The sequence below is a fragment of the Mustela lutreola genome, chromosome 10, assembly GCF_030435805.1.
Source record: "Mustela lutreola isolate mMusLut2 chromosome 10, mMusLut2.pri, whole genome shotgun sequence".
In the NCBI taxonomy this organism is placed as follows: domain Eukaryota; kingdom Metazoa; phylum Chordata; class Mammalia; order Carnivora; family Mustelidae; genus Mustela; species Mustela lutreola.
In genome coordinates, this window is record NC_081299.1 from 110,147,993 (window position 1) to 110,433,007 (window position 285,015).

At 44.1% G+C, this 285,015-nt stretch overlaps 8 protein-coding genes, 2 long non-coding RNA genes, 10 other non-coding genes and 3 pseudogenes across 30 annotated transcripts; 11 read left to right on the forward strand and 12 right to left on the reverse strand.

Annotated features, from left to right (window-relative positions):
• Positions 1-14,718: 14,718 nt before the first annotated feature.
• Positions 14,719-16,968, reverse strand: LOC131809834 (histone H3). The gene has a single exon (XM_059137255.1). It carries the CDS (start codon positions 16,818-16,820, stop codon positions 16,410-16,412), a length of 411 nt encoding a protein of 136 aa, XP_058993238.1. The 5' UTR covers positions 16,821-16,968; the 3' UTR covers positions 14,719-16,409.
• A 791-nt stretch (positions 16,969-17,759) lies between these two features.
• On the reverse strand, positions 17,760-18,324 carry LOC131809836 (histone H2A type 2-A). The gene has a single exon (XM_059137257.1). The coding sequence runs from the start codon at positions 18,253-18,255 to the stop codon at positions 17,863-17,865; it is 393 nt and encodes a 130-aa protein (XP_058993240.1). The 5' UTR covers positions 18,256-18,324; the 3' UTR covers positions 17,760-17,862.
• On the forward strand, positions 18,254-19,173 carry LOC131810573 (histone H2B type 2-E-like; annotated as a pseudogene).
• A 1,939-nt stretch (positions 19,174-21,112) lies between these two features.
• On the forward strand, positions 21,113-24,304 carry LOC131809832 (cell division control protein 42 homolog; annotated as a pseudogene).
• A 4,692-nt stretch (positions 24,305-28,996) lies between these two features.
• LOC131810574 (histone H2B type 2-E-like) lies at positions 28,997-30,166 on the reverse strand (annotated as a pseudogene).
• On the forward strand, positions 30,093-30,660 carry LOC131809835 (histone H2A type 2-A). The gene has a single exon (XM_059137256.1). The coding sequence runs from the start codon at positions 30,165-30,167 to the stop codon at positions 30,555-30,557; it is 393 nt and encodes a 130-aa protein (XP_058993239.1). The 5' UTR covers positions 30,093-30,164; the 3' UTR covers positions 30,558-30,660.
• A 540-nt stretch (positions 30,661-31,200) lies between these two features.
• Positions 31,201-54,842, forward strand: LOC131810575 (uncharacterized). The gene is made up of 2 exons (XM_059138551.1): positions 31,201-32,001; positions 54,368-54,842. The coding sequence occupies exons 1-2, from the start codon at positions 31,597-31,599 to the stop codon at positions 54,782-54,784; spliced, it is 822 nt and encodes a 273-aa protein (XP_058994534.1). The 5' UTR covers positions 31,201-31,596; the 3' UTR covers positions 54,785-54,842.
• Positions 54,843-54,890: 48 nt separating this feature from the next.
• LOC131809833 (histone H2B type 2-F-like) lies at positions 54,891-75,860 on the forward strand. 4 transcript variants are annotated; one of them, XR_009345312.1, is made up of 3 exons: positions 56,145-56,456; positions 65,397-72,506; positions 75,503-75,860. XR_009345312.1 is itself a non-coding variant. In XM_059137253.1 (2 exons), the coding sequence occupies exons 1-2, from the start codon at positions 55,757-55,759 to the stop codon at positions 65,483-65,485; spliced, it is 480 nt and encodes a 159-aa protein (XP_058993236.1). In that variant the 5' UTR covers positions 54,891-55,756; the 3' UTR covers positions 65,486-65,554. The 4 variants fall into 4 exon arrangements, 2 of the variants coding, with proteins under 2 accessions (XP_058993236.1, XP_058993237.1); XM_059137253.1 differs by lacking the exons at positions 56,145-56,456; positions 75,503-75,860 and adding an exon at positions 54,891-56,133 and having other exon boundaries at positions 65,383-65,554; XR_009345311.1 differs by lacking the exon at positions 75,503-75,860 and having other exon boundaries at positions 54,986-56,456; positions 65,397-65,554.
• FCGR1A (Fc gamma receptor Ia) lies at positions 71,966-95,863 on the reverse strand. 2 transcript variants are annotated; one of them, XM_059137252.1, is made up of 7 exons: positions 95,733-95,863; positions 81,969-82,070; positions 81,539-81,565; positions 80,628-80,882; positions 74,770-75,021; positions 73,149-73,433; positions 71,966-72,389 (listed from the first exon to the last, which is right to left on the reverse strand). In XM_059137252.1, the coding sequence occupies exons 2-7, from the start codon at positions 81,997-81,999 to the stop codon at positions 72,181-72,183; spliced, it is 1,059 nt and encodes a 352-aa protein (XP_058993235.1). In that variant the 5' UTR covers positions 82,000-82,070; positions 95,733-95,863; the 3' UTR covers positions 71,966-72,180. The 2 variants fall into 2 exon arrangements, 1 of the variants encoding a protein (XP_058993235.1); XR_009345310.1 differs by having other exon boundaries at positions 72,255-72,389; positions 73,079-73,433.
• Positions 95,161-95,232, reverse strand: TRNAE-UUC (transfer RNA glutamic acid (anticodon UUC)). The gene has a single exon. It is a non-coding gene; the product is annotated as a tRNA-Glu (tRNA).
• A 340-nt stretch (positions 95,864-96,203) lies between the features above and the next one.
• Positions 96,204-141,977, forward strand: LOC131809830 (myomegalin-like). Of its 4 annotated transcripts, XM_059137248.1 has the most exons (10): positions 96,204-96,415; positions 119,980-120,105; positions 120,221-120,437; positions 131,237-131,472; positions 132,602-132,653; positions 133,501-133,688; positions 138,770-139,003; positions 140,312-140,443; positions 141,564-141,640; positions 141,745-141,977. In XM_059137248.1, the coding sequence occupies exons 3-10, from the start codon at positions 120,319-120,321 to the stop codon at positions 141,937-141,939; spliced, it is 1,233 nt and encodes a 410-aa protein (XP_058993231.1). In that variant the 5' UTR covers positions 96,204-96,415; positions 119,980-120,105; positions 120,221-120,318; the 3' UTR covers positions 141,940-141,977. The 4 variants fall into 4 exon arrangements, with proteins under 4 accessions (XP_058993231.1, XP_058993230.1, XP_058993233.1 ...); XM_059137247.1 differs by lacking the exon at positions 119,980-120,105; XM_059137250.1 differs by lacking the exon at positions 119,980-120,105 and having other exon boundaries at positions 120,291-120,437.
• On the forward strand, positions 105,195-105,268 carry TRNAN-GUU (transfer RNA asparagine (anticodon GUU)). Its single transcript has one exon. It is a non-coding gene; the product is annotated as a tRNA-Asn (tRNA).
• Positions 141,978-164,073: 22,096 nt separating the features above from the next.
• TRNAV-CAC (transfer RNA valine (anticodon CAC)) lies at positions 164,074-164,146 on the forward strand. The gene has a single exon. It is a non-coding gene; the product is annotated as a tRNA-Val (tRNA).
• Positions 164,147-167,609: 3,463 nt separating this feature from the next.
• On the reverse strand, positions 167,610-175,398 carry LOC131810273 (uncharacterized). Its single transcript, XR_009345513.1, has 3 exons — positions 171,931-175,398; positions 168,379-170,769; positions 167,610-168,200 (listed from the first exon to the last, which is right to left on the reverse strand). It is a non-coding gene; the product is annotated as an uncharacterized LOC131810273 (long non-coding RNA).
• TRNAN-GUU (transfer RNA asparagine (anticodon GUU)) lies at positions 168,235-168,308 on the reverse strand. Its single transcript has one exon. It is a non-coding gene; the product is annotated as a tRNA-Asn (tRNA).
• On the forward strand, positions 168,904-168,975 carry TRNAH-GUG (transfer RNA histidin (anticodon GUG)). The gene has a single exon. It is a non-coding gene; the product is annotated as a tRNA-His (tRNA).
• TRNAN-GUU (transfer RNA asparagine (anticodon GUU)) lies at positions 174,412-174,485 on the forward strand. Its single transcript has one exon. It is a non-coding gene; the product is annotated as a tRNA-Asn (tRNA).
• A 2,827-nt stretch (positions 175,399-178,225) lies between the features above and the next one.
• On the reverse strand, positions 178,226-178,298 carry TRNAV-CAC (transfer RNA valine (anticodon CAC)). The gene has a single exon. It is a non-coding gene; the product is annotated as a tRNA-Val (tRNA).
• A 20,345-nt stretch (positions 178,299-198,643) lies between these two features.
• On the reverse strand, positions 198,644-227,560 carry LOC131810271 (neuroblastoma breakpoint family member 6-like protein). 4 transcript variants are annotated; one of them, XM_059138000.1, is made up of 9 exons: positions 227,422-227,560; positions 221,808-222,023; positions 219,368-219,467; positions 216,891-217,126; positions 212,940-212,991; positions 211,813-211,973; positions 209,337-209,441; positions 208,433-208,552; positions 198,644-199,118 (listed from the first exon to the last, which is right to left on the reverse strand). In XM_059138000.1, exons 2-9 carry the CDS (start codon positions 221,983-221,985, stop codon positions 199,108-199,110), a joined length of 963 nt encoding a protein of 320 aa, XP_058993983.1. In that variant the 5' UTR covers positions 221,986-222,023; positions 227,422-227,560; the 3' UTR covers positions 198,644-199,107. The 4 variants fall into 4 exon arrangements, with proteins under 4 accessions (XP_058993983.1, XP_058993981.1, XP_058993982.1 ...); XM_059137998.1 differs by having other exon boundaries at positions 209,337-209,444; XM_059137999.1 differs by lacking the exon at positions 227,422-227,560 and adding an exon at positions 222,440-222,592 and having other exon boundaries at positions 209,337-209,444.
• A 17,947-nt stretch (positions 227,561-245,507) lies between these two features.
• On the reverse strand, positions 245,508-249,410 carry LOC131810274 (uncharacterized). Its single transcript, XR_009345514.1, has 3 exons — positions 249,249-249,410; positions 246,209-246,306; positions 245,508-245,652 (listed from the first exon to the last, which is right to left on the reverse strand). It is a non-coding gene; the product is annotated as an uncharacterized LOC131810274 (long non-coding RNA).
• Positions 249,008-249,174, reverse strand: LOC131810726 (U1 spliceosomal RNA). Its single transcript, XR_009345705.1, has one exon. It is a non-coding gene; the product is annotated as a U1 spliceosomal RNA (small nuclear RNA).
• A 14,966-nt stretch (positions 249,411-264,376) lies between the features above and the next one.
• On the forward strand, positions 264,377-264,448 carry TRNAQ-CUG (transfer RNA glutamine (anticodon CUG)). Its single transcript has one exon. It is a non-coding gene; the product is annotated as a tRNA-Gln (tRNA).
• Positions 264,449-265,707: 1,259 nt separating this feature from the next.
• LOC131810722 (U1 spliceosomal RNA) lies at positions 265,708-265,871 on the reverse strand. The gene has a single exon (XR_009345700.1). It is a non-coding gene; the product is annotated as a U1 spliceosomal RNA (small nuclear RNA).
• Between the last annotated feature and the right edge of the window lie 19,144 nt (positions 265,872-285,015).

Genomic DNA, 285,015 nt, shown 5'->3' on the forward strand with positions numbered 1-285,015 from the left:
TTTCACAAGAAAATAAATGAAACAAAAAAAGTAAAACTTTATCAGTAATTCTTATGCCATATTTGGCTTTGCAGTGTGGTCTGGGGACCGCATAGCTCACAATATGGCCAATCAGAATTTACCGCAAAGAGGGTAAGCCTGAGGGCCAGCTCTGTTTAGTTCTCAGTAAGTGACCCTAAACTGGGAGACTGTCCCTGTGCCTGGGGAGACTACATTTCATCATTCACATGGGTGATGGGAAATCTGTATTTACAAATTGTGTAAAAGTTTTTAAGTATCTATTGATAGTGATAGTATTAAGTTCTGTAAGACAGTCTCTCTAGGACCATTCCTCTTTCCTGACTCCTAAGCATTGCTAGATATGATCTCATTATGTCATTTTTTCACTCAGTAATTTGTTGAGTATTTGTTAGATACCAGGTGGTCTGCTGGGAGACAGAAAGGAGCCGAATGGCATTGAAAACAGGAAAGCCCATCTCAGGGACCACAGGCTGTATGCCTATTCAAGTACCGTGTGGGGCCGATGGCACCTTGATCCTCAAATGAGTATCCAGTCACTGCAACAGGGCTTCCCTGAATGTAGAAATGGCCCCATCAGGCTTTCCAGGCTGATAACAGCCACACAGTGCTCAGAGAGGACCGTGAGATTCCGAGGGGACTGTGAGATTTATAACTGGTCAAATGTAGAGGTTTGCTAATGCCCTGTGCTGGTTAGGGCTAGAAAAATGGGGTAGTCTTATACACTGTTAGTGGCAGAAGAATGTGGTGCAAATGTTCTACTGGGTAATATGACAACAACTATCGTAATTCCCTTTTCATATACAAATACAAAACAAAAGACTTCAAACAAAAGACTTCAAGATATTCATACAGGGATGGTAAATAGCAACTTTTTATTGAAAATGTATTTTTAATTCTTTTAAAAAAATATTTTATTTCTTTATTGAGAGAGAGCGCGCACAGAGGAAGAAGTACACTCCCCACTGAGCAGAGGGTCTGATGTGGGGCTTGATCCCAGGACCCTAGGACTGTGATGGGAACCAAAGACAGATGCTCAACAGATTGAGCCACCCAGGTATCCCTGTATTTTTAATTCTCGATAATTGAGAAATTAAAACATATACAGAGAGGGCAAGGTACTCATTATCCAACTTGATCAATTACCAAACTTAAGACTGTCTGTCCTGTATCATTTTGAGGCAGATCCCAGATACCGTATTATTTCATCCATAAATATTTCTTTGTGTATCTCTAAAAGATAAGGACCACAATAGCAAGTCACATTGAAAATAATTAACAATAGTTCCTCAATTCATCAAATATCCGGTTGGTGTTAAAATTAATCTGCATGTCACAGCTTGAAGAAATGCTTTGCTTGAATCTGAACCCCAAAAGTTCTATATACAATGGTTGGTTGACATGTCTTTCAAGTCTAATATCTGTTTGCCACTCATCTCTTTTTTCCTTCTAGTTTCTTTGTTGGAGAGACTGGGTTGTTTTTCCTGTTGAGTTTTCCAATTGGGATTTTGCCAATGGCTTCCCTGTGGGGTAGGTTATCAGGATCTCCTGTCCCTCTACATTTCCTGTAGAAACAGATGGAGTACAGGGAGCAGAGCCTTGACTAGTCTTAGGTTCACTTTTACACTCTCTGGAAAGACTGATATGTAAGTGGTGCTATTTTTTTTTCCCTTCTATTAGGAAACCCACAATGTCTGATTGCTTCCCTTTCTGAGATAACATCTGTTGCTGTTTAATGGTTTGATCTTTTAATTCGTTAGAGGCTGCAAAATGATACTCTGGAATTTCTCAATTTATTAATTAGAATGATTGAAAAAAATTATTTTTTACTATTATTTTTAATAGTAGACACTTAGAGTTTACTTAAATATGTTTTAGTAGGTGAAAAGAAAGTGATAGGATACCTTTTGGTGTAAATAAAAATGGTGCATGTGTACTGGTGTGTAGGCATGTGTACGTGCATGAAACATTTTTCTGGAATTTCACGTGATAAAACTAACAATGCTGGCTACCGATAAGGAGAAGAGTTTGGTTAGGCCAGAAGGAGGCTTTTACTCTTTATGTCTTTCAATATCATTTGAATTTTTGATCAATGCTTGAAATCATTATGAGTAGAGGTTATTTGGGTAGTGGGGTTATTGGCTTTAAAGGGAAAAAAAAAAGCCCCAGTGAGTGCTGTGAGAATATTTTTGGTGAAAATAACATGTTTCAAATACTTATCCTACCACTTGGCCACTACTAGACCCTCAGTTCATTTTAGTTAATTCTGAAAAACAGTTTAAAAAATCTTCAACAGGATAACCAGCCCTCAACCTAGACAGCAGCAATGAACCCCAGACACTCTTGGGGTTTATGTGTGGACCTCCAGTGCAGGGACTGGGACTCTCCTACTCCCAGTCTCAAGAAAAATACAATCACTTAAAAAATGGTGAACATTGTCCCCGCATCTGGCTCTCTGCTTGGCAGGGAGCCTGCTTCCCCCTCGATCTCTGCCTGCCTCTCTGCCTACTTGTGATCTCTGTCAAATAAATAAATAAAATCTTAAAAAAAAAAAAAAAAAAAGGTGAACACTGGGGCACGTGGGTGGCTAAGTCGGTTAAGTGTCTGCCTCCAGCTCAGGTCACGATCCCAGGGTCCTGGGATCGAGTCCCGCATCAGGCTCCGTGCTCAGTGCTTCTCTCTCTCCCTCTCCCTCTGCCCGCCGCTCCCCCTTGCTTCTGTTCTCTCTCTCTGTCAAATAAATAAATAAAATCATAATAAAAAAAGAAAGCAATACGCCTTTAAAAAAATTGTGAACATAACTTTTAAAGAGATGTTTCAAAGTGATTTTCCTGACTAGTCAACCTTGCTGATGAGGCCTCAGTTGGAGATTTGGTGCTCAGCTGGACCAGGAGGGCTTGAAGAGGACTAGGTCACTGAGGAGTGTGAACTTAGAAGAGAGTATGTAAAGCTGGCCCTGGACAGTTTTATAGGTTACTGGGCAAGTCAAGAGTAATACTTAGGGAAGGTTATTTTGACCTTCTTATTTTTATTCTGACCGAGACATGCAGAATAAATTGATGCTCTTAAATTTTATTCATATTTAAAAAAAAATTTTCAGGGCGCCTGGGTAGCTCATGGGTTGATCCTCTGCCTTTGGCTCGGGTCATGATCTCGGAGTCCTGGAATCAAGTCCTGCATCGGGCTCTCTGCTCGGTGGGGAGCCTGCTTCCTCCTCTCTCTCTCTGCCTGCCTCTCTGCCTACTTGTGATCTCTGTCTGTCAAATAAATAAATAAAATCTTTTAAAAAATTTTTCAGATCACACATAATCTAAGGCTCTATTCCTACATTTGCTGAATACATTTAGTGGAACCATTGGCCCCTTTTCTTATTTATTTTTCCTTTGTATGTTCATTCTTTACTCCCTTGCCGACAATCTTAATTTACCCTCTCCATGTTCTTACAAAAAGTGTATTGCTTTCTAGGCATTAAAATAATTATCATTGCATACTATTTATTTCATCTATATGGCATTCTTGAAATAACACAACTACAGAGATTAATAGATTAATGGTTTCCAGGTGATGGGGGGGAGATGGGAGGTGGTTGGGAAGACGCTCGCAAGTTCTTTTGAGATAATTGATTTACACAAGTTCATACAGGGACAAAAATTGCATAGAATTACATGCGCACACCCATATAAATGAAGGTTAAAAAACTTGTAAGCAGTAATTAAGGCCTGCATATTAGTTAACATAATCTACCAATGTCAATTGCCTGGTTTTGATATTGTATTACAGATACATAACATGTCACCATTGGGAGACACTAAGTGAAGAGCACATGGAACTCTTTGTACTATTTTGGCAACTTCCTGTGAGTCTATTACTATTATTTAAAAACATAAACTAAAAAGCTGCAGAACGTGCAGCTTTATATATTTTTTCTATGGCTTATGTATTCTTCCTTGGTGCCAGATGATGTTTTAAATGCTTTGCATGGATTAACTCAGTTTATCCTCATTATTTCCAGAAGTGAAGTAACATGGTTCAGTCATAGGGTCGGGAAGTGGCCGAGCCAGGATTAAAAGCCAGAGTCTCCTTTCAGACATTACACTGTATGACTAAGTCAAAGAAGCAAAACATTGATGCAGCACGTATAAGCACTAATATTTCTAAAAATATTAGAAATAACCAAAAATGTAGGAGTGCTGAAAAAAATTAAAAATTGAAAAAAATCCTATGTTAATCAAGCTACAAGCACCACTTAGTCTAACAAGCCAGGTTTATGGACTAGTTTTCAAAGAGGGAGAACACACACCAAAAAACTGTGATGTGTCTCACCAAACAAAGGAAAAAACAGAGTTAATGTAGGTTGCGAGGAAGCCTGGAGTGGAGGGTTTTGATGGGCTGTGTGAAAGGATGGACATCAGAATGAGGCTTTGAAGTACTTCCAGGATCCTGTTTCCTTGGAAACCACGAAGTTAAGATAAAGGTGGAATGTTGTGTTTAGAAACCTCTTATTGTAGTTTTTGTACCTGGTCTAAGATCAAGGCTGATGCTCTGTGTCAAAGTGATTTGGGTCCTCTCAGCAGGAATGGGGATGTTTCATTCTTGCTGATGTGCTTTCAAACAGCGAAGGTTCTGGTTGTCTATGATTTTTAGAACAGGTTTCTCAGGGAATAAGAGAAGCAGTGATCCCTCAAAGAAGGGATCATGACTCTAGCTGCAGCATGTCCTTGGGAGAGATGTCTCCTGCTAATTCTTCGGCTCGCTAGATCTCTGTTTTCCCAGCCTGATGAACAGCAGAATGTGTTTTTATTTTCTTGGTTCTAGTTAATTTCTACTTTCTGAGAATGTACCTAAGTGCTGTCGTGATTTGACATTTATTTTGTTAAATAAATAAATAAAACCTTAAAACAAACAAACAAACAAACAAAATAAGAATTGGCCTTTCCTGCTCAACCCCCACAAAGCTGAACCCGCATCTCTGCCCCCACGTTGTGTTGTGAATGTTCAATGTGTGGATTGAACTTGCTGCATTACACTACAATGAGCCGACATCACCTTATCTCCACGCTCTCAGTGACAAACACCAGGGTTTGCTCCACTTCCCCATCACAAAAAGTGCTGCAAGGAACATCACTGTACATTTCCCTTATGGACCTATGTAACTATCTTTTGGATAAAAATCAAGGAGCACAACTCTGGTTATTAGGATCTGTTTATTCTTTTTTTTTTTTTTAAGATTTTATTTATTTATTTTGGTGATAGAGGGTGAGTGAGTGAGAAGGGGAAGAGCAGACGGGGAGGGAGAGAATCCCAAACAGACTCTTCCCACTGAGCTTGGAGCCCATCACAGGCTCAAACTCACCACCCTGAGATCATGACCTGAGCCGAAATCAAGAGTAGGATGCTCAACTGACTGAGCAACCCATCTATCTATTTTTTTTTTTAAAGATTGTATTTATTTATTTGACAGACAGAGATCACAAGTAAGCAGAGAGGCAGGCAGAGAGGGAGGAGGAAGCAGGCTCCCCACTGAGCAGAGAGCCCGATTCGGGGCTCAATCCTAGGACCCTGGGATCATGACCTGAGCCGAAGGCAGAGGCTTTAACCCACTGAGCCACCCAGGCGCCCCACCCCAGATCTATTTACTAATTGAATGAAGAGTACCAGGCTAACCTCCAGAATAGTCATCCCAGACTTCCAGCACCATGACATCAGCCCTCCTCTGAGCCCACTTCCAGGCCAACCCTTGCATCATCCAACTCTCTGAGTTTTTCCCCCTCTCTGGTGTTAAGTGATATCTCATTATTTTCATTTTTGTTCCTTTAATTGTTAATGAATTCAAGCATCTTTACATGAGTTTGATAGCTTTTGTGTTTGTTCTCCTGTATATTGCCTATCCCTATCCTTTGCTCCAACATTGTTTCTAGAATAAAACTAGCCCCTCCCTAGTTTGGCATTGAGTCCCCAGTACTAAAATCTCATTTTTTTTTTCCCCAAGATTTTTTTTTTTTTTAAAGTAAATCTGTACCCAACATGGGCTCAAACTCACAACCCCGAAATCAAGAGTCACATGCTCAGGGGGGTGCCTAGGTGGCTCAGTCAGTGAAGCAGCCAACTCTTGATTTCAGCTCAGGTCGTGATCTCAGGATTCTGGTATCAAGCCCCACCTGGGGCTCTGCTTCAGGATTCCCTCTCTCCCTCTGCCCCTCCCCCTGCTTTCTTTTTCTGTCTCTCTCTCTCTAATAAATACTAAATCTTAAAAAAAAAAAAAAAAAAGTAAGAAAGAGAAAGTTTTGTCTCATGTTCCACTGACTGAGCCAGGCAGCTGCCCCTAAAAGCTCCCTTCTCATCACTGTCCTTTGCCCAAGCTACATGTGGCCCCATAGCAGTTCTTCCGTCTTTGTTTTTCCTGTCTCTTCTGCCTGGAGTACACCACCTTCCCCTTGCCCCCAGTCTGAGCATGTCTCAAATCTTAATTATTCTTTAGAGCCCAGCTCAAACTATCGCCATCCTTATTTGCTCAGCTGGAATGACCCTTTCCCTCTCAGCTCCCACAGAGCTCAACCTGCATCTCCCGTTGTCACCTGCCGCAATATGGCTTCCATTGTAGCTGCTAAGGTGGGTATCACCTTCCTACAGAGTCAGGCACGGGTTGTGTACAAGCACAGAGAGGTCCAGGGGCCCTGTTCAGAGAAATATTAAGACTTTAACAATAAGTAAGATGATTTTGACTTTATTCTTCATAGTTTCCTCTGGACAGTGTTTTCCTAAGTATACCCGTTAGTGGGTTATGAAATCGATTTACTTGATAGAGATCACCTTTTTCCTTTTCCCTTTTTTAAAAAGCATAAAACAGAGTATATTGCAAACAGGAAGTATCATTTTGTGAAACACATTGCAATTTATATTAAGAATATAGGCAATGGCGCCTGGGTGGCTCAGTGAATTAAGCCTCTGCCTTTGGCTCAGGTCATGATCTCAGGGTCCTGGGATCGAGCCCCGCATCGGGCTCTCTGCTCTGCAGGGGGTCTGCTTGCCCCTCCCCCTCTGCCTGCCTCTCTGCCTGCTTGTGATCTCTGCCTGTCAAATAAATAAATAAAATCTTAAAAAAATATATAGGCAATGGAAAATGTATTTCGTACTGTGAGTTGAGGTCAAGAGAGGTCTGTTGTACTGTACTGAAGCATCACAGAACATATTCCCCCAATAGGTGCTACTTTGGCATACTGACTATTTTGAGCTGCAGGCACTTGTAAAACAGCAAATGCAAGGACAGACTTTCTCTAACCACACCTGCCGAAAGGCAGAAAAGGAACTCAGTTGTCACAAATCCCTTTCTTGGGAATTTCATCAAATAGAAAAGACTGCCCCTTATCCCAGGAGAACTGGACCCCACAGCCAGGCAAACATCCTCAGAAACTAGCATACCTCCCGTGAATTCTTCTAAGGGCCTGTTCATCTTTCCTAAAAGGCATTTACTCTCCACTAAGAGGCCTCCAGGCCTCCTCCCCTTTCACTACTAAGGTGGTATTTATGTCTGAATTCCAAACCACCTCGGGGAATTAGTTATTTTTTCTCAGGCATCTCCCATGTATCCATGAGGTATCCATATTAATAAACTTGTTTGATTTTCTCTTGTTAATCTGTCTTTTATTATAGGAGTCCCAGCTAAGAAGGCAAAAGGATAGAGGGAAAATTGTTTTCTCTTCCCTACAGTACAAATATTGATGATATTTGTATCCATGTGTGTATCACCTTCCTCTGAAATCCTGACCCAAATACAAAAGAAAAGCAAAACACGAAACCTAGGCTCAAATTCCAGCCTGGCCCCTTCTTAGCTGGGTGACCCGTAACCCCAGGGGTCTTACATTCACCAGAAATTTCCCCATCTGTAAAACAGGACTGAAAAGCCCTACCTCCTTACCAGGGTTCTTGTAGAATCAAATGAGAGGATATAAAGGAAAGGCTTTTGTAAGTCATGAGACATCCAGGAACACAAGTATTCTTGTTTTCTGGGTCACAGTCTACAAGAATGTCTAGATGCTACTGATCTACCAATTGTTTCCTGGGTGTTAGTCTTTCTACATTGTGATTGTGAGTTTCCCAAGGTAAAGATCTAGGACTTGTATTGGTTAGTATTTATCATAATGAAATGAGTAATAATTTATTGAGGTATTGCCATGTTGAGATTCTGCCTTAAGTACTTTGGATGAACTGTATTTATCTCATTTTATCCCTGTGGTAACTCTATGAGGTATGTACATTTGCTGTCACTATTTTATAGATATTCCAGCTGCAACACTGAGACCTTTTTCTAGCTCCATGTCTTTTCTTTTCCTGAGGAACGTTGCCTAGTTGCCCAGACAGTTTGGGCTTTCTCCTGGTTACTGCAGGTAACTAGCCAAGGACCAAAGGACTTTCCATGTACTGCTCTGAAGCCTGGAGTTCCCTAAGTGGAGACATAGACTCCCTTGTGACCCCCACACTGTCTGGACACAGGGAGTGTTAGCAAAAATGTGATCTGCTGCTCTTGGTTTATACTCAGGTATCACTGACTGACAGAAGGACCTTTTGGAGATGGAGAGCACAGGGACACTTAGAGAGGGAAGATCATGGGAAGTCTCTGGAAGGCCTGCTTCCAGAAGGACCTCCTAAGAGGCCCTGACTCAACACGTGCAGGGGGTTGACTAGTGTCCTCCCAGAAGTCATATCCTCCTGGAAGCTCAGAATATGACCTTATTTAGAAAGAGGGCCTTTGCAGATGTAATTAAGGATCTTTAGGTGAAATCCCGCTGGATTTAGGGTGGGACAAGGGAAAGGAGTGGGAAAGTTGGGCACAAGACCCGGGGAAGGCGGCCATCTGAAGACGCAGGCAGAGACTGGAGTTTTGTTGCTGTAAGCCAAGGAAAGCCAGGAGCCACTAGAAGCTGAAAGAGCCAAGGGAGGATTCTTCCCTAGAAGTTTGGAGAAAGCCTGGCCCAGCTGATACTTTGATTTCAGAACAGTGAGAGAAGAAATTTTGGTTATTTTCAGCTACCAAGTTTGTGGTGGTCTGTTTGGGAGCGCTCAGACACCCTCACTGGCTTCTAGCAGCAGGTGGGGTGTGAGCTGTCCCCAGAATGCGAAGAGCTTGCTGCTGTTGCCAGCCCCCAGTGAAGCCTGTCGGGGTTCTTCCTGCCCGGACATGGCGTCAAGGAGCCCACAGAGGTCCAGGACTGGGGGAGGTCAACCACCATCTAGGGGTGCTCAGTGCCACTAGTGGAGATGGAGACGCCCTGAGGAATTTAGGACTGAGCAGGTCGGGGAGGCTGGGTAGGCCTATGAAGGAGCCAGTCTGCTCACTGCGGGGCACCGTCTCCCATTCCCGACCCCTTTTTTCTCCTCTGCCATCTTCTTTCCTCCAAGTACACTTCCTGCTCTGCTCCTCATCACTCTTAACACTCCCTCCCCACCAAATTACAAGAATCTTTCATGAATGAAATGATGGGATGTTTCCTAATCCTGCTTTAACAGATTACCCTAAATTTAGAGGCTTAAAACAGCACAAATTTATTCTCTTACAGTTCTCAAGGTCAGGAGCCCCAAATGAGTCTTAAGGTACTACATTCCGTGTCAGAAGGACTTATTCCTTCTAAAGGCTCCAGAAGGAGAATCCATTCCTGTCTCTTCCAGCTTCTAGAGGCCACTGGCATTTCTTGGCACCTGGCCTCAGCATCCAATCTCTGCTTCTGTCATTGCATTTTCTTCCCCCCATGAGGCCTCTTGCCTCTTTCTAATATGGCCTGTTATGATGATATTTAGGGTCCACCCATCCATGTTAGTCTCCCCACCTCCAGGTCCTGAATTTAATCACACTTGCGAAGTCCCTTTTGCCAGTTAAGGTCACAGATTCTCAGGTCGCTGGGATCAGGATGTGGACGTCTTGGTGGGGGACTATTCAGTCTACCTCCAAATTTGTACCCCTCCCTAAAGCATCTCCCCTGAAGCACTGATCACCCACTGAGGGCACTGGCAGTGGTGAACTCTGCCTTCAGCTAAGGTCACCAGAAGCTGGCTAATGGTGGACTTCAGCCATTTGTGGACAATTGTCACAGCCCAGGACAGCTATATTCTACCCTCTTCTGGGACTGACCCGCAGGAAGTTCCTTCCAGGGTGCAGGCTAGACCTGATTCTGACCAGCAAATTCCCGAGAATTTCCTGAAAGGTGGTGTGGAGGTGGGTAGATACTGGGTGCTGTGTCCTTCTGAGTAAGGATTCAGAGTCTGAGGTCTTCAGGTCCCTCATCAGGCATTTCCTGACCACTGAGGCAGTCAGGATGCTGCCTTACAGAGATGAATAGGACAACACGCCCATCCTGACAGAACTCAGAGTCTGATGGGGAACTAGGAGCATAAATGAATCCTGGTGCTAAAACCAGAGGAGAGTATACACTTGTTAGAAACTGGGGAAAGTGCTGTTGGTCTGAGAAGGAGGAGTAGGGGTTGCGGTGGGGTGCACATGAGGAAAGCTTCACAGGACTGAATTGTACAGACTAAACAGTAGGTCCACCAAGGAGGGGAACGTATCTGGACAGAAGAAAGGGTTATGCCAAGTCATGAGAGGAATTGCAAATTGCAGACATTAAGTTGGATGAGAACAAATGAGTGGGGTTAGGGGAATGGCTGATGAACATCCAATGAAAAGCCAGAGAAGGTTTGCAATTTAGGAGCTGTAACGGTATTTACCTTTATAATTTTGTTTAGACTTTTCTGAATAGCTAATAATCTTATTAATTTTTTTTCTGTTGTTTATTTTGGATCAGACTTGTGGTGGTCACTTTATGGGAACTGTTTCCTTAAATGTCTCCAGATACCACCAGCAGGCAGGTACCAGTGTCCCCATTTTACCGATGAGGAACTGAGGCCTGGTGAGATGAAGCATCTTGCCACAGTGTCCTAGGTAGAAAGAGGCAGAGCCAGGACTCAAACTCAAGTCTGTGGCCTTGTCCTTGGCCTCTGCTTCTCTGTACTGATCATGACACAAGGGCATGCATTTCATGTTGAGGATAATAGGGTGGAGGAGATGGAAAGAGTATGAAGCTCAACTCTGGCACTGGGTGGAAATTTTTTCTTCCTTGATAGTGGTAGAGACAGGTGGCCTATGGGTAATGAGTCCATTGAATCAACGAGTCCCTCAATCCTATACATCATGAACTTCCTGTTCCTGACCGCCCCCTCCAGCTTCCGGTATGTGTTCTTCACTTAGTCTTTTCTGCTTTGGAATGTGAACTTTGGAGTCCCAGAATCTTGGTGAGAATCCCTGGCCATGGCACTCACTAGCTGGGGGAGCCTAGGCCAAACACTTTAAGCTTCCTACTCTATAAAATGATAAAACACCTACCTGCCTTGCAGGGTTGTCATGGTGATTAAAAGAAAGATAAAATAACAGGCTTAGTCGGAAGTGACCAAACTTGATGAACACAGTGGTTGTCATCATTTCTGAATGGCATGTACAAGATGGCCCTGTTGCTCTCACCTTTGCCTCCCTGGGACAAATGTTGTCCAGGTAGCCCTCATCGGTCTCCAGCTATCCTTCTGTCTCTTGGCATTCCCTTCCTTTCCTAGCCCCATCAGTCTCTGGCTGCCTCAGTCCTCTTCTCTTTTCCCAGACCCATGGCTAGATCTCATCAAATCCCCTGCCTTCTGTTAGCCCTTATTCCCTTATCCTTCTGCTAGGAGCTTCCCCCAGAGTATCTCCAGCTGACCCCCTCCTACTGAATAGATTAATATTCTTAACTCCCAGTGAATATATTCCTCTGGACAGTTAATGGAATTCTCAACACCAGTTCAGAAAGCCTTTAAGCAACTTCTTGGTTCCAAAAGAACCAAAGTTTGTTTTCCCTGAATTCTTCACCTAAGTGAATTTTCCCATTATCTCCTAGTTCCTCAGGTCAGGGAAAAGCTCCTTTTTCTCTCCTATTCTCCAAATGCCTACATCACCAACTTTTTTTTTTTTTTTTTTTACATCACCAAATCTTACAAGATTTATCCTTCTACAAGTCCCTCCAATCCATCAATTCATCTATGTCTTCTCCTAGTCACTGCCATAGCCGAAGCCACCCTTAGCTTTGATTAAAGGACCCAAAGTCCAATTAACAATACCAGTTCTGGGGCACCTGGGTGATGTAGTTGGTTAAGCACCAGACTCTTGGTTTCAGCTCAGGTCGTGATCTCAGGATTGTGAGACTGAGCCCTCTGTTGGGACTCTGCGCTCAGCATGGAGTTTGCTAGAGTTTCTCCTTCTGCCTTTCTGTCCCACGTGAGCACACGCCTTCTTTCTCTCTAAGAAATAAATGAATTTTAAAAACAAAAACAAAAAACCCAATACTAGTTCCATGGCAGATCTTTTCCATGGCAGATCTTTCCAAGAACCAGGTTGAACATGATGAGACTTTTTCGTTTTCCTTCAAATTTTGTGATGAGACTTTTGAAGAGAACATGAATTGCCTTTTGACTTTTTCTCCCATCCAAGTACTAACCAGGCCCAACCCTGCTTAGCTTCTGAGATCAGATGAGATCAGGCGCGTTCAGGGTGGTATGGCCGTAGACACCTTTTGCCTTTTTCTTTATGACTAGTTTGAAATTATGTACCTAAAACAATAAGATTTTAATAATAACATAAAAATATTTTGGTACTACTTCACCCCTAGTTTCTCAAACCAACAAAGACATTCCAAACATTTCCTAGGAAGTTTGGATTTCACAGAATAGTGGCAGGAATGTCAGCTCTGTCCTACTACCAAACAGGTGTCAAAGTTGTCACTAAAATGCCTGTGGCAGTTTGGGAAGCCCTTGAAGACAGTGGAGGGTTCCTTGTAGTCCTCCCCAAAGATGCTTACAGTGAGAATCAGATTCTGTGGCCCTAGCCCTGTGGGGGCAGATCTCCAAGATGGCAGCTGATAGGTAAGACAGCAGTGTCCTGACAAGACCTGACCCTCTGCTGGGTGAGAAATATTGAGTTAATAGGTCCCACTTCCTCAGAAAATGAGTTTGTATACTGCTTTTAGTTTGCTAGCCCTATGTGAGGGTAGGGGGCTCAGTCAGGCTGAGGAGAGAACCCTTCCATTGTCAAGACCCAGACCTGCCGTTGTGTCTCACCTTTGACAGGAAACCAGTTAACACCAACCAGGGAGGGCCTCTACTGTCCAATACCAGTGAGGGACCAGGTCCTAATTCCCCAGTGCTCTTCGTCTTCTGCTTTCATTCACTGTTTTCCTTCCACATCCTGCAATCTTTGAGTTTGATGAGTGAGCACTCCACTGTTGTGGTGAGAGGAAGAGAACTGGGTAGAAACATGAGAGGGGTGAAGGCACATCCTGACCATTCTCATTAAGCTAGGAGCCCCTATCTTAGCCATGACAGACACACATGGACTGTCCTTCAATCTCAGGGCCATGGGCAGGTCTTGGGTATCTTTGGTATTTTAGATTATTGGTATCTTGCTTTCAAATCTGACTTAGTATCAGTTCAAGGTGGGTAATCCTGGGAAGGAATGGTTCCGACGTGGAAAGTCACACACTCAGGCATCTACTCAGACACTAATGGCTCTGACACTTTGGAAGTAATTCTTCCCCTGAGAACTTCAGACTGCACCTTTGAAAACAAATTCCAGTGGCTGAGATGCTGGGTGCAAAGCTGTCATCTCTGCACAGCTCTAAGTCACTGTTGCTTCTGCTTATAACTAAGTCACAGAGGATGCCATCACGTACAGGGACTGAGACCCTGGAGCCTGTATTGATCCCCTAGGGCTGCCCTAACAAAATACCACAGACTGGGTGGCTCAAGCAACAGAAATTTATTTAATCACAATTCTAGAGGCTGGAAGTCCAAGATCTCTTTGTCATAGGGTTTGATTTCTTCTGAGGCTTCTCCTGAGCTTGCAGATGGCTGCCAGATTCTCCCTCTGTCCCCTTATGGTTGTCTCTCTGTGTTGGCTGTGTCCCGATCTCCTCTTCTTTTGTTGTTTTCTTAAAGATTTACTTTATTTTAGAGAGATGACCCACGCAAGTTCATGCGAGAGCAGGGGAAGGAAAGAGCGAGAGGAAAAGCATCTCAAGCAGACTCTCCAGCTGAGCGCAGGGCTGCCTTATAGCCCTCAGGCATAGCCTCATAGCCCTCAGGCATAGCCCTGAGGCATCATGACCTCAGTCAAAACCAGGAGTCTGTCGGCTAACGGAGACACCCAGTTACCCCCAGTCTCCTTTTCTTATAAAAAAGACACTACTCATATTGGATTAGGGCACATCCTAATGACATACATTCCTTTCCTTCCCTTCTTCCGCCCTCCCCCTCTTCCCTCTCTCCCTACTTCCTCCCTTTCCTTTTTTCTTTCTTTTGTTTCACTTGAAAGAGAAGCACAAGCAAAGGAAGCAGGAGAGGGAGAAGCAGGCTCTCCACTCAGCAGGGAGCCCAGTGTGGGACTGATCCCACCTGGGATCACGATCTGAGCTGAAGCAGATACTGAATCAAATGAGCCACCCAGGTGCCCCCTCAATGACATTTTAACTTAAATGCCTCTTTAGAAGTCCTATATGGCCTTAAGTATAGTCATATTCTGAGGTACTAGGAGTTAGAGCTTCAAGATAAGAATATGGGGTTGGGCCGCCTGGGTGGCTCAGTTGGTTAAGCAGCTGCCTTCGGCTCAGATCATGATCCCGGCGTCATTGAAAACCGGAGCTAAAATCCATACTGCTCTCTCTTTCCCCCCCACCCCACACTCCTTGCAAAAAGGCAAAAAAATTTTCAAGTCTTTCTTCCTCAGTTTCTGTTCTCAGTGAATTTCCACCAGTCTCTAATGGTTTTACCTGTGAACAAAAACACAAACTCTTGGCCTTTTCCAGGTGCAAATAAGTGCTGTTCAAAGAGGGGTCACCCACACACTTGCTGCTGAGTCTTGCGCAGTGCCGGCTTTCCAAGGCCCCAACCGACTCGTTTCTAAGATACCAAAAGGTATCTTCCACTTTCATCTGGTGTACGAATCGCCCGTCGGAGATAAACTGGTCTCTGCCCTCACAGATTCTAGGGCCGCCAAATATAATCACGGAAAGGGAGGAGCAGAGCGGGTTGTGCGCCTCCCATTGGTTCCAGCTGCCCAAGAGCTTGAACTACGAGCGCCCCGCGCTGGACAACTCCTCTACTACATGCACAAAGTTTTCTGTCTGCATCTGGGGTTGTTCTGGAGGAACAGGAGTCTCCTGCTGCGGACGTGAGCAGGTAACGGTACCAATCAGCAAAGATCGCGGGGAGGGGCCTTGGTTAAGGCGGTCTTTGAACCTTCCGGCGGCTGCCGCTCTTTTTATTGAAACCCACAGGACTGTCAGAACTGAATGCCGGGCTGCAGAAGCCGGCCCCTCTTTGTCCTCTGGTCCATTTCTGCTTGGAGCTGCCCATACTACCTGCCTTGAAGTCCACTGGCATTAAAAAGGGGGACTGGGTGGGGACAGGATTGGGGAAAATGAGAACGTCAAGGACTTAAGACCTCTGGCAAAGTCGCTCAGACCCACAAGGGACTTTGGACCAGCAAAATCCGGTTGATCTGAGAAGCCTGGGCATTACTGACACCCAACCCGCTAGTAAAGCTCAGGAATCCAGATCTCGACGCGGCGGAGGTAGGGCCATACGAAGGTGGCGATTTCCCTCCCCAGCCAGAGCGCCGCGCCTTTCGGGGCCACTTCCGACTGGGATGTGGAGGTCGTCCGCGCACAGCGACGCCGCGCGACTCCCCGTGGCTTAAAAAAGCCAGCCAGGGGTTGGGTGGCTCAGTGGGTTAAAGACTCTGCCTTCGGCTCAGGTCATGATCTCAGGATCCTGGGATCAAGCCCCACATTGGGCTCTCTGCTCGGCGGGGAGCCAGCTTCCCCGTCTCTCTGCCTACTTGTGATCTGTCAATAAATAATCTTTAAAAAAAAAAAAAAAAAAAAAAAAAGCCAGCCGGGGTGCCCACTGGATGTCAAGTCTCTAGCGTCGCACAGAAACTCCGTTGTCTCGGGCCTCTCTCGACCATGAAATCCCATTTTCTCTTCCCAGACAGCTTACAACCTGGGTCACGGTGGAGCGGCTAAAAGACCACCCCACACCCATCAGTAAAGCGAGCGTGCACCGCCATTTCGCAGAAGCGAAACGGAGGAACCTGGCCGCCGAGAGAGGGAAGCTAGCCAACAGGGAACCTGGATCCGGCTCGTGGCCTTTACGTCACAGGTCATGAACACTCGTCTGTCCCACCCTCCCGCGATAGGGAAGCGTCCGCCGGCAAGAAGCGGACAGACGACTTAAGTGGCACAGCTTCTTTTAAGTGCTGTCGTGGGTGGCTCTGAAAAGAGCCTTTGGATGGGATGGAACCTCGAACCGAGCCGAGCGCTCACTCAAGCCCGCTCCCCGCGGATGCGGCGCGCCAGCTGGATGTCCTTGGGCATGATGGTGACGCGCTTGGCGTGGATGGCGCACAGGTTCGTGTCCTCGAACAGCCCCACCAGGTAGGCCTCGCTCGCCTCCTGCAGCGCCATGACCGCCGAGCTCTGGAAGCGCAGGTCGGTCTTGAAGTCCTGCGCGATCTCGCGCACCAGCCGCTGGAACGGCAGCTTGCGGATCAGCAGTTCGGTGGACTTCTGGTAGCGCCGGATCTCCCGCAGGGCCACGGTGCCCGGCCGGTAGCGGTGCGGCTTCTTCACGCCGCCCGTGGCCGGCGCGCTCTTGCGGGCCGCCTTGGTGGCCAGCTGCTTGCGCGGGGCCTTGCCACCCGTCGACTTGCGGGCCGTCTGCTTCGTGCGAGCCATACCAACCAAATCACCACCTCAACCGCGCCGCCGCAGCCACACTAACGCCCCCTCCGCCCGCCGCCCCACTTTTTATAGGCACCGACTGTCTCCGATTGGGCGAGACAAGACTTGAAAGTCCCGCGCTGCCTGCCCATTGGCCGTGACGTCACCCGCCCTGGCGTCACCCATTGGCTTGGACAGAATCCTCCCTTCCTCGCCCGCCCTCCTCACTCTCCAGTTTGCCAACAGCCTTCCGCACCTTGTTTTTCCTTTCTTTTCGGCGGGCGGGGGAAGGGCGTGTTAGCTCGCAACCGGGTCAGAATGTTGTTCCTCCCCAGCCCTTCAACCCCCTAGAACACGCGGCTCCCCGTTCCTTCCCACGCTGTCTCCCCAACTCGACCTCAAGCTTGCGTTGGCTCCGTCCCCCAAAACGCCTTCTTACCTTTGCAGAGCCCCCTCGTTCCGTCAGGCGGAACGCCTGTCGGGGCTTTTCAGGTCGGAAAGTGGTCTCACCTCATCCCCTCAACCCCTCCGCCTTCCGGGCGCGAGATCCCGCCTCCAGGAAGCTAAGTGGAGGCCCGCACCGCCGCTGCCAAGGCCGTCCCACACTTTTACTTGACCAACAGCCGGCTCAGGAAAGCCCAGGACCAGGTCTGCCGCACTCCCGCAAACTGCCCGCTCCCTTGCCGGCCGGCAGGAGTGCACGTGTACGTTGGGCCAAGGCCTCGGGAAGCGGGCCAGCTGCGCCCTCGGTCCCCCACTTAAGACTTGAGTCAGGAGCCGCCGGACAGTACCCCTCTCCCTGCGTCCAGTCCTAAGGTCTACGAGCCACCCAACAAAATCAAGATGGTCGAGAGCTCAGGGTTGGGAGACGAGCAACCCCTTCCCCTCGCCTCGCCTCGGGGTCTCCGAGGGGATCGGCCCACTACCCGCAAAGGCAGAACGGAGCAAGCTGGCTACTGTAACAACTCTTTTACTTGAGAGAGTGGGTGGCTCTTAAAAGAGCCTTTGATTTCACAGGTGTCCTCTTCCACACCAGGGCTGGCTGGGCTGGCCGGCCTCACTTGCCCTTTGCCTTGTGGTGGCTCTCCGTCTTCTTGGGGAGCAACACGGCCTGGATGTTGGGCAGGACGCCGCCCTGGGCGATGGTGACTTTGCCCAACAGCTTGTTGAGCTCCTCGTCGTTGCGGATGGCCAGCTGGAGGTGGCGCGGGATGATGCGCGTCTTCTTGTTGTCTCGGGCCGCGTTCCCCGCCAGCTCCAGGATCTCCGCCGTCAGGTACTCCAGCACCGCCGCCATGTACACCGGCGCGCCGGCCCCCACCCGCTCGGCGTAGTTGCCCTTGCGCAGCAGCCGGTGCACTCGGCCCACCGGGAACTGCAGGCCGGCGCGAGACGACCGCGACTTGGCCTTGGCGCGGGCCTTGCCTCCTTGCTTGCCACGACCAGACATGACGACCACGCTCCCGCAAAACACCTCCCGCTAGGCCACCGACAAAGTCGCCGCGCGCCACCCCGCTTCACCCTTTTATAGGCAGAACCCGGATTGTCCACCCAGCCCTTCCATTGGCTGAAGCGCATCTTTGTCCTCACGGCCAATAGTGTGGCTCGGCCAGAATCCGCTCATTTCCATAATCTCGTCCCCCCGCGCAGGAGCGCCGCCGAAAACTCGCGAATCACCACGCAGCCCAAGCACAGCCTTAATTTGCCTACGGCCTCTTTAAGTAGCGAGGCGCTTCCGGCCGCCTGGGCCTTAACTGCGCTGCGTGCGCCTCCGGACGTCTCTCGGTTGTTGCTCGCGCTTCCCGCTCTGCCCGAGCCGGCCAAATCCGCTCCCGCGCCCAATAAGGGCTCCAAGAAAGCGGTCACCAAAGCCTAGAAGAAGGACGGCAAGAAGCGCAAGCGCAGCCGCAAGGAGAGTTACTCTATCTACGTGTACAAGGTGCTCAAGCAGGTGCACCCGGACACCGGCATCTCGTCCAAGGCCATGGGCGTCATGAACTCCTTCGTCAACGACATCTTCGAGCGCATCGCCGGCGAGGCCTCCCGCCTGGCGCAGTACAACAAGCGCTCCACCATCACGTCGCGGGAGATCCAGACGGCCGTGCGCCTGCTGCTGCCCGGCGAGCTGGCCAAGCACGCCGTGTCCGAGGGCACCAAGGCGGTCACCAAGTACACCAGCTCCAAGTGAGTCCCCGCCGGGAGGCGGCGCTCGCCCGGGGCGCCGGCCGCTTCGCTCCAAAGGCTCTTTTCAGAGCCACCCATCTTAATGAAAGAAGCTGTTCACGTGCTGTATTGTGTATGTATGACTCCTATGTTGGGGCGTTTCTTTTCTAGTACATTAAATTCATGCGTGTTGCGTTCAAATGTCCGTCTTTGTCCTTTTCAGTCAAGCGCTAGGATAGTTTATGCCTAGTTGGTGAAAAACGAAGCGGGGTGTAGGTATGATGTGGCTTGTTGGAGAGGACTGTTCTTGAAACTGGCTTTGGTTTTGCTACGTGCAGTTGAACATATACACTACTACGTGAATTGCTTTTCATAAGCTTATTTATGCACGATGAGATAGTCGTTAGGATAAAACCAGCAATTCTATTGTACCAGTTGGCAAAAGGGTGGTGGTACTTAAATATTTCATTATGTATGGAAAAAGTGATGGCTTTTATATTTGGTTCCAACAAATCCCTCGAGTCGAGATCTTCGATTCACAAACACCTCATATTCATGGAAAATTCTCCCATTAGGAGAATTGAAGCTGATTTTGATAGAGAAATTAACCCTTCCTGATGGTGCCTTCTCTCCCCCTAATCAAATCCCACAAAACCTGCCTAAAATATGGAAATGGTGATTTCCTCCAAGAACTGTTTCTTAGATTAAAGGCTATTTTCACGTATTAGGAACGAAAAATGGGTAATTTCTGAAGTAGGAAAGAGACTCAAATGCTAGAGGAGCAGAAAGCCCTATATGGTTGGCAAAGTGAAAAGGAAGTTGATTAGCTTGAGAGTTTGTTCTCAGTGTTTAGGGAACTCTTGGATTGTTTTTAAGGCAGGGATCTGTTATAACCTTAAAAAAGATTACGCTGATTGCTTAGGGGTCATAGACCCTAGGTTGCCCACAGTAGGAGCAAAAAAAAAAAAAAACAAACAAAAACAAAAACCAATTAGGAGGCTATTGTAGTGTTGCGGACTAGAGCAGTGATTCCTGAAATCTGGTCTCCAGATCAGGAGCATCAGCATTACCTGAAAAATCTATTGAAAGTGAGAAGTTCAGGCCCTGATAATCTGTGTTAATAGATCCTTTGGGTGATTCCAATGGGTGCCTAAGTGTGAGAACCCCTAGAAAGTTTAGACACTTTGGATAGGAATACAGTGATGGTAATGGTCATGGTTAGCTATGTTGGAATTAGGATTATATTTTGGAGGTAAAATTGACTGGTCTTGGTGAGGAATAAGATTATATAAGAGCAAAACTACTAAGTTTTTGGTTTGAACAATTAGTGCTGTGTGGGTTTTTTTGTTCTTTTAAAGATTTGTTTATTTGAGAGAGAGTGTGTGGGTGGTGTGGACAGCCAGGGAGGGAGAGGGAAAGAATCTCAAGGAGACTCCCTGCTGATCAGGGAGCATGAGGCAGAATTGATCCCCCAGACTCGGAGATCATGACCTAAACTGAAATTAAGAGTCAGATACTTAACCGACTGAGCCCCCCAGAACGCCTCTGAACAACTGGGACTGTAAATCAAAATAGAATACTGGGAGGCATCTGGGTGGCTCAGTCGTTAAGTGTCTGCCTTAGGCTGGGGTCGTGATCCCACTAGAGGAAAAAGTACATCCACAGGGGAGAATCGGAGAACTGAACCAACCACTCATGGAATTCAGCCAAACTGGAAGCCCTGTTCTACCTTCGGACATCCAGTTAAGCCTGTTTATCTGACATACTTTCATTTAAACTAGTTTGAATCTTGAAATGTTTGATAAATAATAACATAATTTCCCAGCATAAACAGTGATAGACCGTTTGTCCCAAAAGGTCTCAAAGAGGTTAAATGAGGTAGATAAGAAAAAAATAGAGGTGCTCCAACTGCACATTTGGACCAAGTCTCCAAGTTAAATTAAAATCAAGGGGCGCCTGGGTGGCTCAGTGGTTAAGCCGCTGCCTTCAGCTCAGGTCATGATCTCAGGGTCCTGGGATCGAGTCCCGCATCGGGCTCTCTGCTCAGCAGGGAGCCTGCTTCCTCCTCTCTCTCTCTCTGTCTGCCTCTCTGCCTACTTGTGATTTCTCTCTGTCAAATAAATAAATAAAATCTTAAAAAAAAAAAATCAATATTTCACCAGGGCCAGAGATTAATATTACCATCCAGGAGGATTGTCTGGGATTTAAAGAAATCTGAGATTTTATTTAAAAACTTAATGTAATTCTGTTACTAAAAATCTTAGTCTTTGTATGAGTTTTTCAGGGCTTCTATAACAGAGGGCTAAAAACTGAGTGGCTTAAAACAACAGGAATTTGGGGCGCCTGGGTGGATCAGTAGGTTAAGCCTTTGCCTTCGGCCCAGGTCATGATCTCAGGGTCCTGGGATCAAGCCCTGCATTGGGAGCTCTGCTTGGTGGGGAGCCTGCTTCACCATCTCTCTCTGCCCGCCTCCCTGCCTACTTGTGATCTCTTTCACTCTCTCTCAAATAAATAAATAAAATCGCTTAAAACAACAACAGGGATTTATTCTGCCGTAGTTCTGGAGGCTAGGAATCTGAAGTCAAGGTGTTGCCAGGGCCCGGTCCCTCTGAAGGCTCTTAAGGAGAATCCTGGTTTTTTTTTCCCAGCTTCTGGTAGCTCCAGCGATTTTTTTGACATGTGACTGCATAACTCCGACCTCTAGCTCAGTTTTCTTCCTGTGTGTTTGTACATTTTCATGTTCATAGTCACATGGGATTTGGGCCCACCCTAATGACCTCATTTTAAATTGATTACAGGCAAATCTCATTTTATTGTGCTTTGCAGATAATGCATTGTTTACAAATTGAAGGCTTGCACCAACCCTATATGGAGGGAGCCTATTGGCATCATTTTTCCAACACCATTTGCTCACTCAATGTCTCTATCACATTTTGGTAATTCTTACAATAGTTCAAACTTTTCATTATTATTGTTATGGCATCCTGTGATCACTGATCACAGCTTGCTGAAAGCTCAGATGATTGTTAGCATTTTTATCAATAAAATATTTTGTAATTAAGGTATATATATCAGAGTTTTTTTTTTTTACATAATGCTATTGCACACTTAATAAAATACAACACAGTGTAAACATAAATTTTATATGTACTGAGTAACTCAAAATTTCATTTGATTTACTTTATTGCAATATTTGCTTTATTGTGGTGGTCTGGAACCTAACCCACAATATGTCAGAGGTATGACTGTACATCGCTGCAAAGACCCTACTTCCAAATAAGGCCACATTCTAAGGCCCTGGGGAGTTAGATTTCAACATATCTTTTCAGAGGACAAAATTCAATGCCTAACAGTAGTCAATAGCTGTGGTAAGCGGCACATGGCCCCCAATTACATGCACATCTAAGTCCGTAGAATCTGTGAATGTTACCTTATATGGCAAAGGGGACTTTACTGATACAATTTTGAAATAGGGAGATTATCCTCAATTATTTGGGTGAGCCCCAAATGTAATCACCGGGGTCCTTATCAGAGTAAAGCAGAAGGGTCAAGGGCGGAAAAAGGTGATGACAGCAGAGAGAGATTTGAAGATGATTCGACACCTTTGAAGAGGAAAGAAGGGACCATGAGCAGAGAAAGGTCCCCGCCTACAAGCTGGAAAATGCATGGAAATGGAGTCTCTCCCTAGAGCCTTTGGAGAGAGTACAGTCTTGGTTTCCACTTGGTAAAACTGATTTTTTATTTCTGATCTCTAAAACTGTAAGAGAATACATATGTGTTTAAGCCACAAAGTTTATAATACAGTTAGTTGACCCCTGAACAACACACTTGAACTGCACAGGTCCACTTGTACACATTTTTTGAATAAATATGGCCCAGAACTCCAAATGTATTTTCCTTATGATTTTAATCACATTTTCTTCTCTTTAGCCTACTTTATTGTAAGAAAATAGTATATGACACGAACTATGTGTTAATGACTGATGTTATCAGAAAGCCTTCCTTCCAGTCAACAGTAGACTAGTAGTCCTTTGGGGGGAATCAGAATTCACATGCAGATTTTTGACTGCTCAAGGGTCGGTGCCCCAAACCCGTTGTTGTTCAAGGACCAACTGTAGGCGGTGTTGCCAGTGCCCCGGCGGAGAAGCTGAGGTCATCATTGAATCTGAAATACTTCAGGAAGATACAGAGTGGTTTCTGCACTGTAGACAATGAAGTGTGTTGTTGTGGGCAATGGTGCTGTTGGTAAAATATGTCTCCTGATATCCTACACAACAATCGGATTTCCACCTGCCCATGTACCGGTTGTTTTTGACAAGGATGCAGCCAGTTACGATTGGTGGAGGGCATATGCTCTTGGACTTCTTGACACTGCAGGGCAAGAGGACTGTGAAAGATTACGGCCACTGAGTTATCCACAAACAGGTATATTTTCATCTGTTCGTCAGTGGTCTCACCATCCTCATCTGAAAATGTGAGGGAAAAGAGGGTGCCTGAGATAATGCTCCATTGTCCAAACACTCCTTTTTTGCTTGTTGGGACCCAAATTGATACCTGAGATGACCCCTCTGTGACTGAGAAACTTGCCAAGAACAGACAGAAGCCTATCACTCCAGGGACGGTTGAAAAGCTGGCCCGGGGATCTGAAGGCAGTCAAGTGTGTGGAGTGTTTTGCACTGGCACAGAAAGGCCTAAAGAATGTATTTGACGAAGCAACATGGGCTACCTTGGAGCTTGCCGGACCAGAGAGGAGCCACCGGTGTGTGTTGCTGTGAACGTCTCTTCAGAGCCCTTTCTCTATGGCTGGTGTCAGCATCACACTAAAAGCAATTTTAAATCAAACTCAAGATTAAAAATCATTTTTGCAATAATGACAAGTGTCTGCACCTACCCACATGCACTCATGTGAGACAAGGCCCGGACGTATGATTCCTTTACCCCTCTCTAATTTGAGTAATTGTGTATTGTCAGAAAAGTGATTAGTACTAGTTATTGTTTTGTCATTTGTTTAAAACAAGACATGCTCGTGATGACTCTAGCAGATTAATGTGGGATCTTGAAGTTCTTCCAGGCTCCATCCACTCTGGAGAATGATCTGGGACATTTAATTTTGTTTGTTTGTTTCTGGTTTTGGTAGGCAGTGGGGTGGGGTACAGGAGTGTGTGTGGGGGGTGTTTTTATTTAGTCATGTTTTTAAAATTCATTAACCATTGGACAGCCCTTAAGGGGAGGAGGACGAATTGATTCCACATTCCACTTCCTAGATCTAGTTTAGAAAACTTGTTCTTCACCTCGTGCTCTTAGGAAGGAGTAGAGTAAATGCCTCATTTTAAATGAGGCATCATTTATAATGAGGCATTTACTGAACCACCCAGGCGCCCTAAATGTCTCATTTAAAAATGTACTCCTTCAGGGGTGCCTAGGTGGCTCAGTGGGTTAAATAAAGCCTCTGCCTTCGGTTCAGGTCATGATCTCAGCCCCTGAAGTGGGCTCTTTGCTGGGGCGGGGGGCGGGGAGCCTGCTTCCCTTTCTCTCTCTCTCTCTGCGTGCGCCTACTTGTGATCTCTATTAAAAAACAAACAAACAAACAAACAAACAAAAAAACCACAACCCACTCCTTTTTGAAAGCTGTCTTTTCTCTCTACCCTTGAGTAGGTCCAGTATTTGATGAAACTCACGAAAGTTGGTGGAACATGTCTTGCCCCTCCTCTCTTCTAGGATGCACACTCTATATGTGACTGTGACTTTCAAGGAAATTTGTTTGCCATTTGCTGATTTTTTTTTGAAGTTAATTGATAAATGAAGAAAAGTATTGTGCCTTTGGAAGTACACCAAATGGATTGAGTACGTAATTAAAAAACATTTTTTCCCCTGTCAGTCATTGTCTTACATGCTTAGCAGAGATATCCAGCTTAATAGTGTACAATACAGTGTTCCTAGAATACAGCTGAAGACCTGGTAAATCGAGGAAATGTGAGGGGTGGCTCTGGGAGACAGATCTTTGGAATGATGCACATCCTCTTTCAAGCTGGGAGGATGAAGAAGCTGGGGGGTGTGGGTGGGGTGGGGAGAACATTTAACAACAGGAGACCAGTCAGGGGAATCCCCTTGTTTCTGTTTTGCATATGAGGAACCCTAGAGTAGCTATTTGAGGGCTCTAATTTAATTAAAAAAAAATCATGGAGTCTTAAGACTCTGTGAGTGTTAATAAGAATTTTATCCACTTACTTTGGTTGCAGTTTCCAGTTTTTTAAAAAATGTTTGGGTAATCTTCTCCATCTTCCCCTAATCCTAATTCTTGTAGATTGATTACTGTTGAACCAATGCTTCCTCCTGTCCCAATTCTTTGTATATGCGTTCTTTTCAGATGCAAATTAACATAACAAATAATAAATAACAAATTAACAAAAAACCCTTCACCAAAAAAAGAAAAAAAAAAGATCAACTGTAATTTGTTACAACTGCAAAGACTATTTCCAATAGGCCATGGAAACTAATACAACAGCTATATATAGGATATTTTTTTCACAATTGAAGAAATTTGAATATAGATTGTATATAACTTAATATTAAGTCGGGATTAAATTTGTTGTATGTAATAATGGTATGTAGTGATATAGGACAATGTCTTTATTTCTAAGGGAGAAATGCTAAAGTGTTTAGGGAGAAATGTCAATGTTTGCAACTTATTTTTAAATTATTCAAAAAATGTGTAAGTGTGCATGAAAAGTGATAAAGCAAATGCAGCAAATTGTGACAATTAGTGAATCTAAATGAAGATATGGTTGAAGATCTACTTTTTTTTTCAATTTTTCTATAGGTTTGAACTCCCCCTTCTTGAGAATTTTTTTTTAATTGTGATTAAAGACTTTAAGTATGACAGAAACAGCTTTCATAGACATTATCATCCATTTTATTTTTGCAATAAAACAAATCTATGTTAACTACATAGTAGTTAACAAAACTATGTTAACTACACTTTCGTCAAGAACATACGATTTTTCATCTCATTAAAGGGCTTATGTATGTTTGGGAGTGATCATCCATCTACTAACTAGAACTCTGAATGTTATCTCTCACTCATCATACTTGCTCTACTCATTAAAGATTACAATGACTTGGGGTGCCTGGGTAGCTCAGTGGGTTAAGCCTCTGCCTTCAGCTCAGGTCATGATCTCAGGGTCCTGGGATCCAGCCCTGCGGGCTCTCTGCTCAGTGAGAGCCTGCTTCCCCCTCTCTCACTGCTTGCTGCTCTGCCTACTTGTGATTTCTGTCAAATAAATAAAATAAGATCTTTAAAAAAAAAAAAAGATTATAGTGACTTATGTGATTGCACTAGTCCAAGGATGCTCCAATTACATTGGCTTAGACATTTGGTTATTCTGAAGTTGAAAATGAAGTTGCATAGGGGAGTTTAGTCAAATTTGGTCTCAGTAGACCAAAACTAAGTCATTTCCAGGAAGAGAACACATCTTGACATGTTCTAGTGATTCTAAGTGCTTTCAGAAAGAGACAGCAGATCATCTACAAAAGAGCAAGAACCAGACTTTCTACCTCTAACCCCTTTCTCTTCCCTGAACTCCAGATTATCATATTTCATATTCCCATTTGGGAATTTGGTCATTCCTATCTGATTCCTACTTGATATTTCCACTCAGATAGCTCCCAGGAGTCTCACAATTTTGTCCGAAATGGTACTTTAGATTTCTCCCTCCAAACCTACTCATCACTCATGTCAGTAAATAGCAGCTCTTTCTGAATGCTCTGTCCAAAAACCTGCAATTAATCCTTTATTCTTCTCCTGTCATAACCTACATTCAGCTCATCAGTTTCAATTAAAATATGTCTTCACTACTTCTCAGATCTCCAGTGATACCACCTATCTCTCTCCTGCTATTACTCTTGCTCTCCTATAGTCTATTTTTTAACATAGCATCCTCAATGAGCTTTAAAAAAAAAAAAAAAAGTCAAATAATGTCGTTACTCTGATCAAACTCTCCAAAGGCACTCCAACTCACTTGGAGGCACTCACAAAATCTTTGTGGTGGCCTATGAAGCCTCTCTATGGCCTACATGGTCTGACCTTCAGCTACCTCCCTGATCTCTTCTCCCTGCAGATATTCTCTTTGCTTGCTGTGTTTCAGCCTTACTAGCATTGCTTATTACTTGAACTCCCCAAACATGTGCCTGCCCCAAGGCCTTTGCACTTGTTTCCCAATTCTTAGAATCCATTTCCCCAAGGTAGGCTATGGCTCACTGTCCTATCTATTCAGGCCTTTGCTCAAATATTAAGTGATCAGACCTGTTGTCCACACTGGATTCCATATTCTGTAGTACTCCATAGACCTATCATTCCCTGATTATATTTCTTCCATTTACTTCTTTTCAGCATCCACCAATGAACACATAGCTTTATGTGGACAGGGACTTTTTCTTCTCTGTTTACTGCTGCATCCCCAGCATGTTTTATTTATCTGAGGGTGCAAAATATGATTCCCCCCCACACCTTTATTGCAGGAAGTGGTGTGCACCAATACTCATGGTGGAGCCTGAACAGATGTCTATTTTGTTTTCATACTTGTTAAGTGTAAAATTTGATGCCAAAGGGAATTACTGATGGATAATATAGTTACACTGAGTCATCTCCACCTTTAAGAATTAGCTATTTTTGCTTTCCTACCCAATATTCAGAGAATCCTCAGAACCAAACAGTGATGACTCCCTCCCCAACATGTAATTACAGCATCTGCCCAACATCCTGTGTGCCTTAAAATGTTTTCATTATATTCCTACCCTGTAAACTCAAACCTCCATTTTCTTTTCTCCTTCCCATTTCCATGCTTCAGCCTCCTGCCTAATCTCTTAGTAGATTCAAGCAAAGGCACATGCAAAAGCAGGAAGATGTTTCCTGGGGTCTAACCATTGGAAAGAAGGGATGGATTCAGTAGAATACTAGGAAATAACTTACTGTTTTTTAAATAGGCAGGGCAGACAGGAGGCAATAAAAATCATGCTGGAGGATCATATTTGTGATTTTATGTGGGTACATGAGAAAGAGTATGCACAAGGGGATGAGCTAGGACACCTGCAGTGCACTTAACATTTTTTTTTCCAGGAAGTTTTAGTTTTACACCTTTATTTTAGTATCTGATTTTCTGTTCTCACTTGACCTCTTTAAAATGTGTTTTCAAACACCAATGAAGGTAGAAAGGCAAAGTCCTATGCTGTATTTAGTGCCCTGAATTAATGAGGGGATATATGAAACTAATTTTCTAAATAGTATTATAAAGAGTTCTGGGAAAGGACAATTAAGGAAAAAGGAGTAATTGTCTGGGTGGTGACTGAAAATTCCAACAGGTTCTTACAGACTAATATGGCAACTATATAGACAGTATGTCAGTGGTTATCAAATATGTGAATCACCTGGAATGTTCCAGAGGTTGTCCATCCTTGCCTGTTTCCCTCAGTGCCCGTGATCTGGGTTCAGTGGAAATGTGTGGCTTTAGGGATAAACAGACTGACTGATTCAGGGTCAAATGGCCTCAAATATTAGGAAGCACTGCTTCTAAACATCCAGTCTCAAAAATGGAGAAAGCCCATTTTCTCTAATATTTAGTGCTTCTATTTTCAGAGAGGAAGAAAACACAACTGTTCCAAGAAAGTGACATTTTTCAGACTTAAAAGTTTTGACAATGTTGAGTTCCTGGACATTTTACGATTAGCAGGCCCAGGTTCTGGAAATCCCTGAGAATCTATAAACCCTCTACTTTCTTCTTTTTCCAGATTGTTAAATATCAAAATTACAACTATGGGGAATTGTGTAACTTTTTAACACCTGAGCACTTACAGATTAATCTAAGTGCCCTTTTTATTACCCGACAATCTAACGTCTCCAATTTGAGAAGTACGTACGGACTCCGTGTACCTGAAAGGAATACTAAACTGGGACAGGAGAGGTATGTAAACTAGAAATTACTTACGACAGAATCCAGATATCGAGATACACGAAAAGGAAAGAGGTTCTGAGGTGGTTTCAAAAGCACTGCTTCGCATTTATAACATGAATTTTTCACAGCAAGGAAAATGCAGTCACAAAGTACAATCCCAACTAATTGCTTTACAGTAAACACTCCTTAACACTAATTCCCACAATCTTTGAGACTTACGTTGACTGCCACGCATCGCTAACCGTTTGTTATAGGTGTTACTTTTCAGAATGAATACACCTAGCCTCTCCACCATGCAGAAAATCAGGACCCATCTTGGGTTTCTTTCTTGTTCTCCAAAAGAAAACACTGATATTGCCTAAGTAGATAAAACTAAGTGCTATAAAAAGAAGTATCTGAATATAAGTAGAGAAAAAACTGCTTCTTTCACGGAGAAAATGGGTGGCTCTGAAAAGAGCCTTTGGAGCGAAGCGGCCGGCGCCCCGGGCGAGCGCCGCCTCCCGGCGGGGACTCACTTGGAGCTGGTGTACTTGGTGACCGCCTTGGTGCCCTCGGACACGGCGTGCTTGGCCAGCTCGCCGGGCAGCAGCAGGCGCACGGCCGTCTGGATCTCCCGCGACGTGATGGTGGAGCGCTTGTTGTACTGCGCCAGGCGGGAGGCCTCGCCGGCGATGCGCTCGAAGATGTCGTTGACGAAGGAGTTCATGACGCCCATGGCCTTGGACGAGATGCCGGTGTCCGGGTGCACCTGCTTGAGCACCTTGTACACGTAGATGGAGTAACTCTCCTTGCGGCTGCGCTTGCGCTTCTTGCCGTCCTTCTTCTAGGCTTTGGTGACCGCTTTCTTGGAGCCCTTCTTGGGCGCGGGAGCGGATTTGGCCGGCTCGGGCAGAGCGGGAAGCGCGAGCAACAACCGAGAGACGTCCGGAGGCGCACGCAGCGCAGTTAAGGCCCAGGCGGCCGGAAGCGCCTCGCTACTTAAAGAGGCCGTAGGCAAATTAAGGCTGTGCTTGGGCTGCGTGGTGATTCGCGAGTTTTCGGCGGCGCTCCTGCGCGGGGGGACGAGATTATGGAAATGAGCGGATTCTGGCCGAGCCACACTATTGGCCGTGAGGACAAAGATGCGCTTCAGCCAATGGAAGGGCTGGGTGGACAATCCGGGTTCTGCCTATAAAAGGGTGAAGCGGGGTGGCGCGCGGCGACTTTGTCGGTGGCCTAGCGGGAGGTGTTTTGCGGGAGCGTGGTCGTCATGTCTGGTCGTGGCAAGCAAGGAGGCAAGGCCCGCGCCAAGGCCAAGTCGCGGTCGTCTCGCGCCGGCCTGCAGTTCCCGGTGGGCCGAGTGCACCGGCTGCTGCGCAAGGGCAACTACGCCGAGCGGGTGGGGGCCGGCGCGCCGGTGTACATGGCGGCGGTGCTGGAGTACCTGACGGCGGAGATCCTGGAGCTGGCGGGGAACGCGGCCCGAGACAACAAGAAGACGCGCATCATCCCGCGCCACCTCCAGCTGGCCATCCGCAACGACGAGGAGCTCAACAAGCTGTTGGGCAAAGTCACCATCGCCCAGGGCGGCGTCCTGCCCAACATCCAGGCCGTGTTGCTCCCCAAGAAGACGGAGAGCCACCACAAGGCAAAGGGCAAGTGAGGCCGGCCAGCCCAGCCAGCCCTGGTGTGGAAGAGGACACCTGTGAAATCAAAGGCTCTTTTAAGAGCCACCCACTCTCTCAAGTAAAAGAGTTGTTACAGTAGCCAGCTTGCTCCGTTCTGCCTTTGCGGGTAGTGGGCCGATCCCCTCGGAGACCCCGAGGCGAGGCGAGGGGAAGGGGTTGCTCGTCTCCCAACCCTGAGCTCTCGACCATCTTGATTTTGTTGGGTGGCTCGTAGACCTTAGGACTGGACGCAGGGAGAGGGGTACTGTCCGGCGGCTCCTGACTCAAGTCTTAAGTGGGGGACCGAGGGCGCAGCTGGCCCGCTTCCCGAGGCCTTGGCCCAACGTACACGTGCACTCCTGCCGGCCGGCAAGGGAGCGGGCAGTTTGCGGGAGTGCGGCAGACCTGGTCCTGGGCTTTCCTGAGCCGGCTGTTGGTCAAGTAAAAGTGTGGGACGGCCTTGGCAGCGGCGGTGCGGGCCTCCACTTAGCTTCCTGGAGGCGGGATCTCGCGCCCGGAAGGCGGAGGGGTTGAGGGGATGAGGTGAGACCACTTTCCGACCTGAAAAGCCCCGACAGGCGTTCCGCCTGACGGAACGAGGGGGCTCTGCAAAGGTAAGGCGTTTTGGGGGACGGAGCCAACGCAAGCTTGAGGTCGAGTTGGGGAGACAGCGTGGGAAGGAACGGGGAGCCGCGTGTTCTAGGGGGTTGAAGGGCTGGGGAGGAACAACATTCTGACCCGGTTGCGAGCTAACACGCCCTTCCCCCGCCCGCCGAAAAGAAAGGAAAAACAAGGTGCGGAAGGCTGTTGGCAAACTGGAGAGTGAGGAGGGCGGGCGAGGAAGGGAGGATTCTGTCCAAGCCAATGGGTGACGCCAGGGCGGGTGACGTCACGGCCAATGGGCAGGCAGCGCGGGACTTTCAAGTCTTGTCTCGCCCAATCGGAGACAGTCGGTGCCTATAAAAAGTGGGGCGGCGGGCGGAGGGGGCGTTAGTGTGGCTGCGGCGGCGCGGTTGAGGTGGTGATTTGGTTGGTATGGCTCGCACGAAGCAGACGGCCCGCAAGTCGACGGGTGGCAAGGCCCCGCGCAAGCAGCTGGCCACCAAGGCGGCCCGCAAGAGCGCGCCGGCCACGGGCGGCGTGAAGAAGCCGCACCGCTACCGGCCGGGCACCGTGGCCCTGCGGGAGATCCGGCGCTACCAGAAGTCCACCGAACTGCTGATCCGCAAGCTGCCGTTCCAGCGGCTGGTGCGCGAGATCGCGCAGGACTTCAAGACCGACCTGCGCTTCCAGAGCTCGGCGGTCATGGCGCTACAGGAGGCGAGCGAGGCCTACCTGGTGGGGCTGTTCGAGGACACGAACCTGTGCGCCATCCACGCCAAGCGCGTCACCATCATGCCCAAGGACATCCAGCTGGCGCGCCGCATCCGCGGGGAGCGGGCTTGAGTGAGCGCTCGGCTCGGTTCGAGGTTCCATCCCATCCAAAGGCTCTTTTCAGAGCCACCCACGACAGCACTCGGAGGAAGCTGTGCCACTTAGGTGTCCAGGTGTCTGTCCACTCCGGACATGTGACGTAAAAGCCACGCGCCTGATTCAGGTGCCGTGTTGGCTATTTTATCTCTTCAGGGCGGGTATTTCCCCCCCCCCCCCCCACACCAAACGCCCCTTTTGGGAGATGGCGGTGCGCGCTTGCTTTACTCTGGGACGCAGAGGGAGGGGCATGCCCTTTTAGCAGCTCCACCGTGACCTAGGTTGTAATCTGTCCGAGCAGAAGAGTGGCTTTCAGGCTTGAGAGGAGCCCGAGACGGCCAGGAACCCCTAGGGGAAGCTCGGGACTCGCCTTCCAGAGCGCGTCCCACGCCTTTCTAGACCACCGGGAGTGGCATTCGCGCCGGAAGTGGCCCCGAGAGGCACCGCGCTCCGGCTGGGGAGGGAAATCGCCACCTTGGTATGGCCCAACCTCTGCCGGGTCAAGTTCGGGATTTCTGAGTTTTGAGTGTGCCTAATCCTCCCATTTTTCGCCGGTAGGATAAGTCCTATCTTCTATCTCTAAGACGGAATTGGGGTCGCAGGGACAGGCTGGAACGTGACTGCGGTGAGCTGGGCCCTCGCTGATGCATTCTCCGCATAGACCCATAGAAGTGAGACTCGTGTGTTCTGTGAAGGTCTCTAAAAGCTTGGACTCGCGTCTGGATTTTCTGTTCAGACTCGGAATTGCTTTGTTAAGACACGTGCGAACGCTTCAGGTATCTGAGAGGTTACCCAGAGAAAAAAACAGATGGGTGGCTTCTGAGTGAAAGTTCTTGGGGAGAGTAAAGAGGCAGCCCTCCTTTGGGAGATGAATTTTAGCACAATCAGGAAATAATGAGGGTGTGGGCCTTAAGAATGGTTCTTGCACCATTTAGGAAGTGGAAGTGCAAGCTCTCGAGTGGGAGAGTCCTGCCGACCCCCCTCCACAGAGCTCTACAGGTCTGAGATGCTACGGGTACAGGTGCAAATGCTCTGCTGGTCTTAGATGACACCTCTTTTTAACCTTAGTTATTTCCTTGCCCCGGAATGGGCCAAGACTTGGGTTTTCGGTTTTGTTGCAGCGCAGTGACAGGTTAAAAATATTCCAGCAGGAATTCACAAGGGAAAGAAGAGGAAAGGAAGGAAACAGTTGTTTTGTAAGTTCCTGTTCCCTCCCTGAAAAGCTGGAGACCAGAGAATTTTCTCAGGGACTGGGTCACACCAATCTCCAGGGCATACCCCCAGGTTCCTATACAGACCATTATTCCCTATTTAGGCCCTCATTGCAGGATAAATCCATGGGTCTTGTGACTATTATCTGAGTTAATAAGTCACTTTTAGAGGTGGGGGTGGGAGAGGGCACCACCTTTGCACCCATCATCTTCTCCATCATCCCATCCATCCATCTTTCAGGCACATAATAGGGCTTTCTGAGGCTCTCAGGTGTGGCTTGTCCAACATCTCAGGCCCAGGAGTGGCTGAACTGACCCTGGAAGCTGTGATGTCGGTTACAGGTGTCAGTCCTCTACATCCTGCACTTGCCCCCAGTATCACACTGCTTCAAGCTACCAATCTGAGTGCCTGCAACCTCCAGAAGTCTCCCTGTCTGAACCTCAAAGGGAAATTTAGTGGCATTGTTGATAGTCAGAAATAGAAGAAAATCTTATGTTCCTGTTGCTGGAAAAGCCTCCCCTCCCAGCAATCTTTCAAATCTTTAAGAGACCAGCACAGACAGTACATCAATACAAGACAACAATTTAAAATGTAAGTATTCATATTTAATAATTTCTGTACTTAAATGTCTACTCTTAGGTGAGAGTTAAGAGATAGTTAAGGACAAAGTACATACATGTTATTCCTGTAGCAATTAGCTTCTACACAGCTAGCTGGGTTGCAGGAAAAGTCTACCCTGAACCTGCATTTTTTTTAAAGAATTTTATTAATTTATTTGACAACACAAGCCAGGGGAAAGGCAGAAGGAGGGAGAAACAGGCTCCCCACTGAGCGGAAAGCCTGTTGCAGGACCCTGGGGTCTTGATCTGAGCCAAAGGCAGGCATTTAACTGACTGAGTTACCCAGGTGCCCCAGAGCCTGGGATTTTCGAGAAGCGAAAACCAGTTTTTGTTCAGATGTAAATTGGCCTTAGGGTAGGGGGTGTATTTGCATGTGTAGATGTAAGCTCTGTGGTATGGCCCTGTGGGCACTACCTTTTCTTCCTTGGAAGAGGACTTGGTCTCCAGGTTCACACCCTTTCCTGGTCATCCTTCTCCTTCTCCATATCCCCATCTCAAACTTCTCGTATTCTCCTCCTCTTCTCTGCCAGGCCCACCGATATTCCTGGTTTCAGCCATGCTGGCCTTGGCTTTTTCTTACTTCCAGCTCAAAAGAGATCATGGATTCCCTGCTTGTCATATCTCTGCTTCCCTCAAGTGCTCCCAAGTTGGTATTTTCTGCCATGTCCCCTGTCTTGAGCTGTACACTAATATTTTTAACTGCCAGGTGGCCAGTTTCTTCTGGATAGGTTAATAAAGCCCTTCACACTCATCTTATTTGTAAAAGTACATCATCTTGCTTCCCAAAGCTATTTTCCCCCTTCCATATTCACCATCTTTTGAAAGATACCTTCATCCCCCAGGCTGCTCGGGGCAGAAGTTCCTTGCTCTTCCCCTTTGTCCAAATTTCAGGAGGCACCAAATGTTATCAAATCTACTTTCTGACTTTCAATTCCAACACACTTTCTCTATCTATCCAGGTTAACTGAGCCCACCCCTCACCCCCGACTCTGATCTGGAGGATTAAGCTTTCAGGCTAGACTCTGCCCTGCCAGTAAGCTTCCACTCTGTCACTCTCGTGTTTTAATTTTTTCTACCTTCTTCCCATTCCCTTCAGGTTAAAGCCTACCTTCTTTTGTATGGTAGTTCAGAGCAATGGAGGTTAAATGACTAGTTGGGGCTCAGCTATTAGACGAACCCAAACTTGTAGGCCTTGACTTCAGCAGGTAAATCTCGGTAGGCCTTACTTTTCCAGTTTGAAAAATGGGGACATTTGTAAAATGGGAACATCTTACGAATAGTGTTTTTGGAAATATTAAAAGTGACCATTCTTAAGGAACCTAGCACAATGTCTGGTCCAGAATAAACATTCAGTTAATTTGAGCTACTTTATTAACCCTTATCAAATTTAAAAGATCCCCGTAAGAATTGATGTACATCTAGTTCCTGCCATTTCTCAGAGCCTTCCCAGCTTTTGGACCCCCTGCCAGGCAAACAAGTAAGTTCTAGCCCCATGGAACATCTGCAATCCCCCAGGATACCATGTCTTCACACATTCCATTTCTTCTATCTAGAATTTCTTCTGTCCTCCCCTTTTTGGTAACCCCAAGAACCCCTGCTCATTCTTCAGGATCCAGCCCTTATGTAGCCCCCCCCCCTTCCCTTTCTCTTCCTCCTCCTCATCTCCTTGCCTCTCCCTCTACCTCTACTTACTCCCCTTCCTTTACCCTCAGCAGTAGGCCAGCAGCATTGCTCAGGGTGAAGATCATCTTGTTTTCTGTCTTGCTCAGGCCTGTGGCATCAGCACCCAGGGTGCATGGCATGCCCTAGGGAGTCAGGAAATGCTTGACGAGGGGCACGCCCTTTGGCTTTTACACAAAGAAGTTGGGAATAAGAGGCCCCAGCTCTTGGGTCCCTGCAGTTAGAGATGAAGAGGAGCTCTGAACTGGACCTTGGCAAAGAACTTCCAAGGTCCTTGGGATTCGTGTCTTGGAACGTGCGAACAAGAAAGTGCCCGAGAGCAGAGTGTCTGGAAAACCTGTTCCTGGTGATAGTAACTGAGAAAAGAGTTTCCTGAGCTCTACCCCCACCAGCACCCCCAATCTGTTCCTGAATGTAGACGATCTGGGGAGAAATGTCTCCCTTTATATCCCCAAAGACCTCAGATTTAGAACTGCTAATTGGATTTTTTGAGGATGTGATGGGGGACCGGGAGCACACAGTAAAGTGTACGCAAGGAGAGGCGGGAAGAGGAGAGAGAAGAGGATAGAAAAGGAGGCCCAGGGTCCTTGCTGCTACAAACTGGGCTTGACGTCTGAGGCCCATTGCAGGTAGGACCAGGGCTCCTGACCCCTAACCAGGGAAAGCCTCCCAAGAGAAAAGACTGGGATCTCCACTTCTTCCTGTGTAAAGCAGGATCATAAATGTACCCAATGCACGAATGTTGTGAGGATGAAGAGAGACCATATAGTCCATACAAAATGCTTGGAATAGAACCTTACAAGTCCTCATAAATCGGTATTAATAGTATCATTAACATCGAGGGTGTAAATATTAGTGACATTCATAGGAATTGATGTATGTTACAACACTGTCAAGTCACAATCATGATACACATAAAAACTGATGAATAATTGTAACCACACAACCAGCTTCTAGACTGTGTGGGTACGCAGTGATAATATCTAGGTCCAGATTCCTAGATGGCTTAGGGCTCATCTTTCACTCACCTGTCATTCAATTCACAATAAGCCTGGGGGTGAGGAAGGGCTTTTTTTTCTTTTTAAGATTTTATTTATTTGGCAGAGAGAGAGCACAAGCAGGGGGAGCAGCAGGCAGAGGGAGAAGCAGGCTTCCCGCTGAGCAGGGAGCCCCAATGCAGGACTTAATCCTAGGATCCAGGCAGATGCTTAACCAGCTGTGCCACCCAGGCATCCCTGGTTCCTGTTTTCTAAATCAATTCTACCACCTGCTAATGGGTTACAACCTGAAACTGAAAAACACTGCAATAAAGAAAATTATGAACAAAGTAAAATCATCACTGAAATGAAAAATTGTTATTATTTTGTTTGGCAGGAATCCTAGCATCTCTTCATGCCTGGAAGCATATGCATGAGTTTGCAACATTTATGGAAATGAGTTCTCCAGGCTGTGTGAGGAGCCCTGCGCTATAATGGAAGGCATTCTGTGCCAGGTGACAGAGAAGGTTCGGATGAGTTCTCCAGAAGCTCAGAGGGAAAGGTGACTTCTAACAGAGGGAATCAGGGAGCTCTTCCTGTAGGAGAACTTGGGCTGAGGCCAGGAGTCTTAATCCAGGCAGAGGAACGAGAAAAAGATGAGGAGAACTGTGAGTGGAGGCCAGACCACAGGGTGACTCAAGGGTGGGAATGGGAAATGACTTTTCAGTCATTTCTGACTCTGAGGCCAGCTTCTTGGGGGTTTTTTTGGGAGTCAGCATGCTGACCTGGGGAGGGGTAAATTTTATTCTGTAAACAGGATAGGGGAAAGGATTACAGAAGAGGAAGCAAAATATTTAATAAATACATAAAGAGAGATGCTCAGAAATATTAGCAATCAGATACACCCGGATGGCTCAGTGAGTTAAGCGTCTGGCTCTTGACTTTGGCTTAGGTCATGACTGCAGGATCATGAAACGGAGTCCTGTGTCAGGCTCACACTGGGCACAAGCCTGTTTAAGATTCTCCCTCTCCCTCTGCCCCTCCCTACCTCCCAAAACCTGTGCTCACGCATGCTTTTTATCTCTCAAAAAATATATAAATAAATAAGCAAATAAATAAATAAAAGTAATCAGAGAAAGGCAAATTAAAGCGATAGGAGATGGCACTTTACTCTGGACACTGGGAAATATTGGAAAGCTGAATAATGCCAAGGGTTAGCCGGGATGGAGGGCTTCAATGGTTGGTGTCCTACTGGTGGGGTGTGGACTAGGAAAGCCTTTCTGAAGAGCAGCCTGGTGCTTCTTAGGCCAATTAGGGATACACATGCGAGGAAGCAACAATTCTGTTTTAAGGGGTTTTTTTTTTAAGTTTTTTTTTTTTTTTTTTTGACAGAGAGAGAGATACAGTGAGAAAGAGAGAGCACAAGCAGGGGGAGTGGGAGAGGAAGAAGCAAACTCTCCAGTGAACAGGGAGCCCGATGCGGGGCTGGATCCCAAGACCCTGGGATCATGACCTGCGCTGAAGGCAGACGCTTAATGACTAAGCCACCCAGACACCCCAACAATTCTGTTTTTGAATATTTATTCAAAACTTCACCTACAGGCCTATCAGGGCACATGACATTAGAAACCATGTGGGTATTTGTCACTGGGAGAGCAGATGGAGAAAGTATGCTGGATTCACTCCCTGGGGGACTCTGCGGCAGGAAGAGACAGTGGAGTCAATGGACACATAACTAGGACAGATCTTAAAAACATAGTTCTGAGGGAAATAAGATAAGGAATGGAATTCGATGTAAAACAATACTATTTATGTAAATTAAAAGACAGTATATTTTGAAATCATGCATAGAAACAAAAAGATAGTTAAAACACAGCAGAATGGTTTTCTATGTGGAGTGAAGGAAAGTTTGGGAAATGAGGATAAAAGAGAACAAGGAAAGGGAGGGAAGCCAATTGAGGGTCGTGCCTCAAGTAGGTGGGTCACAGAATCCGAGCTGTGTGTAAAGAAGGCCAATCTGGGGTGAAGGCGCAAAAGGAGTGAGAGATGAGTAGTGCCCAAGGTGGGAGGCCAGGACAGAGGCCACACGGACATCACAGATCAGGGGTGTTGAGGATGAGAACAAGGAAATCAGCCACAGCGATGGAGGGGAGGGAAAGTTTTGGCATTTTTGCATGTGGAAGATTGCCATAGCCTGGAATGGGGAAGGGACAGAAGAGGTTGTTGTGGGCAAAAGTGACCAAAGATTTCTCTAGACCTTCCTGCCTGAGTGACTAGGAGGATGTCACCTTCATGGGAATAGGCAGCCTGGGAGGGGGCGCCACTGAGGTTTGCACATCAAGTCCCACAGGGTCAGAGCTCTCAATAGGCAGGAGCAAGTAGCTGTGACCTTCAGGCAGCTGGGAATGTGGATCTGGCCCTAGATCTAGTTACCCCGATGGGTTCTCTCATCTGCCTTTAGGAGCTGGAGAAACACTTGGGTGGTCCTGGGAAGAGCTTGTAAAGACATGGCCCAAAGGAGAGGCCTCTTAAAAACATCTACTCCACTTTAGGGATCTGGTGGGGAATGGAAGCTGGTGCCAAGTTTTGTCCTGGAACTACAGGGAATATTTATATTATTTATTTTATTTATTTGATATTTTTATAAATATATTCATATTTACATAAAATACACAATATATTTATATACTTATATTTATAACATGTTCATAATATATCTATTTTATGTAAATATAAATATATATTATATAAGTAATATAATATATAAGTAATATTTATAAAATATATAAATAATATAAGAAATCTATATATAAATATATAATAAAATATATGAATATACATTTGTATAAATATATAAATAATACATTATAAAATATATTTTATGCATTTATTATATTTATTTATTATAGTATTGTTATTATATTTTCTCATTATATTTAATGAGAAAATTGGACCAGATGGGGTCCTTTCCATCACCAATATTGTATGGTCTTTAATTAACAATTAAATCAAAGAGTGGTATCTAAATTCCACCCAGATGTCGCCACAAATTTGGGGAAACCAGGGATTTCCATGCCTCCTGCCAGCACCATCTCTTTTTCCAGTATCTTTTTCAATGCTGCTGCTACCATTCTTGTCCAGGGCCCTCTCTGGCTTATAACCGCCTCTTAACTGGTTTCAGTTTCTCATTCTCTGCCCCCTTCAGTCCAGCTTGCACCCAAAAAGGTCACTCTAAACTTGCCCAGAATCAACCCAGATCTCTAGGCTTTATTCTTTTGACTCTAATCGGCTTTGTCTTTTCTCAAGATTCTCCAAGATTCAGCTTTTTAGGGTATTGTTAGCTATGGTATTGTGATATACAATAAGAAATATATATTTGGTCTTTGTCCCAGTTAATCTCACTCTCTAAAGCTATATAAACTCTGTATAAACTTCTGTCTCGATCTGCCTCATTCTTATTAAAGGATGTAGCTTCTCACTTAAAAGATGCTTCTTGGGTGGCTCAGTGGGTAGCCTCTGCCTTCGGTTCAGGTCATGATCCTGGGATCAAGCTCCTCATCGGGCTCTCTGTTCAGCAAGGAGCCTGCTTCCCTCTCTCTCTCTGCCTGCTTCTCTGCCTTCTTGTGATCTCTCTCTGTGTCAAATAAATAAATAATATAATCTCCAAAAAAAAAAAAAAAAAAAAAGATGCTTCTTATTTACTCAGACTCATGTTAATGGATATTTAGGTACTATCCAGATTTTTGCTACTAAAAACACTGCTACAATTTATTATCCTTGTGCACAGAACTTGGAGTATATTTTTCAGTAATTTTGGTAATTATTGCTAAATGGTCTTCCGAAAATTTCAGGCTCTGGATGTCGGTTAACTTTTAAATCTGGCTGGTTTGTTATCTGGTTCTGAATCTCACAGTCCCTCTCAGGCACCCAGATGAGTAAAAAGTTAGGTGTTTCCTGGTCTTGCAAATTTTCTGAAGACAGCGGTTCCTCTCCAGCTCATCAGGGCCCCTGATCTGGGCTAAACTTTGAGCTTCTGAGTAAGTTTTTTCAGCCAGGTTTTGATTTTGGGTTTCTGTTTCTTTTTAAACAGTCTTTTTTTTTTTTTTTTTTTTTAAGATTTTATTTATTTATTTGACAGAGATCACAAGTAGGCAGAGGAGGCAGGCAGAGAGAGAGGAGGAAACAGGCTGCCTGCGGAGCAGAGAGCCCGATGTGGGGCTCGATCCTAGGACCCTGGGATCATGACCTGAGCTGAAGGCAGAGGCTTTAACCCACTGAGCCACCCAGGTGCCCCTTGGGTTTCTGTTTCTTTGATTGCTCTTTTTCCCTTCCTCTCTTCCTTTACTACTTGGTTTTTGTGTTTAACTCTCTTTGAGGGTTTATTGTTACATTGCCCTAGCATTGCAAAGCTGTAGAAAAGGAAATGAGGGGCTGGTGCCCCTCGGGTCATCGGGATGACCTCCTGGGTCCTTGCTCAGCCCATTCCAGCCTGGTCCATGGCTCTGTAGACTCACAAATTTCATTTTGCTGGTAGGCTGGGCGTAGGGGTCTCTGAGGACCTAGATCCCACTGACCAGACTCTGAAGGGACAAATGTATAAACCCTATTAATACCTGTTGTCATTAATAGGCAGTAGCATGTATTGAGTGCCAGACATAGGGCTAACTGCTTTGTAAACATTAATACATGTTATCCACGTAAAACCCTGACATGGTAAATATTCTTTCCCTCCCAATACTACTAATAAATAATATGCAGTTCAGAGATTAAGGAATTTCCCCAAGGTTTTACTGTTAGTAAATGGTGAAGTTAAGACCCTAACCCAAACAGTCTGGTTCTAGAAATTGAGCCCTTAATTTCCGACGCGAAGTGGAACTGAAGTGGAATCCGTTCCATTTGCTAGCTTCCTGCTGGCTAACCTGTACAGGAAGCCAAACTTCAGTCAGAAAGTTGGGGAGGAGCATGGAGGCAGGTGACCTCAGGCCCTGCCATTATAGAGTCGGAATGCTGTTTCACTCTAAAGGCGGCTCATTGCAGGAACTGGATATGCTCCCTAGAGCCAGGATCCCATCTGCCCTGGAGGGTATCTGGATGGTCACAATGCCATGGTTGTGTCTTTACCCACCCACCCCTTGTTTCCAGCCCTCTTCTATAATGTAGTTGTTGTAATAAGAAATTATTTCACTGTAATCATGGCTTCCCACTCTGTTACCAGACAAGGAATCCCAGAATTCACGGAACACGAAGGTTCACAGGCCATATGAAGACAGATATACCAAATCACACAGTTAATTACAACCAGTTAACACATACACCAAGGAGGAAGGGGAAGGTGATGGGGGAAATCAGCACACTTAGAAGAGATTATAGTGATGGCAGAAGCACCACACAATGTCCAACCTTGACTTACATGATCTGTCCCAGCTTGATCAGCCTTCCCAACTCATGCTGCAGTTAAGAGGATTACAGCTGAGCAGGGGCGTGGAGGCTCGGCAGATGGAAGGTGTCTGAAGCTAACTTATGCTCACTCCATCACAATAACCTGCTGAATAGCTATGGATTTCCCTGTGTGTGGCAGGCAGAGGACATACTGGGCCACAGCTGGTCTCACCAGTGGATGGCTGATTTAAGGCTTGAACACTGGGTACCTCATGTACCTCATGAATATTCAGCATGGTTCTTGTCCCTTCAAACCCCACCCCCATATCTGTTTACCACACATACTCTACTTATATTATTTCTGTTAACATGTCTCAGAAGCTATGCTTACTTATTATCTACAATTAGTTTCTTCCCTCTTATTTTTCTTTCTATAGTAGAATTCACTTTTCTTTTTTTTGAGAGGGAGAGGTTTGGCAAAAGGGGAGAGACAGAGTCTTAAGCAGACTGCATGCCCAGTGCAGAGCCCGAAGCGGGGCTTAATCTCACAACCCTGAGATCACGACCTGAGCCAAAACCTAGAGTCAGACACTCTACCACCTCAGCCACCCATGTGCCCCAGGAAGTGAATGTTCTTAAATAATGCATTTAACACATTATAACAGTCAACTCAGCTAGGGAATCTATTTGATTCTTTAAGATGACTTTACATTTTTCTGATTTAATCCTGAAAAATACGGCCCTGTCAACCTGTTTAGACCTCATTTTTACTGTCACCATCCTCTCAAAATTTCGGCTATACTGTCTCCCCACCACACTCATTATAGAGCATGTAAGAACTAGATTGGGTGAAATAGGCAATAAATACACCAACTTTAGTTTCTTTTTATATTACTTCAGGGCTTTAATCTTTCATATAGATCTCCTTTGATCCTTAAAACATTCCTGTGAAAAAGACAGGAATTCTCGATAACACTAAAGATGAGAAAACTGAACTTTGGCAAAGCTAAGATTTGTCATGGTTCATACAGCCCAGACTCCCTATCTATCTATCTATCTGTCTATTATCTATCTTGTGATTGTTTGGGGGGAAAATTATACATGCTTATTTTAAGAAATTCAAACAATTCAGAAATGTTCAGTAAATATAACAAAAACCAACACCAAGAAATCATTCTACAATTTTTTTTTAAGATTTATTTATTTATTTGACAGACAGAGATCACATGTAGGCAGAGAGGCAGGCAGAGAGAGAGGAAGGGAAGCAGGCTCTCTGCTGAACAGAGAGCCTGATGTGGGGCTCCATGGCTCCATCCCAGGACCCTGGGATCATGACCTGAGCGGAAGGCAGAGGCTCCAACCCACTGAGCCACACAGGTGCTCCCATTCTACAATTTTTATAAACCTTCCTGGTAATTCTCCATACAGCCATAATTATTTGTATTTTATATATATATATATATATATATATATATATATATATATATATGTATATGTTTGTATATATACTTTAAAACTTTCTGTGTAAATGATAGCTCAGGTCTTTTGGCTCAAGTAGAGAAGTAACATGTTAGAAGTAACATAGCTAGAATAGGAAGCACAGAGTGAAAGGTTTCCAAGGAAGAAAATAAGAATGTCATGAAGGGGGGTTCCTGGGTGGCTCAGTGGGTTAAAGCCTCTGCCTTTGGCTGAGGTCATAATCCCAGGGTCCTAAGGTCGAGCTCTCTGCTCAGCAGGAAGCCTGCTTCCTCCACTCTCTTTCTCTGCCTGCCTCTCTGCCTACTTGTGATCTCTGTCAAATAAATAAATAAATTCTTTAAAAAAAAAAAAAAAGAGAATGTAGTGAAGGATGACTCAGCAGCGGCTGGCCTGGGTTTCTGGGAGGATAATGCAGCTATTCTGACAAGTAGGGAGCCTGGAAAGGGAAGGTAAGACTTCAGACTGGTCCACTGTGAGGTTTGACTGGCCAGTGGGGCACTTAAGTGCCTCTACTTCCATGTGGAGGTAGACTAGCAGACAGAGATCACATGTATATATATATACATATATATCATGGATATATATATATTCTAGCGGAAGTCCTGAAATCACCCAGGGAGGAAATCACAGGTGGTTTGCAGAGAGCATCTGAGTGATTCAGGGGTGAAAATGAGAAATAAATTATCTTGTCGGAGATTAAAGAGATTAAGGAGCTATATTCCTGTTACAGGTGGTTAAGAGCAATAACAAAAAGCCACATATTAACGTAAAAAGATGCAGAACGTGTATTCTGTAATTTGGCAATACTCAGAGGCTGGGTAGAGCTAACAGAAGATTCAGTTATGCCATATAATAGTATTTAGTGAAGGAGAGAAGATAAGAACAAGGATCACTGTTAAAATCGCTGTAAAGAAGATGCCTAATTAATAGGTAAAGGACAATAGCTTGGAGAAACTTGAGAAGAAAAAACATATCCATTGATTACAAAATTCAATAGTATTAAAACACAAGCCATTATTATTTAGGAAAACAAGCTGGCTACACTTTTCATTCATACATCTTTTATGTTTGCCCCAAATACTTTAAGGAAACAAACTGTTTTACCAATATTTTGTGCTAGAGAAAATTTACTAGGATCATTTCCCCAGTGTTTTTGTGTGTGTGTGTTTATTCCCTTCAAAAAAAGCAAAATTTAACATTTTGGTAAACAAATTACGACAATATATATTCAGATGTAAATACTTTCGTTTCATTTAGAGAAAAACTGCTATGTAGACCAGAGGTTCTTAAACTGGGTATAATCACCTGGAAGGTTTGTTAATACACAGATTGCTAGGTCTTACTCCTTTGAATTTCAGTAAGTCTGGGTAGTTCCAAGATTTTGCATTTCTAACGAGTTCCCAAGTGATCTGAAGTTCCTAGATGAGAGACTACGTTTGAGAATGGCCAGTTTAGACAAAGGACATGATCCCCACCCCCTTACGTTATTCTCTGAGTTCTCTTCAAACTTCTGGTATCTCCTCCTCCAGAGTACCTCAGTGAGGATCAGATATAGTCAATCCTCATTGCCCTTAAAATTAAAAAAAAACAAAACAAACAAAAACACAATGAAACTTGCCACAAGCCCCACTTCCACAGCCAGTATTTCCCATTTCCCAGCAACCGGGACTTCTGCAGGGTTAGGACTCCTACGGTAATTATTGTCTACATTTCTCATCCTACTGGACCTGGGCAACGTGTGCCATTCTGCCAATTATGTAAATATATATGTATTTTATGTATTTTTCCTCCAACAGGGCAAATCTCTCATCCCTTGGCTTTCTGGCATCTCTATTGCTAAGTCAGGTTTTACACCTACTTCACCTTCAAGTGTTTGATCTAATGAGAGCAGGCAAGTGTGGAGACCAATCAAAGTAAGAGCGAGCCTATCCGTGGGGAACTGACCTAGTATTTTTTGTCTCAACTACATACATATTCATCTGTAAAATTATAAGCCAGAAATGCTGAAAAAAAATTTCTGCTTGCAAATGTAGTAACACAAAACTATGATTAGGTTTAAGGATAAGCAATGTGGACCCACCACTCAATCCAAATCAGAACAATTAGAAGTGGTAGTGCTGGGACACCTGGGCAGCTCAGCTGGCTAAGCGGCTGCCTTCGGCTTAGGTCCTAGGATCGAGTTTGTCACTGGGCTCCTTGCTCAGTGAGGAGCCTGCTTTTCTCTCTCCCTCTCTGCCACTCTGCCTGCCTGTGCTCTCTCTGTCAAAAAAATAAATACAATCTTTAAAAAACAAAAAAAGTGGTAGTGCAGAGAATGCCTTACTGTGATCTAGTCTAGATCAATTGGTCTAGAACAATTTGCTTTACTTTTGTCAAAAATTGTGCTTTCTGTATTGATGGGTATATATTCCTAGTTCTCTACAACAGGCCCTAACAGAAAAAGTCAAATACCTGAATTAACTGTTTCCTCCAGACTTGCTACCTTAAGACTATATGGTTTGCTTGGCGTGCTCTCTCTCTCTCTCTCTCTATTTTTTAACTTATTTGTCAGAGCACAAGCAGGAGAATCAGCAGACAGAGGGAATAGCAGGCTTCCTGCTGAGCAAGGAGCTGGATTCGGGACTCAATCCCACAACCCTGGGATCATGACCTGAGCTGAAGGTAGACACCTAACCGACTTAGGGAGCCACCCAGGTGTCCAAGTTGGCTCAGCTTTTTGAGCAGGTTTGAAGCTGCATCTGTATCTTTGCAATGTCTTCACTGAAATCGTCTTCTAGGCCTTTGACTTAAGTTCTTCCTTAGATATAGCATCAAAAAAGAAAAAGAAAAAAAGGTACTCAGCAGACAATATGCCAAACTTGTTCTAAAACTGCACTAATGAGCTCATCTGTTCTAATAACCTAGATTTATCCTGAATGTTGGCTGATGACTGGACTTCAGTGCTCTTGCACCTTTTGGGTAAGAATACAGATCACAAAGCAAGGCCCGCTATGAAGAGGGCCCTTAAGTCATCTAGTCCCCACCCTCTTGCTGTAGAGCTGGGAAGTGAAACCAAAAATAAATTGGGGCTTAAATCCACCGAACAGCCTAGCCGGCATCTGGGTTGCAAGCCTCCTCAGTTTGCCCAAGCAGATGCAGCGTGCTAGAGAACTCGACCATCACGGAACTCTTATTTTTCACAGACCAGCAATCACAAATGACAGCGTACCGAGAAACAAACGGAAAGGCTGCTTAAATCTGGAACCTAATGCTTAACAGGAGGCGAGCAAATGAAAAGCATTTTTAGTGAATGACTTGGATTCAGGGTGGTTAGCGCTGCGGGAACCATTACTTCCCACGAAGCTTGCCGACTCTAGCCCAACTCCCAAAGCAAAGTTCCCCAAGATCTACCCTAAGCGTCCAGCTCTTCTGAAAACTAGATGGTTGGCCCTAAAAAGGGCCGTTGGCATGGATCCACGCAGAAGGGGAAGTTCAAGCCGCTTAGCCCCCCAAAGCCATACAGGGTGCGCCCCTGTCGCTTGAGAGCATACACCACGTCCATGGCAGTGACCGTCTTGCGCTTGGCGTGCTCGGTATAGGTGACTGCGTCCCGGATGACGTTCTCCAAGAACACCTTCAGCACACCCCGAGTCTCCTTGTAGAGGAGGCCAGAGATCCGCTTGACGCCTCCACGCCGGGCAAGGCGCCGAATCGCCGGTTTGGTAATACCCTGGATGTTGTCCCTCAACACCTTGCGGTGGCGCTTGGCACCGCCTTTGCCCAGGCCCTTACCGCCCTTTCCTCGTCCTGACAGAGCGACTGCAGCTCGCAAACACAACTTTTGGAAAGGTGAGGGTACCGGTCCCCTTAATATACAAGACTGCCGGACCAGATTGAGAACAGAAGGCGCGTGGAGGGGAAGCCCGCCCCAAATTGTCCCCGCCCGCTCGGCTTCGCGCCCTTTCTTCTCTGCGATGTTCCCAGTCCCGCTTCCTCGCTCTCCACGGCTCCCTCTGGCGGGCTCTTGAAACAAGCACCTACCGGCCCTCGTCCCGGGAGAACACAGATCCCAACGCCAGGCTTCCGGCTACCGCAACTGTCTTTCACCTTCGTCTCTCTCCATTTGCGGACTCCCCCGGGCACAAAATGTAGGCTAAGAAAGGTCTTTCTGGTGGGAGAAGACGAAAGGAAGGGCAAACGGAGTGGAGAGACGGGGAGGAGTACACAGCGCCGGCGCCGGGTCTCATCCCGAGTAAAGGGCCGCGGGGTTCCGAAGCACGGTTGCAGAGAAAAGCCGCAAAAGCAGGTCCGACGCTTTGGCAGACCTAGAAGGTCATGGCCAGTGGCGCCGCACCTGTGTGTGTGCGGAGCGTGGGCAGAAAGCGCCGTAATTTCGTAGTCTAGTGTGTTTTGTTGATGGTGGGGGCATGGAATTTCACGTCCCCCGGGAGAAATCAGATCCTAGGCAAGTTGGTTTTACTATATTTGCAAGCCTTCTCGTGGAGGTCAGTGAATCCAACCCACTGTCATCCAAAGCTCAGCCGAAAGAAGCAATATATACAGAAAGAAGACAAGGATGTTCTGTGTCCCGTTTCTACAGATCCTCTAAAGTCGACCCTTGCTTGCAGCCAGAAATCGGTGGCAGAATTGTGTCCCCATGGATACCCCACGTGGAGCTAGCAAAGTTTGCTGAATTGGGTGTCTCAAGGGGAAATCTCCTTTTTGAAGATCATTGCCAGAAACTGCCCTATGAAGTTGGTTGAGGTCCTTTAGTGATAGCATGTTTGTTACTTTACCAGGGCCTTCTGTAAGGAGAATCCACCAGAAGATGGTTTCTGAATCAGAAAGAATTACCCCTTTTTTTTCTGAGGGATGTGTATTTATCTTAAATCTTACATGCCTTTTTTCCTCTCCTGGCTCTATCTTTTATATGCCAGTGAGTCCCCGTAATATATCTTTATCCAGACTTCTAGGCTCCAGGCATAGAGATCCTCCTGGTTGTTCTTCAGTCGCTTTAAACTAAAAAATCTCAAAATGCTTAAACTTCAAAGCTCCAAGGTGTGTCTCTAATGGGGGCTGAGGGAATCCATTCTCTTCCTTCTTCCCCAGCCATAAACCTTGTTCTCTGCTCATTGAATGGTGCCACCATCATCACTTGCCTAAATCAATGCCCTGGGATTCACAATAGGTGTTGATTACAAAAATTAAATGAAAGGAATGTTGATAAAGAACGTACCTTTCAAAAATAGCCTTTTTCTTCCTTCCTTCTCTCCTACCTCTCTGTCCCCTTCCTTCCTCCTTCCCCCCTTTCCCTCCCTTCTTCCCTCCTCACTTCCTTCCCTTCCCTCTCTCCTTCCTTCCTTCCCTTCTTTTTCTTTTTCTTCTTTCTTTTTTCCAGACAGGCTGTATATTCATTGAATTGTGAACATTCTGTCCTAATTTTCCCCATAAACCAGAGATAGTGTTCTACTAACATCTGTGGCCTGAACTTAAGAACAACAACAAAAGACCCCAAGTAATTTACCTTTCTCATGGAAAATTTTCTGAGCGGCTTTTAGGTGGAAAGGGGTAGGTCAGAGAGCCCCTCCTTTATCTGTTGTTTCTCTAGTAACTTCAGCTCAAAATAATTAACCCACCAGAGTGGCATATTTGGGGATGGTACCTTCTGAACCCTGCCAACTAAAATCTGCTGTAGAGACAGGAAAATCTTACCTTTACCTGCTTAGGTTTTTTTCTATTGGGCCTGATCATTAAATTGTCACAAGACGGATTAACGGGAGAAAAGCATAGAAATCTATTTACTGAGTTTTCTTTGACACTGGAGCCCTCGTAAGTAAATGAAGACCCAGAGAAGCAGTTAGAGTTGACTGCTTATAGACTGAATCGGACAGAAGAGTGAATCATGAAAATGTCACAAGATAGAAGGGTTTTGGCTAGGGCAGTTCATGGTGGAAAAATCGCTAGGAAGATAAGGGTCAGTTTAACAAAGGTTTCTTTGTGCAGACTTCTCTTGGCACCAACTCCCCATCGTCGGTGAAAAGAATGCGGTCTTCCTACTTGTATAGGGAAGACATCTTCCATGTGGGTGTTTCGTCTCCTGTTTTTAGGAAAGAAACAGAGGTCAGAGCATACTTATTGCACCTGCTGTTTTTCATGTACCTTTAGCTCAAAATAATTCATGTGCCAAATGGCATAATTTAGGGGTGGTATATTCTGTCACTGATGGGGTTTGTGACATGCATATTAAATATTTAAAGGGGAAGAAATCTTGAGAAAGGGATATAAGCAGGAAGGTCATTGTCAACTTCCCTCCAAAGCCTTCTCCCTTGAAACAGGTCATAAAACCTTCTTGTGGCTTCTCTGTAGGAGTAGAGGGACAGATGAGGAAAGGAGCATCTTTGGTTCTAAAGACAAAGGGACCCACAGAAGAAATCTAACAAACAGGATTCGTTACCTTCTCTGGCTTATTAGATTTACTTCAGACTCTGTACCCTACCGCATTTCTTTGGAGTGCCTACACTTCACCACAGAGAGCACAAAAGTACTCCGGTCAAACTGTTTCTTTGGATCTTCATTTCTTTAGGAAGGTTCCCACATCACATAAAACTTGTATTAAATACCTGTGTGTTCTCTTCCGCTGTTGGTTCTGTCTTTGTTGGTTTAATTTTAAGTCCCCAGCTGGGTACCCGAAGAGACTGAGGAAAACTTTCCTTCCCTACGCCACCCCTCACTGCACAGGACAAGGACTGATGTTACGGTAAAAGGGGGAAGTTTTCATCCAATGAGCAAGGTGTTGAGGGTATGACTTTATCTCAGAGTGGAGTTAAGGAAAGAAGGTCAAAAGCCCCTGGCTTCTGAGTTTGGTCCAGGGTTAAGGGCTACCTAAGATTAAAGGAAGTCTTGTCATTCATGTGTGTAATTTAAGAAACAAAACAAATGAACAAAGGAAAAAGAGAGAGCGAGACAAACCAAAAATAGATCCTTAAGAGAAGAAACTGATGTATACCAGAAAGTGGGGGTGGGGGCAGTTAAATAAGTGATTTAAAAATTAAAATTAAAAATAAAAAGATGAAAACCAATCAGGCACATGGCTGGCCCAAACCACAAACCAAAGATTCAGTCTCATCTTGAGGGTGCTTGAAGCCCTGGGGTGTCTGCAATCAAAGACTGAACACAAATTCAATCAAAGACTGAACACAAATAATTTAGTCCATTATTTTTATATTAAGAACAAACACATGCACATACAACACATTATCCTTTTCTTTTACCTGTTAATTTCCTGGGGCAAATGTTAAATTTCATTCATATGCTCTTCCCCCATTCAGCACTAAATAATGAAACTTCAGGGCTCAATCTGGAAACTGCAGATTCTTATTATTCCTGGCAAAAGAAATTTTAGAGATATTAGTAGGAGAAAAATACTCCCTTTTCCCCACAGCAGCAGCAAATCAGAGGTTCTTCTGCATTGTCAAATTTACTTTTTTTTTTTTTTTTCAAGATTTTATTTATTAGAGAGAGAGAGAGAGCGTGCACAAGCAGGCAGAGGCGCAGAGAGAAGCAGGCTCCAGGCTGAGCAAGGAGCCCGATGGGGACTCACCCCAGGACTCTGGAATCCTGACCCTAGCCAAAGGCAGCGGCCCAATTGACTGAGCCACCCAGGCATCCCAAATTTACTTCTGATAGAGTACTGTATTGAGAACACTCACAGGAATCATTCCCTTGTCCAATGTGGAGACCAGGGGAAATCAAACAATTATGGATCTGAATTCTGTTGTTAAAGGTGACTTCTAAGTGTTGGGGAGCAAGAATTTCCTGTCTCTTTCAAGGTCCTTCTACCTAGACTAAGAATCAAACTGACATGAGACAGATTAATAGAAAATCACATTTAATTCTGTGTGTACAAGGAATCTACACAGACATGGAAATTCCAAAGGCAGGTAAGATGAACTAAGGAGAAGGAGTAGGGGCCTGGGACTTCAAAAGGAAGGAATGTGATTCACAGGAAGATGAAAAAGAGTCCATGTTTGCTAAACACATGTGTGCTGGGCCACTCAGAAACAATGGGACACAAAGGACTTTGATCAAACAGGCCTTGCTAGGTTCCTCCCTGTTGACCAGACCTAGTTCATGGTGTAAGGTAGTTATCCACGGTGACAGATGTCTTTCTGGAGCAGGTCCTCTATCTCAATTCTTTTTAGGTAGGTGTAGGAGAGGTAAAAAGCTTTTCTTCAATCTACTGGGTTTTGATTGCTTTTTTATTTTATATATATATATATATAAAATATATATATATATTTTTAATGGATTTTATTTACCTATTTGTCAGAGAGAGAGCAAGAGAGCCAGCACAAGCAGGGAGAACAGCAGGCAGAGGCAGAAGCAGGCTCTCTGCTGAGCAAGGAGCCCGATGTGGGACTAGATTCCAGGACCCTGGGATCACGACCTGAGCCAAAGGCAGATGTATAAGCGACTGAGCCACCCGGGTGCCCCTTTTGATTGCTTTTTAAACTTGAAATAATCCTCATGCTTGACCTTTACATCTGTAAATAACAACTTGTTCTATTCTGAAGATAGAAGAAGACTCTTAGAATTTTCTTATTCTCTATTTTATAGAGGTAAAATACATCCCATGACTGCGGGATTTTGTATAAATGTACATTGTAGGGGAGCAAAACTTTGCTCCCCCAGAAAGTGTTTCTTTGGCACATAGATTATTTTAGGCTGATTATTTTTAGGAAGCAGAAGACTAAAAAGATTTTTCTTTTTGCCTTCCTCTTAACAGCTTAAAAGAACTCAGAGGAGCTGCTCTAGGAAGGGAACTATGTATGACCCTAGAAAATTACTGTACAGTATGCCCTAGGTGTGGTAGACAGGGAGGAACCCAGCAAAGTCTGTTTACTGAAATTCTTTTCTATACCTCATTGTTTCCCAATGGCCCAGCAAACATTTGTTCACCAAACATTAACTCATGTTATCGTCTTCTAATGGTCTTTCTTCCCTTTGCAGTCCCAGACCTTGACTGATCCCTTTCTTAGCCATGGATAGCATATAAACCTCAATTGCCTGACTGCCTTGGGTCTCATATTCTTTTATGATTTTATTATATTCCTATATGATTTTCTCCTGTTAATTGGTCTCATGTCAATTTAATTCTTAGGCCAGCCCAGAAAAAAAAAAAAAAATTGAGGGGTAGAGCAAAGTTTTCACTCCCCAACAATAGCTAAACAATCTTCTTCATATCTAAATGAATCCCATGGCCAAGAATGCCTATATTAAAAAAGAACACCTCAAAGAAATGTGAGGCCATTGTGGGCTGCTTTAGGCTGCCATCCAGATCCCCAGATGGCAATAGTTCAGTGGGGAAAAAACACTGAGAAGTTTGATTGCATGACGTGAATATTCTTCAGTGCTTTAAAATGTGTGTCAAGCCTGATGAAACTGGAAATCCATTATAAGTTCATTCTTTTGTTTTATGGTATCATGCAGGCCTTGTTACTTGCCTGGGACAAGCCATAACTTCTCTGAGACTCTGTCTTTTTATCTGTGGAATGGGGAAAATAGCATCTATTTCACAGAGTTGGGATTAAACAAGACAGTGTATGTAGAAGAACTTTTAAATACTGAGTCATGCTCTCTATATGTTCGTCATTATTACAAAACAACCACAGGAAGGGGTGAGAGCTGTTCACATTAGTTACACTTTTGCAGGACATCTAAGGTCTCCCTAGAGCAGGAGACTGTGCTGCTCATGGGGACACTTGAAGATATGAAAAGAAGTTTCTAGGTTGTTTAGTGTTCAGGAAATCCCCTCAAAATAACTTTTATTCTGCCTTCAGCAGGAAGATGATCATTGATATTGATACCATAAAGTAAGTTTTAAGCTTGTTGGGCCTGACTGTGTTCACAGGTTTGAGGTTTGTTTGTTTGTTTTTTTATATAAGGTTTGGATGCAATGCTCTTTCAATAGAATGAGCATATGATTAAAAGTTATATATTAACTCTTCACACTTTTTAAGCATTGGTAACCTTACATGACTTGTTTTATGACATGTAATTTTCTGAGCAATACTTCAAAGCATATGAAATAACTAAAAAGCAGAGAATCTTCAATTTTCTTATAGAGAATAGAAAAAAATGAAACTTAGATGGAACTACTTTATTGAAGAAAATATGTTAGCAACTGAGTGATCAACGAATAATTTATTTGCTTTGAAATTTTATTATAGCTTTTAATCTGATAAGCAAGTTGACTCTTTACAAACTATTCACTATTCACAATTTCTCCTTGTAAATGAGAAATTAACATTTCCAGTCCTATATTCCTTGACTTAGAAGCATCTCGTCTACAGGACCTGGATGGCCATTGATGGATTGAGGGGAGGGAACCGTACTCCAACGTGAAAAACCCAAGGAAAGGCGGAATGCTCTACCCTGCAGGTTACGGCTGATTAGCACAAGATTTCGTAGTTCCGAAGTTGGGTAAACATAAATTCAATTTTTTGTTCCTTCAATTACATACTGTTTTGTTGAATCACCGTCGTACTGTAATGCAACTAACGCGCTTAGCACAGAGTCAGGCGGTAAATAAATGTTAGCTATGGGATTGGAGTTACAATAACTCTTAACTGGAAGGAAATGGAAGCTGAAACCTAGTTCATGGAAAGGCGTGTTTTTTATTTCGAAGGCACCTGTTAAAAAATAAATCCCAGGCTAGCAAAAACACTTTAAAAATTGCTCTTTCAAAATGACACCAATTTAAAGGAAGGATCTACATTTTTTTACGTTTTACGTCTTACGTTTTTTACGTTCGTGATCGGCGAGATTACAGAAAAGTACGGAAAGGTGAATAAAGAGGGACAGATTAGCATAACAATCTACCCGAGCAAAGAGGATTGAATTTTAGCCAATGACATCACACTCTGGAGGTTCCTAACCATTCTGGCCCAATCAAGACAAGGATACGTCTATAAATAAGACTGCTTGGGACTTGTCGGGGCAAAACAGTAAAACGTCATGGCTCGCACGAAGCAGACGGCGCGCAAGTCGACCGGTGGCAAGGCCCCGCGCAAGCAGCTGGCCACCAAGGCGGCCCGCAAGAGCGCGCCGGCCACGGGCGGCGTGAAGAAGCCGCACCGCTACCGGCCGGGCACCGTGGCCCTGCGGGAGATCCGGCGCTACCAGAAGTCCACCGAACTGCTGATCCGCAAGCTGCCGTTCCAGCGGCTGGTGCGCGAGATCGCGCAGGACTTCAAGACCGACCTGCGCTTCCAGAGCTCGGCGGTCATGGCGCTGCAGGAGGCGAGCGAGGCCTACCTGGTGGGGCTGTTCGAGGACACGAACCTGTGCGCCATCCACGCCAAGCGCGTCACCATCATGCCCAAGGACATCCAGCTGGCGCGCCGCATCCGCGGGGAGCGGGCTTGAATGAGCGCTCGGCTTGAGGTTCCATCCTATTCAAAGGCTCTTTTCAGAGCCACCCAAGTTTTCATGAAGAGCAGCTGTGCAGTTTTTCGCCTGTGGCGGCCTTGGTATAGCGCACTGGTGCACTGGATAGAGACATCAGGGGCAACTCGCACGTGTCGGGTAGTGAGATCATAGAATCAGCCTTAGTCGGCTGGCGCGCTAGAACAGCTGAAATGGTTTATAGATCATTTTTGCCAATCCTGCTTTTTAGGTGCGGAGTTACTTAAAAGGCGAGCGTCAGATACAGAAATTAAGTGGGAAGACCGTCATGTGGGTTTGTGATAACGGCTGGAATGGGAATCTGAGTTTATCAGCCAGATTTTACAGTTGGGAGAACTAAACCAGATGTAAGTGCCTGTTTAAATACTGAAGTCTTTCCCTGGTATATGTTTTAAGAATTGTAAAGGCGGTGACCTAATATGTTCCTCATTGCATAATCTAAGCGGCGCAAACAGGAATTTGAGGGAAACACCGGATTTTTTTTTTTTTTTTTTTTTTGAGATGTGGGCTTAGGTATTCTAAAACCCAAAAAGCAAAACAAACTTCCACAAAGCATAGAGAAGTAAAACGGTGCAAAAATAGGAGAAAGTTGTCTTCAGCTGTTCTTCAGATCTCTTTCGTACGCAGGCATAGGACTGAAAAGTGAAAACCATCCTCTAAAGCCCCCAAACAGGTGAAACTATTGGGTAGCCTGAAATGGAACATTTTGATTGGCTAAGAACACATTTACTCTGCTAGCCACTAAGGAAGTATGAGCCGATGCTTTATCTATGTGGACTCCACCCCCTATGACGACATTGTTGGAAATTAACCAATAAAAATGCAGGCGTGTACGAGCCTTCATTTGCATACAGGCTCTATAAGTAGCGCGTAACCAAGCCCTTCGAAAATAGTCCGGATCGTTCCTGGCGTGTGGTGTTTCTTCTTGCAAAAATGCCTGATCCAGCAAAGTCGGCTCCTGCTCCCAAGAAAGGCTCTAAGAAAGCTGTTACCAAAGTGCAGAAGAAGGACGGCAAGAAGCGCAAGCGCAGCCGTAAGGAGAGCTATTCCGTTTACGTGTATAAAGTGTTGAAGCAGGTGCACCCGGACACCGGCATCTCGTCCAAGGCCATGGGCATCATGAACTCCTTCGTCAACGACATCTTTGAGCGCATCGCCGGCGAGGCCTCCCGCTTGGCGCATTACAACAAGCGCTCCACCATCACGTCGCGGGAGATCCAGACGGCCGTGCGCCTGCTGCTGCCCGGCGAGCTGGCCAAGCACGCCGTGTCCGAGGGCACCAAGGCGGTCACCAAGTACACCAGCTCGAAGTAAGGGCACGTAAAGGACGCAATAGAACAGCTACTTGACCCAAACGGCTCTTTTCAGAGCCACTTAATTTGTCACAGAAAGTGGCTGTAAACACCTGCTTGAAGATTGGCTTTTGGTTAGGCAGGGTGGGCCTGTAAACTCGAGAACATTTGGGTTTGGGGCTAGGTTGGGACCGTGGTAAAGATTACCGGGGCTCTTAAAATCTGGAGCCTGCGTGTGGTGGTGTCCCCTAGTGGCACGACTCTTACTGGTAAGGAAAAACTAGTTGCCAAAATGGTCTCTACCTTGTTCTACGGAGTTCGCGATGGAAGCTTAGATACAGGTGAGTGAGCAAGCAGGTTTGCTATAGTTTAAAGTTGTTTTGTTTTTGGTGGGGGGTGCTGTTTTACTTTTCTGTCTAAATGTCAACCCAAAGGTTTCTAAGTGAGCTGGAATTTGTTTTTCTTAGCGTACCCGTGGAAGTCCCTCCATTCCCCACTGCCTTAATGTTCTATTCGTAAACGTTTCTCGGTGTCTGTCAAGAACGATGAGCAATAAAGCAATATGCTTTAGTCTACTGACCTATGTGTAAGTTCCGACTTCGCACTCCTTACCTAACTTCCTCCTTAACCCAATCCTTCAGCCAGGTAAAAAATCTTGCCTTCCCACCCTTTGGATTTAGTCCCAGCCTGGAGACAAAGTCATCTCCTGGGGAGGGATGCTAACTGGCATTTAGTGGGTAAAGGTCAGGGATACCGATAATTCCAAAATGCATAGGGCAGCCCCCACAGCCAAGAGTTCATCACCTCTGCAACCCCAGTCCTTATGTGGCAGTTGGTAGACCCAGCGCCCAGACTTCCGTTACATCAGGATTTCTCATTTGGCTTAAATCTTCCTTCCACCCCACCATGTAGGTCAATGTTACTGCTTTTGGTGAAAGCTGAGCAGAACACAGGTTTACTCTGATTACTTAACACTGCACAGGAAAATTACCTTATCCAGGGCAAGGAACTTGTTTTTCTGTAACAGCTTTCCTGGTTATAAGAACCACCTTGGTGCTTGTTAGATGGATTTCCAGGTGCCTGTCCTGGAACTTCCTGATAAAGCCAGGTTAAAGTGGGGACTGGGGAGTTAGGTGGTTTTTAGTGTTCTCTGGTGTATTTTTTTTTTTTAAGTTTGGGGTGCATGGTATGCAAAGGACACAACTAACCTATGGGATGAATTTCTAAAGACCCCTTAGATCAAAACTTGCATAATTCAAGACATCCCGACAGGCTGGTGAATGCCTTACCAAACCACAGGTACCCTTAAGGTGAAAGGAAAAATCATTTCCAGTTCATTTGGCAAGCTTTGAAATTAAGCCATTCTTGATCAATATTAAGGAATTTGCTTGACAAGTTTGTTTAAAATAAATTTATTTTAAACATTTTATTTTGTCAGAGAGCATAAGCAGGCAGAGAAGCAGGCTCCCCACTAAGCAAGGAGCCCGATTGGGGATTCGATAGCAGGACCCCAGGACCATGACCTGAGCCGAAGGCAGCTGCCCAACTGATAGCCACCCAGGCGTCCCATGAATTTTATTTATAATGTAAGAGTTCAAATTTACATCCACTTAAAATTACATAAAATGAGCTGTATATGATTTCTTTCCCTGGAAAATCAAGATTTTTCTGAGTCCTTTTCCCTGGCAAGAGGGATGACTCACTGAGAATTTTAATTTCCCAGTAAAAGAAAAGAAATTGTTATGCGGCACATTTTATAATTGGAAAAGTTAATAAGTGAAAAGGGCAGGGTGTCTGTGTTCTACTCTGTCAAGTTACCAGCCTCTCAGAGACCCCATCTGGTGTCCTCCCCTTGGATCTTGCAGGCTCTCCTCGCTGAGTGACCCATGTTTCTCATGGTCTTTAGAAGTTGTTAGAGCATTGTCAGCTGGCTCACCTAATCAAAAGTTATATCTTTAATTACTCATGACCAAAAGAGTAAGCCTCAGCCCCTTATCCTGAAACTAAAGGTCTTCTGCCATCTGGCCAAAACTTTCCCCTTCAGTTGCTTGTTTTCCTCCGATCTCTGGCAGAGCCAAAATGCAGTACCCACTGTCCTGTACTGCCTCTTCTCTTTCTTTGTGCCTTTGTTAGATGGTCCTTCTAAACTGTACTACTTTCTGTTGCTCTCACACTACTCATTGTCTGTCTGTCCGCTGGTACCGTTGCTCACATCTTGGTCCTCGAAGCCTTCCCATCCCATTCTAGGTCATAGGAAGTCTTTCTCCTTTTAACTCTTAAGGCTTTCTTTGTTCCTTGCACAATGAATTTTCAATTAACTATAGCCTTGTGAACTAGGTAGCCCCTTTTCCTTAGATTTTTTCCCTTGCTTCTACATGTTCTTGTTTGTCTTCTAATAGAAGACACGGTTTAATTTTTTAAGATTTTATTTATTCATTTGTTAGAGAGCACGCATAAGCAGAGGGAGAAGCAGACTCCCCGCTGAGCAAGGATCCTAATGCAGAACTCAAACCTAGGACCCTGGGATCACAACCTGAGCCGAAGGCAGCTGCTTAAAGGACTGAGCCACCCAGACGTCCCCAGGGTTTACTTTCTTAAAAAATTACTCCTTGGGGGGTGCCTGGGTGGCTCAGTGGGTTAAAGCCTCTGCCTTCAGCTCAGGTCATGATCCCAGGGTCCTGGGATCAAGTCCTGCATTGGGCTCTCTGCTCAGCAGGGAGCCTGCTTCCTCCTCCTCTCTCTCTCTCTCTCTCTCTCTCTCTCTGCCTGCCTCTATGCCTACTTGTGATCTCTGCCTGTCAAATAAATAAATAAAATCTTAAAAAAAAAATTACTCCTTGGGAATTTTCACAAAGGCTGTTCTAGTGTCCACTATAAAATAGCATCGTGGAGCACCTGGGTGCCTCAGTTGGTGCAGCAACTGACTTTTGGCTTCAGCTCAGGTCATTATCTCAGGGTCATGAGATCAAGCCCTGAGTTGGGCTCCCCACTCAGCTGCTGAGTCTGCTTGGGATTTTCTCACTCTCCTCCCTCTTCCTCTGCCCCTGTCGTGCTCTCTCTCAAATAAAATCTTAAAAAAATTTAAAACAAAAAACATCACAGGGAAAGTTTGTTGACTGATTGCCCAGACCAGAGGATCTAGAAAATTGGTCTGAAGGTGGTACATTCATGTACTCCAATAGGCTTTTTTTTTCTCCTCTTTTTCCTAATTTTCTTGCTCCTTTAACCTGAAACACTCATAATAATTACTGACCCAGTTAAAACAACTGTCGGAGATTAAAAACGCCTAAGAGGGGCAGAAAGAGTACTGCACTTGATTGCTTCCCTTTATTCACTGTATCTATATGACCAAAACAGTGGGATTCTACTGGAGCTTTTCCAGCCTAGTTTAGATGCTGCTTTTCCAGTGCTGCAAACAACCATGAGGAGGGGGATGCATTCCAAAAGATGAAAAAAGTATGTGGTATGAAGATAAGGAGCTTTAAATATCAGATCCAATGAGCATTGCAAATGGGCTTGGTCTGGGTTAGGTCAAGTGTCATTAAAGACTGGTTAGTCATTATTTCAACTACTGGGGAATGGATTGTGGAATCTGTATAAACTTACAAACATGACCGTTTACTTTGTCATAATTTGTAGACAAATGCCTCATTTTAAAACTGGGTGCATTTTCTCAAAGTGATCTAAGAGTCAAAATACTTAAATTCGATGACTATAATTCAAACACAGGACAACAGATGGGAAATAAGTTATATGATCTCCTTGAGGGGCATAAAGTAGGAGTTATGAAAGAATGTCAATCTTAGGGAACAAGACTGTTTTGGAGAATTACTAGATAGCGATTTTTTTCTACATTTCCTAACTATAGCTGAGCCATCATGATTTGGCAAAAATAGAAAACTTGATAAAAAAAAAAAAATTCTAGATCCCATATTGCAAACATAAACAGACTTTTGAAATATAAAATCAGGGTGTGTTTTCTTTTCATGCGTAATCAAAGAACTATATCAAACATATATTAGCAAAGCAATGAGATGGATAAAAAGATGTAACTACATCTCATAAAGGGATTATGCCAGAATAAAAATAATTACAACTCAAGGCAAAATGTGTTATTCCCAGAGGACGGGTAAGAAGGAAATATTATGAGTTAAGGAGAATGATAGGTTGCCTCTGGCTGAAGGGTTCAGGAACATTCCATGAGGAGAACTTACATGTGCCAGGTCCTATATGGGTGATGGGATATAGAGGTATCCTCCTTCCCAAGTCCATGAGGTTTCTCTGGAATACTGTTTGTAACCAATATATCAAGTGTCCTTTGGGAATTTTTTTAAGTTTTAGTTTTATCCAATTTTCTGTAACCTCTTTCAATTTTTTAATCATCTGATTTTGGTAGATGAAATTCTCCACCATTCTATACTCTGTGACTAGAGGTCATAATTCTGCACTCCTCTTCCCGCTTGTAACATTTCCCCAAACCCTGCTGAGGTTGCAACAGCTATGGTCCATAACCCAGTTGAGAAGCTTCACAGTGTAAGTTGTTGGATATTTATACCAACCTACACTGATTGAGAAGCAGTAAGAGGGTAAAAGAAAACTTTTGTTGCCTCTGCTACTCTCAATACTTCCAGCTACCAAATGTGCGGGTTCTCCACACCAAGCAATTCTGACCTTACCTCCCTGGATTTGGCACAGATACCACAGATTAAGGGCTCAGCCCCATAAGACCACCCCCTACTTCAGACACTACTCACAGTAGGGGGTCTCCAGGTTACCCAGGCTTCTGTCAGTCTTGGCTACAAATAAACGGTTCCCATTTTCCCCTCTTCAGGTTTGATCATTTGTTACGATGGCTCATGGAACCCTGGGGGACATGTTTACCAGTTTATTACAAAGGATATAGGAAAGGATACAGATGATGATCCAGATGAAGATGTACACAGGACAAGGGCAGAAGGGTCCCAAGTGCGGGAGCTTCTGTCCCTGTGGAGCTGTGGTGTCCACCCTCCTGAGATGTATGTGTGCACCAACCTGGAAGCTTTCCGAGCCCCATAGTTTGGGGATTTTTATGGAGGCTTTATCAAGTAGACATGATGGATTATTGGCTCAATCTCTATCCCATCTTCTCCCTGGAGGATGGCAGGGTTGGGGCTAAAAGCTTCTAATTATAGCTTGGCCTTTCTGGTGTCCAGCTTCCATCCTGAAGCTTCCTAGGAGCCCATAAAATCCAACTCTTTAGAACAAAAGACCCTTCCCATTACCAAGGAAATTCCAAGAGATTGAGGAGCTCTGTGTCAGAAACCAGGGGCAGAGACTAGATATAGATTTCTTATTATGTCACAGTCCACCCCTGGTCTCTAGTCAGGGACCCGTTACAGCAAACTGATTATAATAAAGTCAAAAAATACTGGCTGAGGGGCCCCTGGGTGGCTCAGGTGGTTGAGCGACCAACTTGGTCCGAACTCAGATTTTCATCTTGGGGTCACGTGTTCAGGCCCCACTGCATTGGGCTCCATGCTGGGCATGGAAGGTGAGTCTCAATCTTCCCACCTAAGAGCCATATGACCTTGGGAAAGTGTCTTTACTCCTCTGACTCTCAATTTCTTCCTCTGTAAAATGAGCAAAATAATGGAACCTACCTTACAGGTTTGTTATGATATTAAGTGAGATAATGTGTTGTGTGTGCTTCGTAGAGTACTTGGAACACGGTAAGTATTTGATCAGTGTTTCCTTATGATTGTAGTTAGGCGCTTCCTGCAGGTACCATTGTATCTCCGGAGCATTCTTCCTGTCCCAACAAGTATGGCTTTAAGAGATTTCTAGTGATTTGAGAGAGTCACCTTCATTTGCTTTTCTTTTTTTTTTTTTTTTATTTAAAGATTTTTATTTATTCTTCAGAGAGAGAGCGAGCACAGGCAGACAGAATGGCAGGCAGAGGCTGAGGGAGAAGCAGGCTCCCTGCTGAGCAAGGAGCCCGATGTGGGACTCCATCCCAGGATGCTGGGATCATGACCTGAGCTGAAGGCAGCTGCTTAACCAACTGAGCCACCCAGACATCCCTCACCTTCATTTTCTAAAACATCATCCAAGAAGGCAATTTCACAATTTACTGGTCAGGTCTTTGATTCTGTAGAAACTTCAAGTATCTGTCATGTGTCCTGAAGGAAAAAAATGAATTAGGATACAAAAGACCTTATTTATAGTGTCTGTTAGCAGTGCTCTATAAAGACCTATATTATCTGGCAAAAACCTTTTTTTTTTTTTTTTTTTTTAAAGTCAGATGAAGTTTGCAATACTTTGCATCGATTGTTCTCCAGAAAAATAAAATACTTTCCTTAAATACTTCTTTCCTATTTCTGATTTCTGAGTTGAAAGCTCTGGATTTTAAGGACTTAACACAGGAGCAAGGCAAGTGAATAAAAATGATTTAGGGCACATTATTAGGTACCACAGAGAAGGACACACCTTATAACCAAAAGGAGACCAAATAGGCAAATATTTGGAAAATGTTAAAATCAGGAATTTTAAAATGGGCTTGGTGGAGTCAGGTTGATGACTTATGACCTCAGCTTTGTTTTTGTAGGCAATGATGTTTGAGCCTTGTCTAACTTTTAGTTTCTACTTGGTAGATTCTAATTTTCAAATGCATTGAAGGAAAACTTGGACAAGAAGGAGTGTGAAATACAGCTCAGCTACACCACAGATACAACCCTGGGCAAAAGTTGTTCAGTGTTCTTAATATAACTCCCAGTCCTAGGGTTGGGCCTTGCACTACTTGAATTTCTTTCTGGAGATGTGTTTCATCTAGTTTGGCATGTCTAGACTCAAGGCCCACATTATAACACTAGAATAAGGAGAAAGAGAAAGACACACTTGTTAACCTAGATATAATAGGGTTACTTCCAACAAGTGAATATACTCTTGTTTCCTTAGGCTTCTGCACTCTACCTGCTACACTATCAAAAATGAGGAAAAGTTATTTCGCTTGTTGAAGTGTCTCTGTAGGGGACTTTTCCCCTGGTGTCTTTTTAAGTGTTTGAATTGTTCATAGTTTTTTGTTTGTTTTTTGTTTTTCACATTACTGTTAAGGGACTGGGCAACAGGATTATTCTTAAGTGAAAACTTTTTATCAGAAATAGCAACTATGTGTAGAGAACACCATTTTAGGATTAGCAGGAGAATTAAAGTTAGGTAAAACTTGAATTTCAATCCTTGGCCTACAGAAAAAAAACTAAGAAACTTTTCATAGTCTAAGGGAGGTGTATTTCATGGTATTAAGATTGTGGGATGTGTTTAGATGGGAAAGGGGCATAACAGATCAATCTTTCTGGATTAGTATATGCAAATCATTTCTAACGGGGAAAAGTGGGGTCTCAGGCATTGGCAGATCAAGTCGACTAAAACCTGTTGAGGATATAAAGGATCTCAAGAACATGGTTAACAAAATGAGTCATAACTATACTTACCCCCACACCATCTTGTATCCAAAGTAGAAAACATACATTTTGAATTCACATAAATACTGATAACAACTGACCATGTGAAAGATGACAAATGGAAGCTCAACAAGTGTTGAAAAACTTGAAAGTATATGAGACACATTAACTAATCCTAATGCAAGGACATAACTTAAAATATTCTTCTTGGGGCGCCTGGGTGGCTCAGTGGGTAAAAAGCCTCTGCCTGCAGCTCAGGTCATGATCCCAGGGTCCTGGGATCGAGTCCTGCATTGGGCTCTCTGCTCAGCTGGGAGACTGCTTCCTCCTCTCTCTCTGCCTGCCTCTCTGCCTACTTGTGATTTCTGTCCATCAAAATAAATAAACAAAATCTTTTAAAAAAAATTCTTCTTGATCTATACTGTTAGGAAAAAGCACAAGGACTAAAGAGGACGTAAAAATAAAAATTATATACTTTTTGGTATACAATAATAATAACAGATAGCACTTATATGTAGAGATCAGAGGAAAATTCATAGCTTTAAAATGCATTTATGAGATAATGAGAACTATTAAAAATAATGAAGTAAACTTTTAACATAACACCAAATAAAGGAACACCAAAACAGGAGGGAAGTAGAGTATAAATTAGGGCTGAAGCAGAAATGAATAGATCTTACTTCCTCACTCCCCCAAAAGAGAATCAATTAAGCCAAAATCTGGTTCATTGAGAGAAAGTTAAAGGGTTAATCCTTTGGTAATTTAATATTGAAAGGGAAAAAGTACACTACTATACCAGCAACATCAAATACAGAAGATATTTTAAATGATATGTGTATTTTAGTACATGGATTTGCAAATGCAGACAAAACATTTAGTTTTTAATATAAGTGATCCAAGCTGCCTTAAGAAAGGTAGAATGACTGAATAAAAATAGCTGAAGGAGAAAATGAAAAAATAGGCGAAGACCTATCCTTAGGTCCACCAGGTCCAGAGAGTTTCACCAGACATTGAGGGAAGAGACAATATTTATATAAACAGATCAAGATAATGGAAAAAAGATTAAAATCCACATGCAATTATTATGAGGCAAAGAAAGCAACAGATCCTATTAAGTTTAAGTAAACTAAGTGTGCCTGGGTGGTGTGGTTGGTTAAGCATTCTAACTCTTGGTTTTGGTTCAAGTCATTATCTCAGGGTTGTGAGATCCAGCCCAGCATCAGGCTCTATGCTCCACACGGAGTCTGCTTAAGACTCTCTCTCCCTCTGCTCCTGCCTCCCACTCTCTGTCTCTAAAATAAATAAGTCTTTAAAAAAAGAAAGAAAGAAAAGATTAAGTGAAATAAGCCTTGCAGAGCAATAAAAGAGTGTTTGGTAAGGAAAACGAATCCATAGAAGTTAGATATTATGGGCCACAATATAGATTTCAAAGTGGAATGAAGAGTAATTGGGGGACGCCTGGGTGGCTCAGTTGGTTAAGCAGCTGCCTTCGGCTCAGATCATGATCCCAGCGTCCTGGGATGGAGTCCCACATCGGGCTCCTTGCTCAGTGGGGAGCCTGCTTCTCCCTCTGCCTCTGCCTGCCATTCTGTCTGCCTGTGCTCGCTCTCTCCCCTTCTCTCTCTCTGATAAATAAATAAAATCTTTAAAAAAAAAAAAAAAGAGTAATTGGAATAAAAAGCCGGGAGCTGTTAGGTACACGGTTAGAATTTGAATTCTAGTGTGTTGGACCCAAAGCCTGTGAAATGTCAAGATGCGACTGAATTCAAGTTAGGAAATTACTATTTTCTAAAATACATATGGTACTTACAAACCTGTTGCAAATGTCTAGTTCTTCTCTTTCAGGCATTTTCCTGCCCTTTCGGAAGAAATGGTCTTCAAAGTCACAGCCAGACTCCAGAGCTGATTCCCCAGAGATCAAAATTATCTCCTGACCAAGAACCACATTTGGAGAATTTATTTTTTCAAAATGTGTAAACCAATTATTTTGAGTCTTTCTTAGACATATTCTGTCTCCATTAACTCGCTCATCGTGTTTGGGAAACTTCTCCTTTAACACATGGTCCCTCTTCACAATTTATTTTCTTTTTAAAGATTTTAATTATTTATTTGTGAGAGAGAGAGAGAGAGAGAGAGAGAACACACGTGCACACAAGCCCAGGCAGGCAGAGGTGGAGGAAGAAACAGGCTTCCAGCTGAGCAAGGAGCCCAATGTGGGACTCTATCCCAGGACTCTGGGATCATAACCTAAGCCGAAGTCAGGTGCTTAACTGACTGAGCCACTCAGGCATCCCTTCACAACTTATTCTTAAGTGGAGGAGGTAAGGAGTAACATGTACTTTATGTGGTATGGAGATGAAATGGGGAAGGCAGAAAGATGAGCTTCTCACCCTCTAGGGATTTGGACCCTACAATTAGAAACAAACCTAGAAATAAGGAATAAAGTAAGGACAGCAAACAATTTTATTGGCTCCTATTTGACTGCCAGTGTGCGTTCAAAGGAAGTCTATACCTAAAAGACCTTTGGAGGTCCAGATTTTCAACTGACTAGAATTTTTTTTTTTAACATCCTGTTTCCCATTGCCAAGCTTAATAGACAGTTCTCTTAGGGTCTTTCAGTTTTTAAATTATCCTAACAATGAGATTGGTAATAATCATTTCTTAAGATTTTAACAATACTGTTTATAATAACTTACAAAAAAACCACCTTGGAACAAATCTAATGGAAAGATGAACAAAACTTCTAGGGAGAAAATCATAACATTTTTGAGAGAGATTAGCAAGGATATAAATAAATGGAGAGTTATACCATGTTCATGAATTGGAAAGTCAGGTATGTATACATATGTATGTATATGTATGTATACAATGATGTCCGTATCCCTCCTTCACTCTCACTCCCCAAATCTACATAGTTAATGCAATCCCACTCCAAATCCAGTAGTCTTCTCAGGAGAATTTGACATAGTTTATTACTGGGTTTGTTTGAGGCCTTTCTTCTTTTCTGTTTTTCTATTTCACTAGCTATTCCTTGTCAACATCCTCTGTTGCCAATGCTTTTATACAACCTTTAAAATTTGGTGCATCCCAGGGTTCAGCCTTAGATCCTTTTCTGTTCTCTATCTGTGCTTTCCGCTTACATTGTCTCTTCTAATCCCATGGCTCTAAATGCCATATATATATATATATATATATATATATGATGATTCTCAAATTTTTTTTAATATTTTATTTATTTATTTGACAGAGAGAGATCACAAGCAGGCAGAGAGGCAGGCAGAGGGAGAGGAGGAAGCAGGCTCCCCGCTGAGCAGAGAGCCCAATGCGGGACTCTATCCCAGGACTCTGAGATCATGACCCGAGCCGAAGGCAGCAGCCCAACCCACTGAGCCACCCAGGCGCCCCTGATTCTCAAATTTTATCTCTACTTCAAAGTTGTTCTCTGAACTCCACTGCTTTTTCAACAGTTAAACAGGAATCTTGATATGTCCAATACAAAACTTTTGCTTCTTGCTACTCCTCTCTCCTGTTACACCAACTTGCTCTTTCGTAGTTCCTGGTCCCAGTCAGTGGAATGAGTTTATTGCTCAGGCCCAAATCTAGAAGTTGTTTCTGGTTCCCTTTTTCCCCACATTCACTACATCTAATCAAATCAGCACGTGTTCTGGGCACTTCTAAACACCTCCGCTGCTCCCTCTAAGTCCAAACTACCATTGTCTGTCACCTGGATTCCTAATTGGTTTCCATGCTTCCATTGTTGTCCAACCCTTGCTGCCCATGGGCTCTGTCTCCAACTGGCCTGGTGGCAGTGAGGACTGCTGGTCCCCTTCCAGCCAACTGCCAGCTATGCCTCCATTCCATCTGGTTTTCAGGTCTGGCTATCTTTGGCTTCTGGGGTGGAGGTGGGGTGATTCCTAAATCCAGAGGCTCTAGGGTTTCTCCCAACTGTGCGGTAGCCAGGAAAGACCTAGAATAGACCCAACTCTTCCCACTTTACCCCAAACCAGTCCATATGCCCTGAGGTTTCCTTCTCAGGCTAGTAACACAAATGGGCCTGAACTCCTTTAGAACCTGGAATGAGTTTAGGGCTTTCCCTTTGGAGCCTGGAAGATGAAAAACTGAACCACCCTTCTCATAGCCAATTGCCTGTTCTGCTGTGATTGTCTCCTCTGGGATGTTGTGCTTAGTTCTGCAAGCCCTAGAGATTACAGAATGTGCCCGAGCGCCGTGATAGGTCCAGCAGGTTTTTGGGTATTGTCCCTGAGGAGTCTCAAAGCTATGAAAGAACATCCTCCCTCCCTCCCTCCCTCAGCATCTACCACCCTCCTCCCTGCCACCTGCACTAATCCCTCCGGGGCCTTGTACTCAGTCCTGGAAGCTCTGATCACCCGGGATAGGACCGGCTTTGGGAGAAGCCACGTGATATCCGAAGGCATTTCAGAGCGGCCCCTGAAGAGCCTACGGGCTCCCTGCCCACTGCCCAGCTGGTTCTGCAGGCCCGGGGCCCCTTCCTGGCTCTGATGGTGGTGGAACCGGTAGGGAAGTCATCTGTGTTTGAATGAACTGCCGTCATTCACTCCTAACCTGCTCCTTCCCCGCGGCCGTCTCCTCCAGCCACCTTTCCACTGGGTCTCCCGGCAGGTCAGCGCCCGTCCCCTTCCGTGGTCTCCCAGTCATAGTCCTCCTCTCCGTGGGGTGGCGCCACCGCCGGGTCTGCGAGCAGGAGGGTCGGCCCCGGGCCGGCCTAGAGACGGATTTTTCAGCTCCGTACTTCCGGGAGGCTGCCCGCGAACCCGCACTTTTTGGTTTCCCGCCGTACTTCCTGCGGCTGGAGACCGGGCGCAGTGGGGAATCGGGCTGTCACATTTGCCACCCCCGAACTGGTAACTACTTCGGAGTTTGGGAGGCCGCCCACGAATTGGGTGCTTTTCTGGGTACTGGGACGAATGGGACACGCACGACTGCTTACTCTCCTCTCCCCATCGGCCGCCGCGGCCGCCGACACATCCCAAAGGCCGTTTCTCGCAGCTGCAGGCTCTGGGGAAGATGTCTCACCGGGTTTGGGGGAAGATTGCGAAGAGCGGGAGGCGAGCTAAGGTGGCAGTGTGCACGGGTGGCCACAGGGTGGAGCCAGCGGCCCGCTGCGAGACTTTTTCGGCGCACAAGTTCTCCGGGCAGTGCCACAAACCGCCTAGGTCTTTTGATCCAGGAACTGGTTGTAGCCATTAATTAAACATAGAGCTTAAAAGAGTGTATTCGTGACCGCGAAAAGCTGAATGCAGTAGAATCTACTAACCGTGCCAGTTAGGAACAGAGAAATGGTTGATGAGCATATTTGCAGCCAAGTAAAAATGTGACCACGGATTTACAGTACCAGTACTTTTTTTTTTTTTTTTTTGAAAAATTAACGAAAAATTCTTCTAAATTGCTCAAGAAAGTTAAGAACACCAATTTACTTCCTGTACATTCCTTTTACTTGGAGGTGTAATGTTGATCTGTTAGAGGTAAAAGAAGTTTCATCTCTCTTTTTGAAATCAGGCAGAATACGCAAGTGAGAAACACTGAATCATGGGTGAATGAGTTGTCAATTCCTTCCTTTCCTTTACTTGGAATACTAAAAATGCAGGGAGACTGCTCTTGGAAACCAGGTGATAATTCCTAGCATGCTTTTCATAGATCTTAAATACTCCATGTTAGCATTTATGCTTTTTTACAGTATTTCCAGCTTCTTGCCTTATGCTTTCTTTAGGATTTTACATCCTCTTTGTGGTTGAATGGAGTTAGATTAACTAGGTCTGACCAGTAAGGTGGAAGTGGTGTGTGTCACTTCTGGGCTGGAGAATTTAATTCCTGGTTTGGGATGCTCCATGCTCTCTCAGCTCTGACACAACTGCTGGCAGTGTTCCCCAAAGTGCCACCTTAACAGCCTTCTCATTTGCCTCTGGTGTAACATGAATGAATGATAAACCTCTGTTGGTTTAAGGTGCTGAGATTAAGGAGTTGCTTGTTACCTTAACAAACCCTGGCCTCCTCTTACACAGCCTAATTCATAGATGAATGGGTCAGGTGTAGAGCATGTTTGTTGCCTAGATAAGATGCGGTTATTAATATTTCTTAACACTCTTTACCTTGTTCTCAGGACTCTCCCTCAAGAGCCAGGCTGTTTTTGTTGTGGTGGTGGTTGTGTTTTTTTGTTTTAAATAATAATAAGACGCAAGGTCTTTAAACGAAAGTTGTCATAAATTCTGCTTTACCTGTCTTTACAATATACCAGGATTCAGAACATCTCAGCATGGGCCAGAATATTTATTTCTAATTCCTAGCGTTGCCCTTAATGCCCATAAATATGAGACACAAAAACTACTACCTGTTTTGTCTCTGGTACACAGAAATTTTTTTATCCTCAGGGCAATAAATCATGATTAGTATGAGTAAGAGGTATGCCTTTCTTTTGCAGCCTGGGTGAAGGGTGAGTAGGTAGAAAAGCAAAACTGGGGGTGCCTGGGTGGTTCAGTGGGTTAAGCCTCTGCCTTCGGCTCAGGTCGTGATCCTGGGGTCCTGGGATCGAGCCCCGCCATCAGGCTCTCTGTTTGGCAGGGAGCCTGCTTCCCTTCCTCCCTCTGCCTGCCTCTCGGCCTACTTGTGATCTCTCTCTGTTAAATAAATAAATAAAATTTAAAAAAAAAAAAGAAAGAAAAGCAAAACTGGCTTAAAAAACATTTACAGTGACTGTGTTCTTAGGCACATAGTATAGTGTTCTCTTTTAAAAATATGGACGTCTTTAGAAGTGTTATTGGGACAAATGGGTTTTATAAGACTCCAAAGACTTTATAAATTTTGCAGTGGCGTACAAAGCACTCAGACTGAATCCTGGGAGCAGATGTTGGATAGAGTTTGAGGCGCAAGATGTTTTTTAAGGATGAACCCCTATAAAAGGAAGAGTGAAGAGGTAAGAGTGGGCAGTGGAAAAATCAGAGTGCAACGAAAGCCTGCTAGAGCCTTGACCATCCCGCTGAGGAGCTCTGGAGCAAATACTGCTCACAAGCATGGCCTGCTTTGGGCTGAAATGTCCTGTTCCGTTCAGGCAAGACATGCTGGGTACTCTGGGAAGGATATGACTTTGGAAGAGCTGTGGGGGGTCTCAGCAGATAACAGTTTGCCTTCTGCTGGGTTTTGCAATTCTTTCCCTTCTCTCCCTTTGGGCCACTTGCTCCCCACTTGGATCCAGTCATTTCTCTGTGTGTTTCCAGTACTGGATGGAATGAAAACAGTGAGCTCTTACCTAGGTAGGGACAAGTGTCAGGGACAGGGAACCCAACCACTGTAGGGAAACTGGAGGGCTGGGCACCCACCTGGACAAAATATGAGGTGGTGTACCAGGCCTTGACCAGACCGAGCACCAAGGCTGGGAGAACCAGCAGGTAGGCATCAATTTGCGGGACTCCCAACAACCTATTCCTGTCACAGCTACATGCCAGAAGTAACGGTAGACTGAAGTGCAAATTGTTCAAATGTTAGAGTAGGCAGTTAGGTTCTAACAGGATACCTGGAGGCCAGCAAAGAGGAAGTCATGGCTAGGATTGTGAATGTCAGAGGCCTGTCCCCACAGAGCCCGATGAGGGGCTCGATTTGAGGACCCTGAGATCACGACCTGAGCTGAAATTAACCATCTGAGCCCTGAGACCAGTATTATCTTGAAGTTAGTTAGTAATCATCCAGAAAATCAGAAGGGCAGAGTAAATCTCTGGAGGTAAGAGCTGGTGCTTCATGACATCACTACCCCTCTCCAGCTGAAGCCCCTTGCCCCTCTCCCTGCTAGGAGGTCTGGGTATAATTTATTAAGAAAGCCTCGGTTACATGGTCTTCCTGTGGGGTGGGGGAGTGGGACAGGCAAGCAGGACTCCTGGTATCTCTGGACACAGAGATGTTATGAGAAAGTCTCATAGGAAAGGGCAGAAGTCATACCCCCATCTGCCCTAGTCAGCATCTGCTGTGTTCTCTGCAAGCTGTGTGGATCTTCCCCGGCTTGTGTGCTGGAGAGAGAAGACACCAGATAACCACGTGGACTCCAGGAATGGGTGAGTGCTCCACCCATAGTCTCTGAGGAGCCGAAGGAAAGGAGCAAGTTTCCTTTCCTTCTTTTGGGTCTGCGTGCTTTTCTCGTCTCCCTGATCCATTCTCTCTTTATCTGCCTCCTTGTAACTCTCAGTCTGTCTCTTTCTCTGTCTTAATCTCTTGTACATAGGCACACACTTACCTTTTCACCCTGTCCCTAAAAATAATAATATTGTTCAAGCTACCTAGTAGGATAATCAGGTTAGACTGGACTTCCAAGTTTTTAAAGATTTCTTTAAAGTAGGTCCCACTTCAAATCATCCCTGATGACCCATTTTCCAAGTTTATCTCCACTTAAGTCAGCTCATTGTTTATTTTATTTCAGAGTTAATCAGATGTCATGAGAGTCACAGTTTTGATGTCTTTAAACTTTGGAATGGTTGCACCCCAGTGCTTGCACAGAGAAGAAGGGGAGGGACTGTCTGGGTCCGTGGGCACCGGCTGGGCCACTGCTACGGCCCTCCTTCCAGGGGCTTCTGGTATGTCCTTTCTTGCAGTGCTCTTGTTCATGACATTATGGCTCTTCTAAATACCTCTCTTCTTGAAGGCAGGAATTTACTCTTTTCTTTTGACCGGAGTCCAAAGAGACTTCTAAATTGTACTTTTTCTTTCTTTCCAGTTCCTTACATATAATCACACAGAAAATGGTGTCCACCAAAAACAGTATTCCCACTGCCAGATAGAAAAGAACGTGAAACCAAACAGGAGGTTGTGTCTGGAGACCTGAAAAAGTGACAAGGGGAAGAAATGCTAGTTAGAATGCAAAGTGATCTGGCTGAGTTATGTCTGGGAAGGAAGCCTGGCTGACACCTGGTATGCCGGTCCCCAGCAGAGACACAGGTAATTTCAGGGGGCAGGAAGGTGCTGCACCTGGGCTACGTGGTGTACAGTCCAGGGGCAAGCTCCTCATAAGAGCCTAACTGCCAGGGCCCTCAGTGGACTTACTTCCTAGTTTTGGACATAAAATCTATTTCTCTGCCATTTAATACTTGAAATGAATTTGGGTTGAAGATCAATTTTTCCCAGAGTCTTTGTTTTAGAGCTCAGTCTCCCTACCTCAGCCAGACAGATACTTGGGCAAGTATTTATGTGCAATCCACAAACTTCCTACCTCACCAGTCTACCATGTGAGCTCCTGGAAATAAGAACTGTACCCCCAGTGTCTTCATATCCCCACACCAATGACAATACACAAGAAGAATTCAATATATTGATTAGATTTGGGGAGTGGGGGGTAAAGTGAGGGGGAAAGAAAGAGAAGAGAAAATAGAAAATGAAGAAGGAAGGAAATAAAGGGGGAAAGGAAAGGGAATTTAATGAAGTTCATGAGAATAGCGAAGGTACAAATCAAAAGTGGAAAGGCCTGTTCATGGGTTTTTCCTGGCTGGGCGATGAAATCCCCTTAAACAGACCTCAGCCCTGAAGGAAGAAAGGGAGCATCTTCTCCATGTGCCTCCTCCTGTCAGTTCCCCTCATTCTCACCAAGCACCTGAAGCTCCAACTCAGGGCTGTGCTTGACCACGCTGCCATCTTCCGTGGTAGCCTCACACCAGTATAAGCCCGAATCTTCTCTCGTAGCAGTTAGTATCTGGTATTCAGAGGCTGTGTTCCTGCTCAGCAGGGTCTTGCTGCCCATGTAGAAGGAGAAATAAAGCTGCAAACCAGGTCTCTGTAGGAGCAACTTTGTTTCACAGCTCAGGTTGACCAGATGCCCCTCCAGGATGGGTGATGACAAAGATGCTTTTAGCACTGGGGCTGGAAATAGCTCTAAAGAAAAAGTTGATGGGGACAGGGTTGCCTGCTTCAGTGTTAAGGTGTTGTTGTTGTTTTAATTTTTATTTATTTATTTTTTAAGATTTTATTTATTTATTTGACAGAGATCACAGATAGGCAGAAAGACAGGCAGAGAGGAGGAAGCAGGCTCCCCGCCGAGCAGAGAGCCCGATGTGGGGCTTGATCCCAGGACATTGAAATCATGACCTGAGCTGAAGGCAGAGGCTTTAACCCACTGAGCCACGCAGGCGCCCTGTTGTTGTTTTTTAATAGGAGATATACCCACTTCCTCCTTGGGAAACCTGCACCTAGAAAATGCATCCGTAAGACAACTTTTCCCACTTCTAGCAGAGAGGCATTCCACATAGAAACCCTTATAATGGCCAGCTTCCTCATTTCCTGCTGTGGCCCTCCACACTGTCCAGGCTTCCCTGAATAGCCATATTATTATGTGACCATGCCTTTTGGTAGTGGTCCACCAGGAGTGGACACTGATCTACCCACTAGCCAGGTCACTGACTCATTATTTGTGTTACTACTTCAAAAGATAATCTGGGACAATCCTCTCTTTCCCATTAGGAATGATGAATTCTTTTTCAGACAGAAAAAAATTGCTGTAGTTAGTGAGTACTTAGATGAAAGAACCACAGTCTGGTCCACATGCAAGCTGGAACAGAGGAAGCTGCTTTAGTTAGCAGACATTCAGAAGTAGAACTAGAGAAGCCACATTGCCTCTCAGAAAGTATAACCAAGTCCTAATGTCTTCATGGCTTCTGTTTCTATGGAGCCTTTTTTTTTTTTTTTAAAGATTTTATTTATTTATTTGACAGAGAGAAATTACAAGTACACTGAGAGGCAGGCAGAGAGAGAGAGAGAGAAGGAAGCAGGCTCCCTGCTGAGCAAAGAGCCCAATGCGGGACTCAATCCCAGGACCCTGAGCTCATGACCTGAGCTGAAGGCAGAGGCTTAACCCACTGAGCCATTCAGGCACCCCCCATTGAGTTCTTTTCTAATAGCTCTCCTACCTCCCATGAGTGAATCTCTATTCCTTGCAACTAAAATAAAATTGATGAAATAGATCCTCACTATGCCCTGGCCTTCATGTTAGCTCCTGGGATTACTGAGGAGGTATTGTGGTTTATTGGAAAGAGGAACAGACTGAGGCCCAGATGACCTCAGTTCCAGTCCCAGCCTAGCCACTGGTCATTGCATGGCCTTCCATGAAACAGTGACTTCCCCGGGAACTTAAGTCTCTTCTTCACTTGCAAACTTAAGTGATGATTTATGATGGTCCTTAAAACTACAGCTTTGTGACTATTCAGATACATACCTTTTACAGTGATATTTACTCCTGCTGATTCAAAGCGTTGCTTTCCCATGGCTGAGCAGCGATAGATGCCATTGTGACTCAGGTTGGTTTTCAGAATGGTGAATTCAGAATTCCCAGTAGAAAATTTAAAGACCTTGCCATTTTGGTAGAAAAGCACATTGTATATCGTCTTATTCTTCCATCCATGACACCTCAAGGTCAGAGGTTCCCCTTCCGTGACAACTCTGCTAGAGACCTGGAGTAGTAGCCAATCTGGAAATTGTAGACCCAAAATGCGTCTATATAGTAGCAGAGGTAGAAGGAGGCTAGAACTGGGCCCTGGGGGGGTTTCTTATCTTTTTTTTTCTTTATAACATTTGAACCTCAGAGCTCTGCTGAGTTTGAGGTCTGTTGCCCATCCCTCAATTATCTTTAGCTCTACTGGGAAGAAAAGTAGTCTTTACTACTTATATTTTTATTTTATTTTTAAATTTTTTTACTTTTACTACTTTACTGCACACAGCCCCTTTTTATCTTCGGTTTCTATTTCAGAAGTTGGTTGGGATAAGAATAATTTACTGTATGTGGTAGGCAGTACTCTAAGATGACACCCCCCCCCCCCACCTCGTGAATCACACCCTTGCATAATCCCCATGTGTGTGGAACCGGAGACTTGCTTCTAATCAACAGGATATGACAAAGGGTATGGGATGTCTCTGTCATGATGATGTTGCATTATATGACTCTGTCTTAGCTGACTGGCCTGAGAGCCTCCCACTGGCCTTGAAGAAGTGAGCTACTCTGCTGGGAGGGGCCAAATGGCAGGGGCCTGCCTCCAGGAGTCAAGACTGGCCTCCAGCTCACAGCCAGCAAAAAGTCTAGGACCTCAGGCCAACTACATAAGGAAGTGAATTCTCAAGTCTACCAATGACCACGTGCGCTTGGAAGAACTATAGGAAGGAAGCTGTCATACCCTGATTGCGCCCCCTTCGGAGCACCCGGTGAAGCTGTGCAGAGACTCCTGACTCATGGAAAGACAACAAATGTTGTTTTAAGCTGTTGTGTTTGTGATAATTTGTTACACAGCAATAGAAGAAATGAATACACTCCAACTCTTAAGTTGTTAATGGGATCCCACATACTAAAACAAACACAGAGAATAGCAAACATGTCCAGATGATACATACTTCTAATATACTTCTAAACTGACAGGATACACGTATGTGCAGATCAGTGATCTAGTTGGTAAAAACGAGCTCCAAGTCCAAGGGGCCCTCCCTTTAGGTGTACACCTCTACACATAACAAAAATGCTTCCTTTCTCTTTCCCTGGGGCAGTGGGTTTGGCTAAATGAGGACCAGTATCTTAAATGACAAAAGAAGAGAAGGGACAGTAGTGCTTTTTCCTCCCTCCAGAACTTACCTAAGAATGGAAGGCAGGTATTCCAGTACTAGATGGAGCATGATTTTTATAGTTTTGGATGCTGCCATAGTGTTTCTAAATATAATGAATACTCTTCTCTCCCTTATTCCCATTTGCAACCAAGAGGTGCTCTACCAATAGACTATACTACCCAAACACAGACACCTTTGCTTTATACATCTACAAACACAGTGGTCGATTTTAACACCCCTCCATCCGAAACGGTCAAAAATACTAGTGATGATATATGAAATATTTGAATGACACAATTAATAGAGTTGGTTTTGTGGATTTATATAGAATGCTTAGCTTAGAGAAGATTCATACCTTCCCAACATACGTGCAACAGTTACAAATAGTACATACTAGGCCACAAGGAAATACTAAATACTAAAGAACTGATAACATATTTAACAAATTCTTACCAAAATGCCATAAAATTAGAAATCAGTAACAAAAGGCCACCTTCCTAAAACACTTCTAAATAATTCACGAGGAAAGAAAAATACATACATACTAATGAAAATTAAAAATATTTAGCCTTAAGTGGCAATAGGAGTATTATACATCAAAATTCATAGGATGCAGCTTTTAGCAGACATTACTGGTTTCCTACTCAAAAGCCATTCTCCACCTTCATCACCTTGGAGCAGGAGGGGAATGCTCACTAAGCCATATGATTAAGACTTAGGTCCTCAAGCTGTATTTTTGTGGTCTCAGCACACACACACTTAATTGAAGTAACAGAGCTATTGTAACTGCAGTTGAATCCTCCACTACTGGTTAACAATGGTGAAACGTTTTTTTTTGTTGTTGTTGTTAGGATTTTACTTCTTTGACAGTGCAAGCACAAGCAGGGGGAGTGGCAAGCAGAGGGAGAGGGAGAAACAGGCTCCACCAGGGAGAGAGAGCCTGACTTGGGGCTCAATTCCAGGACCTGGAGAGCATGACCTGAGCTAAAGGCAGACATTTAAATAACTGAGTCACCCAGGCGCCCCTATGGCAAAACATTTTTAAATAAGGGCATAGAGAGCACCAACCCCAAAACCTGATGTATTATACTACTGTAAATGTAAGCACTTCTTTCACTGAAAAAAGAAAACAGCATAGATAGCAAAAAGACAAGCCACAGAGTGGAAGATATTTGCAACACTTGAAAAAGGACTAATTTCTGAAATATAGAGCCCCTACAAGTCCATAAGTAAAGACAATAAAGAAAAACTGGCAAAAAACCTAGACAGGTACTTTACAAAAGAGGATATCGAAATAGGTAAGAAGTCTGTAAAATGCTTAATGTAAGGAGTCTTCAGGAAAATGTAAATTAAAACTATGTGATAACTATTGCACATGCACCAGAATGGCTAAACTAAAAAATGCAGAAACTAGTGGTTTGTATGACAGTCTATAACTGTTTAAAAAAAACTGTATGACAGTCTATAACTGGTTAAATAAATAAATAAATAAACCCATGGAGTGTTGATGAGGATGAAGAGGAACCAGAACTCTCAAACTCCACTGGTGGGAGTGTAATATGGAATAACTGCACTTTTAAGAACTAAAGCTGAACAAATAAGCACATTTTGTGACCCAGCAATTCCACTCCTAGGCATATTCCAGCACATATCTATACATATGTACAGCAAAAAAATGTATAAAAATGTTCACAGTGAATACATTATATGTTTATAAAAAATTTAAAAAATAAATGTCAACAGGGACGCCTGGGTGGCTCAGTTGGCTAAGCAGCTGCCTTTGGCTTAGGTCATGATCCCAGCGTCCTGGGATCGAGTCCCACATCAGGCTCCTTGCTCAGCAGGGAGCCTGCTTCTCCCTCTGCCTCTGCCTGCCACTCTATCTGCCTGTGCTCGCTCTCTGACAAATAAATATTTTTTTAAAAAAATGTCCACAGTGGGGGCACCTGACCGGCTCAGCTGGTAGAGTGTGTGACTCGATCCTGGGGTTGTGAGTTTGAGCCCCATCTTGGGTATAGAGATTACTTAAAAAAATAAAATCTTTAAAAAAAAAAAAAAAGTTCACAGTGGTACTATTTAGAAGAGGCCCCAGACAGAGGGGCCCCTGGGTGGCTCAGTTGGTTAAGCATCTGACTCTTGATTTTGGCTCAGGTTGTGATCTCACTGTCCTGAGATGGAACCCCAGGACAGTGTGGAGTCTGCTTGAGATTCTCTGTCCCTCATGTTCTCCCCTTGCTCTCAAATAATCTATTTTAAAAATATAAAATATTGGGACGCCTGGGTGGCTCAGTGGGTTAAGCCACTGCCTTCGGCTCTGGTCATGATCCCAAAGTCCTGGGATCGAGTCCCACATGGGCTCCTTGCTCGGCAGGGAGCCTGCTTCTCTCTCTGCCTCTGCCAGCCTCTCTGCCTGCTTGTGTGCTCTCTCTCTCCCTCTCTCTGACAAATAAATAAATGAAATATTTTTTTTGAAAAGTAAAAATATAAAATATATTTTCAATACATCATCATGCTGGGGCTTCTGGAGTCTGTACAAAAGTAAAGAAAATGGCCTCTTCCCACCCCTGCTTCATTTTCTGTTACTTGAACCATGAAACACTTTGCTTCTGCTTGAACTACACAAAATTCTTTAAAAAAAAATTTTTTTTTATTTACTTGACAGAGGTCACAAGTAGGCAGAGGACGGCAGAGAGAGAGGAGGAAGCAGGCTCCCCACTAAGCAGAGAGCCCGATGCAGGGCTCGATCCCAGGACCCTGGGACTATGACCTGAGCCAAAGGCAGAGGCTTTAACCCACTGAGCCACCCAGGCGCCCCAAACTACACAAAATTCTCAAAACAGTTCTGTCTGGGGGGGCAGTCAAGCCTCTGCCTTCAGCTCAAGTCAAGATCCTGGGGTCCTGATATTACTCCGGGGTCTCAGTTCCCTGCTCAATGGGGAGGCTCCTTCTCGGTCTCCCTCTGTTCATGCCTGCATATTCTCCCTCTCTCAAATAAATTAAAAAAAAAAAAAAAAAAAAGTTCTGACAGCTCCCCTTACATCTGTAGCCTAGGATCTGATTCCCAGAAATCTAAGACTCATGAGGAGCGCCTAGCATTTCCTCTGATAGTCTCATATTTCCTTGGCTAAAACACATTACCTCCAAAAGCAATCTAGTCCTTACAAATTTAATTCTGCCTCCAGCATGGATTAACTTTTACATAATCAATTACAATGAAGCTTTAACTTACTACTTTTGAATAACTAAAGAGCACATTTGAGTGATATGTACTGAATAATGGAATATTTTACCCTAAAAAGTACTGCAGTTTCCATTTCTTGACAAATAGAAACCTTTTACAGATTTAAGTGGATAGTGGGGTTTCTTTCCCCTTGTATTCATCAGTTTAAAATGCTTCATCTCACAGTAATTTCATGTCCAGAATATTATCTTACAGTTATATTATGAAATGTGCCCCAGCCTATACATAGAGATGTCTATTTCTATTGCTTGCAAACACAAAAAACTGGAAATACACTTCAAGTTTACTAATAGGGAGAATGATTAAATCAGTTAAAGCACAGCAATAAGGCAGATATTTGAAAGTGCACGGTAGATGTCTATTTAAACAGACCTTCAAGGTATTTTAAGTGATAAAAGCAAGGTATAGAAGAGTATACAGAGTATGCTACCAACCACTTTTTTAAAAAGTTCATATACGTATTAGGAGTTTTACTTCTACGACAGGTGACCGTGGGACTAGGGCTTTGGGGTGGAAGAGAGACGTCATTGTTCATCACTGTATGCTTCTCTGAATTATTTACTATGTGCAGGCATAAAATTTTTCAACGAAATTAGGTCATTTTAATTTTTTAAAAAAGATCTTATATCAGGGCGCCTGGGTGGCTCAGTGGGTTAAAGCCTCTGCCTTCAGGTCAGGTCATTATCCCAGGGTCCTGGGATCAAGCCCCACGTTGGGCTGTCTGCTCCGCAGGGTGCCTGCTTCCTCCTCTCTGCCTCTCTGCCTACTTGTGATCTCTGTCAAATAAATAAATAAAATCTTTAAAAAATAAAAAAGATCTTATTTATTTGAGAGAGAGCATGAGCAGGCAGAGGGAGAGAGAGAAGCAGGCTCCCCACTGAGCAGGGAGCCTGATGCCTGGCTCGATTCTAGGACCCTGAAATCATGACCTGAGCTAAAGGCAGACACTTACCCAACTAAGCCACACAGGTGCCCCAAAATTAGATCATTCTAAATAATAAAATCTTGGGTCTGAGTTTTATACTGGATAACCCTGCTCACAGCTGTCACAGTTGGGGTACTGTTGGGGCAGTTAAAGGACCCTAATGTGATATCCTGAGTATCTTGACTTAATTTCATCTAGTAGGCACATAGAGCTGAGACTCATACTCCAATAAATGAAAACACATATCTGGCATGCAAAAAGGAGAAAACACAAGGAACATCTTGTGATTTCCAACTCTCCTACTCCATGCCATACTTACCCCTGTGGACTTCCAGCTGTACTGGGTCACTTGGCACTGAAAGACCTGTCTGGCACCTGTATTCACCATTGTCATTGACACTGGCAGCAGCAATTCTGTGTCTGGGGGTCAAGGTGTGAATGGCTGTGCCATTGAGAAACCACTGTGTAGAGATGTCCCCAGGTAAATGGGGTCCCTCACACCATAAGTTTACATTTTCCTCTTGGAACACACTGACCCATGGAGGTTGCAAGGTGATCACTGCCTTTGAGGGGTCTGGGGATTTAAAAAAAAAAAAAAAGACCAAATGGAATAAAAGGATGGTCTGAGCAACTGGTAAAGTTTTCTGGGCAGCACAAAGGTAAAAATATATATTTAGATGAGACAGAAAAATAAGCAAATGGGAACCTACAAAAACTAGATACTGAGAGTATCCAGACCCCGTGCAGAGAGCTCTGTTCATGTCAACTGGAGCCAGTTGTCTTGCCCCCTGTGCAATATTTTCCCTAAGGGTTAAACTCAGGCTTTAATTAGCATCTGCACTGGAAACCAATACTCAAACTCTCACTTTGAAACCTTCAGTACTGCTTGGTTCTGTCTGAGGAGAAAAAAAGTACTTGGCTTTCTTCTCAAGGAATGTTACAAAACCCCCCAGAGCTACATCTATGGTTTTGCAACCCTGGCCTTTTCCTGCTATTATATACACGTAGGCATTTAGTTCTGAAGTTGGGGCTTTTTCAGGAAATCTTAGAGAGAAACCTTAAAAACCAGGATTTTATCAAAATCATGCTCTGAATATAAGGGACTTTACATAATTTCTAAATCCTTCTTGTTCTATCCTTTCCCCATATTCTCTTGTTCAGGATAACAAAACTCACTCTTTAGAACCGGAACATGGCAGAGGAAGAGAAACTAAGTTAAAGATTACTCACCCGCTGAGATCTGAGCACCAGCTGGCACTGTAAGAGACCGAAGAACAGAGGCATAAGTTGGTCAGTGGGAGATGACAAGGAAAGGAATCGAGGAGACAAAACTAATGTGGACATAGAGGGACCAGCTTAGGTCTCTTGATTCTCTCTCTACCTAGCTCTCTCCAAATCAGGTACTAGTGGTATGTATAGTCTGTAGATGGTTATTGATACGGCTTTATTTTGATATGATGCTTCCAGGCTAAATGTTACTACCAAGTCTCTCTTCCCGTGCTTTTGGTATAATGAGCATGAATAAACCATGGAAGCACAGATCCAGTTGTCCCCATTTTCATGAGTTCTAGCCTAGGATACCAAAGGAAGACAAAAGGTCTTGAGTCCCCATTGCCAAAGCCAGTTCCCCTCTAGCTACCCCCTTCTAAGCCCAACTTACCCCAAAGGAGCAGAGCTGTCAAGAGCCACATGTTACCTCCAAGCTGATCGGAGTAGAGAAGTCTGAAACGTGCAAGATATTGAAGAGTTTCTGCTGGAGGCTCTGGAGTTGAAATTAGAAAAGAGGAAGGAAATTGCCTCTTCTAACCACTACCATCACGCTCCTTTTTTGGGAAATACATCCTTAATTCTTGCAGTATTCTCTCCCCATTCTCTAACTACTTAGCCTCTCTTCCCCAGTTTGAAACTCTGGGTTTGAGGCTTATGAAACTCTCAGAATTCAAAGGAAAGACAAGTTTTTATTGATATTCTAACTGTATTTTCCCTTTACTAATTCTGTTTCTTGGGGCTAAAATATGGCAAATCCTCGTTTCTAAAAGTGGTTCAAAGCCTGGCCAATGCCTCTAAAACTTTATCATTTGAATCCAGATTATTCTATATCAACCTCTACATGACAAGGGAGGAATAACTCATTTATAAGAGTTCCTCTACTACAATGAGATCTCTATTCCTCTGGGAGTGCATACAGGATCAATGTCCCATTTTGGTTTTTTGTTTTTTTTTTAAGCCACCTCCCTGGATGATATTATGAATTTGAAGTGTTTACCTTGGCTACATCTAAGGAAATTAACTGTTCAAAGTAAATGCTATAGAGAAGAAAAATTACTTACATATGAGTGGAAATATCCCTAAGATGGACTGTCTCTTCATGGACATGCCAGATATATCTAATGTTTTACTGTTACAACCAGCCCTGCAAGTCTTGTACTTAAAAGATTTAAGCACTCAACTTACTATCTCCATAGGACACATTCCTAGAACGAATGTTGCTCAGTCTAAGGAAAGGTATGTTTTTTTCCTTCAGGTAAATGTTGTCAGATTATCTGTTGTCATTATCATCATCATTGCATATATTTGTAGAGTGCTTATTTTATGCCAAGCAAATATGCTTGGTATGTCTCTTTTCATTTAACCCTCATAATAAACTATGAGTAGACAGACACTCTTGTTGTCTCCATTTTGTAAATGAGGAAACTAGACAAAGTATGAAAGGAATTTAGTAATTTGCCCAAGGTTGTAAAAAGTAGAAGCCAGGTTTAAACAGGCAGTATGATTTCCTTCACTTTCTCACCAAGAGAGTGTAACATTACCCAGCCCATCCCTCACAATTCCTTTGTAGGAAAATAGTTGCTTCTTTGAAAAATGAGCGAATGATCAGGAAACATGGGGAAATGAATATTGCTGTGGAAGAGGAGTGAAAGACATCCATAATCTGGAAGGATGAAATACTTTTTTTCCTAACAAGTATCTGTAGATCTGTAGTTTCTAAATGGAGCAAACACTGTTAACTAAGGCAAATAGACAAATCTCCAGTATTTAATGATCAATGAAAATCATGATGCCCAGAAGAGCCACAGGAGAATTTACATCTATATATGACAGTTATATTTCCATATACTGATTTTTTTATAAGATCATCATATTCATAAGCTTCATACTTTTAAAATCACTTCACAAATACACTTTTCTCAAAGGGAGATGCCAAGTATTATTTGCCTATTTTAACTAAAAATTTTCTCTTCTTTACTACAGAAAACAATTTGTGAACAATTATTTTGTATATTTTTTAAGGTAAAATAATTTAAATCTCATACAGAATTGACCAAAAATTTATTTTTACACTCTTTACAAGTAAAAAGCAGTCAATAATACTTTATTCTCTACTTAATTCCTTCTTTAACAACCATATTTTTAGGGATTATAGAAACCTATCAACAAAGTTTTAAGTACTTGCATATAATTGTCTATAGCACAATTTTGCTTAATATGTTTTGTATACTGTTGTATATCTCTTGAATAGCTATAATAATACTACCTTTATATATTCACTAATGCTGGAAGTGTTTTTCAAGAGATTCAGTAAACTTTATCTGATGTTTTTCTTCAACAGCCACTCATGAAAAGTTCCTGATTGGTTCAATTTCAAGTTTCCATTAGAAATTCAATGACTTTTTAATCCTTAGTTATTCTTACTACTTGATCTATCAATCCTTTCAACATTTCATTGCAAGAGAAAGGACCCCTTTTATGACAACATAAAAAAATTTCCAAGAACTTTACTACTGGTGACACAATTCTGACCCTCAATATTCTGATGAATAATGATGAAAATAATAGTGATTTTTTTTTCATAGTGACCTATGAGGGAGGAAGACTAGACTATAGGTAAGGAACTTCACTACAAGTGAAATTGGCAGTTTGAAGAGCATTTCATAATGCAATACTACTTCAGCTAGAAGCTTCTACTCTAATGATTCAGCTAATGCTTCTGCCTACAGTTCCTCCAGCGGAGTCCAAATAATAAGTAACCTTCACTTTGTGATCAAAGTTTGTGGGAGTCAAACCAGTTTTTCTGAACTTTGAAAAGTTCTCAGCTCACAGAACTACTAGGGGTGGGTTAGTGTGAATTGATGGACTCTAAGATTTTGCGATAGGAGAGTTATTTGAATGAAAATATTGTACTTTTTAGAAATCAGAAGCAGCACATACGGTAGTCTTAATCCTTAAAACTTTCCACACAATAACTTTGTTTCTTAGGGTTTTATCCTGTCTATTTGGATGAGGTTGACTCTTACCACAGTCTCCAACTTGTTTTTGCCACCACAATTAGTTTCTCTTCCTCCAATAGCTTCCAGGCTGAATCTCAACAAAAAGTAAAAACAAAACTTACTGGAAAGGCAGGGTAACAAAGCAGACGAATCCATCTAAACAAGGCTGGAACTCTCCAACATTTTACCTAAATGAGGATATCTTGCTATTACCTATCTCAATTTTGTGCATGAGACATAAAGCTAAAAGAGGTCAAGCACCTTGCTCATAGAAAGTTAATAAATAGTGCAGTGAGTGAGTGCACAGCTCCAAGTCTGGTTTTGTGCAGTAGTGATATAATAATGGTAAGATTTAGCAAAAACAGAATTATTGTTAATTGACCCCAAGTATGCTTACCTCTGTACTGTAACTCAGAAATATTTTCTGAGGGAATTGGCAGCTTTATCCTATGGAAAAGAAGTCAAAGCCAGATGCCCTCTGGGGAAAATGAATTCTTTGCTGTAGAATTGTGCTAGAGATAAAGCATTTGTATCTTCTGGCAGCTGGTTAGTGTAAATAATGGAATGGTCTCCAGTATTGGTAACTGCAGACTGTGGCTAAGAATTCTGTTTTTATCTATGGTCTGGCCATTGTCCCATTTGCATATTCAGTCCTTCATCTAGAATCCACTACAGTCACACTTTTATTCTCATCATTCTCCTGAAACTGCTCTTGTCAAGGCTGCCAAAACCTTTTTGCTGAACCTAATGGTCAGCTCTTATCCTCAATTAATCTAATCATCAACATTTTACAGTTGATCCTTTCCTCTTCCTGGAAACATTTTCTTCACTTGGTGGGGGAAAAAATAAATTTTGAAATGAAATAAAAATAGCTAAAATTAAGAATTCAATTTAAGAGTTCAACAGGAGAGAAGTCACAGCTGAAGAGAAAATAGTAAAACAGAACATGAGGAAGAAGAAAAAATTCAAAATGTAGGAAAAGGAAAAAAATGTAATATTAAACACACAAACAAAAAATAGCAAATGGAGTGAGAAAGTGTATCTTATATTTTGGTTAGAGTCTTGGAAGTAGAAGAGAGCGAGAAAACAAGGCAAAAGCAATATTTGAAGAAGTAATATTTGAGAGTTTTCCAGGCAATATCGGGAATCAACAGATTTCAGAAGGCCAACCAATCCCATACTAGATAAATAAAGCGACATCATTACTAGAGAAATCAGTAAAACTGCATAAGATAAAAAACAAAGACAAAAATTGTAAAAACAAAACAAAAACAAAAACCCCAGAGAAAAAGGAGAGATTACATTCAAATCAGCAGCAGTCAGACCACTGACTAACTTCTGAAAAACAAAAATCAAATGCAAATTTTTTCAATATTCTGAGAGTAACTGCCTCCTACACTTACGTACTTAAAAAAAGTCTTCAATAATTAAAGTAAAATAAAGGCACTTTCAGATTAAAAAACACTGAAACAGCTCTTCCCAAGCAGACTAACACAAAAGAAATTTCTAAATGATGTTTCTCAGGCAGAAGACAAATGATTCCATATGGAAAGACAGGCATGGAAAGATATAAAGAGAAAGGCAACCATAAATACATGGATAAATCTAACATTGATCATACAAAAGTATATAAATTCTGGCGCTTAATACTCAAAGCTACAGCAAATAACAACTGCATATATGTGGATGACACTAAATGGAATTAAAATATTCCAAGGTCTCTACAGTGTCCAGGATGAGGGTAAATGCAGTAAATATTACTATGCTTTATAAACCAAGGGATAAAATTAATGAAAAAAGAAAAACTTGGGGCGCCTGGGTGGCTCAGTGGGTTAAGCCGCTGCCTTCGGCTCAGGTCATGATCTCAGGGTCCTGGGATCGAGTCCCGCATCGGGCTCTCTGCTCCGCAGGGAGCCTGCTTCCCTCTCTCTCTGCCTGCCTCTCCATCTACTTGTGATTTCTCTCTGTCAAATAAATAAATAAAATCTTTAAAAAAAAAAAAAAAAAATAAAAAAAAAAAAAAAAAAAAAAAAAAAAAAAAAAAAAAAAAAAAGAAAAACTTAAGATTAAGACTAATTTTTAAATTAATCACTGAAAGAACAGAAGTGAAATACAATGAAAAACATAGAAGGACAAATGGAAGTAAAGTATATAAACAATAAAAAAAAGCTATAGTGGTTTAATATAACTAATTCAAAGAGAGAAAGAAATAAAAACATAGATCAAGGAGGAAAATAGAAAAAACATGGTAGATTTAAAATTAATTATTTCAACAATTATTATAAAGACAAGTAGACCTAATTATTCAGTAAAAAATAAATACTGCTAGACTGGATTTAAAAATTAACTATATGCTTTATTCAAGGGACATAACAAAACCATAAAGTGATAGAAAGGTTGAAAACAACAGAAGAGAAAAGGAGCACTATTGAAAACATTAACCAAAAGATAGCTACATTAATAGACTTAAAGGCAAAAAGCATGACTTCAGTGTATGTCTCTACTGGAATATAACCATCCATTTTTAATTGCCTTTTCTGCTACTTGGTTATCATGGGTAATGATGTATAAATTAATCTCCAAGAGCCATTTTGTTAGACAAAAAGCTTTGATACTTTCTTCTTTACCCTTCAACTATAATGAACAAATAAATCTTTAAAGATATCTTATTTTTTAAATTTGTGTGTGATTACTGTCATATTATAATTTAGGATGATTCCCTGGCCACAGCCTGCACTGAAGTCAGAGCTTCTACCGTAGATGAATCCTAGGTTATCAAATGCCTGGTGTCAAGGGAGACTGCCAGAAAGAACCACAAGAAAGCACCCAGGCATGGGGCTGGGTAGATGGTGGTGCCAGATTCCTTGCCTGCCTTGCCCAGCTTTCTGCTTACACTTTTGTCTCTGTCTCCCATAGTCTATCAAATGCTCATTGATGTGGCTCCTCTCATGCCAACTGCTTTCCTGATCACAGGGCCAACAGTGGGAAGTATTTGGTCCAGAACAATCTTCCACTACCCCCACTGAAGTTCCAACATTGTCCCCCAACCCTCACCCCTTAATTTTGTTTCCTCAGAACACCAAAACTGGTGATGGCCATTCCCCTGTCCTACTTCTTGGGGGTATCCCCTAAATTATTGTGTTTCCTAAGTGTGTAGCAAAGAAACAGAGGTTGTATACTCTCCTGCACTTTCAGCCTTCTGGAGCTGACATTCTGGACAGAGTAAAGATAAGGTGCACATGCTTCTGCTTTGGCAGTTATCACATTATCACTTGATGTAGTCACATTTATGAAGTGTGGCCATGTGATCAGTCAAATCAGTTAGAGAGTTCAGTCGTTAATTGAGTGGTTGACAATTAAAACTGACCGGTTAATTGAGTGGTTGACAATTTAAACTGACTGGCTTTTGATTGGCTTTAGAACTTCCTAGCACTTCTCCCACACTTCAGTTTCTCTCTTGTTCTGAACAGTTTTCATTCTACATTTGCTATGCCCACCTAAATCAGAAAGTCTGAATACTCCTCTCTTTGTAAAGTACCTGTAGCTGTCTGATACGCTTTTTCTGATAGAAAAGGCAAATACTTAGCATTCAAAAGAACAACTGACTTCTCAGACACTAGGTTCCTGAAGTTAACTTAATGTATGATTTTGACCATTCATGATAAAATGACCTGTACAATGACCTATAGAGAGAAATTTTCTATTGGCCAAATTTCTCAACTTTCTGGTCCAACTTAATACATAGGTGGTTCAAGAAAAGTTAATGGAATAGCAACCTAAAGGAGAGATTGCGACATTCTTTATGTTCCTCAAGTCTCCTTCCAGGGATATATATATACATGTATCATGACAACAGAAAATCAGAATCAGGATTGACAAGGAAGGGAAATCTTCTGGCCTTTATCCACAAGTAATTCCCAAAGAGAAAAACACACACTGAAGTTATTCTTCATATTCTAAGATACTTATCTGCTAGTAGGTGATGTCATGATATTAGAAGTTTTGCACATGAGTATGGCAAGAATATCAGTTCCAAATGTTACATACATGTCCCCAGCAACATACAAGAACTTACTTTACACCCTAGCCCTTGTCCTAGTCCCAAGGCTGCAAACCACTGTGCAGGGACACTCTTTAATCATTTTTATTTTCCAAACACTGCCCACTTTATTCTTTCTCTCCCTCTCCTCAACTGACTGCAGTGTTGCCCCTGCCTGTTGGATCTTTGCATAGACCAGACTTGCCCTTATAATAAAGTCTCAAGAAGAGGTAGTAAATGAAGTTACTGTGGTGAAGAAAAACAGTTAATTGTATGGGCCTGCAATCAAACCTGGGACAGTCAGGCAGGAGGTGAGATGCTTGCTACTGAAGCACCAGTATTCTTAGGTTAAGGTGTCCTTTGGCTTCTAACATATCCGATTACTTCATGAGGTTGCTTCTCTCACAACCCACAGCAGGCCCAAAGATTTCATCTACAGGGTTTCACAGAAATCGAGCAACCTATCTATACAGGGACTCAGTGACCGCACAGATCCCAGCTATATTAAGCAGCCCCCTCTGGAGCCTGATCTGGGATGGAAGAGAACCTCAGGTGGGATCTGCTCCTTCGAAAGGGTACAAATTCTCAGCTGAAGAATCCAAAACTGTCCCTGTGTGGAAACTTCTGTGCTCCTAGGACACCTCTGAAGCTTGACTCTGAAGAATTCCCATAAAACCAAATTTCAAAATATGTTCTCAACGGAGCTTCCTATTGGGCGTTTTGGTAGCCTTTATCCCAGCTGTCAGGAAACTGACTTGGTGAAACTGAAAAATTAGTACCTCAGGTTTACCAGCACAGTGACTCATTTTGTTCTTGCTTCCGTATTACCAATCCCTTTCAGAGGACTTGTACTTCTCCAATTTGTATATGTGTTTCAAGCCAACACAATCCCGAACCCACTAGCTCTACGAGTTATCCACCACAGTTCTTTCCCAACACCTTCTCTGGCTCCCATGACCATGAAAGGAAGGACTACTGTTGGTTAGCTACTGTGGTGGTGGAAGTGGATTTAGGCAATAGTTATGTCCAGCTTTCCACCATGGAATGATCAGTGAGAATGCAATGTGGCAAATGGATTGAAGTAGACTAGGCTGGCTGTAAGAGAACGAGTTTTTTATCTACTTATATTAATGGAAGTAAGAGGTGATAGATGGAACAAAAGACCTCTATGTTAATATTTCAACAATAAAGTATTTCTTTAAAATAGTCTACTTGTCATACAGCTAGTAAATCAAAGCCAATTAATTTGGGAAATTAGGTTCTCCAAAACATTGATTGCAAACTTAATCTTTTTATCTTATATCCATTCAAATGTTTTATACACATTAAAAAACCAGATGCATTCTAAGGTTACAAGATTGATCATTACTCTTTTACAAAAAAAAAAAAAATTAAAAGCTACAAAGGACTAACTACATAGACTAGAATTTATTTCTTCATTATATCTATCTTGATTCTGTTCTTTCCCCTCCTTTCCATCTGATACTAATTTTGGTTCCAATTCTTATTTCTTCCCTGGATAAGAATTTTACTCACCTAACCTACAAGTTAGGTTACATTCCCAGAACCACTAAGACAACAGTTTGAGGTTGACAATTGAAGATTTAGGAAGAAAAACATGGGACCTAGATGAATTTCTTATGTTTTTCTATAGGAGTCTGTTATGCAGCTGGAAAGAGCCCCTCTCAGAATTAAGAGTTTGATCAGACAAATCAGGTATTATTTTTATATGTATAGTTTTGTCTAGTATAAGTTTTCTATAAAAACCTCTGGTTTGGGTGCTTTTATTAGGTATTAGCACTCTAAAAAGCCAGTTTGGGAATACTGTCAACTTGTTCTGGATACCCCTAGATTTCACCTATAGCACACCACAGAAATAGGTGGTCCAGTGGCAGAACCCTTGCCTCCCATGTGGGAGATCCGGGTTTGATTTCTGGCCCGTGAGGTTTTCATATTTTTATCCCACAAAATTATACTGCGTAGGCAAATAGCGTCATTTAGGAGTTTGGGTTGCTATTGCTGCAGTGCTTGCATTGAGCAACCACCGTCTTTGAAAAGGGGAGTGTTTCCGGGTGGTTTGCAGTTTAGACTGGACTTAAGGCCACAGTTACTTTCAGTCTTTCCCCTACAGGACCCACGGAACGCAAAGGGCCACCAGGTCACTGAGGCCCGTGCTGGACCTGGGGTCGGCCGCTGGGCCACGTCTCACCCAGGAGCAAGAGCAGCAACGGGAAGGTCGCCGGAGGGGAGCCGCCGCGGGGCCCGGCAGACACCCCAGTGGCCGGGGCGGCGTTGGCGGCCCCGAGGAAGGCGCAGGCCGGTGGGCGTCAGGGGGACTGCGGCCAGAGGCCCCTCGCTCGCGCGGCTGGTCGCCGCGGTCCGCGCTCCTCCCGCCGGCCCATCGCGGTTCCGGGGAAGGACCGCCGCGTGCCCGGCGATGCGCCTCAACAGGTGTGGGCCGGAAGAAGAAGAGTATACTTGTGAAAGGAAGAGGAACTAAAGACTCCGGGAACCGTGGAGCCGGGTTTGTTCTCTAGCTCTTGGGCGCTCCTTGGAAAGGATTCCAATTAGAGGGTAGTAGGGGCGTGACTGCGTTAGACGCTACGGGTGATTAACTTTCATCTAAGAATAGCTTAAAATTTAAGTTTTTTAAGCTTATTTTCAAGTCACCAACATTTTTCCTTTTTAATAATTTATTCATGTCCAAGGACTTTCTTATTCTGGCATTATATCTTTCTACATTTTACTGTAAACTGACGGTGATTTTTTTTAAAAGTCCTTACCTGGGCAAGACTGTGTTGAAATCATCAGGGTTGTTACTATTTTAACTTGTTTGGGAATCCCTGTATTTGTTGGATAAACACTGTAATGTGATACATAATTTCTCATTTTTTAAGATTTTTCTCTAAACAGGAGTCAGGCTGTAGAGAGAACAATCTAGGGGCCTTGATCTTATTATAAAAAGGAAAATGATACAGTACTTAGGTGAGGAGGCACACTGAAAAGACTCATCAGGTACCAGGGATTGACCCTGGATGATCAACTTGAAAACAATACCATAGTCAAGCTATTAGACTTTAAAGGTAAAGAAAACATCTTCAGGTTCTCCAGGTGAAACTATGAAATAGGTTACAAACTCAACAGAATTAGATGACCACTAACACAGAAAGCAAGGCAACAGTGAAGCAGCATTTTCAAGAAACTTACATAAAGGGATGCCTGGGTGGCTCAGTTGGTTAAGCAGCTGCCTTCAGCTTGGGTCATTATCTCAGGGTTCTGTGATCAAGTCCCCCATTGGGCTCTCTGCTCAGCAGGGAGCCTGCTTCCCTTCCTCTCTCTCTGCCTGCCTCTCTGCCTACTTGTGATCTTTCTCTCTGTCAAATAAATAAATAAAATCTTAAAAAAAAAATTTAGCCTGAGTGAAAAAATAAATAAATAAATTTAGCCTGAGTGCCTAAACCCTCTGATGTCCAAAATCCGACTGTATAAATAATGTCCTATTGATTGGCAAGTTAAAAATTTTAATCTCAACAGCTCTGACTGGAGTGTTAACAGATATCTACCAGCAAGAGTGACTGATAAACCTCGTCAGTTTTCAGGAGCTTGCTTGCCAAATAAAGTTTCTTAGGACTATGTAGATAAATCTTTCTGGCAATGCTCAATCCTTCTAGCAGCCGAAAGGAAACAAATGAACAAAAAACCCGTTTTTTTCTCACAGAGAACTAGAGTTTCTGATACAGATGCTACCACTGCATGCTAAACTTGTAAGTCCTGCCAAAGTTTGACCTGTTTGTTTTACAGCAAAAATTGTTCTTCCACTGTCTTATGGCCTTCATACTTTTTGATGAGAAATCTACACTATGGTTCAAAGTTTGAAAAGTACAGAAATAACATTAAAGTAATAATCTCCATTGCCTCCAAACTGAACTGTCCAAAATAAACAGTGTTTAAAATACAGTGAGTATAATTTCAAAAATGGTGGAATTAGAGCACTAACTGGTGGTTTGGCCAGAGGACCAAAAAATTCCCAAATCTCATTCTGCCAATAACCTAGGTTCCCTGGTGGGTGCAAGGGTTCCTGAGGGAGATATACACACCAAGAAAAGTGGCAACATGTATATAATCACAATTTGTTAATGGTAGGGCTTGTGTCACAGTAGAGGGAAGCCTAGGAAACCAGTCAGTTAAAGGTCTTAGAGGGTTTTCCTTCTGTCTAAGCACAAAACCACCTTAACCAAACTTCCCCAAATGAATCCGATGGTACAAGTTCTTTGAACAGAGAGTGCCAGGAAAAAAAGGTGAATAGATGCAGGATTAGAAGTTCCACTTGTCACCAGCCAGGCTGACAGTTTTGATGGTCAGGTAGGAAAGGGGCAGCAGAACCCACACCCTTTCGTATGATGTTTTATTATAGTGTGTCCTCAACCATTAGAAAAGGAAGCTCAGTATCTATCCTGGTATGTGAAGGATGAGAAAAGTGTTTGCTCCTCCAATGGAAATTAAGGGTTGGGAAGGAGGAAAAAAAATTCTACACGAATATTTCCCTTTGCTTTTCTGATCTCATTCCAAATAACAATAAGAGAGACAAATTAGGTAAGTCCTTCAAAAAGCCATTTTCCCCCATGGTCATTCCTGTGTATCATACTGGGTCAGGAAATGGGCAACAACTGACCAAAGGAGGCCATTTTACTATTATAGAATAGCCCTCTAAAGTATGTGAGAACACGGCATAAATTCAGTTAATCTCAGGGCTACACTAAAAGGTTACAACACCTTCCTACTATACTTCATTTTTGGAATCATAAATAGCAGCAGTACGGTATGTATTACTGTGTCGCTGAACACAGCTCGTCAGGTAATGTTATACAGTGTGCAACACATGACAGCATAAGCCAACTATATCAGTGTGAATAATGTAAGATTTGAAATTTTATTATTAAATCTTATTATTTTTATTGTTTATTATTATATTATTAACTTCTTATTATCACTGAATTTCCTTTAGAAATAAATAAAAATATAGAAAAATTACTGATCCAATAAAGCAAATTCCCTCCACTAATGTTCTCCTCAAAACAGATAAAGTGGAGGCCCCTGGTTGGTTCAGCCAGAAGAGTAAGTGACTCTTGATCTCCGGGTCCTCAGTTTGAGCCCTACATTGGGTGTCAAAATTACTAAAAATAAATAAACAGAAAGGATGAATACTTACCATTTACATCGACATGGATGGAACTGGAGGGTGTTATATTGAGCAAAATAAGTCAATCAGAGAAAGAATTATTGATTTCACTCATATGTGGAACATAAGAAACAGCGAAGAGCATCATAGGGAAAGGGAGGGAAAACTGCGTGGGAAGTCATCAGAGAGGGAGACAAACCCTGAGAGACTCTTAACTATAGGAAACAAACTGAGAGTTGCTGGAGGGGATGGGAGGGGGAATGGAGTAATTGCCGGATGGGCAATAAAGAGGGCACCTAGTGTGATGAGCAACTGATGAATTATTGAACTCTACATCTGACACTAATGATGTACTATTCGTTGATTAATTGAATTTAAATTTTAAAAAAACTGAAATAATTAAAATAATAAAATAACTCTTATCTTCCTTCTTTTTTTTCTTTTTCTTTTCTTTTTTTTTTTTTTTATAGAGAGAGCTGAGCAGGGTGTTAGGGGTGGGCAAAAGGAAGGGCAAAGGGAAAGGGAGAGAGATTCTTAAGCAGGATCCAGGCCCAGCATGTAGCCCTAGGCAGGGCTGGATCCCACCACCCTGAGATCACGACTGAGCAGAAATTAAGAGTGAGAAAACTCCTATCTTCCTTTTAAAAAAATAAAGTGGCCATCAAAACGAACATTGAATTATTAAAACAACTTCTCTCTGGTTTTTAAAAATCTGCTCTGCTTCCAACCATTGTTAGGTCTTCAGAAGCTGTCATCTTCATTTCTGGTGCTCATGTATTTCTCCCAACACTTCCGAAGATGGATTTAGGGACCCTCCTGTGCACCACTTCCCCAAGTTCCTCAAGGTGAAACATGTCCATGAAACTATTCAAGTAACAGCTCCAAAGCCACAAAATTTAGAATCCGCAAGACCACTCAGGCAAAAAGTCCAGACTTAAACGTTTACTACAACTAATCTTACGTGGAAGAAAAGGTAAACACCCGAGCAGAACATGGAGACTTCAAGATCGCTGAGATAATAGGCAATTCTTCCAGTTTATTTGTCCCTTGTGGACTCAAAGGCTATGGGAAAATCAACTCTGAAGAGGTTGGTTGGTGGTAAATAAAGTTTGAGATTATATTTAAAACACAGAAAATTTATAGTGCTAGTTTTAAATGCGCGGTGGGGGAATGAACAAGTTGCGGCGCATAATTGGTGCTTACAGGTTGGTGGGTAGTAAAGAGGAGAGTCTGAAATTCTCCATTTCACTTAGCAGTTCTACTTTCTGGAATGTAGCCTCAAAAAATAGTGAGCTTTATTTTCCCGCCAGTCTTAGGACGAGAACCAAAACGCACAAAGCCCAACAAACTGTGGAGCAACGACCCATTCCCTGACCGGGAATCGAACCCGGGCCGCGGCGGTGAAGGCGCCGAATCCTAGCCACTAGACCACCAGGGAACCGCGAAGGTTCTGTTCTTAAAAATCCTCTGAGAGGAGTTAGCCCTTGCCTGATCTCTCTAGAAAAGCCTCCCGGATCTGCCTTTACCTTGCCTCCCGCTCTTGAAAAGAATTCTCCCTAAGTCCATTCCCTCCCTGCTTTCTCAAAAAAAGAGTCCCACAAGAAAGACCGATAGCTACGCGGGACAGCAGACGCGCCCCGGGCCCCCCCGCCAGGTCCACACGTCCCGGCACCAATACCCGCCTGGCGGCCGCTCAAAATCACCCTGAGAACGCGCCTTCATGAGGCGGCCGCGCGCCAACACCAAGTCTTGAAGAGGACTCGGCAGCGCAAGGCGTCCGGCTTAACACCCCGGAGTCCCCAACATCAGCCGGTGGACTGCGGGGGACGCAGTAACCCACGCGGCGCGGATCGAGACCGCTTTCAAGAAGCTTCGGCAGCCCGAACCGGACCCGGCTCCCGCCCCCCTACAACCCGCCGCCCTGCGCTTCCCCCCTACCTTAGCCGCCGAGCTGCACGCTAGGCCGGAACAGTCCTTTTCGACGCCGGCCTTTCTCCCACGCCACACAGCCGCTCTGTTCGAAGGCGTGTTTCTTCTCTTCTCCGCCGCGGTCTCGGAGCCACACGCTCTTCTCCCGGCGGCCCGCCTGTGGCGAACAACTCTCCCGACACCGGCGGCGAGGACTACGCTCGGACCCCGGGCTGGGCCGCCTTGAAGCCTCTTCCCCGCCCCGCCTCGAGGGGCAGGGGCAGGACCGGGCCCTTCCAGCGCGGCCCCTCTCGCGGGTCGGAGGCCCGCACTCCTGCGTGCCGCCCGCATGCCAGCTGCGGGCCGCGTCGATGAAATAGATCCGACCTGCGACGCGCAGGTCCGTGATGCGCGCGGCCGGCGGCGGCGAATTCACGGCCTCCGCTCCCGCTGCACTCGCGGCCCCGCAGTCCGCACCCGCGTGCCCTAACGTCCCGGCCGGACTGAGCACCCAAGACGCCCCAACGGGAGGGACCCGGAGGAGAAGGGCAGCCTCCCCTTTCGGTCCTGTCCGATATTAGCTTCCCAGAACGCTCCGGAGGAGACAGAACGCGAGAGGTGGAAACAGAGCCGAGGGAAAGGAAGAACTCCAGGCGATTTTCCTCATCTAAAAACCGCATGAAGATGAAATCGGGGTCCGGTCGCGGGTGACGGTGAGTCGAGTCCCCCTCCCCAGTGGGAGCCAAAGCCTTGGCCCGGCCACCCGAGAGTAAGCAGCCCCTGCTCCTTTGGGCATTTGAACGTGTCCCCCCTTGGGCTTTCTGTGGATTCCAAGGATGCAACTGGTAAATTTATTTTTAATGCCCTTCCTTGAAGTAAGAGTACTTTAAAATCTCTTAACAGAAGACACGGTTTCTGGTAGGTTTTGAATGAGGTCTTCCAGGTGTGGGGGAAACTAGAGAAAGCAGCTACAGCTGAGAATCACACACGCCCAGGAACTGCACTTCAGCCAGGTGGGTTTGTCTCTTAGGCTGGGCCTATGTTATTTTAAATGCATCTTTGATTGAATTTAAGATAAATTTAGGACGTTTATGAGGAATAGTTTAATTTTCATAGGCTTTAACTTAAATACACATTTTTAAAGTTATATAACAAGCACATGAAGCCTGCCAGTTTTACAAAAATGGGAAAGAAATTATGTATAAATGGGAAAGCATCATAAAATGGCCTGTATTTAATGGCCAGTATTTAGTGATTGTTTCCACTAAAGGTCTTTTCCCCCTTGGATAGGTAACGTCTAACTTCTTTCTCTAAAACCTGACAATCACTGCAAAAACCAAAATTCGACTTTCTAGTTCCAACCTACTCTTCCTTACACCTTTTCTCATCATCTCTCCCTAATCTTTCCTAATGCAATTTTTAAAAAGTCAATTTTTACATAGCCTCCAATTTCAACCTCATGGTCAACAACTATCAGTCCAGTTAATTAGAGGCCCTCCTGGGAATTTGATCTCCCCACAAAGAAAAGAGAATTCCAAACCAAACATTGTATTTATGGTCATAAATAATAGAAAAGTTTGCTCTAGCCAAACACCTGGAAAATGAACTTTTTTTCCCAATAAGAATCTAGATTCATGGTTGAATGTTGCAGACATTTTGTCTCTAAAGGAAACTGGGGATTTATTTTTTCTAGGAGCTGCAACAGAGGGTCTTTGGCAAAGGGATCAGATATAATATGTGAGGACCTATGTCTTACAATGAAATGAGAGAAGTTAAGTGACCAGATTTTTATTTGTGTGGTGGCTACTTTGTTATGTACACGTTTCAAAATTTATTGAGCTCTGAAAAAATCAAACCTGGAAGAATTTAAGACTTACTATTAAGCTGCTTATTACTATAAACAAGACCGTGTGGGAGTGGCAGACGGGTTCATGTGTAAATAAAAAGAACTGAATTGAGACATGTAAAATAGACCTCCCTTCTCTGGTCAAATTATTTTCCAAAAAGAGACACTAAAGCAATTCAATGGGGAAAGGACTATCATTTCAACAAACAGCACTGGAACAAGATATCTACATAGTGAAAAAAACCTTCAATCCCTACTTTACAGTATACATGAAAGCTAATTTGAGTTGGATCATAGACTAAATCATACACACTACAACTATAAAGTTTTAGAAGAAAATACATGAGACTATCCTTATGACCTGGTGGTAAGCAAAATAAATATCACACACCAAAAACATAAAAAAGAAAAATAATGTTAGACTTTAACAATATTAAATAAAAAATAATAAGTTAGACTTTTAAAATATTAAAATTTAGTCTAAATATTAAATTAAATAATTAATTTAAATATCAAGTAATTAATTAATAATTAATTAATTTAAACATTGAATTAGACTTTAACAACAGTCATACTTAAAATATTAAACATTAAAATTATAAAATAATTAAAATATTAAAAATGTCTTCTCATTAAAGATACCATTCAGTGAAAAGGCAGAGCCAAATCACAGACAGGGACAAAATATTCACAGAACTTATCTGACAAAGACCCTATCTCCAGAATATAAAATGACCTCCTATAATCAATATTAGAAACTGAAACACCCGTTTTTTAAAAATGGGAAAAAGCTTAAACACTTCAGACAGAAAGATATACCAATGGCCAGTAAGCACATAAACGAGTGCTCAGTATCACTAGTTAGGGATATAGATACTAAAACTGCTTTGAAATACCACTGCACCCAGTAGCACGGCTAAAAAAGTGAAAAACACCGAATCTTTGTGAAGATGTGGAACAACTAGAACTCTCCCACATTTTTAGTGGGAATGTGTTATAGCCATTTTGGCTTTATAGTTTCTTATACATTTAAACAAATTTACATAAACATCCCTTTATTCCCATAAAATCCTTCACCTAGATATTCTTCCAAGAGAACTGAAAACATATGTCCATACCAAAAAGATTGTAACAAGAACGTTCATAGTGTTTTTATTCTCAATAGCCCGAACTAGAAACTACTCAAGTGTCCACTATCAGGACACTGATAAACAGATTGTGGTATATCCATATAATAGGATATTACTCAGCAATAAAAAGTCATGAGCCTTTTTTTTTTTTTTTTGAAGATTTTATTTATAACAGAGAGAGACAGCGAGAGGGGGAACACAAGCACAGGGCAGCTGGAGAGGGAGAAGCAGGCTCCCCACTGAGCAGGGAGCCAGATATGGGGCTCTATCCCAGGACCCTAGGATCATGACCTGAGCCGAAGCCAGACACTTAACAACTGAGCCACTCAGCGCCCAAAAGCCACGAATTTTTATATACTCCACAATATAAATAAAACTCAGAGACATTATGCAGAATACAACAGCATACATACTCCATGATTCCATTCACAGGAATTTCTAGGAGAAGCAAAACTAAAGTGCAAAATATCAGCACAATTATTTTCAAAAATAATGCAGAGGATAATGACAATGGGGATGATGATCCTGATTTTGATATTGAGCAGCTACTAAATTCAGGCACAGCCAACAACAGAATGAAGTAGCTACTCTTACTAGCCCATTTTTTAAAAAGATTTTATTTATGTGACAGAGAGAAAGATCACAAGTAGGCAGAGAGGCAGGCACAGAGAGAGGGGAAGCATCTTAGGGTCCTGGGATCATGACCTGACCTGACCTGAAGGCAGAGGTTTAACCCACTGAGCCACCCAGGCGCCCCTTATCAGCCCCATTTTACAGAAGAAAGAAGTGAGGCACATAAAATTTGAGTTACTTCTCCAAGGCCATACAAGGACAGAATCAGATTTAAAAACTAGAGCCTGTGCTCCTGAGCACAGATAGATCAGATCTTTTTTCTTCTTGGTCCTAGGTATTTCTGATTTTCTCAGATGTAGGTAGGGAGGGGTAAGAAGATAAGAGAGAAGGAAAAAGAGGGCAAAAGAGGAGTGAGCGATAGAAACACAAAGATCTGTAGTCAACAAAGAGCAGAACAGGAAACTATTATGAATGTTTTTACATCAAAGGTTATAAAAATTTCTGGGAGATTTGTGATCTGCAAGCAAGCTAAAGATTCTTATGCTGAAGTGGTTAAGTATTGTGCTGAGGTCAGAAAATTAATCACAATTTTTAAAGTTGAAAACTAATACATTAAAGTTTCTAGAAGAAAATGTGGGAAAATGTACTTACAGTCTTGGGCAGGAGAGATGTTTTAGAGAGTAAGATACCTTAACAATAAAAGAAAAAATGAATCAGATTCCGTCAAAAGTAAAAACTTATGTTCATCAAAAATCACCGTAAGAGGGGCACCTGGGTGGCTCAGTGGGTTAAGCCTCTGCCTTCAGCTCAGGTCATGATCTCAGGGTCCTGGAATGAGATCGATCCCTGCATTGAGCCCCTCATCTGGCTCTCTGCTTGGACAGGAGACTGTTTTCCCTCTCTCTGCCTGCCTCTCTGCCTGCTTGTGATCTCTCTCTCTGTCAAATAAATTTAAAACAAACAAACACCATAAGAAAGTAAAAAGGCAATCCATAGAGTAGGAAAAGATATTTGCAGATTTCTTATCTGGACATGACTCAAATTGAATGGACAGAGAACTTTTAGAAATCAATAATAAAAACCAAAACATTAAAAATTAGCAAAATACCAGAATAGGCTTGCTTCACAAAAGATAATTTCTAAATGGCCAAAAGACAAAAGGAAAGATGCTTACTTATTATTTATTAGGGAAGCACAAATTAAAACCACAGTGAGATACTACCTTTATGCACTCACAGCAACTTTTAAAGAGGGAGAACACCAACTGCTGACAAGATTATAGAGTAACTATACCTCATTGCTGCTGACAAGGTAAAATCACACATTCTGGAAAATTGGCTGTTCCTAATAAAGTTAAATTTACACCAACCCCAGGACCCAGCAATTTCGCTACAAAGTATATACTCAAAAAATGAATGCACATGTGTAAGGACCTTGTTCACAATGGCCAAAACTATAAATTATCCAAGTATCCATCAACAGCAGTATGAGCACAGGAATAACATTCATCAAGAACACTGTAATAATAAACTCAACAGCATGGATGCATCTCAGAAAAAAAAAAATACATTCACTACTGTGAATTTTAGAAATAGTCAACATTAACCGCTGGAGATAGAAATCAGAACCTTTTAGTCTACTTAATTATATGTTTTTGTTGAACCATTTTAAAGGAAGTTACATTGAACTTAAATACTTCAGCATGCAAATGACTTCACCGACTCCAATATTACTTAATTAAGTCAATCCACTAGACTGGGATCAGCAAACTTTCTTTTGTAAAGTGCCCAGTAGTAAGTATTTTAGGCTTTGTTGAAACTACTCAACTCTGCCATTGGATTACAAAAGCAGCCATAGATAATACATACATGAATAAGTATGGTTGTGTTCCAGTAAAACTTTATTTACTAAACAAGTTGTGTGTGGATTTGGCCAGCAGGCCATAGTTTACTGACCCCTGCACAAAAATCACAGTTCTTTCTCATACTCAAAGTATCACAACTCATGCCAGTGGGAATTCCTTTAAGCCAGCTGTGGGTGTCTCTAAAAGACCCTAGTGGAGGGGCACCTGGGTGCCTCAGTAGGTTGGAGCCTCTGCCTTCAGGGTCCTGGAATCAAGCCCCGCATCGGGCTCTCTGCTCAGCAGGGAACCTGCTTCCCTTTCTCTCTCTCTGCCTGCCTTTCTGCCTTCTTGTGATCTCTGTCTTTCAAATAAATAAATAAAATCTTAAAAAAAAAAAAAAAGACCCTAGTGGATTATTAATGAATCACCGCCTTCTGGGAATGGTATTAAAGATAAAAACCTGGATACTCTGGATAATCATGGAACTTTTTGATGTCGCTTTTAGATTAGTTCAGTTCACAGTGCTATAGTACATTGTAACTTAATTTATTTTGTATATATAAAACGTTCATTGGAAAATGACAGTGGGGTGCCTGGGTGGCTTCATGGGTCGAGGCACTGTTTCTTGATTTTGGTTCAGGTCATGATCTAAGGGTCCTGGGATTGGATCCGAGCTGGGCTCCACACTCAGTGGGAAGTCTACTTCAGGATTCTCTCTCCCTCTCTCCTACTCCCATCTTACTCCATCTCTATCAAAAATAAATAAATACATCTTCTTTTTAAAAATAACGGTGATTTGGGACACCTGGCTCAGTCCGTAGAGCATCAGATTCTTCATCTCGGGGATCGTGAGTTCCAGCCCCATGTTGGGTGTAGAGATTACTTTAAAAAAATAAATAAAATTTTAAAAATAACAATGATTATGCCTGTTTGGGGTCTTGTGATTTTTTTCTTTTCTCTTGGGCTCAAAATCTTGATTGTCAGTTAACAAAGTTACTTCTCTAACTTGTTGCTAAAACATAAATAAGGCCCTTTCAAAACAACAAAAAAAATCAGAATGGTTTGCTTAAGCACAGCACAAGTAGGTGGGAATTGGCTAGAAAGGGCTGTACTGATGTTTCTGGGCTGATGGAAATTTTGTATAGCTTTAACTAGGTGTGGATGTTTTTACATCAAAAATGCTAAAGGAGGCACGGCCAGATGAAGTCAGGTATATGGTGTGCCGTGATCTAATAGTGGTTAGTACTTTGTGTTGTGGCCGCAACAACCTCGGTTCGAATCTGAGTCATGGCAGTATCTGGCATCTTTCTTGAACACATTTGGTACATGTTTTAGCCCTGGTGTTAATCCTCTTACCACTCTTTGGGGCCTAAGATCAAGGTTTGCGGTGTCTCCCTAATACTTTGCAGTTATAAGGGGAGGAAACCCTACTGTGCACTAAACTGGGGTCAAGTATTCTGTCTTCCAGAACCATGCTCTATATCTGAGCATGCACAGAACTATCCCAAAAGAGAAAGAGCCACCTGTAGCTTCCACTTATGTAACAGTGTAGACATGAACGTTTTTCTGGTTGAGATATTGCAGTTGTTGATGGGGTCTTTTTAGACACTATGACAATGAGCTTTTTATGAGTTCGTACAACAAAATCTAATAAAACCCAATTTCCATACCATTCTCTGCCCCTCCAACCCAACTTTCATTCTAATTGTACATATTGAAGTCTAATTCATGTAGAACACAATCAGGGTCTTAAGTGCACAACACAAAGAGCCTTCACAAAGGCCAAATACTGCTGTGGCTCAGATTCGAGCCAGGGTTGCTGCAACCACAATGCAGAGTGTTAACCACTATACGGTCACAGCACACAGCAAAGATGCTGCCAATTGGTGTGTGTCCTTTAATATTTTTGATGCAAAATATTCACAATATTTTCTTGCTTTGTTCTTGAACAACTACAGGTTCTTGCACTTTTCTCTCTGTCGGGTCCTCTCTCTTCATTTCTCTCTCCCCATTCTGATACAAAATAAAAAACCATTCTCATCTCTCAGGATCTGGCCAGTGCATCTCCACAAGCCTCTTGGGAGGTCTCCTTGTCTTCAATCATGCCTCTCCTACTTCTTTCCAGTCTCCTGAAGGTTCCCTTTTGGCCTCGACCCTTTTCCCGCTCCTTCACACTGACCCTATGGACCCCACTGAAGACAGAATGCGGAATGTGGTTGAACTGAGTCCTGGAGCTTAAGCTGCACAGATGGTGCGCTGTAAGTCCCTCTGCTGCCCAGCCCATGGGACATTGCAGGCTTCGAAATCAGTTGACAAAAATAAAGTCTTTAGGGGCCCCTGGGTGGCTCAGTAGGTTAAAGCCTCTGCTTTCAGCTCAGGTCATGATCCCAGGGTCCTGGGATCCAGCCCCGCATCGAGCCCCGCATCGAGCCCTGCATTGAGCCCCACATTGAGCCCCGCACCGGGCTCTCCGCTCGGCAGGAAGCCTGCTTCCTATCCCCCTCTCTCTACCTGCCTCTCTGCCTACTTGTGATCTCTGTCTGTCAAATAAATAAGTAAAATCTTTTAAAAAGAAAGAAAAAAATCTTTTTAGAAAAAAACTTCCCCCTTTTAAAAACATTTTTCTATTTTAGTTCTCAGAGTTCTTCAAAGGATTAAAAGCTTAACAGTGACAATGTATGGGGGAAAAAATGAAGACCAACCAAAGGAGAAAAGTAAAGACTGTTTATACAGAACTTACTAAAGCAAGGCCATCAGCCATGGTCGCTTGAGTTTTAAGAGTCTAAAGCTGCAGGGGGAGTGGGAAAGCTTTATAGTAGGAAAAAGGGAGGACTTAAGGTGTGCGCTCCTTGGAGGCCGTTGGCATGGGAAAGCTGTAATTAGGTAACTAGAAGCTGAGCGTCCTGTATGACTGGTTAGCAGGCATATTTGACTTTTTTTATTTAAGATTTTATTTATTTGTTTGACAGAGAGAGATTACAAGTAGGCAGAGAGGCAGGCAGAGAGAGAGAGAGGAGGAAGCAGGCTCCCTGCCAAGCAGAGAGCCCGATACGGGACTCGATCCCAGGACCCTGAGCCGGAGGCAGCGACTTAACCCACTGAGCCACCCAGGCCACTGAGCCACCCAGGCGCCCCATATTTGACTTTCTTAGGGTGGTCCTAGGTTGCAATGGGGATAAAAATTAGGGAAGTAATTAATTATTAAGTTATTATTTTTTTAAGATTTTATTTATTTATTTGACAGACAGAGATCACAAGTAGGCAGAGAGGCAGGCAGAGAGAGACAGAGAGGGAAGCAGGCTCCCTGCTGAGCAGAGTGCCCGATGTGGGACTCGACCCTGAGATCATGACCTGAGCCAAAGGCAGCGGCTTAACCCACTGAGCCACCCAGGCGCCCTAATTATTAACTTATTAATCAAATCCTGGCCATTTTGAGCCAGTTGTTTCACAACTTTATTTTTTAGCTTCCTGGATTGTTACTGGAGTAAAAAGCCTGTCTTTCTACAAATCTGCAGACTTCTAGCAGGCTACTTCCTGGGGGGCGGCTGCAGCTGGAGGACCAGAGTTCATCAGAGTCTATATATAGAGAAAGTCTATATATTCTATCTATATTTTTATATATAGTCTATATATTCTATATATATATATATATTTGTATATTTTAAATATTCTATATTTTTTATATATTTATGTATACATAACATACTCATAACATATATACATGTGGTGTAGCCATTGTCCCTTTGTATGCTCAGACTCTAAAATGAGTTAATTCAGCAAGTCCTAATTGAGTGTCTTGGGCATTCAGCTTCCCTTGGGCCCCCCTCGACCAGCCTAGGGTGTAGAGGGGTGGCGGGTCGCAGTCCGGGTGTCTCCAAAGGTTCTGGCTTCTGAGGGGCAAGGCGGGGCGAGGCCATTTGCTTTCCCCAGTTTCGGAATCACCCAATGCACTGGTTTCAAACCCGAAAGACGACTTGATTTGTCGCTCTAATCTCCGGTTTTCCAAGGCTTTGGAGCCTGCCCAATCACACAGCAGGGACTGGTGGCCATTTGCGATTCAGAAGGAATCGCTATTATAAGGAAGAAAGAGAACACATTGTGTCTCTGTGGCGCAATTGGTTAGCGCGTTCGGCTGTTAACCGAAAGGTTGGTGGTTCAAACCCACCCAGGGACGGTGCCGAGTTCTTTTACATCGGTTTGGTTTTCGCAGATTCGCCTAGGAAGAGTGCAAAATACCTCATTTCCCTCCTTTCAAGTGATATAAAGGGCACCTTCTGGAGCTCCCCTGACTTCCCCGAAGATCTGCCAGAAGAAACATAGGAGACATAGAAGTTCTGAGAAACAAGGAACAAGAGAGGCTTGGTGTAATCTGTCCTGAAGAGCATGTTTTGTGGGATGGGATCTTGTTTCTTTGGGCTAGTAACAAATTTTATGTACCTCAATTTTTCAACTGCATAATAGCATCTTGCAGGATGTGTCTGTATTTAGTAATTGTTCAGTCAATAATGCTATCAGTGGAATTGTGAGCATTGTTATCATTATCTTCTGCATTATTTTTGATGAAAGCATGTCTTTGTACTGTTACTTAAACTTTTATATTTTATTTTAAAAAACAAGTTGATCTGGCGCCTGAGTGGCTCAGGGTCCTGGGACCGAGCCCCACATTGAGCCCCACATTGGGCTCTCGGCTCAGCACGGAGCCTGCCTTCCCCTCTCTCTCTGCCTGCCTCTCTGCCTACTTGTGATCTCTGTCTGTTAAATAAGTTTAAAAAAAATTTTTTTTTAAATAAAAATAAGTTGATCTTACAATAATCAAATAATCCTGCGGTCATCATCTGTGTACCCATCTCTTTTGGGTACAAGTATCTGTATGGGATAGAGTCCTATAAGTGCAATTGCTCTGTCATAGTGGTTACAGTACGTTTTTTAATGTAAATAATAAATTCTGTAAATTGCCATCAATTGTAGTGGGATCAATTTATAGTTCAATTTATTTTTCTAACTAGGAGAATTCTTTTCCTCATACTCTTGCTAGCACAACACACTTTCTATACAATTATCTTTGGTCATCTAATGAGGGGAGTGTTGTCCTCCTGACTTAACTAACAGGGAGGTACAACAGATGACATGGTGGGCATTAAGCAGTAGGATATCTCTGCATCTACTCCTCTACTAAACTGCCAAGATATTTTTATATACCTGTAATTGATTTCTGTGGAGCCCTGTCAACCAGTGCAGAGAAGACTGGCTAGCGTGTCCTCTTTGTGCCAAGCAGTTTACTCAGAGGGAGAAGAAACTCACTAGTCCCAGAAGTTTGTTCCTCTTCCCCTCTCTCTATAAATAGCAAGGGTGAATTAGTATCTTGTCTCTATTTGTCAGGATTCTCCAGATAAACAATCAATTCAGAACTAATATATACAACATACTAATTCATCCTTAGCACTTCAGATAAGTAGGTAGGTAAGTAGGTAGATAGGTAGGTAGGCAGATAGACAGATAGACTAATCAATAAGATAGATGGATCATAGAGTAAGGAAGACAGAGACTTATTTTAAGGAATTGGATCACACAACTGTGGAGGCTTTGGCCTTGCAGGATAGGATGTCAGGCTAGAGACCCACAAAAGGCTAAGTTTGACTCCAAAGGCATTCTGCTGACAAAACTTTCTCTTTCAGGAAGGTTAGTCTTTCTCTACAAAGGCCTTTGACTGGGTGAAGCCCACTCACATTATGGAGGGCTAAATCAATAGACTAAAATCTGCTTTAATCAAAGTCTACCGGTTTAAATGTTAATCTCACTTAAAAATGCCTTTACAGGAACATCTAAATATTGTTTGGCCAAATATCTGGGTGCTGTGACCTAGGCAAATTAACACATAAAATCAACCATCACTCAACACTGTATTTTTCCTTTACAGTTTTTGGCAGCTATTTCCGCAAAAAACATACCTGAGACACATCATTCTAGCCAAGAGAATTCTGCATCTGACAGGGGCACCTTGTGAACCATCGGTTCACGTTCCCTTGATTTTTCTGTTGAACCTCAGGAGCAGAAATTGAGCTCTATGACTTTTACATACTATGTGTAATTCTTAGATAAGTCGTTGTCTTTCTCATTTATACACTGTCAATTATTTTTTCCCATCAGTGGTATCAGTGTGGAATTCTGGTTTTGCTTTGATGAAATGCACATTGAGAGATGATCTCTGCTGGGTGGTGGTTCACAAGGATTTATTCTCTGTTGGATGGTAGATGACAGATATAATCTAATCTGCGAATCTTCTGTGATTGGGCCTTTATCCTGAGGTTTTTGGTTATTTTCTCGTGTTTGAGTCTGCAGTGTTGAGAATTTGTTCACATCTGATCCAAATTCTGTGGACCCAAAAGTGGAATACTTTCTATACCAAGAATTATCTCAACACACGGTGATTCTCCCTTAAGTCTCTTGACTTTAATAAATTGCTCTACATAATGGGGAGTATGGAAAAGAAATGAAACTGAATTTCTGGTATCCATTAGCCTGTTTTTGTAGTCTATACTGAAGTTACCAAATGATAGAATAATTTCACAACTGTTTAAATCAGGCTAAAGAAAGGAGGAAAAGGCTATTTATGTCATTGAAATTAGGCAATTAAGTCAACAAATAGGGCTTCTGACAGTTATATAAACAAGATTTAATAATTTCCAGAACTGCGGACACCTGGGTGGCTCAGTTGGTTAAGCAGCTGCCTTCAGCTCAGGTCATGATCCCAGCGTCCTGGGATTGAGTCCCACATAGGGATCCTTGCTCCACAGGGAGCCTGCTTCTCCCTCTGACTCTGCCTTCCACTCTGTCTGCCTGTGCTCGCTCTCACTTGCTCTCTCTCTGACAAATAAATAAATAAAATCTTAAAAAAAAAAAAAAAATTCCAGAACTGTTAACTAGTTCATCCTTTTATTAAAAGAAGAAAAAATCCTCTTAAAATGGATTTTTAAAAACCAATAAAATTCAGTGACCATAAGGCAAAAGACTGAGAAGGCCCTACCGCACTGAAAAGGCTATCACAAAATTACTCAGATTTCCAGCAGAGTGTCTTCTCCAAACACTTAGTGGTACATAATTATTTCCTTTTATGTTCCTCATAATAAGCATTTTTAATAAATACCATTGCCTTTTTTCCTTTTATTGGTGTTATTACTTTCTATAATTAGTTCTTTTCAAATGCCCAGTAGTTTTAGGAGCTTTTTCCATTGTATAGTTGTAAATTGTTTTCTAAGGAAAGTAATTGCAATAATTTGTTTTCTTCTGGAGGGCATAGATAGGTCTCTAACAATTCAAAGGAGGTACTTCCCAGATTGGTTTATGGATACTAATAATCACTTATATAAATTGAAAATAGCAGAAATTAAGTACTTCAACCAAAGAAAAAAATGTTACTATTTATGTTTAGATTTTCAGAGAGTATTTGACTCCTTCCAATTTTCATAGGTAATTACTTTGTGCTTTTTCTATGTGATTCCCTGACATTATTCTTTTTGAGTAATCAAATTACCTTCCCTGTTTACATCAAAATGCTGCTTGGACCATAGTCATGTGACCATTCTAACTATTGCTCCTACTACTACCAAAAAAAAGAAAAGAAAAGAAAGGAAAAAGGCAATTGCTCATATCTTATTAAGAAACTAACACGAGGGGCACCTGTGTGTCCTGATCCCTTGGACATTAAAAGGTAATAAAGGAATATTATAAAAAACTATAGCCACAAATGTGATAACTCAGGTGAAATGGACCACTGCCTTGAAAGACATAATCTACCCAATTTATACAAGGAGAAATAATCTGAACAAACATGTATCTCTTAAAGAAATTAAGTCAACAAGGGCGCCTGGGTGGCTCAGTGGGTTAAAGCTGCTGCCTTTGGCTCAGGTCATGATCTCGGGGTTCTGGGATCGAGCCCCGCATTGGGCTCTCTGCTCCACAGGGAGCCTGCTTCCCTCTCTCTCTCTCTCTGCCTGCCTCTCTGCCTACGTGTGATCTCTGTCGGTCAAATAAATAATAATAAAAAAAAGAAATTGAGTCAACAATAGCCCATTTTGCTTTTGCTTTGCTGGGGATACTCTTGCTCTCAGGAGGAACTTGAGCAATGAAGAGGAAATAGCAAGTAGAGTCAAAGGCCCTGAGGTGCTAGAGCTTCCCTGGGCTCAGCCATTTGGCTCCTGTTGAAGTTTACTTCTCTGTCACCATTCAGGTCCTCCCACAAAGCTTCATGCTCCTCTGTCCTCTAAAAACATTATTTCTTTAACTTCCATTTTTATACTGCAATCTTATCTGTGCAATAGATTAGCTTTGCAAAACTCAGTAAACACTCTTCTGGGGAATCAAATCCAGTGTCCTGGGGGTGGGACAAAAAAAATCTACCACTGATCCACAATGGCTGACAAGACTATCTTACTCTTAAGTCCCCTAATTAGCATAGATTACCTAGTTTTATGTGGACTCCCACCAACCAGAGCCTGGATTTGCACTCTCTTTTCCCAGGGGCCTTCAAAAACAGGAAAACTGGGGCGCCTGGGTGGCTCAGTGGGTTAAAGCCTCTGCCTTCGGCTCGGGTCATGATCCCAGGGTCCTGGGATCGAGCCCCATGTTGGGCTCTCTGCTCAGCAGGGAACCTGCTTCCTCCTCTCTCTGCCTGCCTCTCTGCCTACTTGTGATCTCTGCCTGTCAAATAAATAAATAAAATCTTTAAAAAAAAAAAAAAAAAAAAAAAAAACAGGAAAACTGCAATGTCCACCACCTCACACTTGGGCCAACACAGTTGCTGGAGCAATGTAACTCAGTTAGTTGGCAGGAAGGTGTGAAGCCACCACCTGTGTAGCACCTGGGACCAGCAAGGGACTGAGACTCCATCTGTGAGAGGGCAGGACTGGCTGGGGCTCCCATTCCCTTGGGGTGGGTGTGTGGCTCTGATGAGGAAGCAGAGGCAGCAGAGCAGATGGCCCCTGGGGCTGAACCGACATTCAGATGCATCAAGGTAAGTGGAGAAAGCCATTCAGAATTGTTCTGGAGTGTGAGATCTTATTAAATCTGTTTCTTGCTACAGGGAAATAAAGCAAATGATTTTATGGTAAAATGATTATTCTGTAACCGGTGCTGTCCTATACTATAGCCACTAGCCACATGTGGCTATTTAAATTTAAATTAATTATTGTTAACTAAATAAAATTCAGTTTCTCGGCACTAGCCACATTTCAAATGTTCAATTCCTATGTTTCTAGTGGTCACCATATTGGAAAATGCAGACCCAGCTCATTAGTCAGTTGTACATAAGATTTTTTTATTTCTAAGTCCTGACTTCCTACTCCCTCTTAAACTCATTTTAGTTGATTTAGTTCATCCCTAGAATCAGCAGCGTTGAGAGAAACTTTCCTGCTTTCCCTGAGCTGGTAAAGAAGAACAATTCCATGCCTTGGCTACTGCAGGGCAGTGGTAAACCTGGCATGACCAGGGTCTTGGATTGATCATTCCAGCCCCAGTGTTGCTGCAGGGGTTCTAAAGATTCCCTGCTCCAAGGAATGCTTGTGGAGACTGGAGTTCTGCTTCAATGCTAGCCCCTCTGCCTCCCCAGCAAAGACCACTGAAGGGTCCCTACCAAAGAGTGATGGGAAATATTCTCTCATCTTCCTCTCCAACTGTGAAAGCTCATTTCAGTGTGGTCATGCACTGTAATCCAACATCTATTTTTTTTAATGTGTAGTATTTTTTTCTTTATTGTACATCTTTTAACAAATAGAATCTTAGATTTAATAGAATGAAAGTTGTTTTGCTTTACATTTTCTAAAAATTATTTTCCAACATCTATTTTAAATCTCACTGAACATGAGTTTGGGGGCTTTGACATCCAATAGACTTTGGTTTGATCTTGCCTCTTCCATTAGCTCTGGCCTGCCAGTCAAATCTGGGTTTTTTTTTTCATATTTCAGCTTCCTCCTCTATAACAATAGAGATAATATTTACTTTGAAATGCTGCGATGAGAATTAACTTTTATACTTTATGCCAGTTTACATTTACAATTTAACTTCTTTTTAAATTATTTTGTTACGTTAACAAACAGACTTACCCTGAATACTTTAAGATTAAAGTCCAAGTACATACCAGTAATCTATTTTTGTTGTTTTTAAGAAATGGAAGTAGGAACATTTAATTTACCTAGAATTTGTAGATTTCCTCAGTGATAAGGAGTATGTGTAGCAAACCAGCCCATACACTGCAAAAAGTAGATAAAATCTGGTTTAAAGGAATTGTTTGAAGTCTTTGGAAGACCACCAGTGCAGCTAGGACACATAGAGCCAACAAGAGAGGAAAAAAGGAGAGAGAGGTGCTCATTGGAGCAAAATTAATTTTCTGCTTTTTCCCGTCAGGACATTGACCTGGGCAGGAATCAGAGACTGAGAAGCTGGGGAGAAGGCAGCTACTAAGAATCAGAAAAAAAATAGCAGACTTTAAATAATCCATGATGGGGGCGCCTGGGTGGCTCAGTTGTTGGGCGGCTGCCTTCAGCTCAGGTCATGATCCCAGGCTCCTGGGATCGAGCCCCACATTGGGCTCTCTGCTTGGCGGGAAGACTGCTTCACCCTTTCCCACCCCCACCGCCCGCTTATATTCTCTCTGTCTCTGTCAAATAAATAAAATCTTTAAAAATATATATATATTGGGGCGCCTGGGTGGCTCAGTGGGTTAAAGCCTCTGCGTTCGGCTCGGGTCATGATCTCAGGGTCCTGGTATCAAGCCCCGCATCGGGCTCTCCGCTTGGCGGGGAACCTGCTTCCCTTCCCTCTCTCTCTCTGCCTGCTTGTGATCTCTGTCTGTCAAATAAATAAATAAAATCTTTAAAATATATATATATATAAATACAATAAAAAATAAAATAATAAATATAAATAAAATAAATAAAAAATAATTTTATATATATATATATATATATATATATATATATATATATATATAGTAATCCATGAGGGGAAGCATAGTGGAGGCGCTGGGAAGACCTGTGGGGGCTGTCCTGGCATTGTGACTTGAGGAGCCAAGACCCTGTAGCGCCCAGGGATGTGAGCTGGATGCTTGGTAAAGCTTTTGCCCTTGTTAACCTTAAAAATAAAACTGCCAGTTATTTTACCGACAAAAGATGTTTATTGGAAAATAGAAGAAAGTTGTAACCCACAAGCAAGCTATAGCAAAACCACTGGCAACTCCCACCAAAAAAGGAGCAGAAAGTTCTTTTATAAAGTAAAAGGGGAAGCTGGGTAGGTGTTCTAAACAAAAGGTCTACTACTGCAATAAACTGGGAGTTCAAAGAATAGTGGCTTTTCATTGCTGCGTTGTGACTGTTCCTCATTGGCTGGGCTATTGCTGGGGCAGGAGGAAAGCCTGTCTTCCTCCTGCAGGAAGAGTAAAGTAACATTCCCTTGCTTGCAAGGTCTCTTTTTCCTCCTCTTGGGTCTGCAATGTAGTAGGGCGTGACATCTCCCCCTGACAATCTCTCCGTTCCAGGAGGCTAAATCTTGAGGTTTTCCGTTTCTAACGTTCACACCCTCAAGGCATTTGCAAATTCAGCTACCTGCAGGGAAGAAGCTATGAAGGCAAACTGAGTAGGACTGAAAGAAAAGCAGTTTCAGTGGTACCATGATGCAGAGGATATGGATATAAGTAGACGTCCAGGACCCTCCATAGAGAAGGTACCACTCAGACAGCAGCCCTAAAGACCTACTGGCTAAGAATGCAGGCAAAACCAGATTAGACTGAGACTTCCAATCAGTACAAACTAAAAACAGCTCAACCATGAGATGGATTGAGGTGATCTGCCTCTCTGTCCCTCCCAAAAGATAACATTATCCAAAGCCTCCATAGTTTTTCACACATCAAGCCCATCATCAATGACCTTTTCCAATGATACAAACTAATAAGAGCAAGAGAGGGAAAAACAAACAATAGAAACTGACTCACTACATGACTGAGCTCCTGGACTTCTAAGATAGGAACACTAGCTTTTCAAGGACATAGATGACAAGATGGAAATTTACACTGGAGTTTAGGACTCTATTGGAAACTCATGGAAACCCTAGAACAGAAATATGTGATAACTAATTTTTAAAAAGCAACATATGGGGTTTTTTTGTTTGTTTTTCGTTTTGTTTTTTAAAAAGACTTTATTTATTTGAGAAAGAGAGTGAGAGAGAGAGCACAAGCAGGGGGAGGGGTAAAGGGAGAGGAAGAGACCAACTCCCCGCAGAGCAGAGAGCCATGGGACTTGATCCCAGGATCCCAGGATCATGACCTGAGCTGAAGGCAGATACTCAACTGACTGAGCACCCAGGCGCCCCACAACATATGGTTTTAACAGCAGTTTGGACCCAGTTGAAGAGGAATTAGTAATTGAAAAATAAGTATAAAATATCTAGTTGAAGTATGTGTAAAGAGCTAAAAGGAAGGGAACTTCAGAGAGGAGAGTTTTTAAAAAGTACACATGTTTTTAAAAAGCTAATGTACCTGTATTTCCATTAGGAGATGGAAATTGGATTAAAATCAGTTTTATAAATGTGATGGTTGATTAAAAAATAACTGATGAGCTATCAAACCAAATGTACAAGAAATTCTATCAATTTAAAACAAGATTGAAAAGCAGAATAACTGGGATGCCTGGGTGGCTCAGTGAGGCACCTGCCTTCAGCTCAGGTCATGGTCTTGGGATGGAGCTCCTGCTCTTTCCTCTCCCACTCCCCTGCTTGTGTTCCCTCTCTCTCTGTCAAGTAAATAAATAAAATGTAAAGGAAGGAAGGAAGGAAGGAAAAAATAAAAACAAGAGAACTTGTTTTGTTCTCTTTAATCAAAGGCAAACCGAAAAGTTATAGGAACATCTGGAAAAAAAACAACACATGTTATATTCATTATTAAAAGGCTAAAATACTATAGTTTTGATCCACATTTAATCCCTGACAAAATATCTTTCAAAGTGAAGGTGAAATAAAGGCCTTTCCAGATAAGCAGAATACCTTCAGAAAAGGAAATACAAAAGATAGTTCCTTAGGCAGAAGTGATCCCAAGGGAAAATGGAAATGAAAAAAGGAATGAAGAGCAATGGATATGTTAAATATGTGATGATATTATATGCTAATATATTTATTAATTATTAAGTAATTATTGATAATTGGGTAATAATTATGTTAATATATTTGTTGATAATATTTGTTATACTGGACATGTTAAATATGTGTTAATATTTATTTATTAAATAAATAAATATTACTGTCCCAAGCAATAATTATAATGTCTGTGTGGTTTAAATATATTTGAAATAAAATTAATGACAACAGGAGGGCAAATGGAATTATCAGTAAAGTCCTAGTGTTGCCAAGTTTACTGGGGAGACCCTGGGAGCCTTGGGTTGACCCAGTCTGTCCCAAAGATGTTGCTGAAGGTGCTTGGTCTTGTCCCAAGAAAGAATTCAAGGACAGACATGCAACATAGCGGAAGAGTAAGTAACACCAGCAAGAAAGTTTATTAAACTAAAAGATATGCTCTCAGGATAGGAGAGCTGGTGAGCTAGAGAGAAAGAGAGGGAGAGGGAAGGAGAGAGAGAGAGAGCGCTCTAGCTATGCACTCCAAGGTTGGGTTTCAATCTTTTATTGACAGTTGTTAAGTAAGGAATGGAATATTCATTACTTGGGGTGGGGATTTCTTCGAAGCAGGGTTTCTCATCTTTTCATCCTTATTTGGTCAGGGGTTTCCTGTCATGGCATCAACCATCTTCATTCTGGTCTGATCCAGTTTCTGTGGCCTGCTGCCAGGACAGGCCTCTGACTTTCCTGATAGCTGGCCATGACTTACTACTCTCTGCTGGGCTCTAGCTATCCTGTTAGAACCTAACTTAACTGCCTACTCTAACACTAACATAGTCTAGGAAATATGAAAGTTCTAATTTTTTTTAAGACTTTATTTATTTATTTGACAGAGAGAGATCACAAGTAGATGGAGAGGCAGGCAGAGAGAGAGATAGAGGGAAGCAGGCTCCCTGCTGAGCAGAGAGCCCGATGCGAGACTCGATCCCAGAACCCTGAGATCATGACCTGAGCCAAAGGCAGCAGCTTAACCCACTGAGCCACCCAGGCGCCCTGAAAGTTCTAATTTATATTAGAGTCTTTTGTTTAGATTTTACAGAAGACATGAAACTAAAAAAAAAAGTGTGTGTCACGAGGTAACTAAAAGCTAAACAATAATTTTTGTGTAATTTCAACAATTTAAAAAAGATAATCTTGTTCTTATGCTAACAATATGTTACTATTATATAATTTACAAACAATGCACCTATGTAAAGTATACAATTAGATGAATCTTGACAAATGTGTGCACCCTTGTAACCATTAGCCAGACCAAACTTTACAGAACATCAGCTCATTAAATTTTCCTCACGTAAATTACTACTCAAAATACCTCAAAGAAGCTACCACTCTTCTGATTTCTAGACTACAACTTAGTTTTGCCTGTTCTACAAGTTTTGGGACTTTAGGTAACTGGAATCATACATGAGTAACTCATAGGAACATTAAAACAGCTATGTTTTAGGGGCACCTGGGTGGCCCAGTCGGTTAAGCATCTGACTCTTGATTTCTGCTCAGGTCATGATCTCAGGGTTGTAAGACTGAGCCTCGCATCAGGCTCTGGAACCTGATTATGATTATCTCTTTCTCTCTCTCTCTCTCTCCCTATCCCTCTGCTCCTCCCCTGCTCACTCTCTCAAATAAATGAATAAACCTTTTCTTTAAAGCTGTTTTAGATACTCAAAATCGTCCTTTTGCAGAGGCATCCTTTGCTGAACATACGGTTTTGGAGGGATTTATTCATACTATTTATTCAATAGTAGTCCATAGAATAGAAAAATTTGTCGGTTCCCCTGCTGATAGACATTTGGGTTGTTCCTAGTTTCTGCCTAGTATGAATAACACTGCTATAATCATTTCGTAGAAATCTTTTTGGATATATACATTCATTTCTCTAGGGAAATAAATAGGAGTACTATTGCTGTGTCATAGGATAGGTGTATATATAACTTTATGAAGAACTCTTCAAAATCTTCCCAAAGAGGTTGTGCTGGCTTACAGTCCAACACCACACAGCAGTATCATTAGGAGTTCATTAGGAATTAGGGAAGGATAAGGCAGCAGTAACAACTTTCAAAATTAGTTTTTCAAACTACCTTTCTTCATCTTCTTCCAAATCCTTTGAAGGATGTGTGGAGATGGCCATGGTCACACCAACAGGTCCTACTACTGGCCTCTCCAAGCCTGAGAGCAGAGCCACAGAGACAGTTAACCAGGGCATCCCACCCAAGTCGTAGCCTCTTCAGCCCTAGACAGGACTCTGGCAGTAGTACAGGCAGGTAGCACCGGCTCTCAGAGCTGACTGTGGAACACACAGGAATTCACCATTATTAAAAATTAAAGTATATCAATTTAACAATTAAATAAATTACATCAGGGATGCCGGGGTGGCTCAGTGGGTTAAGCCTCTGCCTTCAGCTCAGGTCATGATCTGGGGCTCTCTGCTCAGCCAAGAGCCTGCTTCCCTCTTTCTCTCTGCCTGCCTCTCTGCCTGCTTGTGATCTCTGTCAAATAAATAAATAAAATCTTTTAATAAATAAACAAACAAATAAACAAAATAACAAATACCCATACACATCACTTCCTAATTAATTTACTTTTTACTATTATCTATGCTCTTGAGGTTATTCATGTGTATTGCATGTTTTTTAAATTGTGGTTAACTGTGCTACAATTGGTTAGTTACAGGAAACAGTGTTGCCAGGAACATGGGTGTACAATATCTCTGAGTCCCTCCTTTCGGTTCTTTTGTGTATATACCCAAAAGTAGAATTGCTGGATTGTGTGGTAATTCTATTTTTAATTTTTTGAGGAACTGCTATATAGTTTTCCATAGGGGCCACACCATTTTACATTCTCAACAGCACACAAGTGTTCCAATTTCTATACATCCTTGACAACACTTGTTTTTTGTTATTTGGATTTTTTAAATAGTAACCATCCTAATGGATGTAAGGTGGTACATCTGTTATACTTATATAGTGGAAATATATTTATATGTATGTATATATACACACACACACAAATATGGTATATAGCTATATGATATATACTATATCATATCCCAACTCTATATTCAGTGATATCTGATAGGTAGCTTAAAATTGACCATGAAGACAGTATTTGCCCCACAGAGATAGGCAAATGCTACAAATCAGAGTTTTATCCCCTAGAATACTTTTTTTTTTAAAGATTTTATTTATTTATTTGACAGACAGAGAGCACAAGTAGGCAGAGAGGCAGGCAGAGAGAGAGGAGGAAGCAGGCTCCCTGCAGAGCAGAGAGCCCGATGCGGGGCTCTTTCCCAGGACCCCGGGATCATGACCTGAATTGAAGGCAGAGGCTTTAACCCACTGAGCCACCCAGGCGCCTCCCTAGAATACTTTTTAAACACTTACCAGCACACCAGTGAAATGGAGCCCCAGGAGGTGGGAAGCAAGGCTTTTATGTTTGTGATTCTCTTCACAGTCTCAGCTGCTGTGACCAAACTATCCATCCCCTCCATTCTATCAACTGGATTTTACTGGCCTCTGTCACAGGCTTTTTGGCAGCCTAGGCAACTGGTGAGACCTGATTGAAAGGATAAATAAATCTAGTAGATGTATAAATCAGCACCACATTGAGTATTCATATTCAAAAAGATAAATTATTTTAAGGACTTTGACAAGATGAAAAGTAACTTGTAGAGGCAGAATGAAATGCAAAACAGACATTAGCAGAGTATAATGTTGATCGAGATTTTTTTTAAACAGTATAAGTTGAGTGAAGTAGGGAGTTTGGAAGGCTAAAATGACTTTTTGCTAAATGAAACTCCTACAGGTTTTCCTACTGCAAGGGAAGGAAATTCAGCATTGCATTGAGATATATTAATTATTATGGAGTGGAAAGTAAGACATCATTATGCTAAATTTATTAGTCATACTTAGAACATTAAAACTCTAGTTTTTGGTCACTATGCTCTTGAAAGGATCTAGCAAGTAAAATCTGGACAGTTCCCAAAGAGGAACAGTAAGAATCACTAAAGGCTTTGAGGTGCCTGGGTGGCTCAGTCGGTTAAGTGTGCAACTCTTGGGGGCGCCTGAGTGGCTCAGTGGGTTTAGCCTCTGCCTTCAGCTCAGGTCATGATTTCAGGGTCGTGAGACTGCATCCTGCATCAGGTTTCATGCTGCATGTGGAGCCTACTTAAGATTCTCTCTCTCCTTCTGCCCCTCCACCCCCAAGAAAAGAATCACTAGAGGCTTTAAAAAATTGATGAAGGAAAAGCCAGAAGAATAGTTTTTATTGCAACTATCTTCAAGAAAATAAAGTTCTTTTTTTTTTTTTAAGATTTTATTTATTTATTTGCCAGAGAGAGAGAAAGAGAGTGAGAGCACACAGGCAGGCAGAATGGCAGCAGAGGCAGAGGGAGAACCAGGCTCCCCACAGAGCAAGGAGCCTGATGTGGGACTCGATCCCAGGACGCTGGGATCATGACCTGAACCAAAGGCAGCCGCTTGACCAACTGAGCCACCCAGGCGTCCCAAGAAAATAAAGATCTTGAAAAAAGATTGTTTTGATGGTTTTTGTACAAAAGTAAGATTGAGGGGCGCCTGGGTGGCTCAGTGGGTTAAACCACTGCCTTCGGTCGGGTCATGATCTCAGGGTCTTGGGATGGAGCCCCACATCGGGCTCACTGCTCAGCGGGGACCCTGCTTCCCCCCTCTCTCTGCCTGCCTCTCTGCCTACTTGTGATCTCTCTGTCAAATAAAAAAATAAATTTAAATTTAAAAAAAAAGTAAGATTGAGACTCTTGATCTTCATTTGGGTGGTGAGTTTGAGCCCCACACTAGGAATAGAAAGTACTTTTAAAAAGCTGATTGAGGGCGCCTGGGTGGCTCAGTGGGTTAAGCCGCTGCCTTCGGCTCAGGTCATGATCTCAGGGTCCTGGGATCAAGTCCCATATCGGGCTCTCTGCTCAGCAGGGAGCCTGCTTCCTCCTCTCTCTCTCTGCCTGCCTCTCTGCCTACTTGTGATCTCTCTCTATCAAATAAATAAATAAAATCTTAAAAAAAAATACTCAACTCTTGGGGCATCTGAGTGGCTCAGTCAGTTAAGCAACTGACTTGATTTTGGCTCAGCTCATGACCTTAGGGTCATGAGATTGAGGCCCATGTTGGTCTCTGTGCTTTGCATGGAGTCTGCTTGAAATTCTCTCCCTGTCCCTTTGTCCCTCCCCCAACTCACACATGCTCTAAATAAATAAATAAAATCTTAAAAAAAGGGACGCCTGGGTGGCTCAGTTGGTTAAGCAGCTGCCTTCGACTCAGGTCATGATCCCAGTGTCCTGGGATCAAGTCCCACATCCGGCTCCTAGCTTGGCGGGAAGCCTGCTTCTCCCTCTGCCTCTGCCTGTGCTCGCTCATGCTGTCACTCTCTCTCTCTCTGACAAGTAAATAAATAAAATCCTAAAAAAAAAAAAAAAAAAAAAAAATCTTAAAAAAAATACTCAACTCTTACTTGGTTTAAAGCCCACTTGGTTTCATTTGTTTTTGTTGTTTTTTTTTTTTTTTAAGATTTTATTTATTTGAGGGAAGCGGAAGGGAGAACAGAGGGAGTGAGAGGAGAAGGAAACTCTCCACTGAGCAGAGAGCCTGACATGGAGCTTGATCCCAGGACCCTGAGATCATGACCTGAAGGCAGATACTTAACTGGCTGAGCCACCCAAGCGCCCTTCATTTGCTTATTTCATTGTTTCCTTATTTGCTTTAACCTAAGACACCTCTGGAGCCTCCTCCTCCTCCTCACAGCACCATCTCCCCCTACTTGCTATATATCCTTTCTCCAACCAAATGAGTAACCAGGTCCTCATGGCTGAGGAGGAACTCTTCAAGGGGGCACACTGTAGGTGTCACCTTTTACCTCGTGGTAGGTTCTCCCCTACCTTCCTTTATTCTCCTATGGGATCCTCTCTAGTAACCCAACTCTATAAACCATAATTTTGTTTTGATTCCTCTAGGTACCTTTAGAGGAAAGCCTGGCCATTGTGGAGACCCAGACACACATCTCTTCCATCTTTCCTTTTAAAGGAAACAGTAAGAGGTTCTTCATGAGAACATGCTCCAACTAAAAGCTGGAATGCAGCGACCCCTAGAAAAGGGACCTTCTGAGAGGAGAGTGGATGGGCAGCAGACTCAGCCCGAGGAGGCAGGATCCTCCTCTGTGTCCCACAGCGGGTAAGAGATTTCCACTGTCAGAATTAAATCATTGCTCTCTCAGCAGTTTTCAGGCTCTGCATCCAGGCTCTGTAGTTTAATTATAGGGCTTTCTCTAAGATCTTTCTGGAAATTCTTTAGAGAAAAGCCTAGAGTGTTTTTTATTATCAGTTACTTTTATTATCCTGAGAAAGTTGGTTTTATTCTAAGTAACAATGCATATATTCACCAAATATACCATCTTAATGGGTGATTAGGATTTCATGGAACTCTTCCAGTCACATCAGTAATGTCTCTTTTCTGCACTGATGAGAGCACCTAAGAATCTCCTGTTATCTCAGGAGATTCCAGGATAATCAGATTGTCCCTGGTTTCTGGAACGGCAATTATGATAAGTTCAGGTCTTGAAATAAGCACAGGAAATTGCCAAATAATGGACTACTGGCTACATTTGTCAGTGTTTTTAATGGCTGTTTGCTTGCAGCTTTTTGAAAAAGTCATTATGTATTTGTTTGACCAAGAAACAGAGGGAGAGAGAGAGAGAGCACAAGCAGGGGAAGCAGGAGAGGGAGAAGCAGACTCTTCATGGGGCAGGAAGCATGACCTGGGGCTCAGTCGCAGGACCCTGGGGTCATGACACTTAACCAACTGAGCCACCCAGGCGGCCCAGTTTGCTTACAATTTTTTGAAGGCATTAAAATAATATGGAGTTAATCCATTATACAGTTACCTGTGAACACCAGTTACTGACATACCACATCATAACTAACTTGCTCAGAGGTTGGGCACAGCTCTGAAGGTGATAAAATTCTGCTTCATGCTTCACTGGGTCACTGTCAGTATGAACCACTTAAATTTCACTGACTCAGAGAAGAACATTAGAGCTAAAATAATCTTAATATCAGTTCGTCTTGTTTCCTCATTTCAGACCAGAGAACATTCAGGCCCAAAATATGGTTGCTTGATTAAAGTTGCAGCCTTTGGCAGAAGTAATATGAGAAACTTGGAATCTTAATTTACAAAGTCTACATCCACTTTGTCAAATATTTTAAAAATTCACATAATTATTCTTTTTTTAAAAAGGCATTGTTTTTAGAGCAGTTTTAAATTCAAAGCAAAATTGAGTGGAAACTACAAAAGTTTCCGTATATCCCCCCAACCCTCCCCCATCCCCACACATGCATAGCCTTCCTCCGCCCCAACAACATGCTGTCCCAGAATGGTATATCTGTTACAATCAATGAACATATATTCACACATCATTATCACTCCAAGTCGATAGTTTACACTAGGATTCATTCTTGGTGTTATACATTCTTTTGTACTTTTGACAAAAGTACAATGATATGTATCCACCATTAGAGTAACATATAGAATGACTCTTCATTGCCTTAAAAAAATACTCTGTGCGGGGTGCCTGGGTGGCTCAGTGGGTTAAAACCTCTGCCTTCGGCTCAGGTCATGATCCCAGGGTCCTGGGAGCCCAGCATCGGGCTCTCTGCTCAGCGGGGAGCCTGCTTACCCCCTCTCTGCCTGCCTCTCTGTGCTCTGCCTACTCATTCCTCCTCCCCCCCCTTTTTTTTTTAAGATTTTATTTATTTATTTGACACAGAGAGAGAGATCACAAGTAGGCAGAGAGGCAGGCAGAGAGAGAAGGGAAAGCAGGCTCCCTGCTGATCAGAGAGCAGGATGTAGGACTCGATCCCAGGACCCTGAGCCGAAGGCAGAGGCTTAACCCAATGAGCCACCCAGACGCCCCACTCCCCTCCTTCCCTTCTAATCCCTGGCAACCACCGGTCTTTTTACTGTCTGCACAGCATTGCCTTTTCCAAAATATGATATAGTTACAATCATACCCTATATAGCTTTTTCAGATTGGGTCCTTTCATTTAGTAATATGCATTTAAGATTCCTTAATGTCTTCTCATGGTTTTATTGCTTCTTTCTCTTTAGTGTTAAATAAAATTACATTTTCTGGATGTGCCGTTTATTTATAAATTCACCTCCTGAAGGACATCTTGATTGCTGCCAAATTTTGGCAATTATGAGTAAAGCTGCTATAAGCATTGTGTAAGATTTTTATGTAGACAAAAGTTTTCAACTCATTTGAATAAATAGTGAGGAGCACAATTCTGCATCATATGTTAACCATACGCTTATATTTGTAAGAAACCACAAAACTGTCTTCCCAAGTGGCTGTAGCATTCTGCATTCCCACCAGCAATGATGAGAGGATCTTTTGCTCCCCATCCTCACTAGCATATGGTGCTATCAATGTTCCAGATTTTTACCATTCTAATATGTGGTGCTCATTGTTTTAATTTGCAATTCCATACTCACCTATGATGTTGAGCATCTTTTCATATGCTTATTTGCCATTTGTGTATCTTCTTCAATGTCTGCTCAGGTCTTTTCCCCATAATTTGATTGGCTTGTTCATTTCTTTTCTTTTTTCTTTTTTTGTAAGATTTTATTTGTTTATTTGAGAGAGAGAACATGAGTGGGGGGAGGGACAGAGAGAGGAGGAGAAGGAGGCTCCCTGCTGAGCAGCCTCAATTCCAGGACTCTGGATCATGACCTGAGCCAAAGGCATATGCTTAACTGACTGACTGAGTCACCCAGGCACCCCCATTCAGTTTCTTTTTGTTGAGTTTGGGGAGTTCCTTGTATATTTTTGAGAATTGTTCTTTATTAGATATGTATTTTGCAAATGTTTTCTCCATGTCTGTGAATTGTCTTCTTATTCTCTTGACCATGTCTTTTACAGAGCAAAAGCTTTTCATTATAATCAAGTCTAGATTATTATTTCTTTCATGGATTGTGCTTTTGGTATTTGTATCTAAAAAGTCCTTATTAAGGCTGCCTGGGTGGCTCAGTGGGTTAAGCCTCTGCCTTCAGCTCAGGTTATGATCTCAAGGTCCTGGGATTGAGTCCTGCATCGGGCTCTTTGCTAGGCAGGGAGCCTGCTTCCTCCATTCTCTCTCTCTCTCTCTCTACTTGTTAAAAAAAAAAAAAAAAAGGAGTCCTTATTAAACTGAAGATCATTTAGACTTTCTGCTTTGTTTATCTTTTAGGAGTTTTATATTATGTATTTAACATTTAGTTCTATGATTATTTTGAACTAATTTTTGTGAAGGATTTAAGTCTTCTCTAGGTTCCTTTTTTTTTTTTTTGCATATGGATGTCCAGTTGTCTGGCACCATTTGTTGAAAGACTATATTTAAAAAAAAAAAAAAAAAAAAAGAAAGACTATATTTTCTCCATTGTGTTGCCTTTGCTCCTTTGTCAAAGATGTTACCTATATTTTGGTGGGTCTGTTTCTGGGCTGTCCATTCTGTTCCATTGGTTTGTTCATTCTTTTTTTTTTTTTTTAAGATTTTATTTATTTATTTGACAGAGAGATAGAGATTACAAGTAAGCAGACGGACGGAGAAGGAGAAGCAGGCTCCCTGCTGAGCGAGGAGCCCAATGCGGGGCTCGATCCCAGGACCCTGAGACCATGACCTGAGCCAAAGGCAGAGGCTTAACCCACTGAGCCACCCAGGCACCCCGGTTTGTTCATTCTTTCACCAATATTACACTTTCTTGATTACTAATAACTTTACAGTAAGTCAGTAGTATCAGTCATGTGACTCTGTTCTTTTTTGGGTATTCTGGTTCCTTTGCCTCTCCATATTAACCTGAGAATCAGTTTATCAATATCCACAAAGTAACTTGGTGGGATTTTGACTGGGATTGCTTTGAATCTTTGGATGAAGTTGGAAAGAACTGACATCCCGGGGTGCCTAGCCCCGGAAGGTTATTAATTATCGATTCACTGTCTCTAATAGACATAGGTCTAGTCAGATGGTTTATTTCTTCTGTGAGCACTTTGGCAGATTGTATTTTTCAAGGAATTGGACCATTTCATTTAGGTCATCAAATTTGTGGCTCATAGTATTTCTTTATTATTCTTTTAGTGTCCATCAGCTCTATAGTGATCCTTTCTTTTATTTCTGGTATTAATAATTTGTGTCTTCTCTCTTTTTTTCTTAGCCTGGCTAGAGGCTTCTTGATTTTGTTGATCTTCTCAAATAACCAAATTTTTAAAATAAAATTACCTCAAAAATTTTTTTAGAGAGGATGAAAGCATGCATGAGCAGGGGTTTGGGGGGAAGGGCAGAAGGAGAAGGAGAGAGAGGATCTTAAGCAGATTCCATGCTCAGAGTAGAGCCCAATGCAGGGCTCAGTCTCATGACCCTGAGATCATAATCTGAACCAAAATCAAGAGTCAGGTGCTTAGGGACGCCTGGGTGGCTCAGTTGGTTGGACAACTGCCTTTGGCTCAGGTCATGATCCCGGAGTCCTGGGATGGAGTCCTGGGATCGAGTCCCGCATCAGGCTCCCAGCTCCATGGGGAGTCTGCTTCTCCCTCTGACCTTCTCCTCGCTCATGCTCTCTCTCACTGTCTCTCTCTCTCAAATAAATAAATAAAATCTTAAAAAAAAAAAAAGAGTCAGGTGCTTAAATGACTGACCCACCCAGGCATCCCTACCTAAATACATTTTAACTGTCCTTGTGATAAATATTATTTGTTATTGTGAAACTTGCTGAGAATAAATAATAGACCTATAGAATCCAGAAAAATAATTGTATTCCAATTTTAGTATATGTGCTGCCGGAGTGAGCACAGAAAAATAAATGTATTCCAGAAAAAGGACTTGTCTTAAAAGTAGAATAGCCTTGTTTATCTCAGAGACCCCTGAAACTCAGCAAGAGAATACTGATGGTGATAAAGAACACTGGAGTGAGAGTTTGGAGCCAACATTTTTAATAATGGTTTTTCCACCAACTAATGATGTGAGCTCGGTTGTGTTTCTTCCCACTCCAGCTTTATTGAGATATTAGTTACATATATCAGATACATTTCTTACTCTTTGTGGATCTCAATGTCTTCATCTGTAAAATAAAAAGAGGCCTTTTCCTGCACTAGTATTTTCTACATCTTAAAGGACTGGGAAGTTAAAAGATCTATTAATTTAGTAACTGCAGCCCGGACCAAGCCCGCGTGTGCACATGTGTGTATTTTGCAAGGAACACTGCCAACATTATATCCTGAGATCTCAGAGGTGAAAGAGCAGACAGGAGGAGCATCTTCTTGGTTGGAAAAAGAGAATGAGAAGAAAGGGAGAGGTGTTGGGGGGTGCCTACATAGCCACAGTTGGTGTGAATGATCAAGTTAGAGAGAATGGAGTGTCAAAAATCTAGACATAGCAAGATTGAAACCACTAGACCACTAAAATATTAGTCAGCATTTATTGTGCACAGAAAAATAGTTTACCCCTGGGAGCTCTCAAACTGACCGTGGAATGAGGCTCAGAGGTGTATTGTTATAACGGCTTATAGAGTGAGGATGCAGAGGTTGTTTGTTATTTTCAACGATTGATTATATCATTAGAGTTTTCCTAATGATTGAGGATTGGTTTAAAGTGACTGCCTCATTCCAATGTGGGAGAACGGCTGGAATGTCATCTATGAGTTTCAGAGGCATATGTAAGAAGTGGCCCAAGATGATGTTTGTTTGTTTGTTTGTTTTTGCAAAATAAGCTAAGTTTGGATTCAGTATTTTCCTTATAGCATAATCAAAAGTATCATTGTCATTATCTATTTTAAAATCTGTGTTGTCATATATAGAAGCCCAATTTTCATCATTTGAGTCAAACCAAAGTGTGTGATTATAGAGTGAGTTTAGAACATACCTCAATTAGGTCCAGTGCCATTCCTATGCATAGGAACAAATTTCTAGCAATGCAGTTTGCAGTGGTTATGGGCTATCCTATGGCTTCCAAGCTTCCTCCCAATACCAGATTAATTGGCCATGAGTATTAGTTAAATGGCCAAGGGATGGATATCAAACCTTTTTGTAAAGCCACTTTCCTGCCATCTGAGCATGGTTCTGGAGTTGGTTCTAATATTCACTGAGAGTGTTCCTGAGCATGTAAGCAGGTATACACCAACAATCATTTTGCTTAGTAAAGGAGGGTATGCATTGAATGGTAGGCCTTAGTGAGTAGAGAAAATCTCTAACAGAAAAGGGAACTTGACTGTAAATGCCCTGTGTTAGTTTGCAGAGCAGTAATATCATGATAATTGTTATAAAAATGGGTCCTGGAAAAAGATAAGTGATCTAGCAGAAACTTTTTCAGTGGTCTTGGGTGTAAGCTATCCACTTTTGCCTTGTTTCTGCTTTGAGGGAAGATTGTTTTTTTTTTTTTCCTGGAAATCTTTAATTTGAAGTTAGCCATAAGCTGATAAGCCCAAGAATTGAGGGGGGAGGGGGGTTCTCTTTAGTTGAGAGACATGGACCTGAAGTTCAATACCCTATAATTTAACTGCTGTGTGAAAAAATAGAACCTGGTAGAACCCTTTTCATCAAGGCACAAGTGCTATTTTTAACTGATATCTCCTTCAGAACCCCCAGTCTCCAGGTTTCAGTGTATGAACTATACTGTTATCATCAGGCAGAGGGTCTCTAAAAGCCTCCTTGACCTGCTGAATATAAGTTTTTGAATATTGCATTCATACTTTAAAGTATTGGGTCATATTAGAATTTACAAGGGCAGATTGTACATGGGGTTCTATCATCAAAGTCATGGGTTGCCTAGTGATAAAATCATAAGGTGTTAATTTATGTTTCCCAAAAGATGTTGACTTCATTGTCAAAGGGCTAAGGGTATCACTTTAAGCCAAGGTACTTCTGTGGTTTCAGCCAATTTGCCAAATTTAATCTTAGAATATCGACCTCCCCTAAAGGCTGAGGATGATAGAGACAATGATAGGGCCATAATGTTTGAATAACCTTGTTTAGTTGTTTTATAATCCATCCAGATAAAGTGAGCCCCTTGTCATTTGAAATTTCATTTGAGATTGCCCAGAATAGAAAACATTTTCTTATAATTTCTCTGCTACTGTGGTGTCATCAGCTTGCCCACATGGGAATGCTTCTACCCATCTAGAAAATAAATATACCACCACAAGTACATATTGATAGCACATAGAAGGAGACAGTTGAAAAAGTATAACTGAAAATGTTCAAATGGTCCAGATATTGGGGAGCAGTCCCTGGGATTAGTTTAATGGTTTTAACCAGTTTTTATGATTGAATAAATTTGTCATGCTAGTTTAAAGAACAATCACCCATGATATTTCTTCATAATATGAAAAGTCAATTCTGTGGTGAGTAATCACTTGAAGCACTTGCAAGAGTGGTAACTGAGAGATCCAGGAAGCATGAGCCAGTCATATGTACCCTCCAAAGTTCTCTTTTTATGATAAATGTGCATCCTTCTTGGTGCCACTTTTGTGATACAATTTTTTGTCTAGTATACAAACTGTCTTAAGTAATCTGACTTGAACGTACAGTGGACCATAGGTTGTGGAAATTCAGGAAAATTCTTTTACCAAAAGGTTTAGTATCTATCCTTTGGCCATTTTATGGAATTTATTTAATGTTTTGGTACATTAGGAGCCTTAGCACGAAAGTTAGCCATCGCATTTCCCTGGTATTCAGCATCTCATGGGAGGGTATGAGCCTCAATTTCTGTGATAGCAACTTGTGAGGACAACTAATAATGTAGAGAGGAGGTCAGCAGCCTGAGATCCTATTTTATAGCTATACCACTTTATGTTGAAAATTTCTCTTTCCAGGGCACCTGGCTGGCTCAGTGTTAGGGCACGTGACTCTTGATCTCAGGGTTGTGGGTTTGAACCCCACGTCGTGTATATAAACTACTTGGGGGGTGCCTGGGTGGCTCAGTGGGTTAAGCCTCTGCCTTCAGCTCAGGTCATGATCTCAGGGTCCTGGGATCGAGCCCCACATCGGGCTCTCTGCTCAGCAGGGAGCCTGCTTCCTCTTCTCTCTGCCTGCCTCTCTGCCTACTTGTGATTTTTCTCTCTGTCAAATAAATAAATAAAATCTTTAAAAGAAAGAAAGAAAGAAAGAAAGAAAGAAAGAAAGAAAGAAAGAAAGAAAGAAAGAAAGAAACTACTTGGAAGGAAAAGAAAAAAAAAAAACTTTGTTTCCAGAGCATACCAAAATCATGAACTACTCTGAAGGCATACCTGCTATTGGTATAAATATTTGCAGTTCTTTCTTTTGTCAATTTACAGGCCTGAATGAGAACCAACACCTCTGCAGGTTGGGCTGAATTAAGTAAAGAAAGGGCCCCTCTTCCTGAAAACTCATGTTATGTCATGACAGCAGGCTTGGCTCGATATTTTCATTCAGAATTTTTGGCATAGGAGATATCAACGCAGAGTACTAAGTCTGGATTAGCATTTAATAGGGTTTCTTGTAAATCTAATTTGGGAGTTTGATTTGAGATCAACTCAACGGTTATGAGTCTCTTCTCTGTTATGTAAGGATAGGAGAGTAGCAGGATTTAAAGAGTGCAGGAATCCAGCTCCCCGCTCAGCAGGGAGCCTGCTTCTCCCTCTCACCCCCACCTCTTGTGCTCTCTCTCTCAAATAAATAAATAAAATCTTTAAAAAAAAAAAAAAAGAGTTGCTGGAAAGAATACTGAGGAGACAAGAGTAGAATCTCACAAAATGTTGTCTACTAGCTGAGAAATGGTGTGTATGCTGTGTTTGGCAAACTTTTACAGCATGAAGAACCGTAAATTTAATTTGTTTTCCTGAACAAGTTTCAGGGAGAGTTCTGTAATTTTAGCGGCTGCAGCTACACCCTTTATAAACAATTTGGGTATATCCTGGTCTTTGGATGCAACTGTAAGCTATAATAGTCTGTAGGGCTATTTTCCCCTTCCTTTTCTTGAGTTAAGGGCTCCCTGAACCTGATTATTACATTCCTGAACAAAAAACGTGAAACGTTTAGGATAGTCAGGAAGTCCCAACGCAGGAGAAGTCTGTAAAGCCCATTTAATTTCAGTAAATGCTTCCTCCTACTTGTTTTCCAAAGAAGAGGTTCTTGAGTATTGTGCCCAGAGTGAAGAAGCTAACTAGGAAATGTCAGGGACCCAGGACTGACAATATCCTGCAAGTCTAGCTCCCCAGGTGAGTACAAGATCTTTCTTAAGGGTTTTCTGCGTTAATGGAAAATGCAGAGGATCCCTGAGAGGATATTTAGGACAGGAACACAGTGAGAGCTGAGTGGAGGTTTGTAAGGATTCTGTTTCCCATAACTGAAAGAAATGTTTACTAAGAGCCTCCTCTGGGTTTGGCTGTGTATATAAGATGACTAAAATACTCCCAGCTCTGAAAGCGCTCTTATTCTAGGAACCAGCCACTGCCTAATGATATTAGAAACACTGGTCAGAAATATGAGTAAGGGGCGCCTGGGTGGCTCAGTGGGTTAAAGCCTCTGCCTTCGGCTCAGGTCATGATCTCAGGTCCTGGGATGGAACCCTGCATGGAGCCCTGCATCAGGCTCTCTGCTCAGCGGGGAGCCTGCTTCCCCCGCCACCCCACCCCCCCCACCCACCTGCCTCCCTATCTACTTGTGATCTCTGTCTGTCAAATAGCTAAATTCTAGGGAAAAAAAAAAAGAAAGAAAGAAAGAAAGAAAAAAATATGAATAAAGTATAACATGGTTTAAAAGGTTCAAAAGGATCTGATGCTACCTGGGGGATGACCTGTCTGATCCCCATTCTGGCTCCTTCTAACACCTAGATTCCCTGTTCTAAACCAGTGACTGGGACCTCAGGCAAATTTCAGCTTCTCAGGAAACCACTAGCCCCTGTACTCCCTGCTGGCTCAGAGTCTCCAAGAAAAACAGGTGAAACTGGAAGTCATTGGTTCTGCTCTAGCACACCTACAGGAGCACAAGGGATGTCAAGCTGGTCTGATAAATTCACCATTACCAAAGTCATGAGTGACTAAACTGTCTTCTTTTTGATAAGACAAATGCTTTACTGGCATTGCTCTACTCTTCCCAACATTTAAAATAAAGTTCAATCTCACATTTCTAAAAAGGCAAGTGGTCATCTTACCCTCACTTTGCAGACGAAGAAACTGAGGCACAGAGTAGTAAAGTGACTTCCCAAGTTTGCAGCAGGAGGGTAAAGGGAGCACCCTGGGCCTACTATCTGGGCCTGTTGCCTCCTCTTCATCCATCCAGCCGTGCTGTCTCTCTCAGGAACAAGATGAACTAAAACCTCCTCTTTTACTCTCCTCTATACCAAATAGTCGCCATGTTGGCCAGGATATTATGGGATATGAAGTTAGTTCACGTCATTTTTTTTTTGGAAGTCATTTTTCAGATCATTCTTCTGAACACTGTGAGCAAAACACTGTGCTGGTTAGTTACGCTGGAGCATACAGAAGTGACAGAATACAGTGGTTAAATTAAAGGAGACTGAAGATGTCCTACCCATGAGCCTTGGCTGTCTATAGGAAAGACGCAGATAGGTCCATCCTGGTGATGGAAGAATCCTGTTGCCAGGGACAAGTGGTTTCTTTTCTCAGATGATGGTTTTTCCTTTCAACTTTCCAATTAATGCCTGGCTTTGTTTACTGTATTGAGATGGTTTATAAACCTAAGAGAGCGACTGGGAGCAGATCTGAAAGCAGAACTAGAGAAGAAAGTCTGGTTCCATTTTCAGAAGTGTGGGGCTGGGGAAAGACACGTTTGGAAGAGATCTTCCAAGGAGAAGAAAGCTTTGTATTCCTTCCTTCATTCCCTTTACCACATTCAGGTCATGAAACATGTGCTATATAATTCAGTGTAGGGGATTTGGGGGTGAAGTTCTCTAATTACCTTCTGCTGAAGTACCGTACCCTATCAGTCACCTCTTTCCCTATTTACTGTTTCTTTCCCACTTTAGGAAATACCGTTCCTTGATCCAGGATCAGGCTCGAGAGCTGACCCACCTAAGGCAAAAGATGAGGATGGGGAGAGCTTTCTCTTCCCTTCTCATCCAGCATGTCAAGAATACGGTGAAAACTTTTGAGGAGCTCCTTAGCAGCAATAAAGTTGACCCCTACATGGAACGGCACTTCCGTGAGCAGCTGACCAAGGGGAGCCTGCTGGCAGAGAGCCTTGCCAGCAAATTCAGCACAGGTAAGCTGGTCCCAGGGCTCAGGAGGATCTTCAGTCCCTCCCAAGGACCCCAGCCTCAGACAAGCCCAAACTCATCTACAGGTGACTTTTCAATCTGATGTCCTGCTTTGTAATGACCATCTTGGAACCATGGTGAAGTCAGGACTGGCTGGAGAGGAACAATGAAGAGAAGCACACAGGAATAATGGGGATGTCAGGATGATGACCAGCTCCTTTATCTCTCATGGAATGTGATCGCTAGGGCAAAAGACATCTCTGGGGGGTGATAGCATTTATCTGAAACTAACTGGCAGCAAGATAGGTAGAATGGGGGCAGCTGGTTGCTGTGAACAGAGCCCTGAATTAGGATCTGAAGACCGTGGCTCTAGTCTATATGTGTTCATTGCTAGCTCTAGACACATTCATCCTTCTCTTGATTTCTGTTTTCTCACCTAAAAAAAAATTAGGTCAAGTAATACCAGCATGATTATTCTAAGGATCAAATCAGCAATATTAATCAGGGCATTTCAAAAAATGATAAAAGAATCATGCTGATTTGGGCATGGTTTAGATACTGTATGTACTACAACCTCGTGGTGGGAAATTTATTTTCATGTGCCTTTTTCATAGAATATTCCCTAGAGCACCTGAGGGTACATAGTAAGAGCAGGCTTGAGGCCACTGTGTGGGTTTCTGATACCAGATCAGAGGTAGGACAGGGATGTCTGTCACCCCTACAGAGACAGAAGTAGATTCTGCATGAAAGCTGTGACAGAGTATACAGATGTGAGGCCAAAACCCAGCCTTTTGGCAGGACTTGGAAACTCTGGTTAGAGTGGTCCAGAGGCCTCTGGACAAGTGTTTCATGGCCTGTAGGAAAAGTGACATTTTTAGCTTTTGATTCTGACCTAAGACAAAGCAAAAAGAAATGATGATCTCTGTGGTGTGTAAGTTCTGGAAAGTTAGGAAAGCCTGCCAGGTAAGTTCTCCAAAGTCTCAACCCAATGTCTGCTGAGAAAAATTCAGAGTATCCTAGACTGGAAAATCAAGTAGTCACATCTGATCCCAGAGAAAAGTCAGTGTCTTCCTGTAATGTGAGGAATGAGAGCTGCTTAAATTATAACTAGTCCTTTTTGAATCTGGTTTTCAGATGACTGTACAAGTAAGAAGAATCAAGCAAGACAGATGCTGCGAACCCTCAGGTAACTCCCAATTTTCAGGGGCTGTAGACCATATAATCTGGTGAAGGATTTAGAAGCAAGGGCCAGAAACTCAAAGCCGGAGCTCTTACACCCCACAAAAAGCAAATGGCTGATTATAATATCAAATCATTACGTGTCCCTAGTGATGAAGTGGTCATGTTTCCTATTTTTTTTTAATTTATTATTATTTTGGTCCTATTCTCTATTAGTTCATCAATTTAGCGATACTGACCTACTCTAACCTAACTTGGTTAGGTTAGTCTTGTAAGTGTCTTGTGAGTCTCCTGAGTCCTCAGGGACCTCCTCTGATTTCCCCTAGATCTTTAAAGACCAGAGTGAAATTGTATCTGGTTTCTTCCATGGTGACCCCAGAGGTGCTGGCAGATGTTAAATAGCTACAGATTTTCCTCACAAAAGAAGAAAAAGCATTTCACTGTATGACAGTACTTCGGGAAGGTCTAGAAACTACAAGACACCTGGGAGGCCACATTGCCTCGGAAGCGGTTTTAAATGGGCCACGGCAAATATTACTGAAAGCATCATTGTTCACGGAGTGTGTTGAACCCTCAAAGAGCTCTGGTTGTCCTGTGAAGGAGCCAGGAGCATTATTGAAAGGGCTGAATGGGTCGGTCTTCTCTCTTTCTCGGGATGTTTGTGGCCAAGGCTCTGGGCCACTGTTGTTCTCCCCTGCTCCCCACTCTCCACCCCCAGACAGAAATGAACTGTTTGCTTCTCCTCCTAAGGAACAGTCTTCTTGACTTCTGGAGCTTGTCCTTTGAGCCACCAGATCGTTACAGCCATGTCATTCAGGTGACCTTTATTTTTCCTCTTTCTTTTACCCTACCAGTATCTTAAGGGACAAGCATATGAAGGGTAAAGTGACAGAAGTCCTAAGGACCATGCAGGAGGCCCAGCCCCAGACTCTGCCCCAGATACACTCCAGCAACCGTGGCCAGTCTGCTGCCCATCCGTCCTCCAGCAGCACCTCCCTGCTTCATGAAGAGCCAGAAGCATGCCCTTCAGTGGATGTGACCGGTGAGTACCCAGACCGTGTCCAGTTGCTAGGTGCTCGCTCCTTTGTCTACACCAAAAGCAGGTGTCTTTGCAGCCAGGCCCTGCAGATCCACCCTGAAGTCCCTGGAGAGCACAGGCCCAGGACTCAATTCCAAGCATAGGCTCCAGGGGTGTCAGGTGGTTCTTTTCCATTCCTACTCCCACACATCCTCAGCCACCAGACCCTCTCTGGCACATACATGGTGTTGGACTTGAGAGGAGGAATCATGAGTTGGAAAGAAGAAGGGGCAAACACTCCCTTACCATTGTAACCCAGTCATGTCACCCTTCACATCATGGGCATGAACTTCACTCACATTGGGCCTCTGATCTTGAAATCCTTGGGGTAAACAGTCACGGTTCCTATTTTCTGTTTGCCACTAAATATTCTTTATCATTTGTGGATTTGCTGAGCCCAGCCATCATTCTAATAATTCAGCCACAATTTCCTCTGAACCTTCATTAACTGGGACGTGTCTTGGGTTCAGGCTGTATCCATCACCAGCCTGCCCCTCCCCAGAATCCCCCAAGCAGGGGCTTTGGGTAGCTGTGGTGGGAGGTAGGAGGAGGAGAGTACATTTATAATCAAAACTTTATTTTTTTCCTGTTCAGTTTTTCTTTAATTTCCCTCCCAGGAAATGCATTTCTATTTTTAGGGAACTATAGCAAGCAAATCCCAGTGAGGACAACACCGAGAAACCATCCTTTGTCTCTGGCTATATCTGATTTTTTCCCCCTGAATTGACTGTTTTAGGCAATGAATAAACCATAGTAGGTTACACCTGGTACTATTCCTGCTTCTCATTTTACCCTGAGGATGAGAGCAATATAGCATTTCCCCCAGGATGATAGAAACCAAGGGAAGAGGAGTGCCTGGGTGGCTCAGTGGGTTAAAGCCTCTGCCTTTGGCTCAGGTCATGATCCCAGGGTCCTGGGATTGAGCCCCGAATCGGGTTCTCTCCTCAGTGGGGAGCCTGCTTCCTTCTCTCTCACTGCCTGCCTCTCTGCCTACTTGTGATCTCTGTCAAATAAGTAAATAAGATCTTTAAAAAAAAAGAAAGAAAGAAAGAAACCAAGGAAAGAGAGGAGTTCACATTTATTGGGCACACATTTAATGCTCACACTATTGACTACTTTACATCTCTTCCCTCATTTAATCGGCACAACCAACCAATGTCTCAGGTAGGTGGTGGTATCCCAATTTTACAACACAGCCGAGGCCACTGTGGCTCAACGAAGTCAGGGAACTTACGGAAGAGCACCCAGCTGGGGGTGCCATTCACCTGGAGCCTGCACAACACGAAAGCTCAGACGGTCCCCTGCACTGTGGCCTGAGCAGCCAGGGACGGAACAGGGAGGCAGTCACTCTTCCCACACCTCTTTTACTGGGTTTCTGGAGCTAGCGTTTGCCCCACTCCACTCTTTGTGACACTCTGCACATGAGAAAAGATCCTATACACATTGCACTTTCATCCAAGAATTTATAAATATATGGGCTGCCCTTGCTGTGTACATGACCTCCTCCAATGGGCCCATGGGGTTTTAACTACATCCCTGAACTCAGTTGCCCAAAGGCACTTGCTTTCTCCTCATTGCTACCCTGAGAGACAGAGGCAGAGGGGCAGACACACTTTCCCCTCACCTGGAGCTCCTGCCATGACTGGTAGGAATGGTCACACTGGAGATGTGGCCTCTGGGGTGGTGTTGGCCTTATTATCCGCCACCACTAGCTTTTCTGAGGGAGACGGAAGCCCTTCTTTTTTCCATCTGAAGTCATTATCCTCTCAGAGAGTCAATGGCTTATCACTTGCTCCTTCTTTGCTTTGCTTTTTTGAGCCAAAACTTCTAGAGTATTTAACAAAAAATGTGATTGATGTGGGAGCTTCCCTGTGATGCACAATTATCCTGGCAAGAGGCTGTTCCCCATTGCCTTCTGTTTACCGTGTAGGGCATATTTTCTGTGTTGTGTGGCCGCGGGAGACCGGGACATGAGAAGGCTGACCACTATGACTGATGGATTGGACCTCCTGTGGACTTGGTTGAGAGTAAGCGGATTTTCTGGAGAGGGGGTAAAGGAGGTGTGGAAGGGGCTGGGAATCACCGGTTGGTTGAGTCCCTACATTGTCGGGCATTGTGCTAAAGGCTTGTGTAGTTTACCTTCTTCTTTCTTTCACAGTGATGTTGATGAATCGGTTATTAGGTAATGCCATCCATGATGGAAGGAGAAGATCTACCAGACTTAAGTGCACAGTTCCTTAGAGAAACTTGACTTGGTTGAAGGGAACTAAGGACTTCACTCCTATCTTCTTGGAAGAGAAATTGCCTACTCTGTGGCCCTTGGTGATAATCCTTGAAAGGGAACTGACTCATATTTTTAGCTGAATGATGGCCCTGCTACCCAGGAGGGTTTTGGTTTGTTTGTTTGTTTGTTTGTTTGCAAAGGGAGACAGCAAAGGACATAGCCAGGTTCTCACAGCGTCATAGGTGCTGTATATTTTTGCTTCTGCAATCCCCCATGTATAAAAAAAACAGTCATTCTTTGGACAGGAGTCAGGCAATCTAATCTATATTTAAGAATTATTTTTACAGTCTCATGAGCCATTCTGGGTGGGATCCAAATCACCACCTGCCATCCTCCAAGTCTCCCTCACCTCAGTAGGCATCCAGAGTAGGAGATAAGAGGAGAGGGAGGCACCAGGAGCATCAACCTGTTTAAGTTCTCAGCACATTGGCTATTAATGGAAGCCATTTTCCCTTTCTCTTCCTCAACAATCCCCAGTATAGAATAGTCTCATGAAGGGTGAGTATATTACCTGTTCACAGACCAGCAAAGTGCTTCATCTCCTTAATCTCATGATTTCTAAGAGGGGCAGTGAGTTCTACTACTGGAGGAGACATTTCTGCAGTTCCTCTCTGGGATCATTCCAGCACTGGGAATCTTGGAGGGAGCCAGGAGAGAGACCTTTGTACTTCTCATGTGCATGCACTGAAACCCTCAAATACTACATCTAACCACTACTTCTTTGTTTTTCCTTTTTTAAAATTCAAGTATAGTCAGATACAGTTATATTAGTTTCAGGTGTACGACAGTGTGACTCAGCAATTCTCTGGTGCGCCTGGAATCTGGGTGGCTCAATCAGTTAAGCATCTGACTCTTGGTTTCAGCTCAGGTCATGATCTCACGGTCATGAGATTGAGCCCCACATTGGTCTTCATGCTTGGCACGGAGTTTGCTTAAGATTCTCTTTCCCCCATCCTCGCTTTCTCTCTCTCTCTCTCAAAAACCAAAAACAAAAAACAATTCTATACATTTCTCAGTGCTCATGATGATAGGTTCACTCTTAATCCCCTTCACCTATTTCCCCCATCATACCATCACCTCCCCTCTGGCAACCACCAGTTTGTTCTCTATATTTAAGAGTCTGGTTTTTATCTCTTTTTTCCTTGGTTCATTTGTTTCTTAAAATTCCACATATGAGTGAAATCATACAGTATTTGTCTTTCTCTGACCAACTTATTTCACTTAACATTATATCCTGTAGCTCCTTCCACGTTGTCACAAATGGCAAGATTTTATTCTTTTTATGGCTAAGTATTATTCCATTGTATATATACACCACATCTTCTTTATCCATTCCTCTATGGGTGGACACTTGCTTTCATAATTTGGCAACTGTGAATAATGCTGCAGTAAACATACGGTTGCATATATCTTTTCAAATTCATGCTTTTGGTTTTTTTGGGTAAATACCCAGAAGTAGAATTACTGGATCATATTGGTAGTTCTATTTTTAACTTTTTGAGGAACTTCCGTACTGTTTTCCACAGTGGCGGCACCAGCCTGCATTTCCACCAACAGTGCATGAGGGTTCCTTTTCCTCTACATTCCCACTCGCTGACACTTACATTTTTTATTTTAGCTATTCTGACAGGTGAGAGGTGATACCTCATTGGGGTTTTGATTTGCATTTCCCCAATGATGAGTGATTTTGACCATCTTTTCATTTGTCTGTTGGCCATCTATATGTCTTCTTTGAAAAAAAAAAGTTTATATTTTTGTTCCATGTCCATTTTTTAATTGGATTATTTGGGGGGCTTTGGTTTTGAGTTATGTAAGTTCTTTATATATGTGGATATTAACCCCTTATTGGATATATCATTTGCAAGATATTCTCATTCAGCATGTTGTCGTTTTGTTTTGTCAAAGGCTTCCTTTGCTGCACAAAAGCTTTTTATTTTGTTGTAGTCCCAATAGTTTAATTTTGCTCTTGTTTCCCTTGCTAAAGGAGACGTATCTTGAATAATGTTACTATGGCAGAGTCAGAGAAATCACTGCCTGTGCTTGAGTTCTGATATCTGCTCTAGTCTTCAGTCCAGGGATTACTGTTTTCATTTTTTTAAGGCTGCTGTAACAAAGTATCATGGACTGTGTTTTTTTTTTTTTTTAAGATTTTATTTATTTATTTGACAGAGAGATCATAAGTAGGCAGAGGCAGGCAGAGAGAGAGAGGAGGAAGCAGGTTTCCCGCTGAGCAGAAAGCCCCATGCGGGGCTCCATCCCAGGACCCTGGGATCATGACCTGAGCCGAAGGCAGAGGCTTTAACCCACTGAACCAGCAAGGCGCCCCGAACTGTGTGTTTCAAAACGAACAGACATTTGTTCTGTCCAAGTTCTGGAGGCTAGAAGTCTGAAATCAAGGTGTCAGCTGGGCCATGCTCTTCCTGGTTTCTGGTGGTCGCTGGGAGCCTCCCTTGGCTTGTAGATGGATAACTTCAGTGTCTGCCTCCTGACTCCCTCATCACGGGGTCCTCTCACCCTGTGTGTCTCCTCTCCTATTCTTTTAAGGACATCAGTCATGTTGGACGAAGGTCCACCCTAATCCAGTATTGTCTCATTCTAACTCATCACATCTGCAAAGACTCATTTTCAAATAAGGTCACGTTCTGAGGTTCTAGGTAGACATGACTTTTTGGAGGACACTATTCAACCCAGTATAATTATCTTTAAGATACTTTATTTCTGATTTCCCACTGGTTTCTCCCTCATGTTCCTTTCTGGACAGACGTCAGCCGGGCCACTCCTGCTGATTCAGCTTCGTTGCTCAGCAACCATCCAGATGCCAGATATGCCCAGCCCTCCTACCCTCCAAGCGGCGCCACACAACTGAGCAGGATGCCAGACCCAGGGCACCGGGGGAGTGGTGGCCCACAGGACGAGATGCGGCCTCAGAAAATGAATGCGTCTGGGCACCTATCCTCTTTCTCCTCTTTGTACCGGCCCAACTCTAAGCCCTCTGGTAAACACAAAGGAGCGCATGGTGAAGTAGAGCCCATTGTTGGGAATGAGCACATTCTTTCAGGGCCCAAGGATTTTTTTATTCCTGTGTTAGATCCTGGCTCACAGAACTGGGTGAGATGAAGGGGGGTGGTATCTGGTGGCTGAGCCAGAGAATAAGATGCCAGCCCAGTGCTGGTCCTTTCTAAGTGCCTCTCCCATTCCCCCTACATAGGGATTCAGGCTAAGCAGGAGAATACAGGAAGTCAGGGGCATTCTGAGGCACTCCACAGAGAGGATGACTTGTTTCACATTCGTGGGCTCCCTTTTCTCTGGGCTATAATCTTCCTAGGCCTGCACTGAGACTGTTCTTAGAATTCCCAGCTCTGGATTCCATGGGAAAGGTCTTCCTTAGGTCAAGAGCTATTTACTGCAACATGGGAGACTATTTCTCCAAGTACACTCACACATCCTTTGTATGCAACTATCAGTCAGTCTTGCCTCTCAAACTTTGCTATTGAGTTTAGAGCCAGATGTCCTGGCCACCAGTGACTAAACGTACAGCCATAAAGAGGAATGGCTTGAAGCATATCAGTTTCGGGGACCCAAACAGTGCAACAATAAGACATTTGAAACCCTCAGAGAAAAACCGGGCCCTAAGCAAGATTTCCTGGTACATGAAGCCCATTTTTGGCCTCTTTCCCCTTCCCTTAGTGTATCCTCTGCCTTCCTCAGAGGAATCCCCTTCTCTCCTTTTCCTCCTTCAGGTCCTAACACCTTACCAGTCCCCTCCTTGTCACTCTTTACTGAAAGTGGTTAAAGGGAAACAGTGTCTCTCATTACTCGCTGCCTGATTTAATTTAATATGCATTTACCTTTGTCTTTCTATTAGTGGGTGGATGTTAAAGACTTTTAGTCATGGATCATCAGGTAAGATAGGCATGAGGTAGAGAGCAAGTCCTTCTGGATTACTACCAGGAAATAGACCAACTTTCTCCTTGTTCGGCCAGTCCTACCTGGAGGCCTGTAGCAGATTCTCACCCTTGTTTTCCAGCCCAGTGTCCATCTCTCTCAGAAGCACTCGGCCTCTATCTGGGAGGAGGCCCTGTGGGGTTTCCTTACAGAGGGCCATCTTGTGTTTGAAAGCCCACGAGCTCTTTAAACAAATTTGCCTGCTGCTTCTTGAGTGCCCAAGTGAGAGAAAGAAGTTGACAATTACAGGGATGGGCAGGGATCTGGAAGAGAAGTTCTGGGCAGTCTCCATAGCTGCCCATGAGTGACTGGCTTTCCCCACCTCTTACCTCTCCCGTATCTTGGTGGGATGCAACAGGGGCTGACCTACTGGAAAAGAATCTTGTGGAGATCCAGAACCTGCGCCAGCGCCTGGAGGAGTCCATCTGCTTCAATGACCGCCTGCAGGAGAGACTGGAACGTGTGCTCAGCAGTGCTGACCAAGGAAAAAGTAGGAAAGGGGAAAAACTGGTTCTGTCCACATCCAGAGTCTCAAAGGGCACATAGGCTCCCAGTGAAAAGGCATGTTGGTGTGTGTGGTGCAGTACCCTAGCCTTCCTGACAATCTGCCCAGAGAGGGAAGCAGGGCAGGCACAGTTGTCCCCATTTTATACATTTTTAAGACACTGAGTGTTTTGCCCCAGGCAGAGCTGGGTCTCATGCTTAGGGCTGTCTGACACGATACCCATTCATGTAACTCCCAACACTACCTGGTCCTGCACCTGGCTTATGGCCTGACTGGCACATGATAGAACCGAGACTTCCACAATGGCCGCATCAACAGAGGGAGGACCACATCCCACTTTCTTACCACGGCCTCATGCCCCGGATACCACCTGCCACCGCCCATTACGTGAAGGGCCCATATTCCCATACTTGCCACAGGAGGCTGTCACTCAGAGACCAGTGCTTTCACATCCCTTCTCCCTTGTCAAGCTCAGGAGAATGGCGGCCAGAGCCCCTACAGCATCACAGTAGCAGCTAATTCATAGGAGAGACTGTCCCAGAGCTGCAGCCATTGCGCATGAGTGTGTGGCCTGCTCGCGTGTGACTCAGCCACATCACGCTCTCGAGCCACTGCATGAAGCCCCCAGGGTTTCTCTGTGGCTAAGGCTCTAAGGCTCTAACTTTGGTGGTTGCCAGAAAGTATATCTTTGAGAGCATCTGCTTCCCAGTGCTATGATTGTCTGAATTTTTTAACTCCCTCTGATAGTATCCACATCTGGCTTCCATGGGTAGAACCCAAAGTCTGTGCCTCAGCTCCACCACAAGAAAAGGGCTTTTGGGAAAGCAAACTGGAGTTTTCAGCTTACAGAGGGCAAAGCCCAAACCTGGTCACTTCCATGTTCCCCCTTTCCACAGCAGTACCCAGTTACAGAGACAAAGAGAAGAGGGTGGAAGGTACAAAAATTGCTTAGACCCACATGAGCCAAAACTGTAATAGTTATTCTCAATTTGAATACGATGGCTGCTTCTTATAAGGTCCTATCTACACATCCCTAGGAATGCAGGAGTAAATAGCTCTGGGAAGTTCACAATTAGTATATATGTCCCTTGCTCCATCTTTGCAGATAACCAGGGAGTTACTAGCTGCGAACTGGATCCCTGCTTAGCGCTCTCTCCCTCCCTTTCCCACTTCCAGCTGAATGTGAGTAAGGAAGGAAAGGAATGTCAGCTTTTTTCGAGTAGTCAGTGAAGAGTTCCCTCTGTCCCTGCAGACATCATGGCCGCTGTCTCTCCCTCCCTCCCTAGGCACAACACAGTCTGCTCCAGGTGTCCCCGTGGCAACCCCTCATTCTTACGATCAGAGTCACTCTTCCGGCTCTGCCTAGGATGTCTTGTGACATGATGTCTGGATGGCCTAGAAGAATGTTCTCCAGAACTTTTCCAGCCCTATTCAACAGCATTCTTGGCTGTGAACTTGGAGGCATCGACATCGACCTTTAAATGAATGGATCAAATTAATAAATTCTTATTTAAAAATTATTGTCTATAGGTATTGAATACAAAGAGTCAAATTTGTGAGGAAAGACTAACACCAGTAATGGCCTAAAAATTCATAGAAAGGTTAAAGGAAAAATGAGTTTCATCTCTTAGTTATTTCTTCTTTTTTTTTTCTTTTGCAAAACACTTCTTTATTACAGCAATATATAAAGCAAATATAACCTTATTTTTTTTAAGATTATATTTACTTATTTGTCAGAGAGAGAACACAAAGCAGGAGGAGCAGCAGGCAAAGGGAGAAACAGACTCCCCGCTGGGCAAGGAGCCCGATGCAGGACTCGACCCCAAGACCCTGGGATCATGAACTGAGCTGGAAGCAGACGCCCACCTGACTGAGCCACCCAGGGGTCCCTAAAGCAAATATAACTTTAAATGTTTATGACCATGACTGTACATTATTATGACTGCTGGTGTTTTTCAGCTTGCTCAGGTCATGATCCCAGGGTCCTGGGATCGAGTCTCACATCAGGCTTTCTGCTCAGCAGGGAGCCTGCTTCCTGCTCTCTCTCTCTCTCTGCCTGCCTCTCTGCCTACTTGTGATCTCTGTCAAATAAATAAATAAAATCTTTAAAAAAAAAAAAAAAGAGAAAAGAAAAGAAACCTGCTTCTCCCTCTCCCACTCACCATACTTGTGTTCCCTCTCTTGCTGTCTCACTTTCTGTCAAATAAGTAAATAAAATATTTTTTTTTAAATGTGGGATTGAAATGCATGTACACATTTTTAAGAGTATATAAATTTTCACTCTCCTGACTTTATTCCCAACCTTGGCATTTTCACACATCCTTAGTGAGTTAACCAAACTCGAGGCCTTTTGTTACTAAGACCACCAGCCAGGTTATGTTTGCCAGTGGCAATATCCTTAAAAGTTAATAATAACTGTGGTCACCAATAGATTTTTTACCTAGTTCCTTCTTCCTTGAGGGCAAACGTACTTTCACCTGGGCATTCCATCCAACCCTTAAAGATGGCCTTAAAAGCACTTTATTAAGCAGCCATTTCCATTTTAATAGTAAGGTGAAGATCATACCCCTCAATCTGAAAGCCTTCAGCCTTGAAGTCATCGATTGCCTCAACTTTTAGAAGCATTTTGAGGATTTTCAGCAGCCCCACATGATTCAGGTAAATATATGCATCTCCCAAAGTATGTATGAGTTAGCTGGCTTCAGGTCTGTGATGTGTGCGAGTATGTGGGTGAGGAGGGCCCAGGTAGCAGGTGATGAAGGCCACACGCAGGCCCATGTCTCGAGACCCGTGGCCCAACTGGTAGGACAGCTCCCCTTCACCACATAGCGCCAGCAGAGACCATGGCGGGGAGGCAGAGCCCCTGGATTCCAACCGCACAGGATGATTCTTCCATCACCAGGGTTGGTTTGGATTGCATCAGTCACCTTTTGCAGTTGGTCTACTCCTTGACCTGAAGAATCTGAATTCTTATCTCTGTATTCTGCCCCACAACACCCACTGAAAGCCTGACCTGGAGCTAGTTTCCTCCTTTGCCTCAGGTTTACCACATCCTCCGCACTCTCGCCCTTCAACCTCAGTGAGAATGAGAAGGTGGGTCACATAAGTCCCTCCCTTGCCACGCTTGAGCGTCCCTTGGTGATCTCAGCCATAACACCCCTCAACACCCCTGCACAAGCAGCTCATGGATTACCCACCAAGTACCTAAGGCCAGATTGTACCATGCTCTCTAGGTAAGTCCCATTCATGAGCCATATACAATGGATCTATGGCAACTTTCAGCAAATCAGTCAAGATACCTCCCAAGTGTGCTCATGTTCAGCATACTGGTAACCTGAATAAAAGTATAAAAAAAAAAATCACCAGCTGGGCAAATCAACATCAAAAACGTGTGTCCACTTCCATATTCAAGGGGATTTATTGGAAATTGATCTTATGTAGCCAGAGTGAAATGTAAAACCAACAAGTATAAGAATAAAATTCATACCAAAAAAAGGCAGAAACAAAAGCATCGGGGCGCCTGGGTGGCTTCGTGGGTTAAGCCTCTGTCTTCAGCTCAGGTCATGATCTCAGGGTCCTGGATGGAGTCCGCGCATCAGGCTCTCTGCTCAGCAGAGGGAGCCTGCTTCCCTCTCTCTCTCTCTCTCTCTGCCTACCTCTCTGCCAACTTGTGATCTCTGTCTGTCAAATAAATAAATAAAATATTTTTAATAAAACATTTTTAAATATTTAAAATGTTTTAAATAAAATATTTTTAAAAACAAAAACAAAAAAGCATCCCACAGGCAGGGGTGGTAGTGAGAGGTGAGACATGAGGAGGTCAAAATTGACCTCAATTTAAATGAAACAAGAAAATGATATTGGAGTATATTAAGAAGAATATCAAAAGTGAAGGGGGAGGGCGCCTGGGTGGCTCAGTGGTTGGGCCGCTGCCTTCGGCTCAGGTCATGATCTCAGGGTCCTGGGATCGAGTCCCGCATCGGGCTCTCTGCTCAGCAGGGAGCCTGCTTCCTCCTCTCTCTCTCTGCCTGCCTCTCTGCCTACTTGTGATTTCTCTCTGTCAAATAAATAAATAAAATCTTTAAAAAAAAAAAAAAAAAGTGAAGGGGGGGCGGGGCGCCTGGGTGGCTCAGTGGTTTGGGCTGCTGCCTTCGGCTCGGGTCATGATCTCAGGGTCCTGGGATCAAGCCCCACATCGGGCTCTCTGCTCCACAGGACGCCTGCTTCCCTCTTTCTCTCTCTCTCTCTCTGCCTGCCTCTCTGCCTACTTGTGATCTCTGTCTGTCAAATAAATAAACAAAATCTTAAAAAAAAAAAAAAGTGAAGGGGGAAAAACCTTCTACTGAATTAATGAGTCATATCTCAGTAGAATATTGCATTTATGTTTAAGTTAGTTTCATTTTTTGAAGAATGTGAACATCCGGAAACTGGAGAGAACTGTCTAAAATTCTTTGATTTTTTATTTGAGAAGGAGCCATACAATCTTTTTTTTTTTTTTAATTTATTTTTAACAGACAGAGATCACAAGTAGGCAGAGAAGCAGGCAGAGAGAGAGAGAGGAAGCAGGCTTCCTGCTGAGCAGAGAGCCCGATGTGGAGCTCGATCCCAGGACCCTGGGATCATGACCTGAGCCGAAGGCAGAGGCTTAACCCACTGAGCCACCCAGGCGCCCCTACAATCTATTTTAATTAAAGAGAATGAGGATTGATTTTTTGACAGTTCAGTAAGGGTGGGAAGGTGGGAATATGTATGCCTTGATATTGTACATACATAGAAAGGGATTGAACAAGCAACAGTATTTTGGGTTTTTAGAGGTAGTTGTTTGGCAATTTTGGCAGAAAGGTATAAAAAGACTGCAAATGGTTGCAAAAATAGACAAGGCCCACAAAGTAGACTTTTAGAGCAGGTTGCACTGGGTGTTGGTTTAGCTAGACAACCAAAAGGCAGAGGCTCTCTGGGTAAGAAACTCTCCTTACATTCTAAGTCTGCGCTTGTAACTCCAGACAGTTACTGGCAATTTGGGAGCTGCAAGTCCCCAGTCTTTAAGCTCTGGCATGCTGAGCCTCCCTCTCCCAGATCCAGCACTTTCCCAGAAAAGAAATCTCACGGAACTTGATCTCAATGGTAAATATCCTCCTCCCCACCCAAGTTAAACACCATTTGTTTCCATCCTCATTTAATCCTTTTTGTCTCTTCTCACACTCCTCGCGATGGTCCTCACCCTCCTCTCTCTCCATGGCAGCATCCTCTTCATAATATAGTTGCTATGTTTTCCCCATGTTAAAAGATCTGACATTGATCATGCCACTGCTCTACCCCCCAGGAGGGGCTGCCCTTATGATCTTGTCCTCTGGGATCCTCTTGTTTGACCTGACTTGTATCAGTTGTGATTTCTTTCAGCTCACTGAGGTGGCTTAGCAGAAATCCTAGAACTATGGAGATCCAGACTAATCTCCATCCTCTCTTTCACCAAGAGGAGAAGACAATAACAGGATACCTCATGATGAAATGCTCCGTAGAGAGCTGAGACCACCCAGCAGTTAAAGCAGAGAAAAAAAGGGTGGCAGGGAACAGAAGGAGCCAAAGACACGCGCTAGGGAAGCAGTGCTTTTGTTTCCCAAATCAGCTGGGACACTGTTTCCAGAAAAGGGGGCAGGTATCATTGAAAGACCACCCTGAACAAAGGACTCCCATGCTTCAGCTGAGTCACTCTTGTTGCAGTTAGGGCTTTGAGGGTTTTCATCTCAAGTTGTTAGCATAATGGTGGGGCTTTTCCTTTGCAAGAAAGACTCCTAGGGAATTTGTCCGAAATTTGGTTTCTTGGGCTATATCCCCAGCTATTTTTTAAAATTCAAGGATACTCAATACAGTGTTATATTAGTTTCAGGTGCACAATATAATGATTAAACAATTCTATACATTTCTCAGTGCTCATCATGGTAGTCTAACCTCTACCTACTTCACCCGTCCCTCCACCCACCTCCCCTCTGCAACCACCAGTTTGTTCTCTATATTTAAGAGTCTGGTTTTTGGGGCGCCTGGGTGGCTCAGTGGGTTAAAGCTTCTGCCTTCGGCTCAGGTCACGATCTCAGGGTCCTGGGATTGAGCCCCGCATTGGGCTCTCTGCTCAGCAGGGAGCCTGCTTCCTCCTCTCTCTCTCTCTGCCTACTTGTGATCTCTGTCTGTCAAATAAATAAATAAAATCTTTTAAAAAAAAAAAAAAGTCTGGTTTTTTGTTTATCTCTTTTCCTCTGTTCATTTGCTTTGTTTCGTAAATTCCACATATGAGTGAAATTATATGGTATTTGTCTTTCTCTGACTTATTTCACTTAGCATTGTATCTTGTAGTTCTTTCCATGTTGTTGCAAATGGCAAGTTTTTATTCTTTTCATGGCTGAGTAACATTCCATTGTACATAAATACCACTTCTTCTTTATCCATTTCTTTATGGGTGGACACTTACTTCCATAATTTAGCAATTTTAAGTAATTGCAGTAAATATAGGGCTGCATATATCTTTTCAAGTTCATTCTTTTATTTTCTTTGGGTAAATACCCAGAAGTAGAATTATTGGATCATATCGGTAGTTCAATTTTTAATTTTTTGAGGAACCTCCTTACTCCTTTCCACAGTGGCTGCACCAGCCTGCATTCCCACCAACAGTACACAAGGGATCCTTTTTCTCCACACCATCCTTACTTGCCAACACTTACTTCTTGCCCTTTTTATTTTAACCATTCTGACAAGTGTATTTCTCATTGTGGTTTTGCTTTGCATTTCCCTGATGATGTGATGTTGAGCATCTTTTCATGAGTCTGTTGGCCATCTGTATGTCTTCTTTGGAAAAATTACTATTCATGTCTTCTGTCCATTTTTTAATTGGATTATTTGGGTTTTTTTGGTGTTGAGTTGTAGAAGTTCCTTACATATATGGATATTAAGCCTTTTATTGGATACATCATTTGTAAAATCTTCTCCCATTCAGTGAACTCCCTTTTAGTTTTGTTGATTTCCTTCACTGTGAAAAAGCTTTTTATTTTTATATAATCCCAATAGTTTAATTTTGCTTTTGTTTCCTTTGCCAAAGGAGAAATCTAGAAAAAATGTTTCTACAACTGACGTCAAAGAGGTCACTGCCTATGTTTTCTTGGAGGAATTTTAGGTTTCTGGTCTCACATTTTGGTCTTTAAACCACTTTGAATTTACGTTTGTGTAGGGGATAAGAAAGCAGTCCAGTTTCATTCTTCCACACGTAGCTTCCAATTTTCTCAACACCATTTATTGAAGAGACTGATTTTTTTCCCGCTGTATATTCTTGCTTCCTTTTTTATAGATTACTTGACCATAAAATGCATGAGTTTAGGAGAGCCTGGATGGCTCAGTTGATTAAGCATCTGAATCTTCTCAGCTTAGGTCATGATTGCTGTGTCATGAATTCAAGCCCCACAGTGGGCTCCACAATGGGCATGCAGTCTACTTTGAAAGAAAAAAAAAAGGGGCACCTGGGTGGCTCAGTGGGTTAAGCCTCTGCCTTCGGCTCGGGTCATGGTCCCAGGGTCCTGGGATCGAGCACCGCATCTGCTTGGCAGGCAGCCTGCTTCCTCCTCTCTCTCTGCCTGCCCCTCTGCCTACTTGTGATCTCTGTCTGTCAAATAAATAAACATAATCTTTAAAAAAAAAAAAAAAAGGCACGCGTCTGTTTCTGAACTTCCTATTCTGTTATCTAAGTATCATTTTTGTTCCAATACCACACTGTGGTATTGGATTTAATAATTTAATAATCAGATTTCTGATTATTAGCTTTGTATCCTCCAACTTTACTGAGTTCCAATAGTCTTTTGGTGGAGTCTTCAGGGTTTTCTATATACAGTATCATGTCATCTGCAAATAGTGAAAATTTTACTTCTTCCTGACCAAATTGGATGCCTTTTATGTCTTTTTCTTGTCTGATTGTTATGGCTAGGACTTCTGGTGCTGGGTTGAATAAAACTGGACACTCTTATCTTATTCCTGATCTTTTTCTGAGGAAAAGTTCTCAGTTTTTCACCACTGAGTATAATGTTAGCTGTTCATTTTTCATATATTCCCCAGATGTTTTTAACAAGCACACTGATGACTACGATGCTGGGATTGGGAGCTTTCTCTGCTAATGTTAATTTTAACATCCAGGAACTCTCCTGGTTAGTGCTTCCTTCTCTATTTTAGATGTGAGCAGAACACGCTGAAAGAGGATAGTGAAATCATCTATTAAAGCATATGTGATATGTGATGAAGCTAGTATTGAAATTTTAGACTGCTTTATGGGGTGCCTGGCTGGCTGGCTAAGTCAGTAGAGCATGTGACTCTTGATCTCAGGGTTGTGAGTTCAAGCTTCATGTTGGGGGTAGAGCTTACCTTAAAAATAATAGTAAATAAATGAAAATACTAAATCCTGGACTGCTTTTATTTCTTCAGCATAGACCCAGGACAGAATTTGTTGGAAACATGATTAGAACTGGACATCAGTAAAAGTTGTTCCTGGTAACTGTTATTTATTCCACAAACATTTACTGAATGTTTTATGTGCCAGTTTCTTGTGGAGGAACTGGAGAGATGGGGTGAACAAGGCAGACTGAGTGCCCACTCTCAGGAGGAAGATCTTCTGGCACAGGATCCTGAAGTCTTTTAAGCACATAAATACATTTTAATTATGGCTGTGATAAATTTTACTTAATACTTGTGTTCTTGATCCCACTGTGTCAACCACCATTGAAAACTGAGTATAAATAATAGGACTACAGAATTGTGACAAAAGAATTGTCCCAGGAAAGGGTCTTTGTTTTAACAGTGGAAATGCTTGTGTTTGAACCAAATTTTGACCCAATTTGACCCAAATTTCCCCTGAAATTTGGATGTGGGTTCCTTAGGATGTGTTATGTACTTTGGACAGAGAAGCTTGAGGCCAAGATTTGTGTGGTAACTCTGCTGCCATCTAGTAGTGAGGGAGCTTGGGAAAAATCTCTTAGTCTCTGGATCTGTTTTCCTCATCAGTAAAATAAGGTTATTGTTTTTGCTCTTTGAGGGCTTTTCCCACTATGTTTTCTCTGAGCCTATGGGGCCCTAGAATGTGTATTAAACATGCCCTGGGAACTGCAGCTGGGACCTGACTGTGGCTCCTACTGTGTGTGTTTCCTCTAAGAACTTGAGCTGAGCCAATGCCCTAAGAGTCCAGAGCTAAGAGAACAAATGGAAGAAAGTCAGAACATTTGGAGAATGAAATTATCCAAAGAAAGTCAAGATAATGGCAGAGCATGGGGTAGCCAATGCCGGAGAAAATAAAGATGATCTTCAGGTTCAAAAATATCAGGGGACACTGAGGAATGCCTATAGCATCATCAGACATCTCAAAAAGCACCCTGAGTGAAGCAGTGAAAACTAGGAGAGTAACTTACCTCACAGTGAACTTGCTGTAAAAGAAAAACATCCCTAGTTTGTCTCCTCTGGTCTCAGTATTACAACACTACTTCACTGACACCAGCTATATGAATTTTCTGCACATCAAGTAATTCTGCAACACCAGTTGGGTGTCCTACAATTTAACTCAGTTCTGACACTGTCTACCTGGAGATAGTGTCAAATTCCACAGGTCAAGTGCTCAGTCCCACCAGATTGCCTTCTTCCCATTTCAGATGCCAGTCATCAGCCCAGGCTACTACCTGTGCTTCCCACCAGCTATAAGCCAGAGGTTCCCAGAACCCCTTCCTTAAGTTCAATTAGCTTGCTAGAGTGTCTGACAGAACTCAGGAAAACGATTTGCTTATTAGGTTACTGGTTTGTTGTCAAAATATATGTAAACCTCAGAAACAATCAGATGGAAGAGCTGCATAGGGCAAAGTATGTGGAAAAGGGTACAGAGCATCCATGCCCTCTCTGGGCTCACCACTCTCCCAGCACCTCCATGTGTTCACCACCCTGGAAGCTCACCAGACCCTGTACATCAGGGATTTTTGATGGAGGCTTCATTACATAGGCCAGATTGAGTAAATCATTGAATGTTGGTGATTGATTCCATCTCCAGTCCCTTTCCCCTCTGCAAGGGTAGGAGGTTGGGACAGAAACTCCAACCTTCTAATCACATTAGTTCCCCTGGCAACCAGCCCTCTACTTTCCAAGTGTCCCCCACATTAACATAAACTCAGGTGTGGTTGGAAGAGGCTTGTTATGAATAACAAAAAACACCTTCCAAAACTTAAAAGCAGTGGGCTAATTTCTCAGTAACTGCAAACTAGCAAAACCCAATCAAGATGAAATAGACATCCTGAAAATCCTGTAAAGATTGAAGAATTTAATTTGTACTTAAATAACTCCCAATAAACAAATCTCCAGGCCCAGATGGTTTCACTGAAAAGTCTATGAAACATTTAAAGAAGTAACATTTATTATACACAATCTAATCTGGAATATACAAGAGAAAGGAACACATTCCTACTCATTTTATGAGGCTAATAGTACCCTGTTACCTAAACCAGGCAAAGATGATACCAAAGAAAACTATAAGCCAATAGCCCTCATGAACTTAAATGCAGAAATAGTAGCAAATTGAATCAGCAGCAAAATATTAGCAGATTGAATCCAGAAATGTATAAAAAGAATTATACATCATGACAAAGTGGGATTTATTCCAAGTGTTTATTCCAAGGCTGGTTCAACAGTAAAAAATTAATTGATATAATTTGTGGTGTCTCCCTTTTGATCAGATGGGAGCCCCAAATGTGGGGCGACAATCAGGTGGAAGCCATGGCATGGGCGGTGGAAGGATTCGCCCAAGGCAGAACAAAGGAGATAGAAATTTATTGAATCTCACCGGGGAGCAGTGGGCAAGAATGCAAAGGAGAGGCTGTCTGCCACAAGACTGCTATTTTTAAAGAGGGAAGATGAGGAAGTATGGCGATGCATGGAATTTTCTCCTTTTTGGTTACTGTGCGTAGTTGTAAGTAGGCCACTGGTTAGTTAAAGCCTAGGGATGTTCTGAGGTATGCGGCCTTTTATAGGCCTGTCTCTATTCAGCCAGGGGTGGCTGAGGGCCCTTTTGCAGTGATCAGGTTTCCATTGCTCAAGTCTGTTGTCTAAAGTGGCCTCTACATAATTTACTGTATTAGCAGGTTAAAGAAGACACAACATACTATACACCAACCGATGCAGAAAAAGTATTCAACAAAATCCAATACTCATTCATGAATACAATTCTCAGACAAATAGGACTAGGAGGCGCTTCCTCAATTTAATAAAGAGCATTTACAAAAAAACCTACAGCTAACATTATACTTAGTGGTGAAATACTGAATGTTTTCTAATATAACTTCGTGTTTGGGTCCGAGAGTGAAATGTCAAGTAAGAATTCTTGAGATGTTTTTGTTGCATAAAGGTGGTTTTGTTAACGCACAGGGATAGGACCCAAAGGCAGAAAAAGCTGCACTTTAAGTGTGACAAGTAACTGATTATATAGGGTTTTTTTATTCTATGGAGGGAGAACGTGACTCCAGGAAATGGAATCTATAGGTTCCTGGAGGTCCGACTATTCTCAAGATGGTGCATTTCTGGTAAATTATTAAGACAGTTACAAACTGATAGAGTTTTATGTCCTGTACTACTGTGATCTTTATCATTTGACCATTTGCTTTTTCCTTCCTTTGTTCTTGGGTAGTCCTGAGTGCCTGAAAAATGACACATATATCACATACCCACCTTGAGAGGGGGAGGTGTTCTATGGAGTGTCAGTTTGCCCTTTTATCCTCCCCTTGCCTTTTGTTATCTCATCACTCCCCCCAAAGATTAGGGATAAGAAATTGATGTCTGCTCTCAGGATTTTTATTCAATATCATACCACAAGTTCTGACCACTGCACTAAGGCAAGAACAAAGAAATAAAAGGCATATAGATGAATAAGAAAGAAATAAAACTGGCCCTATTTGCAGATGAAATAACTGTCTATAAAGAAAATTCCAAGGAAAAAAAGAAAATTCCAAGGAAAAAACAAACCTAGAACTAATAAATGAGTTCAGCAAGATTGCAGGATATGAGAGCAACACACAAAAATCAACCGCATTTCTGTACACTAACAATGAATACATGGAAATTATTTAATTGAATTCTTTTAAGAATTTTTATTTATTTATTTGAAAGAGAGAGAGAACATGAGAGTGGAGGTCAGAGGGAGAAGCAGACTCCCCATGGAGCTGGGAGGCCAATGCAGGACTCCCAGGATCATGACCTGAGCCAAAGGCAGTCGATTAACCAACTGAGCCACCCAGGTACCCTATTTAAAATTTAAAAACAATACAATTTACAATTGCTCCAAAGAAAATAAAATACTTAGGTACAAATCTAACAAAGCAAATAAAGAACTTGTATGCTGAAAATTATAAGATACTGCTTCCCCCTCTCTCTGCCTGTCTCTCTGCCTACTTGTGAACTCTGTCTGTCAAATAAACAAAATCTTTTTTAAAAATTAAATTTAATTTAAAAAATAAAATAAAAACCTAAATAAATGGGGAGATATACTGTGTTTATGACTGAACTTCTCAAGACAGTAACGATGTCAACTCTCCCCAAACTGATCTATAGGATAAGTATAATTCCTATCAAAATCCCAGCAAAATATTTTACAGACATAGACACATATATTATAAAACTTATGTGTAAATAACAGACTCTTAAATAGCTAAAATAATCTTGAAAAAGAAGAAAGTGGAAGGAATCATTCTACCTGATTAGGTAGGTTATTATATAGGGTTATTATATAGTTCTAGTAAGCAATACAGTGTGGTATTACTGAAGGAATAGACACATAGAACAGGACAGAGCACCCACAAACAGACCCACACAAGTATGTCCAACTAATTTTGTATAACGTGCAAGAGCAATTCAATGAAGGAAGGACAGCCTTTTCTAACAAATGATGCTGGAGCAATTGGACATCTACAGGCCAAAAAAAAAAAAAAAAAAAAAAAGCACCTTGCCTTAAACCTCACACCTTAAACAAAAGTAATTCAAGATAGAGCACATACTTAAATGTACAATATAAAATTATAAAGCTTTTATAGAAAAGTAGGGAAAAAATGGTCAGGGTTTAGGAGTAGGCAAAGGGTTATTTTTTTTTAATATATTTTTTTATTTTTTTATAAACATATATTTTTATCCCCAGGGGTACAGGTCTGTGAATCACCAGGTTTATACACTTCACAGCACTCACCAAAACACATACCCTCCCCAATGTCCATAATACCACCCCCTTCTCCCAAACCCCCTCCCCCCAGCAACCCTCAGTTTGTTTTGTGAGATTAAGAGTCACTTATGGTTTGTCTCCCTCCCAATCCCATCTTCTTTCATTTATTCTTCTCGTACCCACTTAAGCCCCCATGTTGCATCACCACTTCCTCATATCAGGGAGATCATATGATAGTTGTCTTTCTCCGCTTGACTTATTTCGCTAAGCATGATACGCTCTAGTTCCATCCATGTTGTCGCAAATGGCAAGATTTCATTTGTTTTGATGGCTGCATAGTATTCCATTGTGTATATATACCACATCTTCTTGATCCATTCATCTGTTGATGGACATCTAGGTTCTTTCCATAGTTTGGCTATTGTGGACATTGCTGCTATAAACATTCGAGTACACGTGCCCCATTGGATCACTACGTTTGTATCTTTAGGGTAAATACCCAATAGTGCAATTGCTGGGTCATAGGGCAGTTCTATTTTCAACATTTTGAGGAACCTCCATGCTGTTTTCCAGAGAGGTTGCACCAGCTTGCATTCCCACCAACAGTGTAGGAGGGTTCCCCTTTCTCCGCATCCTCGCCAGCATCTGTCATTTCCTGACTTGTTGATTTTAGCCATTCTGACTGGTGTGAGGTGATATCGCATTGTGGTTTTGATTTGTATTTCCCTGATGCCGAGTGATATGGAGCACTTTTTCATGTGTCTGTTGGCCATCTGGATGTCTTCTTTGCAGAAATGTCTGTTCATGTCCTCTGCCCATTTCTTGATTGGATTATTTGTTCTTTGGGTGTTGAGTTTGCTAAGTTCTTTATAGATTCTGGACACTAGTCCTTTATCTGATATGTCGTTTGCAAATATCTTCTCCCATTCTGTCAGTTGTCTTTTGATTTTGTTAACTGTTTCCTTTGCTGTGCAAAAGCTTTTGATCTTGATGAAATCCCAATAGTTCATTTTTGCCCTTGCTTCCCTTGCCTTTTGCGTTGTTCCTAGGAAGATGTTGCTGCGGCTGAGGTCGAAGAGGTTGCTGCCTGTGTTCTCCTCAAGGCAAAGGGTTATTAATCTTGGCACCAAAAGCACAATCCGTAAAAGGAAAGATGGATAGATTGGACCATATCAAAATTAAAAACTGTTGCTCTACAAAAGATTTTGTTAAGAGAATGAAAAGACAAGGAGAAAATATTTGCAAACCATATATCCACAAAGGACTCATCTCTAGAATACAAAAAGAATTTCAAAACTCAATAATAAAATAACAGAAAACCCAATTAGAAAACGGACAAAGATAGGAACGTATATTTCACCTGAAATGATATAAAGACTTCAAATAAGCACATGAAAAGCCATTCAACATCACTAGCCATTAGCAAAGGCAAATTAAGACCACAGTATCACTCCACACCTATATCTGGGATGGCTGAAGTTAAAAATATCAAATGTTGCTATAAATTTCATTGTATGCTCCTGTAAAAGTCTTAAATGTTGCTTAAATATGTAATTAGCTACTCTATTCTGGCTTCCTACTAAAGGTAAATCTTATGACAGTCAAATACATGTTCAAATTCTAAACTTGCCTCATTCTGATTTGACTGGTAATCAACCATAAGGATAATCCTTATATAATATTTTTAGCAATTAAGCATAACAAAAAAAGCTAAGATAAAGTTACATTTATCATGGTAGAATTGTCAAATATTCTATTATAAAGTTATTTTTTACTAATAGAACATTCTACTCAGATGACTCTGGCACAAACATGCTATTCCGCTAAAGGTATGAGAGCATAAATAGCATCTTTCCTTGGGGGTACCTATTTTCCCTTCATTCAAAAGGCTCTACCAGTTGTGAATTTGTTGAGCATCTGTGGCTACTGTGATTCAAGTCTGACTTACATTCACTCAACTTAAAAGTTTCTGCTTATATAGATCAAGTAAAACTCTAAGCTACCTATCTATCTATTTCAGATCTAAGGACACTGATGAGTCAAATGACAAAAAGTGCTGAGCCATTCTGATTAGTGCTTCAAGTCTGCTATCCATCATATTAACTGTGATCAGCTTGTCTTTGATGACCCTCTCAACTCCATCTCCCTATTATCCCCATTGATTTCAGGGATCACAGTTCACTGGCAGTAGTTCCCACTGTCCTTTCCAAAACAGCCACCACAGAGTACTTTGAGGATGCAGACAAAGCCTTCTTCAAAGTAGTGTTCTTCTTTATCTTTCCAGAGGATGTAGATTGGAGTGAATGAGTTTGTCTTACATGATAAATCCACTCTAGCATCCTGATCTCCTTAAGCTTAGATATTACAATAGGCCACTTTTGGTGCAAGTTTTCAGTCAACCAAGCAAGTGAGCAGTGAGAGCCAATGTCTTGCTACCGCATGCCATGAACTTCTTAGAAGTTAGTTGGACAGTTAGGTAGTCAGGGTCAGGGTCCTGAACAAGAAAATATGGAGTCAGGACAGCAAAAATAAGGTAGCACTAACATCCTGTTTTGCAGCTTAGACAGGACTACGCTAGCATTCTGCTTTGCAACCTTTGCAGAAATGACTTCTGCAAAACGTCCTAAAATAAGACAATTAACCACAAAGCTTTTGTCAGTATCACAGGCAAGGGGCAGTTAAGACATAAGCCCCCAGATGTCAGCAAAAAATACCATCAGCACAGAGACATTAACCTGATCAGTAGACAGATACATGACCAAAGCCCTGATTGGCACAACTCAGCACACCCTGATTGCTCAGTAGTTCGGCAGAAGCGCTCATAAAAACCCCTAAACTTAGGAACTCCAAAGGCAACCCTCTCGGGCTCCCTCCCTCTTCAGGAGCTTTATACTATTGCTCAGTAAACTTCGCTTTGTTACCTACCATTCCTCATCCAGTCTACCTCTTCATTCTTGAAAGTGGTGTGACCATTAAAGGTGGGAACTGTGGGCACTAAAGGTGGAGAATTCCTGCAACAAACTGTCAATGTTCCCTGACATCAGGACCCTTAATACCTTCAAATCTAATCAGGTCTAAATCAGGTCTAAGACCCAATTCCAAACAATCCAGAAAAAATTCTGAGAATCCGGGACGCCTGGGTGGCTCAGTTGGTTGGACGACTGCCTTAGGCTCAGGTCATGATCCCAGAGTCCTGGGATTGAGCCCCACATCAGGGCCTCTGCTCAGCCGGGAGCCTGCTTCCCTTCCTCTCTCTCTCTGCCTACTTGTGATCTCTGTCTGTCAAGTAAATAAATAAATAATCTTAAAAAATAAAGAAAGAAAAAATATCCTTTTATTAAAAAGAAAAAAAGACAAAATGAATTATTAAACTATGGGTGCATGGGTGGTGCATTTGTTGGGCTGCTGACTCTTGATTTCCACTCAGGTCTTGGTCTCCTGGTCAAGCAATCCAGCCCTAACTCAGGCTCCACACTCTGGGTGGAGTCTGCTTAGGGTTTTCTCTCCCTCTTCTTCTGTCCCTCCCCCTCAAGCCTCCAGCCCCCAGCCGGCCTTGGGCTGGCACGCTCTCTCCCACTCAAATAAATAAATAAATAAAGCCCTAATGAGTAGAGTATTGGTAGATATAACTGAAATATTTTCATCTGGAGCTCTAGAAATAAAGGTAAAACTTGTCTATAAGGTAGTTTTCTTGTATTGCCAGAATTTGGCCATTTGTAACTCTGTATCCTTCCTCGGAAGGCAGGCTTGGTGTGCTCAAAACTTGTTTCCAACTCTTGCTTTCTTCAGCCAGTTTAGACCTATTTACAGGATTCCTTTGGAGTCCTCCCAGGACACAAATGATGTCTTTTATATTGCTTACATTTTCAAGCAAAACTCTTCAGAAAGAGTACATTAAAGTCTTTCAAAAAATATCTTTATCCAGTTTCTGAAAGGACATTTTTTTTTCTTTTTCTCTTTTTTCATTCAAATATAACTAATACAGGGTATTATATTAGTTTCATCTTCCACATGTGAGGCAACCTCTCTCCACTACAGTGTCTCCACCCCTTCCTGAATACAGAACTTTTTGCTGTGTCCAAATTTAGGGCATGTAACATGCAAAATTCAACCAGAAGCAATGACTTCAGAAAGAACTAAGGCAGTGCTTCAGCCAAACGAGAGCTCAGCCCTGTAGAGGCCCCTGCTTAGGGGCCATATTGCCTTTCCCTGGAAACAAGGGCACAGGATTTTCACATCCTGGATTCAGAAACCCACATTTCAGTCATAACTCCCAATTTAGGACAAAGCACAAGTTGAAAGCTTTTATCCCCTGGACCTTGGAGCTTCTGGAAGCCTCAGAAGCTGGGGGACTTGCACACTCAGGCTTGGGAGAGCTCCTTGCAAGCCAAGAGCAGTGAGACTCCTTCCCTCCCCACTTTCCCTTCCTTTCCATGACATTGCTCTGCCAGGTCATTCCTCTCAACCTGCAATGACTCTGCCCTGCCTTTCTTTTAGAAATAGAGAATTCCTTTGTCTTCTGTCACTTTGGGTTTTTTTTTTTTTAATTTGATCAAATTTTAAGTCAAACACTTTAATCCAGACTTCGTGTTTTGAACAGCTCCATAGCCAAGGCTGAAGGTCTCAAGGGCATTTGGCTGTTGTAAAATGGTGGACATTCCACCCAAGTCAGTCCTTGATTACATGCTTGAACTGGCCAGAACACAAGCCATGAGAGCAACTGTTAATTACTCATATCACAGGCCACCCCCAAGTGCAGGGCCAAGGTTCAGGAAACACAGACAGCCATGCTGGCTCTACTTTCTCTTCTTTTGGCTTTGTATTATTTGTTTTGATGTAGATAATGATGTTTTATAAGGGTGCAGTTGTTACTTCTAGCTTCTCAATAGCTGCACTATCTATTGTCTTGCCTCGTATGTATGTATATATGTGTGGATGTATGTGTGTATTGGTTTTTTAAAAGATTTTATTTACTTATTTGACAGACAGAGATCACAAGTAGGCAGAGAGAGGGGGGAAGTAGGCTCCCCGCTGAGCAGAGAGCCCCACACAGGGCTCAAACCCAGGACCCCAGGATCATGACCTGAGCCGAAGGCAGAGGCTTTAACCCACTGAGCCATGGGTTACATACACACATGTATGTGTGTATTTATGCTGACCCAGAGGTCACCAAATATATTTTACTCGGGATTAAAGAAACTGTAACAGACAGAAGCAGCCTTAAGTCAAATGAATTTTGTTCCCTTGGTTGGATCTTCTTACAGGAAAGTATCCTAGAGGGATGGCAGGCAGCAACTGCTTTTGTGAAAGACCTGCATGTATCCATTTTCTCAGGGATGTCTACAGAAATGTAAGGAAAAAATATCAAAGGCATCCTTCAACTCCTCTAAGATCCTGGAAACAGAAATTCAGTCACCACGCCACTTGGGGACAAAGCACAATTGAATACAAACCGCAAATTAAGTTGCCTATGTCTGCTTGGACTCAGACTGAAGCCAGGACCAGCTCAAGGCCAGGACAAGAGAAGACTAAGCACCATCATCACAGGGCCACCACCTACCTGACAGCACCAACACAGACAACTCTGAAAAGCTCTTGAAAACTCTCTCCTTCCGTTTGAAGAATTTCCCACCTGCTCCCCTCACCCTCCCCGCAGAGGAAAGGATTCTTCCCCATTTGTTCGGCCAGGACCCTTTCAGATCACTGAAGAGCACAGAGAGCCAGGAGGGCAGGACCTAAGGGGGAGCTGCACCTCCCTGAAGGGTCTGTCCTGGGGTGGGGGGTTCCAGAGCTCAGGCTGACCCTAGACCCCCTGCCCACCAAAGCCACCAGAAGGAGTCTAGAAGGGAAGTGGTTGCAGAGCACTACACCCTAACCGTGTTCCTACAGCCACAGGGCACACCTGGCCCGCACCTTCCAGGAGAGGCAATAACACTCGGTCTGCCTGAAGCTTCTCTATAGTCTGAGGGCAACAAGTGTTTGGTTCCTGAAGGGAGGAGAGAGGCCTCCTCCAGAGGACAAGCCCTCCCCTTAGCCTTGGAGGAGAGGTCCTGCAGAGGCTGGTTTTGAGGGACATTGTCCAGAAAAGGAGAAACAATGACCTAACCAATTATCTTGAGATGTCTGCAAGGTATTTTCTTTTCTTTCTTCTTTTTTTTTTTAAAGATTTTATTTATTTATTTGACAGAGAGAGATCACAAGTAGGCAGAGAGGCAGGTACAGAAAGAGGAGGAAGCAGGCTCTCCGCTGAGCAAAGAGCCCGATGCGGGACTCGATCCCAGGACCCCGAGATCGTGACCTGAGCGGAAGGCAGCGGCTTAACCCACTAAGCCACCCAGGCCCCCTGCAAGGTATTTTCAAAGGGTGTCTAGACTGAATATATGGAAAGAGAGAAAGTAAATGTAGAAAAATGCTAACTGGTGCACTGAGGTGAGGGATATAGGTTATTACTATTCTAGCAACATTTTTTTATATTTCACAGTTCGTGTGTGTCGCTGGGTTTTGTTTGGTTGGTTGGTTGGTTGGTTTTGTTTGAAGTAATGAATGGAAGTTCCAAGTTCTCTTTAGATGGAAATTCCCAAAGTGACACCTTAGGTTTCTGAAGTAAGTGGATTAAGAGGAGTTTCTGTCCAGGCTGATCCCAGCTCTCTTCTCCCACTGTGGGAGTTGGCACAGACCCCGGGTCCTGACCTCCTCGGCATTTAAAGGACTCAGCACGCAGGCAGAGGCAGTGAAAGCGCTGAACCCTAGCCACTAGACCACCAGAGAGCTGCCAGTACATTGTTTTTAAGAAATACAAGTACCTTCTGCATTAAATTGTGACTGATTCCTGTCTGCCTATTCTTCTGGGTGACGCACGCTCCTCTCAGGAATTGACTTCTAAGGCCATTTGCTCCCTGCTCTTTTAATAAAAAGAGCCCTATAAGAAAGACCTCACGCTGTATGAGACAACGGTCGCGCCCCGAGCCCCTTCTGGTCCTCAAGTCCGGGCACCAATCCCGGCCTGGCAGCCACTCATACCCACCCTAGGGACGTGCCTTCGCGAGGCGGCCGCGCGCCAACACCAAGTTGCGAAGAGGACGCGGGAGCACTAGGCGCCCGGCGCGACACCCCAGGATCCCCAAAACCATCCTCCGTGAACTACGGAGGACGCAGCAACCCAGGCTGCGCGGTCCGAGACCGCTTTCAGGAAGCTTCCGCGGCCGGGAACCGGACCCCGGGTCCCGCCCCACTACAACCCGCCGCCCTGCGCTTCCCCGCAGCTCTCCACGCTCGGCCCGAACAGTCTTCTTCGACGCCGGCCTTTCTCCCGCGCCACACAGCCGCTCCGTCCGAGGTCGAGTTTCTTGTCTCGTCCGCCGCGGTCCCGGAGCCACACATTCTCCCAGCGGCCCGCCTGTGGCGAACAACTCTCCCGATACCGGGGGCGAAGACTCCGAGCCGGGCCGCCTTGGAGCCTCTTCCAGGGCTCTGTGCGTCCAACGAGCCTCTCTTCGGGGCCGACACCGAGGAGCAGGGCAGGGGCAGCGCGGCCCCTCTCGCTGGGTCTGGAATCCCACGCGTCTTCCCTTTCTGCCTACAGAGAACCCAAGAAGCGCTCGGTTGGGTTTGCGGGAACCCAGCGTCAATGACGCTAGTGTGTTAGTTTGTGGTCCTCGAGGGCTGAGTGCCCTTCCTTTCTCCTGTCCACGCGGGACCGCAAAGGGTCCCCCGATGCGACAGTAAGACGGTGAATCCTCTCCACTGCCTGGGCGGGGGAGGAGAAAAATAGAACTTGGAGGGAAGGAAAGGGAGGAAAACCTAATGAAATTTCGGGATGGAATGATCTTTTGGAACTCCGGTCGCTGGTGAAGATGAGGCAGTCCAGTCACATCCTCAACAGCATTCTGAGCCAAAGAGAAGACAGCACTGAGGGCGGTGTCCAGCGAGTGTGCTGCCTGCACTTCCTCAGGGTGGGAGCGCTTGAACTCCGAGTGTGGAGAAAACTCGGTAAACACTGCACTAAGAAGAGCAACTGCTGAAGAAAGTGGCACATTTCTTTCCCCAAACGTTTTAAGCTTACTTCTAAAGGAAAACGAGAGAGAGAGAGAGAGAGAGAGAGAGAGGATTTCTCAGCATTTTCGCTGTTAGCACTTCACTCTGAGGTAAACGTGAAAAGCCCTCCAGACACGGCTTTCTGTGAAAACGCCTTCACCTCTTTGTCCCTCCTAAGTTAAAAATTGCACTCTGTGACCTGTTGAACAGGGAAACTACAAAAAGCAAATTAAAGGAAATTTCAGATATTGTTAAAGTTAAAATGAAATAGTTCTTCAACAAATGCTGTTGGGAAAACTGGACAGCAATATGCTGAAAAATGAAACTGGACCACTTTCTTACAACATACACAAAAATTAATTCAAAATAGATGAAAGACCTAAAGGACAGGAAACCATCAAAATCCTAGAGGAGAACACAGGCAGAAACCTTTTTGACCCCAGTAGTAGTAACTTGTTACTAGACACATCGCCAGAAGCAAACAAAAGCAAAAATGAACTATTGGGACTTCACCAAGATAAAAAGCTTCTGCACATGGAAGGAAACTGGCAACAAAACTAAAAGGCAGCCTACAGATTGGAAGAAGATATTTGCAAAGGACACGTCTGATAAAAGGTTAGTATCCAAAGTCTATAAAGAACTTCTCAAACTCAGCACCCCAAAAACAAGTAATTCAATTAAGAAATGGGCAGAAGACATGAATAGACACTTTTTCTCCAAGGAAAACATCCAGATGGCTAATAGACACATGAAAAGATGCTTGGCATCACTGATCATCAGGGAAGTACAAATCAAAACCATGATGAGATACCACCTCACACCTGTCAAAATGGCTAAAATTAACAACACAAGAAACAACAGGTGTTAGTGAGGATGTGGAGAAAGGGGAATCTTCTGCGCTGTTGGTGGGAATGCAAACCAGTGCAGCCACTATGGAGGTTCCCCAAAGGGTTACAAATAGAACTACCCTAGGATCCAGCAATTGCACTATTAGGTATTTACCCAAAGGATACAAAAATACAGATTCCAATGGGTACATGAACCCAAATGTTTATAGCAGCATTATCAACAATAGGCAAACCGTGGAAAAAGCCCAAATGTCTATGGATTGATGAGCGGATAAAGATGATGTGGAATGCAATGGAATATAACCCAGCCTTCAAATGAAATCTTCATATTTGCAACTATGTGTAATATACTAAATGAAGTAAATCAGTCAGAGAAAGACAAAAACCATATAATCTCACTCATATTTTGGAATTTAAGAAAGAAAGCAGATGAACATATCGGAAGTGGGGGAAAGAAGAGGAAACAAACTTTAAGAGACTCTAAGGATAGAGAACAATGGGGGGGGGCTAGATGGGTAATGGGTCTTAAAGAGGGCACTTGTGATGAGCACCACGTGTTGTATGTAAGTGATGAATCACTGAAATCTACTCCAGAAACCAATATTGCACTGTATGTTAACTAAGACTTAAATTTAAAAAACAAAAACAAAAACAAAAACAAAAAAACAAAAAAACTCTTCAAAATGAATCTCAAGACCGATTAGGGAGAAATCGAACAATCCTGAAATTTGAATGGACTCCCCCGGGTTCTGAATAGATTTATTCTCTTATCAGGTCTTCAAACGAGTTCAGTACTGGCCAGGAATGGTGAGTTGGCCTGTATGGTGTTGGATATTTTAGAACAGTGTCCTAACACGTAGCCTTTGCCAAGATACCGCCTAAAACAACGTACAAGCATGATTAAAACGTTGGGCTTAAGTTAGTCAACTAGAATAAGTGACAGCGGCAGGAATCGGAAGCACCGCCGCTGCCCAGAGGACCGCGGAGAAGCGCGGAGAGAAAGGGCGGGCGAGGGCAGAGCGCGCAGGGCAGGCGCGGCGGGGCAGGCGGGAGGCCGGGCAGAGGGCGTCCTCCGGTTCCTGGGAGGATTCCAGGCGCCGAGCAGCGGCCACGAGCCGAGAGCACCGACCGCCCCGCAGCGAAACGGACCACCGACAGACCCGGAGGGCGGGTGACCACCGGCCGGGCGGAGGGGGCGCCTGGGGCTGGGACGCACGTGACCCGCCGCCTCCGGGAGCTGGAGAGTCGGCGGGGCGCCTTCGGCACCGGGGCGCGTCGTTCTGGATGTGGAAGCCCTGCGTTTGATGCGGATCCCGAAGCCAGACTGACGGCGGCCCCCGGCTCTTCGCTTACTCGGGGGAGACGCGGGATCCCAAACCGGCGCCGCAGCGGGGCTGCGGTCCCTTTACCTGGAGGGTCGCGAGGGCTTTCAGGGGCTTTTTGCACTTAGGAAAGAAGGTGGTGGGCACAACAGTAGGGGTAGGACGGAAGCTGTTCAGGCTCCGGCATGAAATCCTACCGCGTGCTTCGTTTCCGTAGTGTAGTGGTTATCACGTTCGCCTCACACGCGAAAGGTCCCCGGTTCGAAACCGGGCGGAAACAACAGCCTTTTGCCCCCTAGTCCTCGTGTTGACAACCCACAAGGGAGGACGCTTGGAGCCAAGGGGAAGGCAGCGTGCGCAGCCTCATTTTCCTTTCAGAGAAACAAACACGAAGCCAGGCTGCAGCTCCCTTGCTTCCTGACAGCCTACTGCGCACTTGACAACCTGGCCTCGTTCGTCCGCTGCCGGCCTCGCTGGAGAGCGGGGGCCACAACCAGTCAGGCAGGCCGAGAAGGGCACCGGGGACAAAGCCCAACGCACGTTTCCTCTACCTCCAGAAACCCCCTAACCTGCTCCTCTGGCGCCTCAATCCGCTCTACAGGCGGACAGGCACCCGGGCTCGGAGAACCGACCACGTCCTCCCGGAGCCGTACACTTGGTTTTCCCGAGCCCAGCCCGCTGGCGCAACAGGTGGATTTGCCCCCACAGAACCAAAGAACACGAACTGCACCTGGGACTCGTCGAGTCGGCGTTTCAGGCTCCACCCGATGAGCCCACGGGGGCGCCGAGGAGCCCTTCGGGTGCCATCATCAGGACAGCCCTTGAGCTAGTTGGGAGGCCACTAATAGAGGGACTCTCTGCTCCTCACCCTCACCTTACTCATCGGGGAACCGAGGCTCACTAAGAGAGCATGGCCTTGGCTCTGCCACACACAGGGTAAAGCTAGACTAGAATGGAGCACCGACCAGTTAGCTTGGGGTCAGACCTCAGAGCCCAAAGTGCCGCTGAGGCTGGGAGAGGTGCTGAGCAGCGGGGCAAGCAGGGAGCCTTGGGCCGCTGGGAATTGACCCCATTTTTGGTCTATCCCTCTGGTAAATCCAACTTTTACTGCAAAGGCCAAAGCAGAGATCTTGCAAGGTCTACTGACAGTCTAGTGGCTAGCATTCCCCTCTTTGACAGCCACTACCCAAGTCAAGGAAACTCTTTTCCCAGCTTGCCAGCATGAAGAAGCCTATTCTTAATCCCCAGAGGTAGGTGTGTCCCAAGTTTCCGGTGCAGAGAGCCCCTGCTCTGAATCCCTAAAGTCTGGTGAGGCTTGGCCTGAGGGTCCAGAGCCATCTCCCAAGCAGGGAGAGGTGAGATGTTATGTCTTGTTATGTCTTTACCTGGTCCTAGCTGCAGTCTGAGTCCAACCAGACACATAATGATTGGTGTGTGTTCAACTCCCTCAAGTGGAGTAGTGACTGAGCTTTCATTTTCATGACCCCAGTGAAGCCCAAGGATGCTACCGATGAGGTTTTATACTTTGTACTTGCTTTCCTGCTGAATCTGTAACTCAGAAGGGGAAAAAACGGTTTAGCTGTGGATAAATTAGTGGTCTCAGTCCTAGGTACAAGGGAAAAAAATTCAAGATGTTAGTAAGGATAAATCTCAGATACTTTTAACAAATCAAATAATTTTAATAAATGAGGGGTAGTTCAGTCAGTTAAGCAACTGACTTTTAATTTCAGCTCAGGGTCATAATTTCAGGGTCATAAGAGAGACCCCATGTTGGGCTCCACTGCTCAGCAGGGAGTCTGCTTGAGATTCTCTCCCTCTACCCATTCCCCTGCTCCATGCGCTTGCTCTCTCAAATAAATAAATATATCTTTTTTTTTTATTTTAATAGTTGACATATTATGACATAGAAAATGTTTAATGTCATGTCATTTTTTTTTTTCATGTCATGTTTCTCAAGAGAACTCCTTGTATACATCAGACTGGTGTAATCATTTTGGTCTAAAAACTGCTCTATGCTGTCTTCCCGATTTTCTGACAACTTAGAAAATATTGATAGCATAGTATTCTAGTTTGTACAAGGCTTGGTTTAATTTTCTCCTCAGAATCCTAATGACACTGAACATCTTAAATTACCTATCCTGGTTTTATTGGTCATTGACGAACTGTAATTCCAATAACTAACTTTACACAATTTAAAATTATGTGTTCCGGGGTGCCTGGGTGGCTCATTGGGTTAAAGCCTCTGCCTTTGGCTCAGGTTGTGACCTCAGGGTCCTGGGATCGAGCCCCGCATCAGGCTCTCTGCCTGCTGGGGAGCCTGCTTCCCCCTCTCTCTCTGCCTGCCTCTCTACTTGTTTGTGATCTGTCTGTCAAGTAAATAAATAAAATCTCTAAAAAAATAAAAATAAAATTACATGTTCCATTAAATTAAATATACTGGATACCTAACATATACCATATAATATCTTTTAAGTGAAGATTAAGTTTTTAAAATTCTAGAAATCATCACTATTAATTATTCCACTCACAAATTTCAGTAAATGTTTTAGGTATAATCTAATACATAATTCCAACATATATTTCTCTACTATGTGTCAGCTCCTTTTGAGATTTTAAGATCTATTAAGCTCTTTAAATGATATTAAATTGAATTAATGTGTAAAATTGCCTGGACAATTTCTAATTAAAAGAGAAATAACAGGGGTGCCTGGGTGGTTCCATTGGTTAAGCATTTGACTCTTGATTTTGGCTCAGGTCATGATCTCAAGGTCCAGAGACTGAGACCTGCATCATGCTCACTGCTCAGTGGGGAGTCTGCTTGAGATTTCCTCTCCCTCTGTTCCTCCCTGCTGCTCTCTCTCCCTGTGTCTAAGATAAATAAACAAATCTTTAAAATATATATACAGAGAGAGAGAAATAACAAAATACTGTTTTTAATATAATGTTGCTGCATATTTTTATAAATTATAGAGTGGCTACAGGTTAACAGGTTGATAGGAAGTGTGAATACCTTTGGGCTGTTGGTACAGGTGGTCATCATTGTCATTTTAGGAAGTATAAAATACATGCAATGTCTGCTTCAGGAAGTAAGGAGTTGTTACTGGAGGCCTGGTTTTTCCTGGAGTGCTTGTTTATAGAAAATATCTTTAAATGACTGGAGGGGAGTCAACATGGAATTCTATGCTTCCTTCCCCCCAAAAAAGTCTTTCAAAAATGAAAGTGAATAATGACATTTACATACAAATGCTGGAAGACTTCATCACCAGCAGACCCACAGTGCAAAAAATGTTAAAGGAGTCATCCAGGAAGAAGGACACTGATACCAGATGGGACTCTGCACATAGCCAAAGGAATGAAGGACAACAGAAATGATACTGGCATGGGAAATATTTTCATTTTCCTTATTATTTAATTAATAACTATCATTTATTTATTACTTATTAATTACTTATTAATTAATATTTTGTTAATTTTTTATCCTTATTATTTAAATCTTGGGGGGTGCCTGGGTGGCTCAGTGGGTTAAAGCCTCTGCCTTCGGCTCAGGTCATGATCCCAGGGTCCTGGAATGGAGGTCTGCATCCTGCATGGGGCTCTCTGTTCAGCAGGGAGCCTGCTTCCCACCCCCCCCTGCCCCCACCCTTACAGGCCTCTCTGCCTACTTGTGATGTCTGTGTGTCAAATAAATAAATAAATAAAATCTTTAAATCTCTGAAAACAAGGAACAGATTAAACAAAGGTAATGACGATGGATTGTGAGGTTTATAACATGCAACATAAAATGCATGACAAAACTAGTATAAAGACAGGTAAAGGAAAAATGTTAAGAGATATGAGTTGACTTAAAGGCCAATTGCGGTAAATTACAGATGTATGCAGCTATAAAGCCTAAAGCAGTTGCTGAAATAACAAAAGAAAGATTTATAGCTAATAAACTAACAAAAGGAAAAACATGGAATCATGTAGAAACCATGTAATTGCTCTTCCAGCATTCTTCGGTAAGGATGTGTACAGTGTTAGCTGCATAGGACCAAGATATTATTTATGATACTAATAGCATAAAACCAACTTAATTTCAAAAATAAATGGAAAGGGTTAAATTAATACTAACACAAACAAAGAGGCTTCATTGTCAAAAGGAATTCAGGTTAACAACGATGACTCTACTCATGAGGATTCCTGGCGACCTGTTTTCCTCCTGAGCTCTTCTGGATCTGAGGATCCGTGACGATCTTGGCTTAGGTCCTTCTCTTGTACACAAAACACTTAAGGACCGGAGGGTGATAGAGGCATTTCTCTCCCTTTAGGTGAGAGGATGCACAGGGTAGAAACAACTGCAAACACCGTCACCTTCTAAAAATACCACCTCGTCCCTGGGTGGGCTCGAACCACCAACCTTTCGGTTAACAGCCGAACGCGCTAGCCGATTGCGCCACAGAGACCAGTGGAAGCGCGCCTCCCCATCCAACAGAGAGCAAGCACACGCACTCAACGCTAGAGGGAGCTACCCACCTTTGCAGGACAGCCGTTAAGTCTCCAGTCTCCGAAAACCCGAAAGGTGTGTGTTTGTCGCGTTTGAAACCCGTATGTTGGGCGTTTCGAAGGGCAGTCAGCATTCCACGCCGGTGACCCCCGGGCCTGAGGCAAGAGGGGCCCAAGAGAAGCGGAACGCCTGGTGGCCTCGCGTAATGGCTTTACCAGTTGCTTCGCCTTCACCCGCCTACTATCTGCCCTGCCGGCGCCCCACTCGGCTGCGGTCGGGGGGGTAGGAGCCGGAGGGAAGGGTGCGGGGATCAAGAGAGGCAATGTAACGAAGAGAGAAAGAAGTGGGAGAGGCATAAACGCTGCAAAGTTACTTTCCAGGAGATCCCTACAGATGCACGGGCTGGATGCAGTGGAGATGATAAATGCATCAGAATAGGGAGGGAAACAGCATGAATACCTGCAGTTGACCGAGAACAAAGCAGCGCGGTAATTGGAATGAATTTGTCAAAGTTAGTAGAGCAAGTTCTCAGCTTGCCACCCCGGCTGTGGCGCGCCGTGATCGTATAGTGGTTAGTACTCTGCGTTGTGGCCGCAGCAACCTCGGTTCGAATCCGAGTCACGGCAAAGCGTCCGTTTTTCTTTGTGTCTCAAGCCGCACGAGCCGCTCCCCGCCACGCTTTGGGGGGACAACAGTGCAACATGGTCAGTAGAAGAGAGGAGAACCCCGGGCGTGCTCCACGTCACCATTTAACAGAAAATGTCTAAAGATGTGATGTGCAAGCTCTCAATAAGTCCTGTGTATCGCTTCCCCTAAGGAAATGGTCTGGTCATATCGGGGCTTTTCTGGTGGAAATATTTCACACATGAGTGAAACTTTCTTACACAAAAAAGAGCAGATTTTGGAGAGTCTGCAATACACTCCAGAATTGTCCTCGTCTACGTTGGACTCTTTAACGTTGAATAGCTAATTTTTATCCTAGAAAAGGAAAATAGCAATGTGTGTTCACAGAACAAAATGCCCAAATAATTAAGGGACAGCTATTTAAATATTGAAATGTTCAATTATCACCACGATTAAGACAGAAATTTTCTATCAGCCAAGCACGTATGGCTCTCTGATACACTTTCCAGGTAATGGCTATCCATTCCTGCTATTTTAAACTATTCTGATGTCTACCCCCACAGATTAGCCTGGTCCTTTCTTCAAATTCACATGAATGAATATACACTTTTTCTATCTAGCCATTATCAAGCAACATTATGGTTTTTATACATGTTATTGCCTTTGTCACACTTTAATTCTGGTGTTAAAGATAATGATGCTAGTATCCTATTATCGTAAAACTAAAGACAAATGATAGATATTTGAGTGATTTCAATCTGCAGCATTTGAGGACTCGTACAAATGCCATTCTACAAGTCACTTGTGTATATGTGATAAATGTCCATTGAAGGAAAGGGAGCCATGGACCAGAACACACACACACACACGTCTCCAAGGAGAGCAAGACCACCGTTCTTCTATGCTAGAGGTGCTAGAACGGAAGAAAGGAGAGGAACAGTGAGGCAAGTCACAGAAAAGTGGAGTTTTTATTGCCACTGAAGAGTGCGTCCTCCTCCATCCTTCCTCCTGTCTCCAAGGCCCTCCCGGGGATGGACCAGCCGACGGAAACGACGTTGAGTAGCGGTCGGGTGTGCAAAGTCTGGGCTCCGGCAGCACCCGTTGTCACGTGTGTCTTCTGGGCCGTAAGAGCGACCCCCACAGGATATTCCTGCGCTTTCGAGAGGCGCGGTGGGAGAGACGCTAACTGGGCCAGCTCCGTGAGCCGCGCGTTTCTCTAGCGGATTCCAGGCCCGTCGAAGGGCTGAGCCAGGAGCACCAGCACGGAACCAGTTGCGGGCTGCCGGAGGTTCTCTCTCCTCCCTTTGTTTGGCAAACATGGATCCAATTCCCTCCGCAGGCCCGGGAGAGGCGGCTGGGTCCTTTCCGCGGGTTGGTCCTTTCCGGTGGGTGGGAGGGGTGGCGGCTTCCGGTTCCCAAGAGCACAGAGGGAACGGAAGACGAGGAGGGAGAGGAAGAATCCGGGAGAGGCGAGGCACAGCTGGCTAGCCAGGGCAGGGACCGAGAGGGCGCGCTGGGACCGGGAGCCTGAATGCGAAGGCGGGTCTCGGGCCCCAACGTTTCTGGAAGGGGAGCCTCCTTCGGACTTGGCCCCAGAGGGAATGTAGAGGACTTCGGGCGACGTCCCCCGTGCTTTCTCACCATTATACGCCGCGTGGAATTTCTTCGGCAGGCGGTCGCCCACGAACCTGCGAGAAATTTCGGGCCTGGTGCGGAGCTCGATGGGCAGGGTCCCGGCGCAGGAGCACCCACAGACACTTTGGCTGTAGGAAATGAGCCGAGTGTACCTCTGGCACCTTTTGGACAGGAGGCGTTGGGCAAGAAGAAGTTACATCATGTACTTCGGTTAGGAAATAGGAGAGCCAGGGGAATGAGGGAGGAGAGCCAGGGGATGAGGGTTGGGGACCCAATACGAGGAGGGAGAAACGCACTTGACCCAACCAGCCTCTGTTTCCACACAAACCACAGCGCTGAAGAGGCCTTTGGCTCCTGTGCTTTGGAGCTATGAACCCGTGCCCACAGGCACCTTGTAACGAAGGCGTGAGACAGCCATAAATGTTTGTCATCAAGGTGTGGAATAGGAGATACATGAAATTGTTGGAATGTCAATCCTGGGGGGCTGTTGGATCCATCCCAGGACCTTCTAGAATTGGTCCTGGATGGACTGTGGGTGAGGTACCTGCCCTGGATGGGCATGAGGAAGGGGGATGTGTAAGTGAGGTAAGTGTTCAAATATGACAAGTGTGAGTTTGTATGCGCGTGTTTGCATGATGCGTTCTCAGGGTTTTTTAAAGTGCCATCTAAAAAAAATGCCATGTACTATGGAGGAATCACTGGAGATAGCCTTGGGAAGAATGTAATTCAGAAAATACAAAAAAAAAAAAAAAAAAAAAAGAGGGAGTGGGACACGTAAGCGGAGACCAAGGAAGAAAATACCTGTGGAAGTAATATAGGCAGACTTTCCCTGGATCCAGTAAACATCTATTGCAACTAGGGGAAAACTGTGTTGTAAAGATTTCCAAAAGAATCATTTTCACTCAGCGCTTGACAGGTTTGAAAGATAATTTCTGAATCTTCCTGGGACCATAGAGTATGCTAATACCATCATTCCTACAAGTACAGGAGCCTAATGGATTCTCCTAAGAGCATTTTAGAAGTGTTTTCTATGCATTGTCATTGATAGCTCCCCAGAGTATTTTTATTTTGAGAATATGTCACAGATTTTTTAATTAAAACTTTTATAAAATTCTAGGGGCACCTGGGTGGCTTGGTGTGTTAAGCCTTTGGCTCAGGTCATGGTCTCAGGGTCCTGGGATGGAGTCCCACATTGGGCTCCCTGCTCTGCAGGAAACTTGCTTCTCCCTCTCCCGCTTCCCTTGCTGTATTCTCTCTCTCTCTCTCTTTTTCTGTCAAATAAATAAATAAAATCTTAAAAAAAAAACAAAAGTTAGGGACACCTGGGTGGCTCAGTTGGTTAAGCGGCTGCCTTCGGCTCAGGTCATAATCCTGGGATCAAGTTCTACATCGGGCTCCTTGCTCAGCAGGAAACCTGCTTCTCCCTCTGCCTCTGCCTGCCACTCTGTCTGCCTGTGCTCATTCTCTCGGACAAAAAAAAAAAAAAAAAAAGTTAAATCACAAGCTGAGAAAATATGTTAAGCCATATTACTTTAAAATGTCTTGATTATTCAAATATATGAAGATTTAATAAATCAGTTAATTTTTAAAAACTAAACCAAATAAAAGGCAAAATATCCAATAGATTTTCTTTACAAAGTGAGGTATCTTTTTTTTTTTTTAAGATTTTATTTATTTATTTACAGACAGAGATCACAAGTAGGCAGAGAGGCAGAGAGAGAGAGAGAGAGAGGAGGAAGCAGGTTCCCCACTGAGCAGAGAGCCCAAGGCGGGGCTCGATGTGGGGCTCCATCCCAGGACCCTGGGATCATGACCTGAGCCGGAGGCAGAGGCTTTAACCCACTGAGCCACCCAGGCGCCCCACAAAGTGAGATATTTTAATGACCAAATGTTATATGAAACATTCTTGAGGGGTGTCTCAGTCAAATTAAGTGTCTGACTCTTGAGCTCAGGTCAGATCTTGATCTCGGGGCTGTGAGTTGAAGGTGTGGAGCTTATTTTAAAAAATATATTCCTGGGGCACCTGGGTGGCTCAATGGGTTAAGGCTCTGCCTTCGGCTCAGGTCATGATCCTGGGGCCCTGGGATCGATCCTGGGGCTCTGGGATGGAGCCCTGCAACGGGCTCTCTGCTCAGCGGGGAGGCTGCCTTCTCCTCTGCCTCTGTGCCTACTGTGATCTCTCTCTCTGTTAAATAAATAAATAAAATCTTTAAAATATATATATATATATATATATATATATTCTTGATATTTTTATTTACTTGGGAAATACAAATTAAAATATAAGGAGATAATATTACCCACCTTCCAACATGGCTATATATAAAAAGAATTAGTACACCAAATGCTGATAAGACTGTGGAACAATTGCAACTGTAGTTACTGTTCAAAACTATTCTAGAGGACTGTTGGCAATTTCTAATAAAGTTAAACTCATACCTACTCCATGACCCAGCAATTGCAGTACATCTATCAATGCGCAAGTACATAGAAAGACTGGTACAGAATATTCAACAAACACTAAGAATATTGATCAATAATACTAACTAATACCAAATAACACCAAAGTTTCTCCAGTAATACCAAAATCAAGTTATGTACCTATCAATATGATATATTTAATATTAATTTAATATTTAACATTAAAAGGCAAATGCAAAAATAAGCATTCATTCATTTGAATTTTGAGAATAAGCAATAGTAACCTATAGCAGATAGACTTCAAAATAATAATTACCTAAGTGAGATAGGGTATGAATTACCCGGAAAGGAGCTCAACCTATACTTCAGGGATGATGGCAATTTTTCATAATTTGATTTGGGTGATGATTACATTTGCCCACATTCAACAAATTGTACAGTAAAGATTTGTGATTTTTTACTCAGTGTGAACTATAGTTCAATAATTTACTGTTTCCATAAAAATTAGCAGATGGCAGATGGAGACAAGCTGTCATGTAGTTGTCATGACAACTTGTTTGCATTTTATTGTAAACACAGAGACCTGTTCTCATTTAGTGTTAACCCTCCCCCCAACACACACACTAATACTTGAAATATCTTTACCAGAAAAAAAGGCTATGTGGACACTATTTCATTCATGAAAGCTATATGCCAGTCTCCTTGAAAGGTATTTCATCTTTGGGGATATCTTCTGCTCAGTAAGGAAACAAGGAAACTTCCAAGGTTCACTTTGGTCCGCCACCCAAAGGTTTGTACACTGTGGAATTTACCCCTCTTCTGATTGCACCTGCCGTGGGACTAGCAGGTGTACTCGACTCCTAAGTATCCTGTGTTCTGACTGCAGCTAACTAAGGCGCAGAGCCGGTGCTGGGATGAAAAGCAGCCCAAAAGATTGGTTTGGCACCTACTAAGGACATCTACACCTACCCTACTGTTACTTGGTTTGAACTGAGGCCGTAACCACAAGGGTACCAACCCGTATACAGTGACAGTGCCCCACAATCCTACTGGCAGCCACTGCACTTACTGTAATTTTTATTTACACTTCTTTGGCTGTTTTATTCTTGGACACCTGCAGATGTTTGCGCCGGTCTCTTTCCTACTGTTCTCTGTTTCTCCCTCCCTGTTCTACATAATAAAACAATTTTCCTCTTCACAGATTTCCTAGCAGTCCCTTCATCTCATCATCTCATCCATATTTGTTTCTTTTGCTCCTTTTCACATTCCTCTTTCCCGCGTCTCCCCCCATGCTCCCCTGTCCCTTTATCTTTCTGGTTCCCCCAACAGCAACCAGCAGTTTGGCTTGTTCCTTGTTGGAAGGAGTAAATGGGTCATCACAGGTCTCTGTGGTGCAACTGGTTAGCGCGTTTGGCTGTTAACCGAAAGGTTGGTGGTGCAAGCCCACCCAGGGACATGGTGTTTGCTCTTGGGAAGTCTTTGTTCTGTGGCATTCTCTCTCTCAAAATGAAGGAGGTCTATCTCACGACCATTCTGTTCTGTGCAGATCCTTTATGGGAAGATCATCCCAGATTTTCAGAAGAGCTATTTAAAGCATATGTGGGAAAGCAAGAAAAACCAGTGTTGTTCTCTGCCTCACTTTTCATACCCTGTGTACTAGTGCTTATTTAACCTTCTATGAATTAAGAGTTAGTTGCACAGGTAGTCAGGGCCAGAGTCCCCAACAAGAAAATATGGAGTCAGGACAGCTAAAATAAGACAGCACTAACATCCTGTTTTGCAGTTTAGACAGGACCACCCTAACATTCTGTTTTGCAGCCCTTGCAGAAATTAATTCTGCAAAGTGTTCTAAGATAAGACAATTAACCACAAAGCATCTGTCGATATCACAGGCAAGGGGAGGTTAAGACATCAGCAAAAAAAGACCATCAGCAGAGATATTAACATAATAGGTAGGCAGATGCCTGATCAGAGCCCTGACTGGCACGACTCAGCAGTCGTACTGACTGGCACGACCCTGCTTGCTTAAGATATTATGCTCATGAAAACCCCTAAGCTTAGAAACTCCAAAGGCAACCCACTTGGGCCCCCTCCTCCCTCTCCAGGAGCTTTATACTCTTACTAAAGAAATTGCGCTTTGCTGCCCACCGCTCTTTGTCTGCTCTACCTCTTCATTCTTAGAAGCAATGTGAGCAAGACCTGTGGGCACTAAAGAAAAAGAAATCCTGAAACAATATTTTCCCCCATTTTTAGTTCTTTCATGCGTAGCTTGGAACAGATTTGTGCTACTCTTAATATTTATCCCTTTTTTGTCTACAACACTGCTGTAACTGGAAGTGAAGGACCCCAGGTCAGAACTATAGTATAGCCTATAAGTTTTTTTTTTTTTTTTAAAGCTGGACTCATTTCTTTTTTTTTTTTTTTTTTTTAAGATTTTATTTATTTATTTGACAGACAGAGATCACAAGTAGGCAGAGAGGCAGGCAGAGGCAGAGAGAGAGAGAGAGGGAAGCAGGCTTCCTGCAGAGCAGAGAGCCCGATGCGGGGCTCGATCCCAGGATCCTGAGATCATGACCCGAGCCGAAGGCAGCAGCCCAAACCACTGAGCCACCCAGGCGCCCCTAGCCTATAAGTTTTAACATTCTTTTTATAACCAGCTTATGCTAACTGAGAAACTGTAGCTAGCTGATGATAGATAAGGGAGTTAGCAAGCAGCAGAACAGGATAACGAATAGCGAAAATCTGTGTTTAACCCGGCTGTTTCTGGCTTCTGTATAATAATGCTTCTAATACTCTGCTAAGAAATGGAAAAATTGCTTAAACCCTCAACTCTAAGGAGCAAGAGGCTGGCTGAGGACAAAGCAAAAGCTGGCGCCTTGCACCCCCCCCCCTTTTTTTTACCTGCACCCCTCCATAGGTGTAGCATTCCTCAGGCACTCCTGACTACCATAAAATGATAAATAGTTAACTTGCAGAAATCACAGTCCTGCAGGGTAGGAGTCTCCCTTGGTTTACAAATGTCCTTGAGATTTACAACAAAGAAGTTACCTTACGTTTGATAGCAGGAATGTAACATTTCACCAGGAGACTCCCAATTGTCTTTATGTTAGTGCCACATTAGAGGGAAAGTGGCCTTGGCTTGATAGTAACCAGGCCTTCAATATCCTGATAGTGGTTTTTTTTTTCCTCATGCGTGGGCTAACCGGCCAGTTCTGCTTCTGTAAGATTGCTTTGTCTGCTTTCGCGCGCGGGTCCCCTGATCCACTCCACTGACGCCAAGTATGTCTGTTCAAACTATCAATCAATCAGCTCAGCCCCACCCGAAACTTGTTTGTATCTGTCTATAAAAAAACCTGCACCACCCCAGCCTGGTGTGCTCAGCTAGCAGGAGCTGCTGACCACCCGCAGGCGCCTGTGCTACAATAAAGAACCTCTTGCTGTTTGCATCCTGTGGCAGTGTTGAATTCTTGGGTAAGGGGATCCGTGGGTCTTTCAGAAGTTACTTTTATACATGCCCTGAGACTTGAATCCATTATAATTAGCAGTATTTAGTCTTTGTGTTAAGGATCCCTGACATTGTTGGTCTTATTTCCACCATATCATATATTAAAAAAATATATTTTCCTTTTGTTTTTCACTAGACTGGTTTACATAGATAAAATTCTCTGTTTTCCTATAGCATTTAAAAAATTCCATTCCTGGAGTGCTTGGGTGGCTCAGTGGATTAAGCCTCTGCCTTCAGCTAAGGTCAGGATCTCAGGGTCCTGCGGTTGAGCCTGGCATTGGCCTCTCTGCTCAGCAGGGAGCCTGCTCCCCCCACCCCCGCATGCTTCTCTGCCTACTTGTGATCTCTCTCTCTCTCTCTGTCGATTAAATAAGTAAAATCTTAAAAAAAAAATTCATATCCCTGATTAGTTAATAAATATTTTTTTAGATCCTGGGTACATGATTAAGTATTATGTTCTGAAAGACCCTCACTCCGCACCCAAGAACCAGACACCACGTCTCCACTGGATGCAAGTCGCAAGAGGTGATTTATTGTTTACACAGGCGCCTGCGGACGCACAGGCCTCCTGTGGACTGAGCGTGCGGGGCTAAGTTGGGGAGCAGATTATATAGGGCAGGGTTGGGGTGGCGGGAAGCGAGCTTACAGAAGCAGATGCATGGTTACAGGGATCTGATTGGTTAATTTAAATCAAGCATAGTCAGACGTTGGGTTCAAGGCAAGGACACAGCCGTTTGTTCTGGCGGGCCTTGCCTCAGCACTCTGGAAAGTCTCAGGTACACTCTGTTTCTCATTTGTCTTCCCTTTTGACAGGCCGGTTGACCATAGACATCCTGGTATGTGTTGCCATCCGGCTATGGGGACAATAGGTTACTTAATCAAGCCTTCAGCAAGGGGAGAGGGGTCTTTCAGTTCCTTACTTCAGGAAACATTAACATAGATGCCCTAACAAGGTTCTTTCATACTTATCTTTCAGTTATTTTCTGTTTATCCACACCCATTCCCTTTTCCACCCCCAGAATTTTACACACTCTGGGGTTTACCATGTCTTTTTATTCCAGTATCTCTTTGTATATGTAAATAAGGTAATGTCTTTGAAAAATATATATAGCGGTTCTTGGCTGTTATTATTTTAATTGTGGTAAAATACAAAAATATATACCTTTAATTGGTATGCATACGGAATATTGATTCCATAAATTCTTGGCTTGAGATCCAGATACTTTGGCTTTGTCATGGAAATTAACCTGTTTTGCAATTTTACTCCAGAGTGACAGAAGCTCAACAGTATCCTTTAGGAAATACTTGAGATGCATAATCGTTTTCCGATGTCAGCCAATGGAGAAGATTCTCGGGTAGAAGGTAACAAAGGGAATTTTAAGGGATTCCCTAATATAAAATCTAACCTGAAATGGGCACTGTTGCTTGCTTCCGGAGGGAACCCTGTCACTTTCTGGACTCTTCAACCTGCTTCGGAGAAGAGAATGGGTACTGGCTCATAGATAGTGGGCTAGCTGGGTAGTAATTGCACTTTCTCTCAAGGTTCCTGAGAATCACAGAGCTGGGCAGTAATGGCACTTTCTTTCAAAGTTCCTGAGAATCATGGGTGCAGTTATTGCTTCCCAATGTTCCTGTCTTTTTTCCTAACGTTACCTAACAGAGAATGAACTCTGAGGAGGGGAAAAAAAGGTTGTTTCCGCCCAGTTTCAAACCGGGGACCTTTAGCGTGTGAGGCAAACGTGATAACCACTACACTACGGAAACGGGACAGACAGTGGGGCTTCACGCCTGAACACTGAACAGCTTCCGTCCTGCCCCTACTGTTGTTGAAATGCCAATTGAATATTACCCCCACCTTAAAAGACCACCAGAGACGTGAGTCAAAGCCAATCAGCAAGGGTCGTTTATTGCAGGTTCCAACCTGGACCTCTGCGCCGCTCCTTGCGGATAACGCCGAGAGGTCCAGAGCTGGGTCGGTGCAGGATTTTTATAGACAGGTACAAACAAGTTTTGGGTGGGGCTGAGCTGATTGATTGACAGTTTGAACAGGCATACTTGGCGTCAGTGGATTGGGTCAGGGGACTCCCCGGGAAAGCAGACAAAGCAATTTTACAGAAGCAGAACTGGCCGGTTAGCCCATGCATGCGAAAAAAGCACTATCAGGATATTGAAGGCCTGGTTACTTATCAAGTAAAGACAATTGGGAGTCTCCTGGTGGAATGTTACATTCCTGCTATCAAGCATCCTTGTTAATGAGATTTAGGTTTAGAAGAAATTTAACTTTATTTACTTTTCCTTCTACCTCCGCCTTCTGCGGTGTTTTATGGAGGGGAGGGTGACATTAGGGTTTGAGGAACTGAGTTCTGTGTCCCTGGAAATTGGGCTATTGATAAGGTAACTTCTTTGTTTGTAAATCTCAAGGACATTTGCAAACCAAGGGAGACTCCTGTCTTGCAGGATTGGGATCTCAGCAAGTTAACCATTTATCATTTTATGGCAGTCAGGGGTGCCTGAGGAATGCTACACATATGGAGGGGAGCGGGTGAAGGGGGGGGTGCAAGGCGCCAGCTTTTGCTTTGTCCTCAGCCAGCCAGCCTCCTGCTCCTTCATTGTGCCCACCACCTTCTTTCCTAAGTGCAAAAAGCCCCTGAAAGCCCTCGCGACCCTCCAGGTAAAGGGACCGCAGCCCCGCTGCGGCGCCGGTTTGGGATCCCGCGTCTCCCCCGAGTAAGCGAAGAGCCGGGGGCCGCCGTCAGTCTGGCTTCGGGATCCGCATCAAATGCAGGGCTTCCACATCCAGAACGACGCGCCCCAGTGCCGAAGGCGCCCCGCTGACTCTCCAGCTCCCGGAGGCGGCGGGTCACGTGCGTCCCAGCCCCAGGCGCCCCCTCCACCCGGCCGGTGGTCACCCGCCCTCCGGGTCTGTAGGTGGTCCTGAAAGACCCCTCCCCTAGAAGATAGATAGGATAACTAACCGCTTGTTTCCTTTTCTGTGAACCGCTGGCTTTTAGGTGTAAATTAGGTTATTAATCGCTCTTTTGCCCTTCTGTAACCGCTTGGCTTATAGAAATAATAGAGACGCCATGATGGCATTCCTACCTTCCCCCTTCTTGTTCCCCCTCCCTGCCTCTCTCCTCCCACGCGTGGGCCCTCAGAACCAATCAGCTTGTTCCCCCTTCCCGCCTCTCTCTTCGCGTGCGCGGGTCCCCAAAGCCAATCAGCAAACTCCACGTATGCCTTTTTCAAAAGTTCTAACTGTCAAACAATCAGTTGCGCCCCACCCAAAACTTGTTTGTACCTGTCTCTAAAAACCCGGCACCACCCCAGCCGGGTGTGCTCAGCTAGCAGGAGCTGCTGACCACCCGCAGGCGCCTGCGTAACAATAAAGAACCTCTTGCTGATTGCATCCAGTGGCAGTGTTGGATTCTTGGGTAAGGGGATCCGCGGGTCTTTCAGTCCGTTTCGCTGCGGGGCGGTCGGTGCTCTCGGCTCGTGGCCGCTGCTCGGCGCCTGGAATCCTCCCAGGAACCGGAGGACGCGCTCTGCCCGGCCTCCCGCCTGCCCCGCCGCGCCTGCCCTGCGCGCTCTGCCCTCGCCCGCCCTTTCTCTCTGCGCTTCTCCGCGGTCCTCCGGACAGAGGGAGTCCCGCTGCTGTCACTTACTCTAGTCAACTAACTTAAGTCCAATATTTTAACCACACTTTCATCTTTCTATCTTTCATCTTTACTATTCCCTAGTAGAAGCTGACGTCCCTAGGGCATCTGTCTGTTTGAGGATGTCCAACATAGGCCCAACCGTGTTTTCTGCTCTGTGTTAAACTCATTTGAAGTTCAGGCTGCCAGGCGGAACATAGACCAGAGAGCTTTCGGATTTGCCTGAAGGTGGAGGAGCCTGGGATGGCCCATGCAGATTTTATGATCACAAGATTTCTCCCTCATTGATCTTTCGATTCTTTGTTAGGGGCAGCTTTATTTCAACCTTTTGAACACCCAAAACATCTTTTTACTTGCCTTTTTAGTTTTCCTGCTCAGAGGAAAACTCGAACAGGTCTTCGAATTTAAGTTTTAACCAAGAGGTTAAGGACAGTTTTCAGAGAAAGGTAATGTCTGAAAAGTTTTCAGGTTTGTCTCTGTTAAACAGCAAAAATGCAACTGAGTAATTAAAGATCTAATGGGTTTATTAGACACCAGGCCGAGGTGGTTGGCCTTTTTCAACTCTGGCTCAAACTGGAGACAAGGGCAGGAATGGGCCATATTGATGAAGTTCTAGAACCTAGGTGAGGTTTGGTGGGCTGAGGTCTGGAGCCGATGACCAAGAAAGAATTCTTGAGACATCTTTGGTGCAAAATGGTGGTTTATTAAAGCACGGGGACAGGACCCGTGGGCAGGAAGAGCTGCCGCCACGGATTGTGAGGGATGGCAGGTTACGTACCCTGCGGTTGGGGTTAGGGGAGGGGATGGGAGGTGTCAGTGGAGTTTTCATATGCTAAAGAGGGCCTACAAGGTGCCAGGATGTCCCAGGCCTGCCGGAGGCCTTGCCTTTGCGGCTGGATCAGTGTTGTCTTTAGACCAGCCATGAACATTAAGATAGTTAGGAGACTTTTTGGTGGGTTGTCACAATCCTGCTATCAATCGTCTTTGTTAGTGAGATTTAGGACATTTGTAAGCCAAGGGAGACTCCTGTCTAGCAGGATTGTGAGCTCTGCAAGTTAACTATTTGCTTATTGTTCATGGCAGTCAGGGCTGCCTCAGGGAAGCTACACTTATGGAGGGGAAAGGGTGACGAGGGGGTGCAAGGCGCCAGCTCCTGCTTTGTCCTCAGCCAGCCTCCTGCTCCCTCATCATTATCACTCTCATCAGCGACTGTGGGGCACAGTGGAGGGCATCTTTCCAGAAGAAGGGGACTTCAGGGTAGCTTTAGATCAGGAAATTCCATGATACTTCCCCCCTTTCTTTCCCTCCTTGATCTATCTTCCTCTTTCACTGCCCAGTCAGAAGAGAAGATCCATCATTCTCTTCTATTTCTTCTTTTCTATTTTCTATTTTCTGTTGCTTCTATTGTTCTGTTCTTCTATTCTGTTCTTCTATTGTTCTGTTGTTCTATTTTCTTTCTATTTTCTATTTTCATTCTCTTCTATTTGTAGGACACTTTGGGGTCCCTATTGGACAAAACAAAGGGAGCAGTTGCCTTTCTTTTACAGGAGTGTGAAGGGCTGCAGTCACTGGGGAAACCACGAACTCACTTCTAGTGCACCTGAGCCTCTCAGGATCCTGCCAAACTCCACCAAAGCACCAGGCAGCAGGCTGAACAGGAGAGTGTGGGGTTCCTGACTCTGCTAGAGGAGAGGATGCACAAGTAAGGAGGGACCAATAAGCAGCTAAAGTTGAGGGCAGAGCAGAAGAAAAGGTGTGAAGATAAGCCACCCCCACTGATGAGATAACAAAAGGCAAGCTGAGGGGAAAAGGCAAACTGGCATTCCACAAACTCCTTCCCCTCCCACCCAAGGTGGAATAAAGTGTGACAGTCCTCAAGCACTAATGACTGCCCAAGAACAAAGAAAGAAAAAACAAATGGTAATGGTCAACTGATAAAGATCACCAGTCATGCTGGACAGAAAGTCTTATCAGTTTGTTATTGTCTTCATGATTTACAAGAAAAACTCGATCTTAATTAATAATAGCCAGACCTGGGGCGCCTGGGTGGCTCAGTGGGTTGAGCCGCTGCCTTCGGCTCGGGTCATGATCTCAGGGTCCTGGGATCGAGTCCCACATCGGGCTCTCTGCTCGGCAGGGAGCCTGCTTCCTTCTCTCTCTCTCTGCCTGCCTCTCAGTGTACTTGTGATTTCTCTCTGTCAAATAAATAAATAAAATCTTTAAAAAAAAAAAAATAATAGCCAGACCTCCGGGATGCCTGGGTGGCTCAGTTGGTTAAGCAGCTGCCTTCGGCTCGGGTCATGATTCCAGCGTCCTGGGATAGAGTCCTACATCGGGCTCCTTGCTTGGCAGGGAGCCTGCTTCTCTCTCTGCCTCTGCCTGCCATTCTGTCTGCCTGTGCTCGCTCCCCCCCCCCCGATAAATAAATAATATCTTTAAAATAATAATAATAATAATGGCCAGACATCCAGGAACCTATAAACTCAACTTCCTGGGGCCCTAAAGTCACCTTTCCCTCCACAGGATTAAAAAACAAACATGAGGGACGCCTGGGTGGCTCAGTTGGTTAAGCAGCTGCCTTCGGCTCAGGTCATGATCCCAGCGTCCTGGGATCGAGTCCCATATCGGGCTCCTTGCTCCGCAGGGAGCCTGCTTCTCCGTCTGACTCTGCCTTCCACTCTGTCTGCCTGTGCTCGCTCTCTCGCTCGCGCTCTCTGACAAATAAAATCTTTAAAAAAAAAAAAAAACATGAACAACAACAAAACAAAACCGTATATTATCAGTCGTTTCTCAGTTATAATGCAACCTTTTCTCCCCCCCCCCGCCCCGAGTCCTATGCCTCTGCTTTAATAAAACCCCTTTTTTGCACTGAAAACATCTCAAGAATTCTTTATTTACTGTTCACTCTCAGACCCAAACATCAACTCACATTACCCAACCATCCTGAGACTAAGTGTCTGGAACCTAAGACCTTGAGTGAGCCAAGAATCACTTGTTTAAATTGATCTCTCCACTTTTATCAAGAGAGTTGTTTGCTCTAATTCAGAGATCAATAAAGAGGAGGATAGTACGGACCAACACCCATACTTGCCTGACAGGAAAACACGAATTCCTGATGTGAGGGTTGAGCAAAACACTGGAGTCAAAAATAACTCTTAAATTTTTTTGTTCAGAGCACTGGAAGGACGGGAACAAAGGATTCCAACTGAGAAGGAAACACTGTAATGTACAAAATTTGTTAGGGAGAATACAGGGAGTTCTGTTCAGGACCTTGAAAGAGATCTCCATCCATCCTATCTCCATTCCTGCAAGTGTCTGAATCCTGTTGTTTTTGATCCCTGGGTCTAAGTGCTCAGCTTCACCTCACCCTGGAAGCCTCCCTGCCTGCCTCCTCCCAGCAATCAGATGGTTTCCTCCTGGTTGCAATGAAAAGGCGCATATCCAGGTCTGTAGCCAAGAGGTGGACATTCCCTCTGTGACTTGCATACCTAGCTGCCTAGGCGATGTTCTACTTGGGGGACAGGGCACACGGTGAATCCCCAGTGGGCTTGCCTCTTGGAGAAAATTTGGAGGGTAGGATCTTTAGGCCATCCCTGGAGGGGCAGGCAAGACAGGGAAGGATGAGGGGAAGAAACCAGCTCCCATTCCAATGGGGTTATCATCAGAAGGCTTGGAGAGAAGACCTAGAGGTCAATTCCCTGGTGGTCTAGTGGTTAGGATTCAAGGCTTTCACCACTGTGGACCAGATTCTATTTCTGGCTAGGGAATGTGCTTTCTTGTAAAGTCTCAGCACCCAGGAGCAATATCCTTTGTGTACAAAGCAGCAGTTTGGCGGTGTACCATAATGTAGTAGATGCAGAAGGATTTGGTCTCCCTGCAATTTGGGAAGCCCTAAAATGGGATGAAGGAAGAAAAATGATGGCGATCTACTCCAGTCCCTTCTCAAAAGCGCTGAGGTTGGCCCAGCTCCTCACCCTCTGGAGGGGTCAATCCCCTTACCTGTATGCCCTATTTCTCTTCCTCCACACATCCTGGTTTTAGTCATATCTCCTTTTTCACACTTGGGGCAGGAGTGACTTTAGATGATGAAGTTCTAGAACCTAGGTGAAGTTCAGTGGGCTGAGGTCCAGAGCCGATGACCAAGAAAGAATTCTTGAGACCTCTTTGGTGCAAAATGGTGGTTTATTAAAGCACGGGGACAGGACCCGTGGGCAAGAAGAGCTGCTGCCCCAGGTTGTGAGAGATGGCAGCTTATGTACCTTGCGATTGGGGGAAGGGGAGGGGAACGGAGGTTTCAACGGAACTTTCATATGCTGGGATACCCGAGGCTTGCAACTTGATCAATGTTGTCTTTTAGCCATCCATTAACATCAAGATAGTTGGGAGATTCTTGGTGGGATGTCACAATCCTGCTTTCAATCGCCTTTGTTAGTGAGATTTAGGTTCAGAAGAGATTTAACGATATTTACATTTCCTTCTACCTCAGCCTCCTTCAGTTTTGTTTATGGAGGGGAGGGTGACATTAGGGTTTGAGAAACTGAGTTATTTGCTTTTGGAAATTGTGCTGTTGATAAGGTAACTTCTTTGTAGATCTCTAGGACAACTGTAAACCAAGGGAGACTCCTGACTTGTAGGATTGTGATTTCTGCAAGTTAACTATTTGCAGTCAAGGGTGCCTGAGGAATGTCACACACATTACCTAGGGGAGCGGGTGGAGAGGGGGGTGCCAGCTTTTGCTTTGTCCTCAGCCAGCCTCCTGCTCCCTCATCATAGAGACCCATTAAGCATCATGTGTCAAAGCTTAGACAGTCATGCAGAGATTCAAGTCCAATCTACTAAGCTGCCATTACTGAAACAATGAGGTAAGCTTCAGGTCATAGCTGCTCACTTTTTTTTTTTTTTCAGAGTACTCCTCCAAATAACAACTATAAACTGAGGATAAAATATGTTTCTAAAATATCTCAAAGTGCTGAGGAGACTGAACAAAAGCAGGCAGTCACAAGACAGAACTGCATATAGTGAGTTTTCTATTTTGCAAGGTTTTGGCTGAGAACACACCTTGGTCTGCCCTATTTGGGTCAGCTAAATTCCAGTACAAAACCAAATTGTCTTACTGAAAGACTCCCTTTATCTTTCTCCTTGCTGAAGGCGGAATTAAGTAACTTAGTAACTTGTTCCCTCCATAACTAGATACCAGCAAGCACGTATCCTGTGCAAAGAGGATGCCTGTTGTTCCCTCCATAACTAGATAACCGCAAGCACGTATCCTGTGCAAGCAGGATGCCTGTGATCACCCGATCTGTCAAGAAGGAAAACAAATGAGGAACAGGGCTATTCCGGAGTAATAATAAGTCAAGGCTGTCAAGGCTATTCCGGAGTGATAATAAGTTAAAGCTGTGTCCGTGCCTTGAACCCAACAATGCATAATTTCAAAATTTCCAATCAGACCCCTATAACCATGCATCTGCTTCTGTAAGCTCGCTTCCCGCCACCCCAACCCTGCCCTATATAATCTGCTCCCCAACCTAGCCCGGCACGCTCAGTCTCCGGAAGGCTGATGCGTCCGCAGGTGCCTGTGTAACCAATAAACCTCTTGCAGCTTGCATTCAGTGGAGGTTTGGTGTCTGCTTCTTGGGTGTGGATCGAGGGTCTTTCATTACTGGATTAAAGGAGCAGAGGACAATGTTTGGGCAAGCATGGCAGCTGAAAAACCAAGAGGTGGAAAGGAATCTCAGAAAGGAAAAGGAAAGTTGCCTATAAAATTCTGCCCAAGTTTCTGGCTAACTCCTCCATAATGCATGTTGGGCAGCCTCCAAGTAGTTCAGTTAAAGCTAAAGTGACAACTGAGATTTCACCTGTCATCCATTACAAGGGAGAGAATTTGCAGTTTGATATCAACCAGGCCTGCTTTTATAAAAATTCGGTGCTTTTGTAATACATAGCAATCCAGAATCTCTATGTGCACCATTCACTGTATCCACAATACAATCTAAAATACTGACATATTACTCTGATATTACTTTACCCATGCTCAAGATAAGACAATCATGGGAGACTGACCAAATGTTGAAACTAGGAGGCAAGAAATACTAAGCCACAACTATGACTATTTCAAGAATGTGAAGGAAAATATAACCATAACAAAAAGTTAGAAAAATTTGGAAAGAGAAGCAGAAAATGAAGAACCAAATGTAAATTTTGAAATTGGAAAGAGTTCTCAAAAACAACCACTGATGGATTTAACTGCATATTGGAAATGACAAAAATGCAATGAATTTCAAGAGAGAGGGTCGCTTCCGGTTGGCAAACGGGAGAAAAATTAGAACCTTGGACCACAAGGGTCAACCAATAACTAGGCAGGGATTAAATGAGAGGGATGAAAAGAACAGCATGTCTTTTTTTTTTTTTTTAAAGATTTTATTTATTCATTTGACAGAGAGAAATCACAAGTAGATGGAGAGGCAGGCAGAGAGAGAGAGAGGGAAGCAGGCTCTCCGCCGAGCAGAGAGCCCAATGCGGGACTCGATCCCAGGATTCTGAGATCATGACCTGAGCCGAAGGCAGCGGCTTAACCCACTGAGCCACCCAGGCGCCCCAACATGTCTTAATCTGTACAATTGTTTACATAGTTTTGCATTTTTCAAAATTGAGCTGTTGAAAAGAAGAGAAGAGCACTACCTGCTTTAAGACTCACTGGGGTGCCTGGGACACTCAGTCGGTTGAGCATTCGACTCTTGGTTGTGGTTCAGGTCATGATCTCAGGGGTCATGGGATGGAGCCCCTTGGCAGTGGGCTCCATGCTCAGCAGGAAGTCTGCTTGAGATTTTCTCCCTCTCCCTCTGCCCCTCCATCCCTGCCCTCTCTCTCTAAAACAAATCTTTTCTTTAAAGAGATTTATTATAAGCTACTGCAGGCAAGGCAATGTACTAGAGGCAACAGGATACACCAATAAGTAGGCTGAATACCCCTAAAACTATCCTCTGTTTGGTGAACTGGTTTTCAGTAAAAACCAGTTCAAAGAGGTTCAATACATGGTGTTAGAACTACTAGTGTCCATTTTGATGGAGAATGGAGATAAATCTGTGTAGGCCTATGGCTACAGGAGTTTGGATTTTATTTAAAATGCACGAAGGTCATCCTCATTTCTCCTAAAACAACAACAACAACAACAACACTATTTTACATATCTCAATCAGAAAAACAGCTATGAGGGCACTATTTCATCAGTGGAAATTACAGTCTCCTGGAGAGGAAGCATTTTGGAGTTGTTTCTGCACATGCTCATACATGGGACATGTTCAAGTTTCCCAAACACTTGGCTCTAGGAGTGTTTATACTGTGGGCCTTCCTTCCCTTCTGACCACATTGTGCTCTAGAGTCCACAGTAAATCCCTGGCGGCAGAAGAGTCACAGTCAGTGCTGGGATTAAAAGCAAACCAAAAAACAAGTCAGTACTGTAAGGGCCTATTTAGCCTCGTGACCCTGCCCCTCCCCTTCAGGGATCTTACTTAGAAACAAGTCCCGGAAACCAGTCCCAGGTAACAAAGCCCAAATACAAGAGTGGGTCAGGTGGAGGTATCCAATCAGTGGGGGCGCATACTGTCTCCCTAGCTACCAAGGAGTATGGGTCCCGTCCTTTGGGTGCCCTTTGGGCACCAATTCTGACAAGGTGATAGGCTAGTTCAAATATCTACTATAGGGTAAATTATAATTCATTTGGTCACTTATGTGTGACCTAGCAGGACTGTGCAACTTTCTCTGTGTTACAGTCTCATTGGTGACCTGTGTGTGGCCAGGCCCAACCACTTGGCCTTTGCCTTTAAAAGCTAGTCTGTAAAGAAGAGAGGGGTCGCCTCTTTGCAAGAGAAGGCCCTGGCCGGTCATTTGATTCTCTATGCTTGGCGCGAAATAAAGCTTTGCTTGACCTTCACTTTGTATCAGTCTCGATTCTTTGACCATGGACCCAACACTGGGGGCTCGTCCGTGATCAAACAACGAGAACTGAGCCAGCATCAGAATTTCTGGGAAAAGTCTCCAGAGGTAAGATCTCCATATTTTATTCTGTGAGATCCAGTCTGTCTGTCTGGTTGCAGAGACCCAGGGTATGGCCCACCAGGGAGAAGCTGGACGCAGTCAAGCTTCCCAGGGTTGGAGTGGATGCGGGAACGCCCCATCCCTCTTCCGGTAGATCGTCTAGGGGTTCGAGGCAGTCAGGGGATCGAGAAAATCCCCACCAGCGGGTGGTTGCAGGAGACCTAGAAAATCTCCACCAGCTGCTGGGTCTGGTTGTCTTTGTCTTGTCTTTTTGTTGCCTATTGTGTTGCTCATCCCTAGGGGACAGAGAAAATCCCCACTGGCGAGAGTCTCTAAGGGGCCGAGAAAACCCCTACCAGCAGCAGGCTCTGCGTGAGGGCCGCTGAGTCTGAGGTTGTTTTTGTCCTGTCTTCTTGTTGTCTGTTGTGTTGTTTGTTGTGTTTGAAGAATTGGGGCAAGCAGAGAGCAAGGGGACTCTGACTTTCATTTCTCTGTTCCTCCTAATAGATGTGGGGCTTCTCCCTTACTCATTTCTTGTGTTAATGGCTGGCTATAACTGGAGCCAACTGTGGTTAGACTAACTGGAGACAGAGACTTTAAGGGATATTTCCAAGCAGCTGCCGAAACTCTCTTTGTTTCGTGGAAGTTCCTTGCCCTCTCTGGCCCTACTGGGACTGACTAGCCCCTCCCCCTTGCTGACAGGAAAGCTTGGCGTCTGCTCCTCTCTTGGAGCTGATGAGCCCTAGAACTGGGAACCCTTTCTCTGCCTTCTGGTGGCACTTTGTTCTGTTCTTCACTGTTGGGAAACAAGAAGAGCACTCCCTGGACCTAACACCCCCCACTCCGGATCTTCCCACCCGGGTCTCAGGTAAACATTCGAAGCAGAGTGGGCCCAGATGGAACGTAAATCAGTATTTGAACTAAGTTAAATTTGTTGGGTTAATTAGGATGAACATGTCTTTTGAGTTAACAGTAGTAAATGTGAAACTTCAGAGTTTTTACTTAAGGTCAAATAAACTGGTGTTATTTGTTAAAATCTGTTAACAAAGAGATGGCTAAACTGATGGTTAATTGTCTGTCTCAAAGTTTTAATAGTTAATTGTTAAAGTAGCTTTCAAAGTCTTTGGTAACCTGAAACTTTATTTTTTTTTTAAAGATTTTAATTATTTATTTGACAGACAGATGGTAGGCAGAGAGGCAGGCAGAGGTGGGGAGGGCGAGGAGGGGAGACGGAAAGCAGGCTCCCTGCTGAGCAGAGAGCCAGACACAGGGCTTGATCCCAGGACCCTGGGATCATGCCCTGAGCCGGCCTGAGCCAAAGGCAGAGGCTTTAACCCATTGAGCCACCCAGGCGCCCCTAACCTGAAACTTTAAACCAAGTGGGATAAAATGCTAGAGCGTTGGTTGCTGGAACTAGGTTTGTGCTTTTGAAATCTCTTGGTAAACATGTTTTGTGCTTAACTGATTCATAAATCTGCCTTCTAAGAATTCTGTTGTAACAGTTCACAATTGGTTTATATTTAGTCTTCACCAGAGGTTAAGGTATTTCTAAAAGCACAAAATTCTGTTAAGTGTAACTAAGACTGATGGAAATAAGGGAAGCAACTTTGTATGTAGGAAAGTAGGAGATATGTAAAAGAGAGATAAGGAATGGGAATACATTTTGTTAAAAGTAAGAAAATGTAATTTTGTCTTAAATGAAATGGTTGTTTGGAAGAAAATGACTTGGGACAAAATCTGAATGTAAAGGAAAATTATAGAAGGTTTATGAAGGAAAATCTTCAGGAGAAAAAAATTTAGGTATGGTCTGGACGGACTAAGAAAAAAAGAGAGAAAAAGACCAGATGCCTGATCCTGTTTGAATAAGAAAGAAAGAAAAAATCACCCCAAGGTGATTTAGCACTCTCCTGAGGTGCCTCTCTATATATTATATTTCCAAATGAAAAGGCCATTTGGCCTTAAGAGACTGCAAAAACACCCCATTACTATCCCCCATTGTACCACCGCCTTGGAGGGCAAATGGAGCACCTGCCCTAGGGATTAGGCGTGCCCCACTGATTTTAAGGGACCCAAGCCTGGGCTCTCCTGGACAGCAGAGGCTCACCTCCGCCCTGCTGGACTAACAATAAGAGGCTGGGGACAACTGACTGGATCTGCCCATTGAACCAGGAAATCCCCAGGGCCACTGTGTGAGTCAGACCCATTCGTAAAGAATGGAAGGGGAGATTGATCACCTCCCATTAGCCAGGAATACCCGGTGGGGGTGGGGGATGTCCAACCTGTTTAAATCTGAAGAGTGCCTGACTGTGTGAATCTGTCTGTATGGCTCTATTGCTTCAGCTACGGAGTCTAAGTGGGCTGCACCCTGAGTCTCGCAGGGCATGATATGGCATAACAGTCACCTACTCCACAGAGTAGCCTGGTCCAGGGCTTATACGAACAGACCTTAGTTAAGACGCTTCTAAGTTCCTGCGAGGGACACAAGTAGGACAGCATCTTAAAGATCCCCCTCCTTTGTCTGCAACATCATTCACAATGGGAGGGAAACCCAGTAAACCCGCTATCTTAAGACTGCATGCTTGGGGCGCCTGGGTGGCTCAGTGGGTTAAGCCTCTGCCTTCAGCTCAGGTCATGATCCCAGGGGCCTGGGATCGAGTCCCGCCTTGGGCTCTCTGCTCAGCAGGGAGCCTTCTTCTCATCTCTCTCTCTCTGTCTGTCTCTCTGCCTATTTGTGATCTCTCTCTCTGTCAAAAAAAAAAAAAAAAGACTGCATGCTTAAGAATAAAAAGGAACGACACTGGTATCAAAAAGCTGATTTTCTCTCTGTTTAAAAGGGCAAAGTTTTCAGGGCGCCTGGGTGGCTCAGTGGGTTAAGCCGCTGCCTTCGGCCCAGGTCATGATCTCAGGGTCCTGGGATCGAGTCCCACATCGGGCTCTCTGCTCAGTGGGGAGCCTGCTTCTGTCTCTCTCTCTGCCTGCCTTTCCATCTACTTGTGATTTCTCTCTGTCAAATAAATAAATAAAATCTTAAAAAAAAAAAAGGGCAAAGTTTTCTTAGTTTAATTGATTTGTTAAAAAATGTAAATGGCTTTCTCTTTGCCTGCCCAGAGTTGTAAATGAGTGAAAGGGTCCGTAGACTAAAGGACAAGACTGATACAAAGCGCGAAGGTCAAGCAAAGCTTTATTTCGCACCAAGCGAGAATCAAACTGACTGGCCAAGGCCGTCTCTTGCAAAGAGGAGACCCCTCCCAGTCTCACAGACTAACTTTTTTTTTTTTTTAAAGATTTTATTTATTTATTTGTCAGAGAGAGAGTGAATGAGAGCGAGCACAGGCAGACAGAGTGGAAGGCAGAGTCAGAGGGAGAAGCAGGCTCCCTGCGGAGCAAGGAGCCCGATGTGGGACTCGATCCCAGGATGCTGGAATCATGACCTGAGCCGAAGGCAGCCGCTTAACCAACTGAGCCACCCAGGCGTCCCTCACAGACTAACTTTTATAGAGTAAAGACAATATGGTTGAGCCTGGTCACACACAGATGGCCAATTGAATTACAATTCACCCCATGATAGTCATTTAATTCAGCCTATGACCTTGGCTAAAATTAGTGCCTTTGTCTGGTGTCCAAAAGGTGGGGCTCACACTCCTTGGTGGGTAATACTTGCGCTTTCCCTTGATTGGACGTTTCCACCTGGCCTGGCTCATCCTTGGTGGGTAGGGAGGTAATAAGTGCGCTTTCCCTTGATTGGATGTTCCCATCTGGCCGGACACGTCCCGGTATCTGGACTCCATTATCTCTGGTCAGCCTGACGTGTCCTGGTATCTGTGCTCCATAATTGGGGCTATTTGGCCGTGTTTCACCAGCCAGCCGTATTTCACCGGTTTTGTTTTTAAGTGCTTTCTCCCTGGGGGAAGGGGTAGGTTCAATTTAAGTTTACTGCATAAACAACAAAATGGCTCACTCTGGCTAAGTAGGCCCTTACAATGAGGTCTCTTCAACTCTTAAGGTTTTTCCTTGATATGCTAAGTTACTCAGGGAGTACTGCTAAACCAATGATAAACCTTGGGTTACATTTGGGTAAATTCTGTAACTACTCTAGAGGTTCTATACATTTCCTAAAGTTTTAATGTTTTGATAAGGGTCATCACTTGATATGTAACCATATCTATTCTGAGTTTTTGTCATTTGTAATTGTTTTAATTCTCTTGTGAGATGAATTCCGCCCTAAAGAAAATTCATATGAAAGACTTTCAGGACAAATACAGGTCTTTGATATGTTAAAATCCTGGAACTGAAATTGGTAAGAATTTCCAGAAGTAAAACCTGCATTCGGGGGACGCCTGGGTGGCTCAGTTGGTTAAGCAGCTGCCTTCGGCTCAGGTCATGATCCCAGCGTCCTGGGATCGAGTCCCATATCGGGCTCCTTGCTCCGCAGGGAGCCTGCTTCTCCGTCTGACTCTGCCTTCCACTCTGTCTGCCTGTGCTCGCTCTCGCTCGCTCTCTCTGACAAATAAATAAAATCTTTAAAAAAAAAAAAAAAAATTAAAAAAAAAAAAAAAAAAAAAAAAACCTGCATTCGGACTAAACCAGAATTAGCAACATGGGACCAGATGAACTGAAAGATTGTAATGTTGTGTCTCTTAATGATTTAAACAATTACTGGTTCTGTAATGTTTGCTCCTCCAGACTAGGGAAACTTTTTCTTAAGTTATCTGTAACTTACAGAGATTTGTAAACAAATCAAGGCATTCAACTCTTTCTCTATATATGAACCCTCTGAAACTCAAGGTCTCAGCAAGCATTCTTTCTTCCATGGCAATCAGTCATTTGCATAAGTTCAATAAGAATCTGTTCTCCTTGTAATAGGACACCATTGGAAACACTGGTTATTTTACCAAGGCTTTGACTGGAATGTCATATTTGAAAAGACTCAGATATGACCAGACAGTTAAAGGAACTAAGGTTGACTTTATAAACCTGGAGCCGTAAAGCCCTTTGGAACTGTTGGCCTGATACCTTGCTTACAGAGTTCCCAGCAGCCTCACCAGGTGAGTAAAGGATGTCACTTCCTGGCAGGTTCAGGAACCTCAGGAAGAGTAATTCGCCCAAATCTGACAGGTGTTGCAGGCATGTCTCATGGCAAGTATGTGGCTTGGCTTCTAGCCCAGAGAGGCTACTAAAAGTTCAACCTAGAGATTTCTTATAAGAAGTTCCAGCAGGGACGCCTGGGTGGCTCAGTTGGTTAAGCAGCTGCCTTCGGCTCAGGTCATGATCCCAGTGTCCTGGAATCGAGTCCCGCATCTGGCTCCTTGCTCGGCAGGGAGCCTGCTTCTCCCTCTGCCTCTGCCTGCCATTCTGTCTGCCTGTGCTTGCTCTCTCGCCCTCTCTCTGATAAATAAATAAAATCTTAAAAAAAAAAGTTCCAGAAAAGCAGATTCTAAAAGATCTATATGATCACTTACTGTTCTTGCTGAGCTTATGTAAATAATTAGGCCAAGTTTGTTAAAACTGGACTTGTTTTTCAAATGAATTAGTTCTGATTTGGCTATTTCTGGAAATGAGGGTTATTTTAGAGAGAAAAATTATGTTTTAATAAGATACCTTTATGGGTGTTAAATTCTAGATTTGATTGTTTTTTTTTTTTAAAGATTTTATTTATTTATTTGACAGAGAGATCACAAGTAGGCAGAGAGGCAGGCAGAGAGAAAGAGAGGGAAGCAGGCCCCCTGCCGAGCAGAGAGCCCAATGTGGGGCTCGATCCCAGGACCCTGAGATCATGACCTGAGTTGAAGGCAGAGGCTTAACCCACTGAGCCACCCAGGCGCCCCAAGATTTGATTGTTTTTAAATGCTTGTTTACCTAAGCTAGACAACTTGAGGTAAACTTCAGAGAAGTTGCAGGATAGCTCGTTTAGATGATCTTGCTTCTGCCAGTCAGTCAGCCCCAAATATAAGGTGGAAACTTCAGAAAATTAAAGGATTTTAAGGAAAGAATCTGACTGAGTTAGTGGGAATAGCAGAAATAGCCGCTGAGGACTATGGGTCATGCTTGCGGGGGACGAGAACTCTCTTACAGACTCTTCAGGAAAAAGGGTATCAGGTGTCAGCAACGAAAGCACAGCTTTGTCAGAGCCACGCCACTTATTTAGGCTTTGATCTCCATGAGGGAGTTCCTTGGGACAGTGGACTACTGTAGGCTGTGGATACCACGGTTCACCGAGACGGCCTGACCTCTACAAACTGGCTAAGGGAGTACTCATTATGATAGTGTGGACAGCTGAGGCACAAGGAGCATTTCGGGAATTACAAACAGCCTTACTGAGTTCCCCAGCATTGGCCATCCCAGATGTTACCAAACCCTTCCACTTGTATGTGGATGAAAAGGCAGGGGTGACCAAAGGAGTTTTGACTCAGACTCTGGGGCCTTGGCAAAGGCCAGTAGCCTATCTTAGCAAGAAACTAGATCCAGTAGCAGCTGGGTTCCCTGTTGCCTCCACACAATTGCTGCCATGGCCCTCCTGGTCAAGGATGCAAGTTTATTTACAGAAATGGACCAAATTAGACTATGAAGGGGATTGGGCTAAGACTAAAACAGGAAAGTTAATTCTTCCTTGAAGATATGTTAGTTTTTGTGGATACCTTTTCAGGCTGGGTAGAGGCTTTTTCTGCCAAACATGAAATGACAGGAGTGGTAGCCAAAAGCTACTAGAGGTTTGGGTTACCTCTTGCGATCAGGTCAGACAACAGCCCTGCATTTGTGAGTTCAGTCTCACAGGTATTGGCCAAGGCCGTGGGCATTAATTGGAAACTACATTGTGCCTACCGGCCCCAGAGCTCCAGGTAAGGAGAGAATATGAACTGGACTATTTTTTTTTTAAAGATTTTATTTATTTATTTATTTGAGAGAGAGAGATCACAAGCAGGCAGAGAGGCAGGCCGAGAGAGAGGAGGAAGCAGACCCCCTGCTGAGCAGAGAGCCCAATGCGGGGCTTCATCCCAGGACTCTGAGATCATGACCTGAGCCGAAGGCAGAGGCTTAACCCACTGAGCCACCCAGGTGCCCCATGAACTGGACTCTTAAAGGGACATTGACAAAGCTAATTCTGGAGACTGGCGGTGGATGGGTGGATCTCCTTCCTTTAGCCCTCCTCAGGGCATGATGTATACCCTACTTAAACAAGGTGACCCCATTTGAAATAATGTTTGGGAGACAACCCCCCCCCAACCCCGCCGCTCTGCCCTCGGCTACAAGAAGTTGCCCTAGCAGAAATTACTGATCAGTCTATACTCCAGTCACTGCAGGCATTGCAGTCTCTCTTGGAAAGAGCCTTCGCAGAGATCTGAACTGCCCACACTGGGACAGAGATGGAGGGGGAGCCACATCTTTGCCAACCCAGGGACTTGGTTTGGATGTGCCACCGCCAAGTGGGAGGCTTGGAGCCTCGCTGGAAGGGACCGTTTGCTGTCATCTCAACCACCCTCACGCTGGTAGAAGTTGAGGGCGACGGAGCCTGGATTTGCGCAAGTTACATCAAAGGAGCCAAGGACAAGAAAGCCCTCCAGAGATGGATGCCGCTTGCCGGTGGACCCTGCCGATCGTGGACTAAAGCTAAGACTCAAAATGATGAGTTCATTTAAGTTCATTGTTGCTCCTATTTTTTTTTTTTTTAAAGAATTTTATTTATGAGGTGCCTGGGTGGCTCAGTGGGTTAAAGCCTCTGCCTTCAGCTCAGGTCATGATCCCAGGGTCCTGGGATCGAGCCCCACATCGGGCTCTCTGCTCTGCAGGGAGCCTGCTTCCTCCTCTCTCTCTCTCTGCCTGCCTCTCTTCCTACTTGTGATCTCTGTCAAATAAATAAATAAAATCTTTAAAAAAAAAAGATTTTTATTTATTTGACAGAGATCACAAGTAGGCAGAGCGGCAGGCAGAGAGAAAGGGAAGCAGGCTCCCTGCTGAGCAGAGAACCAGATGCGGTGCTCAATCCCAGGACCCTGGGATCATGACCTGAGCCGAAAGTAGAGGCTTTAACCACTGAGCCACCCAGGCGCCCCGGTTGGAAATGTTTCAAAGAAAATAATTTTGATTGTAAAATTTAGGATACTGAACAGCTCACTCCTGGACTAAAAATTGGCCCTCTATGGGTCTCCCCCCTTGCAAAAAGGTATGGCAGTCCTCAATACTACCTACCAGTAGAAGAAAATGTACGTCACTAGTTTGCTGTACACACCCATCTAAAGGATCCTTTCCTGCCATCTAGGATTTGTCCTTCCTACATTAATCAACTTTCAAGCCTGGAAACCTGGTAGGTTTGAGGCTACTTTATATGTTTCAAAGCTTCAGAATAAGATGTCTGGCTTTCATATTTAATTGCAAAAGACAAATCAATGGGTACTTATTCAGGGAAAAAAATACAAACGAGGGCCCCCCACCCCCTTCTCTGCCTACTTGCAATCTCTGTCCAATAAAATCTTAAAAAAAAAAAAAATCCAGGGGCGCCTGGATAGCTCACTGGGTTAAAGTCTCTGCCTTCGGCTCAGGTCATGATCCCAGGGTCTTGGCATCGAGTCCCACATTGGGCTCTCTGCTCAGCGCAGGGAGCCGGCTTCCCTTCCTCTCTCTCTGTCTGCCTCTCTGACTACTTGTAATCTCTATCAAATAAATAAATCTTAAAAAAAAAATCCAAATGAGAGTGGAGTTATCTGAAACCTACCAGTTCCTGTAGATACACTATTTCTCTCTGTATCCTCTAAACAGAGACCTCTAGGATGCAACTTTTGCTAGACCTATGCAGAAAGTACAAGGGTGAACAGAAATCCTCAGGATCCTTCTCAGGCAGTGATTGTATTGATGAGGGAGCAGGAGGCTGGCTGAAGACAAAGCAAAAGCTGGCGCCTTGCACCCCCTCTCCACCCGCTCCCCTCCATAATATGTGTAGCATTCCTCAGGCACCCCTGACTGCCATAAACGATAAACAAATAGTTAACTCGCAGAGATCACAATCCTGCAAGACAGGAATCTCCCTTGCTCTACAAATGTCCTGGAGATCTACAAACAGGGAGGTTACCTTGAAATGCCAATTGAGTATTACCCCCACCTTAAAAGACCACCAGAGACGTGAGTCAAAGCCAATCAGCAAGGGTCGTTTATTGCAGGTTCGAACCTGGACCTCTGCGACGCTCATTGCTGATAACGCCGAGAGGTCCAGAGCTGGGTCGGTGCAGGATTTTTATAGACAGGTACAAACAAGTTTCAGGTGGGGCTGAGCTTATTGATTGATAGTTTGAACACAATTGGGAGTCTCCTGGTGGAATGTTACATTCCTGCTTTCAAGCATCCCTGTTAATGAGATTTAGGTTTAGAAGTATTTACTTTTCCTTCTACCTCCGCCTCCTTCTGTTTTTCATGGAGGGGAGGGTGACATTAGGGCTATTGATAAGGTAACTTCTTTGTTGTAAATCTCAAGGATATTTGCAAACCAGGGGAGACTCCTACCTTGCAGGACTGTGATCTCTGCAAGTTAACTATCGTTTTATGGCAGTCAGGGGTGCCTGAGGAATGCTACACATATGGAGGGGAGCGGGTGAAGGGGGGGTGCAAGGCGCCAGCTTTTGCTTTGTCCTCAGCCAGCCTCCTGTTCCTTCAACCTTATCAATAGCACAAAGTTCCAGAGGCAAATAACTCTTAAGTTCCTCAAGCCCTAATGTCTCCCTCCCCACCATAAACGAAACTGGAGGAGGCTGAGGTAGAAGGGAATGTAAATGATAGCAGGATCATAACACCCCACCAAGAATCTCCCAACTATGTTCATGTTAACGGCTGGCCTAAAGACGACATTGATCAAGCTACAAGGGCAAGGCCTCCTCCCGCACCTTGTAGGCCCTCCTTAGCATATGAAACTCCGTTGAAACCTCCCTTCCCCTCACCTTCCCCCAACGGCAAGGTACGTAACCTGCCATCCCTCACAACGCAGGGCAGCAGCTCTTCCTGCCCACGGGTCCTGTCCCCGTGCTTTAATAAACCACCATTTTGCACCAAAGATGTCTCAAGAATTCTTTCTTGGTCATCAGCTCCGGACCTCAGCCCACTGAACCCCACTTCGGTTCTAGAACTTCATCAGTATCATCCTTTCTTTGGGTTCCTCACCAGTAGACACATATGAGACTGCTGCCCTGCTTAGAGACACCTGTAAAGGTAGAATTTTTGCCTGAGTTATCTCAGTTCCCAGAGTGTGAGACACAATGTAGTTTTTGTATCTAATACCAGGTGCTCAATAACATTTAATTTTGGAATGAAGTGATGCATCCAGCCTTGGTTGCTGTCACTCTGGGGTATAAATATAGCAGACATACTGAGTTTCCTGTTGTTAGGTGGAGAAAGAACACTTTGTAAATTTGAATTGTTAGAGAAAAATGACAGGCAACAGAGTATATATAAAATAAACTCTATTCTTTGAGATTTCTAAACTTTCATCCTTCAAGGAAATGGACATGTGCTGAAGAGCTGATGAACAGTCTGCAAAGACATTATTCTGGCTTATTCTTGATCCAAGTCCTTGACATTTTCTTCCAGCTGCTGCTGACTCCAGTTATCCACAGGATGGGGGTGGGGAGAGAAAAGGGTGAGGCATCTCACAATCATCAGTGAATCCGCATATTGATGTTTCTTACATAGTTGTCAAATTTGCAGGCTGAAGAGCTGAGATTTCTGCAAACGATCCATCTGGAGTAAAAATCTAGAGTGGCTGTGAAAGTTGATTCTGAGAGATGAAGTCTTCTTGCTTTCATATTTGGGAATTTCACTTTTTTTTTTTTTTTTTAGTTTTTCTCATCAATGGGGAAACTATTTATGACTAAGCGTTGCTGAAATAAGAACTTTTCGTATTTCCACTGTTAGTTCTTACCTGAAATAAAAGAGAAAAAAAATTAAATGAGAATTTTTTATTAGTTCTGCTATTTGAGGCTGAAGTGACAGCTAAGGAAGAAATGAAGCCGAGTGCAACCTGAAAAGTGGGTAAGTTGTGGTGGTAAACTACAGTCTGGAAATAGTTACACTAGCAGATTAGAAGGTAAGTCCTTTAAAATATATCATGTGCCCTGTGGTGTAGAATACAGGGTCCGACCACCTCATAATGCTGATAGCCCTGCTCAAACTGCTGCAAGTGGGCTAGACAGATCCCTACTGATGAGGGAGCAGGAGGCTGGCTGAGGACAAAGCAAGAGCTGGCGCCTTGCACTCCCCTCTTCACCCGCTCCCCTCCATGGGTGTAGCATTCCTCAGGCACCCCTGACTGCCATAAAATGATAAATAGTTAACTTGCTGAGATCACAATCCTGCAAGACAGGAGTCTCCCTTGGTTTGCAAATTTCCTTGAGATTACAACAAAGAAGTTACCTTATCAATAGCCCAATTTCCAGAGACACAGAACTCAGTTCCTCAAGCCTAATGTTACCTTCCCCTCCATAAAAACCGAAGGAGGTGGAAGTAGAAGAAAAAGTAAATAAAGTTAAATTTCTTCTAAACTTAAATCTCATTAACAAGTATGCTTGATAGCAGGAATGTAACATTCCACCAGGAGACTCTCAATTGTCTTTACTTGATAGCAACTAAGCCTTCAATATCCTGATAGTATTCTTTGCCCCAATAGCCCTTCTGAACACCCCTTTGTCCTCACCTACCCAACTCCTGTGTATATAACCAACCACCCCTCACAACCCGGGGCGGCAGCAGCTCTTCCTGCCCACGGGTCCTGTCCCCGTGCTTTAATAAACCACCATTTTGCACCAATGACGTCTTAAGAATTCTTTCTTTAGTCGTCGGCTCCGAACCTCCTCACCCCACCGAACCTGACTTAGGTTCTGGGACTTCATCATTTTTGGCGAGCCAGCCAGGAGGCTTGTGAGTCTTTACATTTGGACTCTGAGCTTCGGTGCAAAATTGGTGAGTACTTTCTCTCCTTTTCCTATACTCTCATTCCAGGGCTTTTTCAAGGAGTATGGTCTTATTGGAACACTTGCATGTCAATTGCTCAGGCTGTAATCCTCTAGCCCATGGCTACTCTACGGGGAGGAGAACGTCTGCCTTTTGGCTGTAAGCTAGTACCCTGGCCGGAATGGCAATAAGACCCAGAAACTTGATGGCCTCTCTTTATTCCTGTTCTTACAGAAAGTTGTCTCTCTTGGGCACGGGACAGCCACCTAAGTCACCAGGACGGCTGCCAATCTTAAGACTCCCGTGTGAGGTTTCCTCCTGATTGATCTAATGTGATCCCCTCCACATGCCCGGTCTAGCCACTTCTGGCTGCGAGACCTCCACTGGGAGCCGGCCGAAACCAGTACCCAATTGAATTAAAACGCAACCGGGGACCGTTTCCTAGGGAAGTTGGCTGCAAGGGCCACATGTGTTGGAATGTCGCATAGACCATGATGGATTTCAGACTTTACTGTTTCTTGTCAGTGTCTTCTGCAAACCACCTAAAGCTATGAAATTGGGTAATTTCCCCTTGCCAAACTTTTCTAGTATTACCATGGGTTAATATGGCAAAACAGTATGCAGTCTTCAGGACATACGATAGCATGGCACAAGCATTTTAGTCCATTCACCAGGCACCCATCTGTAGCCTAGGATGCGATGGGGAAGTGGAGGGACGCCGGCACCCCTCCAGGGCCTCTTACGGCAGGAATGCCTTCTGGGGAAGGCAGGATGGCGATCAATAGCGTATATTGAGGGACGCCTCAGGTCGCTTTTGACACACAGGAACCTCTGACATATCCTGCGTGGGACACTACCCAGGAGTCAGGGGGGATTTGGTAATGGACCTTCTTTACTTTTCTGGAAGCATGGCCTCAGTAGGCTTCTTCAGTTCCCAAGGACTCTACCTTGGGGGTGCCTTTTAACCCACTGGAAATGATTTGGATTGCAAAACTTTGGAAAGGACTGAGTTCCTGTAACACTGCATGGCCTCAGTGGGATCTATCAGTTAGATCTCTGCAGGAAACAGGGCAAATGGACCTAGGGTGCCTGCATTGCTCATACCTAGGCCTTCATTGCTCTGCACCAGGACCCCAGACTAAGGGGCTTTTGCGGAATGTGTTTGCCCAAATGAGTCAGCTAGTAAACTTTCTCCTGACATATTGGATGGTAATTACGTAAATAAGCCTTCTTCTAGTAAACCCAGGTTGCTGGGCCATCCCTAGCAAAGGGGACTCTGGCTTTATTTCTCTCTGTTTCTCCTAATAGATGTGGGGGCTTCTCCCTCACTCACTTCCCGTGTTAATGGCTATAACTGGAGCCAACTGGGGTTGGTCTAACTCGAGACAGAGACTATAAGGAATATTCCCAAGCAGCTGCCGAAACTCTCTTTGTTTCGGGGAAGTTTCCCTGTGTTCTCTGTCCTGACTTGGACTGCCTAACCCCTCCCCCCTTGCTGGTGGGAAAGCATGGCATCTGCTCCTCTGTTGGGGCTTATGAGCTCTGAAACCAGGAATCCCTTCTCTGCCTCCTGGCAGCACTTTGTTTCCTCTGTTTTCCCCTTCTGTTTCTGCACCAAGGTGCGTGCAGCCTGCATGACTAGCTTCTAGATCATGCACCACGGCTCCTTCTCTCTTCACTGTCAAGGAGCAAGAAGAGTACCCCCTGGACCTAACACACCCACTCCAGATCTTCCCACGCATGTCTCAGGTAAACATTCAAATTGGAGTGGGCCCAGGTGAAAAGTAAATCAGTATTGGAATTAAGTTAAGTTTGTTGGTTTAATTAAGATAGACATGTCTTTTAAGTTATCAGCAGTAAATGTGAAATTTCAAAATTTACTGAAGGTCAAATAAGCTCGTGTTATTTATTAAAATTTGTTAGCAAAGAAATGACTAAACTGATGGTTAATTGTCTGTCTCAAAGTTCTAATGGGTAATTGCTGAAGTAGCTTTCAAAGTCTTTGGTAACCTGAAAGTTTTAAAGTTTTGCTTGGATGACAAATGGAATTAAATTGTGGACATCTAGGTCCTAACCAAATAGGATAAAATGCTAAGTCATTAATTACTGGATGTAGGTTTGTGCTTTTGACTTCTTACTGCAAAGAAACTAAGAGTATTTAAATCTGCTGGTAAGCTTGTTTTCTACTTAACTGATTCATAAATTGCCACCTGAAGAATTCTGTTGTAACAGTTCACAATTGACTTAGGTTCTGGGACTTCATCACCTACCATCACCTCCCTCAGGATCAATTTATTCTACATTCTACTCTTCTGAAGAAAAATGAAGACCTTTTACACCTCCCAGGAGATGTGCCTTGCTTCAAACATGTATATTCAGAAATAGTCTGTACTAGAAATAAGAGCATACTTTGCATGAAAAAAGATTTTCATGCTCCTAATACATGTCATTCATATATATACACATATACATATGTGTATAAATATACTATTTATATATATGTGTGTATATGTATATATGGGAGGGTGATACCAAGGTAGGAGTCCTAGAATGTGAAAAACAGCAGGGTCCTTACACACAATCTGTAATATTGTGATGTATAAGAAATGTAAATTTGATCTTTGTTCTATTTTCTGGCAGAACTCTTAAAATGCTTGGCATTAGTCTTTTGTTATATTAATGAGGTGACCTTGGGAAAGCCCTGGAGGAATGGAAGGTGATTACCAACCTTACTATTTGGAAAGTTCAAACTTTTAGTCTTTTTAAATTTTTAAAAAGATTTTATTTATTTGACAGACAGAGATCACAAGTAGGCAGAGGCAGGCGGGGTAGGGGTGTGGGGGGGAAGCAGGCTCCGCATTGAGCAGAGAGCCTGATCCAGGGCTCTATCCCAGGACCCTGAGATCATGACCTGAGCGAAGATAGAAGCTTAACCCATTGAGCCACCTAGGCGCCCCCAAAACTTTTAGTCTTACATATCCCCCTGACCTCTGAGGATGAGAGAAGGGCTGAAGTTGACTTCAGTCAACTGCCAATGATTTATTCAATCATCCCTACGTAATGAAGCCTCCATTAAAAACCCAAAAGATGTGGGTTCAGAGTGTTTCTGGGTTGGTGAATATGTGGAGGTGTTGGGAGAGTAGAGCTCCCACAGAAAGCAAGGAAGCTCTGTACCTTTTCCCCATGACTTGCCCTATGCATCTCTTCCTCTGGCTGTTCCTGAGTTAAACCCTTTTAAAATAAGCCAGTAATCAGGGCTCCTGGCTGACTGAGTCAGTAGAGCATGCAACTTTTTTTTTTTTTTAAGATTTTATTTATTTGACAGAGATCACAAGTAGGCAGAGACTCAGGCAGAGAGAAAGGGGGATAAGCAGGCTCCCCTTTGAGCAGAGAGCGGGGCTCCATCCCAGGACCCTGAGACCATGACCTGAGCTGAAGGCAGACCCAGGCGCCCCAAGCATGCAACTCTTGATCATGAGTTCCAGTCCCCACACTGGGCGCAGCGATCACACACACATATACATGGAAAAAATAAACCAGTAATCTAGTAAGTAAAATGTTCCTCTGACTTCTGTGAGACACTCTAGCAAATTAATCAGACCCTAAGAGGGGGTTCTCAGGAAATTGATTTATAGTCAAGATATACAGGTGACAACTTGGATTTGCTACCAGCATCTGAAGTGGGGGCCAGGGTGGGGGCAGTCTCACAGGACTGAACCCTTAACCTGTGGAACCTAATGCTATCTTCTACTCGGTAAACCTGGTAGGTAATATCAGAATGGAATTCAATTTTTGGTGTCCCCAAAAATTATTGTTGTGGAAACATCCCCCCTCCAAGCTTGAATTGGTACTGGAATCCATTTACTATCCAAATCCAATTCCACTTTTGGCCTTGAAATCGTGGTATCAATAGGTCAAGTAGTAATTAAAGACATAAGACCCATAAATGAAAATCCTGAGACTAAGATCCATGCCTTGAGCCTTTTTAGTATGTCACAAAGTTTAAGAAAAAAAGGGAGAGGAATGGCTCCAATCTGGAGGAAGCCAACAGGAAGCCAATGGGCTCCAAGCTATATTGAGTACCTTGGCTGGGACAGTAATAAGACTATAGAGTCTCTTCTTAAGAGATTACAGAGAAAGAGAGGAATCATCAGAAAGAGAAAAGGGAAAATTAGCAAATAAAAGCAAAGTTAAAGCTTGGACTGATCCATTTACACCCTTTAGAGCCAAGAGCCTGTAACATTAATTTTCCATCAGGTTGTTAGAGTAGGAAGTTAGGTTCTGACAGGATATGGAGGTCAATGAGATGGTCATGGGCAGCTACTGGGAGGGTCAGAGGCCAGTCCTGGCCAACACACTGAAGGAGCAGGAGGCTGGCTGAGGACAAAGCAAAGGCTGGCACCTTGCACCCCCCCCTTCACCCGCTCCCCTCCATATGTGTAGCATTCCTCAGGCACCCCTGACTGCCATAAAATGATAAATGGTTAACTTGCTGAGATCCCAATCCTGCAAGACAGGAGTCTCCCTTGGTTTGCAAATGTCCTTGAGATTTACAAACAAAGAAGTTACCTTATCAATAGCCCAATTTCCAGGGACACAGAACTCAGTTCCTCAAACCCTAATGTCACCCTCCCCTCCATAAAAAAACCGAAGGAGGCGGAGGTAGAAGGAAAAGTAAATAAAGTTAAATTTCTTCTAAACCTAAATCTCATTAACAAGGATGCTTGATAGCAGGAATGTAACATTCCACCAGGAGACTCCCAATTGTCTTTACTTGATAGTAACCAGGCCTTCAATATCCTGATAGTGCTTTTTTCGCATGTGTGGGCTAACCGGCCAGTTCTGCTTCTGTAAGATTGCTTTGTCTGCTTTCGCACGCAGGTCCCCTGACCCAATCCACTGACGCCAAGTATGCCTGTTCAAACTGTCAATCAATCAGCTCAGCGCCACCCGAAACTTGTTTGTACCTGTCTATAAAAACCCTGCACCAACCCAGCTCCGGACCTCTCGGCGTTATCGGCAACGAGCGCCGCAGAGGTCCAGGTTCGAACCTGCAATAAACGACCCTTGCTGATTGGCTTTGACTCACGTCTCTGGTGGTCTTTTAAGGTGGGGGTAATACTCTATTGGCATTTCAACACTACAAGAAGCGAGATCAAACCAGACCAGCTAAGATGGCAATGCCATAACAGGAAACCCCTGACCAAATTAGGACGAAAAAGTCAAAGCCCTGCTTCCCGCCCCCCTAGTTAACAACTGCGACTGTAAGAAACCCAACCCCCAGGGGATGGTGCTCTACCTCTCTCCTGAGCTTGCCTGCTCTTATAGCTTAAGAGTGTATTTTTTGCTTTAACGAACTTTCCTGCTTCTTTACTAAATCCACTGGACTACATGTCTTTTTTGAATTTCTTCTTGTGACAAGACCAAGAACCTTCAGTAACCCCTTCTGGTTTGGCTAGGTGGAAGCACCAAAGGCTGGAGGTCTCCCCAGTTCCCATGGCAACACAGAGGCTCCTTAGGAACATTTGGAGGAATATTTCCACTAGGTCAACTGAGTTTCTAAGTGAAAACTCAAAAAGTAATTTCTCATTCTTAGGTGTTCCTTACGACTAAATTCTTTCCAAACTAATTCTTGGGGAAAGATTTTATTTTTAAATATTTCACTTCAGCATAGGGAAGCCAAGTATAAATACAAATTTGTTCTCTAAAGTTTTAGATTTTTTTGCTGCTATATTCTCTTTAGGACAGTAAGATCTAAAAGCATTTGAAGGCATCAGATTTGGTGTAAAGATTATTTTCAAGTTAAAACATCCAATCCCCCCCCAAAATATCTAAAATCTTCATTTCCTTTATCTGCTCTAGAGATCAGTTATAGATCTAACCCATTCATCTACCTCTTCTTTTCTCTTTTTTTCCATGCTATACAAACAAGACTGTTGAAAGAGGAATGCAAATCCCATCAATGGCTAGCATGGGCCTTTCGTTAAGTAATTGCATTATTTGGGATACTTCTGTACTGATGAGCCGAGATCTTAGTAGACTGGTGGTCCTTCTCATTCGTAGCCACATATTTGAATCACCTAGAAACTTTTAAAAACTAATACCCCAAACACCTGTGAAACCATTTTAATCAGAATCTCTAGCTGTGATATATGGGAATTTGTGTTAGGCAAAACCTTACCAGGTTCTTACAATAACAGCATGAGTTAAAGGTACTCAGGAGGGGCGCCTGGGTGGCTCAGTTGTTAAGCATCTGACAACGGGGCTCCCTGCTCAGCCGGGAAGCCTGCTTCTCCCTCGCCTATTCCCCCTGATTGTGTTCCCCCTCTCGCTGTGTCTCTGTCAAATAAAGAAATAAGAATAAAATAAAAAAATAAAGCTACTTAGGAGACCAGCCCTATTTCCCATGGTTCTCTTTGTTTCTCTCTAGCTGTCTCACCATGGGCTTCTTTCCCACGGGACCTAAAGATTTAACTCTTCCCTCTTTTGAACTGAGGTGAATCTCTTTCTCAATTGGATTTCCTTCTGTTTATTTATCTGGGTCTTTTCCAAGTTCACCTCTAGATTACACTTTCCCAAAGTTAATTCAACACAAAGTCTTCCTCAGGTCAAGCAGCTGGGCTTTCCTTTGCCTATACCTATGGATCATGGATAATGATTTACAGGTAGGGTCTCTGGGATTGATACAAACTCCCAGGTCCTTCCACTCTCTGAGCCACCAGGCAACTGGTTCCAGTAATCTGAAGTCTGTCCTATTTAGAAAAGTCCTTGGAAACAAAAGCAACGTACAAGAAGGCAAAAGGAGGGGTGCCTGTGTGGCTCAGTTTTGTCTGTCTTTGGCTCAGGTCATGATCCCAGGGTCCTGCGACTGAGCGCCCACATCGGGCTCCCTGCTCAGTGAGTCAGTAGGGAGTTTTCTTCTCGCTTTTCCACTGCCCCTGCCCCAGCCCGTGTACACACACGTGCTCTCTCTCTCTCAAATAAGTAAAATCATTTTTTAATTTTTGTTTTTAAAGATTTTATTTATTTATTCATTTGATAGAGAGACAGCAAGAGAGGGGACACAAGCAGGGGGAGCAGCTGAGGGAGACGGAGAATCAGGCTTTTCTATGAGCAGCAAGCCTGATGCACGGCTCAAACCCAGGACCCTGAGCAGGGAGCCTGATGTGGGGCTCAATCCCAGGACGCTGAGGCCATGACTTGAGCTGAAGGCAGAGGCTTAACCCACTGAGCCACCCAGGCACCCCTTAGGGGAGCTTTCTTAACTGACACCTACAAGATCAGGCAGGAATGTCTATTGAGGTGGGCATTACACATGGCAAAAACTTAGTAAATACTGAGTCTGGTGTATAGGGCATAGGTGGAAGATATTTTGCAGGTTTGTGAATATTTTTGCCAACCTGAGGGTAATTTGGTTTGATTTGACTTTTCTCAATAGTACGAGCTGGGAACCATAGGTGACTGGAATATTATCGTTTTAGTGCAATGAATTTGTATTTTGCCAAGGATCAGTATAAGCTACACTTATCTCAATTTTTTAGTGCCCTATTTTCATCCATTTCAAAATTGGGGTTTTGCTCCTTTTAAACTCATTTCTGGTCCTCACATTTCCTCAAAGACTACTGACCTCTAAATTCTGTTTGCTTGTTCTTTCAGCATTCTAAGACAGAGTTTATCTAATCTTGGCAAATTTTACTCAATTAAAATTATTGTTTTATGTCCTCTGACCTTTGAGGATTGTTCTTCTCTTCTCAGGCTTGCATTAGTGAGGTGTGGTTTATACCTAAAATGATGCATTTCTCAGAGGTATTCCTTCGTGGAGCCTGGAGTCTGGGGACTTGTAGAGGGAGCACCTAAGAGGGAGCCCTCTCTACATTGAGAATTGTGAGTCACGAGGCTTTGGGTAGCTGTGGCCTCCTGAACACTTTTTGTTTTTATAGCTGGGTATGGCAAGAGACAAGAAGGCTGAAAGTGACCGTTGTTGGAGGCAGGCCCCTGGCCAGGGTGGCCTCCGCCATTAAAAGATGGCGAGCTGCCAAGAAAAGTTGCCTCATAAGACTAAGCAGAACGCCCTAAGAGGAAGCGTATATCATTGGTTGCTGGCGCAGTCATCTTGCTTAGGCTCCCTCTGTGATTCGCCCCCTTCTGTACTCTATGCGCTCATTGGCTGTGTGAGGATATATAAGCATGTCGCTGGAAAAATAAGAAGAGCACAAGACAAGGAGGCAGATTGTCGTCCTTGAGGGTCCAGGGCGATAGACTGTCTCGTGGGTTTTGACCACTTACCTCTGGAAATACGATTCAGGTGAGCCAGAAGGCTCAGACTTTCTTCCCTGATACTTCTGTTTTCGTTGTACAGCTGGGAAGCAGACTCCAAGCTCTGCCTGTTAAGGTTAGACGTGCATCCTAGTCCAGGAAATAATTACAGTTTAGGCCAAGTTAAACACATTCATTTGAGATCATGCTTTCTGCAATTCCTTCTCCCTTCTTTCTCAGCCCATAAGAAAAGTTTGGGGACTCAGAGGTTGGGTCTTCAGTGTAATGGGAGAGAAGCTTAATTTTCACAAGGCCCTTAGCAAGTACCAGCTCATTCATTAGTATCATCACACCCAATGCCTGAAATTATGAAGGACACTTTTCTCACGATATAGCTGCTGCTTTGGTGTGGAGAAGAGGCCCAGTCACTGTTCTGACCCAGTCCAAGACTGAGGAATGATGGCCCCCGTGTGAGTGCAATCCAGAAGAAGGATGTGAGGAGAAGAACCACGCTGGGGACAATGAAGAGTAATGAAGACATTAGAGGAGGGGATGAGGATGGCAGCAGCAGAGACCCTCACTCTGCTGAAGGCGCTGCTCAGCAACCTGAGTCCTACTCGATGACCACCATGTGAGAGGAGAGGGGCAGCAGAAAGGATATAGCAGAGGAGTCACAAGGAGGGTTTAGGAGGCCAGACAACTCAAAGATGGAGGCATAACTCAGCCTTGGGGCAAATCCCGGAGCTTATTTACTCACCTAAAAAGTAGGAATATTCATACCTGCCCTATTCTCCCTAGTTGGGCCATTTGTTAAGAGTAAATGAAGTAAGGTATATCAAGTTCTTGCAATCTGTGAAGCCCTGAAACACACACACGGCAGATCCTTAGAAAGATACATAATGCCAGAAGCAGGCCGACTTGGGCTCCCCCCTACCGTTTCCTTGGTCAGAAATGCTGAGATGATGTTCCAGCTTTTCTTGAAGGCAGTCATTGATGAAAATAATTTCCCTCAGGTGCTGGTACAGGTTGTGGATCTCATCTTCTGCAGCCATTCCACCAGACAGGGAATGAGGTAGAAGACGGAGAATCCTTATCACCAATGGGGTGGCCTTTTAGTAAGATCCCTGCCTTTTGCCATTCTTCTGCCAACTTCCTCTTTCATCAGGGAAAACCAAGGAACTTCCTCTAACAGCCCTTTAAATAACTTCAAAGCATGGTCCAGTGCTAAGCAAACTCCACAGGACTACCTCTCACACAAGGATCTGGGAAGCATAAAGGGGGTTGACACAAGGCAGGAAAATACCAAAGAATCCTTCTGAGTAGGGCTTATCTAGTACTGGGAAAGGTGTGGGCACCGCTGAGGTAAGACTTTCTGGTACGGGGAATGTCTCTACTAAATACCTCTCCCACATGATTTATGACTGAACATCTTTAATAGATGTCACATCTCCAGGTGAAATGGAAAGTAGGAATGAGGAAGCCTCTGTAAGGGGACTGCCTGGGTAATAAAAGGTACCCACCATTGGCAAAAAGACAAAACCTAACATGGCTTATATCACATTTAAAAACTCAGGGATCACTGAGTGGATTAAGATAGTCTCCTTCTTGGGGCACCTGGGTGGCTCAGTGGGTTAAAACCTCTGCTTTCGGCTCAGGTCATGATCCCAGAGTCCTGGGATCGAGCCCCACATTGGGCTTTCTGCTCAGCAGGAGTCTGCTTCCTCCTCTCTCTGCCTACTTGTGATCTCCGTCTGTCAAATAAATAAATAAAATCTTAAAAAAAAAAAAAAAAGATAGTCTCTTTCTTGGGGTGCCTGGGTGGCTCAGTAGATTGAGCATCTTACTCTTGATTTCTGCTAAAGTCATGATCTCAGGAATGTGAGATCAAGCCCCACATCAGGCTCCGTGGTCAGCAAAAAATCTATTTGCCCCTCTCTCTCTGCTCCTCCCCCTGCAGTCTCTCTCTCTCTCAAATAAATAAATAAAATATATTTTTTTAAGATTTTATTTATTTATTTGACAGAGATCACAAGTAGGCAGAGAGGCAGGCAGAGAGAGAGGAGGAAGCAGGCTCCCTGCTGAGCAGAGAGCCCGATGCAGGGCTCGATCTCAGGACCCTGGGATCATGACCTGAGCCAAAGGCAGAGGCTTTAACCCACTGAGCCACCCAGGCGCCCCTAAATAAATAAAATCTCAAAAAGTCTCTTACTCATGCCTATAAGATGACTTAAGACATGTAATTCTCTAATAGTCCAAACTTTTATCCTCAAAGAAAAGTCAAAGTCAAAAAAGGAAAAGATGATGAAGGTTGAGATTTTAATCTCCAAACACACACACACACACATACACACACATGTGCACACACACACACGCGCACACAAACGCATCAGTGAGGCTGCTTCCCCTAGGGACATATGCCTAGAGGAACTACACTGACTAGTTTGGAGTTTCTTAGGAAAGGGGCATGCTAGTGGCATGGCTGGTAGATTAGGCCTTTTTTTCCCAGTAGATAGGCTGGCTGTTGGTTTAGAGTAGATTATAGCACTGAGACTAAACCCAGAGACATTTTTTAAAAATGGTGTCACCCAAAGGATGGGAACCCTAGCCATTTACCCAGGGGCTGCTAAGAGCTGAGCCTTGTCCTTAGGGAAGCCAGCAGATGTCCTGGTACTAAGATGGAACTTTTTTTTTTTTTTTTTTAAAGATTTTATTTATTTATCCAACAGACAGAGATCACAGGCAGAGAGAGAGGAAGGGAAGCAGGCTCCCTGCTGAGCAGAGAGCCCAATGCGGGCCTCGATCCTAGGACCCTGAGATCATGACCTGAGCAGAAGGCAGTGGCTTAACCCACTAAGCCACCCAGGCACCCTAAGATGGAACTTTTTAAGGAAGCAAGTCATCTGAAGGGAGATGAAAACTGGAGACTAGAACCATGATACTCCACCTCCAAAAATATAGGCAAAACTGCTGGTATTTCTCAGGCAATACTCAGATACATAAACAATACCTATACACATACATCTAAGATGCTTTATCTTAGAGGAGGTCTATTAGATTTCTGTACACAGCTGAAGTGATAGCAGAGAGCCTGTCATGATCCCTTCACCCTCAGTCTGGCTTGCCTGGAGTCCACCAGCTCGCACATGCCAGCGGGGGCCAGAGTGACTGAGATGAGGTGTGGACCAGGAACAATGCAAATTACCTGAGCCACCACAGACCTGTACTTGAAACTTGGTACCAGAACTGCGTTCAGCCTAAGCACTGTTTCAAGGTCAGTCTTTAGGGCCTGCCTGCAGAGATGATCTCATGCAGCCTAGAGAGAGGCAGTAAGCATGTAGAAGCTACTGGAGCTTCATTCTCCATTCTTCCAATGTTGGTGGTTTTATTCTCTTTACAATGGGAATACTCACTGGTGACTTCCACAGCAGAACTGGCTTCCTGCACATCAGAGAGGAAGGCACTGCTGCTGGGAGGCTGGTCAGAGTCACAGCGACTGGAATGAGTCAAATACCGTTCATCTAGTGAGTCTTCCTGGGCTTCATTCACTTCCTCCTGGAGCTCCTTGCTGAGCCTGGGTGGGGGCCAGGAAGGAGAGAAGTCAGGAGATTAAACAAAGGCAACCTGGAACCACAGCTTTAGAAGTGGTCCTGTCTGAAGCTCCTGGATTAGACACCAGAAATCAAAGAGGCCAACTGGATGAGAAAGAAAGCATTAACAATCTACTTCAGACGGGGGTTACTGTATGTAGAGCTGGGCAAAAGGGAGCAGCAGCAGCTGTTCTGTGTGCTGATTACGTAACATGTGGATGAGGAAGTAGACCCGGCTATTTAAGAAAATACACTCAATGACACACAAAGACCTAGGATTACAGTTTCAAAACACTGTGGACAACTTTTGTTTAATATAATATGAAGTGGTCCCCTAAATACTGGCTCCTGAGACAATGTCTCATTCTGGTTTTTTTTTCCTTTCTTTCTTTTTTCTTTTCTTTTTTTCTTTCTTTCTTTTTTTTTTTTTTTAACAGTACAGGTTTTTAGAATACAGAAACCAGGGATCTCTGGCCCTTATGTCAGACTGACTCTAGTCTAACTAAACTTAATGAATTACTAGGAAATCGTAACCAATACAAGAACTGCACAGAGAACAGACAGCATTGTTTCAAAGGACAAACACTGTTATGATGAATGAATGAAACAGGTACAATCAGGGGTACTTAGGTGGCTCAGGTGGTTAAGCAATGGCCTTTGACTCAGGTCATGATCCTGGAGTGCCAGGATGGAGTCTTGCATGGGGCTCCCTGCTCAGCAGGGAGTCTGTTTCTTCCTCTGACTCTCCCCCCTTCTCATGCTTTCTCTCTCTCTCAAATAAATAAAATCTTTTTAAAAATGTAAAAAGAAAAGAAAAGAAAAGAAAAGAAATAGGTACAATCAGCAGTTTTTGAGTTTTTTCCCTGCATCTGGGCATTTGGCCTCGTGGCTATAGCTTCTCGAATCTTCTCTAGACTTCACCATTCTATCATCACTTCATATTCATTTACCTGGGTGCCAATGGCTCCTGTCCATCTTCATCCTTCTTATCATTGTAATTTTCTGTGAGCCAAAAAACAGAAACAGCCAGTCAGAAATTGAGCAAGTCCCATTTCACACATTATAAATACGAGGGCCTATAGGATCAGTACTGTGTTTCTGATCATATGTGATCGTATCTGATCACAAATACGAGGCCCTATATGATCGGAAACAAACACTCTGCATGTTTGTTCAGAAGGCTCTGAGAGAGAAGGCTTAGGTTGTGTCTTTAGAGAAGTAGCCTGGCAGATTTTCCTGAGAAACACTGAATGGTGTTTTCTTGGTATGGCAAATCATTACCATGACATCTGCTACCAAGCCAAGGCAAAAAGTTTAAAATGTCTTTTGTCCGATGCTCAGAATCCTTGCTCAGCTGCCTTGTGGACTTCTCCAGCTGTAACATCCATTTTTGCCACACAGCTAGCTGCTGGCTAGACCAAGGTTGTGTGTCCTATTAGGCTCTCATAAAGAACACACTGCAATCTCGGAGGAGCAAAAACTTCAGGAGAACCCACCTAGCCCTTCTAACCAAATGACTGGACAAAGGCACCTGTGCATGCCAGAGTGTATGAAGAGAATCTCCCCTTCCTTTTTTTTTCCTGACCCCAACTAGAGATCACCACAGTTGCAGAACTATATTGTCAAGGCAGCTGAATTGTGACCTAAATCACAATGGAGAATCTAACTCTTTGATCAAAAGAACCAGGAAAAAGGGACCTCTTGCCTAAAAAGTGTAAAGAATGCTCCCTTTTATTTTCTATTTCTCTATTTTCTTGTCTCCTCGCTCTCAAAGTAGCCCCAGTGATGCAGAACTGCAACATAGTGTGAGAAGAGAAATCTCTGAGTGAACTCAATCTTTCTGAACAGAGGAATTCGGAAAAGGGACCCTTGGGAAACTAAAAAGTATGGAAGAAATACCAGAGAGAAGAAAGGCTAGAAAATGGTCTATGAGCTGACAAAAGTCCCAGGACTCACCCCCAAACCGAATATATGTGGAATAGACCCAACGAATCATGACAAAGGATTAGAGAACTGAATTACCACATAAACTACCACCTAATCCAGACTAAACCTGAGTAACGTATTTGCTGGACCAACCCAAACAGCTGCCTATCAGAGGCATTGAAAGGTGAGACAGAACTTGGGAGTCTGAACCTAATGGTGTTGACTGCCTGCTAAAAAATAATTTCCATAGGGTTTTAATAGGACCCAGGGTCTTATGATATAATATTCAATCATTTCAATAAATGAATAAAATACATCTGAGTTCAACAGCTATTCAAAATAAAACTTTTGGAAAATAAGGAATAAAAAGAACTTTCTCAAATAACTTGGAAACATTTCTTGGTTGGACCATGCCTGCTCATGTTTGCATTAGGAGACTTAATTTTCTCTACTGTCAGCAGTCACCATCATAAAACAAAAAACAAAATTTTTGTTTGTTCATTCAAATATGAATAAATTTAAAAAAGGAACTTCCTCGTGTGTAAACCTGGTGATTCACATACCTGTACCCTGGGGGATAAAAATATATTATATGTTTATAAAAAATAAAAAATTTAAAAAAAAAAGGGAACTTCCTCAACCTAACGAGGCACTATGAAACTCAGTATTATTACTGAGTTAGAAAACTCAGTATTATTTTAAGATTTATTTCAGTGAGAGTGAGCGAGCAGGGGAGAGGCAGAGGGAGAGAACCCACACAGGGCTCAATCCCAGGACCCTGAGATCATGACCTGATTCAAAACCAAGAGTCAGACACTCAACCAACTGAGCCACTCAAGTGCCCCAGAAAACTCAGCACTGGGGCACTGGGAGGCTCAGTGGGTTAAGCCTCTGCCTTGGGCTCAGGTCATGATCTCAGGGTCTCTGCTCAACAGGGAGCCTGCTCCTAACCACCACCGCCTCCCCGCCTACTTGTGATCTCTCTCTGGCAAAAAAACCCCCAAAACAAAACCTCAGCATTATTAAAAATGTCAATCCTCCTCAAACTTTTCATAGATTCAAAACAATGCCGGGGCGCCTGGGTGGCTCAGTGGGTTAAGCCGCTGCCTTCGGCTCGGGTCATGATCTCAGGGTCCTGGGATCGAGTCCCGCGTCGGGCTCTCTGCTTGGTGGGGAGCCTGCTTCCTCCTCTCTCTCTCTCTGCCTGCCTCTCTGAGTACTTGTAATCTCTCTCTGTCAAATAAATAAATAAAATCTTAAAAAAAAAAAACAAAAAACAATGCCACTCAAAATCCCAAGAGGATTTTGTTGCTGCTGCTGTTTTTTTAAAACAGTAATGGGGGTGCCTGGGTGGCTCAGTGGGTTAAGCCTCTGCCTTCAGCTCAGGTCATGATCTCAGGGTCCTGGGATTGAGCCCCTCATCGGGATCTCTGCTCAGCAGGGAGCCTATTTCCCTCTCTCTCTCTGCCTGCCTCTCTGCCTACTTGTGATCTCTATCAAATAAATAAAATATTAAAAAAAAAAAGGTAATGGTAAGCTGAATGTAAAGTTTATATGGAAAGGAAAAGGACCTTGTTTTAGGCAAAGAGTTCTCAGATATATAACTACAAAAGCATGATCCATAAATTGGACTTCATTAAAATTAAGAAATTCTGCTCTCTGAGGACACTGCTAAAGAATGAAAAGATAAACCATAGTCCAGGAGAAAATATTTGCAAATTAAATATCTCATAAAGGACTCGTATCCAGAAATGTAAAGAACCCTCAAGACTTGATAATATATTGGGCGCCTGGGTGGCTCAGTGGGTTAAGCCGCTGCCTTCAGCTCAGGTCATGATCTCAGGGTCCTGGGATCAAGTCCCGCATCGGGCTCTCTGCTCAGCAGGGAGCCTGCTTCCCTCTCTCTCTCTCTGCCTGCCTCTCCATCTACTTGTGATTTCTCTCTGTCAAATAAATAAATAAAATCTTTAAAAAAAAAAAAAAAAAAAGACTTGATAATATAAGAACAACCAACTCAATTTTAAAATGACAAAATGTTTGAATACTGGCTTCACCAAAGATATAAGGACAGTAAATGGGCATATGAAAAGATCCTTAAAATCATTAGCTATTAAGGAAATGCAAATTAAAACCACAGTGTCTTCTCCCGCACCTACACTTATTAAAACTGCTAAAAAGACAAAAAGCAAAAGAACAAAAACCTGAAATTATTAAAAGTTGATATAGGGGAACAGCTGAAACCTTCACACAATGCCAGTGCGACTCTGAAATGGTATAGCCACACTGGTTAAACATACACTTACCACGTGACCCAGCAATCCCACTTCTAGATATTTATCCAAGTGAAGTGAAATGAAAATGTATTTTCGCACAAAAACCTATATGTGAATCTTGATAGCTATTATTCATAACTGCCCCACACAGGAAATAATCCAAATGCCCTTCACTGGGTAAGTAGATAAATAAAAGTGGTGTATCTATATAATGGAATTGTACTCAACAGTGGAAAAACAAAGAAACTACCGATACATTCAGAAGATGGAAAATCTGTAGGAACAGAAAACAGATAGAGTGGCTGCCAGAAACTGGGGCGGGAGACAATGTTCGACTACATAGAGGCACAAAGGAACTTTGAGTGGTGATAGAACTGTTCTATATCCCGGTTGTGGCCGCGCTTACACCTCTGTGTATGCATTTCTCAAAGCTCACAGCACTGACACTACAGTGTGCCATTTTACTGTAAATCAATTATCCTTAAAAGAAAGAGGAAATGTCTGTGGGGGCTCACGTTGGGCCCAGGTGAGTGCTCCTAGGTATTTCTACCTGATAGCGTCACTATCAATAGGCTGAGAAGGGCACAAAACAGGACATCTGGCTAAAAAGTCACTCTTAGAGTCATGGAAGCATGGGGACTTACGGGAGGCAAGGACCTTGGGGAGGATCTAAGGGTCTCCATAGCTTGTAAGCCAACTTACCAGTGACGAGTTTGCTGGCAAGGTTCTCTGCCAGCTGGCTTCCGTGGGCCAGTTGTTCACAGAATCTCTGTCCCTGGTAGTGGGCAATGTCAGTGCTCCTGAGGATGCCCTTAAAAGACTTGACCATGCTCTTTGTATGCTGAATGAAAAGATAACAGACACCTTTCCCTTCCTGTATCCTCTGTCGTAAGTGGGTCAGTTCTCGGGCCTGAGCCTGAATCAGGGGATCATATTTCCTAAAGTAAAATATAATGGCACATAGCTTATGGGAGTTTCAGCAGAGACATCTCATAGAAGGCCCCTAAGAAATTTCCCAAGTTGAATTTTTACACAAGTTGTGTGACTTGCCTGTGGCAGAGGGAATGAAGAAACAGTACTGGGTTTGTTTCTTTTTAAATTAACTTTACTTTGAAAAGATGGCCCTGCAGTTCCTCAATTCAGCCCACATCCATTTCCATGGAATATAGGTCATCCAGCATTATGCAGAAAAGGTGGTGCACACACACACAAGCCAAAGTGTTGGCTGGGTGCACGTGGTGTTGATTCAAAGGATGAAAAGAGGGGTGCCTGGGTGGCTCAGTGGGTTAAGCTGCTGCCTTCGGCTCAGGTCATGATCTCAGGGTCCTGGGATCGAGTCCCACATTGGGCTCTCTGCTCAGCAGGGAGCCTGCTTTCTCCTCTCTCTCTCTGCCTGCCTCTCTTCCTACCTGTGATCTCTCTCTGTCAAATAAATAAATAAAATCTTTAAAAAAAAAAAAAAAAAACAAAGGATGAAAAGAAAAATCAATGAAAGGGTCAAGAAAGATAGCATTCTTTTGAGTGCCATGAAAATAAGCCATAATCAGGAGACAGTGAAGAGTAAGTTAGTTCTGAGTAACAACAATTACATCACTCTAAGTGGGTTTTCACCATTTTTTAATGATTATACAAATATTTAGCATGGACTTCAATCCAAAATGTGAGCTCTCTGAGGTAAGAGACAGTACTACGTATCACACAACTTACAGTGCTCGACAGAGTGTACACACACAAGCAGGTATTCAGTTAATACTGAGAACCACATAATCCTAAAGCTGGACTAGACATTTATAGTCATCTGTCTCATCTGATGCCTGAATCTCCTCCCTGCTGTCCTACTGAGTGATATTCCACAGACCGTCTTTCAAACCCTATCACACAGAGCTTCTATAAAGTGTCAGAGCTGGGGGCGCCTGGGTGGCTCAGTGGGTTAAGCCGCTGCCTTCTGCTCAGGTCATGATCTCAGGGTCCTGGGATCGAGTCCCGCATCGGGCTCTCTGCTCAGCAGGGAGCCTGCTTCCTCCTCTCTCTCTCTCTGCCTGCCTCTCTGCCTACCTGTAATCTCTGTCTGTCAAATAAAATAAATAAAATCTTAAAAAAAAAAAAAAAAGTGTCAGAGCTGGTGAGGGCTCCAGACCTAGGCTTCCTTCAATCAGGTATCTCTGCTTTAGTAGATACACACTTGAGCTTCTCAGATTTCATTTCAACAGAGGGCTAAAAGACATCTTGAATGCCACAATCCGGCCTATATTTGATACCCTCTGAGGATAGACCATGCTAGTCCTCAGCACATTAATAACCTATTTTCCAGATAACAGCTGCTTGATCATCCATCTGCCCAACAGCCCTACAGTTAGTGCTCCACATAGTATGGTACTTAGGGGAAAAAAAAATCAAAGTTGAGGAGAAACGTATCATGAAAGGGCACTTTGGAAAGCTGGGAAAATCTCTCTTGTGGTAGAAAATGTTAGTCCATTAATGATAACCGCCACACCTATAAAAAAATAAAAGTATAATAATCACAGAAAATATTTGTTGAGAGCTTCGTATGTGTCACAGATGATTCTAACTTGGAATCATGCATTTTTTTTTTTAAGATTTTATTTATTTATTTGACATCACAAGAGACATCACAAGAGGCGGAGAGGCAAGCAGAGAGAGGGGCAAGCAGAGAGAGAGGGGGAACAGGCTCCCCTCTGAGCAAAGAGTCAGATGCGGGGCTCCATCCTAGGACCCTGATCAGGCCCTGGACCGGAGGCCGAGGCTTACACTCCTGAGCCACCCAGGTGCCCCAGAATCATACATTTAATCTTCATAACCGTCTGAGGGCTATGATACTGTTTGTATTTTCATTTTGCAGGTGAAGTAGTGGAGGAAACTGAGATGCAGGAAAGTCAAGTGAATTTGCCCAAGCTCACACAACTAGAAGCCACACTGCTAGTGTTCCAACTCAGGTATCTGTCTCCATTTTATTCATGTGCTATTTAAGGGAGAACCCCAGGCCCCTAGCTACTCTACCACCCAATACCCACAGCCCCACCAATGGTCTTTATCTAGTTCTGTGCCTGCCATGGACTTTTTTATCCCTCTCCTTGGACAAAAGTGCTCTTTATACCAGCAGCCTGGGCTGCCCCACTTCACATAGTAATACCCACTTTCCCACAAAGGTACCTCCTTACCCAAGCCTTGCAGTCGGTCTTGTCTTCTCCGCCAGCTCCCTGTCAAACTGCACTTCTTCCTCCAGCATGGATTCGATGAGGCCTTTGTACTCTTCACTCTCTGAGAAAATAGACACATCTGCCTCAGTGGAAAGCTGGACATGCTGCTGTGATTGCTGCCCTCAGAGGAGGTGGCAGGGTCCATCCCAAGGACAAATGGAACCCCATTACCAGGCTCCATGCTGGGATTCCCACATCTCATTCCTCAATCTCCCACACTATATGGCACTTTAGATATGAGGAAATAGAAGCTCATGGGCAGGTAACTTACTCAAGATGGCTGAAATGGAAGGAGACAAGTCAGAATTCATTATCTCCTGAGGTCTGACTCCAAATCTTGGGCCACTTTACCAAGCCTCATAGCCTCTTAGGTAAACCGTTAACCTAGGACATGAAGTACTGATATCCTGTGTGTTGGGGAAGTCTCCATATGTTGTAAGACTGATAGCTCTCCATGTTGAGAGTTTCAATAATGCCCCCCAAATTTCAAAGATTTCTAAGTTTATCTGGATACAACTATGTATCTGGAGGGGCAAAAATCTGAAAGATGTATGTTCAAATGCTACCAGGTGTTGAGTTAGAGGGAAAACTAATACATAGTGCCTCCATGGCATTGTTCTATTAGATTTTCAAGAATTAGTATCATGTAGGGATGCCTCGGTGGCTCAGTCGGTTAAGTGTCTGCCATTGGGTCAGGTCAAGATCCCAGAGTCCTGGGATCAAGCCCATACTCGGCAGGGAGCCTACTTCTCCTTCTCCCTGCTATTTCACCTGCTTGTGCTCTTTCTCCCTCTCAATCTGTGTCAAATAAATAAATATTCTTTTTTTTAAACAGTTGCCTTGTTTTTTTAAGATTCTATTCACTTGAGAGAAAGAGAGAGAGCACAAGCAGAAGGAACAGCAGGCAGAGGGAGAGGAAGAAGTAGACTCTCTACATAGCAAAGATCCTGATGCAGGACCCGATCTCAGGACCCTGGCATCATGACCTGAGCCAAAGACAGTCGCTTAACTGACTGATCCACCCAGATGTCCCTAAATATTCTTAAAAAAAAAAAAAAATAAGAAAGAAAAGAAAAAGAAAAAAAGAATTAGTATCACGTAATCACCACTACTAGTTGAAAAGGTAAATATTATTCTTATTACCATTACAGATGAGAAAACTGAGGTACAAAGAGGGTAACTTGGATTTGACCCCAGAAGTCTGGCCTCAGGATACATGCTCTTAATCACTGCACTGTAATACCTTTACACTAAGATCTGGTGGTATCTTTTTTCTTTTCTAGCTTCAAAAAATGTGTCTTACAATTGTGATGTGAATGAGTGATGTAAAAACAAAAACAAAAACAAAACCCTTATATTTCCACATCCTAAAGCTTTTCCTTCTTTAATAAGTAGGCTTTTTAACTTTTTTCTCCGTGTCTAGTAAGTTGGATAATAAATTTTATCCCCCATTGATTTAGTGAAAGATAACTGTAGAAATCTGAAATATCAGCACTTTAATATCAGCAAGAATCTTCCTCTAATATTCCTGCCTCTTATGTGTCCTCACTCCATCATGGTTCCCTTGGTCACTACATCAACCCCCTCCCCGGCCCCCATTACCAACAGGTTTGGGATTGTCCAAGGATTTCCAAATGTGAGAGGTGAGCATGGAGAGGAAAGGGCCAGCTCCTACACTGACTGGGTCTGCTGGACTGGAGGCCTTGCCCTCTTAGCCTCACCCTTATTCTGGCTACCCATCTCAAAGCCCAGATCGTGGACTAGCTTGCTGTCTGCAAAGTTCATACTCAGGGAGAGACTAAAAAGGTATCAAAGTCTCTGATTTTCCTGGAAATACTTTCAATCTCACCAGAGTGTGAGGAACAGCTTCTTAGAACTCATATGGGAAAAAAATCTTGCTCTAGGCATCAGGACTTCCCTCTGCGTCTGCTATTGGTGTTCTGATCTCCAGGTATCTGTGGTTCAGTTGGGAACAGACAGCTTTAAGCTCCTATAAAGCAGGAAAGAATACTCATACACTCGTAGTGCAGCTAGCACAATGCTTTGCAAAGGGGTACTTAGTCAAAGTTGGAATTGAATCCTGAGAAATTTGAGCCAACAGTGATATTATATGTTTCTAGAATCTGACACATGTTCCTGAGAGAGAAAAAATAATTCAGTGTCTGAACTAGGTTTTAGCCTCTACGCCTCCCTACCTCTCACTGTAAACTTTATTCCTTTGTGCCTCAGTGTTTCCATCTTCTGCAAATTGAGGGTAAAATACCCACTTCTACCTTTCCAGGAGTCTAGTCAGAATAAGATTTTGATGGAGGGCGAACAACGTTTGGACAGTGTTTAGTTTCTCATGGGGAAAACAGGCCATCATTTATGACTCTGGTGACTGTGAACCCAGGGGGCTTACTGTATTTCTGCAGCTGGTTGGCCAGGATGTAAGCAGTAGCCTTGGATGTGAGGAATTTCTCCATGAGGTTCCGGAAGTTCTGTTTGCTTTTTTCCAGCTGGGAGCACAAGTACTGGTTGGTTTCCAGGATGCTCATTTCTGTCCTTGGATCAGAGAAGGTGGTGAGAGATTCTGCCATGCTGAAGCTTGTGGTGGTAGAAGAAGGATAGCCAGAACCTGGGGAGCAGAAACCCCACAAATAATTAGAAACAAGTGAAAAGTGGGGTGCCTGGGTGGCTCAGTGTGCTGAGCTTCTGCCTTCGGCTCAGGTCATGGTCCTGGGATCCAGCACCGCATAGGGCTCTCTGCTCAGCGGTGACCCTGCTCCCCCCGCCACTCCGACCCCCACCTACTTGCGATCTCCGTCAAGTAAATAAATAAATCTTTAAAAAAGAGAGAGAGAGAGAGAGAGAAAAGGTTATGGTGATGGCTGCACTGCCCGGTAAATTACTAAAAAAAAAAAAAAAAAATCACTGAAATATACAATCCCAGTGAGTTTTATAATTTGTAAATTATACCTTGAAGTTTCATTAAGCAGGGGGAAAAAATGGAATTAAACAAGTTGAAAGTATGTAGATGAAATTCATACTTACGTTGGGGCCAAACTTTGTCAGCATTCCACAACTGAAGAATTCTTAACCACAAAAACAAGGCAGAAGATACCAGAGCTCAGAGCCCTGAGGCACTGCCTACAGTTTAGGCTCTGGTAAGAATGCCAGACAGAGCACCCAGGCTGCCAGGTAACTGTCTGGAGTCACAATAACAGAACTGGAAAGTCAGAGCTGTCGTGGAATCTTAGGAGCCCCTGTCTTCCAGTTGCTGAGGCCATGCCGATACACAAGGTCACCTGGTCTGTTGTGAAGGTCACCATTGATGCAGAGCCCACCCACCCCCAGTAGCCACTCAGTATTTGTGTGCCCAGGTGCTGATACCACATGTCTCTCTAAAATATAAGCACATTTTTCACTGTTTATTCTTGTAAGTGCATAGAAAACATAAGGAATCAGTATTTTCCCAAATTCTTTTATCACCTTAAGGATTGTCATGAAGTCACTTTTCTGTCAGGAAAAATTTCAAAGTTTTAAAATTTAAAACTTGTTGGGGCGCCTGGGTGGCTCAGTGGGTTAAGCTGCTGCCTTCGGCTCAGGTCATGATCTCAGGGTCCTGGGATCGAGTCCCGCATCAGGCTCTCTGCTCAGCAGGGAGCCTGCTTCCTCCTCTCTCTCTCTCTGCCTGCCTCTCTGCCTACTTGTGATCTCTCTCTGTCAAATAAATAAATAAAATCTTTAAAAAAAAATTTTTAAACTTGATGGTCTTGGTGTTCTTTTTTTTTTTTTTAATTAATTTATTTATTTGACAGAGATCACAAGTAGGCAGAGAGAGAGGAGGGGAAGCAGGCTCCCTGCTGAGCAGAGAGCCTGATGCCAGGCTCAAACCCAGGACCCTGGGATCATGACCTGAGCCGAAAGCAGAGGCTTTAACCCACTGCACGACCCAGGTGCCCTGGGTCTTGGTGTTCTTCTTTGATTCTCTAGTTTTATTCCAGGTTAGTTTAACATTATAAGAAAAAATAGGAGTATAATATTCAATGTGTGAATAATTAATTTATAAAGATTTCTATCCTATCTGAATTTTCTTCTTGCCATAGCCCAGGGTTATGTCTGCTGCTGTTCCCTCATTGAGGAAGTCTATTAGGTTTTCATTAAACTTGAAGTCAAGTTTGACATCCCTATTTCCTAGCCTTGCCCTCCTCCTGTATGTGTGGATTGCACTGTGTTTTAAATCTCCTGTATGTGTGGATTGCACTGTGTTTTAATCTCTATACAGGTATTTTGTGATTGTCACCTATGAAAATCATCCTAGCTCCACAGGGTATCTTTCCCATTTGTCAAAGTCATTTTTTTTTTTAAAGATTTTATTTATTTACTTGACAGAGAGAGATCACAAGTAGGCAGAGAGGCAGGCAGAGAGAGAGAGGAGGAAGCAGGCTCCCTGCCGAGCAGAGAGCCCGATGCGGGACTCGATCCCAGGACCCTGAGATCATGACCTGAGCCGAAGGCAGCAGCTTAACCCACTGAGCCACCCAGGCACCCTGTCAAAGTCATTTAAAGAGTTTTTGTACATGTCTTTGAATACATGCAGTGGAGACTTATACACTTATACACTTGTTACTCTTTTTTTTTTTTTTTTTTTAAAGATCTTATTTATTTGTCAAAGAGAGACAAATAGCACAAGCAGGGAGAGTGGCAGGCAAAGGTAGAAGCAGGCTCCCTCCTGGGCAAGGAGCCCAGATGCAGGGCTCCTCCATCCCAGGACCCTGGATCATGACCTGAGCCAAAGGCAGAGGCTTAACCAACTGAGTGACCCAGGAACCCCAAAGTAATATTGTTCTTATGTCCAGAGCAGTTTTTGTAGAACACAGATTGATAGTTTGTACTGACCCCTATCTGCTGACTTGTGGTTGTTTTGTCAGAGCAAGGTAAAAATCAAGGTCATTGGGTGTATGGTGGTTAGTGGTGATTCACAGCATTTCTATGCAATGACATGTAGTGACATAGAGGCTGAAGTTTTAAAGAGAGAGACAGTTAGGAGAGAAAGTGATCCTCCGACACCTCTTTACTTTCCATGGAGCAATTTATCCCTGGTTGTGTGCCTGACACTAGAGAAACTTCTCTGAATATTTGTCTCTTCTGTTTAGCTGTTTTGCTTTTCCAGGCTAGTGGCCCACATTATGTGTAACCATGGCCACCTCCATATGTGTCACTGAACATTCATGACAAAGCGAAAGAGGCCCAAACAAACTACCCAGCACTCCTGCCAACTTGCAACTAGACTATGTGACAGTATTGGTTTGTGAGATGTCTCAAAATTTAAAGATCTCAGTCCTTTTAAACATACTGAAGCTGGGGTACCTGGGCGCCTGGGTGGCTCAGTGGGTTAAAGCATCTGCTTTCGGCTCAGGTCATGATCCCAGGGTCCTGGGATCGAGCCCCACGTGGGGTCCTGGGACAGGGGGTCCTGGGATTGAGCCCCATGTGGGGTCTTGGGATCGAGCCCTGGGATCAAGCCCCACGTTGGGCTCTTTGCTCAGCAGGGAGCCTAAATAAAATCTTTAAAAAACAAACAAACAAACAAACAAAAAAACACACTGAGGCTTTTTTCATGGTCTAGAGTATGGTCTATCCTAGACAATGTTCTAAGTGCAGTTGAGAGCAACTGTATTATTCTGTTCTTGGTGGCTGGAGCCTTCTATAGATGTCTCTTATGTCATGTTGTTTAAGTCTTCTATCTCCTTGTTGATCTTCTGCAAGATTTTTTAAGATTTTGTTTATTCATTTGTCAGAGAGAGAGAGGACACAAGCAGGGGGAGCAGCAGAGAGAAAGAGAAGCAGGCTTCCTGCTGAGCAAGGAGCCCAATGTGGGACTCAATCTCAGGACTCAGGCAGGGAAAAGTGCTTTTTTTTTTAAGCAATAGAAATCACACAATGGGGTGGTGGAAGTGAAAAACAACTGTCAGCAATCTCCAACCAACACTAAATACAACCAATTACAAAGGATTCAAATCCTCTCAAATTAGGTGTAAAAGTCAGTTCCAGCTATATATATCAAAAATAGTCCAGGTCTGTACCAGGCTATCTGTAAGTGAAGATTGGACTCTCATACAAAGACAAAGGAAGGAGGATGTTTTCAACTTGGTTGAAGAAGGGATATTCTAGAGTCAATAGGAAATGTCAAATTGTTTTTTCCTGGCTACCTTCTGTGGCCAAGATGGTGTGTTGCTCTTTTCTATACATTCAAAAGAAGCTTCAGAGGTGCGATACTCAATTATCACCCCAATTTTCCTGAGTAACTCAGCCCATACCCAATGAGCCAGCCTCCTGAACCTTCACTATGTAAAGAACTGGTGGAAAAAAAATGGAAGGAAAGGGTTTGGGAGGCACCAAGCAATGGGAGAGCAAAGAGACTGCTTCAGTCAGGGAGGAAATTAGCTTTCCGTAGGTCCACACTAGATTTAGGACCAAACAAGAATCTAACTAATTTCTTTTTCTTTAAAATTTTTTTTTTTAAGATTTTATTTATTTATTTATTTGACAGAGAGAGAGAGATCACAAGTAGGCAGAGAGGCAGGCAGAGAGAGAGAGAGGAGGAAGCAGGCTCCCTGCTGAGCAGAGAGCCCGATGCGGGACTCGATCCCAGGACCCTGAGATCATGACCTGAGCCGAAGGCAGCAGCTTAACCCACTGAGCCACCCAGGCACCCTTTCTTTAAAATTTTTAAGTAATCTCTATATCCAACATGGGGCTCAAACTCACAACACTGAGCCAACCCCATTTTCTGTTATTTTTCTAGAAATCTATTATCTATTTGGGAAGAGAGTCCAGTGGACACCCTCTCCAGAATTAGGCACTTTCAAATCAGATATTTTTATTTGATTGACATTACTTCGTAGTGCTACTTTACATAAATCCCCATTGCAAGGCTTTGCCGCAAGTGTTTTCTACGTGCCACCTGTTTTCCAAAGAGAACAGGTGTGTAAAAAGCTGTTTTAGAATTGCTTCTTCGAAGTCCTTCCAGAGACTCTGAGTAGACCCGCTCTCCAGCAGTTGAGAAACAAGCATCAGTATGGTGGGTCTTTTTTTTTTTTTTTTTAAAGATTTATTTTATTTATTTAACAGACAGAGATCACAATTAGGCAGAGGCAGGCAGAGAGAGAGTGAAGCAGGCTCCCTGCTGAGCAGAGAGCCCGATGTGGAACTCGATCCCAGGACCCTGAGATCGTGACCTGAGCCGAAGGCAGCGGCTTAATCCACTGAGCCACCCAGGCTCCCGGTGGGTCATTTTGAATACCTGACAGACAAAGTCATTGCTACTTATGATCTTTCTGCTGGCAGGTATCTGGAAGTTTAGGTGTCACCAGGTCACTGGTTAGCATGCTGGGTCTTGGGCTGACCGCTGAGCAGCGTCTCACTCTGCAGCGAGTATCGAGAAATGAAGGAGAGAAGCTGTGGGGTCCAGCAGACACCCTGGTGATTAGGAAGGCATCAGCCGCCTAAGGAAAGGAAAGCTTTGTGTGGAGGAATTAGTGTGGGTGTGAGGGAAGCTACAGAGAAGGGGCCTCAGACTTTTCTGTGGTCTTGGTAAAGTTACGGACAAGAATGAAGTCCAAGTAGAGAGCAGCACATACGAGAAAATCAGTTTTATCCCCTGCTTATTTTATATTCCCCTAAAAATGAGAAGGCTCATTTTTAATGCTTCTGGGTAAGCAGCACTGGGGGAGGGCTGTGAAAATCGCTGGCTCTGGAGGGGGAGACTCTGGAAAAGAAAGGTTCTTGGAGTCCAGTCGTTTGTTTAGTCCTGTTTTCATCAGCTCTTTTCCTTTGCAAAGAGTGGGCGAGGTTGCCGAGAAGAAGCGCCCGGCGCTACACCCCGGGGTCCGCACATCAGCGGGTGGACTCCGGGGGATGCAGCATCCAGGCGGCGCGGACCGAGACAGCTTTCAGGAAGCTTCCGCGACCCCGAAGCGGACCCCAGGTCCCGCCCCACTACAACCCGCCGCCCTGCGCTTCCCCCCTACCTTAGCCGCTGCTCTGCACGCTCCGCCGGAACACTCCTCTCCGACGCCGACCCTTCTCTCGCGCCACACAGCCGCACCATCCGAAATCGCGTTTCTTCTCTTCTCGGCCGCGGTCTGGGAGCCACACGCTCTTCTCCCGGCAGCCCGCCTGTGGCGAACAACTCTCCCGACACCGGCGGCGAGGACTACGCTCGGACCCCGGGCTGGGCCGCCTTGGAGCCTCTTCCTGGGCTCTACGCGTTCAACGAGCCTTTTCGGGTCCCGCCTCTAGAAGCAGGGCCCTCCAGCGCGGCCCCTCTCGCCAGTCCGAGGCCCGCACCCCTGCTTGCAGCCAGCGCGCCAACTCCGGGCAGCGTTGGTGAAATAGGTCCCACCGGCGACGCGCAGGTGCATGACGCGCGGGGCCGCCGTCGGCGAACTCGCCGAACCCGCGCGGGCTACCCTCGGGGCCCCGCAGTCTGCACCCGCGGGCCCTAACGTCCGGGCCGGACTGAGCACCCAAGACGCCCCGGCAGGAAGGACTCGGAGAACCGCAGCCTCCCCTTTCGGTCCTGTCCGGTATTAGGTTCCCAGAACGCTCTGGAAGGGACAGAAAGGGAGAGGGGGAAAGGAGAAACTCCATGGGATTTTCCTCATCTAAAATGAAATCGGGGTCGGTCGTGGTCGTGGGTAACGGTTGAGTCGAGTATCCCTCTCCAGTGGGAGCCAAAGCCTGCCTGGCTACTGGTGGAGAAGAGACGTTAGGGTTAGGGTTTGAAGATGAGGGCCAAGAAGGAATTCTTGAGATGTCTTTGGTGCAAAAAGGTGGTTATTATTAAAGCAGGGGGACAGGACCTGTGGGCAGAAAGAGCTGCCCTGGGGGGTCATGAGGAGGGGCTGAATATACACTCTAACTTTGGGAGGGAATTAGGAATACCGTAAGTCTCTAACGAATTTTGGAAGCAAGGTTTCCAAGACCTTGAGGAGACTATAGTTATTATTGGGAAAAGGTCATTTATTACTGTCTAGTTAAACCCAAGTCATGATGATGAAGTTCTAGAACCTGAGTGAGGTTCAGTTGGCTGAGGTCCAGAGCCGATGACCAAGAAAGAATTATTTGAAATGCCAATTGAATATTACCCCCACCTTAAAAGACCACCAGAGACATGAGTCAAAGCCAATCAGCAAGGGTCGTTTATTGCAAGTTCGAACCTGGACCTCTGCGGCGCTCGTTGCCATAACGCGGAGAGGTCCAGAGTTGGGTTGGTGCAGGGTTTTTATAGACAGGTACAAACAAGTTTCGGGTGGCGCTGAGCTGATTGATTGACAGTTTGAACAGGCATACTTGGCATCAGTGAATTGGGCCAGGGGACCTCGCGCAAAAGCAGACAAAGCAATTTTACAGAAGCAGAACTGGCCGGTTAGCCCACACATGCGAAAAAAGCACTATCAGGATATTGAAGGCCTGGTTACTATCAAGTAAAGACAATTGGGAGTCTCCTGGTGGAATGTTACATTCCTGCTATCAAGCATCCTTGTTAATGAGATTTAGGTTTAGAAGAAATTTAACTTTATTTACTTTTCCTTCTACCTCCGCCTCCTTCGGTTTTTTATGGAGGGGAGGGTGACATTAGGGCTATTGATAAGGTAACTTCTTTGTTGTAATCTCAAGGACATTTGCAAACCAAGGGAGACTCCCGTCTTGCAGGATTGTGATCTCAGCAAGTTAACTATTTATCGTTTTATGGCAGTCAGGGGTGCCTGAGGAACGCTACACATATGGAGGGGAGCGGGTGAAGGGGGGGTGCAAGGCGCCAGCTTTTGCTTTGTCCTCAGCCAGCCTGCTGCTCCTTCATTCCCCCCTGAACAACTTTGACCCTTAAATCTTTAAGGGGGTTGAAGATGGAAGTGAAAGACCCGCGGATCCCCTTACCCAAGAATTCAACACTGCCACAGGATGCAAACAGCAAGAGGTTCTTTATTGTTACGCAGGCGCCTGCGGGTGGTCAGCAGCTCCTGCTAGCTGAGCACACCTGGCTGGGGTGGTGCAGGATTTTTATAGACAGGTACAAACAAGTCCCGTATGGGACGGGGCCGATTGGCTGACAATTTGAACATTTGAAAAAAGGCATACTTGGTGTTAGTGGATTGGCCCTGGAAGACCCCCACGCGCGAAGAAAAAGGGCGGGAAGGGGAAACAAAGAGGGGAAGTTTGACCTTATTACTCAGCAGAAAGACATCCTGCCTACCTGACTATGCAGCCCCCTGTCTACGTGACCTACATGACCATGCAGCCCCCTTGCCTACGTGACCATGCCCGGGCTACTGGAGAGGGTATCTTGTTCAAACTGGAGTCAAGTGTCATGCCCTAAAAGCCAAGCGGTTACAGAAAGGCAAAAGAGCAGTTACATTGAATTCAACCCTGGGGGAAGGGTCTTTTCATTGCAAGGGGAGGAGGGGTACTTTTACACAACAAAAGAGCAGTTAATTAGTTAACGACGGGGGGGGGTCTTTCAGAAGGTCTCATCTTCTATAACTTCTTCGTGCTGAATAGGGGTGTAGAGCTGTCCCTACCTACTGGGGTCAATATTGATCAGGGTAGGAATGTATAAGGGAGTTACGAAAGGTGGAGGCAGCTGAATCCAGCGCTGATAGTGAAGAGGCGTCCTCACGTGCGACAAGGATCGTCTGTCGTGGTGTAGTCATTGTAGCAATGGAGTCTCGGCACCAAGTAGAGAAACATGGAACAAAGCAACATATTAAGGTTAATAAGGCGATAAGAATAAGAAGCCCGAAAAGGAGATTTGGCCATAGCCCTCCCCCAAGCCAGGAACTTAACCAATCACTAAAAGAGAGAGAGGGACCTTGTAGAGCCTTAATCTGGGCATTCATATCCTTTATTAGTCCTGTGATATTTTTTGCAGGATTGTGATCTCAGCGAGTTAACTATTTATCGTTTTATGGCAGTCAGGGGTGCCTGAGGAATGCTACACATATGGAGGGGAGCGGGTGAAGGGGGGGGGTGCAAGGCGCCAACTTTTGCTTTGTCCTCAGCCAGCCTCCTGCTCCTTCATCTTGAGACATCTTTGGTGTAAAATGGTGGTTTATTAAAACACGGGGACAGGGCGCCTGGGAGACATCTTTGGTGCAACATGGTGGTTTATTAAAACATGGGGACAGGGCGCCTGGGTGGCTCAGTGGGTTAAGCTGCTGCCTTCGCCTCAGGTCATGATCTCAGGGTCCTGGGATCGAGTCCCGCATCGGGCTCTCTGCTCAGCAGGGAGCCTGCTTCCTCCTCTCTCTCTCTGCCTGCCTCTCCGACTACTTGTGATTTCTCTCTGTCAAATAAATAAATAAATAAAATCTTAAAAAAAAAAAAAAAACACGGGGACAGAACCCGTGGGCAGGAAGAGCTGCTGCCCCAGATTGTGAGGGATGGCAGGTTGTGTACCCTGCGGTTGGGGGAAGGTGAGGGGAAGGGAGGGTTCAACAGGGCTTTCATATGCTAAAGAGGGCCTACAAGGTGGCGGGATACCGGAGGCCTACCGGAAGCCTTGCCCTTGTGGCTTGATCGATGTTGTCTTTAGGCCAGCCGTTAACATCAAGATAGTTGGGAGATTTTTGGTGGGATGTCACAATCCTGCTATCAAGGGTCTTTGTTAGTGAGATTTAAGTTTAGGAGAGATTTAACTATATTTACATTTCCCTCTACCTCAGCCTCCTTCAGTTCTGTTTATGGTGGGGGGGGGGGTGCGGACATTAGGGCTTGAGGAACTGAGTTATTTGCTTCTGGAAATTGTGCTATAGATAAGGTAACTTGTTTGTTTGTAGATCTCTAGGACTTTTGTAAAGCAAGGGAGACTACTGTCTTGTAGGATTGTGATCTCTGCAAGTTAACTATTTGTTTATGGTTTATGGCAGTCAAGGGTGCCTGAGGAATGTCACACATTACTGAGGGGGAGTGGATGGAGAGGGGGTGCAAGGTGGCAGCTTTCGCTCTGTCCTCAGTCAGCCTCCTGCTCCCTCATCAATGAGATCCTTCAGAGGTATATTGGTGGGTCGTATACTTGGGGGATGTTTGCCAACATGTATTTTGGGGGTAGAGAAAGAAGTTTCCAAACGAATTTTTATTTGTTACAATAGACTTACAGGATCCTGGGGTTTGGGCTAAGATTGCCTTGGTCTTAGCAAAATATTAACATCCAGGTGGCTGAGTTCCTAAAGGAATGTCTGTTTCAAGGACTTGTCAATGGGCTGTTATGTAGTAAGGAAATTTAATAACTTTTCTTCTGCCTTTTTCCCCACCTGATCTACCAGTGAGGAAGCAGCCCCTGTTCCTTTTGGCACTTGAACATCTCTCCCTGGGCTTTCTGTGGATTCCAAGCATACAACTGGTAAGTCTATTTACTTAAAATTTTTAAAGATTTTATTTGGTAAAGAGAACATGAGGGGGCAGGGGACGGGAGGGTCAAAGGGAGAGGGAGAAGCAGACTCTCAGAGGAGCATGGAGCCCCAACGTGGCTTGGTCCCAGGAGATCATGACCTGAGCTAAAGGCAGAAGCTTAACCAACTGAGCCACCCAGGCACCCCTGGTTAAGTTTATTTTCAATGCACTTAAAGAGTACTTTAAAATATTTTAGAAAAGGAAAGAATTTCCTTTTCTAAAAGATTTTAATTATTAATTTTATTATTTTGTCTAAAATAGATAAAATTGGGAGCCTGGGTGGCTCAGTGGGTTAAGCCGCTGCCTTCGGCTCAGGTCATGATCTCAGGGTCCTGGGATCGAGTCCCGCATCGGGCTCTCTGTTCAGTGGGGAGCCTGCTTCTCTCCTTCTCTCTCTGCCTGCCTCTCTGCCTGCTTGTGATCTCTGTCTGTCAAATAATAAATAAAATCTTTAAAAAAATAGATAAAATTTATTAATTTGTCTCTTTGAGACACAGGAGAGAGGGACAAGCAGGAGTGGTGGGAGAGGGGGAAGCAGGCTTCCCACTGAGCAGAGAACCCAATCCAGGGCTCAATCCCAGGACCCTTGCATCATGACCTGAGCCAAGGCAGCCGCAGCCAGTTAATGACTGAACCACTCAGGCGCCCCTCAAAAGAAATTGTTTCTGATGGCTTTTAAATGAAGACTTTAAGGTGTGGGAGCAACTGTAGAAACCACTTTTAAGCAACCGGCTTGAGTGATGGACTGTAGAAAGGGCCCATGCCACCCCCTCCAGCTGAATACCAGGTGACCCCCCCCCAAAACATCTGTAGGCCCTAAATAACCAGTGGGCTATTTACAACCAGACACAGTTACCAAAAAAGGGAAAATGCCATACATCGCTATACCTCATGTTCCTCCTTTAAATACAGCCAGCACCCACTGCCTCATTGCAGACGTCTCATGTCTCTGCTCTGCTGACCTGCCCCACTGCTTCCTTGAGGTGTATTCCACAAACTTCTATCTCCTTTGTTCTGCCTCAGGTGAATGCTTTTATCACCGGTGGCACTATCCCCCATCAGGCAAGCCTCACATTTGGGGGCCTCATCCCAACAGGGGACACCACAGCAACTACAGCTGAGAGTGTCACACACCTTGCAGCACTTCCACTAGGTTTGACCCCCAGGTTGCACCTGTCTTACTTTCCATGCATTGTTTGTGGAACTTACCTAAGTATGCATTAAAAAAATATGTAACAAATACATCAAGTCCATCTTTTGCTATCTTTACACAGATACAAAAGAAGAATCAATGATAAAGTGTCATAAGATAACCTTTAAGTACCTGATAATTCCATTAAAATTCTTGCTCTTATATACAACCATCGAGCCTCCTTTTATCCAAAATCAGATGATATCCCTTGCCGCTTCCAGTCGGCGATGGGAGAAGAATTAGGCACAAACAAGTTAGCTGCAAGAGATTGGGAGCAGGGGGCAACGGTCGAAAAGGACTGCTGCCATGAGCAACTCCACAGTCTCACTTTTATTAGATAGAAACAATAGCCAACGGAAGGACCTACGAAAGTCAAACGTTAGTCACGTCTTGTGGACTATTGAGGAGGATAAAGTTTATAGTTAACCAAGCACATTCAAAGGACTCATCTAACTAACAGGTGCTTCTGGGAAGCGAAAGGAGCGATAACGGAAAAGGGAAGTAGACTGTTTTCATTCCACCCTGAGCTGACCAGGCGTTTCCGGGTGCTCGGCTTCCCTGAAGCAGGCGGCGTTCTGCCCTGGGTGGTCCGGCTGCCCAGCATCTGTGTGTAAGGTTTTTTCCGGCGAGATAAACACAACACCAGGCAAAGTGGGTGCAAGGCAAGATTTATTAAAAACGCTCTCCGGCGAAGTTTCAGGGCTCAGGAGAAGGGGAGCCAGGAAAGTTGCGCCGGGAGGAGGTGGGCACCCTCGGGCGAGGTTCCGCGACTCTGGAAAGCAGAGTGGCGGAAGTCGCACCCAAGGCAGGGAGGAGGGGGCTTTTAAGGGGTCTCGGAGGAAGCTCAGGGGTCTTTTGGAAGTTTCCCTTATTTGGATATCCCGCCTGCTCATCGGGATCCCATTGGTCCACAGGAGCCCGGGGCGGGGGTCTCAGATTCCTGCTTGGGCCTTTGTTCTCCTGTCCGAGCTCAGGTCTTGTGGCGGGAACTTTTGCCATCTTTAGTAGCCCTTCCTGCCAGCCCAACATTCCGACCTTTTGCTTAATATAATGTTTTCAGGGGCGTCGACTCGGTTCTGGCTACTTCCTGCTGACAGGGGGCGTCGTCATAGGGGTAGTCGGAAGTGGGCAGGCGAGAGTAGGGCTGGAGGAGGAGTTGATTGACGGATATTCGGGCAAGTTCTTGTAGGCGACCCTGCAAGTACCGGAAAAGACAGGGAGCAACTGAGATTAGAAGGAGGATTATGCATACAGGTCCCGCCAGAGGGAGCAGCCAGGTCCCGCCAGAGGGAGCAGCCAGGTTACCCAATTGTAGGGGTCCAGGCCCCAGGAGGATGTGTCTCGCCACTGTGCTTGGATCTGATCCCTGAATTCTTTGATCCTGGAGGTAACTATATGATTGGTTAACAAAGTAACAACATTCTTCATTTAATAATAGGCAGGTCCCCCCTTTTTCAGCGGTCAGAAGGTCTAAGGCCCGTCGGTTCTGTAGAGCTAAGGCTGCCAGGCTGGTGACTTGCGTCTGTAGGGCTGTGAGGGAGTCAGCAACCCGTTCCGTGTCATCATTCAGGGCTTGGGAGAGTTTGTAAGAAAAAAGTCTATGGAGGTTCCTATCCCCGCTGTTCCAGTTGCCACCCCTGTGGCTATTCCTGCCCCTGTTATGAATGGGAGGAAGGCAGCCCTTCCTCCATGGTGTTGGGGAAATAGGATGGACAGCAGCTGGGATTCAGAGTAGATGGTGGTAGAAGGAGATAGTAGGATGAATATACAGCCCAGGGAGTCGTTAGTGGTCAGGCAGTGATAGATTCCCTGAGGGCACAAGAGAAATATTCCCGAGGGAGTACAGTACAGGGGGGAGGAATTAGTGATATGGCAGCTGCGGTGGTAAGGGAGGACACATTAATAATATGTATGTTTCCCCCGATGGGGCCCATATGGACCGTATTATTTGTGGCCCTGAAGTTGGGGAGTGGCCAGTCAATAGGGAGGGGTATCCCCAGGACGTAGAGTGAGGTAAGGTAGATAGGATAAAAGAGGCGGGGAAATGGCTGGAGGGCTATGATTTCTAAGAAAGGGCCGGCCTTATAGTAATTCAAATGGGTTTAAGCCTGAAAACCCACGGGGCGTAGCCAGGAGTCTGGTGAGAGCCATAGGTAGAAGTGTAGGCCAGGAAAGATGGGTTTCTAGGGTAGGTTTGGTGAGTTGGGCTTTGAGCAGCCCGTTGGCCTTTTCTACCTTACCGATGACTGTGGGTGGTATGGGATGTGAAGTTTCCAGGTTATGTTGAGGCTCTCAGCTACCTGTTGGGTTACACTGGAGATGAAGGTAGGTCCGTTGTCCGACTGGAGGGTCCGGGGCAATCCGAACCTCAGGATGATGCGCTCGATGAGTATTGTAGTCACTATGTCCGCTGTTTCCCGGGCCATGAGGTATGCTTCTATCCAGCCTGTGAATATATTTTATGGCGAGGCATGGGAGTGAGTCCAGGTGTCAGTCTTCCCCCGGCTGATGACCTCGGAGCTGTTGGTTAGGCCCTGGATTCCTCTTTGTGAATTCACGGCAGAACAGGTTTTGCAAGCCCTGTGGACAACTTCGATTACCTTAGATAAGGAAGGATGATAGAACAATGGCTGAAGAAATTAGTGGAGAGCCTATGGGCCACGATGGAGGGATTGGTGGATGTCAGTAATCAAGGTGTGCACCAGATTGCCTGGCAGGGCAATCCTGTCCTGGATGTAGATCCACCCCTTATCTGGCAAGGGTATAGGCAGTAAAGTTGCAGGGTTTAAGCGGGGGGAGGTAGAGAGAGAGAGATGCGGGTTCTCTAGGAATAGCAGATGGAATAGCTGGAGACGAGGAGTCAGATGGGCCAGAGATCGGTGGCTAAGGAGGTCTGTGAGTCGGTGTGGAGAGTAGACCATGATGGGCTGCCCTAAGGTCATGTTGAGGGCCTTATAGGGGGGGTACTTGATATCCCTTGGCCCCCAGAAAGTTAAGTAGGGTGGAGGTGTCGTCTTGGGAGACCGAGAGGGAGGGGCTACAGAGGAGGAGGTCATCCACATATGTAGTAGAGTACTGGCCTTAAGGACGCACTGCTGTTAAGTCTGTAGGCCTGGCCGAAAATGTGAGGGCTGTCCCTGAACCCCTGGGGTAGAACAGTCCAAGTTAGTTGTCCAGAAGCATGCGTGTCAGGATCCTCCCAGGTGAAGGCAAAAAGAAAATAGGAATCAGGGTGCAAAGGGACGGTGAAAAAGGCGTCCTTGAGCTCCAGTACAGTAAAGTGAGAGGTGTTTGGGGGAACGCGAGACAGTAGGGTTAGGAACGACTGGGTGGAGGGGGACCACGACCTCGTTGATAAGCCTAAGGTCTTGCACCAGTCGATAAGCCCCTGAGGGCCTGCATACTGGGAGGATGGGGTGTTACAGGGGGAAATGATGGGGATCAGGAGTCCCTGACGTTTAAGCCATTCTATGATAGGTTTCAGGCCCCGGCAGTGGGCTAAGGAAATAGGAAACTGAGCTCGAGAGGGAAACTTAAGAGTTATCCTTAAGCTGTACTTTAACCGGGGTAAGGTGGGAAGCAATGATGGGTTCCGAGGTGTCCCACACCTGAGGGTCTACAGTAGGTAGGTCATCTGGAGTGAGGGTCGAGGGAGTGGAGAGGTGTAGGATGAGACGGGTTGAGGTGGATAGAGGGGAGGAAGGTGAGAGACAGATAGTTGCCCTCAGTTTCTGGAGAATATCCCTACCCAGTAGAGGGACCGGACAGGAAGAAATGACTAGGAACGAGTGGGAGAAAGGGAACCCATCCAGGCTACAGGTAAGGGGAAGGGTCACCCTAGGATTGGAGGAGGTCCCATCGATCCCCATAACAGTAATTGGTGAGGTTCGAGTAAGTCCCGAGTAGGAAGGCAGAACAGAGTAGGTAGCCCCCGTGTCCAGCAAAAAAGAGATGGACTTACCCGCTACCTGGAGCGTAACCCTGGGCTTGGCCTGGGTGAGAGGGGTGGCCGAGTCTGGGCTTCGTCAGTCGTCCTCCAATCCAAGCAGTTGAAAGGCCGGATTTACTGTCTCGGGGGGTTCCCCACGTTGAGGCACCGAAGATACCCCGAGGTTAGGGCAGTCGGATTTCCAGTGGCCCATCAAATGGCATTGAGGGCAAGGCCGAGTTGGCGGCTTTGGATTGGGGCACTGGCGAGCCCAGTGTCCCTTGGCCCCGCATTTGAAACAGGCCCCCGGGGGGGTGCGGTTGGTTGCCCCTCTCTGCTGGCTCCCGGAGCCGGCCGGCCGCAGGGCTGCTACCAAGGCTTGGGTCTGCAACTGAACCTTTTGCTGGAGTCTGGCTTGTCGTTTAGCTCAGCCGCCGCCTCACGGGAATTAAAGACCTTAAATGCCATTTTCACCAAGTCAGAAATGGGGGTCTGAGGGTCCTCCTCAGCCTTCTTTAACTTTCTCTGTATATCCGGTGCCGATTGAGAGATAAAATGAGTAGCCAGTACCGTGGCCCCCGCAGGAGAGGCAGGGTCCAAGCGAGTGTACTGGGTTAAAGGTTAGGTCAACTGGTTAAGAAACATGGTGGGGTTATCGTAGGGGCCTGGACAATCTCCCTAATCTTGTCGTAATTAACGGCCTTATTAGAGGCTGACCACATGCCTGCTATGAGACACTGGACCATGCGGTTGCGGCACCAGTGGCCATCTTGGCCATCCTGATAATCCCAACCTGGTTCTACAGCTGGGACCGCCCGGGCTCCAGCATCAGTGAGCTGGACCTGATCCGCGTGCTCCTGGGCAGCAGCCTGGATGCGTTCCCTCTCCTCTATGGTGAGGGTGGTGGTCTGGACCACATGTAAATCATGCCAGGTGAGGTCATAGGCTTGGGCCAGATATTGGAATTCTTTAATATAGTTATCAGAACTGGCCGAAAAGGAGCCCAAACGTTTCTCAATTTGGGAAAGGTCCTGTAGAGAGAAGGGCGCATGAACTCAAACTTCCTCAACTCCAGCAACCTCCCTTGGGGGTTAGACTAACTCAGCGGGGGGCTTTCGAGCCCTAGTGCTGCTGGAGCCACACAGACACATTCACGCAGAAGGGGCGACCTTCTGCCCTGAGCGAGCAGGGCATCCCCAGTTGCCCAGTTTCACGGTCATATATCGTTGTTCTCCCCAAAGACCTGTTGCCAGTATATGTATTTCTTAAGGCCATATCTAAATGTTCTTGGCAACTAGTAAAATCCTCCAGGGGTTACAGTTTGAAGTAACAAATTGTTCCGAGGGGCAGCAGCAATCCATGGCCAAACCCTACAATCAGTTTACTGGTTCCAGCTTATTCTTTCTCCTACTGTATGTAAACCTCACTCCCATCTTCCTTCATATGCCAAAGGGGGAAAAAAAATCCACTCTCCTGTTGCCACTTTGCAGCCTTATGCTTGACAAATCAGCCTAATAAATGGAGATCTCCATAACTCTTCCTTCTTTTTTTTTAAGATTTTATTTATTTGACAGAGATCACAAGTAGGCAGAGAGGCAGGCAGAGAGAGGAGGAAGCAGGCTCCCCACTAAGCAGAGAGCCCAACGTGGGGCTTGATCCCAGGACCCTGGGATCATGAACCAAGCCGAAGGCAGAGGCTTTAACCCACTGAGCCACCCAAGCGCCCCTCCATAACTCTTCCTATAAATTAAGCAGAAATTTAAATAACACATTATTTTTCATGATCAGCAATAATCAAAAGGCCTTGAAAGTGAACTAATTTTACTTCAAGAAAAAATCTAGAGGAAATGTTAAGTATTGTAGACATTGTGCCTCTCCATTATCTTTGCAGAAAACTGAGTGTTTATTCTCTTCAGAAGGTACAAAAGAGTATCTTTAGCCACATGATCAACCAGGATATGTAAGGACATGGATACAATACTAAAGTGAGAGGGGCAAAGTACAGCATACTTTGATCTGTGTGATTATATAAGCATATGCATATTTTGAAATTTATTGAGCTGTGCACACACACACACAAAATACAAAGTTGGCAAACTTAAGGGTACCTGGGTGGTTCAGTTAGTTAAGGGTCTGACTCTTGATTTCAGCTCAGGTCATGATCTCAGGTTTATAAGATTGGACTCTGCCCTGGGCATGGCATCTGCTTAAGATTCTGTCTCTCCCTTTGCCCCTCCTCATTTGTTCTCTCTCTTTAAAGAGGAGGAGGTGGCTCAGTTGGTTAAGCGACCACAGTCAGCTCAAGTCATGATCCTGGTGTCCCTGGATGGAGCCCCTCATCAGGTTCGCCACTCAGCATGGAGTCTGCTTCTTCCTCTGCCCTTCACCCTGCTCTGGCTCTCACTCTCTCAACTAAATAAAAATCTTAAAAAAAAAAAAAAGTTGGCAAACTACCTAACTTGTAAGACTTTATATAAGCTCTTCTAAGCAAAACAGTGAGCCGTAAGCATATGGAAGGTAATACAGATACATGGAACTGAGTTGAGAGGCCTGAAATAGACTTACACCTATGATTATGGGTAGACTCATTCATATGTTCAGCTGGTTTTCAATAAAGACCTAAACCAATTCAATGTGTATAGGAATGTTATTGAAACCAGTGGTGTTGGGCACCTGGGTGGCTCAGTGGGTTGAGCCTCTGCCTTCAGTTGGGGTCATGATCTCAGGGTCCTGGAATTGAGTCCCGCATGGGGCTCTCTGCTCGGCAGGGAGCCTGCTTCCTCCTCTCTCTCTCTCTCTATCTCTCTCTCTCTGCCTATTTGTGATCTCTCTCTGTCAAAAAAATAAATAAAATCTAAAAAAAAAAAAAAGAAAAGAAATCAATGGTGCTGGAAGAAACTCTATTCCTGCCTCACAAAAGTTAATTTTTTGTAACTCAAAACATTAAGTTTTTAGAAGAAAACATATGCAAATATTTTTGTGAACTGGGTAGGCAAATAATCCTAGCACAGGGCACATGAAAAAAATCATAAGAGAAAGCAATAGTAAATCAGACTTTATTGGCATTTTAAAAAATCTACTGAAAAATAAACCATTATGAAAGGAAAAAAGCAAGCCATAGACTGAGACTAAATATCCAAAAAACATAACTGATCAAGTGTTGTCTGTGTCCAGAATATATTATGACCACCTGATTTTTTAAAAAATCAAGTAATGCATCTTTTAATATATGGGTGAAGGAACTGAACAGACGCTTTAAAGATATAATAGTCAATAAACACGTAAGAGTGCTCAGTATCATCAGTTGTCAAGAAAATGGAAATTAATACCACATTGAGATATCACTACACTCAGAAGAAATAAAATTAGAAGTCTGAAAACACTAAATCTTGGTAGAGAGTGGAACAATGTGAAAAAAAATCATTCATGACATTTGTTAAAAACAATATGTCATAAAGCTGCCTTTCTTCCAACAAGGGATGGAATGTATGTATGTGTGTGTGTGTGTGTGTGTACAAACACACACACACTGTGGGAATGTATAGCCTAAAGCAGGAATAGAGAGAGGGTTACTGAATGAAAATTTACTAAGAGGAAAGAAACATCGGAAGTAAGGGAGAATGTGGCTAAATCAATGCAAGGGACTCTTGCTGCAGGCTGGCCAAAAATGATCAGACACCACCCTGGAGGATGGTGGAGGATGAGGAACCTGACCAAGTATCAGGGGAGGGGGAATTCTGGTTAACAGGACTTGGCAGCTTCTTGCTAAAACTGGACACACAAAGACAAACCTAGAAGCTTGAAAATTAGGGCTTACTTGAGAAGATAGTTTAGAAGCCTTGACAGAGTCTGCTTAAAGAAGAATTTTTTTCAACAACCAAAGCCCTCATACATTGTTGTCATGACCATAAAATGGTACAACCACTTTGGGAAACATTTTGGCAGTTTCTTATAAAATTAAACATTCCTTATAAAATTAAATACCCCTCCCCTTTTGATTCCATCAAATATCCTCTCTTAGGTTGTCGGGGACTACCTCCGGCCGGGAAACTCCCCGCCATTACAAGAAGGTGCTTGGCTCACTGCTAGCAAAGTACGCTGCAAGTATACAATGAACTTTCTGGTGAAGCCCGCCTAAAGGAGGACATAGTTATTGGCTGTATCAAATTTAACAGCATAGTAACAGGACTCTCATTGGCTCTCCCCATTGCTTGACCCCTTATTGGTCACCCTGCTGTATATAAGCTAAGGAAGTTGATTAAATAAACGGAAATGAAGCATTAACACCATACCAGGCTCATTGTCGTCCTTGCGGGCCGAGGGCGACATTAGGTGTCTGTCCAAGAGAAATTTTAAATAGAATATGTCTACAGAAACACTTATAATACGAATGCTCAGAGCAGCTTTATTCGCAACAGCTCAAATTGGAAACAACCCAAATAGCCATTATTATGAGAATGGTAAATTTTTAAATATCTATGCGATGGAATCCTACTCAGCAATAAAAAGGAATGAAAATCTGATATACTCAGTAACATGGATAAAATTCGAAGACGTTATACAGGGAAGAGTAAGTAGACATAAGCATACATACTCTGTATGTATGATCCCATTTACAGGAATTTCTAGAAAGAGCAAAACTAATTTAAGGTGAAATAAATAAGGATCGTGGCTGTCAAAAGATTCAGAAGATAATGACAATATTCATGATTCTGTTGCTTTTAACGTGAGTGATCCAGTAATTCCTAAATCCAAGCACAATAACAACAGAATTAAGTAGACCGCTCTTAGTCCCATTTTACAGAACAAAGAATGAGATAATTGAAGCGTATTTATCCAAAGCCATACAAGGGCAAAACCATTTTTTTAACTGAAGTATAATTAGTGTTATTAGTTTTGGGTGTGCAATGTGATGATTCAAATTTTCTATACATTACTCTGTGCTCATCACAGTACGTGTACTCTTAATCCCATGTATCTATTTCACTCATATATATATCCCCCCGCCACCAGGGACAGAACCATCTTTACAACCATGAGCTCGTCCTCTGGAGCATACATTAGTTGGGTCAGCCTTCTCAGACCTCAGGGTATCCGAGTTCTTCAGCTGTAGGGATCCGAAGAAAAAAGAAAGGGGAGCGCAAATGAGGGAGAGATAGAATCATAAATGCTTTCATCCCCCTCCTGTGTTCCTCCCTCCCTCCTTCTCTCTCCCTCCTGCTTTTTTTTCCACCCCCGCACCGGCTCTGACCCTTCCCCACTTCCGTGCCCCCCCCCCCCGCCCCCACAAGCCTCCTGGGAGGTCTCATTGCGTTTTGCCTCCGCTCCCCCCGGCTCTCTCCCCTAGGTGAGGTTTCCTTTCCGCCTACTCCAACGGGTACGCGACTTTGCGGGGCTGGGAGTGGGGCACTTAGGCGCTGAGGGGGCTTCATACAAAGAACTTTCTACTTTGAAAAACTTCCTTATTTCCCTTCTCAGGGCTCTTCGTGGGACTAGAAGCTAAACAGCAATGTATTCAACAGGTCTTGACAGTGCTTCCTGGTGAATTGCAGACTCTGTTCTCTGAGGGGAGACCCCGTGACACCGGCCTTCCTGGAGTTGGGTGTTAGAGGAAACCAAACACACCGTTCCCGTAGGGCTCTGGAGGAAAGGCAGGCAAACTTTCATTCTCGGGTGAAGGTGGACCAGTGGAAAAAGCCACCAAGGGAGCACAACAGGCCTTCAGTTTCCCGCAGACCCACGGAGCACCTGGTGCGGGGAACTGCGGCCTCGGGGTCTTTGCAGGTGCCTGGCAATGAGGCCGGTAAGGAGCAAGGTAGGCAAGGCCGTTCCGCTGCCCTTTTAGTTTCCGGATCACCCAGCACACCCAGTTTCAAATGAGACAGACAACGTGATTCATCTCTGTTCTGCGAAGCCTTAGAAACTGCGGTTTTCCCGCAGAATGGGCACAGTACATCTCGGGGTGGGAGTTCCAACTGCTTATGGAATCAAAAGCACCATACTGTCAAGTCTCTGTGGCGCAATCGGTTAGCGAGTTCAGCTGTTAAAAGGTTGGAGGTTCGAACCCACCCAGGGACGGAATGAGTGACTTTTCACTCATTTTCGTGTCTTTCCTGCTGTTTATCACTTGCACATCTCCTCATATAAAATCTGTTACTTGATTCTGGGTCCTATTCGCCTCGTATCAGCTAAGTCTTAATTAAGACCCACCGGCCCACTCCACCTCCCCAACCTGATTCTCTTAATAAAAGAGTATCTATTAATCTATCAGCTTTATACCCCTCAACCTGAACTCCTTAGACAGAAGAACCCAGGATCTGGTGGGGTACAATTTTTTATTCTGCCCTTAGAAGACTGGATGAATAACTTAGACTTTGGTGACTCAATTTTTTTTTTTTTTTTTTTTTTGGATGACTCAATTTTTTTAAAGTCTAAATTTGTTTGCATTCATTGTTCAAAATTGCTTACTTTGGGAGGATTGTTCTTAAGGGTGCAAGGCTATTATTTTTTAGAGCAGTTTTAGGTTCACAGCGAATTGAGGGGAAGGTACAGAGATTTCCCACATACTTCCTGCCCTCTACCGCCACATGAATAGCCTCCTTCATTGTTAACATCCCCCACTGGAGTGCTGCATTTGTTACAACTGATGAACCTACATTAATACATCATAATCACCCAAAGGCCATAGTTTTACCTTGTGGGCTCACTCTTGGCAGTCTACATTCTTTGGGTTTGGACAAATAGTAACTATACACCATTTTCACTCCCCTAAAAATCCTCTGTGCCCCCTTTCTGGCAACCACTGATCCTTTTCCTGTTTCCACAGTTTTGCCTTTTCCAGAATGTCCTATAGTTGGAATCATACCATGTAGCCTTTTCAGTAATATGTATTTAAGATTCTTTGATGTCTTTTCAAGGGCAGTTCATTTCTTGTAAGTGTTGAGTACGATTACTTCAGTTTATCCCTTCACCTCCTAAAGGACACCTTCGTTGCTTCTAAGTTTTGGCAACTGTGAGTAAAGCTGCTATAGGCATGGGTGGGCAGGTTTTTGTGTGGGCTAAACTTTCAACTCCTCTGGCTAATAGCAGGGAGCCTGACTACTGGCACATATATTAAGAAAATATTTTTAGTTTTGTAAGAAATTGCAAACTGTGTTCCAAAGTTGCTGTGCCATTTTGCATTCCCACCAGCAGTAAACCACTGTTCCTGTCGCTCCACATCTTCAACATTTCTGTGTTGATGTGCCTCAGTTTTTTTCGTATGTGTCATGAGGCCAACAATGGTAATCTGTCCCCAGGAAGTGCCTGGACTTGGTTAACTGCTTCATCAATAATGTCCTGATCAGTGGAACCCTCATCATAATTATCCTCTGTATTTCTTTTGACAGAGGCATTTCTTCCATAGTATGTATACTGTTTATTTAACCTCTTTCATATTGCATTTGCATTTAAGTCAGTTATATGATTTTATGATTCTGAATAGGCTGCAGCCATCATGCTCACACACATGTCTTTGGCCACCTGTGCAGGTATTCCTATAGTTTACAGAACTGGAAGTGCTACTATATTACAATATTCATAGGCTCCTATTTATAGGAAATCCTGCAACTTTGCCTTCCACAGAAGCAATAACCAAATTGTATTTCCATTTATTTCCCAACCTGTCCATGTCCCTTTCTTTGTTTCCATGCCAAGACAACAATCTTTCTGAACCTCTTAAGATATTCTGAAAAGGGAAATGGTGCCCTCCTGACTTAACTAAGGGCAGGTACAACACAGGGTCTTTGTGAACATTACACAGAGACATTCTGCTGCATATGTTGGACAGCTAACCTTTCAGGATGCAGTCATTGAAGACAGAGTCCTCTAATCACTGCCATTGTTTTCTGTAGTCAGCTGAGTCTAGGGCGGACTGCTCAGAGTGATGGCTTTGCCTCCTGCCAAGTAGCTTATCTAAGAGGAGAAAAATCCCTCTGGCTCCAGACTCCAGATGGTTTTTTCTCTCTGGGGGTGCCTGGCTGGCTCAGCTGGAGGAATCTGCTACTCTTCATCTCGGGATTGTGAGCCCCATGTTGGCTGTAGAGGTTGCTTAAATAAAACTTTAAAAAGATAAACGTTGGTTTTGCTTTTATTTGATGGAAACAATCTCTCATGCCTGCCTTCCTTGCTATGCAATGGTGAGCTGGCATACTTTAACTACAGTATTCCTTGACAGTTTTCTTTTTGCTATGTCCATAAAAATTAGCCCATCTGAGACATCTCACCGGAGCAAATAGAATCTTGCCCTTGACCAGCTCCTGCATACCTGGACCATTGGTGCTGTTGGCTCAGTCTTCTGTTAAATCTCATATGAGGAGAAAGTGAGCTCTTTGCCTTTTATATACTAAGTGGGGTGACTGGAAAACTTTTTCTCTCTCATTGTGCATCATTGTTTTCTCCTATCTGCAGGCATCAGTGTGTGATTGTGGTTTAATTTTATGAAATAAATTCCAGGAGCTAGTCTCTGATCCGTAATTGGTTGATTGGGGATCTACTCACTGTCAGGTCAGAGATGACAACTAAGCTGGCCTGTGAGTCTTGTTGATTGTTGTCCCGAGGATTCTGGTCAGTACTTCTCGGTATTTGATACTGCAACAACAAGAAGCTTATCTTCCCAGTATCTGGTATGAACCCAATACTTATCAACACCTGCAAAAGTGGAATGTCTATGATAAGAATGACCTTAATACACAGTGATCTCCCTGTAGGAACTCTTGGCTTTAATAACTACTATATCTAAAAGGGATCTTAGCACAAGAAGAAAACAAAATTTTTAACATGCAAGGGGCAACCTTCTTTGATTAGTATATACAAGTTTCTAAATAGTTGAGGAAAAAAATGTTAATTTCTATTAAGGATTCTATTTTAAATTAGAACACAAAGTAAAGGAAAAACATAACATACAAGCAATTAAATCAACAACATGTGCTTTTCTGACAAGATTTATTACTCTCCATAGTGGTAAGCAAGTTTGGTTTGATAAGAATGGATGAAAAGCAATGACTTCATGTGCAGATATATACACTGGGAAAGAGAATGTCCTGTTAGACTCAAAAGGGTATCACAGAAACTACTCTGATTTTCAGCAATGAAGGGGTCCTTCAGGGACCTCCTGTTGTTTAATTATTTCCTTTTGTGTCCTTCACTAGCAAGACTTGTTCATAGATAGGTCTCCTTTGTTTCCACATTAAATGACGTTACTTACCACAATTAGTTCCTTTAGAATGCCTATTACTCTAGTGGAATTCTTCCCTTTAATAAATATGTTTTCTTAGAAACAAATCAGTATTTTTTTCTCTTCCTCTGCAGGGAAAAGACAATTAGGTCTCTAAAAATTTAATAAGAGGGGGGTGCATGGGTGGCTCAATGGTTTAAGCCTCTCTACCTCTGCCTCGGGCTTCTCTTCTGCTTGGGTCATGATCTCAGGGTCCTGGGATCGAGCCTGTATCAGGCTCTCTGCTGGGTGGGGAGTCTGCTTCTCTCTCTGCCTACTTGTGATCGCTCTCTATCATATAAATAAATAAATAAATAAAACCTTTAAAAATTTTGATCAGAGTAGTAATAATTATATATATAAAACTAAGAAATTAAGACTATCTGGAAAAATTATGTACGTTATAAGTATGATATTTAGTTTAATCATTTTAAAGTAGGCTCCGCCACCCCCCCTACCCAATATGGGGCTTGAACTCACCACCCGGAAATCAAGAGTTGCATACTCTGCCACCTGAGCCAGCCAGGCACCCCTAAATGTGGTATTTCCTAAAGAAAGATTTTGTTCCTGAATTTGCAACACGGAAAAAAACCAAATTTAATTCACGACCCTGACTGCGTGGTACCAAAAAAAGAGAGAGAAAGAGAAATGGAAGTTGATAATGGAGAGGAGTATTAGTATTTTTTTTTTTTTTAAAGATGTTATTTAGTGGACAGAGACACAGCGAGAGAGGGACCCAAGCAGGGCGAGTGGGAGAGGGAGAAACAGGCTTTTGGCTGAGCAGGGAGCCCCATGTGGGACTCAATCCCTGAACCGAAGGCAGACACTTAACGACTGTGCCACCCAGGTGCCAGAATTAGTATTTTTAAGTAATTTAAATATGTGACATATAAAGGTCATGGAAGAAGTTTAGGTCATGTTGTATTTTTTTATTAACACAGATGACTCCTTAGAAAAATTAGAATGGGTGGTGCCTGGGTGGCTCAGTGAGTCAAAGCCTCTGCCTTCAACGCAGGTCATGATCCCAGAGTTCTGCGATCTAGCCCTGCATCGCATTGGGCTTTCGGGTCAGCAGGAAGCCTGCTTCCCCCTTCTCTCTCTGCCTGCTGCTCTGCCTACTAATGCTCTCTCTCTCTCCATCAAATAAAGAATAAAATCTTTTTTTTTTTTTTTAAAGTTACAGATTTCCTTTCAGATTTGGTTTAAGATTTATTTTGCCGCTTCCTGACTGCTCACGGGAGAAGAATGAGGCACAAACAAGTCAGTTGCCAGAGAGGGAGCAGGTGACAACAGCTGAAAGGACTATCGCCCCAAACCACAACTCCGTCCCCTATTTATTAGATACAACCTAACAACCAACAAAGGAGAAGACAACCGTTATTTATGAGTCGTAGGTCTTGTAGGTAAACAAGGAATGTTGAGTCAGACTTGATCCCAAGTCTTACAAGTAAACAAGAAGAGTACTAACTAGGGTGTGCCTAGTCAGCTTGCAATTTGTAGGAGAGCAGGAGCACTTAAAGGGATTACCTTAACTGCGGGCTTTCTCTGGGGCAGAGGAGACAACGGAAAAGGGAAGCAGGCGGGTTCCGCCCTGAGCAAGCCCGGCATCAACAGCTTTAAGGACGCGAATCACATCCTCCCCACCAGAGGACCGCTGCCAGTGCCAACTCTTGTGGGGGTCCGCCACCTGTAAAACCCGGCGGCTGCCCCCACTAAATGCTACACCGCGAGGGCCTCCGCCAATCGACCTCTCTTTGCACGGGTTGTCCGGTTGTGTTGCCGCTGCTCACTCACTGGAGGGTGCTGTGGTTCTGAGGTCGATAGTGCACTGGCCTGTTTTTGAAGCAAGGCCTTGAATCCTTATTCCGCTTTTACCAAGCCAGTCGGCTGAGCTAATGTATTAACTCTGAGATACTTCCAGCCCAGGAGATTACAGTCATTCTGACCACAGAAAGTGTTAATTCGGGGCGCCTGGGTGGTTCAGTGGGTTAAAGCCTCTGCCTTCGGCTCAGGTCATGATCTCAGAGTCCAGCCCCACATCGGGCTCTCGGCTCAGCGGAGAACCTGCTTCCTCCTCTCTCTCTCTACCTGCCTCTCTGCCTACTTGTGATCTCTGTCAAATAAATAGATAAAATCTTAAAAAAAAAAAAAAAAAAGCATAACTTCACTGTGGGGGGGGGCGGGGCACAGCCGCTGAACAATGATCCCTGGTGTAACTTGAATAAAATCCATTTTCATCTCTTCAGTATTGAGCCCCAAATAACGACCTGTCAATGATAATAGGTAAAGTGCTTGGGTCCCAGGCCTAACCTACAAATTTAAATGTGCTACCCAACAGATACCAAATTGCCCTCATTTGCCATGTGAGAACACTGAGATACGGAGAGGATGCAGTCAAGTTTGGATACTTGAGTGGGCGGGATTTGAAAGCAAGAATTTGAGCTGAGGATATGGCCAGGCTCCAGAAGATAGGTTCAGAACCACTAATACTTCCCTTGTTTTAAAAAATGGTGGAAATGCTAGAGAAGAAACTGTGTACATGTCGAAAAAACACCTATGAAGAAATTCCTGCAACAGGTATGACACTATACTAAAAATTCTCTTATGCTTTACAAACACACTCCAGCCCTTAATGCACCAGTTACTCTCTTGCAAGCTCTCTCGATCTTAAACTTCTCTCCCCCAAACAAAAGAGCATCTTTTTCATGTGTTTACAAAAAATACTCCACATCATAAGACACCAGGAAACACATAAACACATTCATCCAGTCTTAGGCCATTGGAACAAGCAAAAAAAAAAAAAAAACGCAGTCCCCCACTACTACAAATTATGCATTCGAGTTTTCGACATTTGAAGAAATCGCAGAGATCAGAACATCCCCCCGAGTGCAGTGGATAAGCCTCACCCTAGGAAAACCACCTTCATGACCACAGTATTTCCTCTGCCCGGTAACCAGGATTTCCAGACCCTCCGCCCCACACCAGCTGCACACGCCTTGCACTCTTCACACACGACCACTTCGCTCCTCACCACTCTTGAGCCCCCCGACGCCTTCCACGCACACAGCACCATGAACCTCCGTCAACCGCCCGCACTGCTTCCCGTAGCCCCGGATATCCCATTGTTATTTAGGCTGCAGCAGTCGAACCATCAGCCCCCGCGCTGCTATATTTACATAAGACACGCCCTCCGCGTGACGTCACAAGAACCCTGACCTCCGGCCTACCTCCTCGCTTCCACCCACCCCTCCCAGGCCCCCTGGTCTGGTCTTTCCTTCCCAGCCCCACCCGCGGCGGCGACGGGCGTGGGTTCTGAACCTCTGCTCGCCTGTAGGGAACCTGACAGGCTGTTCCTGTCTCTGTACCTTTCTTCAAATAATGCTTTTCAGTGTGTAAAACAGAACAAAGGAAAGGGGTTCCTTTCAGATCCAGTCAGCTTTCTGATTGCAGCACTGTGTGTACATCTATTAAAATTCTCGAGGCATCACAACTGGTGGCGAAATCTAGTCCATTCTTTCTTTCTTTTTTTTTTTTTTAAGATTTTATTTATTTGACAGAGATCCCAAGTAGGCAGAAAGGCAGTAGAGAGAGGAGGAAGCAGGCTCCCTGCTGAGCAGAGAGCCCGATGCAGGGTTCAATCCCAGGACCCTGGGATCATGACCTGAGCCGAAGGCAGAGGCTTTAACCCACTGAGCCACCCAGGGGCCCCAGAAATCTAGTCCATTCTTGAAATTTCAGTTTCATTTATGGAACATCTCATTCATTTTCCTTTCTAACCCTTCGATATGGGAAAGTTTTCAATTTTTTTTTTTTTTTTTCTTCTAGTCCTTTTCCGGAACACACGTTATTCTGAAAGCAGAAAGAGTTAAGGGTCCTCAGTCAAAGCCTAGACGTAGCTTTGGGGACTCAGGGTAAGTCATTTTTGGCCCGATTGTTTTCCATGATCTCTGATGCCCTACCTCGCTACTCGCCTGAGCACACTTCTCCAGGAACTTCCCAGGTGGTGTCCGAATTACAAAGCAAGGGAATTCAAGAGCATGCAAAAGCTAACAGTCTCTACCAGGCTAGGAATTAGCCTCACCCTATCAGAGACAATAAATCAATGCTAAAACTCCCAGTACCTTTTCCAAAAGTAAACAAGACCCTATATTCCTTACCAGAGATAAGGAGCCCTAGACCCCACCCAGCATGCCCAGAGCCCCTCTCCTCCCTGGCCAACTACCTCTGCTTCATCAAAGTGTTATTCTCGGCCCTAGGAGGAGCACCAGCTTCATTAACATAACATTAGACGCACCTTAGAGGCCGGTTTTCTAAGTGCCATGCAACATTCTGTCTGCCTTTACAGGCTATGACCAAATCCCCTTTTTCTGAGAATTCATCCTAACCCTAGGTAAAAAGAACCTGCTGACCCCTACCTGGGGAGCCGCAGCTTTAGAATTTATTCCCCCTCCCCTTCCCCATGATGTCCTTATTTGCGGCAAAGTTTCCTTTGTGCGGCAACTCCACTTGGTGAAGTCTCTACCTGTCACTCACCAAGGAGGGAAGTCGTGTTAGTTTGGTTACAACTCATGCTTGGACCTCCTGAATTCATCCCTCTTTTCCTGAACTAAATGTCTGGGTTTGTTTTTTTTTTTCTTGTTTGCTTGTTTTTTAAGGATTTCATCTATTTATTTGACAGAGAGAGAGAGATATCACAAGAAGACAGAGAGGTAGACAGAGAAGGGGAAGCAAGCTCCCTCCCCCCTGAGCGAAGAACCCGATGCGGGGCTCAATGGTGGGATCATGACCTGAACCGAAGGCAGAGTTTTAACCCACTGAGCCACCCAGGCGCCCCTAAATGTCTGTTTTTGACTTCCTTGCTTTTACTTTGGTTTCTAGCAAGTGTTCTGGAGGTCAACCTCCCAATCTGATTGAACCTGTGAATGTCAAAGAATCAATCAACGGAAGCTACAGAGAACTACAAAGTGGTAAGCGAGATTGGCACTAGTGCCTTAAGTTGTTGTTGTTTTTAATTACATCTCTCAGTTAAATTGACTTTGATCCAAAGAAGGGGCATTGTTAAAAAGAAAACTGCAGACCCAGAATGGCTTCATTTAGATTAAGATGCCAAGTCAGTAGAGGAGGAGGACTTAATACCTAAACTAACTGAAGTTTCACACTGTCCCGTCAGGAATGTAATCTTGAACCAGTCAACATGGACTTTCCTGGTCAATACTAGGTTGTTTTGTTTTGTTTTTAAGATTTTTATTTGTTCGAGAGAAAGAGAGAGAGAGAGAGAGATACAGAGCGCAAGCACAGGCAGATAGCCTGCTTTCCTCTCTCTATCTGCCTGCCTGCCTGTCTACTTGTGATCTCACTCTGTCAAATAAAATCTTTTTTTTTAAAGATTTATTTACTTATTTATTTGACAGAGTGAGCACAGGCAGACAGAGTGGCAGGCTAGAGGCAGAGGGAGAAGCAGGCTCCCTGCCGAGCAAGGAGCCTGCTAGGAAGTTTTCTGATAGATGCCCTTTTTCTCCCCATGCCTAACATTACATTCCTTGTTAATGATTAATTCCCTCCTCCTCCTCATCTCCCCCACTCCCTTCCCTTCTTTAATGCCCTCTCTCCTCCTCTGAAACCTTTTTGTTTCAACTCAGTGGAGCTCTCCTCTACTTGCTAGGTGGAATGCTGCCCTATTCGTTAATTTTTTTTTTTAAATATTTCATTATAATCTTTTTTTTTCCTTTTCCCAAACTTTATTTTATAAAATGTATAGAGTAAGTTACAGCGGTAACATCCTTCTTAATTAAAATCAGTTTTGACATCCCTGCGGGCAGGGCCCTGAGGCACAAGAGCCCTGGGGGTGGCACGGGTGGGAAGTAATCTTTTTTTTTTTTTTTTAAAGATTTTATTTGGGACGCCTGGGTGGCTCAGTTGATTAAGCAGCTGCCTTCTGCTCAGGTCATGATCCTAGTAGCGTCCTGGGATCGAGTCCCACATCCGGCTCCTTGCTCAGCGGGGAGCCTGCTTCTCCCTCTGCCTCTGCCTGCCACTCTGTCTGCCTGTGCTCACTCTGTCAAATAAATAAGTTAATAAATCTTTAAAAAAAAAGATTTTATTTGACAGAGTGAGATCACAAGTAGACAGGCAGGCAGGCAGATAGAGAGAGGAAAGCAGGCTCCCTGCTGAGCAGAGCCCGATGTGGGACTCAATCCCAGAACCCTGAGATCATAACCTGAGCCGAAGGCAGCTGCTTAACCCACTGAGCCACCCAGGTGCCCCCGTGAATTTTTAATAATAAAGCTAATTAGATTTTTAAATGTACTTGGTTGAATTTTTTATTTTTATTTTAACATTTACTTGACCGCAAAGAGAGGGAACATAAGCAGGGGGAGTGGGAGACGCAGACTCCCCACGGAGCAGAGATCCGGACAGACGTGGGGCTCATCCCTGGGACCTGGGAGCATGACCTGAGCCAAAAGCAGACACTTCATGACTGAGCCACCCAGATGCCTCTTAATTCAGTTTTTAAACAGGTATTAGGGTCAAGTTTGCCTCCTCGAATTAGTCAGGGAAAGTTCTGTCTTCTATTTTCTGAAAGATATTGTAGAGAACTGGTATTGTTTCCTTAAATGTTTGGTAGAATTCAGCAGTGAAACTAGGTCTGGTTTTGTTTTCAGAAGCTTACTGAGTCAATCAGGCCTTACTCCTCCTTGTGAGAGTCTGTGTAAATTGTGTCTTTCAAGGATCTGGTTCATTTCATCTAAGTTATCAAATCTGGGAGCAGTTGTTCCTTACAGTCCTTTACGGTAATTTAATGTCCGCACGATCGTACTAAGGGTCTTCCATTTCTGGTATTACTAATTTCTATCTTCTCTATTTCTTGTTTAGTTTGGCTAGAGGTTCATCAATTTTATTCATCATTCCGAACAAACTAGCTTTTGATTTCACTGATTTTTCTCTATTAATTTTGTTTCTAATTTTTATTGCTTTCTGCTCATTTTTATTTTCTTCTCATCTTACTGTTTTTTGAGTTTCCTGAAGTGAAATCTTAGATTATTGATTTTAGATCTTCTTTGCTAACACACGCACTTCCACGAACAAACTACTCTTGCTACATCCCACACGTTTTTTAAAAAAGTTTTGAGAGAGGGGTAGAGCAAGCAAGCAAGCCAGTGTATACCTGTGGGGAAGAGTGGCTGAGGGGGAGAGAGAAGTTCCATCCAAGGACCTCAGGATCATGACCTGAGCTGGAGGCAGACACGTAACTGAGCTACCCAGGTGCTCTCATCCCAGACATTTTTTTTTTTAAGATTTTATTTATTTGACAGAGAGAGAGACAGCACGCACAAGCAGGCAGAGCAGCAGGCAGAGAGAGAGGGGGAAGCAGGCTCCCCGCTCAGCAGAGAGCCTGACTCGGGGCTCAATCCCAGGACCCTGAAATCGTGACCTGAGCAGAAGGCAGAGGCTTTAACCCACCCAGGTGCCGCCCAGACATTTTTATAAGCAGTATTTTCATTTTCATTTAGCTCAAAATAATTTGAGGATTTCCCATGTAGTATTCAAAGTGTGTTGTATAATCTCCAAATTGGGGTTTTCCAGCTGTTACTGATTTCCAGTTTTGTTCCATCGTGGTCTGAGAGCATGCATTGTATTTCTAGTTGGAAATCTTCAATTCCAATCACTAGTGATCTGTTTATTTCTCCTTACAGTTTCTATCAGTTTTTGCCTCATGTATTCTGTTCTTAGGCACTTATTCATCGAGTATTATTATACCCTCTGGATAACTGACCCCTTTATTATGTAACACCACTTTTTATTCCTTGTAGTTTTTCTTGCTCTTAAGTATACTCTGTCTGAAATCAATATAACCACTCCAGTTTTCTTTTAATTAGTATCAGTATGGTATATGTTCCCTGTCTCTCTTAATTTACCTGTGTTTGTAAGTTGCTTTTTAAAATGTTTTGAGACAGAGAACGTGAAAGAGAGAGATCAGGAGCAGGGGGGCAGGGGTAGAGGAAGAAACAGAGTCTGATGTAGACTCCATCCCAGGACCCTACGTTCCTAACCTGAGCCCAAGGCAGACGTTTAACTCACTGAGCCACCCAGGCATCCTAAACTAAGCTTCTTACAGGCAACATAGAATTGGGTCCTGTTTACCACTCTGATAGTCTGTTTTTTAACTGATGTATTTAGACCATTTAAAGTGATTACTGGACATAGTTGAACTAGTATCTTCCATATCTGCAACGGTTTCTTTTTTTTTTTTTTTTTTTTAAGATTTTATTTATTTATTTGACAGAGAGAGATCACAAGTAGGCAGAGAGGCAGGCAGAGAGAGAGAGAGGAGGAAGCAGGCTCCCTGCTGAGCAGAGAGCCTGATGCGGGACTTGATCCCAGGACCCTGAGAGCAGAGAGCCCGATACCGGGCTTGATCCCAGGACTCCATCCCAGGACCCTGAGATCATGACCTGAGCCGAAGGCAGCGGCTTAACCCACTGAGCCACCCAGGCGCCCTCTGCAACGGTTTCTATTCACTTTTGTTCATTGTTCCTTTTCTCTTCCATTCTTTTTCAGCCTTCTATGGTCTTCAGTGAGCATTTTACATGATTCTCTTTTCTCATCTCTTAGAATATCAATTCTGTTTCTTTTTAAAATGTTTTAGTGACTGCCCTGTAGTTTGCAATATACATTTCCAAGCAATCTGGGTCAACTTGCAAATAACACTGCAACCCTTCACAGACAGGGCAGGCAGGTCCTTGTAACAGAGCATTTCCAATTCCCTCCACTGCTGTTTGGAATGTTGCTGTTTGCCCACTTAATTTCTCCACAAGCTATAATCATTCTTTTCAAAAGATTTTATGAGAGAAGAGAGCGAGCGCTCGAGCCTGAGCAGGATGGGGGCCAGAGGGAGCAGCAGACTCCCTCCTGAGCAGGGAGCCAGATGTAGGGCTTGATCCCAGGACTCTGATATCATGACCTGAGCCAAAGACAGCCACTCAACCAGCTGAGCCACCCCAGCACCCAATATAATTATCTAATATAGTTTTGCTATATTATCATTTTGAACAAATTGTTATCTGTTAGCTCAGTTAGTAAGATTTTCTTTTAATTTATTCTCATTTTGTTTAGTTGGTGGGGATTTTCTTTTTTTTTTTCTTTTTTTTTTTTGGTGGGGATTTTCTTACAGCACTTTAAATATTTCACTGTACTCTCTTTTCTTGATTGTATGGTTTCTGCAGAGAATTCTGATGTAATACTTAATCCTTGTTATTCTATAACCAGGATGTTTTTTCCTTCAGGCTTCTTTCAAGATGTGCTCTGTGTCTTTGATTTTGTGCACTTTAAGTATTATATGCTGTGATGGTTGATCTTATATGTCAACCTGACTGGACCATGGTGTCCAAGTATGTGGTCAAACGTTATTCTGGATGTTTTCTGTGAAGGGAGTTTTTTGGATGAGAATAACGTTTCAATCAGTGGATTTTAACTAAAGCAGAATACTCCCTATACTGCTGCCAGGTCTCCTCCAGTAGGTTGAAGGCTTCCCCAGAACAAGTGAGGAGGAGCTCAGCCAGCAGACTGCCGTTAGACACCAGCTCTATCTAGCCCTTCTCTGAGTCTCCAGCCGGCCGAGCTCTCTCATCACATGGGACTCATGAAGCCTCCACAGTCCCATAAGCCATTTTGGTACCAGGAGCTGCTCTAGAGGAACAGAATCTTCAGAATGTCTTTTAATGGGCCCGGGGTTTCTGGAATTGGCTCTCTGATCTGATTTGATTGAAAGACACTGAAAACTCTATTTCCAGTAGCAAAAACAGTACTGCTAGTCCATGGTATAACGTGGCAATAGAGATATGCAAAGTATCACTGGATACTCCTGCTCAAGCACCTAGAAAAGGCAGGGATTTGGGGGACTATGTACATGATACTTGAACATTTTGGTCAAACTAACAAAGGAGACTGGCTCATTCCATCATCAAATAGAAATGGTACATACGAAATAGGGCCCAAGCAGGCCCTGAAGGTACATGGGAGTTACATGAAGAAGGGGCACAAATGCCCCTGGTCCCCATTCCTGCTACACGACCCCTCTCACGGCCTGCACCGTGAGAAGTGCCTCATGGGGAATTCCCCACAATTCACATAGAAAGAGAAGACTGGAGCCCCGTTTGCATATGGTTCTGCCTGATATGCAGGCACTGCCAAAGGGGGACAGCCTTAGGATGACAGCTCTTTCTGGGACAGCCCTGAAGGACAGTGGTGAAGGGCAACCCTTCCAGTGAGTGGAACTCCGAGTAGTATACCTGGCGTTTCATCTTACTCAGACGGGACATGTTGATCATGTTGACTGGTGACAAGGGAGCCCCGGGAAGAAGTATGTGGATAGATTTCTCAGAATGAGCACAGACACGAGGATGTGAATAATTGTGTGGGTGAGAGGACCTTTTCTGTGCATACCAGTCTGCTTCTTTCTCCAGCCACCCACTCTGGCATCACCCAATGGGGTCCTGAACAAAGTGGTCATGGTGACAAGGATGGAGCAGGTTATGGGCAGGTTATCAACATGGACCTCTACTCACCAAGGCTGGCCTGTCTACAGCTACTGCTGAGTGCCCAGTCCGCCAGGAGCACAGACCATTCACCAAGACAGCACCATTCCCTGGTCAAATACGGACAACTCCCTAGCGGCAGATCTGTGACATCGTGCCACTTCCATCATAGATGGCACAGTCTTTCTTCTCACTGGAACACTCTGAGCACAGGTTTGCCTTCCCTGCCCACAATGCTTCTACCAAAACACCTGTCCATGCACTTGCAGAATGCCTTATCCACCCCTACAGCATGCCACACAGCATTATTTCTGGTTACGAACTGGATTTTGCCTCCCCGGCCACCAAACTCATAGGTGTGTGCCTGACTCCCAATGTGCCTCCTTGGAGATAGGGCCTTTAAGGAGGTAACTCAGGTTATGAGGTCCAGTGGGGCCCTTAATCCAATGGGACTGGTGTCCTTCTAAGAAGTGGAAGAGGCATCCGAGCTAGCAGGTGTCGGAGGCAGGCCCCTGGTGAGGGCGGCCTCTGCCATTAAAAGATGGCGCCTGGCTAGTTGCCAGGTTAGGAGTGCCTCGTGAGACTAAGCGGAAGCCCAAAGAGGAAGTAAACAGCATTGGTTGCTAGCGAAGTTGTTCCTTTAGGTATAGAGCCTGATTCGCTCCCTCCTGTACCCCGCTCGGATTGGTCATGTAAACGTATATAAGTGTGTAGACTTGCGGAAATAGAGAGAGAGAAGATACATCTGAACTGGGGCTTCTTGTCGTCCTTGCGGATCCAGGGCGATAAATGGTGCCGAAACCCGGGAACTAAATAAAGGAATCTTGCAAGGTAATCCGCAGGAAAGCGGGGAGTAAAGGTCCGCAGGTAAGCGGGAACATTAGCCACGTTCAAAAGTGGGAATTCCCCGGTAAAGCAGGGAGTAAAGGTCGACTGAAGTATTTGCGTGTAAAAAGTTAGTGTGCTAGTTAGTGTCTTTAACGTCCGCATCTGTTGTCTGTGTGTTCATAATGGGATCTGAAGTATCTAAAGTGCGGCTGGAAGGGTCTTTAAAAGACCTGCTGAAAGCCAATGGAACTCCACTAAAAGCAAAAACTGCTCGGGCCTTTTTGAATACAGTGGAAAAGGCGGCTCCATGGTTCCTAGATGAAGGCTTGCTAAACATACCTCAATAGGACCACCTGTGATCCAGGGTTTGGCCCCTGTGAAACCTATTAATGCCTCGGGGCCATATCAACCTTTTAAGTTGCCCAGGTGCACCAATAACAGGGTATGGCCACCCGAGTGGTCTGGATGTCAGAGTACCTTGCGCTCAGTTTACATCAATGAAATGCATAGCTTTACATTCACTCCACGCTCTCCTACTTATGAAAATAATACCTTTACAGGGTACAATTATTCCTTTCAAAATCCTAAGCAAGGCAATCCCTCCTCTCCCTTTGATGCATGGCAGGTCTGTAACTTGCTAGGAGCATGTACTGATATCTCAGCAGTGTCCATGTTAAATGGTGGCAAATTCCTCAACTGTTCTTATGAACAAAATGACTCTAGTACCTTTGAGACAACAGTTAATGTGTCTTGTCCCAATAATATTACTTATCAGCCCACTCCCATATGCATCTCACCACCGTTCCTTTTCCCCGTAACAAATGCTAGCGAGCTGAATGATACGTTGAATTGCACTAAGAATTGCTATCTCCCCCAGTGCTGGAATGTCACGGCCTTCAAGCTGGCTGTGATTATGCGTATCCCTACCCATGTTCCTATCCCAGTTTCCATTCCAGAGGACAAGTTACCGGTGGTGCTATCCAGAAAGAAGAGAGATTCTGGTATCACAGCCGCCGTTGTGACAGTATTGGCTATATCTAACAGCAGCTGCCATGGCAGCAGCAGTCTCGCTTGCTGCAACTATACCCACTGCAGAAGCTGTGAACACCCTTGCAGAAGGAACGGCAGCTGCCCTTCAAACACAGACTCTGATCAATGCACATCTGCAAGCAGGAATCCTAATAGTCAACCAGAGTGTGGATTTGGTTCAAGAACAAGTGGACATATTGGGGGCCCAATTGGGACTGGGATGTATAGCACCCTTCCCGGCAATTTGTGTAACTCCCATAGCCTATACTAATATGAGTGACTTACAGAATGTCTCCCGACAGCTCTCCCAATACTTGCGGGGGAATTAGTCCGCAGAATTCCGAAACTACACTCAGCACCTGCTACTAGGCATAACAAGGATAAATAACACCAGAGTTGAGCTTGCAACCCTCCCAGAGACAATCAAAACATTGCAAGATGTGTTAACCTTTATGAAACAATGGGCTAGCGTAATTGGTCTGATGACAATCCTCATAGTGGGCTTGATTCTACTAGTAAGGAAACTGCAAATTTGGAGGCGACAGCAACCTAGGCAACAGCAAGCCATGGTGCAGGCCTTGTTAGCCATCAAGGCTGGAACATCCCCCCAAGTATGGCTAAGCATGCTGGATCGGTAGTCAACGACAAGTAAGATTGGTGGGGGAAATATACCAACCTAAGACAGGACGCAGATCATTGATATCTGCCGTCTGATAACGGGTAAGGATATTCCCCGCCACTGACAACCTAAGACAGGCATGATCCCCGCCATAATAGAAAAAAGGGGGAGATGTCGGAGGCAGGCCCCTGGCCAGGGCGGCCTCCGCCATTAAAAGATGGCGCCTGGCTAGTTGCCAGGTTAGGAGTGCCTCGTGAGATTAAGCGGAATGCCCAAAGAGGAAGTAAACAGCATTGGTTGCTAGCGAAGTTGTTCCTTTAGGTGTAGAGCCTGATTCGCTCCCTCCTGTACCCTGCTCGCTGATTGGTCATGTAAACGTATATAAGTGTGTAGACTTGTGGAAATAGAGAGAGAGAAGATACATCTGAACTGGGGCTTCTTGTTGTCCTTGTGGGTCGAGGGCGATAAGCAGGGTGTGTGTGTGTGTGTGTATGTGCACACACGCCCGCACACATACACCTAAGCACAGAGAAAAGGCCATATGAGGACACAGAGAAAAGGCAGCTCAGGAAAAGAGTCTTTACCCAAAAAAAAGCTAGCACCATGATGTTGGACTTCTCACCTCCAGAACTCTGAAATAATTGTTGTTGTTTAAGCTATGGTATCTCGTTATGACTGCCGAAGCAGACTATAAACTCCTTCTGCTCAGGGAAGTCACTTCACAGAATACCAAGTGCAGGAGCCCATGCTTGTGGAATTCACAAGTCTGACCATGATCCCCACCATCCGGAAGCAGCTAGTGGGAGAAACCAGTGAGACGGCCTCCTGAAGACTTAGTTATAGTGCCAACTGCCACTTGGGTTGCAACACCTCGAAGGGCTGAGCGAGATTCTCCAGGAGGCCGCATATATGCTCTGAGTTGGTGTCCAAGACCTGGTGCTGTTTCTCCCACGGCCGGGAGGCATGGGTCCAGGCCTCCAACGGTAGAAACAGGAGTGATATCGTTCACTAGGACCTCTAGTGACCCTAGCAAAACCTTTGCTTCCCGTCCCTGCAGCCTTTTGCTCTCGTTTGACCTACGCTTTTTCCTGTATGGCCACGCTTTCCAGCTCAGGTGTGCTCTTCTAATTCTAGAACCGGCAGGATCAACAGCCTTGCTAACGTTAACTTAGCCCCGTCACCAGGCAAGTGTCACAGGATTTGACAGGTAAAGAATCACAAGACTGTCCCTGTTGTTTGGTGTTAGGGACTGAACTGTGCTCCCTACCCTCACCCCGAATTCTTATGTTGAATCCTAACGCTCCATTTGACTGTGTTTGGAGGTAAGGCCTTTAAGGAAGTAATAATCATTAAATGAGGTTAATAAGATGGGGCCCTGATCTAACAGAACTGGTGTCCATACAAGAGGAGGAGGAGGCACCAAAGCTCTCTCCTGTTCACAGAGAAAAGGCCATTCAGGGACAGAGTGAGAAGGCAGCCTTCTCCAAATGCCGGGAAGAAGTCTCATCAGAAGCTAACTCTAGTCTTCTGGCCTCCGAAATGGTGAGATTATGTCTGTTGTTTAAGCCACCCAACCTGCAGTACCTCATTATTGAAGCCCAAGCAGGATGCATGTAATCAGGATGCATTCACTGACTCCGGCTATGTAACTGGAAGTCAAAGTATGTTTTGGAATAAGCACTGTCCAATTTCACGGTCCGCATATCGTGTCTTTTGCACTGATAGTGCCTTCCTTAATTATACGTATATTGAAGCCCCAGGCAAGGACCACAGAAACAGGCAAAATGGGGGGGGGGGGATAATTATGGAAGGGGGGAAAGATACAAAGTTTCATGACTGTATCCTCTCATCACCTTACAGATCGAAGTCTGCACTTTAGGAACCCTCAGATTCAATCTGAATACACAATCATTTAAGCAACTGGGCCAGTTTTTCCAACTTGCTCCTCACATGCTTGGAGAAACAAGTATTTCATTTACCACTGAGAGCACCATTCTAAGGGTTATAAAGCTGTGGTGTAACATTATGTCACATGTAAGGGTGATAAGGAGATGTAATATTATGTCTCTTTATCTTTTTTTCTATATCCAGAATCTCCTCTTCATTCTGCTAGCCCTGATCTGACCATAAACTGGAATCCCAAGAATTCTTAACTGCCTCTGAAAAATCTGACCTAATTATCAACTTCCATCTCCATCTCCAACAGAGATTAAGTATGGTGACTAAGGAGTTAAGAGCCCCATTACAAAAACTCACCTATAGCTGCGGATGGTGGTTACAAGTTCCCACAGGCCTATCCCGAGGTTTCTGTTCAGCACCAAATGCACAGGCATTTGGTGTTAATTTGCCTAGCTCCTCAAGGTGCTCATCTGCGCCACCTAAAGGCCTCATGAGAAGTTGTCTTCCGTTAAAGGAATTAAAACAGTACCAAAGGGAAGTTAGTCCAGACACACATGAAAAGATACAGATTTCATAAAACCGAAGTGCAATTCCACATGTGCTTAAGAGACAGGAAGCTGTAAGAGGAAGGAGTTTCCACTCGGACAAGAGAAAGCTGGATGATCTACCGAATCATTCTTTTGAGCTCAACAGAGAGCTGAGATTGCAAGACCACTGGGTAGACTGAAGTCCAAAAGCCCAGTAAAGCTCTCCAGGGACGGAGGTACACATGAACCATTTCCTGTCTGGCAGAGAGTGAAAAGGAAAGATGGCAGCCATAAAGTGTGAAGGAGAAAATGACTGCAATTTTAACCATTTCTTACAAGCCAAAGCTATCGTGACAGTTTACAATCCCAGAGGCTCCTGTGTAAGGTGGGGTTTTGCCTGTCTTTCAGGATTTTTTTCTTTTCCAAGATTTTATTTATTTACTTGAGAAAGAGACCGGGAGAGGGATGGAGGAGAAGCAGACTCTCCGCTGAGGAGGGCCCCCAACGTGGGGCTCGAACCCAGGACTCTTGGGATCATGACCTGAGTCAAAGGCAGATTACTTAACCAAGTGAGCCACCCAGGCACTCCATCAGCTCTTTTTCCTCAGGCTTCTACCAAGGGATCTGACCTAATATAACCCCCAACTCCAACTAGAACAGGGCACAGCAAGGACTCTGGGGTGCCTCAGTGGTGTGGGCACAGAGACCAGGATCAGCTACCGCAGGCACAAAACCCAGTCACTTCTCTCATTTGTAAGAAAAGTCACCTATCATTGATGTTAGAGTGAGAAACCCTGCCAACCCTTGCTTCCAAGTATAGGTCAGCCTCAATAAAGGGGTGAAACGGGCTGGGGAAAGGGGCTGAGGAGAAAGAGAGCTGAGGAAGTTGGGGAGAGATGAGAGGTGCAGCAGCAGAATGGGAGGAGAAACAGAGCGAGGATGGGGAGGACTTACATTTCTGGGGCCCTTCTGTTCAGGACAGCCCCCGCTCCCCCACCACCACCACATCCCCATCTCTCACCTTGGGCTCTCAGACCCCACAAGGACACTCTCTCCACTCATTGCTCTCTCTTCCCCGCTCCTCCTCAGAGCCTGGTTCTCTGGCTTTGCCGGCCTTTCTGTGATCTCTTAACATCCTTTCAACAGACTTCTTTCCTTTTGAAATCAGTCACAGTCCATTTCTGTTCCTTGCAGTCATAAAGCCTGACTCACTTCAAGCTTTCCTGGAGGAATACTTGGTGATGTTACGGCTTAACTTTTTCGTTTTCCAGAAGGCACTTTCATCTTCTCCTCAAACTTTGAGGAGAACATCTTCTTCTTTGTAACAAAGTAGACCCTTTGCCTTCTGCCTCCATTCAAGCCTCATCCAGTCTCGAGGAACAAAATACCTCTTCCAGAGCACCGGGCATCTTTCATTGTTTTTCAGGCAGCGGCTTTTTTCTTTCAATGTCAATTTTTTTCTCTTCGGTGTACTGAGTAAGGGAAGGAATGGCTTTGGGATAAAATGAGGAGGTAAAGGGGAAATTAAGTACACAGATGGCTATTTTGAATGTAATATGGATTTACATCTATTATGTGCATATTTAGTGTGGTGGTATTTTGTGTACCTAAGTCACGTGCACACTCTAAGACACCTTGGGTACACATACCCTGGTGGCCCAGTCCTGGGTGCTCTTGGGTACATGGATATTATGTTCGTTGTTTTATTTTTTTTTTTATTTATTTTTTTTTTTTAAAGATTTTATTTATTTATTTGACAGAGAGAGATCACAAGTAGGCAGAGAGGCAGGCAGAGAGAGGAGGAAGCAGGCTCCCTGCCGAGCAGAGAGCCCGATGCGGGACTCGATCCCAGGACCCTGAGATCATGACCTGAGCCGAAGGCAGCGGCTTAACCCACTGAGCCACCCAGGCGCCCTTTATTTTGTTTTTTAAGCGTGCAGTTTCCAGGTTATGATATATTGAGAAACTGGAATGGAGAGGACTTGGCCAAACTCTCTGAAAACAGTCTTAAGAGTCAGAGCCCTGCCTTGTGGCTTTAATGGTATGCTGTTGATTCTGAGTCAACGCAAGCCAAGTTTGGTTTGGTTTGTCAGAGTGTTTGATGTTAATGTTAAACACGGCTGATTACTTTGTATTGTAGGTCTAACAAATACAGAAACAGAAACAGAAGAAAAGCTTACAACAACAGCAACAACAAAACCCAGAAATGTGTGTGTGGGGGGGAATCCCCCTGCCTCCCAGTCCCACTCTACTGCTGACACACCTTTACCTATTGCATGTAGGAGTCAGTTGGTGGCTTTGGAGGGTGAGGGGTGCTTTGTGACCAAGGGACCCAGGAAGTCCCAAGTCTTGCCTTTTCTCTGGGCAATGGGAAAAGTGTGAAGGCAAGGAAAAGTAAAGTCACTGTACTCTTAACAGAAATTTCACCTCTGGACAGAAAACTGGATAAAACTGGGGTAGAATCTGTGGTTTATGAACTCTTCCCTAACCCTAGGCCCAGAGTGGATTTTCCTTATTTTCTGAGGTGGAAGAGACATGACAGAAGTCAATCAAAGGAGGCGGACGGAGAGAAAGCACGGTGGATGAGCACCTACGCGGGCCAACTGTAGTCTAGTCTAGTCCCGCCAGTACAGAGAACAGACTTGGGATTGCCGACCGGCTTGTGGATGCTGGATCAGTATTTAGACACCTCTGGCGAGGGACAGCACACCACCTCTGCAGAGGTTCCATGGTGTAATGGTGAGCACTCTGGACTCTGAATCCAGCAATCCGAGTTCAAATCTCGGTGGGACCTTTCCCTTTAAGGGGACAGGGTGGTTGTTTTTTTTTTTTTTTTTTCACCCCGCCCCCAATCCCGCGGAGGGAAACTCCGGGCACGTCGCCCCCCGACCCCACGCCTGGACCCCTCGCAGCCGCGTCCTCCGCAGCCTCCTCAGGAACCGGGAACCCAGGAACTCGCATCTCAGAGCGGCCCCGGCTCTCATCCCCACCCCCACCCGGCGCCACGGACACTGCAGCCACAGGGGGGGCTCCGGGCCACTGCGGCCTCTCATCCCCCACCGCCCCTCGGGCCTCGAGTAAAGCCCGGCGGCTGTGACCACTAAATGCTGTGACCCCGAGGGCGTCTCGCCGCGCGACCTGTCGTTGCACCACTTGTCTTGTCAGGCAGGTTTTGCTGGAGGGTGCTCTGGTTTTGATGGTTCGGAGACCTCAACCGGAAGTGCACTGGCCTGTTTTTTGAAGCAAGGCCTTAAATCCTTATTCTGCTTTTACCGAGCATTAACTCTGAGATGCTTCCAGCCCAGAAGATTACAGTCATTCTGACCACAGAATGCGTTACTTCACTGTCCCTGGGGGGCCGGGGTGGAGGGTGTCCACAGTCACTGAACAATGGTCCCTGGTGTAACTTTAATAAAATCCGTTTTCATCACGTCCAGTGTCTCTGCAGTGTTGCGCCCCAAAAGTGCTTGGGTCCCAGGCCCAATCTACAAATGTAAATGTGCTACTCACTGACTCTTTCGACAGGCCCGTTTCATACCATAGTATGAAACTCCCTTCCTATAAAATAGAACTCTAAAATAGGGAGAGGAGAGGGTAGGTAATCTGTGCAGTCACTCTGGACACTTGAGGGAGCGGGATCTGAAAGCAGGAAATTGAACCGAAGATAGCACGGCTCCAGAAGAGAGGCTCAGAACCACTGGGTTCAAAATTCTCTTAACTTAGAAAAATAGCATTGCTCGACAGAAAATTAAGCTTGTGTGTTTTTTTTTTTTTTTTTTTCCGGAAAAAAGACCTAGGAAGATTCATGCCGCTAGTGAAAAACTATTCTACATGGCACAGCCACCCTTCCTAGCTAGCTAAAACCACAAACTCTGAAGAGATTTTTTCTTTTTCTTCACGTTTTCTAGGCAGACGCATGCGCGTAGCTCACTCTAACACAATCTAAGACACCACAAATTGAAAAATGAAAAAAAGCAACTACAACGTTAACGGCTACACTAAGCATCCCACAGAAAACTTCATCAAGTGCCTGACTTTCAACGAGAAAAGAACCAGGGGAAAGCGCGAACGCAGTCCCCCACTACCACAAATTATGCAGTCGAGTTTCCCACATTTGGGGAAATCGCAGGGGTCAGCACATCCGGAGTGCAATGGATAAGCCTCGCCCTGGGAAAACCACCTTCGTGATCATGGTATCTCCCCTGCCAGGTAAGTATGACTTGCAGTCCCACCGCCCCACACCAGCTTCACACGCCTTGCACTCTTCACACACGACCACTTCTCTCCCCACCACTCTTGAGCCCCCCGACACCTTTCCCGCTTGCAGCACAATGAACCTCCGTCAACCGCCTCGCACTGCTTCCCGTAGCTCCGGAGATCCCATTGTATTTAGGCGGCAGGGGTCGATATCATCAGCCCCTGCGCTTCCTTATTTACATAGCACACGCCCTCTGTGTGGCGTCACAGGAGCACCTCCCTCCGGCGCACAGCCCCGCCCCTGTCCTTGTCCCCTCTTTCCTTCCCACCTCGAAACCGTGCGGCGGCGGGCGTGGGGTCTGAACCTCTGGCCTGCGGGGAACCTGTCTGGCAGGCTCTTCATGTCTCTATACCTTTCTTCAAATATAATGCCTTTCGGTGCGTAAAACAAAGCAAAGGGAAGGGGCTCCTTTTAGATCCAGTCAGTTTTAACTTTGTGATCCAGGATTTCAATTTCAATTTCAGTTTGTCCAGAGGCGCCTGGGTGGTGCAGTTAAGCACTGGATTCTTGGCTTCACCTCAGGTCTGGATCTGGGTGGGAATGGTGGAGTCAACCCCGAGTGGACTCGCGGCTCACCGCAGTCGGCTGGGACTGTCTCCCGGTCTACCCCTGTGCTCCGCGCCTTCCACCGCCCCCCTCCCCGCGCATGCGCACGCTCCAATAGATAAATTATTAAAGCTATCCAGTATCCGAAAGCAGCTGAATTTATGAAACTATAGAGACAACAGGTGACTGAAAACCAACGCTTCTGGGTTTTTGTGTTGTTTTGACAGACAGAGCAAGGGAGGGGAACACACGCAGGGAGAGTGGGAGTAGGAGGAGGAGAAGCAGGCTTCCCGCCAAGTACCGAGCGCGATATGGGGCTCGATTCCAGGACCCTGAGACCATAACCCGAGCCAAAGGCACACAGACGCCACCCAGGCGCCCCTCGCCTTCCGTTTTCACCGCTAGTGGCGCTCCGGCCTGGGAAACCCAACTGAAAGGCTCTTTATTTTAACATTAAAAGTAGATTCTGTTCGGTTGCTCCTGTCACAATGTATTCATTGAAGGATTCTCCTCTGGAGACGGTAAAGCAAGCGGTAAAGGAAGTGTCTCTGGCCAGTCAGGTAACAGGGATTAGGTGACAATGGAGCCAGTGAATGTGAATGCTTGATCCAAGCCCCATTCCTTGAATCCTGGCAGCCAGACGCATTGTCCAGGCGGCAGTGAGGAATACTTCCTGGGGAATCTGACTAGCCTTGTAACAGAAAGGGCATGTCTTCCTCTGTATTGCTTCTATTTCCCTTGCTGCTATGACCTATACCGTCAGAATATTGGATTGCGTAGCTCTGCTTGTAGGCATCTGACAGCTAAGTTTTGCAAAGATTGCTTTTTACCTGACATCCACCTCACCTGAGAAGATAAGGAAGTAGGTACAGAAATGGCTATGCTATGTTTAAAGATTTACAGGATCAACACGACCAGATTCCTGGACGCAAAGATCAGCTGACCAGGGACAAAAAACGTACAGACCTTCCTCAGATGACACACACACACACACACACACACACACACACACACATCATCCAGCTCTTGACCCCTTCTCGCTTTCCTCTTTGATAACATAAAAGAAACCTGAATTTCTTGCCAAGAGGAAATAGTTCTTTGGGTTAACAGTCTACCATCTCTGGGGCGCCTGGGTGGCTCAGTGGGTTAAAGCCTTTGCCTTCCGCTGGGGTCATGATTGAGCCCCGCATCGGGCTCTCTGCTTGCTGGGAAGCCTGCTCCCCCATCTCTCTGCCTGCCTCTCTGCCTACTTGTGATCTCTGTCAGTCAAACGAAAAAATTTTTAAAATCTTAAAAAAAAAAAAAAGTCTACTGTCTCCATCTCCTTGGTTTGCTGTCTTTCTGTATGCAGTCCCTTTCCCTGCCCCAACATCTTGCCTCTTTACTGGCCTGGCATGGGTAGGGAACAAGAGGAGCTTGGACTTGCTATCAGCCTGAGTGGAAAGACCTGGCGTGGTCCTGTCAGGGAATGTGCAGGCACTTGTTAAAAATGCAAGGCCGATGTTTTGCTTTAGCTACTGCAGTAGGGGAGACACTTCAGTATAAACCTGATGGCAACTCCCAAATACAGCAAAGACAACTGTGGGTCAGTGATTGGAAAATTACTCACAGAAACTTGGGTTAGACATCGACAGTGAGGGGCTTCTTGCTGGGACTGGGCCTGGAGGGCCGAGGACTAGGACCAATGGAGGAGGGCTGAGAGGAGCCCGAGTAAGGGAAAGCAGATGCTACTTATTCAGAGCTTGCAGCTTGTGGTTTTGCAGAGACTGAAAGGCAGGCAGAGGAGTGGGAGAGCTTTCTAGCAGAAAATGGGAAGGCTTAGTGTGTGCCGTGATTGGAGGCCGATGGCACGGGTAAACTATAGGCAGGTGTTAACTTTAACAGTAAGTTATTTTCCCAGCAAAAATGGGCTTATTTGGAAACAGCAGAGAACTGCAAATTCAAGATATGCATGTTGTGGCAAAACCACAGGCAGGCTGAGTAAACAAAAGAGGGGAATGTCCTCTTATGGAGGAGGAAGAAGTTGGGAGGGGTTGCTTTGAACAAAAATCCACTGGAGAAAAGCAAGAGTTCAGGGTGATGATGGCTTCTCACAGGCTGAGTTGGTGGGGGGTAGTCAGTTTTATGTAGGAGATACAATCCACATTTTTTCCTTTTGGGACCTGTCACTGTGAATTCTTTCCTGTTGAGAATTCTGTTGGGAGTCTCCAACTGACAATGCTTCCTGTAATTGATGCTGGTGGTATGGCTCCCCCTTCTGGCCTCTATTTTAGTGAAGTTTCCCTTTATTATTTTTCACACCAACTGAATTTAGGCATCCTGTGAGATTGGTTGGGGCACACCGCTCATCTGGCTCTCTCCGGTGGATCCCACATGGGAAGCAGAAGCGAGAACTCTGGAAATTGTCAACTACCAAGTCCTGGCATCATGGATGGGTTTCATAATATGCTCACACTGTTATCACCAAACACGGCAGCCTGGGTGGCTTAAACAATAAAAGCAACTATTTCTCACAGTTCTGGGTGTTGGAAGTCCCAGATTCAGGCGCCACCAATGTAGGGGTGGCCTAATAGGGCACCCCAAAATATGCCACTCTGGCATAAGGATTATTTTGAGCTAAAGACATACTTGAAAAAGAGCAGACTCAAGAAGGGTGCTCTGACCGACCTCCTTCTTCCTAAGCAGAGGAAGATAAAGCTCCCCTGTAAAGATGCTCTCCCCTCTACCAGGAGCTAAGAAACATTCTTGTTATCAGAGACAGGAAGTTGAGGCCGAGAGAAATCTCTGCAAATGGACCTTGTTAAATTAACTGTCTTTTGCCTCCTCCTATGTTTTGGTTACTTTTTCAAAATTTCCACTCTTGCTTAATCTAGTGTGCAAGCATGTAGGCCTTAGCACTTTTGGGTTCTTTATTTTTCCTTGACAGCTTCCACATAGTGTAAAATACCTCTGTGCTTTTCTCCTGTCAAAGTCTGTTTCAGGGCGCCTGGGTGGCTCAATGGGTTAAAGCCTCTGCCTTCAGCTCGGGTCATGATCTCAGGGTTCTGGGATCGAGTGCCCCATCAGGCTCTCTGCTCAGCGGGGAGCCTGCTTCTCTCTCTCTCTCTCTCTGCCTGCCTCTCTGCCTACTTGTGATCTCTGTCAAATAAATAAATAAAATCTTTAAAAAAAATAAATAAAATAAAGTCTGTTTCACAGCCAACTTAATTCTCAGGCCCAGTCAGAGACCCTAAAGGAGACCAGGAAGAGTTTCACCTCTTCTGCAGCTTCCTTCTCAGGCGTTGTCTTGGCTTACATCAGCCCCCATCTCTCGCTGTGTGCTCGCTCACGGGGCCTCCTTTTAGAAAGGGGGGGGGGGCGGGGACGATGTTGAGGAAAAAATATCCTGGCTTTTAACTTCCGCAAGTGTCAATGCAGGTTTAGTAGGGGGTGTGGCCACAGCACAGACCCGTCTTTCTGCAGCTGGAAGAGGATGGAGGGCTATTTCATTATCCAGAACAACTGTGGCCAGAGATTTTACCAATCTTTGCCTAGCAGCTACTGCTTCAGCAGCAGATTCTGTAATAACTTCAAGAAATTAAGAAGTTCCTGATCATCGCCTTATTTACTTTTATCCCTTACCAGGAAGAAGGGATCCGCCAACAGGAGTGAATCCCGAATCACAAAAGCCTCCAGGTAGGTCCTCTCTCACAATGTAAATGGCGATTCCACCAATGAGGTGCCTGCCTTCTTTTGCTTATGAAAAGCTGGGGGCAGAATTAGGGGGGGGGGATTGTTTTGTGTTGTGTTTTGTTTTTCCCTAGCCTGAAATAAAAGGTTGTTCTAAATTCCCGAGGTTACCCCCACTTAGCAATGGCCTGGGGGGTAAAGATGAAGGTGTTCCTCTTTCCGGGCCGATGCCAGAGTAAAGGAAAAGAAAAGGAGGAGTAAGGGGTTTGTGTTTAGTTCAAGTATGAAGTCTTGATCCATCGTCTGGGACCGAAGCAGTGGATCTCCATGTCAGCTGCTTCTCTTCATCATCTGATTTGAAGGTCTCCAGCATCTGTGCTGACTCAAGTGTCAGGTGCAACATTTTTTTTAGCTGTGTGATGTGGACCTGAGGATCAATGCTTCCTAGTTTTGCAGCAGTGTCTGTGGTCAGGAACACTTGGTAAGGTTCCTCTGCATGAGGCTCAAGGGCTGTCTTCCTCTGACAACACTTCCAGAATACCCAGTCATCAGGCCAGACAGACAGTGACTGACAGAATCCTTTGAAGGCCCATCTCGGAAGGCTTCTTTAACCTGCGGACGACAGCCCTGAGTGAAGACACTACACACTTCCCGTAGCTGCTGCTATTACTGACAAGGGAGAGAATTCCAAAAAGTCTGCAAGGTTTTTGTCAGGGTTTGTATTTGTCCAGGGATGTGGAGAACGTGGAAGGTATAATTCAAGTGGGAAACACACTTTCTAACAGTTTTTCCACTATTGTGAGGACATCAGCCTTGCAGTTTAAGGATAAACCTCAGCCCATCTGGAAAACATATCATACAGTAACAAGAACATATTGATAACCTCTACTACCAGGTGGCAACTGAATGAAGTCCAGCTGCACGTGTTCGAAGGGTCCAGAGGGAGGTCTGAGGCTTCTAGAACAAAGGGAGTTTTCCCAGGGTTATAGACCTGACAGGTCAGACTTTGCTGGTAGACTGTTTCCTGTAACTTTATGTAAAGTCTTTTTTTTTTTTTTTAAGTTTTTTTTTTTTTTTTTAAAGGGAGAGGGAGAGACAGAATCTTTTTTTTTCTTTTTTTTTTTTTAAATATTTTATTTATTTATTTGACAGACAGAGATCACAAGTAGGCAGAGAGTCAGACAGAGAGAGAGAGAGAGAGAGAGAGAAGCAGGCTCCCCGCTGAGCAAAGAGCCCAATGCGGGCTCGATGCGGGGCTCTATCCCAGGACACTGAGATCATGACCTGAGCCGAAGGCAGCAGCTTAACCCACTGAGCCACCCAGGCGCCCCACTTTATGTAAAGTCTTTCCACCAATGTCTATTTATCATCTGAGTCCATTTAAATGTACTATGGTAGGTTAGAGAGTGCAAAACCCCAAAAATGGGGCTGGTCAGGGAGCCAGGAAGAACCAAGTGACCACCTTGGTTTTCCACAGGCCCCAGCTGTTCCTTTAATTTACAGCCATTCTTTACCCACCTTAGTTTTTCTGATTCAGGAGCAGACTGCTTGCCATGGGTATAGGACCTTTAAGATGGCAAAAATCTGGCAACAAGGGGCCATTCTTTGCAGGGGCACAATGGACATTATCCAAATGTATCATTATCTTTATAGAAATCTGTTGCTGTTGGCTTGTATGTCAGCCAGCCTGATCACGTATTAAAATTTCTCTCAAAAAAAAAATTTTTTTTTTTAAACAAACCTACAACTTTCTTTTTACGTTCAGATTTTGGGGGTGCCTGGCTGGCTCAGTCAGGGGAGCATGCAGCTCTTGATCTTGGGGTTGTGAGCTTGATCCCCATGTGGGGTAGAATTTACTTAAAAAAAAAAAAATTCTGAGGTTGTCCTATGTTTTCCTTCTTAAAATTATCAGTCTCACTTTAGTCACTAACACAAAAGTACTTTCTTTTTCCCTCAACAAAAATGTATTTCCATCCCTCCTTCTTTTTCTTACCAAAACCACGTATTTCATTTTTCCTTGTAGAGGGAAACATTTCCCTTATTATTTCCAGTAGTCTTAGTTACTTGTATCAGAATTTTTAACTCTTAGAAACCTTAATGTCTAGTCATAATAAGCTCCTGTGAACTGACTATTACAGCAGTGAGGTAGGAAATTGAAGGGACTCCGTTTTAGAAATTCTAAGTGTCCATCTCTGCTGTTTTTCTGCTAGGCCCCATTTACTCACACACCATCTTTTGCCCCTGAATCAGCCAAAGCAGCTATGTTCCCACTTGAGGGGGACCAAGGAAATTAAATCATACTCTGAGTTCTGTCCTAGACCCCAAACACCCGTTAACACCTAAGAACCAAACATGGTTCAGGGTATTAGCTTCAAACCAACCTCTGCTAACGCTGGCATCAATATCCCTACCTTCCCTAATTTATGCAGTAACACCTACTGTTCCCCTGACACCTTTGATTGGATCCTACCACACTCTTGAAGAAACACAACCCTAGACCCTCTCCAATATAAACTGCTAGCCTCCAGGAGACTTACTCTTTCCTTTCCCAGTCTTCCAGCTACTTGGTCTGCTATTCTCCACCTGTCACTCACCCTATTTAGGAAACTCTGTTTTCATGTTCTCTGGCGTGTGTTTCATTTCTGTCCTGTGGGAAGTCAAGGACCCTCTTGGCTGGTCCTGTGGGACCTCCCTGGGTCCTCAGACCCAGTCTGCCTATATCATGAGCTTCTTTAGATTTGCAAATTTCTGAGTATATTTTATAATTTCTAGAAGCACTTGCCTTTTTAAATTTTCTAGTGTGGCACTAACACACTTAAATATCTTTTAGTTTCTCTGTAATCAGAAGCCAAAATAATGTTTTAATATTCTGTCTATCTGGAAATGAGCTAGGTATTTAATGAATTTAACTTATCATTTAACTAACTTAGTGAAACTGTTAAGGTTTCAGATTGCCAAAAAGATCTGGGGAAACTACTAAAGGAGACTAGTAAATTCCAGTGAAATAGAAGTTTTATATTTAACACTGGTAACTCTAAAGATGTGTCTGTTTTAATTAAGCCATCAACCTTAACCTAGTTTTCTTAAAAAATTTTAAAAAAAGATTTTACTTATTTGACAGACAGAGATCACAAGCAGGCGGGGGTGGAGGGGTGGGGGGGATGAGGAGGTGGGTGGGTGGCAGTAGGCCGCCCGCTGAGCAGGGAGCCCAATGCAGGGCTCCATCCCAGGACCCTGAGACCATTACCTGAGGCGAAGGCAGAGGCTTAACCCACTGAACCACCCAGGCACCCCTTAAACTAGCTTTTATTAATTCTGTATTTTCCCAGATCATACAAATTTAAAAGACACTGGGTTAGTTTCTTTTCCTTTCCTTTTTTTTTTTTTAAATAGAGGAAGTTGGGGAAGGGCAGAGGGAGAGAGAGAATCCATGCCTAGCTTGGAGCTTCATGCGGGGCTTATCTCACAAGACCTGAGCTGCAATCAAGAGCCAGATGCTTATAACAGACTGAGCCACTCAGATGCCCCAGTTTTTCTTTCTTTCTGCGTTTTAGACTGCCCAATCCTTACAAGCACTTGCCTTCAAACCAAATGAATGAAACTCTTTTACAAATTAATTTCAACAATACCATCCAGGAAGAAGAATACTGACTTTACAGTACACACACACACACACACACACACACACACACACACGGGTGCAGAGACACTATGGTTACTTTGGGGGGGTTTGCCTTTTTTTTTTTTTTACTCTGGTTTTTTTTAAGGCCAACAATTTACAAGTCTTTTGGAGATAAACGGGAGGTTTGGGGATCAGTAAGGGAATAGGTGAATTCTGAATTGCCTCTAAAGCTAACTTCTGCAAAACTTATGTAAGATCAAGACAGCTCCTGTCACTTTCTGGAAGATTTGGGTTTTAAGTTAAATGACAACTTCGGGGGAGCCACCTATCCAACTACATTATCTGCTTTCTTTCCCTCCGGGTACAGTTTCAATTTTAAGTTTTTCTGGCATTACTGAATAACCCTGCTTGGGTGGTACGCTGGGTCCCCAAAGAAGGTGCAAAAGATATCACCTTTCCACAATCCAAAATCACCCTGACAGCCAAAACAAAACACAAGTTGGACGCCCTAGGCAGACCAAACACCTAGCCCAGTAATGCAGAACGAGACAAACAAGAAGACAATAGCTATCCCCGGGAGAGAAAGGATCAATGTAATGGGCTTGGATCTGAAAAGAAAGGGACAATATGAAATTTTTTTCTCTCTCTCGCAACTGGGTGCTACAGATAGAAATTCAGAACCGATTCTGGTGAGAGCTTCCACCCTTCACTGGCTTCTGCCAGTTTTTCCAGGATCCCCTGTGCAGGCTCTGGTATTTACCGGAGTTACCCCTTGTCTGGTTAAAGGCGTAATACAGCAGTTTACCAGAGAATCTCTCGTTTTCATCAACTCTGAGAGAGGCCCATATGGGGCCCTCTCTTGAAGGTAGGAATGGAATTGTCTGTAAAGCCATCGGCTTGGGAGGCCTTTTGTTTACAGCTGTGTCGTCTCTTCAGAGTAGAAAAACAATTCACAGGATTAGCGGAATGGGTACTCAGACGATAGAGGGGATCAACAGGAGTTACATCAGAGTTATAGTCTTTTAATTTTCCATGAGCCTTTTGCAATGAATCTTTCAATACACTGGAAGGCATCTGGAGGCTTTGGCTCGCCAACTGAAACAAATATCCAATTCTGTTTAAATTGGAAAACTCTTACTTTTAAATACACTTCTTAACTCATCTTAGGTACTTGCAATGTTCCGCATCATGGACACTGTAATTCCAAGTTGTATTTCGAGTAAAACTCTGCCATCTCTGTACTTACTCACAGCTCCTGGCCCCACAAGTTTTTCAACACAAAGCAAGCAGGCTGGCCAGAAGGTGGCGCGCTTGACTCTAGAATTTCAGAATCCAATTACCTAAGCCTCTGTTCCCACAAGACAAGATAAACAAGGGCACCTCAACACAACAGCAGTAACCAAAAGATGTTACTGGCAAAGAGAAGGCCCCGCATACCACCAGCAATTCCCAGCATGGACTCAACCAGTAGACTTTGGTACTTGGAGAGTGGGCAGGAAATGAGGAAAGGACCAACCAGCAAATCCGAGTAAATGGAAACCACGTACTGGAAATGGGGAAAGGACCCCAACGAGGAACTACAGAGCGGACTGAACCAAGGGCTAAGGACTGCAGCTCTCTCTGAGCCTCCCGTCCGTCTTGTCTACCCCCATTACCCCGGGACCGAGAAGCCAATTAGATCAGTAGCTCCAATGCAGAAAAAGAGGGGAGCTCAAACCAAGAGAATCTTACCAATAGTCCTTGGAAAGAGCAAGACAGACTGAGGTCAGGAGGCACCATGCCTGCTTTTCATTATCCCTGAAAGCCACTAGAAGTTCACTTTTAATTCCTATGCTTAAATCTTAAAAATCTTAAAAATACCAAACCCATGAAATCTGAAGCTCTAATTGGCTTTATTAAATGAGTCACAAATCAGGTAGCATCCCATCTAGCAAGTACAGGGGAACTCTGCTGAGTTTACAGAGAGCAAAGGTTTTTAAAGACTGACACAGAGGGCTTAAAAATAAAAGAAGAAAGGAATTTGTGAGCCAGAATGCATCGTTTAGGCAAGGTTGCCCTCACAGGGGGAGGGGTGGGGGCCTATCAGTGAAGTTCCTACTACTGACCAAGAAATTCCATGTTGACTAGTCAAAGGTGACATTTCTGGGAGGTTGAAACTGCAGTTAGGCTAAGTAGTAAGTGTTTTCTTACTGGGTTGGGGTCTTTGTAAGTGGTACCATTTGGGGCCTGGCTTTCTTTTTAACCTACTGTTGCCAGGTGAATTGGGGAGACACCAGACCCTGAGGCCTTGATCCAGCCAGTCCTAAAGAGAGGGAGAGGAGGAGAGAAAGGGAGAGGGACAGGGAGAGCTAGAGCAAGAGGGAGCTGGATGGCAGGGGGTGAGAGGTGGGGTGGGGAGTCTTTCACTGATGATCAATATCAACAGGCTTACTACCTTGGGGTGGGAGGCTGGGTTTCCCTTTTTTTTCTTCTTCCTTCTTAATTTGGTCAAGGGTTTCCTGTCCTGGCACTGGCCACCTTGGGCCTGTCTGGTTTGATCCAGCTTTTTGTGGAGTGCTGCCCAGACACGCCTCTGACCTTCCAGATAGCTGGTGATGGCTTCCTCATTGCTGACCTCCAGCTATCCCGTCAGAACCCAACTGACCGCCTACTCTTTAACAGTATCAAGACCAGACAAATGATCTAGGATGTTGAAGTGGTCTGGGCTGTTGACCAACTCAAAAAGCTACCCTGGTAGAATTACAGAAGGAAGAAACAGGATTAGAGAAATTATGAAAATTTATAAACCTCCACAGAGACTGAGGGCAACTGCGAACTGGTGTGTGCAGGTAGTTGGATGTTCAGAGGGAGAAGATGGAGAAAATCATTTAGGTTCTGACCTTGCATCTCACTCCCATGGCACTGGCTCAATCATTTCTTATTCCTTCAAGAAAGGAATTACTAGCAGCACTTACTCAATTTGCCAGTGTGGCGTGCAGTTTGATGTCTGGGACCCACATAAGCTTTGTTGAGTGAAACAGGTGTAGACACGCCTGATGATCCCTGGGTGTTCTTTTGCCGGCGTTCCCTCCTCCAAAACTGCAGGGCTGATGACTGTCATGGCCTACCCCAGTGGGACTTACCCACCCCTAAGTATAAAAGTGATCCCCTAAAGAGAAGATTTCCCTTATGGACTATAATGCAACAGTAATGGAAATTATTTTATTGTACATGTTGCTCTACACGTGGGAACTCATTCTTGATTTTACCACAACCACCAAAGACTGAGGCCTACCTCTACCTAGTTCCCCTCATCTCCCTGTGGATTCTTCCCCCCATGTATCCCCCCCTTCCTTGTTCCCCTAATTCCTTCCCCTCCACCAGGGTGTCTGCCCAGCCCTGCAATGTCTCTCTGTTTGGGAATTTATTTCTTCATCCCCACTGCATAGTGAGACGTGGCCCAAAGGTCTGTCCAAGTCTAGCATGTGAATCAGTGACCAGATGACTCTGGACTCCAGGGACCACCAGGAGAAAGAATAAAAGTTAACACTGGTTTTAGACGCCAATATGCAATACCTCAAAGACCCATCAGACACACCTACCACCCGAAGGACATAGCCTCTCCAAAGTCCCTGTGCACACTAATTCCTCCATGTCTTCTGCCCTGGAAATAACCAGAGAAGTTTAGTTCCCACTTTCTTTCCCTATTGTGGCAGTTGTTCCCTGAAGGTCGAGACCCCAGGGGGACCTAACTTGCCCGAACACTAGATAGAGAGTTCGAAGTAAAACTTCTGAACACACTGCACTGGCCATACCCTGGTAAGTACCCACAGCTCACAGGCAGGGGGTGGGGGGAGGAGGGTGAGGCACAGCCCTGCAAAAACTCACCTTGGGGCTTCTTGTCCTGTTTCCTTTCCGTCCCTGTTTGGGCGCCACTTGCCGCTTCCTAAAGGCGCAGGGGAGGAAAACGAAGCACAGGCCAGCCCTCAGTTATTTATTAGATACAAAATAACAACCAACAAAGAGATGGAAGACATAGACCACGAAACTCGTCAGTAAACAAGAAGAAGAGTAGGGTGTGCCCGGTCAGGCAGCTTGAATTTGTGCGAGAGCAAGCGAACTTAAAGGGATTACCTCCACAGCGGGCTTTCTCTGGGGCTAGGGAGACAACGGAAAAGGGAAGCCGACGGTATTCCGCCCTGAGCGGGCTGGGTGTTCCTGGCTGCTCGGCTTCAAGGACATGTATCATCCTCTCCCCTAGTGGCCCGCTGCTAGTACAGGTTTTTCTCAAGGTCATTTTTAAGCCTGCTTGCATGACCAATACAACTCCTCATTAGTTATATTTTAAGCAGTATATTATCCTGAGGGACGGTTACAATCCCAGGGTCCTGCGATTGAGTGATGGATCAAGCCCTGAAATCAAGCCCGGAAGCGCCCGCACCACCACCACCCCACCCGGCCCCCACACTGGACTCCCTCCTCAGCCGGGAGTCTGCTTCTCCCTGTGCCTCTGCCCCTTCTCCCTGCTCCTGATCTCACTCTCTCTCAATTAAATAAAATATTTTAAAATAAATAAATATCTGCATGTACATATTGATATAAGTAAATAGATAGAAAAATGAATAGGGAAAATAGAAAAATGTCTCATGCAGAAGTATCCCAAATTTATGTAGCTACTACACTAACTGTGGGCTACTCACTTCCCTACTAATGGAAATGGGATAAAAAGTGATTTTACAGTGGAGAAGCCTAACAAACACTGCCTCAGCCAGCTGATCAAGATTAACATCAATAGAGGGCGCCTGGGTGGCTCAGTGGGTTAAGCCGCAGCCTTCGGCTCAGGTCATGATCTCAGGGTCCTGGGATCGAGGCCCGCATCGGGCTCTCTGCTCAGCAGGGAGCCTGCTTCCCTCTCTCTCTCTCTCTGCCTGCCTCTCTGTCTACTTGTGATCTCTCTCTGTCAAATAAATAAATAAAATCTTTAAAAAAAAAAAAGATTAACATCAATAGAGATAAATAATGTAATAGTACATATTGTTAAGAAATAGAGTTCTGGAGCGCCTGGGTGGCTCAGCCGTTGAGTTTCGGACTCTTGATTTCAACTGGGGTCATGATCTCAGGGTTGTGGGATCCAGCCTTGAGTCCAGCTCTGCCCTTCCCCAGCCCAGCTCCTGAGCTCGCTCGCGCGCGCGCTCTTTCTCTCTCAAATAAATAAATAAATAAATCTTTGTAAATAATAATATTCAACCAAATAAATTTGAAGATCAAACTGTTTTTTTAAAATGATTCCTGAATCAGGCAGCATTCCAACCAATAAGCACAGCAGAGCTCTGCTGGGCTAAATAAAAGGAGGGTGTTTTTTTTTTAAGATTTACTTATTTGAGAGAGAGAGAGAGAGAGAAAGGGAACAGGGTGGGCAGGGCAGAGACAGAGAGAACCCTAAGCCAACTCCACGCTCCACATGCTCGGCACCGAGACCCATGTGGTGCTGGATTCCAGGACGCTGAGATCAGGACCTGAGCCAAAACCAAGAGTCAGACACTCAACCAACTATACCATCCGGCTGACTCCAAAAGGAGGTTTTTAAAGGCAAAGAGAAGACTTTAAGGAAAAAAGAAGAAGAAAGAAAGACAAGACCAAGGTACTTATCAGTAGGGAATATGTTATTTAGGCAAGGTTGCCCTCCTAGGGTGAGAGGAAGGAGTGTACCAGTAAAGAAAGTCCCTAGTACTGACCAAGAAATTCCATGTTGACTGGTTAAAGGTTACATTTCTGGGAGGCTGAAACTGCAGTTTAGGTTAGGTATGAAGTTTTGGTTTACTTTCTTGGGGTTTAACCTAAATGATGCTATTTTGAGCCTGCGGTTTTCTTTTTTAACAACACCCATAATGCAAAGTGGTGAGAATGGTACTTTACCTCCCAAAACCCATAACCTCTGATTGTGAGAAATACATCAGACAAATCCCAATTGAGGGAGTCTACAAAGTCCGTAACCTGTACTCCTGAGAATTTTCAAGGTCATTAATAACAAGGGAAATCTGAGAGACTGTGACAGTCAAGAAGAGCATAAGGAGAATATAATGGGATATTCTGGGTAGAATCCTGGAATAAGAAAAGGTCATTATGTAAAAACTAAGGAAATCTGAATAAAATATGAACTTTAGTTAATAATAATGTATTCGTTCAATTATGACAAACATACCACTCTACTGTAAAATGCAAATTGTAGGGGAAACTGAATGCATGGTATATGGGAATCTTCTGTACTATCTTCTCAACTTTTCTATAAATCTAAATCTATTCTAATATAAAAAGTTTACATAAGGGTGCCTGGGTGGCTCAGTTGGTTAAGCAACTGCCTTCAGCTCAGGTCATGATCCCAGAGTACCGGGACTAGGTCCCCCATCATCAGGCTCCCAGCTCCACGGGGAGTCTGCTTCTCCCTCTGACCTTCTCCTTGCTCATGCTCTCTCTCTCAAATAAATAAATAAAGTCTTAAAAAAAAAGTTTATGTAAAAAGTAAAAAAAAAATGCCAAGCCAATTATAAAAGTGGACAAAACACTTGGAATCTCTTCACAAAAGAAAATTTCTTTAGGACTAAGAGGCATAAGAAAGAATTCTCAGTATCATCCACCACTCCTTAGAAACACAAATTTAAAATGCCCTGATATGGGCGCCTGGGTGGCTCAGTGGGTTAAGCTGCTGCCTTCGGCTCAGGTCATGATCTCAGGGTCCTGGGATCGAGTCCCGCATCGGGCTCTCTGCTCAGCAGGGAGCCTGCTTCGCTCTCTCTCTCTCTGCCTGCCTCTCCATCTACTTGTGATTTCTCTCTGTCAAACAAATAAATAAATAAAATCTTTAAAAAAAAAAATGCCCTGATATAACATTGCATACCTATCAAAATGGCTAAAAAAACTTTTTAAAAAAGATTTTATTTATTCATTTCACAGAGATCACAAGTAGGCAGAGAGGCAGCAGAGAGAGAGGAAGGAAGCAGGCTCCCCGCTGAGCAGAGAGCCCAACACGGCCAATCCCAGGACCCCGAGATCATGACCTGAGCCAAAGGCAGAGGCTTTCACCCACTGAGCCACCCAGGCGCCGCCCCAGAATGGCTAAAATTTGACAGAGAACACTCATGGTGACAAAAATGTGCAGCCAATTTATCTATTGTTGCTGGTAAGAGAGTAAAATAGTACAACCATCCTAGGAAACTGATTGATTCTAATAAAGTTAAAAAAATATATATCCAGGGGCACCTGGGTGGCACAGTCAGTTAAACAATGACTTGGTTTTGGCTCAGGTTGTGATCTCCAGGTTGTGACATCAGGCTCGTGAGATCGAGTCCCATGTCGAACCCCACATGGGCTCTGTGCCGGGCACAGAGTCTGCCTGGGATTCTCCCTTCTCTCCCTCTGCCATTCCCCAATGCACGGGCTCTCTCTCTCTCTCTCATAAATAAATAAATAAATAAATAAATCTTTAAAAATATATATCGATATCCCATGAAATGAAATTCAACCTAGTAAATATGAAGACCTAATTGGCTTTTTTAGGCCATTCATAAATCAGGCAGCATTCCATGTAGCAAGCAGAGATGCTCCAAGGAGACGCATTTTGAGCCTTGGAAGGTTTTTTGTTTTTGTTTTTTTAGAAAGGAAGGTTTTCATAGGAAGGAGGGTAGGGCAAGGAAGCTATTAGCCAAAGAAAAAGTGTTTGAATATTTTTTAAGGACACAAAGAATACTATACATTCTTACCAGTAAAATTTTTCTATCTCTCTAGGGATAGAGGCCAAGCTATTCATTCAGGTATCTCATGAGTATGGTTTGCTCTGGCACAAATCAACAGTCAGTCAGGTTTGTAGAGTCAGACGATGGTTTCTTGCAGGGTAGGGGCAAAAAGATATGGTGAGGCTTGACCATCGGCAATGAGGGTCACAAGAAAAAATAATATGTTAACCCAGGGGCTACAATTTATTCCTGATAACAGGCCATTGTAAGAAGAACTTAGATAAAGTCAGTAAGGTATTTTGGCTACTATATGGGTTTCAGGCAGGATAGAGGAATGAACAAGAGATTCAGTCTGTACAGCAAATAACCTATGAAAGCAGTGAGTTTTTCAATATTACAGGGTTTTACCACCAACTAAGGAGTCTTACTTACTGTGTAATATTGCAACCATAGTTAGCATACTTATTAGGACAAGTAACAGCCCCAATACCTCAATCCAACAGTCCTTCATGATTAATTCCCCAAAGAATCTGAAGGGTGTTCTCCAAGCTAAAATGCCAAGTATAAGCCCATTCGTGGAATTCTTCATTTCCTGCAGAGAGGTCCACAAGGAGTATAAGGACACATTACAAATACTGCCATATTACTTCATAGAGAAATAGAAAAAGGAGGTTCCCCAATAAAATGATTACGAAGTGTTATAAAGAAAATAACAAGTTATTGGTTAAAAAAAAAAAGATACTGTACCAGTTAATTGTGCTTTGTTGGTGGTCCTAGAAATACAGCTAGCTCCTCTCATATTGTTTCACGAGATTTCTAAGTTTATCAGCTGCCCAGTGGGTCAGCTGATGATGAGTCATTTTCATGAGGGGTCTTTTCATGGACTGTGGCAAGATAGGTTTCTTGTTTGGGCCGTACCATAAATCAGTTAGTGGACTGAAACTACAACTGTGGTCATCCCAATAAGGTTTTTCTTTGCGGGATGTCCTAGATTGAACATCCTTAAAAAGGACTTTCAGATTTTCCTTCAGGAGATAATTGCCTATGAGGGCCTTGGTTTTGATCAATTTTAAGGCCGGGGTCTTTGCTGCTTAATCAGCCAAAAATCTGTCTTTGCTTCTCCTGAGTCTAATTTTGAATGTCCAAGAACTTTGAAAATGGCCAAGGGTTGGGGGCGCCTGGGTGGCTCAGAGGGTTAAGCCTCTGCCTTCAGCTCAGGTCATGATCACAGGGTCCTGGGATGGAGTCCTGGGATCAAGCCCGGTATCGGGCTCTCTGCTCTCTGTTTCCCTCTCTCTCTCTCTGCCTGCCTGCTCGTGATCTCTCTCTGTCAAATAAATAAATAAAATCCTTTAAAAAAAGGAAAAGAAAGAAAGAAAATGGCCAAGGTGGATGCAAGTTTATCAAAAATACCAAAAGGTTTTAGATACCAGACTAAGTAGGATCACAGATTGTGAATCAATACTTAATTAGGTATTTGACCACAGACAATAAAAGATTTTAAAGGCCAATACCAGGAGGTTACATAGTTGAGCAAAACCCATAAAAGACCTGATAAAGCACAGAAAATTATTTTGATAAAACATGAAATCTTTGCTTTCCTTTATAAATCTCCTCTCAGGTTGCAGACCAATAATATAGGAAAATGGGGCACCAGGGTGGCTCAGTGGGTTAGGCCTCTGCCTTCAGCTCAGGTCATGATCTCGCAGTCCTGGGGTCGAGCCCTACATCGAGCCCTACATCAGGGTTGGCGGGGGTGGGGGATGTCTGTGCTCAGCAGGGAGCCCGCTTCCCCCTCTCTCTGCCTGCCTCTCTGCCTACTTGTGGTATCTCTCCCTCTCTCTCCTTCTCTGTCAAATAAATAAAATATTTAAAAAAAAAGTACAGGAAATCTTTGTCCTTTTAGTAAATGAAAGGATATTAAGTTTCTGTTTTATATAAGTAAATTACAATATGAAACCCATTCTTTTTTTTCTTGAAATCCATTAATTTTTGTAGGTTCATCCTGACATTGTTCTGCTAGACTGGGAATGACAGAACAAGGAGGCACAACGGGATTCCCATATTGCTGAAGAGGGTTGCTCTGAGTAGGCAGAATAAAGACTTAAAAGATGGAACAGGTTCCCAACAGACGGCAGAGGGTATCAATATCAAAGAAGCCATCACCAGAATCCCGGCCTTGCAAGTAGTTTTAAAACATGGGGGAGGTTCTTTTTTTTTTCTTCCTTTTTTTCCCTTCCATTTTAAAACTTATCTTTTTATTATAAAAACGTATGTTTGTTATAGAAAATCTGGAAACTATAGATAAGGAAAAAAACAAGTAGTTATAATCTTATCACCCAAAGAGATAACCACTGTCACCATTTTAACATTCTCTTCCTTACACACCACATACACCCACACACGTATGCACACATGCACAGACATCATTTCAAATAATTGAGGTCAAAATAGTCATCCAGTTTTTAAAATGTGTTCCACTCAGCAATAAATGGTTATTTTAATTAATTCTTACCAATTCCTATAGTTTACCATTGATTTTCTTGCATTTATAGACCTATTACATAAAATACTTTGACCTCATTTTTGCAAATATTTGTACTGCTGATCTTGTTTTCCCACCTAATTGCATTGACTTTCCAGAACAATGAAAATTAATTGTGATAAAATATGCTTATTGTGTTTCAACTTTACTGGAACTGTATGTACCTATGTGTATAAGTGGGTATGTGCACATGTGTGTGGTGTATGTGCAGCAGCACTGATGGTATTGCATGAAAGGGGTCCTGAGAGTCTGTGATTGGCTCATAGGGTAGGATAAGCAACCATCAGTAAAGACTAGGGGATTGAATAAATTCAGAACAGACAATTGTTCCAGTTTTGGGGAGGGAAGAAAGGATTAAAGGTGAAGGATAACTAAAGGCTGACTCACCAGTACTTCTTCTAAGACATCAGATTACCGCAATTCCCCCACTCCGGTGATCCTTCGCTCTTTTTGAGTGCTTTCTACCAGACTCCCGAGTTAATGCTGGTCCCCAGGGGCAGGGCACTCTCGTATTGGGATATTACTTTCTAATGGGTCACTCTGGTGGCTCCCTCCCCCTTTTGTTTATCTTCCGATATCAGTCCGTCTTTCCCACTCCGCTTTACCTGCCCACTGGCATCTTCTGCTCCAGTAGAGATCCAGACGTGTATAATTCAGATCTCAAGCTGATTTCGTGGGAGATCTTTGGAAGGTAATCAGCTCACTTTAGGGTGCAGGTTGAACGGGCGCCTCCTCCTACTTCCCTGCTATCTTGTCTCCACTTGAAATGCATTCTTACTGAATCAGCATTTTAGACTATCCATAGGATGACTCTACTTATTTTTCGGCTACTTTTCTCCGACCTGTGATCTACCCCTTCTAGAACACTAACTCCAGACTCATTAGGACCACTACCAGCCCCCACACCTTTGCTGGTGTTATGTGCTCTGCTTGTAATAAGCTGCCCTTCTGTTGCCACCTATGCAAATCCTGCCCTTTCTACTCTTTCAAGGTAAGTCTCCAAAAAACTAAT

What these genes read in the sequence shown, in the direction of transcription:
- LOC131809835 (XM_059137256.1), top strand. Translation starts at nt 30,165, where the DNA reads ATGTCTGGTCGTGGCAAGCAAGGAGGCAAGGCCCGCGCCAAGGCCAAG.
- LOC131810575 (XM_059138551.1), top strand. Translation starts at nt 31,597, where the DNA reads ATGGCTCGCACGAAGCAGACGGCCCGCAAGTCGACGGGTGGCAAGGCC. An exon ending in GCCGCATCCGCGGGGAGCGG is followed by an intron (nt 32,002 to 54,367) that starts GCTTGAGTGAGC and finishes GCAAAACAGTAA; the next exon opens with AACGTCATGGCTCGCACGAA.
- LOC131809830 (XM_059137248.1), top strand. Translation starts at nt 120,319, where the DNA reads ATGCTCCAACTAAAAGCTGGAATGCAGCGACCCCTAGAAAAGGGACCT. An exon ending in TCCTCTGTGTCCCACAGCGG is followed by an intron (nt 120,438 to 131,236) that starts GTAAGAGATTTC and finishes TTCCCACTTTAG; the next exon opens with GAAATACCGTTCCTTGATCC. An exon ending in CAGATGCTGCGAACCCTCAG is followed by an intron (nt 132,654 to 133,500) that starts GTAACTCCCAAT and finishes TTACCCTACCAG; the next exon opens with TATCTTAAGGGACAAGCATA.
- LOC131809834 (XM_059137255.1), bottom strand. Translation starts at nt 16,820, where the DNA reads ATGGCTCGCACGAAGCAGACGGCCCGCAAGTCGACGGGTGGCAAGGCC.
- LOC131810271 (XM_059137998.1), bottom strand. Translation starts at nt 221,985, where the DNA reads ATGGCAGAATCTCTCACCACCTTCTCTGATCCAAGGACAGAAATGAGC. An exon ending in TTCTGCTGTGGAAGTCACCA is followed by an intron (nt 209,445 to 211,812) that starts GTGAGTATTCCC and finishes GAATGGCTGCAG; the next exon opens with AAGATGAGATCCACAACCTG. An exon ending in CATTTCTGACCAAGGAAACG is followed by an intron (nt 208,553 to 209,336) that starts GTAGGGGGGAGC and finishes TTCCTGGACTAG; the next exon opens with GATGCACGTCTAACCTTAAC.
- LOC131809836 (XM_059137257.1), bottom strand. Translation starts at nt 18,255, where the DNA reads ATGTCTGGTCGTGGCAAGCAAGGAGGCAAGGCCCGCGCCAAGGCCAAG.
- FCGR1A (XM_059137252.1), bottom strand. Translation starts at nt 81,999, where the DNA reads ATGTGGCTCTTGACAGCTCTGCTCCTTTGGG. An exon ending in ACAGCTGGAAGTCCACAGGG is followed by an intron (nt 75,022 to 80,627) that starts GTAAGTATGGCA and finishes TACAATTTCCAG; the next exon opens with ATTGGCTACTACTCCAGGTC. An exon ending in AGTAAATATCACTGTAAAAG is followed by an intron (nt 73,434 to 74,769) that starts GTATGTATCTGA and finishes CTTTTTCTTTAG; the next exon opens with AGCTATTTCCAGCCCCAGTG.
- LOC131809833 (XM_059137253.1), top strand. Translation starts at nt 55,757, where the DNA reads ATGCCTGATCCAGCAAAGTCGGCTCCTGCTCCCAAGAAAGGCTCTAAG. An exon ending in ACCAAGTACACCAGCTCGAA is followed by an intron (nt 56,134 to 65,382) that starts GTAAGGGCACGT and finishes GCAAATGTCTAG; the next exon opens with TTCTTCTCTTTCAGGCATTT.